The sequence below is a fragment of the Mauremys reevesii genome, linkage group 1, assembly GCF_016161935.1.
Source record: "Mauremys reevesii isolate NIE-2019 linkage group 1, ASM1616193v1, whole genome shotgun sequence".
NCBI classification, from domain to species: Eukaryota; Metazoa; Chordata; order Testudines; family Geoemydidae; genus Mauremys; species Mauremys reevesii.
The window spans coordinates 111046289-111260836 of NC_052623.1; the positions used below are offsets into that span (position 1 = coordinate 111046289).

At 43.1% G+C, this 214548-nt stretch overlaps 1 protein-coding gene and 1 long non-coding RNA gene across 2 annotated transcripts; one reads left to right on the top strand and one right to left on the bottom strand.

Moving 5' to 3' along the window:
* Positions 1 to 24112: 24112 nt before the first annotated feature.
* Positions 24113 to 170457, bottom strand: COL4A1 (collagen type IV alpha 1 chain). Its single transcript, XM_039517805.1, has 54 exons — positions 170279 to 170457; positions 156904 to 156954; positions 131579 to 131668; positions 131235 to 131279; positions 129083 to 129127; positions 128911 to 128973; positions 128763 to 128816; positions 128603 to 128629; positions 123506 to 123589; positions 122694 to 122756; positions 121598 to 121633; positions 119357 to 119398; positions 119151 to 119215; positions 118748 to 118760; positions 117189 to 117209; positions 117062 to 117088; positions 116847 to 116906; positions 112204 to 112248; positions 111868 to 111921; positions 110394 to 110435; positions 107658 to 107751; positions 104711 to 104746; positions 100219 to 100383; positions 91792 to 91887; positions 88304 to 88387; positions 86793 to 86863; positions 83903 to 84094; positions 82268 to 82436; positions 81207 to 81299; positions 80993 to 81097; positions 78344 to 78441; positions 77967 to 78117; positions 77308 to 77421; positions 76670 to 76837; positions 75253 to 75342; positions 73094 to 73246; positions 71409 to 71507; positions 71227 to 71316; positions 62707 to 62846; positions 61253 to 61379; positions 61092 to 61172; positions 59896 to 59994; positions 52250 to 52300; positions 51195 to 51380; positions 50048 to 50181; positions 44115 to 44187; positions 43367 to 43438; positions 42885 to 43013; positions 40785 to 40883; positions 34982 to 35194; positions 33358 to 33535; positions 30033 to 30147; positions 27024 to 27196; positions 24113 to 25529 (listed from the first exon to the last, which is right to left on the bottom strand). The coding sequence occupies exons 1-54, from the start codon at positions 170447 to 170449 to the stop codon at positions 25448 to 25450; spliced, it is 5118 nt and encodes a 1705-aa protein (XP_039373739.1). The 5' UTR covers positions 170450 to 170457; the 3' UTR covers positions 24113 to 25447.
* A 19810-nt stretch (positions 170458 to 190267) lies between these two features.
* LOC120393251 lies at positions 190268 to 195625 on the top strand. Its single transcript, XR_005591973.1, has 3 exons — positions 190268 to 190547; positions 191082 to 191174; positions 194897 to 195625. It is a non-coding gene; the product is annotated as an uncharacterized LOC120393251 (long non-coding RNA).
* Positions 195626 to 214548: the final 18923 nt, after the last annotated feature.

The following is a 214548-nucleotide window of genomic DNA, read 5'->3' on the forward strand; positions in this document are numbered from 1 at the left end:
TCACAGGGCAGCTGCCCTTTATGGGGAGGTAGGCCCCAGTCTGCCTGTCACTGCATTATGAAGGCCCCCCAGGGATAAATAACTCCCTAAGGTGGTGGATTAGTAAACAAACACCTAGAATTAATAAATGTTGCCCAAGCCGAGTTAGAGGGGCACTCCAAAGGGGACAGGAAGATCCTGTGGAAAGGAGGTTCCCAGAGAAGCCTGAGCCAGAAGGCTGAGTGAGCAGGGAGTCTAGATGGTGAGCTCTTCAGGAAACCCAGGAGAATGGGTAGCCCATAAGAGATGCTCCCAGAGAGGGGAGCCTCCTAGGCAAAGGGCTGCAGCCAGCAGACATCCAAGAGGGCCTGGTCTCAGCCAAGGGTCTCCCAGAAGCCTGGCATGGCAAGGATCACCCACTGTCCTTGGAGAAGAGTCACAGTGGCCTGACCTCCCTGGACCTTAACTCTAGAGAAGGATCTTGCTCCAGAAGGGGCAAGAGGCCTAACACCAGAGGCCAAGAGAACCCCTGGGTAAGAACCTAGTGTGCACTGGACTCAGGTGGGTGCTCTGGGGCCCCCGATCAACTGTTTGGCAGCAGGCACTGTGGGGAGGGTAGAGAACTGCGGGCGGGTGGGGGAAGGAAGAGGCAGAGCGAGGGCGGGGACTTGGGGGAAGAGTCAGAGAGGGGGTGAGGCCTCAGAGCAGAGTAGGGGTGGAGCACCCACTGGGAAAAATGGAAGTCAGTACCTGTGCCCACAGGGATAAACAGTGGCCAGCCAAGCTGCAGAGGGAGGTAGGAAGTTACCCAGGGAAGCTGACTTGAGGCTGAGGCAAGGCCCTGCAAGGTAAGCAAAGCCAAAGCAGCCTCCTTGGGCCTGGGTCAGAGCCTGGTGGAGTGGGTGGGCCTGGGTTCCCCTACACTGCCTGAGGACTGCAGCCACTGGGTAGAGTTGCTGCCCCTGAACTGTACTCATTAGGTGGAATTGTCACCCGAGGACTGCACCCATTAGCAGCAACTGACATCTTTGGTGCTAACCACTAGGCAGGAGTACCCGCCTCCTGACCACAGGTGGAGACAGAGTAAACTTGTTTGTTTTTCAAAAGTCTGAACCTTCCATAATTCACACTGAAAACAATCCCACGATGCATGCTGCTCAGTCACAAAGCAAAGGACCATGGGATAGCCCCTGAGAACACTACTCCCTCCATTCACAGCAAAGCAGCAGCTTAGGTTCACAAGATGCAAACTGAAAATGGAACAGGCGCCCGCATGCATGCTATTGGTGTGACTTGCATACTGCGAGTTACCAGATGCACATTAAAAAGCTTCCCATTAATTCCCATGTAGGTGTACTCAGTGGGCCTTGACACAGGAGTGGCTCGGTGAGAAGCACAGACAAGACATAATGTCGGCTGGCTGCAGACCAGTTGTTCCCAGCATATGACCTAGGCAGTGATGTGTTATGAGTTTACAGAGTGAAATCCTGGCCCAGATGAAGTCAATGGGAATTTTGTCATTGATTTCAATGGGGTTAGGGTTTTACTCAGTGTCAGTGTCTCAGATCACACTATGACTTGACCCAGGGGGAGGTGAAAGGGCTGGAAGTTGCTTGCTCAGAGTTAGTCAGTAGACACAGAATGCACTGTTGGCCATTATGATCTTTTATCTCCATTTAAGGGCTTGATACCAGCAAAATTGGAGTTAATGGGAGCTGAGGGCACTCAGCACCTTGCAGGAGGTGCTCAACACAGGGCTGGTTTTCGGGGGTTGGCAAATAGGGTTGCCAACCTCTGGGGGATACCGCACTGCTTTTGATAACTCTTGGCCACTCGGCGTGGATGGGTGGCATTGAAAGTATTTTCTGTCCTGGCAGGCACAACACCTAGGGCTGGCCCTGATTCAGCACGTGGCATAACCAGGCACCAGGTGCTCAGTATCAGTAACAAACGCTACCCTTTGTGCTTTAGTGATATACTGGAACGGTTTGCAATAATGTAGCCAGCAGAGACTGCTCTGCCTCCGAATATGCTCCCAGCCTCTCATACAGACGCACACATGCTCACATTGCTGCCTGGGCATCTATGCTTTTACATAGATGCTGGCGCCATCTTGTCTAGGGTCTAGGTATTAAAGCAAACTTCATATTCCTGTCATCCAAGATACCACAGTCATTCACAAGATATTAGCAAACCTCCAATTAAAGGCAATGACTCTGCCAACTATGTGGCACAGAGATTGGGTTTCATTAGAATGAAACAGAACAAAAAGTGCACTAAATGGAAATGATGCTTTGTGTTTTTCTCCACGAAGGTACTTTTCTTTCAGCATATTTGAATAGTGGTTGAGCTGAGTGCACTGACACCCAGGGGCTACCTCAGTTTAGCTCCTTTAGCTCAGTGTTTTATTTTTCTGGTCCATAGATAATTCTGGGTTTTGTTCTGTTGCTTTTTTAGCAATCGATGGGGATTCTTTTGGACATTGGTCTTTGTGAAGCTAGATTTATAGTGACAGTGACCTACAAGTCACACTGATGGAAAACTCATTATGCTTTGGGATTAGTTGTTAATCTTTAGGAGTATTAATATGACACCACACAGACATTCTTGTTTTTGTTTAATTGCCATTGTTATGAACCAAGGGCACAGTTAGTGTAGCATCTGGTACATGGGTATAATTTGTTGTGAGCATTGACAGACAAATAAATAGGAGCCATATTCAAAATGACCTTCTCCATCTGTATTAGAACATTCTAACAAAATTCATAACTGGCTGTGATATTTTTATAGTAGCTATGAGCACAATGACCAGGAACAGAATTTCCAGACTGCTCAATCCACTGCCCTGTTTCTGTTCAGTCTGCTGTCATAGGAATGCCTTCAAGAGGGCTATCTAGGAGCAAGAGTTACTGCCTTACACCGGCAGACTGAAAACAGAGGCTGGCTCTACACTTAGAAGTTATGTCGGCGTAGCTTTATCTGATGGGGTGTGGGAAAATATCCCCTGCTAATGACATGGTTATGCTGACAAAACCCCCAGTGTAGACGCAGCTGTGTCGACAGAAGAGGGTTTCTGTCAGTGTAGCTAATGTCCTTCTGTCAGGGTAGGCTGTGTCAACACTATGGGCCTATGCTGTCACTAAAGGCTCTGTAGTGTAGACATACCCACAGACATTTTCACTGGGGATAATTACTTCACATGGATGCTAGCCTCTTTCCTAAATAAAATACTTAGGCCTGGTCTACCTGGTTTGACAGCTCCGGGGTATGAAAAATCCATACTTCTGAGCACTGTAGCTACATTGACCTAACCCCCACTGTAGATGCAGCTAGGTCAACAGAAGAATGCTTCTGTCAGCCTAGCTACTGTCGCTCAGGTGTTCCTACATGGACAGAAAAACCCCTTCTGTGGTGCCTGCCCATAGTGTAGATATGGCCTCAGAACTGGATTGCAGCTTTCCCATGTGCCTGGGTAAAGAACACTCAAGAAGCAGGGAAACTTGCTTGTCAGAATCTGCTCTCCCTTTGTTCCAGGGGGCAGCAATTTGCTACCGGCCCACACTGCTAGCCCATTATACCAACTCAGCCTCCTTCCAGTCCCCCTCTATCTACTTGTTTTGGGAGAAGGGAGGGAGTAGTGTGTGCACTATGCATCCTTACTTCTACACACCTGGACTTGAGGTCTAGGCAGGCCATGCAGAGTCTTACTCCCCCTTATGTCCTTATGTGTATGTCTTTATTGCACATTGACACACACAACATACTGTGTGTAAGACCATGCACTCTAAAAGCTACCTAGGCACAGAGGAAGCAAGTGAAGGGCAAAGAGGTAGATTTAACATTAGCTTTTGTGAGTTTAAATTAGCACTTCAACTTCATTTAATATAAAGAGAAAAAGCATTGCCTAATGGTTAGCACAAGGGATAGAATCTGAGATTTCTATTCTGCCTCTGACTCTATTACTGACTTGTGACCTCGGGCAAGCTACTTAAACTCCTCTGCCTCAGTTTTCCCAGCTGTATAATTTGGATAATAATACCCACCTTTCTGAAGTGCTTTGAGATCCTAGAATGAACTGCATTATGTAGGTGTGAAATATTGGCATTTGACCGCTAGTTCTGTATTTATACTGTACATTGACATGGCCACTGAATGAGGACAAGCGTGACAAATAAGAAGTCAAGTAGGGAGCTTTCTCAGGAGACCTAGAGATGGCAGTCTGTGTCAAAAACCTCACAAGAACTGCAAGATATACTTGCTGTGTCGCAAGAAAATATACCAACAAAGCAATTTGTGCTCCAGGGTGTTTAACAGGGTGGGATTTTTTTGTATAATTCAGAAAAATTACTGTTGTTTATATGTTACAGTTAGCTATGTAAAGCGCTTGTTTGTTAAAAGGCTTCAGAAATGTATTTATATTGTATGTGCACACCTTCAAAAGACTTTCAGCTTTAAATGCACATTAACGAATAAATGCAGAAGAGGAAAGAGGCCCCCATAGCTATTGAAGGGGTTTAGTTAACTCTTGTGACTCTTTAGAAAGTGGACAGCCCCATTTAGAAGAGTGTTCCAAATATTTTAAACAGCAAGCTTCAACTAGTGAGACCCACTGGAGACAAGCAGAAGAAGAGTAACAGGAAGAAATGAGTTATATTGTACCAGGAAAATTCATATTACTAATGCCTCAGACACTCCTGACTACACTCTATCCTTAAAGTAGCACGTCTCACTGCTAAATAATTTCTAAAGCAGACCGAGGGCTTGTCTACACTTGAAAAGCTACAGCTGCTCCACTGTAGTGCTTCAGTGAAGACACTACCTGTTCCAATGGGAGAGCTTCTCCTCTTGGTAAAGGTAATCCACCTCCCTGAGAGGTGGTAGCCATGTTAAAGTGAGAATTTGCCCATCAATCTAGTGCTAGTATACATCAGGGGTTAGGTAGGAATATCTGTTTTTCTCAGGAGTGTGGATTTTTCACCTCCCTGAGAGATGGTGCGATACGGAAATAAATTCGTGGTGTAGCCCAGAAAGTGCTAGATTGTACCTTTACAATCTGTCCTGAGTAAAGCGCAATGCATAGCTGCCCCATCCCAGAAGGAGAAAAGAGAATGAACTGTGACTCAGGCCTGGGCCACACTAGGAACTTGGGCTATGACTACACTACAGCAGCTACAGCGGCACCAATGAGGCTGTGTCACTGTAGGGCTTCTGGTGAAGACGCTCTAAACTGATGGGAGAGAGCTCTCCCATCGGCTTAATAACTCGTGCCTCTGCAAGAAGCAATAGCTATATGGTGGGAGAAGGTCTCCCGCCGCCGTAGCGCTGTCCACATCAGTGTTTAGGTCAGTATAATTTATGTCACTCTAAGGGGTGGATTATTCACACCCCTGAGTGATGTAAGGTATACCAAAGTAATTTCTAGTGTAGGCATAGCCTTATACCAGTACAGCTATGTCTCTCAGGAGTGTGAAAACTCAACCCCCTGAGAGATGTATGTATGCCGACTTAACCCCTAGTGCAGACAGTACTAAACTGATGGAAGAACCCCCTAATCAGCATAGGTAGTGTCTACGCCAGGGGTTCCCAAACTTGGTTCGCGGGTTGTTCAGGGTAAGCCCCTGATGGGCCGCAAGACACTTTGTTTACCTGAGCATCTGCAGGTACGGCCACTCACAACTCCCAGTGGCTGCAGTTCGCCATTCCCGACCAATGGGAGCTGTGGGAAGTGGTGGCCTGGCCCGCGCCACTTCCCACAGCTCTCATTGGCTGGAAACGGTGAACCACGGCCACTGGGAGCTGCAAGCGGCCGTATCTGCGGGCACTCAGGTAAACAAAGTGTCTCACGGCCCACCAGGGGCTTATCCTGAACAACCCGCGAACCAAGTTTGGGAACCCCTGGTCTACACTGAAGAGCTACAGTAGAGCAACTGTACCCCTGCAGCATTTGAACTGTAGACATACCCTCAGCTTCACAGTTCTTCCCTGCTCTAGGGAGGAGTAAGTTACCTCTTTTTATAGAGCAATTTATTCACCCATGTACTCCCAGCCAGCTACTGTGGTTGCCCTGTTGGCAGGGGACAGATTCGGGTCTCCTTCCATTCTGGACCCCTCTTCATCCACTTTCTTGCAGGAGGGACTATTGGGTAAGCAGTGCCCAGAGTCAGTCTGAACAATACCAAGCAGAGTAGGAAATGAGTCTTTATTCCACTGCACCTACTCTAATCCATGCTGGGACCATCTAGCTGAAAGCCAAGTCATCTGACAAATGAAGTCACCCAGCATTCTGTGTTCCATTTCATTTGTCTTTAGGTTGGATATTTCCGAACAGTCTGTTAAAAGGTGACTAGCAAGGACTGAAAGATGGACCTGGTCAGAATCTTCAGGTTACTGTGCAGAATGAACTAAAAGTAACTTCACTTTGTTTGGGTTCTTTTAATTATCATTATTGATAACTAAGAGCAAAGGTCAAAATAAACAGTGACAAAGAAATGAACAGGGGGCAGTTCATTGTTTGCTTTCCTTTCATCAGGAAAACATGCTGTTTGTTCAGGCCAGTGCAATCGGCCACGGGTTTGACAATGGACTGGCTGGAGATGAGTCATGGATGATTTCACAAAAACAACTAATCCCTTTTTAATCTCTATGAAAAACATCCTGTTAGTATTGCCATATTCTAGGAAGTGTTATAACAGGAGCAGAAAAAGGATTAAGTGCTTAAACCTGTCCCACCAGTTCGAGTTTACTGTAGCAGAATCTCTGGTTTGGTTATGAATCTCAGCTGCTCTCATACAACTACAAGAGATTACAGAAAAAGAAATACAGTAGAGAAATAATTAGACCTCCTTGATTATGCAGGAAGTGACCCATTGTTGATCTATCTATATTTTAAATTATCCATTTCAACTCACTGAACCCCTTCAGTGTGAAATAAGAGTAAGGATCACAGGTTCACCAAGCTTACGCTACAGTCTGCTCTCAATGTCAGACCTTTCCTCTCACTCGGAGCATTAAATTCCTATCAACAGATCCTCATGAGAATAACAACCATGTATACTCTTCTTCATTGTCCTCCCTAAGCTGTTCAGTGTAGCAGCACTGTGTATCTTTCACAAGATAAGTGATTCTAGGAAGTGATGAAAAATATGCTTCTTTGTAGCACAAGAGTCTGCCTTTTCCACACCAAATGTGAAATAACTGTAAAATAGGAAGAATGGAAAACTATCGAGCAACTAAAGTGAAATGACTAGTCTGTAGCTTTAAATGAAATATGAAAATTAATAAAGGGTGCAGCTGAATGCTTTGTTTTCCCCACAATACTTATGATGGCAAAAGCTTGTTAACATTTTTAGTGTTAATAAAAATTGATGACAAACTGTTGTTGGCCTCTTTTCCAAAACTGAAAGCGAGTTCCAGAGGACTAATTTCTTTAGTAATCCCTAAAATGGTGCAGCTGGACCAGGAAAGAACCAAAGAGACACTTCCTAAATAAAATTGACCCACAAAAGCTGCATTATCAACAGGTGACCTAGATAACAGTAGCAGCCATGATTTACCCTGGAATTATCTAACTATAATGAAAGGGATTTTCAGAAGTATTCAGTGTTGCCCTAACTCTGTCCTCATTGCAGTCAACAGTCAGATGACCATTGATTTCAATGGGAGCAGAGTTAGGCAACTGTGGACTGCTTTAGAAAATCCTACCTTATGGCATTTAACTTTAGGCACCCAATTTTTAAAAGTGTTAGTCTAGCTTTAGGCCAAGTTTTTAGCACCATCTTGGACGCATGGTTTTAGATGGGAGTTTAGCAATTCTTTTATGCCAAAAATATATTTGAGTAACAAATGGCTGATAATAGCAGGCTTCAGATATGGGAGTTACTTACACTTCTTTTCAAGAAGTGCTCGCTAATAAACAGGAAGAGCCTCAGGGCCCTTACTAGAAATGGTATCCAAAGAAGCAGAGGAGGGCTCTACACTTGTCTTCTGAATGAAGACTGGATAGACACTTCTTTGTAGATCACAGAAAAGGGAGAAAATAGTTAGAATTTCAGACAGGTATTAGAAAAGTTAGCACTCAGAACGTCTGCCAGTGCAGGAACACCCATTGTAGATGTTGTTCCTTCTTCTGTAGTGACTCTTCCTGATCCCACTAGAGATATCACACAAAACAGAGGCTTGGTAATGTAATAAATAGGACAATGTTGCCAAAATTAACTTACCTCTTTCAAAATATGCTTATTTTGTTTCCAAAATTTTACTTTGAATGTCTAGAGCTGGTGATACAAGGTGGGTGAGGTAATGTCTTTTATTGGACCAACTTCTGTTGGTGAAAGAGACAAGCTTTCGAACTTAGCTGAAGAAGAGTTGTGTGTAACCTCAAGAGCTCGTCTGTTTCACCACAGAAGTTAGTCCAATAAAAGATATTACCTCACCCACCTTGTCTCTCTCAAATTCTGGGACCAAAATGCCTACAATTACACTACAAACAACAACAGTAGAGCTGGTGATATCATTCTGCTAGGGCAACAGAATCCCAAGAGTTGACTGCAACATACAAACCCTTCCAATAGAGGAAATGGGGCTTGCACTACTCGACTTCTCCGCTCCTTCTTGATTTCCCAACAATACCTCTATACATGATTCTGTGGCTGCTCAAAAACTTCCACAAGCAAATTTATAGGGCTTGTAAGGCACCTATTACTATTGCAAGATGCCCTATTCATCCCACTTCTATTAAAAAACCCAAAGACTATCATTTCTACACAGAGTCGGGAACTGGAATTGATTACCAATTAGAATATGTAACCAAATACTCAGTCTGGTTACACCAAAAGTGCCAGACAATTTAGGAGAAAGCATGGGAACAGACAGAACACTAGACTGGCACTCAGGTGATCTGATCTTCTGGGTGACCTTGGGCAAGTCAATTCACCTTCTGTGTCTCAGTTTTTCCCACCTGTAAATGGGGATAATATTTACTTTTAATTATAAACAGTTTCAAACTCTGTGGATGAAAAGTCTTATGTGGCCTATTACTCTTAATAATAATTTGATAATTTGATCAGATAATATGCAAAAAAATAGACCCCATATAAATCTATTAAAAATCATGGATTGGTTTTAGGACTTCTATATAAATACACTTTTACTGGAATTGGTCTGAGAGGTGGTTGCTCATATGGAGGTAGTTCATATGGTACTATCCAATTGCAAGAAAAGGTAGGCTCTGCATTCCAGCACACTTTACACCACTGAGAACAAACATGCTGGTTGTCACAGGTTCACCCTGCTACTAGACTCTGTGGAAAATGACAAGAATGTCCCTCACTACACCTTAGGGTATGTCTACACTGCAATGTAAATGCAGGATTTGAACTCAGGCTCAAGCCTAGTCCCACCCCTTCCATCTACACACTAACCCAGGGCTCAGACCATGGATCCCAGGACTCAACAGTGGTAGAGGGTCCCAAGCTGAGTCAAGCTGGGACCCTGGGTTCAAGCCCTGTTGCTTTGCAATGTAGACACAGCCCCACTGGACTCATGCTCTGGGAGTCTGCCAAAAGAATCCCACAGTCCAACTTTCTTTGTCCTCTGGGCAGTCAAGTTTGGTGGACAGTCAAGTTTTTCCACACTGCACCACGAACAAAGGGCGAGAGTGGCCACATTTTGGGAGGGTGCTAGGAAGTCTGAGATATGGGTGGTTGGACACTGAAGCCCCTGGTTAGGACCCAGGATTCAACAATTCCTAACCTGGGGTTACAAATGAGTGTAGATGCTCAAGCCCTAGGTTAACAAAGCCAGTGTCTGCTAACTCAAGTTTTATTAACCCTGGGCTTACATAAAAGTGTAGACATACCCTTAGAGTCTAAGGGAAAGAGTTTGTTGCACGTAAGGGATCTTCAGTCTCCTTTTACATGTCACACAGTTCATCTGTTAGTATTTTTAATTTACTACCATATGCCAAGTTAATATATAATCAGACAGTACTGTATCTATGACACCTATTCACCTGGGAAAATATGCCAACAACTGATGTGATCTACCTTATTATATGTTTAATGATAGAGGAGAAGTGCTGCTTTCTCAGCTTCCCACGTATGCTTTTCATTTCCTCTCCTACACATTCCTGAGGGGTCATGTTCAATGCCTTTCAAAAGCAAACAAACAAATACAAAACCTCTCTCACTCTGGTTCTCGCTGCAGTGGAAACAAAAGGAGAAACTTTAAGAATTTCCATTGTGTTGTATGTTTCCTAAAACAAACATCTCCATTGCTAACCATTGTTAATTTATATATGTCAGCTAGATTTCTACAACTGTGAAGTGTAGCTGTGTGCTGACATTGAAGTTACGCATATGAGATCAGTTTTTTCATCTCTTAATATCTCAGCAAAGCAATAACTTGGTCTGGTAGCTCAGTGGTTCTTTCCATACTCCCCATTTCCATAATGCCCCAGACATTGATAAGCCAGGCTGATTCCTTCTGTTCTTTAGACCAGCCTATTATCACTCTGAGAAAACAGGTGGATATGGATGTAGCCTGAAGGATGCTGTCAAGTGCTTTGGTTTTTCTTGAGTCTGACTTCAAGATTTCAACAGGGTTTTTAGTCTCTGTGATCCTTGAAGGCAAGTGTCTTTCTTTAGAGATTAATGTACCCTTGGCATGGGCAACCAGTACTACTGATCTTTGGCATACGTAAGGTTATGTGCATGGTCAAGTCAGCTGGATTTTTGTCTTTTCCCATTTGACCTTCATAGCGTTTGGGACTACCTTATTAAGAGAGGGTCCCATCTCTTCCTTGTAACCTTATGTAGCTACAGACACTTTCCTTCTTCTTGGTCTGTCTGAATGCCAAAGCTCTCTAGTGATTCTGGGCATCTTGTGAAGATATCGGGTGGAAAATTTTATCTCAAATTTCCATTTCTGATTTTTTTCCCCATTCAGAAAATTCGCCATTTTCCTTTAGGGAGAGGTGAGTTCATCTTATGAAGAGATGAGGAAGTTTTATGCTTTGGATTTAATTTTCTTGAAGTGTCAGTAATACTTTCACTTTCTTTTTCTGGGTTGGCAGATAAAGAGCTGGACGATGATGGGGAATGCCTTTTCCTCTGTTTGTCCTGGGACCTTTTCTTGGCTCAGTCATGGTTTTTGGAGGCCTGGATTGTGTTAGGATGAGGATGAGTCACTCTACAATGTTACTGGTCTCCACGAAGAGTGAGGCTGCCTGAGTGTCAGCCAATGCCCAATTGCTGCTTCAGGGTGATCAGAAACCAGTTAAAAATACTAAAAACATCTGTCTAATAACTGATCCTCTTTTCCCTGAATGTACATGCTGTGCTGGTGGCAGGCTTTTGCTGCACCTTGGCCTGGACCTCACCTCCTCACTAGGCTGGGGCACCTCCCTGCAGTGCATCGATACTATGGGAAAAGATACATGGTTAGATCTGCCTTGGTGCTTGTGTTTGAGGAGCATGCTTAGAGTTCCTGGTGCCTGCTAGGAAGAGAGCTCTTCAAGAACTCTTGATGTGTGATTATGGCCTTGTCTTGAGGTGCCTGTGATTTGACTGCCATTTTGATCCCCTGCCTGCTAAGAAGGCTTCCTTTTCCATGGTAGCACTAATATTTCAATTTCGCTCATAAGTTTCCCAAAACCTTAGAGGGGCTTTGTCCAAGTACAAAGAGTCACTAAAGTCCAAAATGAGGCTGGGAGGGAAAAAAATCTTTGCTAGGGCCATTTAATCTGAAAGGGAAGAGAGAGCACTTTCCCACTGCCTGCTTCCATGCCTGCCGAGAGACAGGGAGTCCTGGCAAAAGCCAGCAATGGGGCTGTGCTAGCACCATCCATGCTGAACTTCTCCCTTGAACTTATGGTAAAAAGGATGCACACATTGATGAAGGCTTGGTAGATACACTTCAGAAAGATGATATGGTAAATTATTCCACTACTATAACTGTACAGTGGGAGTGTCATGTTCCTCTACCAGATATGGAGTGGCTACAGAGCCTGTTTACACACACCAGATGTCAGGTTTCAGAGTAGCAGCCATATTAGTCTGTATCCGCAAAAAGAACAGGAGTACTTGTGGCACCTTAGAGACTAACAAATTTATTTCAGCATGAGCTTTCGTGAGCTACAGCTCACTTCTTCGGCTGCATAGAATGGAACACACAGACATGAGATATTTATACATACAGAGAACATGAAAAGGTGGAAGTACGCATACCAACAGGAAGAGTCTAACCAACTGAGATGAGCTATCATCAGGAGGAGAAAAAAAACTTTTGAAGTGATAATTAAGATGACCCATAGAAGGTGTGAGGAGAACTTAACATAGGGAAATAGATTCAATTAGTGTCATGACCCAACCATTCCCAGTCTCTGTTTAGGCCTGAGTTAATTGTATCTAATTTGCATATTAATTCGAGTTCAGCAGTCTCTCTTTGGAGTCTGTTTTTGACAGAGCCAGAAGAGTAACCAGAAGCCACCTACTACAGGACAGGCCCAACAAAGAAAATAACAGAACGGCACTAGCCATCACCTACAGCCCCCAACTAAAATCTCTCCAGCGCGTCATCAAAGATCTACAACCTATCCTTAGAGATGATCCCTCACTCTCACAGATCTTGGGAGACAGGCCAGTCCTCGCTTATAGACAGCCTCCCAACCTGAAGCAAATACTCACCAGCAACCGCATACCATACAACATAAATACTAACCCAGGAACCTATCCTTGCAACAAAGCCCGATGCCAGCTCTTTCCACATATCTATTCAAGTGACACCATCATAGGACCTAATCACATCAGCCACACCATCAGGGGCTCATACACCTGCACATCTACCAATGTGATATATGCCATCATGTGCCAGCAATGCCCCTCTGCCATGTACATTGGCCAAACCAGACAGTCTCTACGCAAAAGAATAAATGAACACAAATCTGACATCAGGAATCATAACATTCAAAAACCAGTGGGAGAACTCTTCAACCTCTCTAACCACTCAGTGACAGACTTGAAGGTGGCAGTTTTGCAACAAAAAAACTTCAAAAACAGACTTCAAAGAGAGACTGCTGAACTCGAATTAATATGCAAATTAGATACAATTAACTCAGGCCTAAACAGAGACTGGGAATGGTTGGGTCATTACACTAATTGAATCTATTTCCCTATGTTAAGTTCTCCTCACACCTTCTATGGGTCATCTTAATTATCACTTCAAAAGTTTTTTTTCTCCTCCTGATGATAGCTCATCTCAATTGATTAGACTCTTCCTGTTGGTATGCGTACTTCCACCTTTTCATGTTCTCTGTATGTATAAATATATCATGTCTGTGTGTTCCATTCTATGCATCCGAAGAAGTGAGCTGTAGCTCACGAAAGCTCATTCTGAAATAAATTTGTTAGTCTCTAAGGTGCCACAAGTACTCCTGTTCTTTTTACACACCAGATGTGTTCATCATAAGATCCTTTAACGCTTTGCCAGATATGTCTGAGCTTCATTTAAATCAGGTATTTTATACACAGTGACACGTGAACAGTATAATGCAGTTCAGCATTCCATTACAGGGAGTATGAAGCCGACTTGATCAAAAGTTCTTCTCCTTGTCCAGCCCGTTTCACGTGCTTATTTATTATAATCTAAGTCAGAGATGAAATGACAGATAAGGCCTGCTGTAGTCCTGCACAAATGCAACGTTTTCTTATGCAAGACAGAAGTTGACAGGGCATCAAACAATCATGCTCTGTCTCTAGTCTTTTCTGTCACTATCTTGTCCATTTCACAGCAATTACAATAAATACAGCTGACTGTATATAACCAGAGGCAAGGAACAAAAATTCTGTAACCAATGCAGAACTCTGAAATATTCAGACAGAATTTCATAAAATATTTCTACTTACAGAAAACCACTACTTGGGTCTTTTTGGTATGAGATGTTGAGTGACATGTTAATTGAGATAAAAATATATAGCTAAGAATGTTCAGTTCAGTGTAACAGTTTTTTTCGGTTTAGGTGCAGTCTGAACATGGGAGATTATATGAATAAAACCAGTGAGATGGCTTATCTTTACTATAAAGTATTTTCAATCTTTTGTATTAGGGATGTACATGAAATCTGGCATTTATTTATTTTTCCCATTGGCTTTAATATCTCAGGGTGGTAAAGCAGACATGTATCTTACTCAAAAGGTACAATAAAAAAACTACATTCTGTCATTTGAGGGTATTATTTCTTCCTTAAAAACACCAACAATTTTGCTTGTAATAACCATTTTTGTCAGTTTCTTCACAGAGGCCTTTCTGATAGTTCATTTTCAAATTCCCCAAAAGAAGAAAAAGCATTTTACTTCTTTCTAAACTGGTATTGATGAAAACAAGTTTCTAAAGTATTTTTGGTTTCCAGCAGATCCTGTGTTAGCTTACAATAAACCAGTAAATGTTTATTATACACTTTGGATTAAATCTATGTTCAGACATAGTGACTGGGTGGAAATAACACTTTTTATTCGGGTTCTTATACAACATCCATCATAAGGTCTCCGAGTTCCTGCGCTGTAACATGATGGCCCTACTGGCATAGGTCATTTCTATTAGAGATTAGAACACCAGGACACTGGGCTCAGCATTATCAGGAGTCTGCTTTAAGAACTCATTTAGGAATCCGTGGTCTTCTCTCTTTTCTCATTATATTATCTAACTGAAAACCAACTTCTAGGGGCAGGGTCTTTACCTTAATACTTATCTGTGGCAGTACAGTGCACATCACTGACGTTTTGTTAATAATACAGAACAAGCAAAGCCCCCTACAACCTGAGAGAGGCAAAGAATAGAAGCTATCAGGATGTCCTCATGGCCATTTTAGGTGCAGATACTGTGAGATGACCTGTTCTCATTTTTTTTTCTATGATGCCAGGTAAAGGAAGACTAGAAAGAGATGGAAAAAAATGGTTACCTACCTTTTGTAACTGTTGTTCTTCCCGATGTGTTGCTCACGTCCATTCTATTTTAGGTATGTGCGTGCCCACGTGCTCAGTCATTGGAGACTTTTGCCTTAGCAGTATCCATAGGGCCGGCTGTTGCAACCCCTTGAGTGCCGTGCTCATGCTTCAGTATATCAGGCACCGCCAGCCCTGTGCCCACTCAGAATGACACCTTCCAGGAGAACAGAAGAAGGGAACAGAATGCTGAGGGCTCGAAGGGAGATTTCATGAGCCGTGCGAGCACCAGATTCAGGTCCCCCAGAGGGACAAGGTTCCAGACTTGAGGGCAGAGCCGCTCCAGACCTTTTAAGAACCGGACTGTCATGCTATGAGTAAAGATCAACATGCCCTGGAATGGAGGGTGAAAGGCTGATATAGTGGCCAAGTGGACCTTAGAAAGTGACAAACCCTGGAGCTTGAGATGCAGAAGGTAGTCCAGGACTAGCTGCAGCGAGGCCTGCTCAGGCCTAATCTTTTGGGCAGAGGCCCAGTGCGTGAATCCATTAGGCAGGTAGATCGCTTTAGTGGAAGGCTTTCTACTCCCCAGTAGGGCCTGCTGGACTCGGGCTGAGCACTCTCACTCCTTAGTAGTTAACCATGGAGCAACCAAGCTGTGAGGTGCAACGCTGCCAGATTCGGGTGCAGGAGCCAGCCGTGATTCTGCGACATGAGATCCAGCCAAAGGGGCAGCTGCATCGGGGTCGTCACTGACAGGTGCATGAGCATGCCGAACCAGTGCTCGTGAAGCCAAGCTGGGGCTATCAGGATAACCCCTTGCCTTGTCCTGGTTGATTTTCATGAGGACTTTGTGAAGCAACTATGCCAGTGGGAAAACATACATCAGAGCCCCACCAAGGAAGTAGAAAGGTGTCTGTCAAGGAGACCCTGTTGACCCCTTGAAATAAACAGAACTGGTGGCACTTCCTGTTATGACCAGTCGTGAACAAGTCCACCTGGGGAGACCCCAACTTTCAGAAGATCTGGTCGACTCCATTGGGGTGGAGATACCATTTGTGGTGAAACGAGAAGATTCTGCTGAGGCCATCTGCCAACACGTTCCTGGTTCCAAGGAGGTGCGCTGCCACAAGATGAATGGCATGCTGCACACAAAAGTCCCATAGTCTGAGGGCTTCCTGGCAGAGGGCTGATGACCTGGCACTGCCCTGCTTGTTGATATAAAACATCGTGGCAGTGCTGTCTGTCAGGACTTGAACCACTTTGACTTGTAACTGTGACCGAAAAGCCTGGCAGGCCAGGCAAACCACCCTTAGCTCCCTGACATTTATGTGAAGGGAGTGGTCCTGCGTACTGAGCTTGCCCCAGTGGGCTCCCCGCCCTAGATCCGAGGCATCGGACACCAGAGTTAGCGATGGTGATGGGGCTACAAAGGGGACTCCCTGCAACACCAATATCGGGTCTAACCACCATGCTAGCGATGACCAGATGTGTTTGGTACCTTGACTACCAGGTCCAGCTCGTGTCTGTTGGGGACCGACTGACGCCAACTACACCTGCAATGGATGGAGGTGAAGCCAGAGATTATGGACCAAGTACATCTTCATATAAGTACAGGCAGCCATGTGGCCTAGCAGCTTTAGGCAAGTGTGGATGGTGGTGAGCTGGTGGCCCCTCACACAGGAGATTACGTCCGACATGGCTCAGAAAGGGGTCTCTGGAAGGAATGCCCTGACCCACATGGAATCAAGCACCACCCCAACAAACTCTGTCCACTGCTCTGGTATGAGGGTTGATTTCTTTTTGTTCACTAACAGGCCCAGGTCGTGGCATGTGGACCACACCAGATTGAGGCTGCTGTGCACTTGATCCCACAATCTGCTCTTGATGAGCCAGTCGTCGAGATAAGAATAGACCTGGACCCCCTGATGCCTCAGGTAAGTGGCTACTGGGGCCATACATTTTGTAAAGACCTGCAGAGTGAGGAGAGGCCAAAGGGGAGTGCCGTGGACTGGAAATGGCACTGGCCTACCATAAAACAGAGGAACTGTCTGTGTCCTCGGAAGATAGAACTATGGAAATAAGTGTCTTTCAAGTCAAGAGTGGCACACCAGTCTCCTGGATCCAGGGAGGGGATGATGGAGGCCAGGGATACCATGTGAAACTTTAACTTCTTGAGGTACTTGTTGAGTCGTTGCAGGTCCAGGATGAGTTGTAGGCCTCCTTTTGCTTTTGGGATCAGGAAATAGCAGGAGCAGAAACCTTTCCTTGTCATTTGCTGAGGGACTTCCTCCACCACCCACAGCTGTAGGATGCTATTCACCTCCTGAATGAGGAGTTGCTCATGAGAAGAGTCCCTGAAGAGAGATGGGGAAGGGGAGAATGGAAGGAGGTGGCCAAAAACTGAAGGGTGTAGTCCAGCTATACAATTTTTAGCACCCAACGGTCTGAGGTGACTCTCAACCAGGCCAAACGGCAGGGATGAAGACAGTTGAGGAAAGGATGGGGCAGATCCGGGGAGGTGACTGGGGTGTGGTTCTCGAGCACACCCTCAAAACACCCACTTCTGGCCTCCGTGGTGTTTCACTGGGCCAAGTTGCACAAGTGGATGGGAGAGGAAGAGCAGCAGCGACTGAATCCCGATGGGCCGGTAGCTATATAAATATTCAAACCCCTTGGCAGGGACAAAATACTTTTTCTTAGCCCTCTTTGGAAGCGGGTGGGATGGAGGACAGAGTTTGCCAGAGGGCTTTTGCAATGTTCAGGAGCCCCTCATGCACTAGGAGTGCTACATGTGTGGGGATGGATGCAGAGAACACATTGAACAAAGTATGTGCCTGTGCCGCGATCTCTTCCACCTCTAGGCCTAAGTTAGTAGCCATCCGTCGGAGCAGAGCTTGGTGCTCCTGGAGGGCTAACACAGGAGGGCCCTGCCACCGCCTCGTCTGGCGAGGAGGACAATGACTGAACCACCGGGGAGGGCCTAGGGCATTATCCTCTACAAGGGAAGGGATAATCCTCTACATTATCCTCTACATTATCCCCTTTGGCCTCTCCACCCTCTCCTCTTGGGGTGGACACCTGTCCTTCCACCTCAGCACCTGCTGGCACTTCCTGCACCGAGTCTGATGCCACCGGTGCCAATTGGGGTGTGTCCGATGCAGTGACCGAGGGTTGGTGAGATGGGGGCATCAGCGGATGCAACCTCCGGAGCCCATTCGTGACGGTGCTGTCTCAGCAAGGGGCTGAACTCCCTATCCATGCTGGAGAAATCCTCCTCCAGTGACCAGGGCAGAGCAATCGATGCCTGAGTCTGGCAGCTAACCGTCGCCGTGGGTGATTGGTGCCGGGAGTAGGGGGAGCAGCACCGTGTTGGGGAGTGTCTCTGAGGCCTTTGTGACAGTGACTGTCGGCGTGAAGATGACCTGTGCCAACTGTAAGGTGACTGGCGCCTCCCTCTGGGAGACTGGGAGCACAGTGCCAGCGATCTGTAGCAATGAACTGCTGACCTGGGCTGATGCGGTGACCAAGGGCCTGGCGACAAAAGGCTCTGTCTTGGCTCTGGAGACAGGCAGCGCTCATTCGCCTTCTGGGAGACCTTCACAGCTGCTTGACCTTGTAGGGAGCCATGGCTGGGTCCATCGCCACACGTGGTGCCAGCTGCGATGGGGGAGTATTTTGATCTCTGGGCACCGGGAGCTGAGAAGGAGTTGACTGCACCATCAGTCTGGGTGCCCTACCACTGCCCGGAGTCAATGGTGGATCCCTGGAGGTGGGGTAGGAGGTCCCTTGGGGGGGCATGCCCTCTTGTGGGGATGGCCCTCAAGCGAATGTCACATTCTTTCTGTGTCCTGGGATGAAAGTTCTTACAGATATGGCATTTCTATTTAACCTGGGATTCCCGCTGGGGCATGCCCCGTCCCCGCCAGGACCCTGACTACTAACTAATCTACTATAAAAACAAACTATTTACAGCTGGAACAGGAGGTTCTAAGAGTAGGAAAAACCACTGACCACTTGTGAAGCAAAGGAAAGGGGCGCTCTGACGAGTCACCATGGGCGGCAAGAAGGAACTGAGAAGACCTAGGGTCGGCGGTGCCTGATATACCGATGCATGAGCATGGCACTCAAGGGGGTGCCACAGCCGGCCCTATGGATACTGCTAAGGCAAACATCTCCAGCAACTGTGCTTGTGGGCGCGCACACACCTAGAATGGAATTGACATGAGCAAGCACTCAAAGAACACCTGAATACTGAACATGTCAGTTTATTTGGATTCTGCTAATGGCTCAGAGCTTTTCAGCCAGGTCCTTAAGTATTCTAGGATGTATTTCATCAGGTCCTGTCAACCTGAAGCCATCTAACTTCTCCAAGTAATTCTTAACTTGTTCTTTTCTTATTTTAGCTTCAGATCCTACCCCATTTACAATGACGTTCACTATGTTAGTTATCCAATCACTGCTAACTTTTTTGGTGAAAACTGAAACAAAAATGGCATTTAACACTTTGGCCATTGCTGCATTTTCTGTTTTATTTTTGTCTTTCCCGCCTCATAGAGTAATGGGCCTACCCTGTCCTTGTCTTCCTCTTGCTTCTCGTGTATTTGTAAATATTTTCTTGGTATCCTTTATGTCCCTAGGTAGTTTAATCTCATTTTGTGCCTTGGCCTTTCTAATTTTGTCTATACATGCTTGTGTTGGTTTTAATTTGTAATTTGACCTAGTTTCCAGTTGTAAGACTCTTTTTTGAATTTCAGGTCACTGAAGATCTCTGTTAAGCCAGCATGGTCTCTTTAAAAAACTCCCAACTCTCCTGAACTCATTTTTTCCCCTTAGACTTGCTTCCCATGGGCACTTACCTACCAATTCTCTGAATTTGCTAAAATCTGCCTTCTCAAAGTTCATTCTGCTGTTTTCCACTATTCCTTAGAATCATAAACTCTATCATTTCATGACCAGTGGCCCTATGCTTTATAGACACTGACATCTTGTGCAATTAATTTTGGATTAAGCAGGATTTTTTATGATATCAAAAGGAGTTAATAAATGACTTGGCCGAAAGTCATAAAACTGTAGCATATTTGTTTAAAAATAGCTAACCCACATTTCATGCTGTCATTTTTCCAGGAGCCTGATAAGTAGGGCCCTACCAATTTCATGGCTGTGAAAAACATGTCATGGACTGTGAAATAAGACCTGCCCTGTGAAATCCAATCACCCCGTGCTGCTGGGAGTGCCCCACTCAGGGGCTCCTAGCTGCTAGCAGAGCTGCTAGCCCAGGCCGGGCTGGGGAGAGACAGAAGTTGTCCTTCCCCTGCACAGCTGCTCTCAGTGGGGAGATCAGACCCACCTCCAGTGCTACACCCTCACTTCTGTGCTTCAGCAGCCCCAAAACTGGTCTCGGAGATTCAACCCCTGCGACTGCAGACAGGACACGGGGCGCCTAGGTTTTAGGTGCCCCGTCTCGGGGCCTCAGCCCCACAGCTGAAGCCGGGACTCAGGGCACCCGGGCTTGAGGCTTCTGCCCCCCGTGGCTCCAGCCAGGGCTCAGGGCACCCGGGCTTTGGGTGCCCATTTTGGGGGGGATCCCCCAATTGGCCAAGACACCTGGCTTTGGGTTTCCACCCCCCCCCCAGCTCCTGACTGGGCTCAGGGTGCCTATTTTTTCAGGGGATCCCCCAATTGGCCAGGGCTCCTGCATTAATCCACTACTGGCTGGGACTAGCAGCTAGGAGCTCCCAGCTGGGGCACTCCAAGAAGCTCTGGGGAGATCAGACCCACCTCCATGAATCTCCCCTAGCTGCAGGAAGCTTGGTGGCTGCTACCTTCAGAGCCCAGCTCTGAAAGTAGCACAAAAATGAGTGTGGCAATCCTGTGAAACCCCCTTGATCCCATTTTGGGTCAGGACACCCACAGTTATATCTGACATTGTAAAACTGACTCATTTTAAAACCTTCTGGCTGTGAAATTGACCAAAATGGTCTGTGAATTTGGTAGGGCCCTACTGATAAGGGGATATTACTCTCAGGGAAACTATTTTGTAGGAAAATATTTTTCATCAAAGAAGTTACCTTTACAAAATGATAAATCGCATAATTAGAAACTGATCTTACATAACTGTTAGAAAATCTGCATGAGTTCAAAATAGGAAAACCATTGGATGTAGTTATTTGTATCAATATATATTTTGGAATATTTTATCAGATTTTTACATGTCAATATACGCATAGATCCAGTCTGTTTATACTGAAAACTACTTTCCTCCAATTTGGAGAGGAAATTAGAGAGACGAGCAGGAAAGGAGCATTTGTTAGATATACTAATGTTCTGTTCTTCCTGTATCGTATAAAAAGAACAAGGGCACCATCTGCAGTTTTAGAAGCGAATTGGGGGCATGAAGGGTTTTCTTCAAGTACTGCATACAAGTCAGGTTTACACAATGAATTGAATTTTTATTGGGAAAATTATATAGTATAATCTGGGTGTATACAAGATAACTTTATTTTAACAACAGATCTATTCAGAGTTCCTGTTCATATATTCACTCACGCTGAAGCAACAACGCTGGCCCTGAGTGCTTAAATACATGACTACTGATTATATACTTTTGTAATATAAGAGCGGGTTGCTATGAAAATTTCACTTTTCTATCTTGGTGCATGGGCAGCTATTCAGCCTTATCTAGGTCATCAAAAGCAAGTGCTCAGACATTATTTCTGACTTTCACCCACTCATACCTGTATATATTGACATTGGTACAAAGGGCATTTGGGGCAGGAAATTTTTTTAGAGCATTTTAGTAGATAATGACGACTAAATAAGTAATCATTAGTAAATACACCTCTATCCCGATCTAACGTGACCTGATATAACACGAACTCAGATATAATGCGGTAAAGCAGCGCTCCGGGGTGGCGGGGCTGCGCACTCAGGCGGTTCAAAGCAAGTTCAATATAACGTGGTTTCACCTATAATACAGTAAGATTTTTTGGCTCCCGAGGACAGCGTTATATCGAGGTAGAGTGTAATTAAGACTTCTAAATACTATCTAACTAGTCTTTCAAAGCTTAAATAGGCTTTGCTGTCAAATTGCTTTTTATTAAGAAAAGAAAGAGGTTAGTGTAAAACCCCTTCACCAGCCAAAAGATGTTTTCTCAGACTAGGCTTAAATTCACATGCAGGCCTGAGAAATCCAATTGTCTGACAGTTTGGGTCAACCAACTGCAGGCAAAATTTAATTCTGATCTGCCTACCAGGTAAGGTGTTGAATGTAAATATAAAAACCTGCCACACCAGCATGTGTGGCCTGAGTCTGAAAAGGCAAGCTGAACTTCTGCTTTGGTTTCCTTCCAGACACCACTACCAGGAAGAATATATGGATAATTTACCCACACAAACTGTTGCCTTGCTATATTCCTATTCTCCTCTCATTCCATTCAGCTAGTTGTGCACCATACATTGTTTGGGGGTAGGACTACACCTGACTAATTACACACATGCTTTCTCTACAAGACCCCTGTACTGTTTGATGGCATTTATAAGGAAAGTGAGACCCTGGCAAAACTTGCATTGACTTCCATGGGCACAGAATCACCACTGAGGCATGTAGCCCATTTCAATTCAGACACAGTCAAAGCAGTCAGGGTTTTAAGTGCAAGTGATACAGAGCAGCAGTCTCTCCACGAGGAAGGGGCAAAAATATGAAACAAAACTGAAATTTTAACAAATTATTTACTTTTGTTTAGTAAAAAATGGAGCAACCATCACATTTTCTCGTCAGGTAACCAGATCTGAGATTCAGGCTGCCCGCTCATAAGCAAAACACTAGCTCGTACATTTTGGATTTTATCTTATAGATTTTGGTCCTCTTTGGTGCACTGTAGTGGTCCCTCGCTATTGAGTGGGGAGGGAGGCCACTCCACCTCACTACAGGCAGACAGCAAGTAACCATCTATAGAGGAAACTCCGGTCCTCTGGGCGGGGCAGACCCACAAACTGTCTATGGCTCCACAACACAGCTCATACCTTCTGGCCAAAAAAACAGAGTTTGGCCACCACCCCAGGGGTGGGGTCAGTGGCAGGGAGTTAAGGGGATCCAGGCCCACCCTACGCTATTAGGTCCCAGCCCAAGGCCCTAACAGTGGCAGATGGGTCTGCCACTGGGTTGGCGGCGATCCTCCTGAAACATGCTGACTCACTCTCTGGCAGCAGAACCAGAATAAAATCTGGGTCACCTGGGTTGTTTTCTACTACAGTCAGTGTGTAGGGCTCCATGGTCAAAAGGTCCTCTGTCTCCTCAGGGTACTTGGCCACTGGCAGTCCCTACAGCTCCTCAGAGTACTCGTCTGACAGCGGTCCTGGAAGCTCCTTGCGATACTAGTCCATCTCCAATCACAGGGCACAGCTCCACTCAGGGGCTAGTCCAGGTTCCTGCAAAGATCTCTGCAGGGGCGGCTCTAGACATTTCGCCACCCCAAGCAGGGCGGCATGCCGTGGGAGGCGCTCTGCCGGTCGCCAGTCCTGCGGCTCCAGTGGACCTCCCCAGGCGTGCCTGCAGAGGGTCCGCTGGTCCTGCGGCTCCACCGAACCCTCCACAGGCACGCCTGTGGGAGGTCCACCGGAGCCGCCTGCTGCCTTCCCGGCGACCGGCAGAGCGCCCCCCGCGGCATGCTGCCCCAAGCACACGCTTGGCATGCTGGGGTCTGGAGCCGCCCCTGGATCTTTGCTCCTTCTGGAGGTCCACCCCTAATTGAGCTTCAGGGTTCTCCTTTTATACTTCCTGTCCCACCCCAGGACTTCCAGTGCTGGGCCGGGGCAGATTCAGCTCTGCCCACCAGGTGGACTGTAGTGGTCTCTCACTCTCCAGTTTGGAGGGAGGCCACTCTGCCTCATGTACAGGTAGCTTTTTGACCTCTGATTTAATTCAAGTGAGATTTTTAATTTGAAAAAAACCCCAAACACCTCAACATAAGACCTGTGTTGATAACGTGTCAACCATGTTTTGCCTTCCATTACTAGTTCTTGTAAGGTGTCAGAGCTGTCTCCTTATTTCCTCCTGTCAAAAATATTTTATGGTTGCAAGATGTGCAGAACAAAAGTGATCTAAGGTTTCATCAAGCTTGTGCATTTATTAGTGGCTTATTAAGAAATAATTTATTGTTGCTGGGTAAACAGGAATAACAAATTAGTAAAAAAAATTTTTTACACAAATAGTTTTATTACAAATTTGATTTTTTAAGAAATACACATTTAAGAAATAACATAAAAGGCCTTGGCATTCTCAAAAATATTTTTGTATTTGCATGGTTATAGTCTATAAAATAGTTTTAGACACAGATGTGCTCAAACATCAGAATATTTGCATAGAGATCCAATAGAACTATTTCTTTGAACATTTCAAAAAACTTTTTTGGGGGAATATTAACAAAATTAAGGCCTTTTAAATTTGAAAATCAAGTCATTCAGTGTGTGATTAGTTTTTAAAACTCTGAAAATATTAAATACAGAATAAACATTGTAAGCTCAAAGCACGTTTTACTATAATAAACACAAATAGCCATTAACCTGGGTTCATTCTCTGCAATTTACATTTAGGTACTGAAATGAGCGAAAGAAAACAGATGTTTCACATTAAGTATTTTGGCATTTAACATCTAATTTATGACACTGTATTGAAAAAGAGGAAAAATGATGTAAGCTTCTTTTTGAAATTGTAGCAAACTCAAAGCTTGATTTGCCTAATTGTTGATACCTATATAAATTACTAATATATATATATATTTTTTTTTTCCTAACCACAACTGGACCATTCCTTATTCCACAGGAAAATTTGTTCCACTGCATGAAGAAGCTGCATAGTACCAAACATAGCAGAAACACTTAATTGCCCATTTGTGGAACTAGTTTGGCAAACCCTTCCTTTGGAGCATAGTCCCACTGAAACCAATAGGACTAGGGTGGAAGTAAGCACTACAAATAGAAAAGCAAGCTGGATGGCACCCTATGTTTTGAAAATATGGATACTTGCTCTTTAACCATAATCTGTAATCACAAAACTCTTCTTTATATTAGTATTACTTTGTACAGGAACAATAAGTACATACCTAAGAGTCTGGAATTTTGAGATAGCTAGACAATGGTAATAGCATACGTATCTGGGTAGGAGAAATGAATCTAAATATATAATACAAGAAAGAGGAGTCAAAAGTAAGGCACAGCAACATACCTCCTAGCACCTTTGATTTTTTCTGCATGAACTCTGGCTTTTTGATACTCTCAGTGCATTACATTTACATAAACATTTCTTTTACCAAAAGTGCCATTTGGTATTTGAAGCTTATCTTTGTTGTCTCTTTTCTTCTTCAGCAAGTACAGGGCCAGTAAAGCAGTGTGTGTTAGTTATGCAAGTTCCTATAAGGCACTTTACTGTTTTCATACTGGACAACAATGAGGTACATATGATATAAGTCTAAGCTTCATTGCTGTTAAACAAATAGCACCATATTGTGACATTAGTTGAAATTCAAAAGTCATTATGTTCTTCTCATACAGACTTGACAACGGCTAACGTTTGAGCGCAAGTCCCCTGCTTTCAGAGTTGAAGGAGTAGGTTTCCTATAAAAAAAAAAAAAGGATAACCATCAATAACTGCTAATACAAAAATATCAGTTTGCAAGTTTATTGTTAACTTGGCAGTGTTTTTAACACAGAAGTTTAGTCTGTTAATGAAAAATTGAGAAACCCTGGCAGAGCTGAATCAAGTGCCTAGGTCTCTGCAGACTATCCGGTCACTTCTTCCAGAAAATCAGTCATAGTAATTTGCTATTCTTAATGGGGGGAATGACTATATACAAAGTGTTGTCAAAATAAACAAAACAAACTGAAAAAGATCTGTCTCTCAAAACTCTTTAGTTATAAGGAATTATTAAAAACAAAAGTGGGTAAAATATTTTTAGACAGAAGTGTGATTTTTTTTGTATTGACTATGTGCCTTTAATAATCCAGACCTCAAGCCTGCAATTCAAATTCACATGAGGTAAGGTTGCAGGATTGGTCCCCTACCCAAGGGTGTATGATGTACAAACTAGGACTGTTTCTGTGGTGTTCATAAAGAGAAAGGGATGCTAAGCTTTACAGTTCTCACCTTGTGAGGGACATAAGAAATAAAGTAACTATGACGCTCATTCTTCTCTCTTTCTCTGAGTAGCCTTCCTTGTACTAAAGAGTGATATTTATTCTTGGGTAGCAGCTAGCACAAGGCTTTGCATCACTTAATTCCTCAATTTAGAGCCTAAATAGTACAGACGTTGTGCATAGGCCCTTCTGCATAGGGTGAAGGTCATGGGTGAATGATAAATAATTGTTCAAGCTCATTCAGTTCTTCGCCTCTCTGAGTATGTCTACCCTGCAATTAGATACCCACGGCTGGCCCATGCCAGCTGACTCGGGCTCACAGGGCTCTGTTTAACTATGGTGTAGATGTTTGGGCTTGGGCTGCAGCCCAAACTCTGGGACCCTCTCATCTCACAGTATCCTAGAGCCTGGGCTCCAGCCCAAGCCTGAACGTCTACACCACCATTAAATACCCTATTAGCCCAAGCCCTATGAGTCCCAGGCAGCTGGCACAGGCAAGCCACAGGTTTTCATTCGCAATGCACACATACCCTTTCCGAGGAGATGTCAACAGCTGTGCTAGTTTGCAGTGGTTCTATTATGAGCTAATATCCACTAGGGATGAGATTATGCTCTTGGTTAATTTCTATCAAGATGTCAGTGTATCCCAATTACGACTGAAATCACACAAGTGAAACACAGGTGTGGTGGAAGTACAAACACTCTTAGGTCACCCTAAAAGGAATACTGTAGATAGGTTTCATTTGGTAAATACTACCAAAATGTATATTCATTATTTCTCCCAAAAAACATTATTTTTACAAGCATTTTAACTGTATATCTTAATCAAATAGACTACCAATAGCTATTCATCTTTTAAGATTAATCTAGAACAATCCTAGTGTTACTTTAAAGCAAGTTTCACACTGTTGCTTTTACAGATGTATAGTAAGCCGTGAATATGAATTTTAGAAAGAAAAATCAACTGTAACTTACTTGAACATCTCGTTTCTCTCTATAGTGGCAAGCCAAAAACTGTAAGCATTTGCATAATAGTTACAAGTTCCACGACCATGGCATTCTATGAAGGGAGCACTGCGGAACTCCTCTAGACAGGAACCTGGAGATGCCAGAGCTTGCCCGGAACCCTCAGCACCAGCGCTGGTATGCTGGGAAAATGCAAGTAAATCAACCAGGTTAGAAATATCTAACTCAGAGGTTGGCAACCTTTCAGAAGCGGTGTGCCGAGTCTTCATTTATTCACTCTAATTTAAGGTTTCACGTGCCGGTAATACATTTTAATGTTTTTTAGAAGGTCTCTCACTATAAGTCTATATATTATATAACTAAACTAGTGTTGTATTGTAAAATAAACAAGGTTTTCAAAATGTTTAAGAAGCTTCATTTAAAATGAAATTAAAATGTTGGTCTTATGCTGCCGGCCCGCTCAGCCCGCTGCTGGTCTGGGGTTCTGTTCACCTAGGCCGGCAGGGGGCTGAGCGAGGCCTGCGGCCGGGACCCCGGCTGGCAAGGGTCTATCAGCCAGAACCCCAGACCAGCAGCGGGCTGTGCGGGGCCGGTAGCCAGGACCCAGAGGGCTGGGGGCTGAGGGCTGGAGTCAGGGCTGGGGGCTGGGTATGTGGGGGGGTGTAGGTGTCAGGGCAGAGGGGGGGGCTGGGTAGGGGTGGGGGTGCCAGAGTCAGGGCTAGGGTTGTGGGGTGGGGGGAGATGAAGAAGTCAAGCAGAGGGCTGGGTGTGTATGAGGGAGGTACAGGGCTCAGGGCAGGGGCCTGGGGGGTGTGCAGGGCTCAGGGCAGAGGGCGTGGTGTGTGTGGGGGGGGTCAGGGCTCAGGGGAGAGGGCTGGGTGACTGCTCCCCTAAGAACTCCCAACCCCACTGCTCCTTGTCCCCAGACTACCCCCTCCTGGGCCCCCTGCCCCCAACTGCTCCCCAGGACCCCACCCCCTATCTAAGCCTCCCTGTTCCTTGTACCCTGACTGGACCCTACCCCCGACCTGTCCCCTGACTGCCCTGACCCTTATCCACACCCCCGGCCCCAGCCAGACACCCGGGACTCCCATGCCTATCCAACCACTCCCTGCCCCCTGACAGGACCCCCAGAACTCCTGATCCATCCAACCCCACCCCACTCCCTGCCCCAACCCCTCTCCACACCCCTGCCTCCTGACAGGACCCCCAGAACTCCCAACTCATACAACCCTCCCTGCTCCTTGTCCCCTGACCACCCCTCCAGAGACCCCCACCCTAACTGCCCCCAGGATCCTCCTTGCTCCCAGTCCCCTGACTGCCCTGACCCCTATCCACCCCTGCCCCTCACAAACCCCGGGACTCCCTGCCCCATCCAACCCCCACTGCTCCCTGACTGCCCTCCAGAGACCCCCACCCCTAGCCACCCCCATCCCCCGGCTGCTCCCTGTCCCCTGACTGCCCCCCCTCTATCCAACCCTCCCAGTCCTGGGCCCCTTACCATGAGGCTCCACACAGAGCTAGATACGCTGCTCTGTGGGAGCACACAGCCCCGCCCCTCCATTTGAGCGGGGAGCATGTCTGCCTCCCTGCAGAGCCAAACACTGCCCCGCGGGAGCGCGCATCCCCAACCCCCAGAGCGCTGCGCGTGGCGGCAGTGCTCCAGGGGAGGGGAGAAGGCGGGAGAGGGGCCGGCAGCTTGCTGCGCTCGGCCCGGTGCTCCGGCCCGGGAGCGCGGACCCCGCGGCTTGCCGTGCTGGGAGAGTGGGGCCATTTGCCCACCCTGTGCGCATGGCTATGCTTCTGCTCCCTGCCCCTGCGGGGGGAGCAGAGGGCAGAGGAGAGCAGGCCGGGCTGGGCAGGATTTTTAATGGCATGCTGGAGTCCCGGCAGGCTCCAGCATGCCATTAAAAATTGGCACACGTGCCATAGGTTGCGACCCCTGATCTAACTCTTTAACGCCAGGTCTACACTGGAGGGGGGAGGGGATCGATCTAAGTTACACAACTCCAGATACGTTAATTACGTAGCTGAAGTCGACATACTTAGATCTACTTACCACGGTATCTTCACTGCGGTAAGTCAATGGCTGATGCTTTCCCATCAACTCCGCCTGCGCCTCTTGCCCTGGTGGAGTACCGGAGTCGACGGGAGAGCGCTCAGTAGTTGATTTATCATGTCAAGTCTAGACACAATAAATCGACCCCCGCTGGATTGATCGCTACCCGTTGATCCAGCAGGTAATGTAGACAAGCCCTTAGTGACAGTAGGTTGTAACTCTTTTAAACCAATACTTTGCCATATGCATTTCCCCCCCTCTTTTCAGTAATGTGGTGGAGAACCTGCTGCTGCTCTTTCCTCCTGCTTTGGGATAATGGGTGGTCAGTTGGGAGCAGTGGGAGTCTGGGAAAACTGGGAGGATAGTGGGAGGAATGGTTTCCAGGGGCAGGGTATCTTGGGCCCTGGGAGGAGCATGGTGTTGAAGGCAATCAGGGAGAGTATGGAATCCACTGGTGTTAGGGCCCACAGAACTGAATTGCCTTGCATTACCAGAGACTGTATCAGATAAAGTTTGGTACTGAAGCACACCAGAGACTGCACAAAAGATCAAAAATTCAATTAGACAAAGGCCCTATTCATGGAGAGATCAGGAAGAGCAGAGGCAGTGGCTCTATATTGCTCTGTGAAGGTTCTGCAACCCTGATCTGGAGGGACAGTAGGAAGGTCTGTTAATTTCCATGTTCATTTAGTCCTTGGCATTTGTGTTGAAGCTGTAAACAACAGTGTGAGAGAAATTACTTTGCTAGAAACTAGAAAGTGAATTGTTACTAAATTATTCTCTCACATTCACTAAATAGCCAACATGTTTCTAAAGTCACCAAAAGAGCAGAGACCTCATCCTCTGACCCTTGTTTCCCTGCAATAGCACAGACAGACAGTACCTTTCTAAAGGCAGGAATATATCAAACACCAGCATAAATTATTTTTCTGATCCAGGTGATATCCTGGTGCACTTACCATTACGAAGGAGTAACCAATCCAAAGCGACATCCAGCCTTCAGGGCACAATGGTATTTGAATTGTTTGGCTGTGAACTGCAATTACCATGGCAGGAGCCTCACACACAGAGCATCTATAAAGAACAGGACAGCAAGGAACTCAATGTACTTGGAATAGTAACATTTATTTCCTCTTTTCAGGAGTTATTTGCACAGCAAGTTCAGAATTTACAAGACCAACACTAGGAAAATCAGACCTTTGGAGTCACTGATCCTACTCATCTTCACTGGATAAAGGAAAGGAAGGGCCTTATTATTATAAACTGAATAGTTTAATACATTTACCCTTTTTTCTCTTTTAAATTTTAAATTTCAACAGCCAGCATATGTGAAATGTTATTAATACTGAAGGGAAAATGGCTAAAGAACTAGAAGAAGGTCTGGTGAGACCAGGAGCAACTAGGATCAACACGTTACTTTAGCTGTAGACTTATATGACTTCTGGAGAGAACACCAGCACTTCTTGGAGGAACTGAAGACTTCTTGGGAAGGCCAGTGAAGGGTGGGTGAGGGTGAGGATGAGGGTTCCATATGTATTCCCTTTAAAGGTGACTTTTATTTATGTCTGGGGTCCTTATCTCTGAATAAAGGACAACTTAGCCAGCCAACTGGAACATTGGGCTTGAGAAACCAACATTCGGAGAGGTTTACAAACAAAGATTCTTTTAGTTCAGGTATGTACATTCTACTTCTGACCTGCTGGCTCCCAAAATAAGCAGGAGGCTCAGGCTCAGTAACTCCTTGGTGGGCGTCTCTCTCTCTTTGCTAAGACTGCCAAACAAAGTACTAATAAATGCCAGTTATGATGCAAATGATAATCATATGGGCTCCCGCTAATTAGGAATTTGACTGGGATCACTAATTCCTTGCTTGCAGCACAGCCCTAAAAATAGCCACTTTTAATTAGCACTGGCCCTTTTGGTTCAAACCAGATACCTAAGATGAACAGCTTGGTATTGCATTATCAGAGCAACAGAGAAATTAAGTATAAGAAGCAGGAATAAGCTGGGTTCTGTTAAATCTACAAAAGCAAAGAAATTCAGGGTGAAAGCATCTACATTTGACATAAAAGGATTCACACACTGCCTAGAACTCCAGCACAAAAACTACATGGTTATTTTAAGAAGCACAGCAATGAAAGAGAAAAAAATAGAATGTAAAAGGCGCCTGGTACTTGCTTTGCTTCAAGAGATTTCTGGTGCATCAATGAATGCCTTTGGGACAAAGGAAGTCTCTTGAACCAGGGCAGGCAAGTGACACTTTTACATCTTTTCAAATTTTCAATGCAGGATGATGATGGTTTAACAGTCTCAAATAATAAAAGAAACGAACAGACTACGAAGATAGCCTTCTGCTTTGAGATTACAGTGGCATGCACAGATACAAAAGAACATATTAAAATAATTTCACTCTACACCACCTTTCCATGGCAACTCTTGGCGCAGTAGATTCTTTTAGAATCCAGGGTTCAAGGGAAAGATGCAAGATCTACAAATCTATATAAAGCACCACACAGACTCTGTATGCATAGGATAGTGGGCAGTTTAAGGGCAAATTTCAACAGTGGTCTCTTTGTTCAAGATTTTCAAGAGTGACTCAAGGGATTTTGGGTACCTGACATGAACAACTTAATGGGGCTTAGTTTTCAGAGGGAGAGCACTCACCATTTTCTGAAAATTAGATCCTTTTTAGGCATCGCCAGTACAGCACAAAAAAGGCAGACACCCCAAATCCCTACTCTCTCTCTTTTTTTTTTTTAAATATTGGTCAAAATCTGTACAATCAAATTTTGAGGCATTTTGGGTGTCAAAAAACTGGGAATTAAGTACAGAAGTAATATTTGCATAAGTTGGGTCCAACTACATAATTGACACATAAAACTCAAAGTCTGGGGACACACAAAGTTGTGTTGCCATGCAGAAGGAGTGATATTTCATTCTTATGAATCCTTTTTAAAAATTGGCCCTTAGCTTGTTCATGTTATATGAGAAACAAACAGCCATGTTAAGTACTTTGATACGCTGGATACCTATGATGGGGGATATTATCTTAGAATTGTCTGGATAACTAATATACATAGACAAATGTGTCATGCTCCCTCCCTTGGAAAGCCCACCAGAGCAATTTCCACTCCCACTCATCTCCATGGTAGGGAGAGAGCACAGGAGTTGTTAGGGTGTCTACACAGTAGCTGGGAGGACAGCTGTATGGATGCAGTAGCATAAGTGGTTGGTTGAACTAGTTGCCTGAATTAAATCCCACCCAACCTCCTTTGTATGTAGTTGGGCAGCTAGCCCGAGCCCCTGCCCATGCCACTGTAGCCACACTGCTATTTTTAGCATGCTAGCCTGAGCAGAGCTAGCATGTGTCTGTCTATCCAAGATGGGAAGCATCCTCCCAGCTGCTGCATAGGCATAACCTCACACTCTAGGATCAGGACGGCCTATGAAGGCCCTGCCTGACCCCTGTGTGTCATGATTATCAATTTAGTAAGATGTTGGAGCTCCTTTGTCAGATCCTAATTAAATCAGAATGGTGCAGCCCACTAAGTTCATGTGATCTCTTCTGCCTTAAGCCTTGTGCATGTTACATAAGGGCACAGTTTATGCTAGTAAATTAAAAAAAAGAAATAGGACCAAATCCACAGCTAATATAAACTGGTGCAGCTCAAATGAGCTCAATGCAACTACATCAGTTTACACCAGCTGATGAGTCAGTTCTACAAATAGTAAATGATTGCTTTACAGTACTACACCTGGTTCCTTTGCAATATTGTTTGCTTTAAACTAACCCTAGTTGTATTCAAGCACCAAAGCAATGTCCAAAACAATGCAGCATACTGCATGATAGTTAAAACAGACATTGATATATTTTCAAAAGATATTGAGCCACAAAGTGCCTCTAATTAGAGCTGAGTATAAAAACAGAAATTATTTTTTCCCTTGGAATTTTGAATAAAAATCAAAATTTCTGTTTAATTCAAAATTTCCTGTTGTATTTTTTCAATGAATCAATTCAAAATAAATATTTTTGTTTCATATGAATTAAAATAACCATTTTTTGGCTTGGGATTTCTTCACTTTTTCCAGTGGAAAAGGTGTAGGGACTCAAAATATTTTCATTTTAATTCAAATCAATATGGAAAAATTCCAATCATTTAATTGAAAGTAAAATCAGGATATTCTGAGTGATATGAAAAAAGCTTGATGAAAATTTTTTGACCAGCTCTATTTTTAATAGGTCTTCTGCATATTCATAACCAATGTGGCAAAAGCAATACTCACCTACTGATGAATGGCCTGATATGGTCACCAGTGATAGGTGCCATACTCATTGGCATGGGTTCAGGAGTAGACAGCCAGTAGGAATAGTCATTCCTTGATGCAAAGTTGCATACATTATTGATATTGCAGAACAAGAATGGCATAGTGCTAAATTTACGAAGACAGCTCCCTGCTGTGCCTGAAAGTGTAATAAAAAGGTTAATGTGTAAAACTCCGTTCGAGTGAATATTTGGCAATGGCATATTTTAATCAGTGCAATTTTGATGACAGTGCACAATGTTTAAAGTGCTAACATGGCAATCTTGACTCTGAAACTCACTTCCTGGCTCACTCCAGCAGGATGGTGAGTGCATAAGGGAGGTTCTGATAAGAGTCTGAGAGGGGAGGGCAAGCTTGTTTTGCTCCTTTATAAATCCCAATGGCAGGCCCCAATCAGACTTTAAAATAATTTTTTCCCCTCAGCTCCATGGTAGTCAAGTTTATATAATGGTTGCTTCTAGAATTGTATATTTGTTTATCAGATGCCAAAAGATACATTAAAGCAACAATAAGATCACAAACTTAAATATAAAAAGTCAGGGAATGCAAAACTTAAGGGCTTTTCAGTAACACCAGCACATTTACATTAAACAAAGATGATATTTTTGATTACTAGCTAGTAAATTACCCAAACTAGCAATCAAATATATTATAAATGTGCAATGCCTTGAATGCCTGAGGTTCTCTGGTCAAAGAAGTCATTGTGTCCTCGTAGTCGGCTGACCCGCACCCTGGGCTCGGCTGTAGTTTCATTGAGTCTCTTGTCCCTAGGTCCCCTAAGGGCAGGGCTTAAATTCTCATGGAGTATTTTCCTGGGGCCCCCAGGCTCCTCCACCCCCAACTTGCTATAAAAACTCCAGGGAGGTTGAAAATATTTACCGGAGCTCTGCTCCGAACAGCTCTGGCTGAATCTAAGCCCTGCCTATGGGAGCCCCACTTGTGGGCAATCTCACTATTCCCAGCAGGTGTTCAGCTCACTGCCGGGGTCTTTTCAGAGTCCAGCTACAGTTCACTTGTCTCTATAGTCCCTGGAGGTGCTTTCCAGGTCCCACCACAGGTCACTGATGGGAAGCAGCCCTTCAGGGCCCTTGTCAGTAATAAGCTTGTAATGTCAATCTTCCTCTGCCGAAAGCTGAAGGTGTGGGGAGTCGGGGGGAAGGAAAGGCTGGCCCCTGCCTCAGACTGAGCTCCCCTTGCTACTAGAGCTCATTAGCAGTCCCTAGCAGTATTCCTGCTCCCAGGCAAATTTTCCCCCTTTTCTGTGGCTTGTTTCACCATTTTAAGCTCTCCTTCTCCAGGTGGAGCATGTTCTGCAGGTGCACCTAAGCCTTTCTACCTGTGGGATGGGGGTATGTCCCATCACGCTCCTCAGTGCATGTTTGTGCAGTGCTCGAAAAGGGTAAAGCACTTTCATAGCTATAAGTAAGTGTGATTATTATGCAGTCTGTGCTCTACATAGTGTAGTATGAGCCTACAAATAAGATAAATATTTGTTTGGTTTGTACTGAAATGAAGCTGCATTACACACTCATCAGTAATGCATGCTAACATCTTCTTTGATTTGATTGATTTTATGATTTCTTACCCAAATCCTGACCATGTGCCCTTTCATTGCCTTGTACGTAAAGTAAGGAGTAGCCATAGTACATCAGTTTAGTTCCAGATGGACATTCTGGTTCTTCAATGGTTTGGCTGTGTCTGGTAACAAGGAAGCCATGAGCGACAGATGGTGTGCCTGGTGGGCCCATGGACCCTGGTAAACCCTCAGGGCCTGGTGGACCTTTGGCTCCTCGCGGACCTACAAGACAGAAAGTCACATTTACCTCTTTTTTATTTCTCGAAGTGTTGATAGAGAGAATCCAATCTGAGCCATCAATTGAATATTTATTTTCAATGTATACAGCTACTGTATGATCGCACTCGGTTGAGCAGACTGCACACAGTGTTGATAATAACAATTTTAAATGATCAGGAAACCAATGATTATGCCTTATGTATTTGTATAGTATTTTGTATTTAACCTTGCACTAGAGTTAAACGTTTTATCTGGGAAGAAAAATTACTCTGCAGTGTTCAATACTACTTTACTTTAATTTCTTAAACTCTAACACATAAAGGAAAATAACGTAGACAATGGAAGTAAATGAAACCAAAGTACTCTGAATGATTATTAAATGTCTCTAACACTGCCTTCAGAGAAAGTTTGCCAACTTCTGATGGAGCTGAAATTAAAGCAAGTAAAGGGAACTAGAGAACTGCGGCTTGCCAGGCAATCACGGTTAAGAATTTGAACTGTCTGAAATTACAACACATATTAAATGAAAAAACAACAAAAAATTTGAGTGCAACATTAAGACTGGGGGAAATAAGCACTCAGACATCAGCAAGTTCTGTAAAATAAAGGTTTCTCTTGCACTGTTAAAGTGCCCATTTTGTTCATCCATGTTGTTTACAATATACATAATACACCTCTACCCTGCTATAACGCGGTCATGGGGAGCCAAAAATCCCTACTGCGTTATAGCTGAAACCCTGTTATATTGGGGTAGGGGCGGCAGGGCTCTGGTGGTGATTTAAAGGGCCCGGGGCTCCCCGCAGCAGCCGGAGCCCCGGACCCTTTAAAGCGCCACCAGAGTCCCACTGCTACCGCGCTATACACGAACCCATGTTATATCGGGTTGCATTATAGCAGGGTAGAGGTGTACATGGAAGTTAACATTTTCTGAGGTTAGAAGGACCAGAAGATACTAGAGGGCAGATTGTAATTGGGAGCGTGTACATGGGGGGAAGAGTAGGAGGGTGGATGGATCCTTTTCCTGTGCCAGCCCCGTGCAAGGACCAGGGAAAAAATACAGCTTCTGTGCTTGAGGATGCACAGAGACTGCCCCCCTCCTTCACTCTTAAGGGATGAGCATCACCTCAAAGGGAGCAGGGAAGTGGGCCTCTTCCCCAGGCCTGCCTCTGCCCCAGCCATCATTATGGGCTAGGTGCACTGGAAAAGCAGGCTGCACAATCCTAAAGGATTTGATTTGATTAAGATTGCAAGATCTCCAGGCTTTGTAAGATGCTTGACCCATAGCTATAGTGAAGCCTCCATTCAAATATGTCCTTTGATGTTTTTCAAAAGTTCAGGTCCTGTGGATCTCTAAGCTTTAGAGGAATAGAGCTGCAGAGGTCTCATGTGTTGTGGGGCCTGTCAAATCCTCAGTGAAGAACTAGTTTGCTGGCAGACCTTACAAGCCGCAACTTCTGATTGTGTTAATTGTCTGCCACGTTTCCCAGCACAACTTCTTTGTTGCTTCATTCAAACAAATTGACCAAAGTTTCCAAGGAATGCAGCCTCCACAAGTTGCTAGCACACCTCCTTCTGCATCTATTCAGCCTCTGCAATTAACAAACTTTGGGAATGGTATGAGTGCCTACTAAAAAGTACAGAACTAAATTGCTTGCTGCACTAACAATTCATGGGCACCACATCTATCTTTAATGGCATGTTTCTGATCTCTCATCAATGTAAATAAAGTCAGTGAAGTTACACCCGTAACCTTAGGCTCTGACCAGTGCCTACTGAAGTAAAAAAAAAACACTCTTATTGACTTCAGTGGTTGCTGGTCAGACCAATGTGCACTGACAGAATGTTCTTCTATGCATTTGGAGTCTTGCATTTTCAAGTATTTGTCATTTTATGTATTTTTTTTCAAATGTAGCAAATCACATACTGTTCATTATAGCCTAATCAGTCATCAAATCCGAAAGTTCATCTATTTTTGAGTAAGCCCCATGGGATAAGAAAGATGGTTCTATTTTATTTATTTTTAAAATGGAAAATGTTTCTTTATGCTTTCATGATTCAAATGGCTGAAGGGATTTTGTCTAAATTTTCTCAAACTATTCCTCTGTGGGCAGATACCTATCTCATAGAACTGGAGGGGACCTTGAAAGGTCATTGAATTCAGTCCCCTGCCTTCACTAGCAGGACCAACTAGATTTTTTTTTTTTGCCCCAGATCCCTAAATGGCTCTCTCAAGGATTGAACTAACAACCCTGGGTTTAAGCAAGCCAATGCTCAAACCACTGAGCTATCCCTCCCCCAAAAATCATAGAATATCAGGGTTAGAAGGGACTTCAGAAGGTCATTGAGTCCAACCCACTGTTCAAAGCAGGGGCAATCCCCAAAGAGATTTTTGCCCCAGATCCCTAAATGGACCCCTTAAGGATTGAATTCATAACCCTGGATTTAGCAGGCCAATGCTCAAACCACTGATCTATCCCCCCAAGCATAAAATTTCAACCCCAAAACTTCAGAAAGTTACAGGAGTGTGAAAAAAAGGAAATTATAATGGAACTTGTTTTGCAAGATTATTATAAGAGGTTCAACAAGGACAAGTGCAGAGTCCTGCACTTAAAAAGGAAGAATCCCATGTACTGCTACAGACTAGGGACTGACTGGCTAAGCAGCAGTTCAGCAGAAAAGGACCTGGGGATTACAGTGGTCAAGAAGCTGGGTATGAGTCAGCAGTGTGCCCTCGTTGCCAAGAAGGCCAATGGCATATTGGGCTGTATTAGTAGGAGCTTTGCCAGCAGATCGAGGGAAGTGATTATTCCCCTCTATCTGGCACTGGTGAGGCCACATCTGGAGTATTGCGTCCATTTTTGGTCCCCACACTACAGAAGGGATGTGGACAAATTAGAGAGAGTCCAGTGGAGGGCAACAAAAATGATTAGGAGGCTGGGGCATATGATTTATGAGAAGAGGCTGAGGGGACTGGGCTTATTTAGTCTGCAGAAGAGAAGAGTGAGGGGGGATTTGATAGCCTTCAATTACCTGAAGAAGATGGAGTTAGGCTGTTCTCAGTGGTGGCAGATGACAGAACAAGGAGCAATGGTCGCAAGTTGCAGTGGGGGAGGTCTACGTTGGATATTAGGAAACACTATTTCACCAGGAGGGTGGTGAAGAACTGGAATAGGTTACCCAGTGAGGTGGTGGAATCTCCATCCTTAGAGGTTTTTAAGGCCTGGCTTTACAAAGCCTTGACTGGAATGATTTAGTTGGTGTTGGTCCTGATTTGAGCAGGGGATTGGACTAGATGACCTCCTGAGTTCTCTTCCAATCCTAATATTCTATGACTCTATGATTATAGTGGTTAGAATTGCTATCATCTATTATTTTCAGATCTATCTATCTATCTTTCTTAGGTTTTTCTAAAGTGTCCTTTACCATGGATTGTAAGTAATATGCCTGGGATCGGCAACCTTTGGCATGCGGCTTGCCAGGATAAGCACCCTGGCGGGCTGGCCCGTTTGTTTACCTGCCACGTCCGCAGGTTCGGCCGATTGCAGCTCCCCCTGGCTGCGGTTCACCATCCCAGGCCAATGGGGGCTGCAGGAAGTGGCGTGGGCCGAGGTATGTGCTGGTTGTATTGGCCTGGATCGGCGAACCGTGGCCAGTGGGAGCTGCGATTGGCCAAACCTGCGGACGCATGTAAGCACCCTGGCGTGCCGCGTGCCAAAGGTTGCCGATCCCTGTACTATGCTGTGTTCTTAACATACAATACTGCAAATGCTTTGTACAGATCAATCAGTTCAACTGAAACAATTACTTATCATCTCAGAGAGACAAGGTGACCTGAAAAAGAGCTATGTGTAAGCTCGAAACCTTGCCTCTCTCACTAACAGAAGTTAGTCCAATAAAAGATATTATCTCACCTACCTTGCCTCTCTCATGCCCTAGGACCAACACAGATACAACATATTGTTTATAATCTTGTTAGTTTACTAATATTCCTCTGCACTTCTTCATTTTTATAATTTTCCAATCCAATCCAAACAATCTATTCTTTTATCATGGAGTGTTTTATATAAACAAACATATTGTAGGGATTAATAAGGGTTGAGCATCCCAGGCTGGATTCACACACTCTCTTGTATGGTCTGTAATGTCGTGTGTGTGTGTCCCAATCCCCCCGCTCCAAATACTTGTCTAACTCTGCCTTTACCCCTAATTAAAGCTTTTCCTGTTGCTGCCTTCTGTGGAGAATTCCATACACGGTCTACCACCAGTGCTGCCTACTGAAGTTCTGCCTAGACTCCTTTGGGACCTGACTTTCCCCTAGTTTGGTTTATGCCCCTAATTGACAGAAAATCAGATACTCTTGTAGCTTCTATCCTTTCTATTCCCATCAGAACTGTACATACTTCACTGAGGTTTCTTCCTTTCCAGGGTTGCCCAGAGGAGGGGGCAAGTGGAGCAATTTGCCCCAGGCCCTCACGAGAATATAGTATTCTATAGTATTGCGACTTTTTTTTATGGAAGGGGCCCCCGAAATTGCTTTGCCCCAGGCCCCCTGAATCCTCTGGGCAGCCCTGTTCCTTTCCAAAGAATAGAGGCCTAGTCTCTCTGCCTTGCTGTAGAACTAAATTCAGCAAATAACTGAATCATTCTGGCTATCCTCTGCAGTACCTTTTCCATCTCTGTAACACCACTTTTATAATAAGACAACCAGAATTGAGCACAGTGTTCCTAACGGTGACCTAATTCATCACCTTCTTGTGCAGTGATTTTCTCATTTATTCAAAATCTCTGTTTCTTTCTTTGCTTTTAAAAGTGCTGCTAAACATCAGGCTTAAACTTTTAGAGATCCCTCCAATGTAACCCAAAATAAAAATACTCTTTCAGGTCCTATTTAGGTTAAAAAAAATCAATTAAATCAAAGTACCATATTAACTTCTGTTTCATTAAAACTAGGCAGAGATCTTAAATTCTCAATTCCTGATCACCAGGCTATCACTTTGAGGACTATGAATAACTTATTCTTTTGAATATATTTTTATCTTGAAGATATTTCTAGACTGTGAACATTTCCTTTCTGAGTCATCTTTTCTAGATTAAGCCATGTAAAATAAGACGCTTGACACCCAATAAAGGTATTATAAAATTCCACAGGTAATCTCTCCAAATCCAGAGTCTTTTCATTATTAATAATTGCATCTAACACATCTTCTCCTGCAGTTGTAACTGGTAGCTCTACCCTAACAGAAAGGTGGAGGTTTTGAACCTGTACATCTTTTATTCACTGTAGCTGTATTTTCTTTATCTGGGTATCTGATCTACCCCCATCTTTTATAAGGACTGGGGCAAATAACACATGGCCATTTAATTCTATGTGAAATAGCCTTATCTGTCACTAAAATACATCAACAAAGCTCTTGGAGGTGCCAGAAATTCCTTCAATGACCATGTGCTTTTAAATGCTACAAGTGTTTTTGTTATGTGTCTCTGCTTCCTGTGCCATCTTTATCCAACTGCCAACCTTATTTTTCTTAATAAGCAATCTTTTATAATCCCTTTGTAATGAAGAACGGAGTCTTTAAAGAATACACAGACTTACCTGGAGGACCAGAAGGACCAGGTTCTCCTTTCTGACCAGGTTGACCATCAAATCCTGGAATGCCAGGTTGCCCAGGTATACCCTCAGGTCCTGTCACTCCTGTTGAAATATAAGAAATAATTACAATTGGATCATAGAGACATACTTGTTCTTGCTTTTTGGATTATGGGGAGGCACTACAGAAAAAAGCACATGCCCAGTACCTATAGGTAAATGCCAGTACCCAGAGCAGGTAGGTCGGGGTGCCTGCTGGGGGAAGGGTGTTGAGGGGTGTGGGATGAGAGAAGATCAAAATATAGCCACTGGAGATGCACATTTGTAGCAACCGATTTCCTGCTAGCATTTGTCCAGACAGTGAGGATGATGCACAGGCTTTTCTCCTCATTCTGTGACAGCAGGAGTACAAGGCTGAAAGAGCTTCAAATAAAAGCCCATAAAGAGAGCCAAAAGTCAGTAACAAGTTGTGGGAAATTCACAGCCCTGCTAGGTCTTTGCCAGCTTGGTTTTGGCTTTACCCGTTAGTTCAGTGCTTTATTTTGTAGCTGTTTGAGTGTGTTTTACTCTCATTTAGGCTGCTGTATGTAGGGGATACAGTTTAACAGTACCAGCACCAAACTGGTACTTCCACTCTGCTCCAGATATTTCAGTTACACCTGTTCCTCTGCAGATACTGTATAGTGCAGTGTGACATTAAGGCTTTGAGATAACTACTGGAGCATGGCTACAGACTCCCTGTGGCCAAAGCCATATTCTGATTGGACAGTGAAGCCATTTGGATGATTCCACAGCCATTTAACCAACTCACAATAGTGAACGGCTATGACCCCAAGAAGAATCATCATGCCCTTTATGTTAAATAGATAATGCAAAAAGACAAATTGTCTTTCACCTTATTTCCCCATCACCTCCATGTAAAATAATGGAGAGCAGGGAGAAGGACTTTCTCCTTTAAAATGTTACTGATTTTGGAACCCTTCTGAACTGCAGCTTCCTATGCTCCCCCTTGCCAATCTAAAACGCTACTGGCCCTCGCCCACTTATGCTAGTCCTCTACTTTCCTGACCTCTCACCCCCTTTTTCTCCCTGCTTCTCTTAATCTCTTAAAAAAATGTAAACTTTCCAGTTTAGGTGTTTTATGTAAGTTTCATGCTAAATGCTGCTCAGTTCCACAGAGATGCTGGGCTAAGAGAGGCAGTGGGGACTCCTTGTTGAAGACCTGCTTTTGGCATTCCTGTAGTGTAGTAGTTCTCAAACTTTTTTTTTCGCGGACCACTTGAAAATTACTGAGGGTCTCGGCGGACCACTTAATGATCTTTCCAAATGTTGTTTGTACCGTTAGCTAACTATTGTAAAGCGCTTTGGATAAAAGCACTATATAAAAAAACCTTAATAATAATTAAGGTTTTTTTGTTCTACAAATAAAGAACACAACTCATATTTTAATATCAATAGTCTTACCTTTCTAATGCGATGCATGTGCCCTCTCTCCCCGGCCGCGGCAGCCCCCAAGCTGGGGCTGGGAAGGAAGGGGGTCTCTCCCCTGCCACAGCAGCCACGGAGCTGAGGCTGGGAAGGAGGGCCATCTCTCTCTGGCAGCCACAGCCCTAGAGCTGGGGAAAGTCTCCTCTTTCTCTGGCTGCCGCAGCCCTGCACATCCCAAATTCCTCCCACCCCCTCTTCTCACCCCACTGCCCCCTCCCACCTACCCCCATTCCCCTTAAGACCACCACCTCACCTTACATGTGCATCTTCTCCAGGTCCAGACACCTAATTAGTGGAGCCGCGTGGCTCCACTACTTAGGTGGGTGGCCCTTCACTCTCTCGTGTGCAGCCACCCAGGCACACACCTTAGAGGGAACTATCTGTGGACCACCTGAATGGAGCTTGCGGAGCACTGGTGGTCCACAGACCACAGTTTGAGAACCTCTGAACTGGGTCTTCAAAGAGAAGCATCACTTTCCTATAGGCAGCCACTACAGACATGGCTGGAGAAGCAGCTGGACAGAGCTTAATTTATGCCAATAGCCTGCTAACGCTCAGCCTGTCATAGCTTCTTTTTACATTATGCACCACCTATACACAACTTTAAGACCCTCTCACCTTGTTGTCCTTTTGGACCTGGAAGTCCAGGGAGCCCTTTTAGACCAGCTGGTCCAACAGGGCCAGGTAAACCTGGTTCCCCTTTAAGAAGCTGATATGGACCTGGAGGACCTGGTGGACCTTGTAAACCTGTCAAAATCGATGAAGCAAATACAAAATAAAGTGTTTGTTATCAGACAATATAAATAATTAATAATTCCGTGCATTAGCACCCAAAGGTCACAATAAGGATTGGGCCCATTGTGCTAGGCTCTCTACAAATATTTTGGGATAGAAACCTAGTTCTAAGAGCGAAGAGCTTACAGCTAATTGTAAATTATCTTTACAGTCTGTACATTTTGAGGCTGAGAGTCTATTAACTCACTTTCTGCACATTCTGGTTTTTTTTTTATGTTGTACAAAATGCAAAGGGTGATATAATGCCACTTTAGGCAAAAAAATACCTATTTTAAAATTCGGAAAAATACATAAGCTTACCATACCTTTAGAGCCAGGAAACCCTTGGTCACCTTGTTCTCCTTTGAGACCTGGGAAGCCAGAAGATCCTTTTGGACCTGAAGTCAAATGTACATGAAAATTTAAGTCATTAATTCTTGTTTTAAAACTGTGTGCTGAATAATGGATCCAGTCCTGCAAATGAGTAACTTTACCCACATGAGCAGTTCCTTTGATTTCAAATGTTTGCAGGAAAAGGGCATATGAAGTGATGACATAAAACTGTCATCAATATTCAATTAAAAGATAACTGAAGACAAATTCACAGTCAGGTTTCTAAATTCAGATACATTTTAAATGTATTGACAGCTGCATTCTTTCGTACACTTAAAATTTTAATAAACATAATAATGATAGTGGAAGTGATAGAAAAGGTTTGTCTACTTGCAAGCAGCCTCAAGTTTAGCACGTCACACCACATCTCAAAGAAAACCCTGACTATTCTTAGAACATACAGACATTGATTTTTCATTCTTCTTCAAAAGCAAACATTAATTGTACAATCTACAGAACAAGGAAAGGGAAAAAATTACTGACAAATTCATGTTGTCCTTGTTCTGGCTTCTGAAGTAGCTTCAAAGTTAAGGCTACGGTATTTGTGGGATGCTAGATTAACATTCATTGAATGTTTTCTTTTGATAAAGGAGGGGGGGAAAGCACAATCTCCCTCTACCTTACATGAAGTTAGAGAACAATAATTTTGTAACTGTACACAAATTACATATTTCTCCTCACCTTGAAACCCGGGAACTCCTGGAGGTCCCATATCACCCTTTTGACCAATACTTCCTGGTAAACCAGCACTACCCTGTATAAGAAGAAGCCAGACATGAGTTATCCTATATTGCTATGAAACACCTCTCAAATAATCATGTGATTTTGGAAAGCTGTAAAAAACACTCAAGTCAATAATTTCTAAACTCAGAGACAAGCCGTTCGATCCAAAGATGGTCCTTCTCTAATGTTACGTTGCTCAAATGAGAAGGCTTTGTTCAGAAACAAAGGCTTATGGTAAGCAGGCAGAGCAGCCTGTGTGATGATCTGTGCTGTGCTATGCTTTATCTTGGGAACACTCTGGGACAAAATAAGGTGGCTCAATAAAAGTTTAACTAATCAAATGGCCTTGAGTCTTAGGAAATGACACCATGAAAAAATATTAGAAAGGAGACAAGTATCACTAAATGGAGCACTCACTCAGAGTATCCTAGAGTCAGGGGGCTGGCCTCAGGTGACCCCAGTGAGAAGATAGGATATTTCAGGTCAGAGAAAGGATTAGTACATATATGGAATCAGATGAAAGTTACTCATTAGCTTCAAGTTCCCTTGCAGAGGACTTGGTCTTTTCAGCAGTGCTGAACTGGTCTAGGAGTGAAGAAGTTTAACACACAAGGCCTGATTTTCCTTTCACATACACTGCTCTAAATGAACTACTCCAGTGAAATTGGTTATACCAGTTTTACAATAGTCTAAGACCATGTCTACACTACAAAAACTTTGTTCAATATAAGTTACGTCAACATACAGCTGCTAAAGTTAGCGTATCGCTCATGCTCGTGCACACTTGGCTGCTTACAACGGCGCTGCATGCACTCACCAGGAATACTTATGTCGATGCAAAGTGTGGTGCATTATGAGCAGGTATCCCAGTGTGCCACGTGCTGCCATCTGGCACATTGCCTTCTGGGAAGTTTTTGCAATGTGTTGTGCTATATAAATAACTCACCTAGGGATCTCTGGGAGCTAGGAGTCAAGTTCCCAGCATGCAACTTTCTTCATATCCTATAATGCCATCCATATCCCATAATTATGTGGCTGTTTTTTTTAAGATCCCACAAACCACATGGCACTGTTTGGTATTTGCTATCTCTGACAGAAGCATGGATCGCCATACCTCTGTACCATTCTCGTGAGTGTTGCAAATACAAGCCGCATGATTCTCTGGTACTATCAGAGCCGCAAGAAGAATTATAACAACAGGAGACATGACAATTTCTTTGAGGACAAGTTGTTGAGGGACACAGTGAAAAACAAGGTCATTGGTGGTATTCATGGAGCAACTGCCAATGGTGGAGCACAGCTTCTGGGCTGGAGAAATGAGCACTGACTGGTGGGACTGCACCATAATGCAGATTTCGGACATCAAGCAGTGGCTGCAGAACTTTCAGACGTGCAAAGCTACATTTCCGGATTTATGTTCCTCCAGCACATGGACACCAAAATAAGAGCAAGAGTGTTGACAGTTGAGAAGTGAGTGGCGATCACACTCTGGAAGCTTACATTTCTGGATTGCTGCCAGTCAGTGGGAAATCATTTTGGAGCTGGAAAATCCATAGTGGAGGCTGTTGTCATGCAAGTGTGTAAGGCCATTCATTGTCTTCTGTTATGCAGGGCTGTGATTCTTGAAATGGGCAGGACATAGTAGATGGATTTGCAGCAATCAGGTTCCCAAATTGTGGTGAGGCAATAGACAGCATGCATATCCCTATTTTGGCACCGGCCCACTTGCCACAGAGTACATCAACAGAAATGGTGACTTATCTATGGTTATGCAAGCATCGGTGGATCACTGGGGATGCTTCACCAACATCAATGAGGTCTGATCAGGGAAGGTTCATGACAGTAGCGTCTTTCAGAACTCATGACTTTCCAAAAGCTGCAAGTAGGGACATTCTTTCATGACCCCCGAATTGCCAGTGGTGATGTTGAAATATCAATAGTGATTCTGGAAGACCCAGCCTAAGTCTTGCTCCCTTGGCTTATGAAGCTGTACACTGTCCACCTTGACAGCACCAAGGAAAGATTCAACTACCAGCTCAGCAGGTGCAAAATGACAGATGAAGCATGACAAAATGTGTTTGGTAGATTGGATCTCAGTGAGGAAAATAGCTGCCTGTTGTCTGCTGCATTATCTATATGAGGCAAAGGGGGCAGGGGAGTTCCCGCCAGGGTAGAGGAGATGTCTGCTGACTCTGAACTGCCAAACACAAGGGCCATTACAAGACCTCAGTGTGGAGTTATGTGGTTACAGGAGGCTTTGAAAGAGCATTTCCATGGTCAGGCGCAGTAATGTGCTGTGCTTGACTGTGCTCTCGCCCTGAAGGGTTGTGAGCTGTTAGGAACTGTGCGTGGTGTACATTTATACATAGAACTCTTTTTGTCTTATAATGAACCTATGAATTATTCTGTTTTACTGCACATTTATAACACTGTCTTTCACTGAAACTATGAATTATGCAGTGCTTGTTGTACATTTACACCTATGACTGGGTGTTTCCTTGAATCTATGACCTCTGGGGTACTGTACACTTACAAGTTCTAGGAGCTTTGCATCCTGCCACACATTCTGCAGTATGTGGGGTGAACCATAACAATAAATTTATTTTCAAAATATAGACCTGCATTCACTGACAAAAGCTGTGAAATGAAATAATGTGAAGGAAAAGGAACAATACAATACCAACTTCCAACATAAATTAGCTGAACGCAACTTTAAATTTAGAAAGGCAGCAAGCAGTTCTGTCCATTTCAATGCAGAAATGCAGTCCATTTTGGATACATACACCAACTGTGCCTTTCATAGGTCATGGATGTGAAGATGTGGTTGTCCTTACTGTCCCCTGGCATGGAGTGGTAGGGCTAGGGATGAGATCCATGGTTCCAAGAGGATTTTTGAGGGGCGCAAGGAGCTGCCACCATGGACTTCTCCAGGGACTGTGAAGGGTGGCAAGTTTGTGATTGTTGGTCAGCTGGGGTCAGCAGCATTTGTGTTAGCTGCCCGAGAAGCCTCATTATGTCCCGGTGCATCTCTCTTTCTTTTTCCTGATAAGATTCTTTGGTCTTTCTCCACGTTCTCCTGGCCTCTCTATCTCTCTCCATGTTGTCTGCCATGTTGGCCCACCAGACCCTTTGTTCACAGTCCAGTGCAGCACTGGTTTGCAAGATCTCACAGAACATATCATCCCTCATCCTCTTCTTTCCCCTCTTCAATAGGGTCCGGCATTCCCCAGGTGTGGAGGGTCACTCTTCAAGGCTTGCAACAGCAGCAGCTCCAGATAAAATGGAAATATGTATAATTGTATGTACAGTCACAATGGAAAGTGAAAGATAAGCTTCAAAACTCCCTTCCCTCATTCTCATAAAAATTTGTAATAAGACATACTTATTGCTACTTCAGCTGCGGCACGCCTCTGCACAGCACTATTCTCCCGCCCCAGCCATGGTGAGTATTGTCAGCGAGAGGCCAGGTGCGGGGAAAAGGAGGAGGGTATTAACATTTTTGGTTGCATAAAACAATATGGTCCCTATTTCAATAGGTACAAGTACAGGGCAACGGCACTGAGTGCTGGCACTATTTTTCACAGGTGGTGGTGATTTTAGCTGATATCTCATTCCTGAGTGTCACAGCGACACAGAAAACACAGCCTTTGCAGGAATCCCAAAGCCACCCCAGACCACCTGCCACTAGCCTGCTTACTACAATGGTGCCTAAAGGTAATAATTGGAGATATACCAATCTCCTAGAACTGGAAGGGACCTTGAAAGGTCATCTAGTCCAGCCCCCTGCCTTCACTAGCAGGACCAATTTTTGCCCCAGATCCCTAAGTGGCCCCCTCAAGGATTGAACTCACAACCCTGGGTTTAGCAGGCCAATGCTCAAACCACTGAGCTATCCCTCTGCCCTGCCAAAATCATTGCTGAGCAGTGTGGAAAAGTGACCTACTACTGAAGAAGAAATAAGATGGACATCCCCAGAAACCTCCAGGAGAGAACTGCAGAGTAACTCTATGAAAGTTTCATCAAGATCTCTCAGGAGGACACAAGGGACATTCCTAGGTACAACAACAACCTGCTCCGCAGGGCCTCCAATACCTAATCCTACAGGGGAATGAAAAGAAGATAACAAATCTACCTCCGTTTGTTGTACTACTACCTCTTCTCAGATAAGTAAAATAATGAAAAGTCGATACATGTCTTCAGTAACCTGGGATGGACCAGGCACCATCTTTACATTTAAACATTAAAAGGGAAAATGCATGCACTCGCTTTTCCAAGATTCCATGTCTTGCACTGTGCTTGCCCATGCCTGGCTAGTGGGACTGGCTAGGCTGCAGCAGAGTCTCTATAGGTTCTGGCTCATGGCATAGCCAGATTGCCCCGCCCCACCGCATCTCCCTCCCTCCTCCTCACCGTTCATGCCAGAGGTCTACATCTCTGAGGTATCCACAGTGGTCTGCGGGGTGCTGGTGGGGTTACTGCCAAGTACTGTTATTTAGGGGCACCGGTCACCATCCCCCATTGCCCAGGGGTCTCTCTGTTAGGGGTGCTGGGAACCCAGAGGTCCCCCGCCCCATTGGCCAGGGGTCTCTCTGTTGGGACACTAGACAGTGTCTGTGATGAAGTGGAAATTTTCTGAGGGGTAGCCGTGTTAGTCTGGATCTGTAAAAGCAGCCAAGAGTCTTGTGGCACCTTATAGACTAACAGACGTATTGGAGCATGAGCTTTCGTGGGTGAATACATGCATGCATCCAACGAAGTGGGTATTCACCCACGAAAGCTCATGCTCCAAAACGTCTGTTAGTCTATAAGGTGCCACAAGACTCTTTGCTGGAAATTTTCTGTAACATTTTTATAATTCCTAGGCGAGCCTCAGTTTTCCTCTCAACTTTGTGCTGTGACCGAGGGGAGTGAAAAGGGTTACACAGTGCAGGAGAGAGTTGGCGCCTATGGCAGGCTGCAGGAAATAACTCCACAGGCCGCGTGTTTGAGACCCCTGGTGAAGATCATCATCAGTGTTACTGACCACATAAGGAATAGTTACAGGAGTTAAATTTTATTAAAACCCCCCTTTGCATTACAGTTTTAAAAAAGTGAATATATTGACTTTTAATAGCATACTACATTACTCTTCATTTTTTTCATTTTTGACTATACTTTTGTATCATTTATGAAAAGGTTTCAGTGATGCAGCCCTCGGGCCAATGTACTAGTCTTCATGTGGCCCTCGTGGTAATTTGAATTTGAGATCCCTAGTATAGAGCCTTGTAGATTTTAGTGGACAGAGATTTTCACCTCATTCTTTCTAGTAGGTGGAGATGCACGGCAGTATTGAAGGGATTTTTTAGGGGCTGGGAGAAGAGGACTGATATATGACAAAAATGTACTTATATCTTTACTTGTTTCAATTTCTACATCAACAGCTATAGTTCATCATTGGCAGAACTGAAAGCACACTTACTTAATTTGAAAGGTTTCATATCTTACCCAAATAGCTCAGATATTTTCAGTATGCAATTTATTGTGAAATATGCAATCTTTAAAATGAAATACAAATTATTTTGCAACTCATTGATGAGCTGTAGCCACAATGTACCATTAATACACCGTAAACTATATGCTGGTTGTCTGTATGGTGTTATTTTCTGCCTATAAAGTTCTAATAAGTTCATTAACTCATTGTTAGGCAGCCCTTAAAACAGAGAATTGAAATGTTTTGAAACAGACTTTACACAGTCAGCAGAGAGTCTGAAAGCATTCTGGATATAAAGTATTATTAGTTTGAAAAAGAAATATCTATGATTAATACGTCCATTAACTGGAAGAACTAAAATGACCACTATGTGCTACTGAGATACACTGGAGAAATCACTAAGGTAGTTAAAGTAACTTACAGGGATGCCTTGGAATCCCGGATCACCTTTGATTCCAAGTCTTCCAGGTGCTCCAGGCCAACCCGTGTTTCCTTTTTCTCCTTTGGCTCCTTCCAGGCCCGGAGATCCTGGTGGTCCCATTGGACCTGGTACACCTACAATGGAGGGGTGGGCAAAAGTTTCTTGGCAAATTTGTTTTCTATAAGACATCAGTATTTGGATTAGGACCAGATGGTTCAAGTTAAAGGTGGGCAAGATCAAAGTAAAGCTGGTAAGGAGCAGGAATGCTTCAACCACTAACTAGGTAATGGACCTACTTATCCAATGGTTCAGTTTCCAGTTATAATAGTTTCAGAGCTTTAGGGTCCTGCTGAGCTCACCACTGCTACTGGAGAAGCAGGTTGAGAAAGGATCAAGAAATACCTTATTTCTCCTTAGGCTATATGAAGCTAGGAGGCTTCACATTTTCTCTGGACAAGGATCTGCAATAGTGATCCACACATTAATCTTCTCCAAACTGAATTACTGTAATTCATTGTATCTGAGGCAGAAAAAGAAGCAATGCAGAGGCTACTGCTCATGCAGAACTTGGCAACCCATGGTGCTATGAGCTAATCACTCCTGTGTTCCACACTCGTCATTGGCTTCTAATCCACTTCCACTGCCAACTCAAGGCCTTATCTCCAATTTTCAAATACATCATCAGGCTGGGACCCAGCAGCATCAGCTATGGTATGTCCATCTATGGCTTGCCAAAGACGACTGCACTCTCTGGTACAAAGCCACTAATAAAACCCTAGATGAAGCACATCGGAGTTGCAGATAAAGTGCTCTGGGTCAAGGGGGTTCACGGATGGAATGAGTTAAGAGGGGAGATTAAACTACCCCAAAGGCAGATCAGTTTTAGGATACACTGCAAATCTGTCCATTGGGAGAATGCTTTTCTAGGACAACTAGGAAGATTTCAATTTATATTAAAAAAAAATCTATAAAAGGGTAAGAAACATAATAAAGACTTTAATACAAAACAATATGAAATTATATTATTAATAGAAAGGAGATATCACTAATATCCTTAGTACCGACTAGTAATAAAAATAAATAATAAACTCGTATCATCACCATAAACATTAGATATTTTACAGTTCATAGATTTTTAATAACTTACCTGAAAGTCCAGGTTGACCTGGGTATCCTCTGTCTCCTTTAGGACCTCCCATTGATCTCCCTGGTAGTCCGGGAGTGCCCTGTTGGCCTGAAGGACCTTGTGGACCAACAAATCCTGCTTCTCCTTTTGAGCCAGGAATCCCCGGGCTTCCTGGGGATCCTGGAAAACCCACATCACCTTTTGCACCTAAGATTTAAAACAGCCCCCAAAGTAGTTAGACAAAGGATGATATCGTTGCATCATTATGGGCTGATAACCTTTATTTCTATGGTAAATATTTATCTTCCTTTAGACATTTGGATTACAATGAAATTCTTTCAGGAAATTTCATTATTCTCTACCAGATCTTCATGAATCAGGTAAAAGAAATGGTCAGTTTAACTGAAGGGTCTGGCTAGCTAAATTGCTTGCGGCTTATTGCTCACCCACTTCCACCACCTTCATCCACTGCACTCACACCTAAACCTTCTTATGAGCTAAATCCTAAAGTCCTTAATCAGCCACAATTCCACTGGTGTCTATGCAGTGGAAGTTTTGCTTGGGTAAGGATAACTGGGTTTAGTTCAGAAGAAGAGGATAGATTTACCAAGATCGACATTTAAAACTTATGAATTTTTTCCAAGTTTGTATAAATAGGTAAATTTAAAGCTTATTTTAAAACTTTCATTGCTCACTCAATGTATTTTATTGGCTAGTGAAAATATGTAAAATAAAATAAAATAAAATGATAAAAGAAAGGAAAAACAGCTAGACTTTGATTTTTACAAAATTAGTATGGAAACAGAAGGACTTCAAATTCAAAAGCACTCCACGCAATACAAATAAAGGAGTTCTCACCACAACACAGCTTGCAGTAAATTCCACACTAAGAATATTTACCTATTTAGGGCATATCTAATTGATGTCTAAGATGCTGCTACTATAATAGAAATTAGTAACTGACACCTCAAGTTTTTGCTTCCAGATTTAAATAGTGGAGCACATAAGAGAATGCAGTTGCACATGTGTTTGAACTACAGAATTAAGTTTTAAAAACTTTTTTTATTTTATATTACCTTTATCTCCTTTTGTACCAGGAAATCCTGGAAGTCCTCTACCTGGAATACCTACAAGTGACAGCAGTAAAAGAAAGACAAGACAGTAGTTACATTTAATGCATAATTAATATTTATTACAAAAACAGACACCAGCACTTGGAAATGAATGGTTTATGCACAAGGTTTTCTGGGCAGGCACTGTCTTTCTGTTATGTATTTCACTGTGTCTAGCACAATGGGGCCCTATCTGTGAATGAGGCCCCTGTGTGCCACCACCGTAACAATAATGAAGAAAGGATGAGACAGCTTCAATATTTCACAGCAAATTGGTTATGGGAAAAGATTTCCTAAAAAGCAAATCTTGAAAATACTGCCAGATTTTGCAACAGTTTTTCTATCAAGCTAACACTGATGTACAATGCAACTAACTAAAGGCGCTCATCTCCATCAAAGCTGGTTCAGGACTCCCTAGCGCTACATGAACTAAGAGAAGATTATTTAGTGTGAGGGCTAACTAATGCTCTTTAGTTTAGGTATAATTTGTTGATGGTGGTTGGTGCAGGATGCTCAGTCTCTCTTTTTTTTTTTTTTTGCATGCTCATTTTTAAGTCATAAAGAGCCAAATTGTGAGGTCCTTATTCAGACAAACCCCTTTTGACTTTACTGAAATTTTGAGTAAGGATCTCAAGATTTGGTCCAAACTGCACTAACTGTACACATGGTTCTTTCCCCTCCAATTTATACCTTTTCAGGAATGCTCATGTGAAGAATATAACATTCTGTTGGATTTAAATATCCATGCCCACTTTAGGGGTCTGATGCTGCAGTCCTTGTCAATGTATGTCAATGGGAGTTAAGAGGAGATATTCTTGATTCTGATGAAAACGTGTTTTTCCCACAGAAATTTTGAAACAATTTTTTTGTTTCATATAGACTAAATGTTGTTTACATATTTTGGTTTTAAAAACCAAAATGACATTTTATGTTTATTTGAAGTAAAAGTTCTTCTTTGAGTGCTTGCTCATATCGATTCCAATTAGGTGTACGTGCGCCGTGCGCACGTTCGTCGGAAGATTTTTACCCTAGCAACACTTGGCGGGTCGGCTGGGTCGCCCCCTGGAGTGGCGCCGTTACAGCGCCAGATATATACCCCTGCTGACCCAACGGCCTCTCAGTTGCTTCGTACCGCCCGTGACGGTCTTTGGAACTGTGGAGTGCGGCTTTGCTGATCTCCACTTCCCTAGCTTTCTCATTGGTTCTTTACTGTTAATTGTGTTTATAGTTCGAGTTTTTACAGTTGTAGTTAGTGTTAGTTGTTGTATATATATAGTTAGTGTATATAGTTGAAGAGGGGATCGGGGATTAGCCCCTTTCTTCCACCCCGCTGCCGGGCTCATGCCCAGGTCACCGGGATTCAAACCATGCTCGGAATGCCAAAAGCTGATGCCAATAGGAGATCCCCACGACTCCTGCCTCAAGTGCCTAGGGGAATCCCACCTTCCTGAAAAGTGCCGCATCTGTAAGTCGTTTAAACTAAGGACGAAGAAAAAGCGGGACTTTCGACTGAAACAGCTCCTCATGGAGGCGGCACTTAGTCCTACAACGTCGGTACCAAGCGCTCCTTCGGCTCTGGACCGCTCTGGTACTGCGAAGGGGCCACGGCACCGACCCTCACCGGCACCGACATCTGCTCGGCACCGCTCCCTGTCCCCGTGGCCCAGGAAGCAACACAGCGCTCCGGCGGCTTTGGCACCACCCGCACCACAGAAGGAGCGCCCGTCGACAACGGATCACCCGGCACTGTCATCTGCTGCGGCACTGCTGAGTGCGGCACCACCGAGTGCGGCACCGCAGAGTGCGGCACCGTCGATTCCGGTCCCGCAAGGGCCGTTGAGTCCGGTGCCTGAAAGCTCCCCGGCTCACGCCGTGGTCGAGCTCGTTCTCCCATCCACGCCGGAGACCTTCTCCACGGCACGGGAGTTGATCGCGATGACGGAGACCGCGCTGCCTTAACCCCCGGCACCGCCGGTGCGGGTCATCCAATTTATTGGCAAGCCTGCCTTGCGCCCGGAGATCCTCCCCGCCGCCGTCCCGCCCCCGCCCGCAATCCCCGGCCCCCGGATCCGATGTCTCCGGTCCCGATCCGCCGCCCGGCACCATCCGGTTCTGGCACCTCTGCGCGGACGTACCGGCCGCCTCCCGGCCTACAGATACCCCGCACGGCGCGGCGCCCTCCCGGCGCACGGCGCCAGCCGCGCCGGCTCCCGAGCCGGCACCGGCGCTCCGCCCGCCCCCAGGCCCGGGACCCCTGCCGCACTCGCCCCCCGTACCGTACCACTCGAACCGGCCCCGCGCCCGCCCAGAACAACCAGAACCGGGACTCCTCCTCAGTCGCACCTCACACCGCTGCCATGCACACACACACACATGTCTGTCCTCAGGGGTAGCTAGCTCTATAGACAGGAGCCAGTTGGGAGGTCCCCCCATATATATTTAGAGACACAGAGCCCCAGAGCATAGATCCCCAGAACCAGAGCCCCACACATGGGCCCCCCAGCAAGCACAACCAACACCATGGTTCCACACCCAAGCTCGGCCTTCCCCCGTGCAGAACACGAGCAGACGCCCCAGCCCCAGCCAGCCCCCAGGGGCCGTACCCACCCCCCGGTGCCCCAGCCCCCATGACCAGCCCCACAGCCCAGCTTGATACAACAGCCCACCAGGTCCCTCCAGGGCCCCTCTCCCTCTCCTCCTCTCTGCCCTCCTCTCTCCTCCGACTCCCTCCTCCTCATCCCTCCCGCCAACATCCTCCTCTCCTCCATCCCTCTCCCATCAGAACCTCCAAGGACCTCTTGAGACCAATGGTGGGAGGAGTGAGAGAGATAGAGGGAGAGTGGACATCCTGAGGTAGAGGTACCTACTGGCTTATCCGTGGTGGCTCTCATGTGCATCCACACATCCACAGCACAACCACCATACCATTTGGCAACATCCCCACCAGACCCCCAGCCAGACAGAGAAAAGAAAGGTCTAAAAAAGGAAAAGAAATCTCCTCACTCCTCTCTAATCACTCATCTCTCTACTCTCTAGTAATCCTCTAGAATGATGTCGGTGAATGAAAAGTAGCAAGCCTCCCTCTGCCCCAGGAAAAAGCCAATAGGCGCCATAGGCCTCCTCTTAAAGGCCTAAGGCAGGCCTTCCAGAGTCCACAAGCAAGGCCCTCCTAAGCAGGTATAACTTTAATAGGTTTAACCTGTGGGGAAAGTTTAGACAGCTTCTCCCAGACAGTCTTCCTACAGAATTCACGTCAGGAGGAGGAGAGGGAGAAAAAGGTGAAACTACTTCTCCCCTCCTCTCTCTGCAGCAGACTGGCTGCAGCCAGACAGAACTGTGGTGTCAGTGATGAGGCGAGGATCTCCTCCTGGCTCAGCAGCAGGCCCTCCTTCTGAATTACAAACAACTTTTTCAGGCCTTCAAGGCCAGGGCCAGCCAGGGCCTTTCTGAGACAAGATCATTGCACAAAGAAAAGGAGAAAGGACAATCGATGTGTAATGTGGAATGCACCACACCAGTGACCGCGGACAGGACCTGGTCCCAGCCACACCAACCCGCCCCGCCTTGCGCGCGCTTAGCAGGACTCAGCAGAGGGAGGTAGGTAGAGATCGTCGAGGCAGCAGTCTGACCCCAAGGGTCAAAATCAAAACCCCACGGGCCCAAGGGGGCCCAGCAGACTTTGATGGGCTTTTGGGCGGGGAGTCCACTTTCCTGGATCCTTTCCTCTTCTCCATTTCCATTCTCTCTCCTCCTCCTCTCCTGGTGGTCCCTAACTTCTTCCACTGCTCTCCTGCTGGGGCATGGTGATGGTGGGATACCACCTCCATTTTATTTTTCCCACCCACCCTCCTCCCTCCCTCCTCCTCTCTCCTCCTCCTCACTCCTCTCCCCACCCAGAAAGAGGGCCAGTCCCGCCTAGATATGGAGGTGCCAGAGTGCCAAAAAAAAGACATGAGGGGCAAGTTTTACTTCCCTTTCCTAATCCAAGGCAAGGCAGAGGAACGTCGATCCCGATCCCTAGAGAAAGAACTCAACAAATTCATGATAAAGTTGAAGTTCTGCATAGTAACCCTGGGGCCATTATCCCGTCCCTGGATCCAAGAGACTGGTATGCCGCCCTCGATATGAAGGATGCATATTTCCATATCGCAATTTACCCACCACACAGACAGTACCTCCGTTTTGTGGTCAACCATCAACACTTTCAGTTCACTGTACTTCCGTTCGGCCTTTCTACGGCCCCGCGAGTGTTCACGAAATGCATGGCAGTAGTCGCCGCCTCCCTCCAGCATCGTCGGGTACACGTCTACCCGTATCTCGAGGATTGTCTCATTTGAGGGACCTCCCAGTTACAAGTGTCACACCACCTGTGCATCGTCCAAGACCTCTTCAGGAGCCTAGGACTACTGATCAACACAGAGAAGTCTACTCTGACCAGGGCCGGCTCAAGACCCCAGCGCGCCAAGCGCGCGCTTGGGGCAGCGTCCTGCAGGAAGGCGGCAGGCGGCTCCGGTGGATCTCCCGCAGACGTGCCTGCGGAGGGTCCGCTGGTCCCGCGGCTTCGGTGGAGCATCCGCAGGCATGCCTGCGGGAGGTCCACCGGAGCAGCGGAACCGGCGACCGCCAGAGCGCCCCCCACGGTGTGCCGCCGTGCTTGGGGCAGCGCAAATCCTAGAGCCGCCCCTGACTCTGACACCCTTGCAGAGAATAGACTTCATCGGAGCAGTTCTGGACTCCAATCTGGCCAGAGCCTGCCTCCCACATTGTAGCAATGGCTACAATTATTCGAGGTCTTCAAACCTTCTTGACAATGTTGGTGCACAACTGCCTCAGTCTAGTAGGTCACATGGCCTCCTGCACCTTCGTGACCAAACACACCAGGCTACATCTCCGTCCCTTTCAAACCTGGCTTGCTTCAGTATACCGGCCATGCAGGGACAGCCTGGACTCGGTGCTCACTATTCCCCAGAAGGTTCTGGGCTCCCTAACCTGGTGGCTAGACCCCACTCTAGTCTGTGCAGGGATACCATTCCACCCGCCTCAACCCTCGATGGCCCTAACCACGGACGCATCATCTCTGGGTTGGGGTGCTCACCTCGAGGGCCTACGCACTCAAGGCCTCTGGTCAACTCAAGAGCTAGCCTTACACATCAATGTGCGGGAACTGAGGGCGGTGCGTCTAGCATGCCAGGTGTTTCGAGAACATCTCCAAGGCTGTTGTGTGTCAGTATTCACGGACAACACAACAGCCATTTTTTACATAAACAAGCAGGGCGGAGCACGCTCATCCCTCTTTTGTCAAGAAGCCTTCCACCTCTGGGACTTTTGCATAGCCCACTCGATCGATTTGGTAGCGTCCTTTCTCCCAGGAGTCCAGAACACTGTGGCGGATCACCTCAGCAGATCCTTCCTGTCTCACGAGTGGTCGATTCGTCCAGATGTCATCCATTCTGTTTTCCGGAAGTGGGGGTTTCCTCACATACACCTCTTTGCCTCCCGAGAGAACAGGAAATGCCAGGTGTTCTGCTCCTTCCAGGGACGCTCTCCGGGCTCCCTATCAGACGCTTTCCTCATCCCGTGGAAGAAGCATCTACTCTACGCCTTTCCACCATTCCTGCTGGTCCACAGAGTCCTACTCAAGCTTCGCAGGGACAGCGCCCACCTGATCCTGATTGCTCCAGCGTGGCCGAGGCAGCACTGGTACACCATGTTGTTCGACCTCTCAGTGGCAGACTTGATCCCCCTGCCACTCTGGCCGGATCTCATAACACAGGACTTCGGCAGACTTCACCATCCAGACTTGCAGTCTCTTCACCTCACAGCATGGTTGCTGCGAGGTTGAGCCAGTCTGAGTTGCGTTGCTCTGCCTCGGTCCAACAGGTGCTCTTGGGCAGTCGGAAGCCTTCCACGAGGATGACATATCTGGCCAAGTGGAAGCGTTTCTCCTGCTGGTGCGCTCAGCGTAACTCAGTCCTCACGCAGGTGTCAGTTCCTACTGTCCTGGACTACCTCTGGTCTCTGAAAGAACAAGGCCTAGCAGTCTCTTCCATAAAGGTGCATCTGGCAGCCATCTCCGCCTTCCACCCAGGGGAAAATGGCCGATCAGTCTTTTCTCACCCCATAGTTTCAAGGTTCCTCAAGGGATTGGAATGTTTGTACCCACAAGTTAGATGCCTGACCCCTACCTGGGACCTCAACCTGGTGCTAGCCTAGCTTTTGGGTGCTCCTTTCGAACCACTAGCCACCTGCTCGCTGCTGTACCTTTCCTGGAAGACAGCCTTCCTCGTCACTATTACTTTGGCAAGACAAGTATCTGAGCTTCGGGCCCTGACAGCGGACCCTCCCCCGTATATGGTGTTCCATAAGGACAAGGTACAGCTGCGATCACACCCCTCCTTCCTCCCTAAGGTGGTGTCCTCCTTTCATGTCAATCAAGACATCTTCCTTCCAATCTTTTTCTCGAAGCCGGACCCATCGCGTCGGGAACAACAGCTGCACACGCTAGACGTTCGCAGGGCTCTCCCCTTTTATATTGAGAGAACAAAACTCTTCCAAAGGTCGCCTCAGCTCTTTGTAGCTGTGGCAGACCAGATGAAAGGCCTACCGGTCTCATCCCAACGAATTTCATCTTGGGTAACGTCCTGCATCCATATATGCTATGATTTGGCTCACGTTCCAGCTAGCCACCTCACCGCCCATTCTACTCGGGCTCAAGCTTCATCTGCCGCCTTCCTGGCCCATGTTCCCATCCAGGAAATATGTCGGGCAGCTACCTGGTCATCGATTCACACCTTTGCCTCACATTACGCATTGGTTCAACAGTCCAGAAATGATGCAGCCTTTGGCTCAGCAGTTCTGCATTCTGCAACATCTCACTCCAACCCCACCGCCTAGGTAAGGCTTGGGAATCACCTAATTGGAATCGATATGAGCAAGCACTCGAAGAAGAAAAGACGGTTACTCACCTTTGTAACTGTTGTTCTTCGAGATGTGTTGCTCATATCCATTCCAAACCCGCCCTCCTTCCCCTCTGTCGGAGTAGCCGGCAAGAAGGAACTGAGGGGCCGTTGGGTCGGCAGGGGTATATATCCGGTGCCATAAAGGCGCCACTCCAGGGGGCGACCCAGCCGACCTGCCGAGTGTTGCTAGGGTAAAAATCTTCCGACGAATGTGCACACAGCGCGCGCACACCTAATTGGAATGGATATAAGCAACACATCTCGAAGAACAACAGTTACAAAGGTGAGTAACCGTCTTTTTTCATTACAAATCAGCTCAAAGCTTCTGTCATGAAAAACCAACAATTTGTTTTACTGAAATATTTCAAACAAAGATTATTGTTGCAAATTTCTTAGGGGGAAAATGTCAGTATAGAGACAAGACCTACCAATTTCCTAAGAAATTTTCTGTCCAAATCACCAGCTTTATAGTTTGCAAGGCATTATACAAACTTCAGTATATAATCCTCCCAATGTAAGTACTTAAAAACTACATGGTCCTCCATCTTATTTGACTGTGCAATTAGACACTTCCTGTGCATTTCTGTAATAAATATCTGACATATATGTACATTTTAACACAAAAGAAAGGTAACCTGGCATGATGCTTACCTGGGTCACCCTTTGCTCCAGGCAAACCTGGTATTCCATCATAACCTTGTTCACCTTTCTGTCCAGGGACACCAGAGGGACCTTGAGGACCAGGCTGACCTGAAAAATCATTCATTGCCATTTTATAATCCAGTCATCAGATTTGTACACATCTTTCTCTCTATGGAAACGTAGGTTATGATGCTGCTCCCATTGAAGTCAAATGGCAGTTATTCATTATAGATTTGATTCTGCTCTCACTTTACATAGGTATTACATTGGCAGAACTCCACTGCCTTCACTGTTGTTACTCCTGAATTACACCAGTAAGAGAGAAGAATCAGTCCTTTTAATTCAGAGATCGGCAACCTTTGGTACACGGCCCATCAGGGAAATCCGCTGGCGGGCCGGGACGGTTTGTTCACCTGCAGCATTCACAGGTTTGGCCGATCGCAGCTCCCGCTGGCCATGGTTTGCTGTTCCAGGCCAATGGGGGGCTGTGGGAAGTGGCACGGGCCAAGGGCTGTGCTGGCCGCCGCTTCCCACAGCCCCCATTGGCCTGGAACGGCGAACCGTGGCCAGTGGGAGCTGCGATCGGCCAAACCTGTGGACGCTTCAGGTAAACAAACCGTCCCGGCCCACCATCAGATTTCCCTGACTGGCCGCATGCCAAAGGCTGCTGATCCCTGTTTTAGTTTCTTATAGTAATAGTTGTGAACCCAGCTAAGACTAAAGTATAAGAAACTTCAGTAAGAGCTTGAGTCTTCTCCCTCAGTATCACCCATTGAATATCGGTGCTTATATCCTGCAGAGACAGAACTGGGCCATGAGAATTCATACAATTACCCTATATAGCCTGACTCTCCACTTTGACTGTAGCATACTAGTTTTACCCCAATGACATTACGCCAATGTAACATAGAGGAGATCAGGCCCTAAAGGTCAATGTGAGGGATTTTAAATGCAATTGGTAACGATGATGGTAGCAACAAATAGCTTTAAAGAACCAGTCCCCCCCATCTTAAAATGATTGGTTTTGTCTTGCAATGCCCCTCCGCCCTCCACCTCCAAATTTTTCACTTGTAAAATGAACAAATGTGACTAGGAATCTTTGAGACAAAATAAATATATAAGTCCACAATACCATATTCAGTCGCTTATTAGAGTAGAAAGCACACTTGAAATGGTGCTTTTTAAAAATGAAGTGGATTCTTTACCTGCTTCTCCTTTTAAACCTGGAATGCCATCCAAACCAGAGAGTCCTTTTTCACCCTTTTCTCCCTGGCTACCTGGGCTGCCTAAAGAAAGCAAGAGGATTTGATTCACTGACTGTACATTTGTTCTTGTTAGTTTTACATTAAATGTTTTTAGGACTTGCCTGGATATCCTGCAATGCCAGGTAATCCTTTGAGACCTGGATGACCAGGCATTCCTGGAATTCCTGTGCTACCCTTTTCACCTTTTTCACCAGGGAAGCCTGGAACACCTGGCCTTCCTTCTTCTCCCTATGAGAAAAAAAAGCAAACAATAAAAGCCACACACTTAGGATCTGGTAAAGTGGCTTATCATGTTCTGCAATATTACATAATTTCCCCCCATTATATCCACCATCGCATTAAAGAATTTCATCCTCTTTATTTAGGATTAAATTCAGTGATGCCTGTAGGCTCACACACACACAATTATCTTAATTCATTCTATTTATGTAGTGCACAGATGACTAGAAGCCTTCTTATACACTTCATTGGGGGCCTTTTATCTTTTTTTTCTTCCAGTGATAAAGATTGCAATTTTCTACAAGTTACCCACATAACTTCTTTTGTGAACATGCATTTAGTCACCCAAAGTCCAGATTATCAAAATTCTTTGTTTGCTATTAATAACGCAAGGTTTAATTTTATAATTTTTATTTCGAAGTTCAAAGGATACTCTAAATATTTGCCTTCAAAAAGTCTTGTGAACCAACAACAGAGCCCCTTTCAGAATGTGGAGTGTGAATTAAGTCTATCTATGGCATGTATATGGTGCTCATTACTAAATTATCTGAACAGCTCACAATCTTTTAATGTATTTAACCTCCTCAAATGCCTGTAAGGAAGGGAAATCAGGATATGTTTTAGTATACAGCCGCTCCTCGGGTTACACAAACCCAACTTACAGAAATCCACATTTACAGAAAAAGTTCCATAAGTTCTGTAAGCTTTTTTTTTTTTTCCGCAATTGTCGGAGATACGTTCCCGACTTATGCAAAATTTGACTTACATAAGTAAGTCGGGGAGCTTCTGTAGTGTGTTTTGCACCTTCTCAGTCATTTTTTAAGAGTTTGTTTCCATCATTTTTAGTGATGTAAATTATTTTATTTTATGGAGTTAGAATAAATCAACACTGCCGCAAAATTTGGTACCATTGTGCCATGGAGTATATGAGGCTCTCCATACACACACATACATATTATACACACACACACATCCATCATCATTTCCTGTTTCCAATGCCAAGGTTGGGGAGGGTTGACTTCTGTTGGTTTCTTTGGCTTTGGAACCTAGACTGCAAGCCACCTCAAGTTTAGACCCATTTTATAGATGGGGAACTGAGACACAGAGAGGTTAGTGAGTTGCCCAAGGGCATACAGGAAGTCCATAGTAGAGCAGGGACTTGAACCCATGACTCCCATGTCCCTAACCACCAGGTCTACACACACACACACACACACACACACACACTTTCCACTCAGATGTTAAAAAAGAAATTTAACAGAATAACTTATGAACAAATGAATCTTTTGAGGTACTTATTAGAAATGAGACAATTAATTTTTGAGATTGTAAATACCTTCTCACCCGGAGAACCTGGAATGCCAACCCCTGGAATACCCAACTCCCCTTTGTCTCCTTTTGCACCTTGTAATCCAGGGTACCCTGGTACACCTGGTGAGCCTGGCACACCTGGTACACCTTTTTCTCCAGGTGTTCCTAACAACAAAATAAAAAGTATATTAAATCTGTAGCACCCCAGCAATAAAGACAAAAATCTGTTATTGAGATATTACCTTGAAACGATTGTGTATATTAGAACTAGAAAACAAGTGAATTGCTGTACTGTCTAGTAAATAGAGATAAACAAGAACCTAGCCATCTAAGAAAGTGAATTGTTTTTGGTACTTCCCCTGTTTCATTATACATAAATGTTCAGAAGTGTGCCTATGATTTAGCCATGCACACAACCAAATGCAAAAAAATATTCAGGTTTCCATAAAGAGCAACCGACAAATACAACTTGTAATATACCTATCTGATCAATGGAACCAGAATGATTTCCAGGTTATCTACCATGTGTAGTAGCAACTTAGTCACTAAAAGAGTCTGCCTCTGAGAGGTCGAGTGGCCTACTCATGTGATAATGTGCTCCTAAATATGAGAAAATGTAGAACTGGGCCAATAAGAACCAGAGAGCATGCAGTGTGAACCCCCTTTTCTTTCTCTTGCTCGATCTCAAAGGCCAGTTTTGACTAACAATTAAAATTAATCTAAATAATCTATGAGAATAGAAATTGGATGACAAATTAGCCAGCCTCGTTGTTACTGATTTTTTGGCCTCCAATCTTTTTTTCTTTGATTTCTTAAATATCTTAGGTATAAACCAACAAATAGCCAATTTTAACTGAGATAAGATTCCCTGCTAAGATGCATTCCTTCCATTCCTCTATTTTAAAAAAATAGAGACTGTCACCAGGACACCACATTTCTATCACAGGTGGATGCATTCCAACTTTATGACAAAATCTATATCAAAGATACGTAACATTTTCAAAACTGGCTGCCTGAATTGTATGTGCAAATCCTACACCTGTGATCCTGAAACAAGTAATTGTGCTGAAGTGTTTGTCCTCATACAAAGATCTGAGATTTGAATGCAGAATTTAGGAACTCGTTTTAATATTGTTCAGAGTCCCCAAAATAGTGCAGACTATGATGTAGCCATCTACTTATCCACTAAAACCTGAACTCAGACAACCAACTCTTTTCACAAAGGACACTGAATGAAAGTCAGATGGCAATTTCTTTTGGGCCTTGTGGCAACACACAACATAGTGTATATGTAGCCACATATCAGAGTGGAAAGCAGGCTGCATCCATGCTGTGGTGTGTAGTTACATGTGGCAGTGAAAGGCTTTGGCAGCAGGTAAAGACTCCAGCGGCAGGGAACTGCCAGAGTCTTTCCGTGCTGCTTCATTTATGCCAGAATTTTTCACTACCAGAGAAAACTTTCCCCTGTGCCAGAAGAAGGCTCTGGCAGTTCCCTATGGCGGGAAAAGGCTCCAGCAGTGGGGAGCTGCTGGAGCCTTTCCCCACTGCAGGAGTCTTTCACTGCAATGAGGAAAGGCTCCAGCATGGGACATTACACTGCTAAAAATAGCAGTGTAGATGGGGGAGGCACTGCTTTGGTGTGTAGAGAGCTGTGTAGGGTACATACATATCCTAAGCGGTGCCTCACCGTCTACACTGCTATTTATACCCATGTGAGAGGGGCATGCAAAGTATGTACTCTACACTCCACCATAAGCGTAGACATAGCCTTGGTCACTACTGACTTGGGCCATATTTAAACCAGTGGCGAAAGGACAGCATCCTCTCTGTTATCCAATCTATGCAAATAAAAAACGGTTACTCACCTTTCTGTAACTGTTGTTCTTCGAGATGTGTTGCTCATATCTATTCCAGTTAGGTGTGTGCGCGCGCCGCGTGCATGGATGTTGGAAACTTTTTCCCTAGCAGCTACCGGTCGGGCCGTCTAGGGAGCACCTGGAGTGGCGCCGATATGGTGATCTATATAAGACCCTGCCAGCCCGACCCCTCTTCAGTTCCTTCTTGCCAGCTACTCCGACAGAGGGGAAGGTGGTGGGGAATGGAATAGATATGAGCAACACATCTCGAAGAACAGCAGTTACAGAAAGGTGAGTAACCGCTATTTCTTCTTTGAGTGATTGCTCATATCAGTTCCAGTTAGGTGACTCCCAAGCCTTACCTGGAGGTGAGGTCGGAGTCAAGGAACTGCAGATTGATGAATCGCTCTGCCAAAGGCCGCATCATCCCGAGAGTACCGGACGATGGCATAGTGGGACGTGAAGGTGTGAGGCCCACGTGGCAGCCCTGCAGATTTCCTGGAGAGGAATGTGTGCCAGGAAGGCAGCTGATGACGCCTGAGCTCTTGTGGAGTGAGCCGTAATAGCAGGCAGAGGGACGTTTGCCAGGTTATAGCAAGCACAAATGCACCCGGTGATCCACAAAGATATTCGTTGAGAGGAAATCGGGGCGCCTTTCATCCACTCCGCAATGGCAACAAACAACTGGGTTGTTTTACGAAAGGGCTTTGTTCTGTCTATATAGAAGGCGAGTCCCCTTCGAACATCAAGAGAATGGAGATGTTATTCACGAAGGTCAGCATGCGGTTTTGGGTAGAAAACTGGTAGGAAGATATCCTGGCTCACATGGAAGCGGGACATCACTTTTGGTAGGAAGGCCGGGTGAGGTCTTAGTTGAACTTTATCTTTATGAAAGAAAATATAGGGTGGCTCACACGTAGTTCGGACACCCGATGTGCGGAAGTGCTGGCCACTAGGAAGGTGACCTTCCAGGAGAGACAGAGAAGTGAGCAGGAGGCCAGCGGCTCAAAAGGAGGGCCCATAAGGCAAGAGAGGACCAAGCTAAGGTCCCATGCAGGCACGGGTGGCTTCGTTGGAGGATGGATTTTCTCCAGGCCTTTGAGGAAACGCCGCACAACCGGGTGTGCAAACATGGAGTGCCCAGCCGTGCCTGGGTTAAACGCAGAGATGGTCGTGAGGTGGACCTTAAGGGATCCAAAGGCTAGGTGCTGGCCCTTTAGGGACATCAGGTAGTCCAAGATGCACGGAATTGGAGCCTGAAGTGGGGGCACCTGCCGCTGAGCGCACCAGCTGGAAAACCTTTTCCACTTGGCTTCGTAGGTAAGCCTCGTTGACGGCTTGCGACTTTCGAGAAGCACCCACCTTACCGAGTCCGAACAGGTGCGTTCAGCCTGGTTTAGCCACGGATCCTCCAGACTGTGAGGTGGAGCGACTGAAGGTCCGAGTGCAGGAGACGACCATGGTTCTGAGAGATGAGGTCAGCGCTGAAAGGGAGACGCAGGGGAGCCTGGATTGACAGGTCCAGCAGGATCGGGTACCAACACTGACACAGCCAGGCAGGGGCTACCAGAATAACATCTGTGGGCTACCAGAATGACATCTGCCCTGTCCCGGCGGACCTTGAGGAGCACCTCGTGTACCAACAGAAACAGAGGGAAGGCATAAAGCAACTGACCCAACCACATGATCTGGAAGGCATCTGCTATCGAGCCTGGACTGTGGCCCCAGAAAGAACAGAAGGCTTGGCACTTCCTGTTGGACCGCGAAGTGAACAAGTCGACTCGGGGAAACTCCCAGGTGCGGAAAATGGAATTAATGATATCCGGATGTATTGACCATTCGTGAGTAAGAAAACACTTGCTCAAGCTGTCTGCCAGAATGTTCTGGACATCCGGTAGATACGAGGCCTGAAGGTTGATGGAGGGGGCTAAGCAGAAGTCCCACAAAAGGAGGGCTTCGTGGCAGAGTGGCGATGACAGGGCTCTGCCTTGCTTGTTCAGGTAGAACACAGCCGTGGTGTTGTCTGTTAGGACTGCTACACAGTGGCCCTGCAAGTGGAGGAGAAAGGCTTGGCACACAAGGTGAATTTCCCTGAGCTCTTTGATGTTGATGTGCAATGACAGCTCGCTCTTGTGCCATAAGCCGTGCGTTGTCAGGTTACTGAGGCGGGTCCCCCATCCCAGGGCAGATGCGTCTGTGACCAGGGTAAGGGTGGGTTGGGGGGATGGAATGGGACCCCAGCACCCACCATCCGAGGATCCAGCCACCATTGTAGGGAGTCGAGTGTGCACTTCTGGACCGTGAGGACCATTTCTAGACTGTCGCATCCAGGTCAGTAGGCTGAAGCCAACCATGTCTGTAGCGGCCTGAGTCTTAGTCGGCATGCTGCACCATGTAGGTACAGGACGCCATGTGACCCAGCAACCTGAGGCACTGCCTTGCTGTGGTGGTGGGAAACTTGCAGAAGCTGGTAATTATGCCTGTTATAGCCAAGCACCGTGCTGCCGGGAGGAAAGCCCTCGCTTGGTTTGCGTCCAGGACTGCACCTATTAACTTTATTGTTTGAGTAGGTGCGAGGACGGATTTGCTGACATTTACCATGATACTCAAGCGAATGAATGTGTCCGTGATTAGATGTACCTGAGACTGGACATAAGCCCCATATAAGCCAGTCATCGAGGTACGGGAAGATGTGCACGTGGTGTCGGCGAAGAAAGGCTGCCACAACTGCCATGCACTTGGTAAAGACGCCTGGGGCTGTGCACAAGCCGAATGGGAGGGCTGAGAACTGATAGTGCAGCTTGCTCACTATGACGCGGAGGAAACTTCTGTGAGGGGGGATAACTGAAATGTGAAAGTACACGTGTTTCATATCGAGGGCGGCATACCAGTCTCCCGGTGAGGGAATGATAGTGACTAAGGAGACCATATGGAACTTCAGGTTGACCATGTACTTGTTGAGCTCCCTGAGGTCCAGAATAGGTCTTAGGCCTCCCTTTGCCTTGAGGACAAGGAAATAACAGGAGTAGAAACCCTTGCCCCTGAGCTCCTTCTTCCACTGCCCCTAGGGCAAGGAGGGATTGAACCTCCTGGATGAGGAGTTGCTCGTGAGAAGGGTCCCTGAAGAGGGACGGGAAAGGAGGGTGGGAGGGCGGGATGGTATGGAAATGGATGGAATATCCCGTCTGCACCGTGCGGAGGATCCAATGGTCCGATGTGATACGGGACCAGGCATGGTAGAAATGGGATAGACGTTGAGAAAGGGATAACTGTCCGGGGTAAGAGCTGGTATTCCGTCCTCTGACACACCTTCAAAATGGGCACTTAGGGCCGGGGGTGGCTTGGACTGTCTTTGACCTTGCCCGGAGAGGGGGCAAGACGGTCTACATCGAGAGTATCTACTTCTTTGATGAGAAAAGTCCTGCCTCAGTCTATGAGGGAAAGGGCATTGCTGAGTGGTCTGGGGTTTAAATGGCTTCCTTTGGTTAGCCGGGGTATGCATACCTAAGGATTTAATAGTATTCCTCGTGTCCTTTAAAGCAGGGGTCCCCAACGTGGTGCCCGCGGGTGCCATCTAAATGCGCCTGCATCCTGGCCGGCGGTGGAGCATCCGCCGAAATGCCGCCGAATTTCTGCAGTGTTTCGGTGGCGACGCCTCTCTATGACGTCGCTTGTCCATGGCAAGTGGCATCATTGAGAGGCGTCACCACTGAAATGCCGCCAAAATTCGGCGGCATTTCAGCGGATGCTCCACCACCACCATGGTCCTTCGTCTGGCGCCCGCCAGACGAAAAGGTTGGGGACCCCTGCTATGCAGGAGGGAATCACTTTGTTCCGCAAACAAGCCCTGGCCATCAAAGGGGAGGTCCTGGATAGTGTGCTGAGCCTCGGGCAGGCGGCCTGAAGACGGAAGCCAAGCGTTCCAGTGCATGGCGATACCTGATGCCAGAGTGCGTGCAGCTGCATCCACAGCATTGAAGGAACCTTGGAGGGAGGTCCGAGCAACCAATTTGCCCTCCTCAGCAATGGACCCCAGTTCTGTACGAGCCTCTGCTGGGAGAAGATCTTGAAATTTGAGGACCGCAGACCAAGAGTTAAAATTGTCCCTACTGAGGATCGCTAGCGAGAGACCCCCAGTAGAATAAATTTTTCTCCCAAAAAGGTCCAGATGCTTAGCATCCTTTGACTTGGGCACAGGCCCTTGTTGGCCCTGCCTTTCCTTGGCATTCACCACATCCACCACAAGCAAGCGTGGGGTGGGGTGGGTAAAAAGGTATTCATAACCCCTGGTGGGGACAAAGTACTTTCTTTCTACTCCCTTAGCAGTGGGAGGGATGGAGTCCGGGGTTTGCCACAGAGACTTGGCATTGTTCTGAATGGTTTTATTCATGGGGAGGGCCACCCTGGAAGGCCCCCCCCGGCCTAGAATATCCACCCCATGGACTCCAGTGGAGTCATCTTCATCCTCCTCCACAACCTCCTCATTTTGGAGGTTTATATTGAGGGCCATGTGCCTCAACAGTTTTTGAAGGACCCTGAAGTCCGTCGGGGGTGGACTAGACGTGGACGTGCCAGCCACAGCCTCATCAGGGGAGGACAAAGATGACTCCACTGGAAGGGCCGGTGCGGAGATAGTCTCCTGGTCAGGCATGAGTGGTTCTTCCTGGGTGCTTGGGGTAGCTCCTACCACGGGCGCTGGCTCCGCAGGTTGGTCCGGGTCTGGAGGGGGGCGGCTGATAGTCGCCTTGGGGGGCCAGGTGCTCAATCCTGAGGGTGGTTGGGCAACTGTGGGGGCGCCCTGGGCCTGGTGATATGCCCAGGGGGTCCAAAATTGCCACTGGGGCTGCCAGTTGGGTGCTGGGGGATCTTGGCCAAGGCTCCCCGTGCCCGACTGGGGAATGTCCGAGAACCCTGAAGCTCTCTCTGACCTGCCAGAAGGGGACCAAGATTGCGACAGCCAAGGAGAAGCGGTACGCGAGAGAAGCAAAGGGGGCACCGAGTCCCTTGGCAGGTGTGGGTCATGTGGGGATCAGTGCCAGGAGGCTGATCGTGACCGCGACTGGTGCCGCAATGAAGAGCGGTGCCAGGCAGTAGAGCGGTGCCACGATGAAGAGTGGTGCCACGCTGGTGAATGGTGCCGCGCTGGCGAATGGTGCCGCACTGGTGAGCAGCGCCGAGCTGATGAGCAGTGCTGCGATGGAGAGTGGTGCCGCGATGGAGAGCGGTGGCAGGCCACCAGCCGGTGTCATGGCGACAGTTGATGAGGAGATCGAAGTTCCACACTGCGTCGGTCCAAATGGTGCAGCGAGGTCACTGATCGTGACCTGGATCTGTAGTGGGACCATGATCCAGCAGTCGATTGCAACCTCGAGCGGGAACGGCTCTGAGGATTGGGACTGTGAGACCAGTGCCGCAATTCTAACCGGTGCCGTGAGTCAGACTGGTACCTGTGGTGGTGCCGGGACTCCGAGCGGCATGGAGATGCTGGTCTGAGGGCTGCCATTCCAAACATCACCGGTTCACCCTTGCGTGGTACTGGGACTCGGGTTGGAGCCAGTGCTGGGGTCAGAGGCACTGGAGCCGTCATTTCGATGAGCCCTCTGGCAGCCTGGAAGGTATCCAGTGTGGAAGGTAATGTGATCTCTTCCACTTGCACTGTCCCTTGTGCAGGGCTGGGATGAGCAGATCTGGGCCTGGCGGCCTTGTCCTGCATAGAGGCCTGGTTAGAGTCCAGACACCTGAGACAGGAATCGTCAAGGTCGCCCATAGGCATGGGCTTGTTGCAAGAGTTGCAAGGCTTGAAGCCCTGGGACAGCATGCCCCAGATCCCCGCAGGGCAGTCATTGACGGGACTGCTCTCAACTACTAGACTACGCTTAATACTATAGGAAACACTTACCACTAACTAATAACAATTAATCGACAATCAAGATAAGATAAGCTAGGGATAAGTGGAGCACTTGATGAAACAAGAGACCACTGTTCCAACAACTGTTACCGGCAGCAAGAAGGAACTGAAAGGGGGTCGGGCTGGCAGGGTCTTATATAGATCGCCATATCGGCGCCCCTCCATGGGCTCCCCAACCAGCCCGACGGGTAGCTACTAGGGAAAAAGTTTCCGACATCCGTGCACACGGTGCATGCACACACCTAACTGAAATTGATATGAACGATCACTCGAAGAAGAACATAGTTTAACAAGAAAATCTTCTTTGACTGAGCACTAACAATAATTATTTTTAACTTGAGGGTTTCCAGGGTCAGAAAGTGGCCAGACATGGGTGCACAAGGGGCAATAAGTTCCCTACACCATGTGGAGCCTTTCCACGTCAATTCCAGGCAGAGGAAGAGAACAGGAGTAGTGTGCCACAGTGCTGAGTAATCAGTGAGTAGAGCCTGGACTGTCGCACCACTCCAAACTGTTGGCCAGCAGAGCTGAGGTAACATGAGGTGGGATGTAACCTGCAACCAGCTGAGGGAAGTTATTCCCCTCTGAAATAAGGAGGAGGACTCTGTCACAATTCCTTCCTGGGCATCTCTCCTGGGGTGACACAGCTATTGGTTAAAGTCTCAATCTATCCCTAAATATTTTAAGATCTGTGTTTCCTTCACTATTTTGACCAGCCACTTTTGACAGATATCTTTGTGAAGGTGATATCTCAACAAGCTAAGTTCACACCATGTGGTACCTGGCAAACCCATTTCTCCAATTGATCCTTTTTGTCCTGGAAATCCTGGGTCACCTGGGTATCCTGGAGGGCCTTGATCACCTTTTCGTCCTACGAACAATGAAAAGTATTACAAGTTCCATTAGTTAACAAGGGTTACAAAAGTCTGTGCTAGTTACATTTATTAAAAGCTGCAAACATACCTGGAAGTCCTGGGAAGCCAGGTTCACCATCCTTCCCTGGCATTCCTGGTACACCATAATCCCCTGTTTTTCCCTTTTCTCCAAATGGTCCTTCTTGTCCTGGATACCAAAAAAACCAAAACTAATTTTCAATTCTTTCATTAATTTTACTCTCACATGTAAAGTAATAGGCAAATCCTGCATTGTGAGAATCTTCACAGTTGTCACTTCTCTATACTAAGCAAGGAAATGGATTAATTCAAACTTCAGATGTAGTGCGGTAACATTGTAAGAGTTATCTAGCACACCAGCTATGTATATGTAACCAAAATCAGCTTTGTTGTTAGTGCACACAATCACAGTATTGGGTTTCTTCTGTAACATATGTGGCAAGATATATCTTGAAAAAGACCATGCAAAGAAACATAATACATTCAGAATGGATAAATGTATTTGAGACATCTAGCAGAAAGCTAGTGTCCTATTATTAATTATGTTAATGTGTAATGAGACACCAGACAGTGTCAGGTTGCAACATGAATGACTGAGGAGACTATTCTGCTGTCCAAGCAGGTAACTGTGGGGTCTGTCTGTGAACAAGAGGCTGTTTGAGTGACCTCTGTGTTGGCTCAGATGTGAAAGCCCCTGCTACCTTGATTTACCTAACTTTAGACCTTTGTCTAAGAGCCCCCTTATGCTGTTGTCCATACATAAATATAGTGCCTCTGCTTCTAAGCCATGGCCACTATCCTGTGCACCATTTCTTTTTGCAAGACACAAAATGAAGACAGTTCCAAAGGAATCTTAGAGAGAAACGGAGAAGACAGCACATATAGAGAAACCCAGAGGAAAGGGTCACTGTGAATTAGATTTTTTTACCTTTATATTTTGTTAGTTGATTCACTTCTTGTTAGCATCATACAATAAATTAGTCTTAATAAGGAATCTGGGTGCTGGAGAGTAGCTATTGAAATTTTTAAAACAAGAAGCTTTGTTGAAAAATGGCTTTAGTTTGAAATTGAATTTTTTCAATGAACATTGTTGAAAGATTTCATTATTAAAAAAAAATATGGTGCCTTTTACCCAACTGAAAAGGTTACTGAAAAGATCACTGAACGTTTTAATTTACCAAAAAATGGATTAGCGTTAAAACCAAAAATGTCAATACTCATTTTGATAATGATTTTTATAAAAAAAATACAAAAAAATGCATTAAAAAAACAGCAAAAAATTGGGTCTGTTTCAAAACCTTCGAAAGGAAAACAACTTTGAGGTTTCAATATTTTTCAAGAGCAAAGGTTTAAATTTTCTGACCAGCTATTGCGGTTACTGTGGACACACTTAAAATGTTTCTTCTGTTGTGAGAGATTCTGCTGATTCAAGAGATACTTTTTTCTCCTAAGGATGTGCTTAAAATGAGAAAAAGGATTGGTAGAACCACTGATTTCCTGCAAACCAGTAGAAAACTTTTAAATTTGCCACTGTATACCAGAATGACACCTTTCCCTAGGGAGTGTTGAATAAACTTGGAGATAAATGTTTAGTTGGCTATGTGAAGCTCCTAGATTTTGATTTTTGAAAGCTGGCTTTCTAAAATCAAGATGTAACAGAGGACAAACACCAAGCATCACCTTTAACTAAGCATTATCGTTAACACATAATAGATAAAGATCAGTACTTATCCAAATGTAAAGATAAAAGTTTACCTTTTTCTCCTGGGTCTCCCTTTTGGCCTTTCATATTTCCCATGTCCAGTATGTTCATGGTTCCTGGTTCTCCTGGTAGACCTATTTCACCTTTACTCCCTTTTAAACCAGTATCACCTCGTGGCCCTGACGTACCCGGAAAACCTTGAGAACCTGCAGTGAGAGAATACCAGATAGAACACCACAGTAACGTATGATGTGTGACAGATATGTGCAAAACAAAGTAATTACTAATTCAAACTGTGAGCTAAGTGTACCAAGGTCAGGGGAGCCTGATTTAGCTCCACAGGGACAGGATGGGGCATTTTTTACTCCATGTTCCCATGAGGGTAGCTGTGTTGCAAGGGAGGTTGAGTTCTGCCAACCAGAAAGCTGCTTTAATTTATGACCAGGCTCCACAGCAGCCCTGCCTAAGGAAGTGGCCTGGAAGGATGTTTAAATCACTGCACCTTTCAGGTGGTGTGGCCCTCTCACTTTTTCACCTACCTTGTCCCAGCAGAATGAGGTTGGGGTTGGAAGGAAGCTTCTGTTATTGTCATTCCCTCTCCTGCCCCTCCATCAGATACAATGTGCCCAATTTTCAAATGGGGGCACCTTATTGTAACACCCCCAAATTACAGAATTTAATGACAATCTTTCTACATTTTTTTTAAACCCACCTAGGAAAATTTAATGATAGAATCCTATGGGATGGCTAGAACAACCCATAGGAAGGATTTAACTCTCCTTTAAATTCTATATCTTTTAGGGTAATTTCTCTTGAATCCTCCCTGATCTGGCTGGTCCTTACCCTGCACTTGCATGGAAAAAAACCTCTGGATTAGTGCATCCTATTCTTGGTGTCCAGCTTTGCTAACAAGGCCACTCAAATCAAAACAACATACACTTCAGTCCATACCTACTCCCCAGACATGGCTATTTCCAAGGCCCTGTCTTCACTAGGAAAATAAAAGATGTATTTTTAACATATTAAAATCATAGAGTAGCCAAGACAGTTGCACTTCTAACATGTGTTAGCTGGTCATGGTAAACCGTAGTGGTGGAGTCTATGTTTTATCTTGACCTATTAACACATGTCATAAATACACTTATTTTCTTAGTGTGGTCATGCCCTGGGGTTCCTCTTTAGGAATTCTCAGCCCCAGTCTCTGGCTCCCACCTGCCTTTTATCAAGGGTAGAGTTAATGAGCCATGTCTTCAACAGTGAGTCAGCAGGAACCAATCAGCAGCTCCCTGCAGGGTTCTAATACCTGCTAACAGACTCCTGCCACTTTTTTACAAATTTAAAACTTCTATAAAACCTATTCATTTCTTGTGAAGTTTTACGTAAAGGTCTAGGGCATCTACCCCATAAATAGATGCTCAGACTGATGCATATTCATCCTGAGGTGCCAATTTAAGTATTTTAGGACAGGAATGGCCTATTATGGTTGAAAACTAAGCTTAATAAATCAGCGTCTATAATACATTTAGACACTGTGCTCTCAGTGGCTCAGTGCAGGGGCAATGGAATCTTCCTAAAAGTGGGGGAGGGAGTGTACAAGGGCTCACCCCCTATGTGGCCCCACCCCTGTGGCCCCACCTCCTGGTGAAGCCGGAAGCTGGAGCCTGGCCAGGCAGTCTGGGCCCCTCCACCTGCCTGGGATTGGGGGGGACTGAGAGCAGCCCCCAGCCCATGTCCTTGCCCCCCAGACACCCCACCCAGGGCAGGTGGAGGGTCCGTGGCTCCCCATAGCTGCCTACGCGGCTCTTACCCCAACCTGGCTCCAGCTCCTGTCCTGGCTGGGGGCGGGTCTTGGGGGGAAGAGGAGGGGCAGGGGACCGGGCACTGGGTGAAAAGAGGACGGGCCAGGCCAATCAGCTTTCAAAAAGTGGGAGAGACATGGCCCTTTGGCCCCCCAAGTTCTGGTGCCCCTGGCTCAGTGTCTGTGCTCTAATGATTATACCATATCTTAGATAAAAGTTTTAAACTTCCATTAACATTGTAAATATGCTAAACAGGACCTCAATATAACATGCAGATCCTGACTCCAATATTCTGTCCTCCTTGAACGTCCAAACCCATAGTGGGTTTTTTAAATGACTTTAGATTCACATTCTAATCAGAGGCAATCTCTTAATGACTTCTCGCTAGATTTTCATTTGTCAAAAATTCCTACCTTTTTCACCCTGAAATCCTGGATTTCCTAATGGCCCAGGAGCACCTGGGATTCCAGGGGTTCCCATAACTCCCATTTCTCCTTTGATGCCTGAAACCAAAGCAAAATAATATTTAATAGAAATGTAATTGACTAAAATAAAATAAGTAACAGAAAGTGAATGACTTACTGCCTATATTACATTAGGAACTGAACTCTTGAAAAAAAAGATAAGTCAAATGGGATGAACTAATTTAAAAAAACATAATTTGTTTAACAATTGTATAGTCTTATATAATTCCTGATCTATATTGTCTCAACTTTATATTCCATTACTTATTGTATTTGTCACTCTCTCTTTTAATACATATGTAAAAAAATAATTTGTACTGTCAGTGATTATATTAATCATTAATAAAAATTTAGTAAGTAATATGTCTAGTAAACAACACATGTTCCTTAAGTCTCTGAAAACAAAACCTAATCATCCAAGTATAATCTCTTATCAAATGCCATTTATATATATAAAAAACAGAGTAATTTGGTCAAGAAATACATTTGGATTTTTTAAAATTGTTAGCACAGGATTCCCAGAATCTTTTATTGTATTTTATTTTCAAATTTATGACTGAGCCCACCTGAAATATTTAAATCCCATCCATCCCGCCCAAAATAAGATAACCCAGAACTATGGGCTCTGTCCTGTCAGTTTGTTTGCCAGGTGTGTTTTATATATAATATCATATACATGGCAAGCCCAGTAGGCTGTTAAAATAGTTTGCAGTGAGGCAGTTAAATTAGCAATCACATCTCAGAACCAAATTGATAGAGAAAGAAACAGTAAAAAAAAAAAAAGATGAAAAGTAGAGAATCAAGATCAATCCAAAATAGAGAGTTCTTGACAGTTCCTTAAAATTCCAAAGTAATGAGATGCAGGGTCAGATGATAATCTCAGCTGGAATTACAACACAATTGCTCCAGGTTAATACTCGTTTTATTGAGCTCAAACACTGCCTAAACATCAGGGATGAGTCTGACAGAAGAACAGCAGTATCTTTTGTTTTTTAAAGGTGGATCCTTAGCCACAATTTAAGGGCTTGACTTTGAAAGCTATCAAGCTCTGATCCACCAGAACACTTAAGGAGATGCTTAGAGTTAAGCATGTGCTTAAGTGTTTTGTTGGATCACAGCCTGAGTACTCAGAATCTTCCAGAATCAAACTCTAACTGCAATGAAAGGCATACAACTAAGTGGCATAATGACACAGAATTTCATACAACTATGATTTAATAAAAAAGATAGATCCTATTTTCTCCACAGACTATTCTTAATTTGTTTTGTTTACTTAAAAAAAACAAACAGATCTTTAATTTATTATTGGTATTTGAAACAGTCAAAAAACCGAAATGATTAATTTTCTGAAAGCAAAAATGCATACCTGGAAAGCCTGGAAGTCCACCTTTTCCTTGTGGACCAGGTTCACCAGATAAACCTACCAAACCTGGTAGCCCACTCTGGCCAGGGCTACCCTTATCTCCTTTTGGTCCTGGCATATCTAGTCCTGGGATACCTGGGTAGCCCCTCTCTCCCTTTGTTCCAGGAAATCCTACAGGGAAAAAAACCCAACTCTTAATAGAGCACATAGGACTTTATTAATCCGATGACAGTATAAAGTATAAATATGTTCTGTAAATGTGCATCTTGTGGAAAACAAAGCACATTTCTTTATTAGTAGAGGAAAACAAAGTGAAAAAATCCTCATAATCTAAGTGCTGTTTCAATCTTATCCATTTCTATTTTTAATCTGCTACATCAGCTGGTATGTGCAGCCTGCAGAGATTTTGGGAGGAAGTTGCGCATCAACTTTCAGTTTTAGGTCACAGAAATGAAGCCTGATGACATTCTGGTTTTCTAAAGATTCTTATCCAGGGAGTTTACATTTCTAAAAGGCTGGAAAATATTATAAAAGCGGCCTACCACTTTCCCCCATATTAATGCCCATACGATTCATAAAATTGATTCCAGATATAAATGAAAAAGGAAGAACACACAAAACCAGCAAGTATTTTGTATCACCTTTTGGTCCCTGTGGCCCTGGTCCTCCTGGAGGTCCGGGAGGCCCTGGAGGGCCTATTCCTGGCACACCTGGGGGACCTTGTGAACCTGGTAATCCAGCTGAACCTGGGCCACCTACAGGGAAAAATAAAGCATAAGTCAATTATTTTGCCATATTACCTTTTTGGCTTGCTTGGGGCAGATAGTAGACAGGCACCTTGCGCGACATTCCCCCCACTCGTGCAAAGGGCCGGCAGAAGGCCTACACATCATTTAAGTCATTAGTGTTTTCTTCATGGCTGTTCCAAAAGCAATGGGGAGAGGAAGGGCTGCACAGCCAGGTGGGCAGGAAGGAGGCAGAGAGGGAAGGGAAATGGACATTATATATGGAAGTTTAAGTGGTGCACGGGTCTTTTGCTGGCTTTTTGCACAGGTGTGAATTTCAACCATTAAGATTTATTTTTAAAAATTGTAAAAAATGTTACTACTAATGAACTACAAGGAGTCCGGTGGCACCTTAAAGACTAACGGATTTATTTGGGCATAAGCTTATGCCCAAATAAATCCGTTAGTCTTTAAGGTGCCACCGGACTCCTTGTTGTTTTTGTGGATACAGACTAACACAGCTATCCCCTGATACTTGATACTAATGAGCTGTAACTTTGATTTTTTTAAATTACCTTGGATTCCTGGCTGACCAGGTACACCTGGAAATCCTTGCTCTCCTCGTAAGCCAGGCAAACCAGCATTTCCTTTTTCTCCAGGGAAGCCAGCTGGGCCCTGTGGGCCTGGTAATCCTTTAGGACCTGGGAGACCCACTCCAGGGTCACCCTTAAGGTGCAAATAATATAGATTAGAAGTCAATATACAATAAATTAAGTGTTTTTAAATTAAGCAATTGGGAGGCAGAACATCATACCAGCCTTCTCTGGATATATGCTAAATTACCCCAGATGAGGAGTTGGCCTACTATACTTTTCTTAGTACCAGCAAGAGCTCTGTATTGTTGATAATACAAATAGTAATGAAAAGAACAATGTAAACTGCAAACACTCACTTTGTGACCAGGTAAACCTGGTGTGCCTGGTAAACCATCAAAGCCAGGACGCCCTTGAGGCCCTGGCTGACCTGATGTGCCAGGCTGACCTGGGAAACCTACAAAACAAACACACATAATCAGGGTCTCAGTAAGTTAACCCTAAAGTTTCTTCTGCTTTTTAAATGAACTATTCACACTCACATAGAGAGGTATTAAACAGGGTCACGTCGGTCTCTTCAAATGCCAAACGTGTGAGGAGCTGAGCACCTCTTGTGAGGGGCTGTGCAGTCCCAAATCTCAATAACTTCAATAGAGTTTAGGGGGCTCAGCACCTTGCAGGATTTTGTCTTGGGTGAATGAAGTAATATATATATTTAATGACTGATGTTGAATTAGTATTTGCACAGGTTGACCTCATTTAGAAAAAATATGCCTTTTTTAAAGGAAAGAATGCATTCTAGTAAACTTTCTGAACTTCTGCGGGCATTTAAAGTAGACCTCACAGAGCACTAGTCTGCTTTGCATAATCATAAATGCATCTCCTTTTCCACACAAAAAGCTAGATTCAGCTTTGAGGCTCAGTCCCTGACAAGGGGTGGTGCATAAATGTGCTGCCCAAGGAGGAACACGGGGAAGGAGTTGGAACTATGAGACATAGTTCATTTCTTGCTCCTTACTCCAAGGGTAAAGCAATTTACTGCAGCCCTTTACTGGATGCAACTTATTTCCTCACTTCCAGATCCACCAATTCAGGGGTCAGCAACCTCTGGCACGCGGCTCGCCAGGGTAAGCACCCTGGCGGGCCGGGCCAGTTTGTTTACCTGCCACGTCCACAGGTTTGGCCGATCGCGGCTCCCACTGGCCGCAATTCGCCGTCCCAGGCCAATGGGGGTGGCGGGAAGCCACGGCCAGCATATCCCTCGCCCGCGCCGCTTCCTGCCGCCCCCATTGGCCTGGAACGGTGAACTGCAGCCAGTGGGAGCTGCAATCTGCCGAACCTGCTGACATGGCAGGTAAACAAACTGGCCTGGCCCACCAGGGTGCTTACCCTGGCAAGCCGCGTGCCAGAGGTTGCTGACCCCTGCACTAATTGATGAGTCAGATGTGGGTGGAACCAAAGCCCTGCCCATTCCCCTCCCCTTTAGAACTTCTATGAGGCTGGCAGACCAGGTGCCAGCTCATGCCACTTATAATATCTCTATCCCATGTTATGAGGTAATATTTGAGTGTTTGCTCTGTAACAGTAGAAGTGTTTGCTCTGAAGCTGTAAACCTCCACAGTCAGGAGAGAAGCATTACCAAGTATGAAATATTGGTTTACCATAGGAGGTGTTATCTCCTGCCCAATAAAAGAAGGTCCATAGACACCAGACAAACATTGTGGAACATCAGAGGACAAAACACTTGGTTAATTGCTCCCTCCCATGTCCCCTTCCCTACTATGAAGCAGAGACAGCTTGAACTCTGGGGGAAGGGAACAAAAATCCCTGATAAGAAGAAACTGGTGCTATCACTATGCTGCTTTGACTTCGAGAGGGCAAGATTTCTAAGCATAAGCCAGGGATCCTGAGCCATTTAGCCTGGGTTAGCCCAAAAGACATATAGAGGATGCTTATTATAGAAATTTCTATCATCTTTTGGAACCTGAGCCTGTAAGTCATTTGTGTGTATGGTTGTTTGCTTTAACCTTATGAATAACTCTCTCATTTATTTTTCTTAGCTCATAAATTTTTATTAAATTTATTATAGGATTGGCTACAAGCATTGTCTTTTGTGTGGGATCTAACATGCAATTGACCTGGGCTAAGTGACCAGTCCTTTGGGACCGGGAATAAATTGAACATTGTTGTGATTTTTGGGGTAAGGGACCATCTACCACAAAGGCAGGCTTGCCTGGGTGGCACGATAGACTGGAGTAGCCAAGGGGACTGCCTGTGACTCCATGTTTATGCTGTTGTAGTGCCTGAGGTGTTCATATTTGATACTTGGTTGGTGAAATCTGAGTATAGAACTCACAACCAATTTGGGGTTTGTGCACTGCTTCTTCACACTCTGCCCTGAGGTTGGTACTCATGCCCTTGAGTCTCTCCAGATAGCCTGACAACTCTTTCCAGCCCATCTACTATTCAGATAACAGACATGCAGCTTAGATTCACAATACAGTGAGCAATAATGCAAATGCACATGGGGTTTTGAGGAAAGGGGGGTTACTTGCCATTACTCCCTACCCTGGCTTAACAACGCTGGGTCACAATCCAGCACTGAAAGAGTGTGAGCAGTGCTCTGAAGTATATCTTCCATACGTTAGTAAGGGTACGTCTACACTACCCGCCGGATTGGCAGGTAGCAATCGATCTATCAGGGATTGATTAATCGCGTGTAGCATAGACACGATAAATTGATCCCCGATCACACTCCCGTCGACTGCTGAACTCCAGCTTGGTGAGAGGCGGAACCAGAGTTGATGGGGGAACCGCGGCAATGGACCCCGCGCCGCGAGGACATGAGGTAAGTCGAACTAAGATACGTCGACTTCAGCTATGCTATTCTCGTAGCTGAAGTTGTGTATCTTAGGTCGATTCCCCCCACCCCACCCCACACCCTAGTGCAGACCAGGCCTAAGAGACAGACATATGGCCAAGGACTTGTTACTATGTCGTTTTCTTACCTTTAGGGCCAGGAGGCCCAGGGAATCCTATTCCTGGCTGCCCAAGAGCACCTTTTTCTCCTGGAAGTCCAGGTTTTCCTGGAAACCCAGGATCACCCCTGTCACCTTTGAAAACAAGACAGACACAGTACATTAAGCACTTATGCAAAAAACAACTTTGGGGGTGGGAAATGCTTTACTAGCAACAGAGAGAAAATTCAAGAGATAATTGTACCTTGGACTCCAGAAAAGCCAGGTGGCCCTGGGAGACCATCTGACCCTGGGGGACCAGGCAGAGGAATGACTTGTCCTGCTTCACCCTTTGGCCCTAGAAAGGTAATGTCGATGAATCAATACTTATGAGTAAAAATGCAACTGTATTAATACACAAGGAGGTGTATATATTCTGAGATACTAGAAATGCCCATTGCTTTTTGTTTTCCTGTTTTTACTACTCATCTCCAGTGCACTGATTGGAAGATGAAAAAGGCCCAAGCATGAAAGAAATACATGAAACCCAGAGAATTCTGGCTGTTGTTTTGACTGCCACAAATCTGTATCTGCCATGTGAACCCACCAAGACCCACTGACACAGGTGCACCAGTCCCAATGGGCTAGACTGTCACTTAAATGACATACCAGTGGAAAGGAGTAAAGGGTACGTGTGTGTACAAAATACCCTTACAAAGCTGTGTGGGTTAATCAGATATTGGTTTTGGGCACATAAATGGGAGTGTGGAGTGTGTGGGAAATGTGCAGATGCTTGGCTGCATGTATCCTTATTCTCAGGCCAGTGGATCGAGATTCTGACACCCTTACTCACATTGTGTAGCCCTGGTAACTACAGTAGGATTTCTTGTGAGTGAGGGTATCAAGGTATGGACCAACCCCAAATTACTACCCCTCAGGATCAATAGGGAGCAGGACAGGAATAGTAACTCCACAGGGTGAGGATCACGACATCTCCTGGGGCTTCTCCTGGAGTGGGGCAGTTTACACAGTAATCCTTGCACAGGCCTTTGCTCAGTGTCAGATACATTTCGTACCTCTGAACAGAGGAGGCTGAATTTGTGGAGTGGGAAGAGTGATGTTAACACAAAAGGGACTAATGATCTCCCAGCTTTGTTCTAGGAGACTCTGTAAGTAAACTATCTGTGAGCATTCAGAGCTGCAAAATTCACTGTAACGAACAAATGCTGATGACCTAATAGGTCCCATCTTTCTCAAATTCCTATGACACATGTACCTGTTAAAGAGAAAACATCATTTTCCCCTTCTCTGTATCTAGTGTGTTACCTGGACGGCCTGGTACACCTGGGTTTCCTGGAAAGCCTTTTTCTCCTTTGTCACCAGCTGGCCCAGCAGTTCCAACCCCTGGAAGACCAGGCTGGCCTCTTTCACCACGTACCCCAGGAAATCCACTTGAGCCAGGGGGACCACGGTCTCCTTTCAGCCCAATTGTACCCTAATTTTAGGGAAAAACAGTAATATTTACAGTACCTCTCACACTAATAATGGCTTACAAGTGATCTGAAAAGCTTACAAGTCTTTGTCAGATTCATCTATGATTTTGTGGCTTCTAGACTGGATTCACTGCAATGTACTCTTTGGGCTCCAGTTTGCATTACTGAAGCCAATGGACATTTTACCGCGGACTTCATTGGAAGCAAGAGTGGGTCTCATATGGAAGAGCACTTGGAAGCTACACCTGTTGCAGAAAGCACTGAAGGGGCCATTTAATGACCAGTTCTCTGATGATTACATCATCATTTCCAACTAGGATTTAAATCACTGAATGTTGATTTATACAGTTCCAGAATCAGCACCACAAAATAGTAACTGACTTCAAGGAAGTATCTGGATTTTAGAAATAAAAACCCAGAAAATTTCAGAAATACAGAATTCCAATTTTGGGGTGATTTCTATTATTTAAAATAGGAAATTGTAGCAAGAAAAGTGAATCCAGTTTAGAGTTCTGTGCTAAATGCCTCAAATAGAAAGCATAAGCGGGGCATTCAGAACCATTTTTCCTCTTTCAGGTTCTCTGAAATTACAGTTTGCTGGTTCTTATTCTACAGGATACATCAGAATAGGGACAGGACAGAACAGGAGCCAGCAACCTGTCCACCAGGTGCATTCATGAGACAAAACAAGTAAGCTTAAAGTAAATTATATGCCAAATGTCGCTAACAGATATTTTCTAAAAGCCAAGAAAATATGGCATTCAAGCTTCCCAAAACTGCAGCGACAAATCTAGCTACAGATATTGGAAGTGGCTGCTGTGAAAATGACTGCGATCTCTTCACATCATAACTTGAGCATAAGAAGAACATTCCTTCAACAATGGGCTAGATTCTGACTATCAGCAGAGCCCCCACCAAAGTACTGCAGGTAAACTGCACCTGCCCAGGATAAGCCTTGAGAGAGACCGTGACTCAGAGTGCCTCCCCTACTTTCTCCTTGATCCCGGGGGTAGTAATTTATTGCTGGTCTACAACTACCCCCGTGATCTTGCCAGCAATTTTCTGGGGAAGGGAAATGGAACCAACTCTGCCCGTTCACCACAGTTCTGGGGAGGAAGCAATAGGGCAAGTAGGTCTGGTTATTCACAGGCACCAGGCCACACCATGTAGGTTATCCTTACTTACTCCCATAGAATATACTCAGAGCCCAAACGTAGCTCAGTGACCCTACCGTCATGCAAACATTCTTAGCTGTTTAGTAGTATGGGCCTCATTCTTACACCCTTACTCCTTAGCAGTTCCACTGAAATCCTCCATTGAGGTGTAAGGATTCTACTCAAATGAGTCATGGTGTGAGAATTTGGCCCAAAGAATGAGACAACTAAACATAAACTGCATATTATATAACAACTACATATAATTAGTGAGCTAGAAGATAGCATGCAAAAATATAGACACACACACATACCGATGCCCCTTTAGGGCCCTGGAGACCTGGCAGGCCATCTCTCCCTGGCCTTCCTTCTCTTCCAGGAACACCTGGTTGCCCTGGGAATCCAGGATCTCCTTTATCACCTTTTAGATTAGAATCAAAGTAAATGTCTCCGGGCTCTCCCTTTGCTCCTGGGTTACCAATCAGTCCTGGTGCACCTGGAGAACCCTGAAATTATACACAATTCCAGCACCATTCAATGCCTATTCAATGCATTCTTTTTCCCAGCCAAAAAGAAAAAAAATCTTCAAGTGTAAAGAAAACCCCCCTAACGTTCATCCCAGACACTGAACAGTAAGCAAAAAGAGTGGATTTGCCAGGACAGAGAATGCAGATTAACTGATAATGGTCATCGAAACAGAAACTTTTCTTTCTTGGTCTCCTTACTAGCTTCTTTTACCACAGTTTTCCAATTTTGAATGTTTTTATTAATTGTTTTAATAGGAACTAAAGGCCACGTTATTGAGAATGGTACTCTAATTGTTCATATATTGACCATAAGGATTCAGAGTTCACCTTCTATAAGGCCTCGATGTCAAGATAATTTGGTAATTCTTAGCCGTTTCTCAAGTTATGGTTTGATAACAAGCATATTATGTTTGTATGGTTTGTATGTAACCAATTGCTTCTAATACTTCTACCTACTTGCTATTACTTGAACCTCTGTTCTTTGTTAAATAAGCTTATACTTGTTTTCACTATAAACAAATCTAAGTGCTGTGAGTTGAGCAGAGTGGTGCTCCTGAGATGAAACTGGTATAGTGGGGTGCGCTATTCCTTTGGGAGTAGCAAATCTGTGAATTCTGTGTGTGTCCAGTGAACCAGGGGCTGGTCACTCCAGGAGGACACTTGGAAGGCTCAAAGGTTGGAGCTTGCCTATCGCTAACCCATAGAGAGAGAGTGGGACCTGCGTATGCCTGGAGGAGAGTGTTTGTGTTGCCCATTGCTGGTGGGGATGGGGAGCGGACCCTCAGCAAGCAAAGGCAAGGCTTCCTCACGCTAAGGGCAGATGGTAGCAAGGTGCCTTATAATCTTGAGTACCCCTGGGAAACACCACAGGAGAATTTTTTTTTGTTCTTGCTTAGAAGTCATTTCCCCCTCTCTTTCTTCCCCTAGATGAACAGGGCTTCCCAGCCACAGGTTGTTTCAGAAAGGCCAAATCAAGAGCTTTTATCTGTCAGTGCCAGCTCCCAGTAGAGCATTTTGTTTCTTTTTAATTTTTGTTTTTATTTTTTAAAAAATCAGTGAACAAATATACAATAAATTAGAAATCATTCTTATCGCTGTAGTATTTACACGCACGCGCACACACACACACACACACACTTTTCTCACAGATCCTAACAGATTGTCTACTAAATTCCATCTATCATTTCTGTAAGTCTAGCTAATGAAACAAGAGTAAAGGCTAATTATCAAATGATGAATGTTCCATTCTCCTTGTCTACCTTGTTTTATTTGAGCTATCCAAGGAAAACATAGTTCCTGCGATGAACAGCTTACAATTTATTGAACTAATTGTATTTAAAGGGCTTCCACCCATTCTTATAGCTCCCTACATATTATCCTGAACCTATGTATAATTCTTTCATGGAAACATTCTCCCTAATTGAAAAAGAAAAATGAAAGGGTCCCAGTCACCAGGGAAGTGAAGCTGAGTGAAAACTTCAAAGGGAAACTTCCTCCTGCTAATATACATTGTGCTTCCACCCTTCAGACCTGAACCAGCACCCCTCCTAAATCAATAGGAATCTTTCCATTGGATTTAGTGGGTGGTGGATCAGGCATGGCCTCCAGCAATGTGATCCTGCCAAGCTGGACTCTCTCTAGCCTATCTAAGCTAAACTAAAAGCTAACTCACCAGCTGTTTAATGAATCTGTTTTAACTTTTCCAAGCAAAACAAAGTTAAAAGCATCCAGGATACCAGCAAATCCTTGTTTGAAGAGAGGGGTGAAAGGAGACTAAAGGAGAAGGAAGAGATGTAAAGGTTTAGCAATATCCATAGTAAAAGATTATGCTATGTTACTCAAGAAATGATTACAAATAGTAGAGAATCCATTTTGTTATTTCCCTCCTCCCCAACAAATCCCATTTACATTACTGTAAATTAAACATGATGATGTCATTTGATTTCCCATGAAGAATTTAAACACAGATAAAATATCACCCAAAAGACCTAGCTTTGGATAAATTAGGCCAAAGTAGCCTGTATGTAAGTGCTCAGTACACTCACATCTGGGCTGAATTTGGTTCACAGTGTCAAAAGCTATATTATAATGCAGCAATATTTAAAGCTCATACTCTGAGTAACGGCACTACTAAGATGCAATTTGCTTTTCTAACCTTCCTTTATTCTTTCTAAACCACTTCTTTTATTTTGTAGCTATTTAGAAATCACATTTGGTGCAATATACTACATATTTCCCCTAGTTTTGACTAATTGCTAAAATATGTTGCATAATATATTTTAACAACAATGAAATTATACTAGATGGTGCTGTACTATATATACATGTAAACACACAATAGCAAATAGTCATTATAAACCTCCTCTGTAACATGAAAGGAAAGTCAGAACAGATTTGGCATCAGATTCAGGTAAAGTCCTGCTTCTTATCCAAGCTTAGCTGACTGAGCCATAAGGCCAACTGTTTTCTTCAGGTCATGCAGTGGCTAAGTGCAAAGTTTTACTGCAACTCACTTTTCTCCTCCCATAACTAAACCACACTACCACCTAATTGTTTTTAATACACACAACTGATCCTTTAGCATCGGTTAATGGGGCTACTACACAGTAGCACCGGGAGTCTCCTGTGACATGCCTAACAGAAAATAAATATGAAACATTTGAAAACATTTACTTACAGGAACCCCTTCAAGACCTTTGAGTCCAGGCACACCCCTATCTCCTTTGGCTCCTGGCTGTCCTGTAAAGCCTTAAAAAGAATATGAAAAATAAAACAATATTTACTATAGATACGGGTACATTATAGCTTACTGTGTTTTAGAGGCTTTGAGGTCCTTCTCAAGTGGTGCCCAATTCTGCCCTCAGTTATAGCCATGTAACTCTACTGAAATTAATGAAGTTGCCTGGGCATAACAGAGCTCAGGATCTAACCCAGTATATGCGCATGAGGCCTGGGAAGAAGATACATAGCACACAACTCAATTACATAAGTTGGGCAGCATGCCCTGAATTCAGCCCACTAACTGGAACTGCCATTTCCAGACTGCAATTCACTGAACCACCACAGAATTTTCATTCTCTTTCACCACCTCTCAAACACCGACACAGTGCACATATATAATACAAAAGCATTGCTCATATGTACCTATTTTCTGACAGACAACAATTATTCTCCAGACTGATAATTTCTGTTTGGCAGTAGTAGTCAATACTGGAGACTAGGGATGTGTTTAGGGCTTAACACTAGGTCAGAGTACATAAAAATGTGCAGAATAACTCCCCTGACACCTCTCTAGGGCTCTCATTACATATCGTTTGTAGAGCCGGCGCTTTCTAGGTTTACAGAGGGATTTAAATAGAAATTTTTTTTTAGCAGCTCCTCTCAGCCCACAATTTCTTTTCTTCTCTTCTCTGCATTGCTTCTACCAGAATTTGGCCCTATAAATCAAAATTCACTGTAAAATCATAAATGGATATAAAATAGTATTTAAAATATTCCCATGAATATAATAATCTGAAAACATGGGGGAAGGTTGAAATCACTTAAAGGCAAGCAATATATTTTTCAAGAAAAAATGGTTTTATTAAAATCATAGGTCCCGATACTACAGAGGATCCTTTAAGCCGTCTCAACACCATGATGCCCAAGGGATGGAAGAGAAAGTCTTACTCCCTCTGAGAAACCTAAGTTGCTGTGTCAGGGTCAACCATGATCTGGCCTTAATAACTTAATAACAGTATCAGATCTCAGCACAGTTCTGAGTGTGTTTGATTTCTAGGTTGCAAATTTTAAAAGCAGGATGATTCCGGTTGAAGTCCTACTGAAAACCAGTCAGGTCCCCACCACCAAGAGAAAGATTAATGAAGAAAAAATACTACATATAGCTATTGGTTATTGACAAACCCTTTTCAAATTCAGATTGTCATTTCATAATCTTTGGGAAAACAACATTTAGGTCAGGCTTTCAAAAGTGCTCAGAGTTCTCTGAGTTCTGCTCCTTTTGAAGTCAATAGTAAAACACTTGTTAATTTCAGTGGAAGCAGAGTTAGGCCACTACCGAGCATTATGGAAAATCCTGCTGTTTCATTATTTTCAGGAATGAGTCGATTAATGGAAAAATATTAATTTATGACACATCCAGATACAGAGTTGTGATTCTGCTTTGTTTGTATAGCTTTTGGTTTTTACCTGATGGACCCGGTGGCCCTTGTGGCCCTGGATGTCCAGGAAGCCCAGATACATCACAAAAGGCACAACCATCACCTTTATCACCTGCAAAAATAAAAAAAGATTTAAGAAGACTACAAGCAGATCATTTAAGAAGAAAACACCCTCGAGCCACTGTATGTTGATTGAGAGAAAGTAAATTTGTGAGCCAAATGCTTAAATCAATGTTATGAGCAAATTTATTTAAAAATTTTAATTGTCTTTTTAAAAAAATTTCAAATTCCTTTTTGTGTGACAGTATTGATGTGTAAAACTTTATTAATGGGAAGGGGGGAAAGATAATCTGACTGAAGAGGGAACAAACAAGAACTAGTGTAGTATGTGCCTGATTAAAAAACAAAATTAGATAAAAGGGAAAAAAGGGGGATTCTGGAACTCAGATAGATTTTGTGGGTTTGGAAAAACTGACTGCAAAGAGACTTTGGGACCAAATTCTCTCCTGGTGTAAACAGGGGCAAACTCATTGATTTCAGTGGTGTTTTGCACATTTATACCAGCCCCGCTAAAATCAACAGAGCCATATCCATTTATAGAGTTCAGCCCTTAGCTTTTCTCTGAACCCAAGCAACGGCAAGGGCCAGGAGGAGGAAAATGTTGGATGCTTTGTTGCTGATTAGAAGGATAGGAGACCTGCTCTGCAAGAAAAGTAACTTTTATCCTTGAGAGAGAAATGAATTTGGACATATCAATGGATTTGAGAAAGCAAGATCACTACGGATCAGCGGGCAAAGGCAATTGGCATTGCAGACATGGAAATGGAACTTGAAGGTAAACATATGTAAGAAAATTACAGTTGGGAAGAGCATTGCAGTGGAGACTGTTTCTCAGCAAAGTGCTGCAATCTTTCTAGTTTTGTATATTTCACCCTATAAAATAACCACTGTACTATAGAAAAAATCAAATCTTTATTTTCAATAGCTTTTGATGTTGTCACTCGAAAATACACTGTTTTTTTAGAAGTCTCCCTACTCAAGTAAGGCTGAGCACACCCAGCCACAATGGAACAAAAGCAGAAATCTCTAAAAGCAATATATTGGTAAAATAATGGATGAAGGAAAGCAGTAGACACAGCACTACAGAGGGTTTGGCCAAAAAGGCTGCCCCTAGGTGAGCTCAGCCTGAATTTGATAAGCTGCTTGTGCTATACTGTGTGAGTCTGACTCACCAGTAAAAGGATACTTCTGTTAGAGTATTTTTAAGTGGAATTTTTGTTTGTTCTTTAAAGAAACTGATTTGAGTTCAGCCTCTTGGCTTTCCAAAAATGAAGCACATAAAAAGCTCTACAACTTTCGTAATATACTGTGATTCCTCCCTAATATAATGAAAGAATTAACTTCTGTTTCATGACTCAGGACTGGATCCTGCAAAGCTTAAGTTCTCCCAATCCTGGGGGGAAAGCAGGAGAAGCTCAGCATCTTGCAGATTAGGCCTTTGGTCAACCAAACTCTGTGCTGATTTAACACCCTGTGTAACCCTATCAATTTCAATAGGTTACATGTGAATCAGTGCAGAATTTGACAATCTCCGGATTCCCTTTAGGATCTTTTAGTATTTTCCTAACATTAAAATACATTTTCCTAACATTAAAATACAAAGGTATTAAGGCAACTAAGTCTGGGTTTAGGTGCCTAAGTCCCAGTTTTAGCATCCACTACGATTCACAAAATTCCGGCTGAATCTAGTAGGTGCCTAAACTCACTCAGCACTTAAGGCTTTGCAGTAAAAAGTTCCCTTGGTGCCTATGTTTCTGCCTCTGGCATACACACTGCTGCCTGCCTCTAGGTGTCCAAGCACTTATCTTCTGCCTAAGCCCCAGCGTGATTTACAAACTGGGGAAGATAGGTGTACATCTGCCTAATTTGCATGCTGGGCCTAATGCGGGGGGCAGGGTGAGAAAGTTCATGCACAAGCATGAGACTGACTCTATAGCCTGGTGGTTAGAGCACTCGCCCAGAACGTAGGAGACCCAGGATCTGCTCCCCCTACTCGAATTACTCTAATTATTTCTCCACAATGGAATTGCTTCAACGGGAGAGACTGATGCAGTGCCACACAGCCCAAAGGTGAATGCCTTTACCAGAAAGGTAGAAGATCCCTCTTCAAATCCCTTCTCCTCATGAGGTGAAGCGGGGCTTAACCCAGAGGTTTCCCACGTTCCCAGGTGAGGACCCTAACGGGGCTAAAAGTTACAAGGGAGGCCCATCTGCCTAGCATCTTTAAAAAACAAACAAAAAAACCCACCTTAGGCACCTACCTTCAAGAAAGGCCTCACAGCTGAGAATAGTTAGAAATGCTAGGCCCCTCCCTGAAGTCTGGACTCACGCATCTATCTCAGTGAGACAGGTGAGGCTTAGCAAACACCACTCTTGTTGGCATCTCCCATTGGTGAGATCAGGCATTTCCCCATCTAGCATAAATGCTTTTGTGGATCCCATTCTAAGGCACCTAACTCTTCCCAGTCATTGCATAGGAGCCCAGGCAAATAAATCGGGCTTTGTGGATCACAGCATTGTTCCTGTGGTTTAATAGGAACCTAAAAGTTAGGTGTCGCAAAGCTGAACATCACAGTGCTTAAGTACCTCTGTGAATCTAGGCCATCGTCACTGCAAATTTTATATTTTGTATTTTTCATATAAACTCATTTTTATTTTAATAATTCTATAATTGCTTCCTAACTCTTGACTATTATCCAATGTTATCTACAAGAGAAGGTTAGATGACTACCATAGGGTGTTTTCCTAATGAGTTCGTAAGTCTGTAATCATTACATGTGCCTTCTTCTCCAATGCCTCCTTATTCACCTCCTGCCTGCAAATGTTCCTATCTTGTTAATTAAGTCATAGTTGGAGCCTAAGAAAACTACCAAGGATTTTATTAACATAAAGAACATGCTATGTCAAGACTTACTGAGTTTCACAAATCATTATTATGCAATTTGGATGTAAATTCCTAGGTCTATCTCTGGGCTTTGTCTAATTCTTTTTTATTATTACTAAATGCTTCTGTTAAAACCTTTATATCAATAGCTCACAAATCCACTTTCCATTCCTGATCTGGCTCTTTCTATCCACTTCTACATCTCAGCCTCTCTCTCTGACATCCACTTGAACATCCACTTGAACAAGTAAAGCTGAACTTATCTTTCCACTGATATCCTCCCATCTGTTACTACTATAAGGCAGAGCAGAGGATATCTGAATTACAAACTGAAGTCAGCATCATGTAACTTAATTCAACACCACCATCCTCTCTTTCAGTCAGACCTCTACCCTGGGAAACTCACCTGGTCAAAGTTAAGCCGGTGCTTATGCACTTCTCTGGATCAGGACTAGGGTGCTCAACACTTTGCAGAATCAAAGTCTTAATGACTACATAAGTTAGAAGATAGTGGAAAATCAGGCCCATTGAATGGTCCAAATGAATGTAAGTAGCTCTTTAAACAATATTACCTTTATCTCCTCTCTCTCCTAAGAATCCAGGTTGTCCTTGAGGTCCAGGAAGACCTCGATCACCAGGTTCTCCAGGCTGACATTCCGTGATTCCATCTGCAATTGGAGTAAAATAATAAAGAACATTATTCTCCAAGTACAATTTTTCATAATACTACAGTTCAAGTCAGTGTCACTTCCCCATGGATTATTATGAGCAATGGTGAAGTAGCTACAGGTTGATTGTAACCATGAAGAGAAGCAAGTTCACATATTTATTCGTCCAGTTCAGCTATTATGGAAATAAAGGGATAAAATCAATAGGGGTCTATAGATATGTAATCAAGTTCTATAGATGTTACTCTAAAAACCTATGGAATTATGGACAAGTGGCAGTCTCTCCATATTAAGGTTGAGCCTCTGCTGTTTTTAGCAGCTTCAGCTGAACACCCTGACCTGTTTGGTGCTTCCAGTTGATAAGGAGAGAGGCCTAAGGAACCTGTCTGGGACCCCTCCCACACCTCTGGCAACTGTCTCTCCTGAGTATCCCACACACTGTCTGCTCAACACTACAGGTTGTTGAAATGCTTCTGCAAACAGTTTTGCCACTGAAAAGGGAAAAGCTGATTACATTGAAAGGCAGACCTATGTTGCTTGGCTTCTGAAGTGACCTTTTGGGTTCTCTGAAGTGGCTGGATCCTCTCTTTTTTTCTTTTTTGGGGTGCATCCATTTCAGGGGTTTTGGGGTCGTGACTAAAGGGTAGCCTTCCGTCCTACCAGGGTAAACTTCAATCATCTTTATGGGGCACTTTAGGCATTCAATTTTCCTTCAGGTTATTTCCATGGGCAGGAGCATGGCATATTTCCCTTCCCTGGTACTCAGGTGTTGAATGAGCTCCCAACACTTCCTCCACCCAGTCACAGCCAACCAGCCCCGCTCCAACTTCTGAGGCATCCCCCAGTAGCTCTGTCAGCTAACACAGGGAGCTGGCGCAGTGCAGCATCTTCTCAGTGATCTGTGCATCCGCCTCAGCGCTACGGGCAATTCCTCCCTTCATCTCTGGCGGCTATTTTAGGCCACGGCGGGCATGCCCTGAGCAGGGATGGGGGTGCCCTGGGAGTGGCCTGCCCCTGAACCCCACGGGCTCCCCAGCCCCCCCCCAGGACCTGAGGGTTTTCATTACTCTGACTCAATTATCTTGGTATATTTGGGACTTTCTCCAGTTTTGGCTTCCATACCAAGTGTCTCCCACTATATATACTAGCTATTTGAATTCAATGCAGTTTGCAGTTAGCCCTGCCTCAGATTTGCTGCTTCTCCCTCTTCCCAAGGTCCCAAAATGCCACTATTCCAATAATAGTCAGTCTCACAAGATGGGCGTGACTGCCCTGGTCATGTGGAGGTCGATTTTGTTTAATGTGTTCCGGGAGTGGAAGGATGAGTGATAGTCATGTGAGTAGGGTGAGCGGATGTGATAACGAGGAGTTGGAAAGGGCCAGTCTGGCCAAGGGAGTTTGCCTGGAGTCTTTTGTGGGCCTGGCAGGTAGTCAAAGGTCGCCAAACAAAAGTGGGGTCCCAGTTCGTCAAAAATCCCGTAATCCGTCCTAGTTAGTCATCGCATTCATGGCTCGATCATACATCGCGCAGGTCATTCAGGACCATCTCACTGCAATGCCTGCAAAGGTACTCTGACCACTACCATGTACCATTGGCCATGAATTGAGCGCTGACATTTTCCTGCTATCTTTCAAAATTTTTCTGACTGGGCCTCTTGATCTCTTTGGCTTGATGATGGCTCTTCTTCTTCTTGACCCAGGCTCTCAGATTTAAATTCACTGATTCACTCTGGCCTCTGTGGGGATGTGACTCGGGAAACTCACGTCTGTTTTCTTGTTGTCTGTGGATCACCTCCGCTCTGGGTCAGGAGGTCAATGGCTGGATATGGGGCCAGGCCAGGCAGGTTCAGGGAGGTGACCTATAGTGACCACATTCGCCTCTCAACTCTTGGTCAGGTTTCTTTTTCTTGTTTTCACGGTTGCTCTTCATTTTCGGCTTCCGGGCCCGGCTGTCGTGACTGATGATGGCATCCGGGCTCCGGCCCTCGCCTCCCACTGGCCATCCTCTTCCCTCTGCGTGCATGCCTGCTCTCTGCTGTGGGCTTCTGGTCTGGTCGATCCTGGTCTCCCATCCATCTTGTGTCTTCCTTGTTTCGGCGATTGTAATATGTTTGTTGGGCTGCGTGCTCTCTCTCTTCATGTTTACTTGGGAAGGGAAGTGACTTATCTGTCTTTCATCTTTGCTCTGACCTGTGCTTCCCGTTCGCTCGTTTTTTCTTCTTCTTTTCTTTCAACTTGGGTGGCCAATATATAATGGGGAAGGACTATATAACAGTTCAGAACGGGAAAACACAGTCAGTCTCCGCACCTCCTCATCTAGCTGCAGCAAAGGTGGCAGGTGTCCCAGTTCCTCCCCTCCCCTCCGGCTCACCACATCCGCACTATCTTCTTCCTATTAAAGAAAGCAGCTCAACGGAGGCTCGGCTCGGTTGATGGATGATATGTCCTTAGTGTCCTTATATGTGCATTTGAGCATTGCACAGATATTAATTTAGACACAACACAAAGGGAGATCTGATCTCTCTCTTTCTTTGGGTATTCCACTCTAAATTAAAATTAAATTTGGATTCTTGCTTTATGTTGGACCGTGGGTGTTGGCCGGAATGGGCTCGGGGGTCGGGGTGGCGAATCCAGCACCACCAGTATGTGCTGATGGGGTGTCTCCCTCTGCATTTCATACCGCCTCCTGCTGGGCAGCCATCTGCACCTGGTAGCTTGCTGGTTGCTGGCTGCAGTGCCCTGCTCAATTGCTTACATCTGCCTTCATTTTTTTTTTTTTTTTGGGGGTGCTTTGCTCCGGTCCGGTTTCAGTCTCAAGTCTCACTCCTCCCACTCCCTCCTGACACCATGCAAAGTCCCGTCTCAGTCTCCTGCTGTTTTAGCTTTTTTTAGTAGCTGCTGAGAGACTGGCTGGAGTAGTCCAGTCCAGGACTCAGGGTCTGTCTGTCTGTCTCTCTCTTTACCAGTATTTATTTTATTTTTACCCTGTCTTGTCTGTGCGTCTGCCGCTCTGCTGCTGCTCTGCTTTGCTACTGCTGGCTGCCAGCAGCTCTCTCCTCTCTGCTCTCTGCCCTTCCCTCCTCCTTCCTTCCTTTAAGGAAGAAAGGTCTCAGGCAGCTCACAGCACAGCCAGCCAGCTGATCCCCTACCTCCAGCCCCCCTCAGCTGATTCTAATTTGCTACCTTAGTGTAACCTTTCTCAGCTGAACCTCCTTGACCTGTAGTTGTCAGTTGATGATAGGAGGAGGGCTTTTTACCTCTCTGGACTGACCTCTCCCCCTCTGGCAAACTGTGTCCCTGAGTTTATCACAGTTGCAAATAACTTCCATTTAAAAACCCCTGGCTTTGAAAACTAGTAATACTTCATTTAAAATAGAACATATTTTTACACTCGAAGCCAAGGATGATATTCTGAAAAGTCTGAAAAAAGTTCACTAAACAGATTTTAGTTATGGTTACATTTTAAAATTACACTGATTTAAAATCTTCATTTTTGTCTTAGGTTTCTTTGGATCTTTTTGGATCAAAAGCAGCTTGTTAATAACCTTCTGAATTTTTCATGTCATTAAATCTTCCTGAAAACTCACATACTATACATATTTGAAGAAAGCCAATGTTTTAGGATTAGGAGTAAGAAAACAAGTGAAAAGGTTCACCAGAACCTCAGGTCTGAACACAAAAAATAATGCTCCCTAGATTGGGTTTTATTGCAGGGGTCCTGAATCAATATAATTTGACATCATTTTGGCTGAAGTCTCTAGCAGAAATCTTTTTGTGCAGTTTTGCAAGCAACATATGACACTACACCCCATATTCATCCTAGTAATATTATGGTATGATTCTGGCATAATTATGATTTATTTTGTACAAGATGGATCATGTAAGGTGTCATTGGAAAAGTTATGATTTGCTGAATATGTTTATCCTATTTGTATGCATGTATCATTTTTGTATCTTAAGTTATGGATATTGACTATGTATCTGTATTTCAAATGTAGTTACAGCTGGGCAACACCCACTAGACAAGATGCCTCCAGTCTAGATAGCTGGTTGCGAAGAGCCTATTCAGGGTAATGGGGCATTAGGGAAAACTATAGGCCTTAGGAGAAGCTTATCCCTCACCTGGTGAGCCTTCCTGAGACTGCTCCAGACAGACTCAGCAGGGCATGCAGGGGCATGTGACCAGACTACATGACACTGCTCTCCATTTTCCGTATCTGTATTGTCCCACAAACTGGGCTGGAAACTGACTTTGAAACAAAGGGTTCCCGCCATATGTGAAAGCTATATAAGATGGGGTGTAACATCATCAAGCAGCCTCACTCCCCACACAAGAAAACTCCTGGAAACACCTAAGGAAAAAAGACTAGACTGAGGGAAATGCTGGTTCCAGGTTAAAAGGATTTCTAGCCTGTGTATGGAAACCTGGTGAATTGCTTGTATCATCAGCCAGGGTGAGACATTGCTAATTCATATCTGATCTATCTAATATTTTAGGCTTTGTTTGCGGTTTTGTTTATTTGCTAGATAATCTGCTTTGATCTGTTTGCTATCACTTATAATATCTTAAAATCTATCTTTTGTAGTTAGTAAACTTGTTTTATGTTTTAATCTAAACCAGTGTGCCTTTGACTGAAGTGCCTGGGGAAAATCTCAGCTTGGTTAACGCAAGCATATTATGCATATTCCTCTCCACATTGAGGGAGAGGCGAACTGGGTAGTAAATTCATACAGGTTGAAGTTTTGACCAGGGCAGGGCGGTACAGCTCTAGGGTCCTAGGCAGGGAAGCTGGGGGTTATTTTGGCTGTAGTCTTTCTATTGTTGGTTCATGCAGTGGCTGACCATAGTCTGCATGCAACTGCAGCTGGGTGTGTCCCTGCCTGTGTGAATGCTGGTGGGAGTGTAGGACTGGAAGCAGTCTACAGCTTGTCACAGCAGCACAGTGCTGAGAGGGAGCCCAGGCTGGTAAGTCAGAGAACTCAGTGGTATCCCACTTCCAGGTAGCACCCCAGGAGGAACCCATCACACAACATATTACAACAAACACACAAAACAACCCCAGGAAGTAAAAATCAATTTTGTGAAAACTGGTAAAATAAGGTGGAGTGGGTTTTTTGGTCAGTGTTAAGGTTTTACAGTAATGAACTATGCATTACTTTACTCTTGATCAAACTTTTTTTTATTATGTGGGCAGTATAATATTTATAGTGTCTTTAACTATTTATTTTCTTGTTTATAAGTGTTTGGGTTTTGTAATAATGCCATAAGGAAATATATTATCACTAAGCAACCTTAATTGTTTTTTTAAAATTAAATTTTGTTGGTTTAGGAATTTCATAGAGAACGACATCCCTATCTATAGTTTATTAAGCCATCTGGAATTCTATAGCAAGGATATTGTCCTCAATTTCTGTAGAAGGTTGAAAAAATCCCCACAAGTATAGAAAGGTTATTATTTTCTATTAAAATGTATAGCAGGGGTTGGCAACCTTTGGCATGCAGCTCGCCAGGGTAAGAACTCTGGCGGGCCAGGCCACTTTGTTTACCTGCTGCGTCCACAGGTTCGGCCGATCGCAGCTCCCACTGGCCACAGTTTGCCGCTCCAGGACAATGGGGGCTGCAAGAAGCCGCGGCCAGCACATCCCTCGGCCTGCACCGCTTCCCGCAGCCCCCATTGGCCTGGAGTGGTGAACCGAGGCCAGTGGGAGCCGCGATTGGCTGAACCTGAGGATGCAGCAGGTAAACAAAGCAGCCCTGCCTGCCAGGGTGCTTACCCTGGCAAGCCATGTGCCAAAGTTTGCTGACCCCTGATCTATTCAGGGGCAGCTCCAGGTACCAGCATGTCAAGTGCATGCCTGGGGCGGCAAGCCACGGGGGGGCGTTCTGCCGGTCGCCACGAGGGCGGCAGGCAGGTTGCCTCCGGTGGCATGCCTGCGGAGGGTCCGCTGGTCCCGCGGCTTCGGCGGACCTCCTGCAGGCGTGCCGCCGAATCTGCGGGACTGGGGACCTCCCGCAGGCAAGCTGCCGAAGGCAACCTGCCTGCCGTGCTTGGGGCGGCAAAATACCTAGAGCCGCCCCTGGATCTATAGGATTTTATCCTTAGGGAATCCTCAGTTGCAAAATCTCCTCCCCACACTATTTAAAAATGTTTATCTCTACCACAATAATTTAGTAACACCTGATATGTACATCTCTTTTCAAGTCTGCTGAAGAATTGCAGACAAAATACTATTGTCTTTATATCACTGATTACATTTTAGCTACGGTGCAATAACATGTTTAATTTTAAAGGCATATAATCTAACAAGGTAGATAATAAAACAAATGAATTTGAATTATATCATTTTTAATCTTCAATTTTTATTCTTTACCCAAGTGTGATGGGGCTTAACCCCCATCACCAGTAAGGCTAGCAAAAAGATTCTGTTATCTCTGCATTGTCATTCTTCAGTAACAAAAAACTAAACAAAAAAAAAATATCAGGCCCAGCTCAAACAATTAAAATTTTGTAATTTAAATCCAAATAAAGACTACAGGGAATACTACAAACAAATGATATAATTCAATATTAACATTTCATGCTGAACAAATTTGTCTATAAACACTATTTGAAGGCACAGATGGCCTAGAGCTAACTGGAAGCATATGGGAGGAATTATAAAGCAGAAAATTAGGAGGGAGAAAATAGAAATGTCTAAGTCTCTCTAACGTTTGTTTAATGAACTATTAATATGTCCCTAGGTAGCAATTAACACTGAAATATATCTTTGCTTATTTGTAATTATCTACTACTTATTTTATGTTGACTGGAAAGTACTATCCATAATTAAGTGCAAATGTATATTACAATCTGTGTAGTCAAATACTTCCTAGTCACTTAAAAATAAAAAAAAAGCCAGGTCCTCAGCTGGTGTAAATTGACATAGCTCTGTTGAAGGCATTGGTGCTACACCAATTAACACCAGCTGAGGATCTGGCCTGAGAAATTTAAGCATGAAGTGAAAATTTGTTAGTCAGTAAAACAGACTCAACCACAACCTGAAGAGTTCTTTCACCAACAGAAAGATAAAAAAGATACAAGATATTGCCAATAAAAGATATTGCCTCACCCACTTTGTCTCTCTAATATCCTGGGACCAACATGGCTACAACAACACTGCAAACATGAGAAAGGTTCTCATTTCCCAATATTATTATGTTAAAAGGCCATTTGCACTAAGTTATAGGTAAACTGCATTGTATTGTACTTGCAAAAATGTATGGAATAAAAGGAACCTTTTTGGTTCCTTTCAGAACCATTACAGAATGGGAAACATGTTTAATTATAAAACCAAATATAAAACACCCATAAAGCATTTTGCTTCTTCATCAGCTGTTCATTTAGATTTATAAAACAAGTACCAATCCCATGCTCTAGACACCTTAAATAATCCAATTTTCACAATAAAAACTACTATGTAAGAAGGAAATAACTTCTAATTTATAAATGTTGGGCCTGATTCTGTAGCCATTATCACATGCTACTTCCACTTACGTCACATGAGTAAAGAATCCTAGGATTAGAACCCTATTTTCTCATTATCAAATACAATTTGCATGCAAAACAATGCAAGTAATTTTTTGCCTTTATTTTAAAAATTATTTTATTGTCAGTACATAAATAAATATGTGAAAGTTAGCATGTCAAAACAGAGGTGCACTGCACCGTCGCTCCTCTCCCCTCCACCTTCCCCCACAGCTCTTCTTGACACTGTGAAACATCTGATCCACAGCAGGCAGTAGGCGCTGATCGGTGAGGCCTGCCAGAAGGCAGGAGGCACTCGGGAGAGGCACTGACTACCTGCCGCTTGCCTCCCCATTCACCTCCTCACCCGCCTGCCTCACCACCCCACCCACCTCCTCAAGATTTTATTGAAGCAGAGCTCTCCAAAGTGGGCTCCCCCAGAGCACAGGGCTCTCCAAAGTGCAGCACCCTGGTTCACCGTACGAAGGGATGGCTCTGCATGTATAACTATTTATGCCAAGTGTGGGATCATATAATCAGATACATTTTTGAAAGAAGTCAAAAGTAGCAGCCATTTATCCAGAAAAAGATCTGTATCTTGAGCCAGGTAAGTGATTTGTTTAATTATTAGACAGTTCTTCATTTTTTTTGCATTAACAAAGTCACATATGTTTCTCTCTTTCCATATTCAGGGAGCATTTCTTTTCACACTGATTCTGATCATGGCCTCCACTTTCCTGACATATCCTTGTTGTCCTTGTTCTTTTTGAATATACAAAACTTTAACACTGTTTCGGCTGCACATTGAAATAAAAATTTCACTTACTTGTTATGCCTGGAGGTCCTGGAGGTCCTGGCAAACCTGGATTCCCTGGAAAACCATCCCTTCCAGTTGATCCATGCAGAGAGCGTCCTGGAGGACCTTGGTCACCCTTTTCACCTCTCTCACCAGGGAAACCAGGTGGACCTGTGATCCCTGGGCTAGGTAAACCTTATTTAGAACAAAGTAAAACACACATGAAAGCAAATACAAATAAAAAGTAAAATGATCAACAGATGCGCCAGCCATAAATTCCTAAGATTAAGGGGCAAAACCCAGTATAACACAAGGGACTGCATTTTGATTCTTGAAGATTTATATTAAATTTAAATATTAGTCCCATATATCAGCACTATTTTTCAAATCTGAAGTCTATCCTATAGATGTGCGACCTTAGAAGATGGTGTGAAAATGAAGCAAGCAGGGAGTCATTTTACCACTATCATACTACAAATCCTGACATGCTACAGAAATGACTAGCCTTCACGAGAATCTCCAAGGAATAAATCTAGAACATAACAATGGCCAGACTGAGTCAGACCAGTGGCCCATCTAGCGCAATGTCCTGTCTTCTAACAGTAGCCAGTGCCAAATGCTTCAGAGGGAATTAACAGAACAGGATAATTTATTGAGTGATCCATTCCCTGTTGTCCAGTCCCAGCTTCTGGCAGTCAGACATTTAGGGACCCCCACAGCATGGGGTTGCTTCACTGACCGTCTTGGCAAATAGCCATTTATGGACCAATCTTCCATGAACTTGTCTCATTCTTATCTCCATGAACTTCTCATTTTTTGAACCCATTTATACTTGTGACCTTCACAACAGCCCCTGTCAAACCACAGGTTAATTGTGCCTTGTGTGAAGAAGTGCTTCCTTCTGTTTATTTTACTTTATTTGGGTGACCCCTGGCTCTTGTGTTATGTGAAGGAGTAAATAACATTTCCTTATTCACTTTCTCTACATCAGTCATGATTTTATAGACTTTTGTCATATTCCCCCCTTAGTCATCTCTTTTCTAACCTAAACAGCCCCAGTCTTTACTCTCTCTCCTCATATGAAAGCCGTTCCATACCCCTCATCATTTTTGTTGCTCTACTCTGTACTTTTTCCAATTCTAATACATCTTTTTTTGATACAGGGCAATCAGAACTGCATCCACTATTCAAGGTGTGGATGTTGCTTTATATAGTGGATTTATGATATTCCCTGTCTTATTATTTATCCCTTTCCTAATGGTTCCTAACATTCTGTTAGCTTTTTTGATTGCTGCTGCACATTGGATTGATATTTTCAGAGAACTATCCACAGTGACTCCAAGGTCTATTTCGTAAAAGTTAATAGCTAATTAGACCCCATCATTTTGTATGCAGAGTTGAGATTGTTTTCTCCAATGTGCATTACTTTGCATTTATCCACACTGAATTTCATCTGCCATTTTGTTGCTCATGCACCCAGTTTTGTGAGATCCCTTTGTAACTCTTCACAGTCTGCTTTGGACTTAACTGTCTTGAGTAATTTTGTATCATCTGCAAACTTTGTCACCTCATTGTTTATCCCTTTTTCCAGATGATGTTGAATAGGACTGGACCCAGTACAGATCCTTGTGAGACCCCACTATTTACTTCTCTCCATTCTGAAAACTGACCATTCTTTCCTACCCTTTGTTACCTATCTTTTAACCAGTTACTGATCCATTAGAAGACCTTACTTCTTATCCCATGACAGCTTACTTTGCTTAAGAGCCTCTGGTGAGGGACCTTGTGAAAGGCTTTCTGAAAGTCCAAGTACACGATATCCACTGGATCACCCTTGTCCATCCTTTTGTTGACCCCCTCAAAGAAGTCTAATAGATTTGTGAGGCACAATTTCCCTTTACAAAAGTCATGTTGACTCTTCCACAACATGCCGTGTTGATCTGTGTGTCTGAAAATTCTGTTCTTTACTATAGTTTCAATCAATTTGCCTGGTACTGAAATCAGGCTTACCAGCCTGTAACTGCCAGGATCACCACTGGAGCCTTTTTAAAAAATCAGCATTACATTAGCTATCTGCCAGTCATCTGGCACAGACGCTGATTTAAGCAATAGGTTTCAAACCACAATTAGTAGTTCAGCAATTTCGTATCTAAGTTTCTTCAGAACTCCTGAGTGGATACCATCTGATCCTGGTGATTGATTATTATTTAATTTATCAATTTGTTCCAAAACCTCCTCTATCGACACATCAGTCTGGGACAGTTCCTCAGATTTGTCACCTATAAAGAATGGCTCAGGTGTGGGAATCTCCCTCACATCCTCTGCGGTGAAGGCCAATGCAAAGAATTCATTTAGCTTCTCTGCAATAGTCTTGTCTTCCTTAAGTGCTCCTTCAGCACCTCAATCCTCCAGTGGCCCAACTGTTTGGCAGTCTTCCGGCTTCTGATGTACTTAAAAAAAATTTCTGTTAGTTTTTGGGTCTTGCTAGTTGCTATTCAAATTCTTTTTGGCCTGCCTAATTATACTTTTACACTTGACTTGCCAGTGTTTATGTTGCTTTTTATTTTCCTCTGTAGGATTTGACTTCCAACTTTTAAAAGATGTCTTTTTTTCTCCAAGAGCCTTTTTTTACTCCGTTGTTTAGCTTTGGTGACAGTTTTTGGTCCACTAACTGGTTTTTTTTATTTGGGGTATACATATAGTTTGAGCCATTATTATGATGTTTTTAAAGTTTCCATATAGCTTGCAGGCATTTCACTCTTGTGACTGTTCCTTTTAATTTCTGTTTAACTAACCTCCAAATTTTTGTGTAGCTCCCCTTTCTGAAGTTAAATGCTACTGCGGTGGGCTTCTTTGGCATTGTCCCTCCCACCAGGAGGTTAAATTGAATTACATTATGGTCACCATTACCTAGCAGCTCAGCTACATTCACTTCATAGGCTTGACCCTGTGTGCCATTTAGGATCAAATCAAGAAGTGCCTCTCTCCTTGTGAGTTTCAGGACTAACTGCTCCAAGAAGCAGTCACTACTGGTGACTTGAAATTTTATTTCTGCATCGCCAGGCTGAGGTGACATGTTCTCAGTCAACATGGGGATAGCTGAAATCCCCCAACCATTTTCTGTTTTTGTAGCCTCTCTAATCTCCCTGTCCATTTCACAATCACTGTCAACATCCTGGTCAGGAGGTTGATAGTATATTCCGACTGCTGTAGTCTCTTATCTTATCTCTTATCGTGATTTCAGGAGCACTTGAAACAAAAATATTAGCGGGAATCAGTGGATAAGTGGGAAGTGAAGTGTTAAGTTAATAACTGTTAGTGAGCATAGTGACAACAAATAAAGAGCATCATTTAATAGATAGAAGGGACTACTTAAGATCTTCTTTTAGCAATTAATACTGTTCACTCTAGTTTTCAAAACCTTCATCAGTTATTTTTGCTAAGATCCATCATTATTCATTAATCATTAGAACTGATTTTTAAAACATTTTGTTCCTTCTATTACATTAAAAAAGAAGACTTGAAAAATCACACAAGCCCACACTTCATTTAAGTCATTGCTAACTAAAAGTCATTGCTCTTTTTATCTTGTCACACACAGTTCTTTAGGGGGTTTACAGCCTACCACATGCATTATCCTCCCCTTTAAACTTTGAAAACTTTCCTGGCAATAATATGACACTGCTTCACCCAAGCTTGAATACTGAGTTCACTTTCAATACAGATAATTCCAGCCCGTGACAGGCACATAGCACTGGTATCACTGGCAGACTTGAAAGCAGGTATACGGTTTGTCCTGGAGATTTAAATGGTCTGGTTGCTTTTTAAAACTCAGGAGTCAAGGCCATGGCTTGTGAGGTCAAATATAGATATATTTATTGACTTTGCTTTGGAGTCCTCAGAATTTTGTCACTAATTTCAATTTATGTTTGACATTTTCCACCCAGCTATAATGAATGTCAACACACTGATAAATCCCCTACATTCAATACTCAATAACAAACAAAGGGACAAATCCCAGGATGCGTTACCTTTCCCCTGAAAACTCATAAGAAAAAAAGACAAACACTCTGAGCAGTCAGCTTGGGTGGCACTCCCAGAATCCAGTGCTAGGACTCCCTGCCCTCACCTCTGGTCCAGGGACAGTGCACAGCTCCAAGGGAGCTATTTTTTCCAGGCTTCTTCTGTCTGGCTGTTCTTGTCAGACCTCATCCCACTTCCATTTTAAGAGACGCTTCCCAGCAGAGAGAGGACTCCATGCAAAATTAATACAGCCTCAACATTCTCCATCGAAAGCAAGGATTGTGACACAGAGGTAGCTGACATCCTCCTTCCATACATGAGGAGGGACAATCCATACAAAAATCATGAGAGGATGATTAGATCCCCCAAGAGGGCAGCGTATGCCCACTCTGGAGGTCAGGGAGTGGCTGAGATGGGCAGGTACTCAGCACCCTTAAGACTGACCCCAGAAGAATTTTTTTTAAAAGACTGAATAAAAACAACAGTCATATGCTCATACCTGGAGGACCTGGGCGTCCTGGTACACCTGGTAAACCTAAAAACAAAGGTGCTTTTTATTATGGGATGAATGCTAATGAAATAGATAATGTCAACGGTAATGATCTCATAGCATTTATATTGCAAATATCCACCACCACCTTATAACACTGGAGGGTAAAATAATACCTAGAATCAAAACTCAGATGATTTAATCTAAAATGATTTGCAAAAATTTTGATAAAAAATAATCTGAGACTGACATCGGTGGAAGTCTGCAAGACAGAAATTTGTCAGAAAGACCCGATCCTGTAAAGTGCTGAGTGCCCTCAACACTCCATTGGAACTGGGAGGATCAGACCCTGAATCAACACCACTGGACAGGGACTAGTCTATCACTGAAACATTCCAGATAATTCCTACTATTGTTACTGGCAGTTAATCATATTTATTCAAAACAAAACAGATCTTCAACTGAAATTCTTAGATTATACATAAAATAGCGACATTTCGCTGAATACCCGACACAGCATTCTTTGTGCCCCAAACTCCTGTTAAAGTCAGTGAGAATTCAGGATGTGCAAGAAATACCAAGCTAGCTGGAAAGTTTCAAAAGTTTTGAAATATCTTCCAAAAAAATGGAAAAAATGCTCAGTTTTCCCCCATCTATTTTCTGACCAGCTTTATAAGTTACTTACATACCCTTTAAGATTGGAAATGTTATTACTGATTGTGACTATTTAAGGAAATTATGTGCCTGAGTCTCTTTTCTGTTACTCTGCTTTCCTGCTGCTATAACTCAATGCACATTTCTATGTCGTGGTCACTGGAGTATGACCAACATAAAACTGGTGTCTCAATGAGGAGAATCAGGCCTTTTGTTCTTTCTGTGGTCACTTTACCAAGTACCAAACTGCAGCCTAATCTAAGGTGGAAGAAAGTATCCTTTACAGACCTGAACGAATATCTGATTTTTTCAGTTCTCTGGTAGTTTCAAAATATTGGGGGGAAAAACTGATTCATATTGAACTGAACCTGAAAATTCCAAAAACTTTTGGTTAACTGAAAAAGTGTGTTTCAAACCTTTTTCCTCAGGAAATGTTGTTTCCAGACATTGTTAAAGGTCAAGATCAGGGATCTCAAGCTCAAATCACCACAAGGGCCACATGAGGACTAGTACATTGTCCTTTTCAGACAACGATACAAAAGTATAGTAAAAAATGAAATAAATGAAGAGTAATGTAGTATGCTATTAAAAGTCAATGTTTTAACTTTTTTAAAACTGTAATGCAAAAAGAGGTTTTAATAAAATATAGACACCTGTAACTATTCCTTATGTGGTCAGTAACACCGATGATGATCTACATCAAGGGTTTCAAACACGCAGCCTGCTGGCCGTTTCCTATGGCCTGACATAGGTGCCAACTCTCTCCTGCACTGCATAACCCTTTCCACCCCCTTGGTCACAGCCCAAAGTCGAGAGGGAAACTGAGGCTCACCTATGAATTATAAAAATGTTACAGAAAATTTCCACTTCATCACAGACACTGCCTAGTGTCACAACGGAGAGACCCCTGGGCATTGGGGGGGGGGACGGACCTCTGGGTGCCCAGCACTCCTAACAGAGAGACCCCTGGGTGATGGGGGGACCCCTGGTGCCCAGCACCCCAACAGAGAGAGTCCTGGGCAATGGGAGATGGTGCCTGGTGCCCCTAACTAACAGTCTATCACAGGGGTCTCAAACATGTGGCCCAGCCACAGCCCTGCCCCTACCCTGCCTCTTCCCTGCCCCTTCCCTGCCCCTACTCCAACCCCTTCCCCAAAGTCCCCACCCCAACTCTGCCCCCTCCCTGCCCCTACTCCAACCCCTTCCCCAAAGTCCCCACCCCTGCCCCGCCTCTTCTCCACCTTCTCCCCTGAGCATGCGGTATCCCCGCTCCTCTCCATTCCCTCCTGGAAAGTCCTAAGCACCGCCAAACAGCTGTCTGGCGGCGGGAAGCACTGGGAGGTAGGTGGAGGAGCAGGGACGCAGCCCCCTGGAAGGAGGTGGGGGAGGGGGGAACTTGGCTGCTGGCGGAGTCGGCGCCTATGGTGGGCCGCGTGTTTGAGACTCCTGGTCTAGATTCATAAAATGGCAGGAGGAGCCAGAGTTGCCACCTAATAACATTTAGCTCAGTGATTATGGCATTCACCTGGGATGGGGAGATCTGGTTTTGAATCCCCTCTTAATCTGAAAGGAGCATGGATTTCAGCCCAGGTCTCCCTCTTTCCAGGTGAGCGCCCTAACCACTGGGTTACGAGCTATTCTGGGCTGGATCTCTCTCCATCTCTCTGGTTGAAGCTGTTCCACTTTGTATAAGATACACAAATTGGGCCAAAACAAGAGAGTGAGAATGCCTCTATAGGCTGGTCGTCAGGCCACTCACCTACTTCAAGTCTCCAGTGACCATTTAACTATTTATACAGATTGGAACAGCTTCAACAGGAGAGTTGGAGAGAGACCCACTCCAGAATAGGCAACAGCCTGGTGGTTAGGATACCGTAATCACTGAGCTAAACGTTACAAGGTGAGCACAACAACCACCTCTTGTGAAAGAAAAACATTTTTCTGGCCAAAAACTATTTTGTAAATTTGTGATAATTCACAAGTAGTTTGAGTCTACAGAAACTGCAATAAACTATTTGTCTGAAAATTTTTGCCCAGCTCTAATCCTTTACATAGGGCACAGCAAAACTACAACAAAATGTGGAACATGCCATACAGCAAAGGGAATCATACCATATCCAGTCAAAATTACATAGGAAATATATGTAAGCAGAATGTAATAACCCAACAACAATTCAGTGACAAAATCAGGGCATTTCATTATCATACAGCTCCACTGAAGCATTCAAGCAATTCAATAATATTCTACTTGAAAAGAAAGGAAGAGCATATATGAAAACAAAAACGTAATAAAAATGCATACCTTTTTGACCTGGTTCACCTTTTAATCCTGGAAAACCTGGAGGACCCATATCTCCTTTTTCACCATAAGCATCATGTATTCCAGTACCTATTACCTGAATCACAGAACAAATACAATAAAACCCTGGGACTCCTGAAACCCCTCAAGATTCTACCTGGCCCCTGGACTATCACTGCATTAAAATTTGCAGTAGAACTACCCAAGTCCAATCGGTTCATCCTGAAAGTCATGGACCACGTCACAAAGATGGAACCCTTCATCCCTTGCACTGCCTATTCTCCTCCCAGGAAACTGCCTGGCTCTGGGTGGACCAAGTTGTCCACTTCCATGGCCTCCCAGAGAGCATTGTCTCTGACCAAGGAATACAATTTGTCTCGCACTCTTGGCAAGAAGCTCTCTTTCTGGATTTGGGGCATCTGCTCCTGCCTCTCATCTGTCTATCACCTTCAGACTAAGGGTCAAGCTGAAACCAGATCCTGGAGCAGTATCTTCAGTGTGTCCACCAACAACTTGTCCTTGCTGCTGCCCCAGGCAGAGTTTGTATACAGTAACACAGAATATGTGTCTATAGGGCAAAGCCCCCTTTTTTCGAATTATGGGTTCCATTCCCAGTTCTACCCAAAGCTACCCACAACTTCCCACAATCCAGTAGCCCTGGATAGAATACATCAGCTACGCCAAACCCAAATTGACCAAAAAGTTCACCTGGAGGGTGCCCAAAAGAGCTACAAATAATACCACCAATGACAGGAGGGGCCTGCCCTGTCAATAAGACACAACAAAAACCTACACATGAACAGGCTATCTCGTAAATTATAAGACCAGATCCTTGGGCCCTACTGAATTTGCTGGCAAATTAATCCTATTGCCTTTGAACTCGACTTGTTCTGTTCTCTCCTAGTGTACCCCATTTTCCACATATAACTCCTGAAGCCCCACCTTCCAGACCCATTCCCTCACCATTTTGAACTCCCATCTACCCACCCGCCAGTCAGTACGTGTTCAACACCACAATGAGTACATCTTCCAAGAAATCTTTGATACCAAAATTAGGCAGGGTAAATGCTGGTATTTTGTGGATTGGGAAGGCTATGGTCCTGAAGAACACTCCTGGGAAATAACAGAAAACATACATGCTCCTAACCTGGTAAATCCTTCTAGCAGAACCACCCTGAAAAACCTGGCCACAACCACCTAGAGGGCACACTAGGGGAGAGAGTGATGTGGGGGAATCACAGGCCTTGAACCTAGGTTCTCAGGCAGTGCACAGGCCACAACTGCCACCCAACAACTCACCTAAGTACCTAGGGGAGGGTCACGTGAAGGGTGAGGTTGCAGAGGGCCCCGTCCCCAAAGCTCTCGATTGGGGGGAACATCCAGCCCCTCAGTTGGCTGAGGAGTGGTACATTAACCAGGAAGTAACAACAGGAAATTGTTTGAGAAATTAGAGGAATCCTTGGCTGGCTGCTACTATGGCCCCTCCTGCTTACCTGAGTCCCAAATCCTGCATTCCTGCCTGCTCCTGGTTCCTTCTTCCCCACCTGTTCCTGGTTCCTGTCTTCCTATCCCAGACTCCCTCTACCCACAATTCCTGCTGTCCTGCCCTACTTCAGGCCACTCTTCCTCCACCTTCTCCCAGATGGATGCCTTCTCTGGCTCTGCTCCCTGGCTTGGTATCTGATGTCATCTTCAGTTTTGAGCCACAGCTCCACCCACTAGGTCTGACTGCTGCTCCAATCACTAGGCCTGACTGCCTATACCTTGGTCACTGATTTTAATGTCCCTCTGCTGCGAGAATTGTGTAAAGCAGCCTGAGGGCTTATCTGCACAGGATGTTAATGTACAGCAGCCCAGTGTGTAAATCTACAGCTCCCTGGGCTGCCATGTACTAACTCACCAGGGGGACCCTGCACTAGTAGTTCAGTAACACATTTTGATGTATTCCTGTTTCAAACAGTAATATTTCAATGCACACTATAGAACTTTTAGTGCACAGTAGCAGGATCCATACAGGACATTACTGCACAGCAAGCTAGTGCACTGTAGATTTACACCATGATTTGCAGCACACTAACTGTGTAGCCAAGCCTTTAGTGTAGGCCAGGATCTAGTTGATAATACTTACACGACATTTTATTTTAATATAGTTTGTTCTGGTGATTTCTGAGTACATAAAATTGTACCTGAAGTACAGTAACCAAAGTCTACATAGAAATATTCAGGAATAATGCACAATTGGTTTAAAGAAGTTATCCATTCCTTTCATCCCAAATATAGGGAAAACAATTCATAGAATTTGGGACACATATGTGTCTGGCTAACTGCAATCTACTTCTAAAAGTAGTGTGAAAAAAAAAACCTGTACTACACTGTACAGTCAATAAACCATGCTCTAAAGTCCTTACTTGCACCATCGTTAGTAATTATTTGTACTGCTTTATAATAATAGCAAGGCAGCAGTGATATTTTTAACCCATAAGCCAAAAGATTTAAAACTCAAAGGATACAAGTTGCCACAATATAGAAGTTTCCCTTTACAGATTTCAAATATACTTGGACAACATAGGACTTTCAAGTTTTGCTCCCACTGAAAATCAATGGCAATATTGCCACTGATTTCAGTTGGATCAGAACCTATGCATAGCCTTTTAAAAAGAAAAATGCTGAGTGCTTTGACTTCCATGCTGGTTTGGTATTTTGTGTCTGTTTCATATAAGCAAAATTTAATTTACTTACTCTTCCTGGAGGTCCTGGAAGACCTTGTGCGCCCTTGTCTCCCTGAACAGAAAAAACAATTTACATTTTTAAACTCAAATACCATATAATGAAAACTGATCTATCAATGGCATTCTATTAGCTTTTTAGTCTTACACCTGGAGACTTTATGTTCTAACAATTTAGTCACTGAACAAGATCAAAATAGAATCCACTTTACAAGTGCAAATTTGGGCCAGATTCATGTGCACGGACCCCTTCTTCTGCACAAACTCACAAAATACAAAGAAGTATGTAGCCAATTAATTGGGGCAGTATTTTCAGTATTCTTCTAAATGACGGGACAGGCACTGTTTTATACTAAGTTACATTTATTATTATAGGCAGGCACTACCTATTATTAAGGTGCTGACACTTCCCATTATAAGACCCTATTTTCCATTGCGTATAACTTTGCCAAACTGTAACTGTTTGGGATGAAATCTTCCAAGGTAGGTGTCTGCTTCAGGCTGAATTTTTGGGGAAAATTTCAGCCAAAATGAGAATTATGCTAGGGAACGATACATAGTTTTGCCCATGGTAAAAAATGCAGACAACTTTTTACCTAGAAAGCTCTAGTTCCCCCATACTTTGGAGCAGGGACTTGAAAATTGTCAGGGGCTGGCATTTATGTCATGGCTGTACTTTTTGCTATCCCTGTTAAAATCTGCCCAAATCTGGCCAAGTTATAAGACTTTGAAAATATCAGTTCACACACGCTCAGGGGAGACTTCTTAGATTTTAGGAGCTTAAGTCTGCAAAGATTCCATCCTCATTGAGCATATTGAGCCTCTCACAGCTCCTAGTGCTAATCAAACTGTGCATCCCCACAAGCAAATTGGGCATGATCTTTCCAGACCAGGAGTACAAATACAAAGCTAGACTTTCTCTGTAATGGCTGTTCCCAGTTCCTCTAGGCCAGGGTACAGCTGGGCACTGGATCTGAGAGCAGGGAGTCTCTCTTGTGCTCTCAGTGTCCTTCATGCTGGCTCCCAGACAACGGGAAGGAGAAAGCCAGAAAGGAGAAAGTATGATTTGAATGCAGAGGAGACAAAAGCCAAACTGGGAAGAGGGAAAAGAATAGATTGGGACAAAGAGTCTGGGAGAGTGGGACTGGAGTGGGGGGAAGGAGAAGAGAGACACTGTGACTGGTTAGGCAAAGACAGTGGGACTCAAAGCTGGAGGTGGGGTGGGGCTGGTGTGGGAAAGAGGGAGATCATATGATCCTGTAACTAATGACTATCGTATTTCATATGCACAAGGAGGCTGAAATAAGATTGCACAGGCAACCTTACTTCTGGCATTTCCTAACTTTTGAATGATTGACTTTGTAATCTTAATAATGTTTTTTAACATAGCTCTTTGTGTGTATAATATGCAACTGGTTACTGTAAGCTATGAATGCAAGATATTAGCTATTAATTCTGCCCCAAAGTGATAATATTTAATTACTTACCTTAGGACCAGAGTCACCTGGTACTCCTGGAACTCCAAACCCACCATCCTCACCCTATGTGTATATTGGGGTGGGAGAGGAGAGAAAAAAACAAATCAGACACAATAAATACAGCTGCACCTTATTAATGACAGTGTCTCAGGTTAAATCCTCAAACTGATCACTTTTTCAACACAAAAGGCAAATTATCTAAATAATTCTGAAATCTGCTGGAATCACTCCACAGTTTTCATTTTTCTTATTTTTGCATACAATGGAATCAAACATTTAGTATAGAAGACATTTTTTTCTTTTAAAAAGCTAAAAGAGTAATATTAAAAATGCAGTGAAACATACAGGTTGTCCTTTTGGTCCTTGCTCGCCATCTTTTCCAGGTTTTCCCTGTAAAGCACAAAATTCCACATTACTGAATCACGAACATCACATTTATCTCATTTCTGTACCCATTGCCTGAACCATTAAAACTAAGTATCCAGCAATATAATGAGTTCATAAATCCTCTTTTCACAGCTAACAATGCACAATGTATGACAATGGGCAAAAATATGACCACTGCGGATGTACATTTCCCAGCACGCTGATAATCTAGAGCAGTGGTTCTCAAACTTTTTATATTGACAACTCATTTCACACAAAGCAGCAAAGAATCCTGTGGCACCTTATAGACTAACAGACGTTTTGCAGCCTGAGCTTTCATGGGTTTCACACAGCAAGCCTCGGAGTGTGACCCCCACCCCTTATAAATTAAAAGTGGGGGTAATTTAATTTTAACGTAATTTTAATTTAACAGGGGCTCAGGCCGTCAGTCCCACCAGGCACAGGCTGACAGCTCGCAACCCCCAGGTAATAACCTCGCAACACCTTGAGGGATCATGACCCTCAGTTTGAGAACCCCTGGTCTAGAGTCAAACGTAGAGCTGCAGATCTCCCCATGTTACTCAGATGGTACTTTAGTAGACAATTAACATTGTTCTTATTTTTTTTTATGATATCAATTTTTTTCTCCTATATTCCTTTTGTTTGTTTGTTTCTTTTAGGAATGACTGTGCATAGATACCATGAATGACAGGTGTTTCTGAAATAATGATGATTATGTATATATATGTTTCTTTTGCTCTCCGTTTTACTTTCTGATCTCTGGGGGTGATTTTTCAAATCAGTAAAAAAATAACTAAAAGACTTATCAAACTGCTCAAATTAAGTGTGCACGTTTGTTTTCTTTTAGGATTTGTACATATGGTATTTATTTTTTACTCAAGGTAATTTTATTCCCCCTCCCCCATTGGTCTCTTTGTGGATGTTTGTTATTTTATCAAATTTAGTTAATAAAACTATTGTTTTAAAAGAGGAGCGAGGATTCTAAACTCACTGATGTGTGAAATGCATTTTGATGTCACTGTAAGTTCCATGATTAAAACAAGTAAGGAATACAGAATACCCTGAACAATGATTTTGATGTCTGCACATTTTGCTAAATTAGTCACACAAGGCTATTCAGAATACTGTATCTCTATTTCTTCCATTTACTGCCATTGGCAACTCATTTCACACAGCAAGCCTCTGAGTGTGACCCCCATCCCTTATAAATTAAAAATGGGGGTAATTTAATTTTAATGTAATTTTAATTTAACAACAGCTCAGGCTATCAGTCCCACCAGGCACAGGCTGACAGCATATTTTGTATGTGTTTGTTAATATGGGTCTCAAAGACAGCATGGATTTTTTTGTGTCGTTTAATTCCTCCATTTGTAACACGTTGAAAGTAAATGCAAATCTATTGTCAGCAATTTAAGGATTAGTTCTTAGTTAACTCTAGACTAGCAAAGGCATCAGTAACTGATTTATAATATTTTATTTTTTACATTAGGACTATAGGGTTTTATTTGTAAATTGTGCCTTTCATTCTAGGGTTAGATAATATTTATATGTATATGTGCAATAGAGTACAAATGATTTATGAAATGATTATAACTGGTAAACAAATCACTACAAACAAGTACCACATTTTAAGGGTAATTTCTTTATAAATTGTTTATTGTCTATATATTTAAAAACACTTGGGCTATCTTAAATTGTATTAAGAAAATAGATTGGCACAGAATATATAAAGAGACATTGGACTAATACAGGGATCGGCAACCTTTGGCACGTGGCCCGCCAGGGATGCGGCAGGTAAACAAACAGGCCCAGCCCGCCAGGGTGCTTACCCTGGCGAGCCGCGTGCCAAAGGTTGCCGATCCCTGGACTAACATATTCAGACTGTGTAAGGCATGAACTCTGCATGCAACTCAGTCTAATTAAAAATTAATTCCATACAAATAAACAAACACCAAATTCACACCCAAAACAAAGAACTGGTAGGAGAAGAAATGATACACAACAGAAAATAACACATATAATCAGACTACAATCGGAATATGCAATTCTGAAACACATCAAAGAGGAAGAATGAGCTGTTGGTTAACTATCAGTGACACCAGATAAAGGGATGTAAATACTTATTTTTCAAAATGTTTATAAGCGAGAAAGTGGCAGTAGTAATCCGAAAACAACTTAATGACGATTCTTTGAATAATTCATAAAATTGTAGACAAATCATTCAATAAAACTAAAGTTTCAGATCTTAAGGATTTGTTTGATAATGTTTCCTTCAAAATTTTTCATTACTTCAGAAGTAATTGAGATTTACCCAAAGAGCAAAATATAAAATAAACATATTAGAAACTTTGTTCAGGAGATAATACCAAAAGTAGCATGATGTCCCTGAACAAGCTATACCAGGATACTTTGATTTATTTGCAAGAGTTTCTCAAATTTTTCAAGTTGGTGACCCCTTATTTGAAGTCAAATATTTCCACAGGCCCCTTACACCTACATTAAGAATACAAAATGCACAAATGATAAGCCGAAATAATTTATCTGTGTTTGTCTTTTGAGATGTTAACAGAGAATTCTTAACCTTGAAGGGTAAAGGTTTAATGGGGCACGAAGGAGCAAGATTTTCTTTGCTTTAGATTTTAATAACATTTCCCATGCCTCATAACCCTCCTTAACTGGCTTTCATGACCCTCAGAGGGAGCATGACCCATCAGTTGAGAAACATTACATTTAGATTTTTATACTAAACCTACCATGCTAATAAATTACAAAATATATGCTATAGCTCATCCAGAAGTTATGGGCTTGACACAGGAATTACCGAGTGAGGTTCTATGGCCTGTGTTACGTAGAAGCTCAGACTAGATGATCATAACATGCCCTTATTGCTTTAAAATCTATGAAAAACAAGTTAAAAATGAGCAAGGTAACTTATGTTAGTCAAGTCATTTTATCTCCATTGCTCTTCTGATAGGAGAAAAGTTATATGTAAATTAAACAGATTTACTGTGCATAGTGTATTTAAATTATACAGTTTAAATACGCTATGCACAATTAATTACGCAAATCTTTCATTTAAGTCAGTAAAAGCTGTGTTATCTGGCACTTTACCAACCAGAAAGCTCTATAAACCGATATTTGTGATATTCGAGCACTGGCTCTGCGGCTCCCATTGCCCAGGAACTGCGGCTAATGGGAGCGGCACCTGCGGGTAGAGGCAGTGCGCAGAGCTGCCTGGCCACACCTCCATGCAGGAGCAGCAGGGACATGTCGCCACTTGTGGCGAGCCGTCCAAGGTGAACGCCGCCTGGATCCAGCACCCCAAAACCCCTCCTGTGCCCCAACCCCACTCCCCGAGCCCTCTCCTGCATCCAAACTCCCTCCCAGAGCCTGTGCCCCACACCCATTCCCACACCCGAACCCCCAGCCCTGAGTCCCCTCCCGCTCTCCATTGGTAAGTTAACCGGAATTTTTAACTCTGAGTTAACCGGAATTTTTGACTAATGGGCACCTCCCTTTCCCCCCAACATGCCAGATAACAAGTCATATTGGGGGTTTTTAATGTTCTGTCCTGTAATGGCTTGATCCAGCTTCCATTGAAGTCAATGGAATTCAGTCAACTGTCAATTCATTGAAAGTGGACTCAGGCCTTAAATGCTTTGTGAAGTATTTGTGAGGCTGTTAGACATCACTGTATATCTTTGGCACACAGTCCATCAGGGTAATCCGCTGGCAGACCGCGAGACATTTTGTTTATGTTGACTGTCCACAGGCACGGCCCCCTGCAGCTCCCAGTGGCCACGGTTCACCATTCCTGGCCAATGGGAGCTGCGGGAAGCTGGCCCTTTTGAAGTCTTTGGCAAAAATCCCATGTTAACAAACATATCACATCTTACATCTCAATGATAAGATATCAAATTTAATAATAATTTAATAATTTTATATCAATAGTACAATGATTAGGGCCCTACCAAATTCATTTTGGTCAATTTCACAGTCATAGGATTTCAAAAATAATAAATTTCATTATTTCAGCTATTTAAATCTGGTGCTGCCTTCAGAGCTGGGCAGCTGGAGAGCAGTGGCTGCTGGCCAGGAGCCCAGCTCTGAAGGCAGAGCTGCCACCAGGAGCAGTGCAGAAGTACGGATGGCACGGTATGGTATTGCCACCCTTCTGCGCTGCTGCCTGTAGAGCTGAGCCCTCAGTGAGCAGCTGCCACTCTCCAGCCGCCCACCTCTGAAGGCAGCAGCGCAGGAGTAAAGGTACCATGGTATGGTATTGCCACCCTTACTTCTGTGCTGCTGCTGGCGGCGCACTGCCTTCAGAGCTGGGTGCCTGGCCAATAGCTGCTGCCCTCTGACCTCCCAGCTCTGAAGGCAGCACAGAAGTAAGGGTGGCAATACTGCAGCTGCCCCAAAATAACCTTGCAACTCCCTTTTGGGTCAGGACCCTCCATTTGAGAAACACTGGTCTCCAAAGACCAGATTTAATCGGGGGGAGACCAGATTTCATGGTCTGTGGTGTGTTTTTCATGACTTTGAATTTGGTAGGGCCCTAACACTGATGCTCAGTTTTTATTGATAAAATACTGTATACTTACTCGTGGGCCAGATGTCCCAGGTTCACCTTTTTCCCCTTTGATAGCTAAGCCTGGAAATCCCTTAAGAACACAAACCAGATTAATCATACTGCACTTTTTGTTGTACATTTTATTTTAATTATAAGTCATTAAGACACACAAAGTCCTTTAAGCCATGGTCACCATTGGGTTTGATAAAATGTTTTAATCAAACAAAATGATAACATAATACTTACTGAACTCCCTTTATCACCTTTTTCACCCTAATGAAATTAGAAAACAATGAAAATCAATATATGGAAAAATTATCCATAAACCACTTCTGCTATAAATTATTTATTTCCTCTTTGTCAGATACAGTACATTGTCTCCATATTCCCCACTCTCTTTCAAATTACAAGGCCTAGTAAGCATGCAGGGAAAGGTAACCTGTCAAATTTTAAACTTTTTTTTAGAATACAAAACTAGAATCCATTCAAATCTACTGTATTATACTAAGCAGGGCCATCCATACCCATACACAAAGTACACAGCTGCACAGGACACCAGGAAAGCTGTGTGCTGCTCCAGCCTTACTCCACCTCTTCCCCAGGGCCGCCGTCTCTGCTCTGCCCCAGCCCCGCCTCCTCCCACTCCTGCTCTGCCCCAGCCCCGCCCCCATTCCACCCCTCCCCCCAACCCCCCCTCCCTGCCCCCCCCCAGCCCAGCCCCGCCCCCACTCCACCCCTCCCCAAAACCCCACCCCTGCTCCGCCCCCAGCCCACCTCTTCCTGTCCCTGCTCCACCCCTACTTCCCTGAGGACTGCAGCAGGGGTCAGGCCTACACTCACTGGCGGTGGTAAGTGGAGCGACCCGGCCTCAGCCTGCTCCACTCTGCCAGCTCCCATCCGTGCTGCCGGTGAGTGCTGGGCTGGGGGGCGGGGTTCCCTCTGCTCCCCAAGTCCCAAGGCTGGGAGCCAGGGGAGCAGAGCGGAGCAGGCTGGGGCTGGGTCGCTCCACTTACCGCCACCCCATGAGTGTGGGGTCGGGCCTGCCCTGCACTCACCGAGTGGCAGGAAGTGGAGCGATCCAACCCCAACCCACTCCGCTCTGCCAGCTCATGCTGGTGGGGGGGATTCCCCCTGCCCCCCAAGCCTGCTCCTGCCACCCTGCAGAGGCCTGGGGCCGGCCCCACCCCCAACCCCCACGGGGGCGCTGCGTAGGGCACCAAAATGGCTAGGGATGGCCCTGATACTAATAATGATTGCTTATGATGCCTCTTTAAATAACTATAAAATTCATTAGCACTTAGGCTTACTGGAGGTGATTCTGTTAATGACTATAAATCTAATATAAATTAGTTGTTCAACTTTTAAAGATATTTGCAATTGACCAGAAAAAATATGTTGATCAGCCAGTATATTACACTTCAGGCCAATCACCCTAACTGTCCCTGACCCTCCCTCAGCAGAAAAAGCCACAGGAAGGTGAAATGTTATTCAGTACAGGATACAACATTTCGGACACTTTTTTTTATCCATAACTTCCCATCAAGTATGCACAGACAGTAGCCTAGTGGAAGGAGAAGGCTGCATTGGCTGGGAATCAAATGGTAAAAGGGATACCAACTCTGCAGATGTCAACTGTACCCTCCAGGGTCACACTTCCTGCCAGGGGGGCTGGAACAATTTGTATAGTGGGGGTGCAGTGAGCCATTGAAGCAAGCTGTAAATCCTGTATATAATGGAAATCACTTGAAGTCAGGGAGTGCTGCCCCCCTCCCTGCCCCCCGCAATCCTAGTTCCAGCAGCTATGCTTCCTCCTGGGCTGCATGGGCAGTTCCTGTGCAGTGCTGCCATTGGCTTCCCTACTAGAGCTGTGCAATACACGACACTGCAAGGAAAGGAAGTATGGAGGGGAAGATGATATGAGTGTAAGGCCACTACAACTGAACTGCTCAGTTTCTGGAATGGGGTGCCTTTCTTCTCTCAGTTCACCACCTACATGATATTGTATTAAAACATAAGTATGAGAGAACATTCTTTAATGTATAATCTTGTTACCAAAGTCTTCTAGAGATATGTGACTTATTTATAAACGTATTATCATATTCACAGATTATCCCTGTACAAATTTTTCAGATACTTAAGGAAGAGCATTAAACTTTATTTAGGACAGTTAAACATGGACCAAGTTTGCATAATTGGCATTAGATTGCTTATAACACTGGTTTCCCTGTCTTTCTTTAGTAAGCTTGTTCCCACAGTCTTTAAGCAAAGAAACTAGGAGTCCAATATTGTAAGGCCTAAGTAATATTTTCTCACCTTATTTCCACACACAATGTACCCTTTCTCTGTGGCATGTGAGGCAGGTCCTTGTGCACCTGGAGCACCCTCCATTCCTTGTTCACCCTATTGACACAAAATTCAGGATTATTAATTTAACTGGAAAGAATATTTATACTGAGAACATTCATAAATATGTAAGTTTCTGAAGAATTTGTACAGGGATAATCTGTTGTATTCGAAAGCATTTCAAACAGAGGGGTTTACCTTATCACCTTTTGGTCCTTGAGAACTCGGGCCCATCTGACCCTGATGAAAAAATTATACATGTATTAATGGATTAGCCAACTTTCCTTTTATAAATATATATGTGTAAGGATTTTATAAATGTGGTAGATTTGGCCCCAAATCTAACCTCCTGTTTATTCAAATATGAAAGTCCTTGAGGCCCATATATTTTTCTCCTGACTTAAAAGTTAATTAGCCATAAGCCTGAATTGTTGTTAATATTTTATTATCCATTTCTGGTCATGCCTGGAATGTGCTCGACATTTTCAAAACGGCATAAAAAGGCATAGGTCCAGCCATGAGGAGATGATCTCATTATTTTTGTGAAAAACAAACAGAGATGGAGGATGAGGAGCAGGGAAACATACAATTAAGGGGGCTATAAGATTATAACATAGCTTTAATGACAACTAAAATATAGCTATATGTGTGCATGCACATATTTAAATGGACAAATCTCTCACTCGTTCTGACAAAAACTCTCTTTTTCCCACCTACCTCTCTTTCGAGACAGATATACAGAAGCAGAGACAATACCAAATGACCTTATAAACATGTCATTATATTTATCTTATTTTTCCCCTGTCTTTAGCTCAACCATGTGTTCATTTTGAAAAGTCGGGCAATGGTAGGACTGCAGAAGGCATGGCAGATGTGGCTTCCAAATAAATATTTGGCTATGATCAATGGGACCACTGTACATCCCACAGGATCTCTGCCCTAATGTTGGCTTTCCCTTTGCCTGTTCACTCAGTGCAGTCCCACAAGCCCTGTGAATACCTGAAACAGTCCTATTTAGGGCATGATAGTCCCAAGTTCTTTGCACTCAGAACTGTACAGTTCCTGGGGCTGAAAAAATATGCATCTGTTGGTTTGGTTTTTGTGTGTGTGCACTTCTGGCCTGTGAAATTAGAATGAATTAAATTGTAAAAGTAAAGAAATACTGTATGTTCCTTTAAGCAGGGATGAGGAATGTTGAGATAAAGTTGTCAGGAAGAGAAACATTCAGGTATGTAACAATGGGTCCACTTAAGCTAATGGTGGGACATTAGCAGGAGATCGTAAGAGTTAATAATGAAATAAGATGTGTGTGTCTAGCCCTAGGTAAACTTATCAGTTCTGTTCCCTTTGTTATCTTGTTAAGTTCATGCCCTTTTTATCTGTATAAATAAAGTAGCTTAAGCCTTGCATGGCACTCACACTGCCTGGGTCCTGGTCACCGTGCCATAGGTTGCCTACCCATGGTTTAGACTAGGTGGAGGGATAGCTCAGTGCTTTGAGCATTAGCTGGCTAAACCCAGGATTGTGAGTTCAGTTCTTGAGGAGGCCATTTAGGGAACTGGGGTAAAAAATCTGTTTGGGGACACCTGATATGATTTTAATCAGGCTGCAACTTTATTATTGGCTCCCTGCCAAATCAGACATACGAGCCCTGAAACCCTCCATTCCACTCATTTAACCAACACCTAATTTTTAAGTCCTTTAGCAAGCCATATTATCTAGTCACTGTATCCCTTCCCTATGGAGCAGGGGGTTGGACTAGATGACCACCTAAGGTCCCTTCCAACCCTGATAGTCTATGCACACTAGTGGGGTGGGAGGTGAAGATCTCCCTTCAGTTGACTTATACCAACAAAGACTCTGATTCTATCAGATGCAATATCAAAATGGAACAAATGGCAAATGTTGGCAAATCATGACTAATGCCCATTACGCCAAGATGTACTATTTTTATTTTTACATTTACCTTGCTGTCTACCCCTCCTCTGCATGCTCCCTATCATTTTCTGTCATAACGCATATTGCAAGGTCTTTAGGGAAAGCACTGTCTTTTTAATAAGTGTGTGTATAGGGCATAGCACAATGAGGTCCTGATCCTTACGATCACTTCCTCCTCCCCTCCCCCCATACATGAATGAAATTCTCATGAATATTTTAGTGGCATTTCAATTACAAATTTTGACTGACTAATTTTGAAAATTTCAACCAGTTCTGAATAAATAATACAAATAATAGAATATAGCATGTAGTGGTGTTTTGGTCTGGTAGGAGAGCGTATCTTAAAGAATAGCCTGCAAAACTATCCCTTTTTTTACACCTGATAATTAAGATACAATATTTTATATAAAGACACAAGACTGCACAGAACATTTGAAGACTAGCACGTCAAAAAATAGCTCCAATGTTTGCAGCTACGGTACTGTCTATGAAAATCCTTACCTTCTCACCCTTAGGTCCCGGTGGGCCTGGGGGACCCTATAAGACAGGACTTTTTATTAGACCACATGGTATACATTACATGTAATGTTTTCTGCTTACCAGAGACATTAAAAATGCACCGTTCTACTGGTGTCTTCATTTTAATGGAGAAAGATCAATATAATGTTTTTAGTACTTTCTAACTTCCAGAATTTGTCTAAGATCTTACATTAGAGGAGTGATATTGCAGTTAAGAAGTGCTGGAGCTGGTCACTACATGGACAAGAGACACTCATAGCAAACTGCAGGCGCTGCAGGGAGTGGTGCTGGTGATTCAATAGGTAGCGCCCTTCCCTTTGATTCATGCTTGAACCAGTTCCCCAACCTTAGCACATCTGCACTGAAGGTGCCATTTTACAGATGAGGTATATTTTACACTGAGTCATACCTTGCTCCCTTTTTACACAGCAGTTTTGCAGTGCAGATTCCACAGCAGTGGATTCATAACACAGATTGCCCCAAATGTAGCTCACTATGATGGGAAACATAAATAGTGCTGATTTTTAAAAATAGTATTAACTGGTCCCTGCTTGCTGGTATCTGTGGTATTCTAAAGACCATAGAGGCGGAGAACGTATTCTGACATCTACTACACCTGTCAACATATCAAGCAGGTCAGGTGCCTTGAACATCTGGAATTTACCACAACAGGAGACCTTCTGCTTGGGAAGAGATTGCCTTTCCTTTGTAGCTGTTCCTAATGGTACCTCTAGGATACTCTCAGCAGCTATTTTGATTTAGATTAGGCTGTGAGACCAGCAACACATTTTCCATGGATTCAAGAGGGGAAAATGTAAAAGCCTATTACAAAAATGTAGAATAGGGGCCAGATTCTAAAAGCTGCTGGAGTAAATTAGAGTTATTTGCATCCTGCAGAATCAGTCCCCTGGAGTCCAAGGTCACATAGAAGATGTGTGGTATAGTAAGGACTGAACCTGAGTTGCCCAAGTGGTAGGTTAGTGTCCTAACTACTGTACCATTCATCCCCAATACATTCATTATTTAGAGCTTTTTTAATAAAGCAGCATTACATAAATCATCATAAAAAGACACTTACTGGAACTCCTGTAATCCCTGGTGGCCCGATGGGGCCTTGGAGCCCTGGCAACCCTGGTATACCCTGTATATAAAAAGGAGCCATTAAAAAGAGATACCTATTGGGCAATTTAATGATGTTTATATCTATTATCTGGCTATACCAAAAGGACAGGGGACACCTGATATGATTTTAATCAGGCTGCAACTTTATTATTGGCTCCCTGCCAAATCAGACATACGAGCCCTGAAACCCTCCATTCCATTCATTTAAGCAACACCTAATTGTTAAGTCCTTTAGCAAGCCATATTATCCAGTCACTGTATCCCTTCCCTATGGAGTACCTTCCCTGGACATCCATCCCATGCTTACACAAAGAGCTGCAACACATAGCTCAACTCCCTTCACACCTCACCTCAACAAAGCCCTCCCTGAACCCGCTGTGGGGAAGGCAAAAAAAAAAATGTCACTCCACCTAGGCCAATCTGGTGATGAGGGAAAAATTCCTCCCAGCCTCCCTGAAAAGGAGCGGCTCGTGCAATGCCCACAGTGGGGCCTGACCAAACCTGGCATTTTGCCACCTCCAGGGGAGGGAGAGTGGGTGCTGCTTCACACCCCCACATGTCCCAGGAAAAGGGGTTCTACTGTCAGGGCTTGCCTCTTTTAGACTTCTCAGTCAGGGCACCATGCTGACCTATTCTCCTTTTGCAGCAGCTTCAGAGTCTTTCTCTTCCTCCTCTCCCCCCATAAAACACTGTTCTCTCTCCTTCAGCAAGCTGGACAACACCCCACCCCCACTTAAAGGTGTGATGGGGGTTTTAGTTAAGACTTACTGGTAGTCCAGGGTGGCCAGGATAACCTTTTTCACCTTTTAGCACATTTGATGGTAAGAACCCAATCACTTCACCTGGGTCTCCCTATCACAGGCGAAGAAAAAAAAATAAAGTTGAATTATATATATGCACACAAATAAATACATTCATTCCAAAACACTGCCATTAAGACTGGAGAAAAGCACTAACATAACATCTACACAGTCTTTTAGAATCATTTGGGAAGTGTACAAAAATGGTCAGCATTTTACTTGTTTGAATTGATTTAAACATACCACAAGGAAGCCATTGTAGTTTTTAAAAGCCTTTCGGTGTCAGGTATCCTTGAAATACTCAGTAAAGATTCCAGTACCCATCTTAACTTTTCCCTTTACTTTCCACTTATTGGTGGGAAAATCCCCCTAGTTGCCCATGAAATTTAAGTCTATCCAATCTGAGTATCTGGCCTGTGTGCTGGAAACATTTGGAGGTTTTACAGCAAGGGAGCCTCCTTCCTAGGCTGTGATCTCTGGCCATTTATACAACCTTGAGACTGCAATAGTCCCCATGACCAAAGCACCTGACCTCTATGTGGGAGCAGCGGATGGTGAATCAGTGTAGTTACACATACTCCAGACCTGCCCCTCCCTCAATCTACTTTTTCTCCAAAACCTCCCTGCATAGTGGTGCACTGAGAGCTAACATGGAGCTGTGCTCTATGGTATGTAGAGATGGGAAGGCACAACCTGCATGGACTCCCTGAATCCTGCCCCCATCCTGTCCTGTTGAACCATACCAATTGTCCTGAGTCCATAGACCTCCATGATTCAAGAAGGATTTACATTCTAGTACATTTTTTCATTACACTCCAGATTCTACAATACCAATGAAAACAGTGGAACTTCCTACAGAGCAGAGTACTACTCAATATAAGTAAAGGTGGCAAAATCTGACCGTATGATGAACTTGTATCCAACCTTCCCATACATAGGCTCAGTTTTGCCACCATTATTCATATTGAGTAGTACCATACTTGATTTCAAATCGACTACTTAAAATCATAGAATTGTAGGACTGGAAGGGACCTGGAGAAGCCCTCTAGTCCAGTCCCCTGCACTAAAGGCAGGACTAAGTATTATCTAGACCATCCCTGACAGGTGTTTGTCTAACCTGCTTTTAAAAATCTCCAGTGATGGAGGTTCCACAACCTCCCTAGGCAATTTATTCCAGTGCTTAACCACCCTGAGAGTCAGGAAGTTTTTCCTAATGTCCAACCAAAACCGCCCTTGCTGCAATTTAAGCCCACTGCTTCTTGCCCTATCCTCCTCCTAGTAATAACCTTTTATGTAATTGAAACCTGTTATCACATCCCTCCTCAGTCTTCTCTTCTCCAGACTAAACAAATCCAAGTTTTTCAATCTTCCCTCATAGGTCATGTTTTCTAGTACTTTAATCATTTTTGTTGCTCTTCTTGGACTTTCTCCAATTTGTCCACATCTTTCCTGAATTGTGGCACCCAGAACTGGACACAATACTCCAGTTGAGGACTAATCAGAGCAGAGTAGAGCAGAAGAATTACTTTTCATGTCTTGCTTACAACACTCCTACTAATACATCCCAGAATGATGTTTGCTTTTTTTTGCAAGTGTTACACTGTTACTCATATTTAGCTTGTGATCCTCTATGACCCCCAGATCCCTTTCCACTGTATTTCATCTTAAGCAGTCATTTCCCATTTTGTGTGTGTGCAACTGATTGTTCTTTCCTAAGTGGAGTACTTTGCATCTGTTCTTATTGAATTTCATCCTATTTAGTATAGACCATTTCTCCAGTTTGTCCACATCATTTTGAATTTCAATCTTAACCTCAAAAGCATTTGCAACCCCTCCCAGCTTGGCATAGTCTGTAAACTTTACAAGTGTACTCTCTATGCCATTATCTGAATCATCAATGAAGATATTGAACAGAACCGGACCCAAGACCGATCCCTGCAGGACCCCACTTGATATATCCTTCCAGCTTGTTAACTACTGATAACTACTCTCTGGGAATAGGTTTCCAATCAGTTGTGCACCCACTTTATAATAGTTCCATCTAGATTGTATTTTCCTAGTTTGTTTATAAGAAGGTCATGTCTACCACTCCCCCCGCACTCATACACAAGGCTTGTTACCCTGTCAAAGAAAGCTATCAGGTTGGTTTGACACAATTTGTTCTTGACAAATCCATGCTGACTGTTACTTATCACCTCACCTTATTATCTTCTAGGTGTCGGTAAATTGATTGCTGAATTATTTGCTCCTTTATCTTTCCCATTAGTGAAGTTAAGATGACTAGTCTGTAATTCCCCAGGTTGTCCTTATTCCCCTTTTTATAGATTAAGCACAATATTTGCCCTTTTCCAGTCCTCCAGAATCTCTCCCATCTTCCAGGACTTTTCAAAGATAATCACTAATGGCTCAGATATCTCCTCTGTCAGCTCCTTGAGTATTCTAGGAAGTATTTCATCAAGCCCTGGTGACTTGAACACTTCTAATTTGTCTAAGTAATTTTTAACTTGTTCTTTTCCTATTTTGGTCTCTGATCCTACCTCATTTTCACTGGCATTCATTAAATTAGATGATTAAATTGATACTAAACTTTTTGGTGAAAACTAAAACAAAAAAGTCATTTAGCTCTTCGGCCATTTCCACATTTTCTGTTTTTGTTCCCTCCACCCCTCATTGAGTAATGGGCCTACCCTGTCCTTGGTCTTCCTCTTGCTTCTAATATATTTGTAGAATATTTTCTTGTTACACTTTATGTCTCTAGCTAGTTTAATCTCATTTTGTGCCTTTGCCTTTCTAATTTTGTCTCTACTTAGGATATGGCTACACTTGCAGCTGTACAGCGCTGGGAGTTAAAGCTGTCTTTGTACAGCTATGTAGGGAAAGCACTGCAGTGTGGCCACACTGACAGCTACCAGCACGCTGTCGTGGCCACATTTGCAGCATTTGCAGCGGTGTTGGGAGTGGTGCATTATGGGCAGCTATCCCAGAGTTCAAGTGGCTGCAACGTGCTTTTCAAAAGAGGGGGGTGGGGTGGAGTGTGACAGGGAGCGTGGGGGAGACAGAGAGAGTGGATTTTTGGAGCTGACACTGTGTCAGCTCCCTGCCTTGCAAGTTCCGACCCCTTCCCCACCCCTCTCTCATTCACTAAATGCAAATAGCCCTCTTTGTTTTTTTCCTCACAGACCAGATAAGCAGCTGCTCCGAAACAGACACACACACCCCACCTGCCGTGCTGCTTCTCTCCTCAAGCAAACACTAGCTGTGGACATTCCAAAGGGATCCCCCTGCCTGCCTCTGCTCATTCACTGCAAACAGTAGCTGTGTTTGTTTTTTAGATAAGCAGCTCCGGGAGCCCCGAGTTCACAACAAAACAAACAGAGGCATCACAACAAAACAAAGAGTGTTATCTTTACTTAAAAGCATTATGGGAAGGTTCCGGAGGTCAGTTACAGTGTAGTAAGATTAATCACTGTTTACACTGGCACCCCAGTGCTGCAACAGCAGCGCTGTTCTCTTTATTCCTCTCATCAAGGTGGAGTACAACCAGCGCTGTAGCCAGGGAGATACAGCGCTGTATGTGCCTTGCCAGTGTGGACGGGGAGTAAGTTACAGCGCTGTAAAGCCACTACCAGCGCTGTAACTCTCAAGTGTAGCCAAGGCCTTACTTGTGTTATTTGTTTATATTCATCTGTTGTAGTTTGACCTAATTTCCACTTTTTGTTGGACTTTTTTTGAGTTCCAGATAATTGAAGATCTCCTGGTTAAGCAAGGGTGGTCTCTTGCCATACTTGAATTGATCTAATCACATGAGGTTGAACAGTTCCTCAACTCCTCTTCCACTAACTTAAATCACACCTGGTTGCACCAGCTCTGAATTTAGCCATAGTGTGTCAAAATCCTATATAAAATGGTCAGGGGAACCCTAACAGCATAGAATAAATGCAGAATTTTCCTTGAAGTAAATCAACTTATACCTAAAATAAGGCAATAATATTTATCCAAATTACACCTCTACCCCGATATAACGCTGTCCTAGGGAGCCAAAAAATCTTACCGCGTTATAGGTGAAACCCTGTTATATCAAACTTGCTTTGATCCGCCAGAGCACGCAGCCCCTCCCCCCCCCCCGGAGCACTGCTTTACCACGTTATAGCCGAATTCATGTTATATCGGGTCGCGTTATATTGGGGTAGAGGTGTACTTATTGTAAATTAAGTTATTCACATCTTTGCTTCACTATTTGGTATCAAATGATGCCATTTTCATAAATTCTGAACAAATCACAGCCCTTTGTGATTAAGTTATCTTGCTTCTAAAAGTTGTTTACCTATGCACACATGTATAGAAAAGAATTATTAAAGTGCATCAATGTTATTTTACCATGAGTCATTTCCTCCCATATGCGAGAAAGAGGCCCGGGTCTTTTTATGACTAAAAGTCTTGTCATGACAAAACCGTGATTACACTTATGATTTATATGCAAATTGCAGTTTCAAATTATATCCATTAATTTTATATTCATGTGTCAAATCCTTTCATATTCACAGCATTTCATTCCTTAGAAAGACAAAGTAATACACATTTCATTACATAGAAAGTTAGTTTTTATAAATTAAATTTCAACTATTTGTTTAACAAACATAAGATCTTGGTCATGTTTTTGGCTGTTTTCAAGGAGCGTTTGTGGAAAATTGACTGGAAAGCTGAAATGTTGGAGTTATCTCAAACCTGATAATGTCAAAAGAAATGTATGCCTGAATCTTAAAAATGAATTTAAGTCTTTATATATCAGGGAGTGGGCATAAGACACCTGCTTAACAGCATCTACTATTTTCTTTTAGGCCCTGATCCTACAAAGATTCATGCAAGTGCTTAAAATTTATGCACTATGAGAAGTCCCATGGCAGCTAATGGGACTACCTCACAGTGTACAAAGTCAAGCATGTGTGTAAATCTTTGCCACATGAATACCTAAGTAAGGGCTGCTACTTTTGATGTGCATAGGTCATCTGATTTTTAATTTTTGAAAGCAATATATGAATGCATTTGAGATTAAAGACAAGCGTACCTTAATTCCAGGAGATCCTGGAGGTCCCTGGAAAATAAATACTTAAAATGTATTATTTTTTCTCATACATATTATCAGTATTATACAATTTTTAATAACATTTAAAATGTCAAGAATCAGAGTTGGAAGGAATGAATTAGGTATCAAAATGTTTGCTTACTATTAACCCAACCAATCCAGGTAAACCTGGAGGACCAACAGGACCTATTTCACCCTAAAGGGAACAGAGAAATTGACTTTGTTTAGGAAACATATTAATATTTTTAAAAAAATATGTACAAAGAAATTGTTAAAAATGTAAATGTCACCTTTGTGCCATTGCAACCTGGGATACCAGGTGGACCTGGTGGGCCATCTTGTCCAGGGATGCCCTGCCAATAGGAGAAAGCAGAAAAGTAATAAATGCTATATTAATCCTCACCTGATGTCTCTAGTAAAACCGTGGGGCTCTTTGTAAATAAATGTATGCTTCATACATACAGGAAGACCTGGGTTTCCTGGATATCCTGATGCACCTGGTGGGCCCTGTAATTAATTAACATATATTAAAAATTATAAGCAAAGACATCAAAATTCCCAATAAAATACAAAATTATGGGCCTGATCTAATTATGGTCCTTTTAGAGCTGATCAAAATATCTGGAAAACTTTCCCTGAACATTTTTTTGCAAAGACTTTTCATCAAAATTTCTATCACTCTATTAGAGTGGTGGGCAACTTGTGGCCTATCAGGGTAATCTGATTGCAGGCCACGAGACATTTTGCTGACGTTGACCATCTGCAGGCACAGCCCCCTGCAGCTCCCAGTGGCCACAGTTCACCATTCCCAGCCAATGGGAGCTGCAGGAAGTGGCAGCCAGCACGTCCCTCCAGCCCGCCACTTCCTGCAGCTCCCATTGGCTGTGAATGGCAAATCATGGCCACTGGGAGCTGCGGGGGTCTGTGCCTGCGGACAGTCAACATCAGCAAAATGTATCGTGGCCCAAAATCAGATTACCCTGATTGGCCGCAGGTTGCCCACCACTGCTCTATAGACTAGGTGGAAAATAATAATAAAAACAAATCCACAAAAGTTTTCATTTTGTTCCAAAACATGTTGAAAAATCTTTGATCAGCTCCATTTCCATTCTGTTCAATGAGAATTGGATCAGAACTGAAATGCACAGTTAATGCTGCTAAGGAGTACATATTTTGTACATTTGCCACTGTCATTCATAATATCAAATCTACAACAATCTCCTTTTTACATTAAAACAGGATGCTACTATACTGCTGTAGATACTTCTCTGTCTTACATAAGCCATGACCAATTCACCAATTTAATTTTTATTGCTCAGAAAAATCACAGTGTTGAAACGCTTATACTATTTTTCTCAAATACTTTGCAAGTTTAACAAATCAGCATTTTGTCCAGGCCTGTTCTTTTCAATGTACTAACTTATTTAGTCTTCCAGTGATTTCTAATGTGGGTGTTGGGGAGCAGGAAAGACAGACGTAGTTGTTTTAGCTTCAGTATGTAATTTCATACCCAACGTTGTAGCATTATTAAATGCCCAATCTACTGGTACTGCTAGTGGTGACCACATGTACAGTTGGTATATGTTCACCCAAATTAGTGTAACACAGTGCCCCTGGGTGTGTCTATCATCAACAGTGGAGTTGAATTTAAGACCTCTGAGTCTAACAATGTAAGCTGCTAGTGCCTGAGCTACAGCTATTAACTCAACGGCTGACTCAGCTTCTATGTGGTCTAACCATGAGAGGGCACTGAAGAGCCATAGTAGGTAAACCTATTTGAGACTATGGGCAAGAAAGCCGTGGGTATAAAAAATGTCACAGGAAATACAACATATTCAAGTTCTCTTTCATTATTATTATATCATTAATTTAGAGTTCCCCAAAAGAGCTAGGCATCTCACAAAACAAATAAAGACATGGCCAATGCCCTGGCAAGTATACAAGCTAAAATGAACAAGACAGATGAAAGTGTCAAACGCACAGCTTAGGAAAGTAAGAAAAAGCACAAAAGAGTGGCATCAATAAGATCATAGAGATACTCCAAAAGGCCTGGTCCAGCACTACTGAAGTTAACGGATGTTTTGCCTTTGACTTTAATGGTTGCAGCATGGAGCCCCCTGCCATACACATATATTAATGTTTCTGTTAACTTGTGTGTCAGTGTATGTCTCCTGTCCTCCCTGATCACTTCCTATAGGAGAGACAGCAGAAGTGATTTTTTTAGGAGGCTTTTAAAGTAGGTGAGAGAGGTGACTTAGTGAACAAGCTTGAGCAGGGGGTTCCAGGTATAACACAGCATGAGAAAAGGCAACCTTTGGAAGAGAGGGAAGCATGAAGACAGTCAAGACCAGTATAAATGGTAGAGTAATAAGAACCGGGTAGGTAATGTAAGAGGACATAGGCAGGGGCAGCATGCTGCAGACCCTTGAAGGCGAGAGCAAGAATTTTGAAACTAACAGGCAGCCATTGACTAACTCAAAGAGGGGGCTGACATTATCTTGCACTTGGCAAAGAGCGAACATATCTAATTAAAAATTAAGCTAAAAATTACGACTTAAAAATCTTAACCTACATTCTTCAAAATTATTAAAACTAAATGTAAGCAGATACTCACCCTAGTTCCTTTTGTTCCTGGGAGCCCTGGTTCTCCAGTATCACCCTGTAAGAAAAATGGAATATATTGGTCTTTCACAGTGACAAGGGTTTAGGGAAATCTTCCCACTTAAGTATTAAATTAAAAGTATTAAGAGGGGAGGGATAGTTCAGTGGTTTGAGCATTGGCCTGCTAAACCCAGGGTTGTGAGTTTAATTCTTGAGGAGGCCACTTAGGGATCTGGGACAAAAATTGGTCCTGATAGTGAAGGCAGGGGGCTGGACTCAATGACCTTTCAAGGTCCCTTCCAGTTCTAGGAGATTGGTATATCTCCAATTATTACCTTTATTACCTTATTACCCTACCTTAATTCCTGGTGGCCCAGGGGGACCTTCGGGTCCTTGCATTCCAGGAAACCCAATTAAACCTTGTAGCCCAGGCAAACCTCTTTCACCCTGTAAAGAAAAAGAACACTTCAACCTTAGAAAAATTGGTTCTGCTGTTTCTAACTACCAATATTTCCAGAGACGAGGTTGGTGAGATAATATCTTTTATGGGACCAACTTCACTCACCTTGTCTCTCTAATATCCTGGGACTGACACAGCTACAACAACACTACATACAATAGTATACTATCCCTGGTAAAGCTGAGACAGCTGCCAATAGATAGCAGATTACAGTTGATATCTAGGTGGAGTTAAAACATCTGAGTTTGGTATTTGATAAATCTAACAGCTATAACATTGATGTTAATGTGTATAGAAACGTGTTTCAATGAAGGGAGAACAAAGGAGGCAGAGGCACACAGATAGAAGAGTAATTTGTTTATTTTAAACAAGAAAACGTATTTGTCTCAGTCTTCCTGAGCAAAGTTCTACATGATGATTCATGGTACCACAGGCATGACTATCCACCATGGGCACTGCACAGCCCCTCTGCAACTTTTCCTCCGTTATGATCTTTTTAGGAGTAAGCTGCACTCCTACAAAGCTGCCACTAAGTCTAGTAGCAAATTACATATCTCTGAACTGTAAATGTAAGGTCACAAGTGTCAAAATGAGAAAGTTGCATTATGAACTACCATCCTCACTCCTCTTGTTCATTCCAGCAGCTTTCACGGGGCTAGACTCGGCCAGTTATAGATAGCTTTGAGTCCCAGAAGATGGAGCAGAGCCCAAGTGCCCTAGGAGAAGTTTGGGGTAAAATCCCTTCCCAGGTGGCTCAGTGAACAGACTGCACTATCTATTAGAATCTTCTTTCCTGATCTCTGGGCCAAAAGAGTGATTTTCAAGATCTTCGTGCTGAAAAGTATCCTCCTATAGATGAGTATAGCCCCATATTTATTTAAATCAGATAATTTTTTGTTAACAGCCAGAAAACTAAATCTATCCCACATTATGGGGGGATAGCTACTTAATGCTCACTAACTTAGAGCTCTGTATGAAACCAGCAAGAGTTTTGCATGCACTGAACAAGGATTATTATTTTTTAGTTTTATTACGGTAGCACCGAGAGGCTGAGAATGTGGCTTTAATATACTAGACACTGTACTCAGAAATTTTAAAAGTTAGTTCCAGTCTTCAAAAGTTCAGCAATCCAAGCACACCAGACAGTCAAAGGGTAAGGGAAAAGGAAATAACACAATCAGTATGAGCTGAGTGATGATTGACTGATATCATGTGAGTTGTACTGTTTTGTTTTGTTTTTTGTGGGGTGGAGTTTTGTGTTTTTTAATTCTTTGGTGTGGGTTTTGTTAGGATGGCATTAGCTAGATGGAAAGACAAAGGAAGGGAGAGGGGACATAGAAAAGGGAGTACAAGGGGGGCAGGGGAGAAGAGGGAAGGAGGGACAGAGAAAGAAAGAGGGGCATATGAATGCATGTGGAATAAGGATGAGATGAAAAGAATGTGAGGGAAGGGGCAGGAGTGGACTGAAGCAAACAGCCAGTCAGCAGAGAATCTCCTGAGTAAAAATGGTAGAAAGCTGCCTGATGGTTCCATCAGTGTCCAAGGGTCTCTGCTAAGGCTCCTTTTGTGTCTGCTCCTGCTGGCTTGAGTTTCTCTAGACTGGCTCCTTCTTGGAATTTCCTTTCTTCCCCAAGCCCACATATCTCTGGGGAAGTGGGATCCTAAAGCCTCCAGAGACATCTGCCATGCACATTTCTACATCCAGGGGGGCTAAACACAGTCGCAGGCATGCTACCACCACGCAACTCTCGGGAAAATCACTCAAAAGGAGCTGGGGGGCAATCCCCCAACACACTGCCAAGAAGTGATCAAAATGGAGTTTATTCCTGAAGAAAATTTGAGTTTGGGGGCATCAATTTAAATGCAGAAAATTTTTGTCTGAACACCAAAATATTATGATTTGGCAATGCTCCCACTGTGCCTCCTGGGAGTCTTAGTTTGGAGGCTTTATGCTCTCATTTGCCTCTATGGACTGGTTTCCCTGGGTTCCCTGGTTGGACTACATCTCCCATGCTGCATTAGTGTCTCTCTTCTCTTGGAGAGGCAAGGCAGTGCATTATGGGAGGCTCTGACCATGGTGTATCATGGGACATGAGGCTCTACCTCAGCATTTCCAAATTGAAATATTTGGCGTTTGGAGCAAATTATATATATATCTATATATATCTATATATATATATCTATATATCTATATATCTATATATAGATATATATAATGGAAAATATACAATGGAAAATTATTATTTATCCTATATATATATATATATATATATATATAGGATAAATAATAATTTTCCATTGAAAGACGGCACTGTTCCCCCCAAAATTAATTTACTCAAAAAATTATTTTTTGTCAAAAACAATTTTTCTGTTGCTTAAATGGCATGACTACTACTACACACCATGTTGATCCCACCATGTTTGCTTAAGAATACTAAAATCCCAGGCAGTGTAAAAGATCACGACAAAAGAAAACACAAACAGAGAAATTAAGGAACACATTTCTGAATCTGCAGTAAAAAAGGTATAAAATTCTAACTGTACAATTGGTTTAAAAAACATTTTAAGGAAGAATACACAAGGATCCAGGAACAGGCATCTGACTAAATATGGTTGTAATTATTCTAAAATCTGGAGTATATCAGAAATGCTAAATGGATTACTGAGGTACATAAACCCCATGCTTTGGCTGGCTTGTTGCACTGCAGTAGCAAGTTCATCTATAAAGAACAGATGTTACCTCATTTACAAGCAGGATTTTACAATGAATCCTGAACACTTGATCCTGCGACCTGCTGGGAGACGAATTAGGGATACAGAAGATATCAACACAGTTGTCCACTGCTCAAGGAAAGTACATGTGCAAGTGAAGGGAAAAAATGACCTCCAGTACATGTAAGTAATGTAACTAATACTTTTCATTCAAGGATCTCAAAGCATTTTATAAACTGAGTGCATCATAACACCCTTGTGAGATGGGAAAATATTATTTCACTCATTCTACATATGGGTAAAATTGAAGCACTGAATAATTATGGGCCTGATTCTCATCTACATGTGCTGGCAATGTAAAGGGGCCTCATGGTAGATGTAAATAGCTCAGTTTAAGGCCAAAGTCTCTTCATGCTGCCAGAGCAGTTTAAATGGGACCTTACACTAAATGAAAATCAGGCTCTAAGTAACTTGCTCTAGCTTACCCAGAGCTATTTGTTACTTCGCCATCTGCCCAGAGTAAGGGGCAGCATGTAGCTGTATTAGGTTTGCCTGGCATCCGTTTTTCGAATGGAACGCCCGGTTGAAAAGGGACACTAGTGGCTCCGGTCAGCACCACTACACGGGCCATTAAAAGTCTGCTTGGCGGCGCACTGGGGCTAAGGCAGGCTTCCTGCCTGCCCTGGCTCCGCATGGCTCGCGGAAGCGGCCGGCATGTCCCTGTGGCCCGTAGTCACAGGGGTGGCCAGGGAGACTCCACGTGCTGCCCCAGCCCTGAGTCCACACCCCAAACCCCTCATCCATGGCCCCACTCCAGAGCCTGCACCTCCATCCAGAATCCTCACCCCCCTGCACCCCAACACCCTGCCCCCGCCCAGTGAAAATGAGTGAGGGTGGGGGAGAGCAAGCGACGGAGGAAGGGGGGACAGAGTGAGCAGGGGCAGGGCTTATGAGAAGGGGCGTGGCCTCAGAGCGGGGGCAGGGCAGGGACAGGGTAAGGATGTTCGGTTTTCTGCAATGAGAAAGTTGGCAACCCTAAGCTGTGTTGGCCCAGGAGTGAAGAAGAGAATACATACAGTTTCAATCTCAGTTTCTCCTCTCATCTCCCTGCACACAGAGCATGGGAGTAAGTTACTTTATCTCTGTTTGGGGAGCAAGTTATTGCCTGCTCTGCACCTGGCTGGTTAATCTAGCAGGCAAATAGCGGGAGAGGGGGCAGGGCTCTTGGCTCTCTCTGTCCCTTGCCTGCCTACTTTCTTGCAGGGTAGCCTCCTCTCCTATTTTTCCCCCTCTCCTCACCATGGCTGGAGTCAAAATCTTACCAGGATCAAGCAGACTATTAAGGGAGCCTTATTCCCCTGTGCAGCCACGGGAAGGCTGGTCCAATCTAGTCCCCAGTGAGTCAGTGGCAAGGTCAGGAATGGAAACCAGGTGTCTTGGCTTCCAGTCTCCTTCCCCTACTCATTTGATTACAGAAGATGCCAATACATTCACTCTGGTTTAATAGAACCTTGGCCTCAGTGGGACCAACATCTAGTAACTGATAGAAAATTTATCCTGGGAACTGGAGCAAGAAAAACTGACACAAATAAACATCCCCTCACAAATAAACATCCCCCTACAGAAGCTGGCGAGCATCAGTAAACTGCTGCTGTCCCAGTTATTTTCGAAGAATTCAGATCTCCAGTGGTGATGCACAAAGAATCCAAGAATCTAAGTGTAAGGGCTACACAGGGCTGTCATTCCAGTTCCAACTTATGCAGCTGCAAAATCTTGGAAAGTAACTCTGAGTTGACTTCTCCTACTTAAAATTTGATTCATAGGATTCAGAAATTAAAACAGATGTAAGCAACGCCCCTTAGTCATCTTCACCTCTACTGATTCCATGTAAATTGTAGGAAAACACAAAAGAAGAATTCATTACGATGAATTCAGCTAGCATGACAAACACTATGCTTGTCACTGTGGTGCAGCTGAAAAATAGGTAATAATTAATGTTGCATGAAATTGTCTGTTGAGATTGCTCTTTACGGTCCAGCTCTTGCACAATGCATCAAGTGTCTTTACAATACTGTCAAACATAGAAATTAAAAATTAAAAACAATATGATAGCTCTCTAGTGAGAAGTAAACATGTTCAGAATATAGCCACATAGGCTGATCTTCTCACTGGCACTAACCCTTCCCAATTAGCCATGAAATACTGTTTCACACATGGAACAACTGCAGATCATTATTCAAGACAGTCACATGCAATTAGTATTTTCAAAATTTTTGCTCCAATACATTTGGTTCAGAGAGTGGAAAATAATCAACATTAGATTATAAATTATGTTTCCTACCTTTCAGGATGAAGACACTTGACAAAAAGATACTTGGACTCAAGTCACTGGGAACAAAGATACAGGCCAAAATTTTCAGAAACAGGATCCTAGGATCCCAGTTAGGATCCCAAATCCAGATTTGGGCACTTAAGGATGGGATTTTTAAAATCCCCTAAGTGACTTAGGAGCACAAGTCCCAGTTACTTCATACTTGTGCTCCTAGGTCCTTTAGGAGCTTTTGAAAATCCCACTCTTAGGTACCTACATAAGGACTTTAGGCTATTTTTCACAATTCCGGCCTTAGAGAAGAAATTGAAAGCCTGTTATAACTGATCCCTAGAATAAGTGTGGCCCCAGTGGCTGCATGCAGCCACCAGGGACTTCATGTTCAACTACCATGACTTTTGGGGGGTCATGTGGCTACACACACTTTTGTTACAACCAACTTTTAAAAAAAATGGATATAGCTAGTGATAACTGTATACATGTTGTATAAATTAAGAGTACCTATTATTCTTTACATTGAAGAGATTTGTTTTTTATTGATGACACTTTCAAATAACCACAGGACTAGATTGTTACTAATATAATATTTTAACTCTCAAAACTGCAGCCATTATGAATTTGCTGTGGCACTTGAGCAGTCACACCAAACATTCATTTGATAACCATTGCCCAGAGTGGCTGTAACAAGTTCTGAATTATCACTTTCCTGTTGTCTGATATTTTTGAAGTTTTTTTAAACAAAATATTAATCCTTGACAGGGGAAGATGAGATGGCACTTGACCAATAGAAAGAACATAAGAAGTATGTGAAAAAATGTGAGATTTCAAATTTAATAACATTTATATAGCATCTTTCATCCAGGAGGATTCCAAAGAGGTTGACAAATTTAGGCCCAAGTAACATCAGGGGTTCTCTCACAATAAATTTTTTGGTGGCCTCAGACTCTTGCTGGTGGCCATGCTGACAATTTTTCCTAAAATAATTGTTTTTCCTAAAGTTTATTAAATAAATAGGCACATATACATGTCCAAATCATTGCAATTTATTTATGTAGGGTTTTTTCAGACTCAGTAATAAAAATAATTTACAGTTGTCTCTATTCTTTACTGGATCTAAACAGAATGGAAACACAAATAAAATGCTTTACACGTTCTTGTCTTTCTGTTGTTGTTTCTTTTGCTTTTTTGGTTGCGCTTTTTTTCCTTCTAAGACTTGCTAGCTGGTAAGTCTTCTGCTGTCAAAAGTGATATTGGCATGTTTGTTAATACCACTTTTCATAGCAGACTTACTCAGCCCCAGCAAGCCCTGGGACAAATTAAGCCCTGGATGGGGAGATGGACAGGGAGGCAGTGGGGCCCAGGGACAATGGCAGGGGTGGTGAGCCTAGGGCCGGAGCCTGGGGCCGGAGCCTGCCACCGTGTAGACAGAGCCCAAAGCCCCGTGGCCAAAGCCTGCCTCCCCTACCCCTGGGAAAGTGGGGAATTCACTAGTTGCCTGCACCTCCAGAGTTTGTGTCTCTGAAGGGAGGCAGGGCCTAACCCAGGGGTTGGCAACCTTTCAGAAGCGGTGTGCTGAGTCTTCATTTATTCACTTTAATTTAAGGTTTTGTGTGCCAGTAATACATTTTAATGTTTTTTAGAAGGTCTCTTTCTATAAGTCTATATATTATATAACTAAACTATTGTTGTATTGTAAAATAAACAAAGTTTTCAAAATGTTTAAGAAGCTTCATTTAAAATTAAATTAAAATGTTGATCTTATGCCGACAGCCCGCTCAGCCCGCTGCTGGTCTGGGGTTCTGTTCACCTAGGCCGGCAGCAGGCTGAATACGAACCAGGTGTGTTTCACTCCCCACCATATTTTTACCCTGGCTTCTCCAGTTCACCATTGTTTTGCTGCCCCAACTCCCTGGTTCCTGCATGATATTCTTCTGTTCAGTGGCCACACATTTGTCGTACACGAGATTGAGGCACAAATCTTGGAATTTCTCTGTCTTTGGTGGCTTTGTCAAAAATTACAATATGATTGTATGAGTATATTATTATTAAGTAATTAATTAATATCGAAGTGCCTGTGTTAGTGTTAAAATTCTACCATTTGGATCATTTTTGTTCTAATAATCAAGAGTGCTCAAATTCCATCTCTTTCAGATGAATAAAACGTGTTCTACAATATTAAATGCTAAAGTCAAGGGTCTGGCCTCTCCTACTAAAGTGATGGAAAGAGAACTTACTGGAGGGCAGGAATGATATTAATGTCCATAGCTACTAATTCCTGAATTCACAATAAATCTATGTCTACTATAGAATAAGCATTTTTTTAAAATCCTTTCACATCACCAAAAAGGATAAGTCTACAGCAGTGGTTTTCAACCTTTTTTCATTTGTGGACCTGTAAAAAATTTCAAATGGATGTGCAGACCACTTTGCAAATCTTAGACATATTCTCTGGACCTCTTTAGGGGTCTGTGGACCACTGGCTGAAAACTACCAGTCTACAGGATTACAATATTTAAATGACTTCTCAAGCAACCACTTCATTTTTCCCTGGCAACAATCTGGATTCTAACAACTATCAGGAGAGCTGCTACCGCCTGCAATTACTATGGCCCGGGTTGTGCAGCTATTCCCTGTGTGAGCACTTACTCGTGCAAGTAGTCCCATTTTCTTCATTGAGGGTAATGGCATGAGTAAGGGCTAACCAGAGAAAGTAAAGACTCCCAAATCTGGCCCTATATAGCCACAGTAGATGCTGAAAATTAGCAAGTTAAACAAATATTTGAGTTTTATGGAGAGATGTTAGTAGCTCCAACTTAAGTACGACTCTACTGTCATTCCATTCTAAGCCATTCTCTCTCTCTCTCTCACCCACCCACAAACACACACACTTTTCCAGAAAGTAAACCAATCTACCTGAAACGTCACAGATTGGTATGCATGCCAAGAGCAAAAAAATTTCTTGAAAGTTATATGCAAAACTGATTAAGATGTTTTGAGGTGAGGGTTAAAAAAAGCCACAGAACAAGTGATCTGACTTTTATCCTAATTTTTCTCTCTTCTAATTCCATTTTTTGGAAAATGTTGGCTTTGGTGAGGACTAGTTTTGGGTTTAGATAGAATTATGTAGTTATTAAAAATTTGAAACCTACATTATGAATACCGAAGATTTAATGTATCACCATAATTCTGCACAGCCCCATGTGGATCTTGCAAAATCTACACAGATGCAATAGGGTGTTGCAAAATGAAGATGCCTCAGTATGGCCTTCTCAAACCCATATGTGAGCAGAATTTGGCTCTAGGTTTTGGTATTCTGTAGATGTAACCATAAATGCTCTAGTGATTTGATAATCTTTAGTCTAAGTACTTTTAAGTGGCAGACCAGTACAGTCGCTATATTGTGAGAAGTATGTTATACCATGTAATCTGGCCTCATTTCTGAAATATTCACCTTCAAGTCATTGGGCTTCATTCTCCCCCTTGTTAAGCCTATTTTACCTCATTGTAATGCCACTGGCTTGGAGCTACACTGACAAAGAACAGGTGTAATGGAGCAGAGAGTCAGGTCCAATTTGTAGATGCAAATTAGTGGACTCTGTATTTCTTTTTTTAACCACAAGAGGGAGTATTAGTACTGAACATCTTTCCAGATTAAAAATAAATAAAATAAAGCTCATTTGCTTGTCCTTAATTGCACTTGTCATTTCCAATAGTTTATCATAAATAAATTTACTCAAAGAATGAATTATTTCTATTGTCATATATTTGCAAAGCAAGCACTATTTAAAAACAAAATAAGGCTTTGTAGCATTACATGTTTAGACCAGGGGTCGGCAACCTTCGGCACGCGGCCCATCAGGGTAATTCGCTGGTGAACTGTGAGACGTTTTGTTTACAGTTTTGTTTTGTTTACACAATTCCATAACTGTAGATAGTATTTAAAGTAGGTAAATTCCAATTCTGGAGAGCATGCAGTCTAAACTAGGGGTCGGCAACTTTCAGTACACGGCCCATCAGGGTAATCCACTGGTAGGCTGCGAGACATTTTGTTAACACTGACTGTCCACAGGCACAGCCCCGTGCAGCTCCCAGTGGCCGTGGTTCACCATTCCCGGCCAATGGGAACTGCAGGAAGTGGCGCGGGCCACAGGGATGGCGAACCATGGCCACTGGAAGCTGCAGAAGGCCATGCCTGTGGACAGTCAATGTTAACAAAATGTCTCGCAGCCTACCAGTGGATTACCCTGATGGGCCGTGTACTGAAAGTTGCCGACCCCTAGTTTAGACTGCATGCTCTCCAGAATTGGAATTTACCTACTTTAAATACTATCTACAGTTATGGAATTGTGTAAGTAGCACATAATAAGTTATACAAACAGTATTGTTAAGGGCATACAGAGCGCATGCATAGGAGCTCTGTACAGATCTTGGATAACACGTGCTTTGGGGCATAGCCCCAGCCAGTTTGGGGATTGGCAAAATCTTTTCTCATCCTCTCACAGGAGGATTCTGAGGAACTGGTACAAGAGAAATATGGGCTCAGCGTTTTTGATTTGGCCAAGCTACAATCAGCAGAGGACTTGATGGAAGGGAGTAAAGAAAAAGTCTTTATATCACCTCTGCAACTCTCCGGTCTTGGGGCTGGCTAGGTCAGCAGTTGGCACAGCATAAAGCCTCATGGCTGCTCTAAATTACATCTGGATTATTATCACACAAAGGGGTTGTTCTAACTATCCATGGCTGCTGAAGAATAGAGGTACTCTTGCTATTCCCTCTCTGCCAGAGGCCAATTTGAGATTGGCATAAACCCACTATGCTGGCTCTGTACTACCTAGGGATTCCCCAGGTAGCCAGTTAATATGGGTTTCTGGCTGCCCTGATCTTCCAAAACATTGCAAAGCAGCCAGCTCATAGTGGGCCGCACAGTTTCACAGATTTTAAGGCTAACAGGGACCCCACTATACTCATCTAGTCTGACCTGCTGCAGAACACAGATGTGGTCTTCCATGCAGATAATTATTTTTTCCTACTATGTAAATGAACACAACCAAGCCTATTAAATGTGGGTATCCTAGACATCTAGGGAAAACTGCAGAGTCACAGCAAATGATCCTAAACCTCCAATAATGAGTCAAATCAGGATGAAGATATAATTACAGTGCTGTTCTGTTTGACCTATGTATTAATAGTTCAGTCCTAAACCTCGTTTGGGTCCTTGATTGGAAACTTGAACCAGGAAGCCCCATCACATAGGTCTGGTATACACTGAGGGGGGGAATCGATCTAAGTTATGCAACTTCAGCTCTGTGAATAAGTCAACATACTTGGATCTACTCTGTCTTCACTGCGGTGAGTTGACTGCTGCCGCTCCCCCGTCGACTCTGCCTGCGCCTCTCGCACCAGTGGAGTACAGGAGTCGATGGGAGAGTGCTCGGGGGTCCATTTATCGCATCTAGTCTAGATGCAATAAATCGACCCCTGCTGGATTCATCACTGCCCGGTGATCTGGTGGGTGGGTAGTATAGACATACCCATAGACTAGAGTGACCTTGAAGGGTGGGACAAGCTTAGAGAACATAGGCAATAGAAAAGTTTGAGGGGCAAAGGTGACAGTGATATGAAAAAGAAAATTGTACCAGCTGAAGACAAGTTAAAAGAAAGGGTGTTAATTTCCACTCAAGATCATCTCCTTAGTTTGTTAGCTTTGAGTAATACTTCCTTTAGTTGACTGCACATTGTGTCAAACCACTTCATGTTAAAGGTCCTGTAAATATGGGGTAAAATGCTCCACGCCCTTCCTTCTTAATTACTGAACATTATCTAGGGTTTGTCTGGATTTGGCATAGCTTAAATATTCATCATATTCCAAAGACGGAACAGCAGAAAAACATTTTTTACTTTTAGTTTGTTTTTTATGAAGACTCTAGACCTGAATGAAATGTGACTTTATATGCAAATTTCATATTCTTGCCAATGATTTGTCATGAGCATATTTATAAAAAATAACCTCTACCATAAATAGTAAAACCATGGACTACTGGTCCTAGACATTACAGACTGCAATGAGTTCTCACAAAGTAGTATTTGAATAGATATTGCAGTTCTAGACAACACTTTTTTTTTCCTCTCAGCTTGGGTGAAATGCCATTTTATGTTACTTTTTAAAGTTGTACAACAACAAAGTAGCTTCCTGATATAGCTACAGCAAATACTCTGGCTTTTCAGTGTTGAAATACCACAAGGCAAATTGCATTGTGCCTCAAACTCTAAAGAGTGCCTAACGATTCATCTATAGTTAATGTTAACCCAAGCAGAATATTTTGTTTCAAACCCAACTGTTTCATTTTGGGAAATTTTAATAAAAGCAAAGGAAATGAAAGGCTAATGTCACAAAAATAGAAGTGGTGGTGGTACCACATGCTTTATACGCAACAGCCCAGTCGTTAGGCAACTCACCTGGGATACAGAAAACCCAGGTTCAAATCTCTGCTCTAGAACAGGGACTTGAATCAGGTCTCCCCACTAAGTGCCCTAATTATTGGCTATTCAGGGGTGGAACTCACTCAGTCTCTCCAGTTGAAGCTGTCCCCCTTTTTATAAAAAATAAATATTCTTTGGTTCAGGGACTGGACCCTATTTATCCCGTCTTCCGAGTGGGTGGTCTCACTATCTTTTTCTGGCCAAATTACTATTCAAGTATTTTATACAAAGTGGAACAGCTTCAACATGACAGATGTAGAGAGACCCATTCCAGAACACCTAAAAGTGGTGATTAAGGAATTCACTCAGGAGAGAGGCGCCCTGGGTTCAAATTGCTGCTCTAAAGTGGGTTTCCTACCTCCCAGCTATGTACCTTAGCCACCAAGCTATAGCTTATAAGGGAGAACACTATCCTCCCCTCCTTCGGTTTTGTGAATAATACTTAAATCCCCTTGTGAGTCTAGTCCCCAAAATTTAAATGTTTCATTATCATAATGTCAAAATATAAAAAAAGTTTTAAAATTCAGATGAAACGATTCACTGAAATTTACCTGAATTCACAAAATGTTTTGCTTGACCAGAATCTGCATTTTCAATTATTTTTTTAAAGACCTTTCCTGATCCCATACTTTATTGACAAGTTCGGAGATTTCATTAACATCCTCATCATTACAAGTTTTCACTCTTTCCCCAGTGACTTGGTCTTCACATGCAGTTTTTTTTATTGCATTTTTTAATTTCTTTCTTTGGGATGTGAGATGTTACAATGTTTAGTTCGGGGGTTTTAATCTTTGTTAATATCAATAGTTTCTTGGTTTGTTAGTTTGTTTAGCGACTCTTTAAAGAGCTCCCACGGTTGTTCTTTTCCATTGTTTAGACCTTTCCTATTTTATCCTTAATAGGCCCTCCGGATGGTGTAAACTTGCCAGTTAGAATCCTGTTGAGTTGTTAAAGTATTTTACAGTCACTTCTTTCAGCAGCTGCTTCAGTTTCTTTGGCAATGTTACCTCTGTATTTCCTCTCATCTCGTCTAATGCTGATTTTTATTTCTTTCTATTTTATTAAACACATTTTTGCTGCTGATTTTTCTAAAGGTGTTTTTGAGGCATTGATGTTTGCTTTGATTTGTTTCTTTTCTTTCACACAGTTCCACGTATCTTCACTAATTCAGACTTTAGGTTTGCTTGTCTAGAAACCAACCCGTTACTGTGCCATCTCTGATACTGTCATTGTGATAGGGTGTCCATCCTACACTGGACTGACAGAGGTTAAAGTGGCCAGGTAGGCCAGTTAACTCCACATTCTGCAGCTGGAGGAGGAGCCAGGAGCTAATTGAAAGCAGACTCAGCTGGGCAGGAACAGGTTGGGCCTATAAAGCCAGGTAGCTGACAACAGAAAAGGACTGTGGGTAAGAAAGGGCAGAGAAGAGGGAGGAGGGTTCTGGGAGCTGGTACACCCAGAGAGAAGGGGAACCAGACTGGTAGGAAGCAGTCTAGGGAAGGAGCAGTAAGGGTAGAGAAAGGAAGCCCAGAGCCGCTGAGCTGAGGGTCCCTGAACTGGAACCCAGAGAAGAGGTCAGGCCTAGGTTCCCCTACCAGCCACCATAGGCGTGGCATAGAACCGAGGCAGTGAATGGGAAGACTGTCTATGACTGTTGGTGGACTGAATCCTGGAAGGGGGAACACTGAGTGACCTAGCCAGAGAGCTAAGTCATGAAGAGGACATTGAGGGGCTTGGAGCAAAAGGAACTGCAGACCAGAGACAGAGCGAGGGCATGCAAACTGCGGAAGGAGATCTTGACTTCAAGAGCGAATCCCCAGAGTGACCAGAAGGAGGCGCCAGCCCGGAAGTGAGTGGTGCACCCCATGACAGTCATACAAAAAGGACCATGACACATCAATGCTGACTTTTTGTGGTGGATCTAAGTCTTGTAGCACCTGAAATATATGACAGATTTGGCAATTTCCTGCAATACTATGACAAACATTATTGAATTAAGTTAAAGGTTACTGAATTAAGTTTAAGTATCTTAGGAGTTCATTTTATTAAAAATGCAACTGTTTATGCATTATTGTGGGACTGTATGTAACGTCTCGGAGGGGAAGAGGAGAGATATGCTAATGTAAAGCCTCGGAAGTGTTATGAGATACAAAGACCTCTTTTTAAAAGTGTACCTCCCACTCTTCCCCACTGGGTTATGCCAAAAACCCTGCATTTTGAAACTTTGCCCAGAGGAGAGGACCTCTGATGATCACTTGTTACATGGGGACAAGATCAGACTCCCAAACTCTATAAAGGTGTGATTAACAGATTCACAAGTGCATAGGTGCTGGAACTAGGCTTGAAGTGGTTTTCATCATATACAGGACTGACAGTTTGGTTCAATGGCACCCAGCACCCCCACTATACAAATTATTCTAGCATGATTGCACAAGTGTGCTTGTTCTGAGCCAAGAGGGTTATGGACTTGTAACCACAGAAAAAAAACACTGGGGCGGTTTGAAGGACTGGTCACTGGCCAGAGCCTTTGTTGGAATTGGGGTGATCTCTGGTAAGCTTATTAGTACGCATGTGTGACCAAGTGCCTGGAAAGGCCACACTGAGAATACCACACTCAGGGCGGACTGCAAGAAATAGGGCAGACAATCTTCAAGCTGGTGATTTACTCTATAATAAGATTCACCTAGCCAGTAACAAAATAGCTTCTGTAGCACCACGCTGGCTAACCAGAAGCCAAACACAGTCCCCGTTAGGCATTCCGGCCCTTGGTTCCCAACCAAATAAACAAGTCTAATATGCTGAGGGGTTACTGAAAACCTCATTCACCATATGAGAGGTTCTTGCTAATCCCAGAGGATCAGATACGTACCCTCAGGTCCAGGGCCGGCTCCAGCAAGCAGCTGCTTGGGGCAGCCAATGGAGAGGGGCGGCATGTCTGGATATTCGACGGCAGGTCCCTCACTTCCTGTCAGAGCTAAAGACCAGCCGCCAAATTGCTGCTGAAGACTGAAGCGGTGATGGTAGAGCTGCCACCGAAGTGCCGCGGATTGTGATTGCGGCTTTTTTTTCCCCCCTTTTTGCTGCTTGGGGTGGCAAAAACCCTGAAGCCAGCCCTGCTCAGGTCAATACACATTTCAGATCTTACCCAAATATCATGCTGTCTGCCAATCCTTAGTAAAATAATTAAAGGTTTATTAATTAAAGAAAAGCAGAGATATAAATAGTTAATAGATCATATACATGTAAATGATTGCGAAGTCTTTATATCATGTTTGGAGCAGTGATGGAATAGTCTGCTGGCTTGTAAAGTCTCTCTGGTCCTCAGTCCAGAGTTCAAGGTGCTCCTTTTAGTTGTAAATCTACAGTCCAGAGAATTAGGGCAGGAAAGAAACAAAATGGAGATATCTCAGGTGTCTTTTATATCCTTTGCCAGGTGCCTGGAAATTTCCTGTCCCAAATAAAGCCCCCATGCATGGAAAGTTACTGGCCCAAGATGGAGTCCAGGGTCACATGAGCATACGTGCTTACATGGTTTGCTGAATCACAGGGGGTGGCTATTGGCCCCTTGCTGTATGAGAAATCCTCAGGAAGAGCTACCTGGGTGGGATGAGTTTCTTCTATGGCCCACTGTGAGATTGGAGAGTCTTTAATGGGCCATCAACATATAGCTGTCTAGCCTTGATGTAAATTTATATGGAGGGTATCTCCCAGGAACACAACATAGGTTTAAGATATAAGTACATAGCCAATATTCATAACTTCAAATACCCAGATGATATATGGACTTAACCAGAACAATCTCTGAAGTATGATTATACTTTTCCATTGACACCTTACATGGTAATTTTATAACAGTGGTAATATCAATGATATAAATGGTCATCTTTAATCATACAGCATCACAGCATGTAGGTTTTCATTATTTTTAATATGTTTTCTCTGCAATGCTTTCACCTTAAGAATAAATGTGCTTGTTTAGAAAAAGCTGTGTGATAACTTATAACTATGGGCAGTTAAGCTGTTTACAGCCTTGTCACGGAGTTCCTGGGTGATGCCCTGGAACTGCTCCCTACAAAGCCAGTCAGGACTCTGGTGAAGTCTCCTCTCTGTGAGCAGACTGGCAAGCAGCTCTCACGGCTTCCACCTTCCTGGGTCTGACCTTGGAGCATTCAGCATCCTCTGTTCCTCCATGCGCTTCCCACAGCGAGTCCACCCAGGTCTTGGAGTCCTGGGGAAGCCAGAGGGTCCTGCACCCCCACTTCGAAGTCAGACATGACTCAGCCAGCCAGTAAAACAGAGGTTTATTAGATGACAGGAACACAGTCCAAAACAGAGCTTGTAGGTACAGAGAACAGGACCCCTCAGCCAGGTCCATCCTCGGGGGGCCGCAAGCCAGACAAACACATCTGCACTCACTCCTCGTCCCCAGTCAACCCCAAACTGACTCTCCCTCCAGCCCTTCCTCCTCTGGGCTTTGTTCCTTTCCCAGGCCAGGAGGTCACCTGATTCCTTTGTTCTCCCACACCTTTATCTATCCTTTTGCAGGGGGGAAGGGCCCCGGCCATTAGTTGCCAGAAGACAGAGTGCCGGCCATTTATGAACACTGGCCCTTTGCTCTGCAACAATCTCACCCCCTAGAGACTTAAGAAATGTATAGGGGAAACTGAGGCACCCACACAGTATTCAGAGGAAACATTAAGAACAGTCCCACTTCATCACAAGCCTCTGATGAGAAGGTAAAATCAGTCCTGCTTAGGCAGTATGACTTGCTGGGGAATTCACAGTGTAGGCACGGAACTGTGCAGTCTGGAAAAACTCCAGTCAAGATGAAGAGAAATGCATGTCTCTGACCAGGAGGGTGATGGCTGGGGAGCCAGAAACCTAAGACTACGTGCCCTTTCTGGGCAACAGAGGGGGAATACAGGTGCAGGGGCCCTCAACTGTGACAATACATTCTTCAGTTCAATTTGAAATTGCTGCTGTAATGTCTTATCTGATGGCCTTTTGCTGTCAATTTTCTTGGTGCTTTTGTGTTTAGGTTTGATCTTCCATCTTGCCACACACAAATTGTGGTCACTTCAAATGTCAGTTCCTCTGTATGCTCTGAAGTTCTGGAGAACTAATTAAGTTTCCTTCTAATACATAGACAGTGAATCTGATTCCTGATTGTTCCATCTGGGGAATTCTACGTTGATTAATGGATATCCTTCTGAAGAAACAGTGTTCCACCAATTATGAGCCGTGATAGCAGGCACAGTTCTATTAGTTGTTTTCCATTCTGATGTTAGGAACCAAGGCTGAGCTTACCCATTGCTTTCTCCACTCTATTGTCATCATCCCCAATCTTGGCACTGAAGCCCCTTATTACTAAGCAGATGTCATGCTTAGGAATATTATCAATTTGAGTTTGTAGACAACTGTAAAAATGATCATTGATCTCGTCACTGTAACTGTCTGGAGGTGCATAACATTGTATAAATGTCATTTTTACATATTGTGCATGAAACCTACCTTGGAACAATCAGTTATTTGTCTCCCACTCTATGAGCGATTTTTCTGCTTTGGAAGTCAATTAATATTTCTGTGTGTGGTAACCATTTCACCTCTGCAAATACATCATGACTTTATTTTCATTTTAGAATTGTTTTCTACCTATTTCTGTCCATTGATATTCACTTACTGCAAGAATTTCACATTTAGGTTTGTCCATATCTTTCATTACCAGCACTGCATTTTTTTGTTGCTGCAGCTATTGTTCTACCATTCCATAGTTAGTTTTACCATTAGTAAAGAAATTCTCAGTGCTTCCAGCACTTTGGCATGCTGTTTTCAGTAATTAGTTAGTAATTAGTAACTAGTTAGGTTTCTATCTTTTTTTGCAGCTTGGTTGTTGGCATATCCTCAACACCTGAACTGAAAGGCCAATAGACTGCTTTTCATCTGGTTCCTATATTTTGACCAGTCTAGCGTGGGTGACCCTACCACGATTTAAAACTCCCTCTGGCATAGCTCACAGGGCCATTAAAACACACAAGCCTTCTCACCGTGTCAAGGTGCAATCCCCAGGGAAGGCTTTTAGCCTGTTATAAATGGAAAACCCTACTGCAAACTAATGCACAACACTGAAATCCTCCTCTAAACAGAGGGCACAAATGAGGACTATGTACCACTGAAGTCCCATAGACAGGGCATAAGGGGACTTTAAATGATGTTTAGGCCTCCTCTGCATAGGGGTGAATTTCACCCAAGATGCCATAATGAAACGTTATTGCTTCATGCATTGAAAAATGGCTTTAAGGAAGGAGTGATGAAGTAAATACTTTTTCCTTGCTGATTCTCTTGCCAGTATGATAATCCATGACAAATCTGTCATGTACACTATTTCCATTGAAATGGAAAACAGAAAAACTTCTGACAAAGTCTTTGAATTAGATGCAAGTCGACAAAGGAAAAAGAGAAATTTTTATGAAGCTCAACTATCCAGCTGTTGGGGTTGTCCTGATGCTATAAACATACATGAAATGCCAGAATGTGTTAATACTAACCAGTTTTATTGGGATCATACACAGTAGTAACTTTTTGACAGGAACCGCTCTCTGATGTACCAAATTTTAATTTTATTGCCACTGACTTTATTTAACTAGCTTCAGAATGGAAGAAAAGGAGGGATACTTTTTTTTTCTTCTAAGGAAAGTTGTGCTCTGGATTACCTAGGATGACATGAAAAGTACAAGATTTTGAGGGGAAAAAAGATATGAGGCAGAAATAGAGCAAGAGAAAGAAGTAACTGCTTTCTGGAATCTACATCGTGAAGTGGAAAAACAAGCATGCGTCTGACAAGCAAAAACAACTGTGACTTGGTACAGTTAGTTAATTCTACCAAATGTGCCATGACCATCTTTTCTATTTCTCTTCTTTATTTTCCTCAAGTCTATGGCCAAAAATCAAAAGAAATAAAATTTGAGGAGATTACAGTATTACTTCGGTTTCTTCAATGATGGTTGTTTATACCTGGATTCCCTCTTATGCACAATACTGTGGAGAAAATGTATTGAGAAACAGAGGATAGAGGTTTTTGCTGCAATTAATCAATCTCCCCGTGTGGGAATCTGGCATCTTATCTGAGCATCAGTTATAATAGCTAACTTGGTCTCACTTATATGAGATCACCAGCAAACAGCGTAAATCTGGTGAGAGAACAATTGAAAGGAGCCTGATGAATAAGCTACATAATACGGCTTTGGTGTTCCCCACACATTCTCTCTCCTACTTCCGTCCACAGCCCCCTGATTAACATTCACTCAACATTGTCTACAACATGGCAATAGAATATTAGTGTAGAAGACTAAGCAAATAAGGAGCACATAAAAAACAGAATCAGTTTGGAAGAGTTTCCACACATGTCAAGATATAGAGGCAACTGCACATGGGAAAAACATGCTTTAAACATATAGATTAGAATCCTGCAGCGGAACTAGATCCCACAGATCCCACAGGACTGGCTGCCATAACAGCAGGAGTGTGTAAAATGTACTTTGTGGGTGGGATTGGGTGGGCAAAAACAAACAAACAAAAAAAACTGCACTAATTTTCAGGAAAACACTATTTTTTTTTAAATAAAGGTTTTAATACTTAAATTTAAATGAGGGATAGAAAGATTTGATGTCTATTATAACAGGAGTTGAAGTATTTGTATATGGTTTAACCAAGTTTTTTTTATTCTTTTAGTGGTAAAAATTGTGTCTGAATTCTGTTATAATATATATATACACACCAACCGTGGTTTTGAGGATTTTTTTGTTGTTGTCTTTTTAGTAGCATGGGGAAATCTGTCTTTCTTGCAGGATCAAAGGTTTTTGCAGGTGGGAGTGGGATAAAAAAGGAAGAAACAATGCGGGAGCACGCAGGAGTGGGACTGGGTATTGCAGGGCAGGACGGGAACAGTATTAAAAAAATAGTCACTCACAGGGCTCTAAAACAGACACAACAGAGTAAGCATAGATACAGGTTGGCCTGGCTCTATCCCCATTTTCAACATTTTAAAGTTATTGATGTTTCCTAACATAGAATGAGACCCTTCTTCCTATTGAATAAGGAAGAAGCTAAGAACAGGGGAGACTTTATTGGCTTGTTCTGATTTTGCATTGGTTTTTGTTTGTGAGACCCCACTGACTTCAGTGGAATTACATGTAATTTACACTGGGATGAGATCAGAACCAGGTCCTATAAGCCCAGCAAGAAATTGCAATGAGAAGGTATATTAGAAACAGTTGCACAAGTGTAAAATCACACTCCACACAGCTACGCATCATGTTGTACTCCACGATGAAAAGTCTGAGAATATTATGCCAACTTCTGTACAAGCAAAGTCTTGGAAATATGTATCTGGCAGCAGCTGTTTAAGAAGGCCATGTAATGCCAAGTGGAATACTACTATATGAAAAGCATTGGAATTAGGCACTGGAAACTGAGTACTGTATAGGCATATTCCATTACATGGGGATGCTTGGATGTTTGTGTGTATAGAGATCTTTCCACAGGAATATCTGCATTTAAATTAAATTGGATGTCACTTGGAACCAAAGATAGCCAAGACTGCCATACTAAGTGTAAGAATATACATTATTACCAAGATTTCTTCAGCTAACTCCTTCAGTACTCTAGGGTGAATAGCATCCAGCCCCACTGATTTGAATTCATTCAGATTGGATAGAAGATCTCTGATGTGTTCTTTACTTATCCTGATCTGCATCCCTTCCCCTTTATTGTCTATGGTAACTTTGCTAGCTGTCTGGTCACCTGTTATTTTTTGTTAGCAGATTGATCAAAGTAGGCATTGAGCAGCTCTGCCTTCCGTTACCGGCTCATCTTCTCCATTGAGCAGTAGACTCACACACCATCCTTGATCTTTCTTTTTTGTCTGACATATCTGTAGAACGCCTTCCTGTTGTCTCTAACATTCCTTGCCAGCTGTAACTCATTCTTTGCCTTGGCTTTCCTGATTTTTGTCCCCACACGCTCGCACTATTCCCATGTATACTTCCTTGGTAACATGCCCCTCCTTCCATTTCCTGTATGTATCCCTTTAGCTTTTTAGATAGCTAAAAAGCTCCTTGTCCAGCCACATCAGCCTCCTGTGGTGGCTCTTATCTTTCCTGTGCATCAGAATAGCTTGATGTTGAGCCTCAAGTATAACATCTTTTACAAATTGCCAACTCCCTTTCAGGGGCGGCTCTAGACATTTCGCCACCCCAAGCACGGCGTCATGCCGCAGGGGGCACTCTGCCGCTCGCCAGTCCCGTGGCTCCGGTGGACCTCCCGCAGGCGTGCCTGCGGTGGGTCCGCTGGTCCCGCGGGTTCACTGGAGCCGCGGGACCAGCAGACTCTCCGCAGGCACGCCTGCGGGAGGTCCACTGGAGCCGCGGGACCAGCGGACCCTCCGCAGGCATGCTGCCGAAGGCACCCTGCCTGCCGTCCTCCCAGTGACCGGCAGAGCGTCCCACGTGGCATGCCGCCCCAAGCACGCGCTTGGTGTGCTGGGACCTGGAGCTGCCCCTGCTCCCTTTGAATAACTCCACTTGAATGAAATAAGCGACAAATGCATTAGTAGAAATTTAATTTTTTTTCATGTTTTATTTTGCAAATATTGCTGCTTTGTCTCTTGATAATTAAAAAAGCCATGACGGGCCCTCAAGCATTCAAAATTCTAATCAGTTTAAATAGATGGAGGTCCCACACTATGGTGAGGTTAGAAAGAACAGTAAGTTATTGTATACAATGCCAAAATACAGAGAGAGAAAACTTCTGAAGATGTTAAAAGCCAGCCTAATGGAAAGTAGTAAGCTATTTTATTTTGAATAAATCAATAAAGTTGCTCTAAAATTATTACACCTAATATCTTGTAAACATTTGATATTTGCCTTTATTTAACTTAAAGCCAACTGTCTAGTATTATACGCTACTGCTCAATTTAATAACAAAGGCTTTATATGTTAAGAGCCATCTGTTGCAGCGAAATTCATTTTCTAAAATCTGGAAAAAAATAAAATAAAACTAAGGCTTTGTCAATTATATGCCCATAATAAAGTATGAGTCAGCTTAAAGGATTTTAGCATAGGGATACAATTTACATTGGAGGTGGTCCAATAAGATTTTTCTCTAGTGTAGCTGAACATATTCTAAATATGGCTATCCCAGTGACCCAATGTGATAAAAACTTTCTCAAATGAGAGATAAAAATGTCATTATAATACAGTCTTCTCATGTTGAAAGTGTCCTCTAGTAATTTTTAACAAGGTATTTCACAAGTTTCTATCGCAAAGATTTTCCCTTGCATTTGTATGGTGAGAGCACTAATGCAATTATATGGCAAACTGAGTGTTGATTACAAAAATAAAAGGAGCCTGAAAATTCTTCCCACACTATGGTGAAAAATGTATCTCCAGATGCTCTGAATTAAGGCATTGAAGGGTAAAGCCAGCACCCACTTCCACAGCTGCTGAAGCTCCCATGCAGCTCAACTGGTGTGGTTCCATTGTGTTAGAAGGGGATAGATTTGAAGAGGCTCTTTAAAGTTTGCACAGTTCTGCACATATGGAGCCCAGCTCCGTAGGGGTTCCTATCTGGCAATATGTAGGGTGTGGGTAGAGGAGAGGCAGAGTGGGCCCAGAGGATATGCATCAATCCTCCAATCACCTTCTCACAGTGAGACTACATTAGAGGTGCAGAACAAAATTGCTTCACTTATTGAGTTGAATAGCCTATCTAGAACTATGCAGCCTGTAGGGGTGGATGCCTCTCTTCTTTCCCCTGCACAACTTCCCAGAACCTAGTCCAGCTATTCGGGCTTGTGGCTGGGTTGAAGATTTGGCCCTAAATATATAGGTCATACATTTAAAGAAACGTAACTAAAAATTATAGCTAGTCTGAACCAGTTTTGCAAAAGTCAGGTATCCACTAAAACCCTAAAGGTATATTCTAATGCTTGGCACTAGTAACAACAAAATGAGCAGACTTTGGTGTCCTTTTTGTAGTATTTCACAGTCCTTTTACTTTTTCAATGGTCTTTTAGGTATAGCTGCTCATTCCCCCTTTTGGATGTCTCTAAGGTCAATAATGAAATCAGACTCCCCACTCAAACCAAAACACTGACATATTTAACAGAGTACACATTTAAGACAGAACACTTTGGGATAATATTATCCTGTATATAAAACAGCATTATAAAGAGTGTCATGCACATGCCCAGATTTTTTGGAAGAGTTTGCATGGGTTCTGTGGTTTATTGGAGCTTCTGTTGCTGAGTATTGATATCTGTATCTCTTCCACTTCCCATTTTGATCTAAGTTGTTAAAGAGTTTGAGGTTGTTGGCTTGGACATCAAGACATGAGCCTACTTTTATAGAAGAACACTTTTTAAAACTCTGAGCCTAGGTAAATAAATACAGCAGCAGAGAAACTGTCTCTTCTACCTCTAGCATGAAGAATCTGGATCTGAGTTTGAAATAAATGACAATTTCAACATCTCAGAAATAGTTCATAAAAAGTTGAACACTATATTTTATTCCTTACCCAGAACAGAGAGCAAGCTGGAAATTAAGGTCTGTAAACTAATGGGTTTGAAAAGTAGAGTGTGGGCTTAAAACTTCTCTCCACAATAATTTATTTACTGTTGCAGCTGAGAAACAAGAAATATCTAGAACAGAGTGGTAAATAGAGAATAAGGTCAGAGTTCAGAATCCTGAGGTTTTCAGGAATTCTAGCGTGAACTGAATCATGCTACTTTGTCTTTTTTATTAAACGGACAGCTGACTTAATTGATGCTACTTGTTGGTTGAAAAGGTTAGAAGAGTACCTCCTAGAAGCTTCCGAAACTATTTACCCTACATCTTGATCCATGTTCTGTTATGAATGAAATCATCATGCATCTTCAATTGTCTCACCTGCCTTTAGCCTCCAGTTAAGGCAGTTTGGTTTTCCAGAAAAAGAAATACAAAAGGAAGTCCCCAACAACATTTTAACTCTCTAAAACATCCTTAAAGTTCTTCTATAACATATGTTTAATAGTATAGAATACAAGACTGGTATGCTGTGATAAAAAGCTTTAGGAGCACACATTCAGGCTGCACCGTTCATTCCTGATTAATGTGTTTATTCCAAATTCATGCTGATTAAACCTCTATACTATACTCAGGAATGTATGCAAGGTGTTTGCAACAAACCAGTACTGTGTACATTAAAAACTGTACAGCAGAAAATGAATGAGAAGAAGAGCTAGAGGGGTGGTATTTACACATCAATAATATTTACAAAGCCAGCGAATTCATAGGCAGGAATAGAAGCCATGAAAGGGCTCAGTGGGCAAGGGCATTGCAGATCCACACCTTGGAAGTGTATTTCAACACACCCACACTTCTCTTACAAAGATCGTGGATTACTCTAGTTTTATTCAAGAGATGTAGATTTTAACACAAATTATATTAAAGGACGCATTGTCAGCCTGAGAAAATGGGACTTTAAAAGCTGCATCAAAGGGATTGCAATGGAAAAGCATTTACTATGATTGTGTAACTGCAATTAATATTAAGCATGCATTTTTTACCAATACAGAAAAAACAACAACATTTTTTTGAGCTGGCCAGGAATTTTCTGTCAATCATTTTTTCTCTGGGGAAAAATCAAAAAAAGAAATATTTCATTCAGGATTGGTGTGACCCAAATTGAAATATTTCAGTTTGTTGAACTGAACCAAAATGTTTTACTTCAAGTCAGTTCAACATTAAAGTGTATTTCTCTGTTGTGCACATCACTTCCTGGGAGTTGTAGTTCAGGCCCCCATTCTCTCCTATGGGCTGGGCTTCCTGGCTGGACTACATTTCCCCTGATGCACTGGGACTCCCTTCTGACCAAGGCACACAGTGCATCATGAGTAAGGCTAAGATTTTGTCACGGATATTTTTAGTAAAAGTCATGGACAGGCCATGGGCAAAAAAGAAAAATTCACGGAGGCCGTGACCTGGCCGTGACTTTTACTAAAAATATCTGTGACAAAATGGGGCTCTGCGGGTCCCCACACCACCTGAAGTGGGGCAGTTGTACAGGGGCTCGGAGTTGCCTGCACCAGCTGGGGGCTGTGGGATACCCTTGCTGCCTGCAGCTCCGGGGGCCCCCATGCTTGCCGCTGGTTCCCACAGCTCCCATGGGCCGGGAATGGTGAACTGCGGCTACTAGGAGCTTCGGGGGCGGGGGTGTGCCTGCAGACAGTCAATGTAAACAAAATGTCTCGCGGCCCGCCAGCAGATTACCCTGATGGGCCACGTGCCAAAGCTTGCCAACCCCTGATCTATATAGAACTCCTTCATGTTTTATAAGAATCTGGTTCCCTAACAATAGGTCATGCTTGTAGAAGTATGTATTTGAGTGTCAGCTGTGCTAAAAATCTTGTACTAATATATTTAAAAATTAATATTTAGTAATCCCCATTTTTAAAAAGTTTCATTTTCACAATTTCTCTTAACAGATCCAAACTCTGTGCCATACAGACCTGACACTACCACAGTTTGGGCCTAAGAAGCTGTAGACCTACACACTAAGCAGTTGGCTTTGGACCCATCTCTAACTGCATCTCATTTGCCTTCCAATAATTTCTGTGGTGTTTCCAATATAAGTGAGAAAATTAGACAGATATAGTGAGATACTCACTTTTTGCCCTTTTACTCCACTGCAGTCACATTTTCCACAGCCAGAACAAGCCTGTAAATTAAAGAAAAAGGAATTAAAGTCTTGCATTTGGTGACAATTGCAATACATAACGAATAGTTGACTAAGAGGTGTGGATGTCATACATATTAAAAATACAGCTGCCCAAAACACAACACAAAACACTGAGCAATTAACTCCAGTGACACAGCAGTATTAGGTTAGTATTTACGTTTCCTTTCATTTTCTCCATGTTATTTTGCTTAAGATAGTAGATAAAAGTCCACTTTTGTGCGAACCAATTGTTTCAGCTTTTACCAAAAAACTATTTGTCAGCTTTGAATCTTTATTTCTTGGCATGCCATTTAAAAGTGGCTGACTTCTAACAGGATGTATGCTCACTGCGCATCTGGTAAAATGAAGGTCTCATTTTAGAACTACATAAGGACGCTCAGACTTACCACTGTCTGTGTTCAGAACATTCAAAAGTTTAATAGTTTTAAAGAAAAAGGACAGTCTAGTTTTAGAGCCTGATCTGTAATCTATGATCTTGTTAATAAATGGTTGGCATTCTCTGTAAATGTGTCCCCTTAGTTTGAAGATGAAGGGATTGTGTAACTAAGTTTTTTTAATAGTTAATTTTCTACTACTAACAGGGGAAATGGCACATTTACAAAACGTTTAAAAAGGCAGAGCATTTTTGTGCCTGTACAGTAAACTACTGTCCTTTAGACTTACTAATATTAGTTCCCTGAAAAATATAACAGTGTTATTAACAGTATTGTGATAATGATAAGACAATATTTTCTCATCACCATAGTAAGTTGTTATCTCCAGATGAACTTGTTTATATATTTTATGAAGTTAAATCTGAACAATAGCCTCCAAGACAGTAAGCTGTTCTTAATTTCACATACTGGAAATGGAAACAACTGCCAATGTTTATTGGCATAGCAGTGACTAACTCCACAGATTCCAAGCCTGTTTCTTATATTTACTACTTTTATGCTGTTTTCATTGTCCCTTGTTTTTTTATAGCCTCTCCACCATTTAACTCAATCTCTAAAATATGAAGTAGTTTCAATTTATTAATAGCATGTTGAGTGCATTGATGGCATTAATATAAAGCAAAACATTAGTAAAAATATGTATCAACCTTAAAATATTGTAAAGATAAACTTTAAAGCAAAGAAATGTAACACTTTGACAGGCTATACAAGCCCTTCAGAGCTTGATATGAAAACTCTTTAGGACAGAACAATTGTGCTGGGTTTTCTACACTGGACAAACCACTACCATCTTTACCAAAAGTTCAGGGAATGCTGAGAAGCAGCCAGTGAATGCTCCCATAGAAGCTCCAGGCTTCAAAGTGTATTCTGACAAATTCTAGCTAAGGCTTACGAGTTCCTGAGAGGGGAAACCCTGGAGAGCTGGCAGGTGGGAATTCCTTCTCATTATATCTCAGCTGCGGAAAGAAAGCGGAGCAGCATTATTGACTTAGCTAGTCAGGACATTACATGAAACAAACCTTATAAAATACACTGTGAAAAAGTGTCATCTCCCCATCCCCAGCAGAGGGAAATAAGGATGTGCTTTGAGATCACAGATGCTTGAGTAGAAGAATTTCATATAGATAGTTTCTACTAAATCTTTCGTTTGTTTACATGAGCCATGAGCTGGAGAATATGGTTTGGGAGATACTTTTCTCTGAGTCAGTGGTAACTAAATGCCTACAATTTCTAGGAAATAATCATTAAGGGCCAAACCCTCTTCACAATGCAAGGTCAAACTAGCATGGTGGTGTCTAAGGGAAGGGGTAAACCGGATATGCTGTTGCACTCTGGCTGCTAGTTAAAGGATTATGGCTGCATTGTGTCACCAAAGCAATTGAATGCAGGCAGAGCATGCCAATGAGTCTTTTCCCCTTTGCCCTTGCTGGTTGTGAAGCAGCAGAGGAATGGTTCTGTGGCTGTAATAGCCCCTGAAGTTGCTATGTCTTTGGCGCATGGGAGGGGTGATCACTGAATGTATGTTATTGCAGAAACACTGACCCACCCGGATCCTAAGCTGAAGAAACATGGAGCTGTTCTCAGGGGCAGTTATGGACGGCACATCTCCTGCCTGCGTTCCCAGAATACTGCCCAACTCCCTCACGCCAAACCTACCCTGATTCCACTCTCTTCCAAGTTCTCAGCATTGATGAGGAACTAAAACTAAAGCATGTAATCCATCAGTGGGGCCAAACAGACATTGCTATTCATCAAAGTTAAATAGTACAGCAATATTTTCCCTGGGTAAATATGTCCATTTAAAAATTAAACAGATTAAGATTCACTTACTCACATGGAACACTTAGTGGTAATTTCAATTTACTTGCCAGTTTTTGTAATGCTGAAGTTTTTTGCTGTATTTTTTAACCCATTGAGTTTGTTCTTTTCTCTGACAACCTTCTTCCCCTCTCCCCTCCGCCCCCTGCCGTATTCAAGCAAAACTCAAAGTGTTTCTCTTAATAATGATATTTCAGCATTCCACTACTGTATTATATTAGAAATGAAGACAAGAAAAACACTGAGTTCAATGAAAGTAAAACATATACTGCAGGGAGAAAACTGGGTTCAGTGACTTTAACAGCTCATGCTCGGCAGGGAATTGGTTTAATCAAAGAGAAAAGTGCTTCCTGAAGCACCAACATTACTGGCCAAAGCACCTGATCTCTCTTCCCCCTCTCCACACTCCCACTCCACCCGGCAAAAAAAACCCACTAGCTCTCCCATTTCAAGTACTGACCTTACTTGACCCCGTTTAGTTTGTCAGAACTGCTGAGATCTCTGTGGAGGATGCATGGCTACAAGTCATACTTCCTTATCCAGCATCATTTAGAATGTTATCAGTAAGATCAACATATCCCATAGACTGAAAAGCATGTTTTAATAGCACCTGGTTATGTGATTAAAGTTAAAGTGCATCTGATTCATTATAAACATCTGTTTTCAAGTTAATCTTTAAATGTTGCTATGGTCTAATATTTTACATGCCCAGGTTTAGAAAATAATTATTACTTCTTTTTTTTTAAAAAAAGGGGGGGTTATTTTTAAAATCAGAATGGCTAAAAGAAAAGATTTATGGTTTGAGATACGTTTTTGTGTGTTCCTGAAAGTAAACCACCTTTCCTGTTAAACTGTTATTTAACTGATTTTTAAAGATTTTTAAAAAATTAAAAATATTTAACACAGAAATACAGTTAGCGGAACTGGAGAACTGTGAACAGTAAGTATTTCTCATTAAAAGTTTCTTAAGGACTTACAGTAGGCACAATTACTGGGCATTCGCAGATCAGCCTATAAAAAGCTTCCAGAGGCAAATTTTATCTTTCTGAAATATACAGTATAATATAGTTCAATTATTTCAGCAGATCTCTGCGTTCTGTAAGGACAGCAAGGTTTCTGCTAGTTTTGGTCCTTTGATTTGCACAGTTCTGTGTTTGGCCCTGCCGGGGGTAAAGGGGGAGAGCCTTCTATACGCTTCTAGCAAACAAGGATTGCATTTAATTCAGACCTCTGCTTACATATATAGGATGGGGGTCTCAAACTTCATTGCACCACAACCTCCTCCTGATAACAAAAATTACTACATGACCCCAGGAGAGAGAACCGAAGCCTGAGTCCACCTGAGTCCCACTGCCCCGGGCAGGGTAGCCAAACCCTGAGCCCCACCACCCTGGGCAAGGGGCCAAAGCCAAAGCCCAAGGGCTTCAGCTCCAGGCAGGGGGCCTGTAATCTGAGCCCCGCCACCCAGGGCTTCAGCCCTGGGATGTGGGGCTCAGGCTTCAGCTTCAGCCCTGGGCTCCAACAAGTCTAACACCATTAAAAGAAGGTTGCAATCCACTTTGGGGTCCCAACCCACGGTTTGAGAATTCCTGATATAGGTCTATAATAAAATGTTCTGTTGCCTGCAGTATGCTGTATTCTGGGCCAAAGTGTAGCACTTCACCAGAAATTCAGTGAGGTATTGTAATTCAGGGAGGCACAGTTCCTCCCTGAGCAGACTAGCGTGAACTGGACTGTGTAAGCTTATGCAGCCTGCAAGCTGGCTGTGCTGGTAGCAGGTCTTATGATATTTGGGACTGTGAGGGGGTCTTCTCCCCCACACAAGGTAGAACAAGTTAAGTTAGATTAATTAACTTGATAGGCTGCACCTGAGGGAGAGACAGGGCTTGAGAGACTGATTGATGAGGTAACTCGCTGAGAAGGATCACACTGGATAGAATAAAGCCAGAAAGTCAGAAGTTAAAAGCGGCTGTAGGGGAAGTAGTCTGCAGTCATTCCCTGGGAGATGTGTCACTGGACTGGAACCATGAGTAGAGGGTGGGCATGGGGGGATCCCCTACCTGACACTGGGGAAGTGGCACAGACCGGGCAATGGAGCTGAAGGCTGCCTGGGTCAGTCAGCTGATAGGATTCTGCTAAGGGAGGACTATAGTGACCTGGCTGGTGACAGGGTGTGTGAACAAGCACCAGAAGATGGTGTCGGACATAGAAGGAGCTAATCCCCAGAGCAGCCAGAAGGAGGTGCCCTAGTGGTGAGGGGACCCAGGCACTTTGAAAGACTGAGAATTCTGAAAAAGTTTTGTTTTTATCCAACCTTAACTTGAGGAACCCTGGCAAAGATGGCCACCACCTACCATGTTAGTGGCATTGAAGCCAGGGTGTTCTCAGGGAAAATGGGAGGGATAGGTTGGGGATGGGGTATGTGGAGGTGCAGAGATGGGACTGTTGGGGCAGGAGGGAGGAAATTGAATATGGAAACTCCTGAGGAGCCTGAAAATATAGTGAGCAGTATATCAACTGAGGGGACTAAAGGGGAATGTGGCAAGCAGAAAGAGACTGAATGGTACAGAAGGGAAGGAATAGGATGTGGCAGAGAGGCAGAATGTACCCTACACGCAGAAGCTGATTAACATTTCCTGTGGCCCTGGGCCAAAGCAAGTGGAGGGCCCCACCCCAGTCATTCCGATTGCAGCACCACCCCCATTCCACCCCTTCCACCTGCGGCCCTGCTCACAGCCCCACCCATTTTTGCCCCTTTCCCAGAGCCTACCTCTATTCAACCCAGGGTTCCCCCCCTCGAATCCACAACTTATTTTGCTCCTTTCTCCCCCTGCACTGCAGTCCCAAGACCAGAGAGCTCTGTCCCCACACCACGGCCCCGAGGCCGCGGCAGAGAGTGAGAGCTCCTCCAGTCCCAGGGCAGCAGCAGGAGTCCAGGTGTTGGGGTTTCCCCTGTAACCCCCCACACTTCTGTGAGGGACCGGGGTTAAGGCACTGGGGCTTCTCCTGCTCCACCTGCCTGGTGCTTTTACCAGAGAGTGGGGTTGGGTGCAGGGGCTTCCCCTGTCGCCCCGGGGCTTCTGTCTGGGTCGGGGGGAGTGCTGGAGGCTTCCCTTGCTGCCCAGCAGCTTCTGCCTGGGACAGGTGGAGGGTGCTGGGGCCTTCCCCTGCTGCCCCATAGCTTCTGCCAGTGACGGGTCAGGGGCCACTGGGGGATGGGGGGGATTCCCCTGCTCTGCCTACTCAGTACTGTTCTGGGGAGCTGTGTCAGAGCACGGGGGCCAGAGTCCCCCAGTTGGCCAGGGCCCCTGGGCATGGGCCCCGTTGGCAATCTGCCACTGCCTACAGGCCTTACCTATGCAGGCAATAGTGTGTAGGGTACAAGTAGCTACCATCTGCAGTGAAAAGCAGGTTGCACCCACACTGCTGCGTGACCCTACACATGGCAGTGCAAGACTCAGGCGGGGGAGGCACAGGGGAAAGGCTCTGACAGCTCCTTGTTGCCTCTGCCCTGCCAGAGCCTCTTCCTGGTGGCGGAGCCTTTCCGTGTAGCAAGGAAAGGGTCTGGAAGCAGGGAGGCAGCGGGACTGTAGACGCAGGAGGCTGCTTGGGCACGTAGAGCACTGTGTAGGGTACATAGCCACAAGGTTCAGGTGTGTCTTTACTTGCCTAAGCGGTGCCTCACTATCTATGCTGCTATTTATAACCATGCTGGGGGGCATGCAGTGTATGTACAATACGCCTGCTGTAAGTGTAGACATAGCTGGAGGCTGAGGGAAAATGGGGGAGGGAGGAATGTGGAGGGCAGGTGGGAGACAAGAGACTCTGGGGAGGTGTTGCAGGATAATGTGAGTGGAGAGCTGCCTCTCCTGTTGACTGAGGGAACAGCAGCTCTTCACTGCTGTAAGTGGAAGTGGAAGAGCCTGCAAGCAGTGAATTGAGAAGCCTCCATTTCTGTGTATGTTTTTAAGGCTGAATTTTGAAAGTGAAATGGTCACATCTCATGTGGGCAACTTCACTCCACAGGAAATCTTTAAGCCAACCTCATGACCCATGACGGGGGCGGAGGAGGGGGAGGTGTGTGTCTTGGTTTTTGAATGTTTGGGGTGGACAATACTGACAGGCATGTGAGGGGACAAAGTTCCATCTCAACTCCTACCCCTCCTCTTCGAAGTGATGTGCACTCCTGGGACTGCAGTGAGGTGCAGTCAATGCTTTCCTATGCCAGGACTAACTGTGAATGGTGCTTGTGCAGGAAGCCCAAGTTGGGGGTTGGAAGTATCTATTGGGTTTCCGAGAAACAGGGCGGGCAAAGCCCGCCCCATGCTAACGGATGCCCCTCCCAGCCTAAGGGGAGGTTCCACAGGGCCTCAGAAACCCACTAATTGCGGGGGACAACTAATAAAAGAACAGGGACAGGAGTGCGGTCAAAGGGTCATAAGAAGGGAGCCTGACGGGGACACCGAGCAGAGAACCTCGGACAGCGCCCACTGCTCCTGAAAGGCGTCAAGGGAGCCAGCGGACGCCGCCCAGAGGAACTCCACCCGGAGACGTGAACGGACTAAGGATCGGAAACAGGCCCCACAGTCGTAGGAAGGAAGGCTCCTTGCTGGTCTTTGCTGTTTTCCCATGTAAGAGTCAGCCACAATCTGGTGCTCAGGCTTGGCCAAACACAACACAGGCCATCATAAATTGTATGAAGATTCATCAGTCTTCATATGAAATTGCAGCTTCTACCCAGCTTAGCGCATCTAGAAATGTTATATAATATTTGATACTACTTGTTTCATCTTATTCCTGACTGTTACACACTAGTCACAAAATACTTATAAACCCAGAAACAGAAGTTTACTATAACAATATATATATTGCATCATTTTGGATAAGTATTTCCATTGTGTTGCAGTCTGTGACTGTTCTGCAATGAACCATATTTGCAAATCATCTAAGTAATCCACCAATTTATACTGAGAATTTATTAAAAATATTATCCTCCATTCTATTTCACAGATGAAAATGCTATGTACAGATGTATAATGCATGGATGAATGCAATCCATATATTAGGCAATTAACACAATGTCCTTAAAGTATCATAATTCCACATGACCTCCTCGACCGAATCTCTCATTTTACTGAAAGATGTACAAAAAACTTAACTCCACCAGAGAGGTCCTTTGGGGCCATCTGCCTGTCCCAAGTCAGGGTAAAGGAGGAGGGCAACTCCACCCTGTAAAAATCAGCTTGCTACAGAAACGCCAACAAAAGAGTTAACAGAGACTTTTAGCCTGGAAAAGAAGGGTCTTCAACTCGAAGATGCATGGCGCTGGGTGGTGGATCACCCTTCTTACAACCAGGAGGATTACCATCGGCACATGGAATGTGAGGACCATGAGGTTGCAGCAGAGATGAGGAGCAACAACCTGACCCTACTAGGCATTAGCGAGACAAGATGGCATTAATAGCTGCCTCAGAAGGATTCTCCAGATCCGCTGGCAAGACACCATCAGTAACATCCACCTCTTGGAGAGGACCCATCAACTCCCAGCAGAGGAAGAAATTAGAAGGAGAAGGTGGGGCTGGATAGGACATACACTACGCAAGCAGCCAACCAACATCACCAGACAGGCACTGCAGTGGAACCCCCAAGGCAAGCGGAAAAGAGTTCAGGTTGATAGCAAAAATGGGCTATACCTGGAACCAGCTAGGCGAATGGCCCAGGATAGAAGACTATGGAGATCTGGGCATGAATGAATGAATGATGTACAAAAACTTAGCAACATCATTCCCTATCATAGACGCAGCTGAGAAGGCTCAAAATAGTTGGTGCAGCACATGTCTCCAATAAATTGTGCTCCAAAAACTAGCTCCCGATACATCTGTTTCAGATCCTCAACTACAAAGAACTTGTACACTTTGCTTAATCTTCCCATTTAAATCCACTTTCCTGGCACTTTGGGGGGGATCAGCCGTAGCAAACGCAATTTGGTTCTGCTCATAAGCGTTTTTTGAGAACGAGTATATTATAGTCAGATTAAAAAACAGCTTAACGTAGAGACTATTGCCAGCCCCTAAAATGCACAATTTGTATAAATTTCCACAGGTAGATACAAAGATGGAATCAGTACCTAGACAATCACCTATACTACAGAAGTAAACAATTTCAAGAGTAATCATTACAGGTAGTATTTATAATACTGATTCTTCCAGTAGAGGTTGTGTGTCAACATCAGCCAGCCTGCTTGCTGGCTAGTTGGTTCAGGGCCACATTGTGCTAGGTGCTGTACAAACACATAGTGAAAGACAGTCCCTGGCCCAAACAGCTTGCAATCTAATTTAATACAAAACACAAAAAGGAACTGGGATGAGGTTAGCAGTGGTAGGAACATGTAGTTATATAGATTAGCTATGTGCACAACTTGCTGGTTGCACGTCATTCAAATCATATTGCTTCTAGTTTACTGATAGCACTAATATTTTATCTTAAATCTGTGTAAATAAAGAGCAGAAATGGAGAAAAGTTAATTCCATTTTTAAATTGTTTTTTCTTGCGTAGTCAGGTGGTGGTGGGAGAACTAAACCAAACTTTTATAACAAAGCATAAAAACAGGTGACACTTGCCCTTGTTTCATTACACACTTGACATTTTGGCCTGCTAAGATTCACAAACCTTTCAGTGAATATAGGCAGAGCTTTGAGCAATTATCCCAACCACCACTACTTGTATTACAGTAGCTCCTGGAAGCCTCAACCTGGTCAGGACCCCATTGTACTAGGTGCTGTACAAAGATATGGTGGAATTTTAAAAAGTATTTAGCATTGGTTTAACTCTGTTCTCATTGAAGTCAGTGAAAATCCCATCCATAGTAAATCACACTTCCTACTCCAATTTAAATATGAGATATAAGTGGGTGAAGTAAATAGGCATGCAGGAAAGTGGGTGACAGTCGGATAACAGTAAAGATAGCATATTTTTGCATATATGAGCTGTGTGCACTATTCATAGTGGTGTAATAATTCTAACAGTAATCAGAAAAATCTCAGCTCACCACCTACCCATTATCAAATTACAGTTTTCCATGAACATTAGACTTAGGCGTTGAATCGTGGTTTGGGGAGAGAAGTACATGCAACTCGATGGGTCCTTCCCTCTTTTTTTTTAATCTTGAAACTGGGCAAAACTTGGCATTAGGTTTGATGGTTTATTAGAAACTTAAACTCAGAAGAAAACTATGGCATCACAAATTCTCAGACTAAAGCAAAGAATTTCATGAACTCCTGTGAACCAGAGCCTCCTAGTTTCACACTGCTCTAGCTATCAGTAACGCTGATTAGGGATTATTTTATGTGAATTTTATTCGGACAGTATTCCGTTAAACTGGCAAAGGCAAGAGGATTTAGAGTCAAGGCTATTTACAGCAGACACTGTAGCTTGAAATCATGCACAGTTGTGAGATCTCTGGTGTACCAAGGATTATTTGTTAGAGAAAGGGCAGTTTTATGTTTCATTTCCAGGCTTTTTGTGTGTATGAGTCTGCCCTGTGGGGGAAGGAGGACAAGATCAGATGTATTTTAATATAACACAGCATTCAGTTCTACCCACACTTACAAAGGTAGAACTCCCATCTAAGTGACAACAGAATCAGGTCCATAATTGTCTGTGTTTCACATCCCACCAAATAGGGAAATATGGAGGTGCTGCCAATGAAGCATACTTATCTTCTGAATTCCTTTCACATTCCCTGCTCTATTTAAAAATGTCAAAATAGCTCCCTGGCAGTATTACTAGTCTGGTCTTTACCTTGTAGATATAACTCTATTGAAATTAACTGAACTGTTCTCTCATACACCATATATGATGGCAAAATAACGGTGGAGGAGATTACTGGGATACTTGAATTAAATCCTATAATTGAGTTTTTTTCTAAACTGATTTGATTTCCCATTATCTTTTTATGAAGTTGTTAAACCTTGTACTTCAGAGTCTTAACCATAAAGAGCAACACGAAAAGGAATAACAGCTTGATATTATGGAAAAATCCAAAGTTCAATATTTCTAGGATTATTTGTATTTACTTTAGATTTTGGGAACTGTTAACCATACTGGCACAAGATAGTCATCATTTTTCAGATGAACATGCAAGCAGAGAAGCTTCATTTCTATATCCCAACACAGTGCATGTGCAAAGAGGAATCTTTAATTTAGAGAGACAGGAAATCAGCTATTGGAGATGATCAAGGTGGACCACACTTTTGAGTCCCCAACTTGTCTAGACTAGGATAAAAAGGTGTATTTTTAAAACGTGTATTTAACAAGTTTTAAACAATTTTAAAATACTAATGTAGACAAGGCAACTTTTATTTTATCATGTTAGCTGGTTGAGATGAACTCTAGAACAGTGTTTTTCAAACTGTGGGTCGCGACCCAGTATTGGGTCGCGGCATGTCAGGCACTGGGTCGCCTTGCTCTGGTCAGCACCACCAACCGGGATGTTAAAAGTCCCGTCAGCGGTGCTGCCCAGCTAAGGCAGGCTAGTGCCTATCTTTTCTGAGACCGCACTGTGCCCCGGAAGTGGCCAGCAGTGGGTTCGGCTTCTAGGCGGGGGGCCACAGGGCTCTACACGCTGCCCCCACGCCGACCACCAGCTCCGTACTCCCATTGACCAGAAGAGTCGTGCGCTTCTGCATAGGAGCCAGACCTGCTGCTGACTGCTTCCAGGGCGCAGCTTGGTCCATGGTGCCAGGACAGGCGGGAAGCCTGCCGTTGCACCCCTGTTGCGCCGCTGACCGGGAGAACCAGAGGTAAGTCAGCGCCCCAATCACCTGCCCCAGCTCTGAGTCCCCCCCCAAACCTGGAACCCCTTCCTGCACCCCAAACCCCCCATTCCTGGCCCCACTCAAGAGCCTGCACCCAGAGCCCAGAACCCCTCCCACACCCCAACCCCCTACCCCAGCCCAGAGCCCTCTCCCAAACCCCTCATCCCCAGCTTTGTTGGGTCGTGGGCATCAACAATTTTCTTCAGCTGGGTTCCCAGAAAAAAAAGTTTGAAAACCACTGCTCTAGAAGCAGGGGTGGCTCTAGGAATCCCGCCACCCCAAGCAGGGTGGCGCGCCACAGGGCGCGCTCTGGCAGTCGCCGGTCCCGCGGCTTCAGGGGACCTCTTGCAGACATGCCTGCGGAGGTTCTGCTGGTCCCGCGGCTCCGGTGGAGCATCCGCTGGCACGCCTGTGGGAGGTCCACCCGAGCCGCGGGACCAGCGAACCCTCCGCAGTCATGTCTGCAGGAGGTCCACTGGTCCCGCGGCTCCAGTGGACCTCCCGCAGGCATGACTGCGGAAGGTCCGCCGGAGCCAGCTGCCGCCCTGCCGGCAAAATGCCGCCCCAAGCGTGCGCTTGGCGCGCTGGGGTCTGGAGCCGGCCCTGTCTAGAAGGAATGACTTGCCCTTCCTACATCAGGGCTTTCAAACATGTTTGTTAAAATGTGTTTGCTAACACTTTTAAAAATTACACCTTTTATCCTAGGCTAGGCTAGGCTCAAGTGAACTCTAAAGATTAAGGTTTTTTTATTTATTAATTGCACTTGCCAGTTAGAATTGAATTGTGAAACTCATATCAGATGCTTCTCCTTCTGGGTGGAGTTGATCCATGGAACAGAAGGGATTTTTAGAAGGCCATTTTACATACACAAATGCAGCAGCGATAGACTAGCTGTGTATGAGTAGGATGGGAGTGGATCTGCACATCTCTTATTGTCAAGAAAATGGGAGGCTTGGAAGGGGACCATGTGATCCACAACTACTCATATTGTCCCTGATAGTCTGTGCGAGGTTGAGGAACAACAGTGGCTGTTATTCCAGGTGAAGGGGTGAAATAGCAGTGGCTGTGTCCTACTCAGATACTGAGAGTGGGAACTCCATCCCCCTTTCAACCCTACTTAGTGCCCCATACAAAACCCATTTACTTGGGCTTTTTGCAGCACAGGTAAATTTCAACTTCAGTGCTCAGAATGGTTGAGGAGTGAGGATTTATGCCCTACCTTCGCTTCTCAGTACTGCCAATTGAAGAAAGGCTGGAGGTAGATTTAAAAAAAAAAAAGTTTGAGCACGGTTCTCGCTTCTTAAAATTATAGATTTGAGAAGTCTATAGAGGCAATAAATAACTGTGAGGGAATGGAACTTTTTGTTTTCTATTTTCACAAGCATATTGACCCTGTCTCCTGTACTTGCTCCTCCACTCCATAAAATAACTTGGCAACTCACTTTTATTTATCTCCTTGCCTGTTTTCCCTGCTAACTGTGGGTGGATGTTAATTACTGCTGTCTGGGGAACTGCTTTGACCTGGGGACTGGTTATGGGTAATAGAGCTTTTACCTCTAGGTCACTGTTTTAAATTCTGCTCTAGTCAGCAATAACTGAACGTTGCTGTTTCAACCTCGCACCTTTGCTAACCTGGCCAAGTTTGCATCAGTGCAAAGAGGAAAGATATAGAATACAATGGGAAATACAAAACAAACAAACAATGATTAAATCTGATTCCTCCTGTTCAAAGCTTATGGTTGTCTCAGCTCAGTCCTTCACAGGTCCAGTGTTCACGTAACTTTAAAGAGAAAATAAAACTCACCCAAACCACTATTGCGATTGACAATAGATGGCAATCTCAGAAGAGAAATTAAGGACTGAATGGAAAAGGAGAATTAACAACCCTTTCCCTCTTCAGATTCTCTTTCTGGATCACAACTGCAGGTACACTTGTGGGACAGCTTCCATTGCCATTGTCAGTAGAATTACGGAAATCATCACTCTGTTAATATAGGTTTGTTCTCAAGAATACATTTTCCAGTGTTGCGTCTAGCCTAGCTGCAAACATTCCAATAGACGGGGCTTCCCATAATGTCCTTGTACTGTGGACAAACAAGGCACCTCAGTTTCCAGTTTTGTCAATTCAGTACCTCCCCACGTATTAATATAAGAAACATCTAGGCCAGGGTTTCTCAAACTGGGGTCACCGCTTCTGTAGGGAAAGCCCCTGGGGGACCAGGCCGGTGTGTTTACCTGCCCCATCCGCAGGTCCGGCCGATCGTGGCGCGCGCTGAGGGACTTACTGGCCGCCGCTTCCAGTAACTCCCATTGGACCGGAGCAGTGATCCGTGTTGAGATGAGTTCCTGTCTGCATCCTGTAAAACTTGCCCATACCGGTATTGCCCTGGCCTCTTCTTTTGTCATTCAGTGTTGTACGCATTCTAAACCAATATGCATTTCCTCACCTTTTGGGGGCGAAGCCAGACTTTAAGGCACCTGCTCCCCTACATGGTGTTAACTTCGCTTGTGCCAATCAGAAACGAACACAAACAGGTTTTGGGCCCCGTCCCCTATGACACTTCTATGATGTCATAGTGGGTACTTTATGGCCTGCCTGCCATGTGCAGGCAGGGAGAGGAGAAAGAAAAACGAATCCTGTGTATACCCGTGTATCCTGTGTATACCCGTAACCGAGCCTGATCACCTCAAAGCCTCTCTCTCAGCTCACGTGTTTCAAACAGAGCTTCTACGTTTGCCGGTCGTTATGCGTTGGTTTGTATTTGTAAGTATCAGTTATTACTAAATGCTGCATCTTTGTTTATAAATATTGTTAGTAGATATTTTAGTCATTGTGTGTTTTAAGTTTCATTAACTCTATTAGCTAATCATACACTGCTCCCTTACCCCTTGTAATTATCCCCAATAAAACTTTTAAATTGATTAAGTTTAGTGTGTGTGTGTGTCTGCAGTTTGCATAGTGATCCACACTCTCCTTGCATCCCTTACCAATATAGTCTGTTGTCACGTGCAGCCTGGTAAATAACAGGCCTGCATTTTCTTTCGCCCCTGCAAGTCCGTGGCTATCTACAATCCGCAGCCAGTGGGAGCTGCGATCGGCTGGACCTGCGGACGGGGCAGGTAAACACACCGGCCCGGCCCGCCAGGGGCTTTCCCTACAGAAGCGGCAACCCCTGTTTGAGAAACCCTGATCTAGGCACTGTATCAAAGTCTGATCCAAACTTCAAATAAAGGCAATATTTAAAATATCTGTCCAGTTTTTAGAAACCAAATAGGTTACAGCTATGAAAATTATATGGAATGTAATAGGAAATTATAAAATAGGTTTAACTATTCTGTCAGATTTAATGGAGAATTAAATTAGTGTTACAGAATTCTACAGGATGTTTCCACAAAACTATAGACAGCATAGAACTCTTCCATCAAAGATATTTTTTATTATTTATTTTGCCATAAGGGTGAAGAAAATATCTTTTATCCAAGGCTTAGTAAGATAGAACACTGTATTCTGTAAACTGTGTAATAACTGATAAATCAAAATATTTACTGAATTTCAGAATGTCAGAGATTTCATTCCTGGTCCTCAAGCACAATTCTAAGCAGTTAATTGATTACTAAATGCTATCAAGATCTCTCTGACATCACTATTAAAATATTTTTGCTTTTAAGAAATTAAAATGACTATCACTGCCTATATAAAATATTATTCTTTGTTTGCTAGTGTAAAATAATTGTGGTTGCCAATTGCCTATTTATCCAGTTGTTTTTAATCTCCTTTCCTTTTTAAGAACTCCAATTTAGTTTACATTTTCAAAGGAGAAGTAAAAAATCCCAAGTATGGTTTGGATACTGAGGCATTCCAGCAAGAGTAGTCAACAGTCAGAGCACGGGCTATCTCTGGACTACCAGACACTTTTGAAAGGACCCTGAAATCTTCTTATTTACTTTATCATTTTTTAAATTATTTTCTCTGGAGTCTGGACCTTGACTACACCTTGACCAAGAAATTTGGACTTTAACAAAAAATAATTGCCTATCCCGGCATTACAGCAACAATTTCTGATCAACTATTCAGAATCAGTGTCTTCTCTTGGACTTTCTTAGATTTTTCTTACATTTACTTCAAAGTATTTTCTCAAATGCCTTTGAAAAGACACATATCCCTTTGTAATGTAAGGAAACTGTTAAATCAGATTTAATCATTGTTTGTTTGTTTTGTATTTCCCATTGTATTCTATATCTTTCCTCTTTGCACTGATGCAAACTTGGCCAGGTTAGCAAAGGTGCGAGGTTGAGACCTTAATCCAAGACTTGTAGTTCTCCTCTTTCTAGCCTAAACAAACCATTTTCAGTACACAGACAGTTCTACTGACTGACTCTGTAATAGTCTTGCTGCCACCCACAATGTGTTTCAGTTTCTTGGAAAGTCCAAAGCAACCTGTTCTTTTCCTGTGACATGAAGCAGAATATTCTGCCATCTCTGTATGCTTCTATGTATTAATAGCAACTATGAACATGCAGTAGCGGGAGAAATAATGTTAGACTCCAGTTTTTTATGAAAAAGATTAATCAAAATCCTTGAAACTTATACTTTGAGTCTGAGGCTATTTCCAGGCCCTACTGCACACAGTATCTATACAGGGATTCATGTGCACAACACCCATGATAATCAGTGTGAATATCTTAAATCCTCCTTTTCATTAGTAGATGATAGACACCTTAGAAGCTAAGAGTGGCTTCTGGCTTTTGTTACTTAACCTGAAGCATGCTGCCCCTGAGTCCCGTGGCACCTTATAGACTAACAGAAGTACTGGAGCATAAGCTTTCGTGGGTGAATACCCACTTCGTCAGATGCATGAAGTGGGTATTCACCCATGAAAGCTTATGTTCCAATATTTCTGTTTGTCTATAAGGTGCCACAGGACTCTTTGTCTCTTTTTATAGATCCAGACTAACACGGCTACCCCTCTGATACTTGACACCATGCTGACCCTGGTTTTCAGGTGTATCAAGGACACACAACTTCATTTGAAATCCATGGAAGCTGTGGGTGTTCTGTGCTATGGAAAAAACAGACCCAAGGTGTCTCAAGTGGAGCACCCAAAATTTGAGGCATCCGAAATTAGTGGCTATTTCTGAACACTTCTGCATAATTCTGTAGGACTGTGTCTCAACCAGACAAAATCTCCCCTAGCATCCAAAAAGCATCCCACTTCCTACTGTGTGGGTTTTTTTTATCGCAATGGTTTACAGTTCCTGAACACATAGCTACTGTTCTAAGTGTTAAGTATTCAGTTGTTTTGTACCATAATCCCACCCACAAAGAAAAGTAACAAAGATCTTTTTATATTCTGTCTTGGTGGCTCAAGGCTCTGCACAGCACTCAGGCAACTTCTGTGGCTGCTGGATCTTCAAGCATTATTGACAACTCAAGCTTGGATAGTGCTTTCTATTCCACAAATATATTTCCACCCCTGGAGTGTGGTCTCCATTCTGCCCCGCCCAATCACTATATTCAACCTACATCCTTATACATGGGGCAGGAGCAAGGGTTTCCCTTACTTGGCTGACCAATATTAGTAAACAGGGAGGGAATAAATTTAAAATGGTACATGGGATCCCAAGGTGAGCTCTAAAATAGAGGGTTTCCTCTTGGCTATCAGTCACAGAGGCTAAATATGCTGGTTGGCAAGATAATTCTCCTGGCTGACCACTGTAAAGTTATGTGAAGACCCATCCTGTGGCAAACAAGGAGGGAGTAAACCTAATGGAAACCTGTGCTCAGGGCTGGATTTAGGGGCAGGCTAATGGGCTTATGGGGGCGCTGGGCTCAGGGTGCTGTTTTTTTGTTACTGACAGAAGGGAAAATAGAATGTTTGAAGTAAAATGTTTGTTATTCCGTATGTGGATTCATTTTTCACTAACCTCCTAGAATGTCCTGGATCTTTGTAGAATCTCATGGAATCTTCCAGACTTTCTGAGAACTACATTTTCCTCAAACCTCCTAGAATGTATACCCTCATGGGTATATAAGGAGTGGTGTGTTGCCATCAGTCAGTGAGATATAAAAATGAACTGAAGTGAAGTGAGAGCCCAGCTGTAATATTGTGAACCTTGTTTCATTGTGTTATTGTGGAAGTGTACCTGTGTTTTAAGACTTGAAGAGTGTAAGTCGTGACTAATAAAGGACATATTTAATGAGATACCAGACACTGAGACACCAGAAATATCCCATCGAACCCATAGCTATGCAACAATATAAACGTTTCTATAAGCTTAGAGGAAACAAATTTTTTATTTGATTCTATATGGCATGAATAAATAAAGATTTACAGATCCTAGCATGCAGATTTATGGTCTTATATGACAGGGATAAATCATGCATGCAAATTGTGCATCAAAGTCATGAAGTGAGCTACAAATGCAAATAAAAATAAGTATCAGAAGGGTAGCTCTGTTAGTCTGTATGCACAAAAACAATGAGGAGTCCGGTGGCACCTTAAAGACTAACAGATTTATTTGGGCATAAGCTTTCTAGTTGTTATTTTTAAATAAAAATAAGGTATTCAAAAGTGTAACAAATAGAGGAGGGGGTGCCAAAGACGCTCCTTGTCTGGGACGCCATTTGGTCCTGGACCAAGATATGGCAGAAGCTAACCACAATGTAGGAATGCAGTTAAATATAGGAAAGGACTGTTGTGCTTAAAATCATGTCAGGATAGACAATCCCTAACTGAGAAAGCTAATGCATTCTTGAGACTGCAGCAATGCTCATGGATCCCCAGAATGAAGCCCAGCCACATGGAGCGCATTTTGTGTCTCCTGATTTGACCTTAAATACCAAAATCTACAACCCTTACTCAAAAGATACTCTCACTGACCTCAATAGGAGTTTTGCCTGTACATGGACTATAGGATTTGCCCCTAAAAGCTTTTATAAAGAGAAAGAGCTACTCCCCTGGGGAAATCCAGCGGAGTGCTATAGCCCACTTGGTACTCTTGGGAAAGGAGGAAAGGGGATGTTGGGGTCATGTGCCCCCAAAGTATCTGGTGATCTTTAAGCAGTAAGAATGTTCCCATCACCATAATAATCTGGAAAAATAAATACAAAATTAATGGTTGTATTAAACTTGTCCTTAAAGGATCATACTGTGCCATACTCCTTGATTCTGCAGCTATGTAAAAGGGTCCACTCACCACAAGTGTACCTCCCTGTGGCTGTGTCTGAGAATTAGCTCTTGCCCTGTCACCCACCCTCTTCTGTCAGTTGCTCAGGAGGTGTGTGTGGTCCTTCTCTCCATGACTCAGGGTGTTCCCGCTTTGTGACTCAGCCCTCCGGCCAAGTCACTATGTAGTATCCCCCTTTCAGAATAACAAAGGCCCACTGGACAAGCTGTCTGACGCTGTTTCAGCCAATCTTGTGTTCCAGGTCTCCAGAGTCTGTGTCACTTTCCCAGTGGCTGGTAGGGGAATCCAGCCTTGCCCTCTACTCCAGGTTCCAGCTCAGGGATCTGATCACTAGCAACATAAGTTCCCTCTAAGCTGCGCGGCTGCGCAGCAGGCTATCAACGACCGTGCAGGCACACAGTGCGGAAAGGCGCCTCTCCCCGGCCCTGGGCTGTTGCAGCAAGAGAGGGCTGTGGGGAGTCCGCTCTCCCTGCCATAGCCCCGGGGCAGCCTGCACCCCAAGCCCCTCATCCTCAGCCCAATCCCAGAGCCCACATCCTCAGCTGGAGCCCTCACCCCCTTGCAATCCAACCCTCTGCCTCAGACCTGAGCTCCCTCCCACACTCCAAACCCCTCGGCCCCACCCCCGCAACACATCACTTCCCTATTGGTGCACATAACAAAATTCATTCCACACATGGATGTAAAAAATTAGAGGGAACATTGCTAGCAACCCAGGTCTGCTCAGTCTCAGACCCTGTTATTGTTTTCCTGGGCTCCTTCCTGACCCACCTCTCTGTCTCTGGAGATTCCTCTGCTCCCTATGGCCACTTCATCCTTCTCGGCCTCTTGCCAGACTCCCTGGTCCAGAGCACAAACCCACAGCTTACTCTCCCCTGGATCTCCTCCATGTCACTGGCCAACTCTCTTTCCCTCTACGCAGTAACTACATACCTCCTCCCCGTAGCCTCTTCCTCATTCCCTTCTGGATGCCACATCTAAGATTAATTGGCCCCTTCGGGCCACATTAACCCTCTCACAGCTTGTGTGGCATGGACACCCCATCCCAACCTGCCTTTAAAAGAAAAATGAATTTATTTCTATTTTCTATTCTTATCTCTGTTCTTCTCTCTCTATTTGTCAGAAGATTACCTTCTTCAACTTTCATCTCCTTACTAAGAGGAGGCTCATGTAAAATGGTGGGATTTATATTGTGCTCTGAAAACACTGCATGGTTTAAAACAGAGGGTATATAATTTGTTGCAGGATTGAACCCTAAAATAGCAAAATGTTAGTCCATAAGGGATCTTAAAGATTAGGACCTGACCTTTGGTAATATATCCAGTGTTAAGCAGGGTGCCTCCGAAATGTTCAGATCATCATGCAGCAGTTACAGTATACTAATCTGAACATGAAGAAAAATGAAACACAGTCATTCACTTTCTCAGGCAAGAGGAATAGGCATCATCTCTTGGCTAAGTTACGAGTTGAGTTTGAAACACTGTGAGAAAGAAAAATTCCAGATGCATTGCTGACTGGCATGTGGACAAAAGCCTATGGGGCTTTTGTAATCCCCCCCACCCCCGTTTTGCAGGTACTAGAGATATGCATGTAATAAACCCTTTGTGTGACACCCCTCCACTGCTCCCCCAACCAACCAATTCACATTTTGTTCTAGGTTTATAACCTAGTTTTGCATATGCAAATCAGACACAGTTAAATTTAGGCAATGATGCTTCTAGTGCGGTCTGTTTGCTACTAAAGACATTTGAAGTGCAGGTGTTTGCAATCAGTAGTCTGAAACAATGATTTTAATGTTCCGTTGTGTTATTTTATTATAGATTTGTATAGTAGCAGTGATAGTATTTCACAGGGTCAACCTGTTTGAGGGTACTTTGAGCTATGCATAAGGAAAGTAGACTTATAAAATAAAAATCAGTCGTTTAGTAGATTTTGGCTGGCTGTGAAGTAATCTAAACGCACTGCTTCCCTTTTAAGTCCAATGTTTGACAAAGATGTTGAAAAGTTGTGGTTGCTACTAGAGTTGATGGAATGCCTTGCACTTCCTGGTCAGAATGTATTAACTGTTGATTAACAGTTTTAGAGAATTTTGTTTAGTTTACTGGGCAGCCAAGGTACGTAGCTGAAATGCCTGGTATTACAGAAGAAATAGCCTTGCCTCCTGCATGGTGCAAAGAAGCATTAACAATTCTTTCATCTGTTTTGAAGCACAGTTGTTACTGTTTCTATGTGCATTTTTAATTAAATCATCAATTTTTTTAAAGAGAGCTTCTGATTTATTGTAGAAGGAAAATAGGACTATGAACAAGATACTGTATTGTCTTTCTTAATGAAGAAATCTTTTAAACAGTTTTATTGATTTCTGTATCTGAAAATCACTTGCAAAAACAAATAGACTGTTAGTCTTTTTATAAAAGCTTTTAGGGGCAAATCCTATAGTCCATGTACAGGCAAAACTCCTATTGAGGTCAGTGAGAGTATCTTTTGAGTAAGGGTTGTAGATTTTGGTATTTAAGGTCAAATCAGGAGACACAAAATGCGCTCCATGTGGCTGGGCTTCATTCTGGGGATCCATGAGCATTGCTGCAGTCTCAAGAATGCATTAGCTTTCTCAGTTAGGGATTGTCTATCCTGACATGATTTTAAGCACAACAGTCCTTTCCTATATTTAACTGCATTCCTACATTGTGGTTAGCTTCTGCCATATCTGACAGAGATAAGAAACCATGGAAGGAAAAAAATAAAATTATGACCTGGAAACAACGCAAGTTAACACACTGGGGGGAGGGGGAAAGGGAAGCTATCCAAATACAATTCAATGGATGTGAGAAACATACAAGGCAGTACTGTTGAACAAGGCAAAGTAGTAACAACTGACTGCAAATCTGATATGTTTCCAATGTGATATGGCAGTAAAAAAGGCTAGTGTTGTTTGAGGCTGCATATGCAGATACATCACAGAGCAAGGATGTAATAGGCCCTCTCTGTATAGCTAGGTGCAATCCCACTTAGACTATGTCTACACTGTGAGCTTGGGATGTAATTCCCCATGCAAAGTAAAAACCTGTCTGAAATGAGTGAGTATATACTTGGCACAGCTCAGCTGTGCCTCTGCTCCCCATGTTACATTATGCTGCTATTTATACTCATGCTAGCTCAATATGGGCTAGTGCAAGTATGTGTCCATGAGCAGGGGAATCGCACCCATAGCTGGTAGCACAGACAAAGCCTTAGTGTAGTATGTTCACTTCTAGGCACCTAATTACTAGATATATTTGAAACACTGGAGGGAATTTAGAGAAGAGCAATGAAAATCAGTAGAGACTGGAGTGATTTCCCCTACCTCCCCTGTTAACCCTTACATAGGAATTTTCACACCGGTTTGCAGCTCTTCCTATATATAATATGCTCTCTGTTCCAAATAAACAGTTTGGACTGAAATGGGATTGATAAAGGCTAAATGAGTGATATACTGAAAATAAGCACAGTTTTAATGAGTCATTTGTGTGAATTTGCACCAAAGCTAATGACTTTTAAGCAACATATTGCCTCTTACTTTGTTCAGTACAATTATGGTAGGGCTTCTAGTTAATTAGAACTCTTCGAAATAATTCATTTTTTGATCGCTACCCACATTATTTATCCAGCTGGCTCAGACACAAAAAGGCTGGTCTTGTCTGTCTATGCTGTATCTTTATGGGAATAGCCAAAATTAAAAACATCCACATTTTGAAAAGCCAGATTAATAATAATTTAGAGGTTTGAGCATAACTAGGGTGGAGTGAAACAGTCACAGGACATCTTTTTTTAGTATGTAACATTTGCCAGCGGCTAAAGGAAACAAAATTATCAGTCTTCTCCATTTTTTTCTCTTGTTGACTAGACAGGAAGCTGGCAAAATCTGAACTCATAAAAAAACAGAACATAATTTTTATTGTACTGTTTGAACTGCTTATTGTGTTTGGTAAATAAAAACATGTTTCATAACCATCCAGGGAAAAGTCTATTTTTTGGTTTACTGACATACTAATTAAACCTATTTTTCTGCTTAAATAACTTTTATAGCACAAACTGAAATAAATTTACAACTGAAGCTGAAAATCCATTCTGTTCTATAGCAGTTTTGTGAGTGATGGGAAAGACAGCGATATAAAATCAATCCGTTGTCGAAACCCACATTCCTCATATGGAGGTCAGAGTAAGTAGACATATTGATCAAAGCAAGAATAGAGCCCTAAATATTTGTACATAGTTTATTTAAAAAAAACAAGTTTGCTAAAAAGCACAACTATTAGACTTCTTTATGTTTATAAACAATAAAAAGCAGCCATACACAGGATCCAAACACTCTGCAGTTATTTATACTGTAGTTAGTTTGTAATTGTAATCAGTTCACCCCATCTATCAAGTGACAGCTCATAACTAAATACTAACATCCCCATTCATTATCAAAGAAAAGATTAAACAAGTGGGCTCTGCACCATGCTCTGAAAGTTGATAAATCTAAGCTAATTCAGACAAGGGCAGGACAGCAATTCCAGAGCCCAAGCACCCTTACAGGGGACTCCCTGCCAGCAGGCACCCTGTGGTCTATTTATATAGCACCAAAAGTGTGCTTAATGCTTAACAAATAATTAAGAAGACAAGATCTGTCATCGGGAGCTAATGGTGAAAAGATGGAGCTGGGACCCAGGAACCCCTGTAAATCAGTTTGGGAAAAAACATTTAACCTCTCTTCCATTAGTTTTCCCATGTGTAAAATGAGGACAGATACCTGTCCCATGGGGGTGTAATAAGAATTACTCAGTGAGGTCTGTAACATGCTTTGGAGATAAAATTTATATAGCAGTTCCTATTTTCTAATCATTACTAAATTGCGGGGGAGGGGGGGGAGGAGAGAGGGAAAGTTTAATTCAGGTAAATCAGCAGCATGGCAAATTCCAAAGGGATGTGACATCCTTGCAAATCGAGCACCAGCAGGATTGATCTCTGGCAAGGTGCTTAAGATCGTTTGATTTCCAGTGATGGACAGAAACTGAGTATACAATCCTTTTGTGCCACTGATGCTTTTGGGGCCCTGTGTGATTGCTGGCTGCATAGAAGCATTCCTTGGTGTACACACTTCAGAATTGGATGGTCTTTCATTCTTAGAATATGTTCATACGAAGAAAGCCACTGAAACTAAATCAGTGCTGATGGAGGAGGATGCTAGGTTCAGCTTCAAATATCCCCATTTCTGATCTTATCCTGCCCCTGATATGAACAGGGCTGGCTCCAGGGTTTTTGCCACCCCAAGCAGCAAAAAAACCACAACAAAACAAAAGCCACGATTGCGATCAGTTCTACCGCTGCTGCTTCAGTCTTCGGCGGCAATTCAGCGGCTGGTCCTTCCCTCCAACAGGGAGTGAGGGACCTGCTACCGAATTGCCGCTGAAGAGCTGGACGTGCCACCCCTCTCCATTGGCTGCCCCAAGCACTTGCTTGCTGGGCTGGTGCCTGGAGCCGGCCCTGGATATGAAGCAACTGACCAAGATGATGAGAATTGAAACAGTAATTCGGTGTTTTTCAGCATTCCTCAGTGCCCATGTTTCACTTCCATACAATGGAGTTGGTATAACTGTGGTTTTATAGCTTTGTAGCAAAATGGGAGGGTGGAAAGGGGGAACAAGTGAGCATTCATTTAGCACAAAATGAGGATGCCAAGAACAAAATGAATCAGGACACTAAGACGTACGAAGAAAAGAAATTATTTAAATTGCCTATACACCAATGTTCGGAGACTGGGTAACTAAGAAGAGGACTGGGAATTACTTTTTTATGAATATAAATTCAATCTAGTTGGTCAGCTGGAAAGATCCATATGATTGGAATGTCAAAAATACTGGATATAACTTGCTTAGGAAGGATTGAGTGGGCAAAAGGGGGTGGGATAGCACTCTATGTCAAAAATGGCTTTACCTGTTTCAAAGTCACTAACTTAATGTGCTAATAGATAAAGAACAAGATAGGGTACTAGTTGGTGTCTGCTACAGATGACCAAGTCACCCTAGAGAACAGGAAGACTGGCTCCTTAAGCACCTATCTATTATGTATAGCGGAAAAAACCTGCAGTATCATATATCATATGACATGCTGCAAATATTGAAATGCCCTTGGAATTTCTAAAAATGATTGAGTCAAAAAATGCTGCAGTCAACATGGGGGAATTGTATATTAGATCGCATTTTGACAAAGAGAAGAACTGATCACAGAACTAAAAGTTAGTAGGTGCTTAGGTGTCACAAAGCTGAAATCAAAACCAAAGCAACTGGAAGAAAGAATTTAAACAGAAAATTGTGAATTATACTTGGGAGCTATTTAAGAATATTTTACTATATGCCCCAAAAGCCACAATCAAGGAATCTGGTTAAAAACTCAGCCTGGCTTATAGGGGAAGTGAAAGCAGCAATATGAAATTAGATGCTAGAAACTGTACAAAATTGATAAGGGAAGCAAGAGGACACAAGGAGAAATCTATAGCCGGCAGAGTTAAAGACAATAAAAAGGAGTTTTTTAAGTATATCAGGGTCCATTATTAGATGGAAATGGTAGAACTGACAGTAATAGTGCAGAAAAAGCAGAAATATTGAAAAATATTTCTTTTCTGTATCTGGGAGAAAAAACAAATTAGGTATTCAGATGATGATGATGATAGTTGCTATTGAAATTGAAAGTCTAAGGAGGATTCTCAACAGCAGCTACTAAAGTTAGATCTTGTCAAACTAACTTTTTCTTTTAATGAAACCACAAGCCTGGTTGATAAAGGTAACAGTGTTGGTATATTTAGATTTCTGTAAGGCATTTGACTTGGTACCACATGATGTTTTAGCAAAGAAGCTAGAATGATACAAAATCAAGATAGCATATATTAAATGGATTAAACACTGGTTAACTGATAAGTCTTGAAATGTTATTATAAACAGGGAAATAATCACTGAGTGTGTATGTTTATAGTGGGGCAGGGTCCCACAGGGATTATTTTTACCACCTACCTGGAAGAAACATTGACCTGGAAAATTGGTATGATAGGTGCAATCAAACAATATACATTTGGCCATATTAAAATGTAAGGCCATACTTCAAGAAACATAAAATGCAGGCCATACTTTCACGAAGGGAGACTCAATCATGGGATGAAGTGACTGAAAAAGGGTTATGGTGGATAATCAAATGAACATGAGCTCCCAGTGTGACACGGAGGCCAAAATGGCAAATGTGATCCTTAGCTGCATGCACAGGGGAGTTTCCAGTAGGTATAGAGAAGTTATATTACCTCTGTATTTGGCTCTATTGCTACTACTATGGAAATCTTGTGTCCATTTCTGGTACCCGCAATTCAAGAAGGATATTGATTAAATTGGAGAGGGTTCAGAAAAGAGTCACAAAAAATGATTAAAGGATGGAAAACATGTCTTATAGTGATAGACTCAAGGACCCTCAATCTGTTTAGCCTGACAAAGAGAATGTTAAGACCTGACTTGATTACAGTCTATACGTACCAACGTGGGGACCAAATATTTGATAATGGGTTTTAATCTAGCAGACAACAGTGAACAAGATACAATGGCTGGAAATCAAAGCTAGACAAATTCAGACTGAAAATAAGGTGTATATTTTTAATAGTCAAGGTAATTTACAATTTGCCAAAGGTTTTGGTGGATGTTTTTTCTAAAAGATATGTTTCTAGCTCAAACCAGAATTATTTTGGGGAGGTTCTATGGCCTGTGTTATGCAGGGGGTCATTCTAGATGATCACAGGGGGCCCTTCTGGCCTTAGTATCCATGAATCGCAAAGCAAGTCGATGGCAGAACCAGCATTTGTGCAAAGCGTTCTTGGTTTCCAGTTACCTGCTTGGTACAGTTGTCCACCCTTAGTAATATCTTTAAATAAACTAGATGTATATTATTATAGTAGTGAAGCCCCTCAATAAACATGTCTGCCTGAATCTATTCACTATGGTCCTTCCTCCTATACATACACAAGTGTAAATTCATGGGAATTGTGCATATGTAAGAGGAGAGGCATCATGTGGTGTGTCTTAAGCAAATTTCTAAACTGGTGGAGCCCATCTCTCTCCAGGCAGCCCCCTTTTAGTCCCATCTTACAACATGCAGGAGAAGCAGTGGGCCTATTCTAGCCCCGAACCACAGAGCGAGACATGGACCCTTACAGCAGAACTTGAACAGAAAATACAGGTAGTATAGATGAGATACCCAGGATTTTACGGAAGTATATCCTACTTCGACCATGTCACTAATGAAGAGGTCCACAACATCATCATCCAATGCGCTGGGTCCTATGAAGACCTCCTGATGACCGTGAAGACGCACAAGCTGAAGTGGAACAGCCATATAACAAGATCATCTGGCCTATCCGAGATCATCTTCCAAGGGACAGTACAGGGGAAGAGAAGAAGAGGTAGACAGAAGAAGAGATGGATTGACAACATAAAAGAGTGGACAGGAATGGACTTCGCGGAAACTCAAGCACTGACACACAATCATCAGGGGTGGAGACAATTGGTTGATTGCTCATCAGTGATGGTGCCCCAACAACCAATGTGGTTATTAGAGTGATGATAATGATGACGAAGAAGAGGAAAGCACATGTCTATGCATGTTAGAAAGACAAAGATTTCATAAAAGGGGAAGCACTTTCTTTGTGTTTCAATGTCAAAACTAAACTTGTTTACAAAATATAATTTTATTTTGCGGTTTTGACACATTTGGAATATATGCTTTAATTTTTAAAAGCTCCCATGTAACCCATTTTTGTTACTACAAGCAAAACAAACATTGACAATTTAGAGTATACATATTTTCAGCAAACATGGTTTCAAAATTATAGTTGTAAGCAAAACATCCAAAAACTTATCACAAGACTCCTTTTTGATGCCAGGACATCTGCAGAAGTCATATTAAAAGTTCAGAACATCTCATTCTAAAATGTTAAGTTTTTGGCAGTATTTTTAATGGACCAGATGTATTCCCAGGTTGTTCTCTAGAACAGATCACACTTTTTTTAACTACACATCTAAAGAGTGCACTTTTAAAAACCATGAATTTAGCTTGTTACAAATTAAAGGAAAACTCATTGTAATGTAAATATATTCTAAATCTCCTTCTCTATTGTTAAAGTAGAGTAAATCATTAACAAAAAGCCTCCAATCCTGCAAAGATGTAAGCATAACTTCATACATATAAATAATTGGGTCTGGATTAATGCACAGGCAAATTAGGCACATGTCTAGGGCTCAAATTCGGGCAGTGGCCATTGTTTTGGTGGATTTGAACACAAACTGTAAGACACTGCTTGCATCCGAAGAAGTGGGTATTCACCCACGAAAGCTCATGCTGCAAAACATCTGTTAGTCTATAAGGTGCCACAGGATTCTTTGCTGCTTCTACAGAACCAGACTAACACGGCTACCCCTCTGATACTTGATGTAAGACCCTGACTCACTTGAATGAGTGGTGTTGCAACCTAGCTAATGGGGTATCAGTGCCACTCGGGTTTGACTCAGATGCCCCTTAATCATGCCAAATTTGAGTGAGTGGCATTCAAACCTGGTACACAGGGTCACAGCACCACTCAGGATGGCCTGGGTGCCCTTCTGTCATGGCAAGCAGCACCCCAAGTAGCAGTAGCAGGATGAGCAACTGGTCCCACTAGCCATCCCAGCTGCAGCAAATATACTAGATGACTGTTCATATTAAAGTAAGAGGCCCAGAAGTATATGTTTGCCTATGGCCCAGTAATGGGTTAATCCAGCCCTGTGATTAGTGCCATGCAGTGTTGCCAACTTTCACAATTCTCACAATATTTGGTGTTATTTCTAAAAAATGGAATCAGGTCATTATATAATAATCTTTTCCTTTTTTTCGTAAAAAGTTTCTATACCTCCTAATTATGGAGAAAAACTTGAAAATACGATCCCTGAAGACTCCAATACCCGAAGTCAAATAAAAAGAACTAAAATTTTATTTTAAGTCAATTTCATGACCTTTTTGGGCCTTAATCATGATTTTTGAAAGCTTGCAGTAACACTGTATTGGGAGCTACTTTTGAGTGTTGTTACTCTTGTACTAAATATATATTTTATCCATTGAGCACAAAAAGCAAATCAAATACAAGAGTTTCATCTTTTAGGGCGGATTCAGTCCATTTTTTAAAGCTATTGTTAATATTTTAAACTATTCAAAACCAATATTAATACTGGTAATATTAGCAGAAGTTCTGCAAGAGACTTAGCAACTTATACTCCTGGGGGAATTCTGCACCACTGCGCAATGCAGAATTTTGCAGAAATTAATGTTGGTCACGCAGAATTTCATGTTTTCCCCACAGAAATGGGCTGCAGAGATGTTGCTGCCACTAGGGGCTGCTGGACCCAGCAGAGCCCAGCTCACAAATAGAAGATTGACCTGGGGGAGTGGGAGGGAACTGGAGGGTTCCCAGCAGCTGCAGTTCTCAACATGTCCTGAAGGAAGAAGAAGGTGTCACGCAGGAAACTCCGTGCAAGCCTGGGACCCAGGCTGTTTCTCCCTCTGGATCCCTGGGCTCTAGGAGGGTAGGGGGTGCATCAATAACATAGCTAGCGGGGTGCAGGGGATGCAGCCACTTCCCGTCAGCACATTTCCCAAAAGTGGTGCATGCTGGGCCGGTGCTGGGGGCAGCACGGCTGGAGGAGCCACTTGGGGGGGGCGGCAGGCGTGGCCAGAGGAGCAAGGGGGCCGGCTCCTCAGCCATCATGCCCCACGCTCAGTGTGGCCCCAACATCACTGCAGCCACCATTAGCAGGCCCCAGCCATGCCACAGGATTGCACACAGTGCCCCAGCCATGCGCGCTACTCTCCCCGCAGAGCCTCCCGCCCCCCAGCCCATCCCAGGCACATGTGGCGTGTCCCGCCGCCGGCGGGGAGCCCCACCGCCCTCCCACTCAGCTATGCTCCAGCGGCTCCTTCCCAGCCGGGTGGGGGAAGTTTACTGGTTCAGGGAACCCGGACCGCCTCCTCACCACTGTCCGCCGGCCGCCCTGCCTGGGACAAGTCTCACCCCCGCAGCCCCTCTCCACCGCGTGTCTCCGGCAGGCAGCCCATGCCCCCGGGCCGCGCTGCCCATCCGGACCCAACACACTGCCCTGCAGGCTGCAGGGCTGGAGCAGCCTCCACGCTGCACTGCAGCGCTCCCGGCCCCAGCCAGCCATGGCCTGTGTGCCCACGCTGCTGCACAGGGGCATCTCCTCCCCAGGCCCGGCTTGGGATCCAATGGGGCAGTGAGGGGGCGGGGCTGGGGATTTGGGAGGGATCCAATGGGAGGAGGAGGGGGCGGAGTCAGGGCAGGGAGGAGCATGGCCAGAGGAGGAGCCAAGGGGCGTGGCCAGAGGAGGAACCAAGGGGGGCACCTTTTTTTATGTTTGCTCCCCCTATACTTAGAACCTGGCTACGCCACTGGGGTGTGCATATCAGGGCCAGTGGGTGGGGTCCACAGTTGTGCTCTTGGGGGTAGAGGGTGTGAGTGTCTGCTCTGTGGGCCCCCGCAGCTGGCCTCTGGGGGGTAGGGGGTGTGAGTGTCTGGGCTGGGGGGGCCGCTGCTGGCCTCTGGGGGGGTAGGGGGTGTGAGTGTCTGAGCCGAGGGGGCCCCGCAGCTGGGCTCTTGGAGGGAGGGGGCAGAGAAGCAGGAACTGGGTTGTCATATGGGGTTTCTTTAATACTCTACTCCTGGGGGAATATTTTTGTGTGTCTGTATTGTTACAGACATACTTGCCTACAAGTATTTTGAAATAAATTACCAAAATAATTGAAACTCGCATAATTATATAGTATTATTTTGACAAATAAAATTTGCAGAATTTTAAAATATTGTGCACAGAATTTTTTGGGACAGAATTCCCGCAGGAGTAAACTTAAATACACCAGTACTTATTAGAAAGGAGAAATGTATTAAACACAGAGTCCATACTTGCTCTTTACAATATTTAATATTGACGGCTTCTAACAGTTGTATGCAGTTAGTTGGTTTTCACATAAACTAAGAGACTTTAAGAAACTCCTAATTAAAACAGACAAAACACTGTATCATCATTGAAGTCAGACCCACAGATCGACTGTTCAGAAAGGCTGATAAAGAATTGTCACATTTGTCAATTTGGGGAGATGCTTTAGCCAATAAGGAAGGCTATCAAGCTGTGAAACTCTTGACCATCCACATAATGAAAGATGGATTTTTCAGTTAATCTTGTCTGTGTGATGCATTTCTCAATTGCAACCTGCTAACTTTCCTTGTCTCATTATAAAAGCACTCTCAAAACCTTTTAAATTAATTATTTGTACTTTGGCATTTATCTCTCTGCTACCTTTATCATTCAGTACACTCATCTCTCCCAGCCACTCAGCACTACCAACTTCAGATAATCTTACCTAAAAGTCTCTCTAGTTTTAGTTATATACAGACATTTTGAAAGGTTTCAGAGTAGCAGCAAAAAGAACAGGAGTACTTGTGGCACCTTAGAGACTAACAAATTTATTTGAGCATAAGCTTTCGTGAGCTACAGCCCACCTCTGATCATGACTCTACATTCTAAGCATTTCCAGAATAAAATCAGATTACATTTTAAATGCTAAGGATATTTTTTTCTTGTGTGAAATTAGTTCAGTAGCCTGAAGTCGTGGAAGAGATTTAAATACTATTTAAAAAATCCTTATGGCCTATATTAAACTTGAAGGCAACTGTACTTTAAGCAAAACTATGGGTCTGCTATTAATCTAACTTATATCATTTTGGGGACATGGAGTCCACATTTCCTCTACTGGGAAAACATAGTACAAAAACAAAAGCTGTGGGAAGAAGGAACCATCAGGAAGTAAGTATCATAAAAGATTGTTCTGTTTTACCCATTAAGGATACCAGGCTTCTTCCTTTAATCTTATTTTTCACCTTCTTCCTGTAACATGGTCACATCATTATTTTGTATAGAAGTTCTAACTTTGCAAAAATGTATAAGTTGTTTTATATATTGATGAAACAGTGATGACAAAGCCATGAAATATTACATACAAATTATAAAAAAAAAAATCACCCCATCTGTATATTTCAATGGTTAAGACTAAAAATTAATCAAACTCTCCTCTCCCTTTAAAAATGGAGTCTAGTCTCAAATCCACAGAAATGAATCATCAAACATAATAATAGTTAAACGGAACTAGGTTTCCTCCCTTGCCCCTCATATGATTTACGTACTATCATCTTTCTAGTCTTTTTTCCTCTTAGAAGTGCTGTATTATATCTTTTAGTCCTTTACATCTCAACAGTGTTATCTAATACACGCCTGCTCTATGGAAACAACATCTGAAACAGTTAAACCTTAGGTTGGCTGTATCAAATATTAAAACTTGTTAAAAAGAAAATTAAAAAGAGTACAAGTATGAAATATAGAAAGCCTTCGATACCATTAACTCAGAGGTGCTGCTGATTCATCTGCAAGGATTTTCAGGATTCATTAGGCTACTCTTCAGTGGTTTTGGTCTCTCTTCTCTGAAAGGATGCCTAGACTAATGTTTCGTGGTTGTTCTTTGCCTGAAGGCTTTCACTTCACATGTGGACCTACACAGGGATCCTTTTTGTCATCTTCCTGCTCAATGTAGATGTGAAGCCACAGAAAGAGGTTACAAGATATTATGGCCCACAGTATCACCAATATACTGATGTTAGCCTACTTTATCACCTTTCCATTACATGATCTGTATGCATTCCCAGCGCATGACCAAGATCAGGATGGGATCTTGGATGAAAGAACTGGCACAAAGCTCTAAATAAGACAGATCTGATATTGATAGGCTGAAGAAACATTTGGAGATATGGGTGGACAATTGCCTAGACCCTTTCTTGGCTTGTGTGGCCATCCTTAATTACTTGAACTGCAGTGATAGGATGACTAGACCAATCATTACTCCTAAGCTTTCGGCTAGTGGTATTGCCTTGCAGCGCCATATGGCAGAGCTCCAAAGTCCCTCTCACAAAATCAGAGGAGTTTTATGAGACACATGAGAAGAGAATCTTGCTTATTTATTTTAGAAAAGCTACCACTAATCTTTGGGCTGCTCATTGTAAACAAAAAAACTGTTCAGCACAAAATAAGGAAAACAAAAGCACACACAACAATTTAGGATGTTCTTTTGAATATCCCTTTCTGATAACTGTCTTTTAAATAGCAGAAACAACCTCCTTATACTAAACTGGCTGCTTGCTTATGCTAATTGAGATCTGATAGCTTTTTTTCCCCCCTTGAGTAATGTGGGAACTTGTCTGGGTCCTAGCATACCAGCTCCCAGACAGACATTGCCTTTCACTAGTGAAACTGGGAAATGGGAAGGAACCATGACCATAAGGGCCCGTGTTGGGATCTCAAAATGTCTAAACTATCAATTGCATGCCTTTTTTCTCATCAATAGTAGTCTACCTTTCCTCTCTGGTGTGGTCTGTGCCACAATTAGGCATGTTTTTTGTCTGATCCATGCATATGGGCCATCAGCAAGATTAGTGAGGAGGCATGAGGTGCTGGATTTTCAATCTGCTGTTTTCTCTGACTGGGATGATGTAGTTCAGTGCCTCATCTAGTGTCTATCTGAGAATGGGGCATGTGTGAAATTGTGCTGGCTGAAGCTCAAACCAGATAACATTGGGGTGATTATGATGATCCGGGAAAAATTCCCCGGACTCCATTTTATTTTTTTGTTTCCTAAACTCCATATTATGTCTTTGGAGTCACTTCACCAACTGAAAGCTGCAGGTCACTTACCACAGAACGATATAGGTCACATGACTAGAGTTGAGCAATCTCTAGGCTGAGCATGCCCAGTGATGAAAACTGATGTAGCTACTGAGCTTGTGCAGGACGGGTGAGAGAAAGGTCAGCTAGCTGACTGATCACAGCTCATCCATCCCGGTTACAACATGTTCTAAAGGTCAGAGCTGTCAATCATAATTCTCAGGTAACAGTTGGTACTGAGCATGTGCAAATGGGGTAACGGCTTAAGGGTATAGAAGAAAGTCCCAACAGGACAATATAAAAGGTCAGCTGCCAGCAGGCAGAAGTCAGTCAGGACTTGGCAAGAAGAGGTGCTGGAAGAACTGCTGGAGAAAGAGATCGGAGGGCTGACCAAGAGGACCGCGGAGCTGCTGGAAAGACCGTTTAGAATGCTGGGGAGAGCACGGTTGAAGACAGCACCTAAAGCAGCAGCCACAACATCAGTAACATTGAAACAAAAATCGGCACTGGTGAGGCCACACCTGGAGTACTGCGTCCAGTTTTGGGCCCCCCATTACAGAAGGGATGTGGACAAATTGGAGAGAGTCCAGCGAAGGGCAATGAAAATTATTAGGGGGCTGGGGCACATGACTTATGAGGCGAGGCTGAGGGAACTGGGCTTGTTTAGTCTGCAGAAGAGAAGAATGAGGGGGGATTTGATAGCTGCTTTCAACTACCTGAAGTGGGGGTCCAAAGAGGATGGATCTAGACTGTTCACAGTGGTACCTGATGACAGAACAAGGAGTAATGGTCTCAAGTTGCAGTGGGGGAGGTTTAGGTTGGATATTAGGAAAAACGTTTTCACTCAGAGAGTGGTGAAGCACTGGAATGGGTTACCTAGGGAGGTGGTGGAATCTCCTTCCTTAGAGGTTTTTAAGGTCAGGCTTGACAAAGCCTTGGCTGGGATGATTTAGTTGGGGATTGGTCCTGCTTTGAGCAGGGGGTTGGACTAGATGACCTCCTGAGGTCCCTTCCAACCCAGATATTCTATGATTCTATGAAAGGATAGAGCGGAAGAAGCCACAGGGAGTGAGCTGCAACTGTAACAGCGAACAGAGAAACGGAGATGCCACGGAATCGAAGGACAGAGTGAGCTTGTCAGTATAAGTTTACCATAAACTATAGATATGCATGCTTGAAGTGTGTGTGTGTGTGTGTGTGTGTGTGTGTGTGAACTGTATTTTACCTATGCAGAATGTAAAGTATAAGTTAAGAATAGCTGTCCGTGCTTTGTTGCAAACTGGTCATTTGGAGCAAAGCGCCCCACTTAGAATCATTTAAACCATTAGTTAATAGTGTTCAAATCTTAGGGGTGATTTTAGACTCCCAGCTGCTGTTTAATGACCATATTACAACAGTAACCCAGTCAGATTTTACTATCTGCATCTAGCTAGGAGGTTGTGGCCTTTCATTTTGGATGCTGACCTTGCCTCCATTATTTAGATCTTTGCCACCTCAAGATCAGACTGTTGCAACGCGCTGTATGTGGGAGGCTACACCTTAAAACCAGTCAAAGAGACTGAAACTCATACAGAACTAGGTAGCAGCTCAAAGGCAGCACAAGACACTGGGGCTCTAGGATCTCCACTGGCTGACCATTGGTCACTGGGTGGAGTTCAGTGTGTTGATTATGGCCTATAAAGCCTTTAAATGGCCTGGGGCCAGCCTCTTCAGGGAATGCCTCTCTCCCAGGGCCACATTGACACAGCTACGGTCAGCAAGGGCATTCAATCTAGATCCCTCTTGTGATAAAGGGGCAGCTTGCAGAGCATTCTCTGTGAGGGCTCCGAGACTATGGAACTTGCTCTCCTCTTTTGGTCCTAATTAGCCTGAGTTTGAGTTTCTGGGCATGCTGTAAAAGATATCTGTAGATATGATCTCTGGAGCATATGAAGGATTATGCTTCCTAGATGACAAAGGGGATAGGTGGCTGTCTGGTTAAGTTCCTGTGGAACTCATGATTTTCATGCTGCTGAGATTTAATCTACTTATATTTATTGTATAATTAATTACATTAGGTTGTCTAGAGCCTTGGATAAGCATCTTTGTTATTTTAAATCTAACATATAAATAAATCCAGGATAGACTATTACAATGTGCAGTGCTTAGGGCTATCCGTGGATCACCAAAGCTTCAGCTGGTGTGGATGCAGCTGCCTGCCTGTTATATCAGAGTAGCTGTTATAAGCAAATAAGCATTTCATGCTCTGCACAGGGTACTCAATCACCTCCAAGTGTAATTTAAAATGCTGGTTACAATCTATAAAATAAACTCCTGAATGATTTGCAACCTATCTACTTGTCAGATAGCATCTCCCAATACATCAGTTAAGATTGACTGGGAAGCTCCTGCTGTCAATTCCTAGGGTAGCATTTTGCAGGATCAGTGGCAGAGCATTCTCAATTAGGGGCCCCACCTCAGCTCTTTTTTTTTCAGTTGGTCCAAGAGAGCTTAAGTTTGGCTACTTTTACATAATTGTTTAATCATATTGTAGTCACTAACATCAAGTTATCTTGGTTTTTTAAAGCACAGAAAATAAACTCGTGTTTTAAATAAGGCAGCCATTCAGTTGTATTCATGGAAATTCATAAGGTGCTCCAATGATGTGACAGAGTACAACAACAGAAATTCCCCTATATCTGCTGGAGTACTTAAGTAGACAGGAATATGTAAGAGCTAAGTTTGGTTCAAACATTGTTAAAGAGAACCTCATGCACACATACAGAGAGACAAATGGGGCTCTAAGAAGAGGTTTTCAGACTTAGCTTTGAATTTACCTTTTTTATTTTAAATTAGTATGACAGCCTTGACATTATTTCAGTAGTTTTGGGTGAGCTAATATTCTTTTGTCCTCAACAAGGACAAGTGCAGAGTCCTGCACTTAGGACGGAAGAATCCCATTCACTGTTACAGACTAGGGACCGAATGGCTAGGAAGCAGTTCTGCAGAAAAGGACCTAGGGGTTACAGTGGACAAGAAGCCGGATATGAGTCAACAGTGTGCTCTTGTTGCCAAGAAGGCTAACAGCATTTTGGGCTATATAAGTAGGGGCATTGCCAGCAGATCAAGGGATGTGACCATTCCCCTCTATTTGACATTGGTGAGGCCTCATCTAGAGTACTGTGTCCAGTTTTGGGCCCCACACTACAAGAAGGATGTGGAAAAATTGGAAAGAGTCCATGGGAGGGCAACAAAAATGATTAGGGGGCTGGAGCACATGACTTATGAGGAGAGGCTGAGGGAACTGGGATTGTTTAGTCGGCAGAAGAGAAGAATGAGGGGGGATTTGATAGCTGCTTTCAACTACCTGAAAGGGCGTTCCAAAAAGGATGGATTTAGACTGTTCTCAGTGGTACCTGATGACAGAACAAGGAGTAATGGTCTCAAGTTGCAGTGGGGGAGGTTTAGGTTGGATATTAGGAAAAACTTTTTCACTCGGAGAGTGGAATGGGTTACCTAGGGAGGTGGTGGAATCTCCTTCCTTAGAGGTTTTTAAGGCTAGGCTTGACAAAGCCCTGGCTGGGATGATTTAGTTGGGAATTGGTCCTGCTTTGAGCAGGGGGTTGGACTAGATGACCTCCTGAGGTCCCTTCCAACCCTGATATTCTATGATTCCTTTCATTTACAGTATTTCTCCAAATGGAATATTAGATTTCACACTATTACACATTACACTGGCTTTTTAAAAAACAATTAACACAGGTTACATGTACTGTTTTTTTAATTCTTAAAATGTACCACAATAGTTTAGGAGGAAGTTGATGTATATTACAGAAAAGTATCCACTATAAAGTCTTAGCATTAAAAATTCTTTATTGTTAAAACACACACACACACACAAAAAACACCCACTAGCATTTTTCAGAGGTGCATATGGAGTGAACTATCAACTAACCTTTTGGTTTTTTTAAATGATCAGTCATGGTGAATAGAGTTGTGAAGAGTTTGCCAAGCAAATTTTCACTATGAAAAAAGCAAGCATATTTCACGTGTATTGTTCCTCTCAAACAAAAAGTCATTCAGTAAGTGACCAGGCACTGAAAACAGATTGTAAAGTGACACAGTATTAACTATATTAGTTCAAATGGCACTGTGCAGTTTTCTTAAACATGATCAGTCTCTGTTAATCTATAGAGTTCTATGACTTCTGGTAGAGTTTCATGAGAAATAACTTTTATAAGAACAAAAGTCATATATCAGGTCAAATTAATCAGTTGTGGGTATTTAACACACTTCTAACAGGCCATATTAGTATGTTGTTCCAACAACATTATCAGATTAAGATTAGAAAAAATATGTCTTTAATATACGTGTTTGTTGACAATGTCAGAATTAAGGCTGGCCAGCTAGATATAGATGTCATCGGCAAAGTTTTTTATTTAAAATTTTTGCTTACATCTAATTTTAATGATGGTCCGAAGGGGACAGCAGTCACATAAGTTTACATCATCCTGCTTCAGTATCTTACTGTATAATTTAAGTCACTTCAGCTAAAATAGTAGACAATACCGAGCAGTCACCATTTAAATTATTTTTGTCATGACAGATTTTTAAGATAAGAGATTAAATGTTTTTTTTAAAAAAAGAGAATGTGATAGTTGCTCATTCCAGCTTTTTGGATCTCTAACCTCAAAAACCTGCTTCCCAAAGTCAGGTTTGGGTGTAGGCAATTTAAAATTAAGCGTGAGTACTGCTACAGGTCAAGCAAAGGGCATATCTAGAGTTTGTTGGATAAAAATAATTTGTGACTAAAAATAAGTCAATTACAAAATACATTTTGTAACATCTTTTTTTTTTTTAATTCCTATCATTTTTACAGTATACCAAAACAAAACCAGCCAACCCTTTAAAAATGATTAGCTGTCTTGGCTGGTAAAACGCCGTAGTGCCATACTGGAGATCCAAGTTTAGTAACATCTGTTGCCGAAGCTGGCAGAAGAGGAGTTGTGTCATGTGGATGATTATTGTGTCAAATGGAGGACAGGAAAAACGGCATCTAATTACATGGACTGTAAATGCTCTACCTTCTACAAGAGTGTACTGCGGTGATACTGGGGTTGGGGAGAGTGGGAAAAAGGGATGTCCAAGAATTTACAAGTTGGTCCAACCCCCAGATCCTCCACAGACTGACTGGCCCTCTTGATCAATGTCTCAAGTGAAAAGTGCCTCAGAATGTTTTGTAATCCCATGAAATGCAAAAGCCTAAGGGTGGGGGGAATGAGCAAAGTTTGAATCTTTTTCTGCTGAAATGACAAAGAATGAACAATAAAAATCTAGACCGTCCGTTTTTTTTCCCTTTTGAATTTAGTCAGCCTCTAGCTTAGAAAAGCATGGCCTGTGTTTTTAGACATACAGAGTGTAAGCTCCACATAGAAATAAATCATCTCAAATTACCAAGACATGTCACGGTAACAAGGAGGTCTCCTTTCCCACTAGTTGAAGCATTCTTTATCTTTTTAAAAGAGATCGTAAATTTATGGCTGATGTACTTTAATGTAAACCACAAATATGTCCAAGGTCATATGCTAAATAAATTAAGAGAGCAATACACTGACTATGTCTTCTTGACAAATTGCCCTACTGCATATGTTTTGTTTAAAATTTAAGAAGTGCTGAGAAACTGGGGGTCGGAGGAGGCAACAGGGGTAGGGAAAGAGCCTGTTTAAAATATATGCAGTTTCTTCTTGAAATCAGTTGGAATGTTAACAACATGAAACCCTTTTCTACAAAATGTTCCAAGTTGTAAAGAATTAACAAATGCTACCAGGCTTCTTTTTATTCCAAAAAAAAGGTCTTCATTCAATTCAGCTGCTTTCAGTGAAATTCTTCACTTCCTTATTAACTCCACACAAACTCCATCTAAAAGAAAATTAATAATTCACACGTATGTGTCATGACAATAACCTGGATTAGTAGTGAATTTAGCCACAAATAAAGGATGATATGTGCTGATGAACTGGAGAGGCTTGGGCCAAACTTGTTTAAAAAGTCAGTCTCTGAGTCTTGTGAAGATGAATCTCAGCTTTTATTTTTTTAAAATAGTAAACTCTTTTCCTGGTAGACATAGCTTTTAAAATGTAAACCAAGGGTTAAAAGGAAAAACAGGTGCACTCCACATGGAGCATGAGACAAGGAGGAGATCTGAAGATCCTACAGAGAGAATTTTTAAAATATAAAATTATTCAGTTAAGTTTGGGGTGTATGTCATAGGATCATCCTGCTGTTCCCAAAGCTGTTAGCCAAGCTCTGTGTTTAATGATGAGATTATGGTAGGCAGGAGTCAGTTATGTTAGGGGATGAGGTGATGGCAAAACATTTTTGGAACTTATTTGCTATGGCTGACTTACTAAAATTTTCATCCCTCTCTGAGGCTGGGACTGACTGAACTAATAGCTTCTCACCCCAGGCTTGTCATTAATTTTGTAGCGAAGACAGTTATAACTTGAGTGTTGCCCTAACTCAAATCCTACCCACACATAAAATCCCCTCACTTAAGTGTATTGGAACTTTTAACTCAAGTTGGCTGACCCATCAGGTGCTAACGCTCCAGAGAACACAACCACTCTGTAGTGTAGACACAGACTAGCTCCACTCAATTGCAATTAGTCCTCCAATGCCTTCCCACAGTTTCCCATGTGCCTAGAAAGGACAGATGCTGTCCCACAATTCACTGAGAAAGAATTCATAGAGCAGCTCAGCTTACTGCAGTGTAAAGAACCATGAGATATGGCCCCAGAAATTTTAGTGCCACACACAAATGACTGCATCATGAGTGTGGATGCATCAGTTTGTGATATTTTGCAGTATGGCTGCTCTGACCTGGCCTAGGCTAACTCAAGAGGCATCACACCAGCTAATGCTGCAGTGAAGAGACAGCCTCAAGTGTCATGTCATAGGTAACTCACTACTGTAATAGCTATGGCTGTTATAGGAGAGCTATAGAGGTGCATATAGGGGGATACATCCCATTGTTCCACACCTCTTTCTCCTACAGCCCAAAGGAGGTGAAACAGAGGAACTGGGGTAGCTGCACGGTGTCAGAGTCCTGCTACTGCTTCTGTATACCCATTTTCTTGCTGTTGACTCATCAGTGCTGGAAAGAAGCTAGAAACCCCTTTCCCTGGCCCCGTCTTGATGAAAATCTAGAGGAAATTGTTCCCTTTCTCACACTCCCACACCAGTCAAAAAGACTTGCTCCTACACACAACCTTCCCACACTGGGAACCAGAAGGGCACCCATACTCCAAATGACCAGTTAACCTATTCCCAGAAGCCTACTTCTTTACTAAACTGATCCTGCAGGGCAGCCTGTATGCCACCAAAGCTCCTAGAGCAACTTAACAGAGCATTGTGGGGTAGTAAAGCAGAATATGGAATTGATGGATGTTGGGGTGGATGAAAGTATTGTATTTCAGACTGAGGTGCAGAATTTTTGAGGGAACCCTGTGACCGAAAGCACCCATATATTCACACCCTACATACTACTGTAATAATCTCTGCAGAAAATATGCCTCATGAGGTATCATTTGAAAACTAATAGTTTGCTGGTCAATAATATCATGGTGAAATGTATATAGCAACATTATATGCGAAGTTATGAAATCCCCTTCTATTATGTCCTTAGGGCATGTTCAAAACCACACAGCCTGGCCCAGGCAGAAGTATCCTGAATGGAAAAAAATGTGTTTTTACCTCAATTTACATATAAGTAGTAAACAGGGTTCTTGAGACACCAGGGAGAGGAGATAACAGGAGACTAAGCAAATTTGCATTTTGGCAACCGGCCTCCTTCACCACCAGACTCAATGTCACCTTCTTTACTGTTTGAATAAACTTTACTTTGAGAGGTAACCCTCAGAAGAATCCACTTCAAAGGTTAACTGGACTATAAATGAAAGGGGCAGAAAACTCCCCAAGGGGCAGAAAACTCCATGTGATCTCTCTCTCTTTCACCTAAGAAGAAAAATGAACCAGCCCTTTGATTTTGGGGGGAGATCCTGTTGCTCGAAAGACGTGGTAAGGATTTTACCTTGAACCAAGCCTAGCTTGTAAAGTTTTAGCTACTTTAGTGTATTATCTTTATTTTTATTGTAATCATTTTGGACTTTAGTACCTTACGCTTGTATTCACTTAAAACCTCTCTCTTTGTAGTTAAATAAACTTGTTTGATTTTTAATCTAAACTAATCCAGTGTTGGTTTAAACTGAACTGTCTGGTAACTCCAGTTAAAGTAGAAAACTGTTGAATATTGACCCTTTATAGGGGCAACGGACCTTTATTATCTGACCACACGTTTTTGGGAAAATTTGGGACTGGGAAAATATTGGGGATACTCATCAAGTAGTAACCAAGGCTGGTGGAAGCCAGAATGTGACTGGAGTGTTGCTGACAGGTTGCTGGGGTCAGAGCTGCTAGACCAGGGCTGCAGCTATACACTGACACAGGGTGTGACCCACATGCTGGGAGGCTTGTTGTGAGTAGTTCATGTTGGGAGTTACAACAGCAAAACATTGTGAGGCAACCAAGGTTGTGGAGCAGGCAGTAACACAATCCCTCCCTGGTCTGGAAAGCACCCCGGAATGTAATAGCCCCTTGTTACATTTTTGGCAGCATATCATTGATGGCAAATGGAAAAATTGTATACAATTTTACTGATAAAAAGCACTCCATAAGAGCTAGGTATTATTATTTTACTATTAAATGATTTTTGTCACTCTTTTGCATATAATGCTAAATCTCATAATATATATATTACTAATTTCACACAAAAACACATTAAAAGAACATTATTAAAGTTGCAAAGTCAAATACTCAAAAGTTAGAAATTGCCTGTTCAACCTTAATTCAGCCACCGTGGGTGTATGCATTATAATAGTCCAGGTGTTGGTAACCTGCAGCACGCGTGCCAAAGCATCACGCAGGCCGATTTTTACTGGCACGCTGCTGCCAGCCGAGGTCCCAGCCACCGGAACCCCCGGCCAGCAGCAAGCTGAGCGAGGCTGGCGGCCAGGACCCCGGCTGGCGGGAGCCGGCTTAGTATAGGTGACTAAACATTTCCAATACTCTTTCCACTTAGCCTCTTTCATTGCTGGGGAGTGATAGTGGGAAAGAAAATACTTCCTCCCGACATCCTGGGTGACTGACAAATGGGAAAATAACAAGAAGGTTGAAACGCACACACACCCCACTCTCCTCCCAGCATCAGAGTTGGTTGACAGCTCCAAGATGGACCTCACAGACAAGGGAGCCTATTAAATTCATAGAATACCCTCCCCGCCCCCCAACACACACACACACACACACACAAGCTATCAGTTGGGAAAAGAGAGCAGAGATCTGCTACAGTATTATATCAGGGATTCTGAAATGCATAATCCATAGGCCCTCTCACTTCCCTGACAAAATCAGCTCTTCAGGAGTTACTGCAGTCCCAGAGGGTCACCTTCCTTTGCAATTCATGTCTAGGGGGAGAAAGAGGGACTCAGATCAGAGGGCCCAAAGGAGCAGGGAGTTCAATTGCATGAGCTCAGTAGTCCAACCACCTCTGAAGCAACGTGTTTTAAGCACTGTGAACCAGTGGCTCATCTGCTTTGTGCCCTGTAACTGTGCTATCCAGACCATCCTGAAAATTTCTCAGACCAGTGTCTTCAATCCCTCAGTGAAATTAGGCAGCCTAAGCAGGCTTTATGATTTGGCCCAAGATCTTTAAAACCTGATGTGATGCTGGCAAATTAGGTGCCAGCTCTTGCCAAGATTTTAGGCTTCAGCCAATCATTAACAAATTCGTAGAAACCAGTCTGTTTCACCTGTGTGTTAGTATGGTTAAGATGGGTATTGAACTTATAACAATGTGTTTAGTGCTTAGACTTCATGAAATGCTTGTAAATTGCATTAATCTCATTTACTATATTTTTATCACATGCTATAAGATTAATATTAAAGTTTTCACTTTATAACTGTAAAAAATGTTTGCCCTAAAACTGTTAACCTGTCAGAAGGGATCATCTCCTGCTCATTAAGAAGGCTATCAAAACTAAATGGGCCATTGTGGGACATCACAATACAAAGATTTGACAATTGCTCCTTTGTACCCATGAAGAGGATACCTGCAGAAGGACTTGTCCCATCAAGTTGAATTCTGGAAGAAGGAAATCAAGATAGTGAACAAGAAATTTTTTCATCTTTTACTGTTTGGACTCCCACGGGGCTGGAGCTACGAAACAGAAGCAGAGATTTCCCAGAGTCAACCTGGGTTAGCCCTAAAAGACATTCAGTGATGAGAGCTTGCTACATAAAAACATAAGAATCACCATACTGGGCCAGACCAATGGCCCATTTAGCCCACTATACCGTTTTCTGACAGTGGCCCATGCCAGGTGCCCCAGAGGGAAAGAACAGAATAGGTAATAATCAAGTGATCCATCCCCTGTAGTCCACTCCCAATTTCTGGCAGTCAGAGGCTAGGGACAGCCAGAGCATGGGGTTGCATCCCTGACCTTCTTAGCCAATAGCCGTTAATGGACCTATACTCCATAAATGTATCTAATTCTTTTTTTAACCCATTTATTCTTCACAACATCCCCCGGCAACGAGGTCCACAGGTTGATTGTGCATTGTGTGAAGAAGTACTTCCTTTTGTTTGTTTTAAACCTGCTGCCTATTCATTTCATTGGGTGACCCCTGGTTATTTGTTATGAGAAGAAGTAAATAACACTTCCTTTTTCACTTTCTCCACACCATTCATGATTTTATAGACCTTTGTCATATCCCCCCTTGGTTGTCTCTTTTCAAAGCTGAAAAATCAGTCTTTTTAATCTCTCCTCATATAGTAGCTGTTCTATACCTTGAATCATTTTTATTGCCCTTCTCTGTACCTTTTACAATTCTAATTTATCTTTTTTGAGATGGGTTGACCAGAACTGCACACAGTATTCAAGGTGTGGGCGTATCATGGATTTATAAAGTGGCTTTATAATATTTACTGTCCTATTATCTGTCCCCTTCCTAATGGTTCCTAAAATTGTTAGGTGTTTTTGACTGATGCTGCACATTGAGCAGATATTCTTAGAGAACTATCCACAGTGACTCCCAGATCTCTTTCTTGAGTAGTAACAGCTAATTTAGGCCCCATCATTTTCTATGTATAGTTGGAAATATGTTTTCCAATGTGCATTACTTTATATTTATCAACACTGGGCAACAAACCGGCAGATTCCATCAACCAGTTTTATGAGATCCCTTTGTAACTCTTCACAGTCTGCTTTGGACTTAACTATTTTGAGTAATTTTGTATCATTTGCAAATTTTGCCCACTCACTGTTACCCCTTTTTCCAGATCATTTATGAATATGTTGAACAGCACTGTTCCCAGTACTGATCCTTAGGGGACACCTCTCTCCACTCTGAAAACTGACCATGTATTCTTATCCTTCATTTCCTGTCTTCTATAGAGTTACCAATCCATGAGAGGACCTACCCTCTTATCCCATGACTGCTTAAGAGCCTTTGGTGAGGGACCTTGTCAGAGGCTTTCTGAAAGTCCAACTACACTATAGTATCTCTATTGGATCATCCTTGTCCACATGTTTCTTGAACCACTCAAAGAATACTAATACATTGGTGAGGCATGATTTCTCTTTACAAAAAGCCATGTTGACTCTTCCCCAACAAATTGTGTTCATCTACATGTCTGGTAATTACGTTCTTTACCATAGTTTCAACCAATTTGCTGAAGTGAGGCTTATATACCTGTAATTGCTGGGATCACTTCTGGAGCCCTTTTTTTTAAATTAGCATCATCACATTAGCTGTCCTCCACTCATCTGGTATAGAGGCTGATTTAAGTGATAGGTGATATACCACAATTAGTAATTCTGCAATTTCATATTTGAGATCCTTCAGATTTCTTGGGGTGAATACCATCTGGCCCTGGTGATTTATTACTGTTTAATTTATCAATTTGTTCCAAAATCTCTTCTACTGACACCACAGTCTGGGATAGTTCCTCAGATTTGTCACCAAAAAAGAATGGCTCAGGTGTGAGAATCCCCCCTCCCCACATCCTCTGCAGCGAAGACTGATGCAGAGATTTCATTTAGCTTCTCCACAATGACCTTATCTTCCTTGAGTGCTCCTTTAGCACCTTGATCATCCAGTAGCCCCACTGATTGTTAGGCAGGCTTCCTTCTTCTGATTTACTTAAAAATATTTTGCTGTTAGATTTTGAGTCTTTTGCTAATTGCTCTTCATATTCTTTTTTTGGCCTGCCTAATTATACTTTTACACATGACTTGCCAAAGTTTATGCTCCTTTCTATTGTCCTCAGTAAGATTTGACTTCCAATTTTTAAAGGATGACTTTTTGCCTCTAACCACTTCTTTTACTTTGTTGTTTAGCCATGATGGCATTTTTTTGGTCCTCATACAATGTTTTTTAATTTGGGATATACATTTATTTTGAGCCCCTACTGTGGTGTTTTTAAAAAGTTTCCATGCAGTTTGCAGGCATTCCACTGTCATGACTATACCTTTAAATTTCCCTTTAACTAGCTTCCTTATTTCTGTGTAGTTCCCCTTTCTGAAGTTAAATTCTACTGTGGTGGGCTTCTTTAGTATTTCTTCTGCTTTCCGCCCCACTCCCTGGATGTTAAATTTAATTATATTATGGTAGCTATTACCAAGAGGTTCAGGTATATTCATCTCTTGGACCAGATCCTGTGTTCCACTTAGGACTAAATCAAGAATTGCCTCTCCCTTTGTGAGTTCCAGGACTAGCTGCTCCAAGAAACATTCATCTATGGTAGCTAGAACATGTATCTCTGCATCCCGTCCTGAGATGAAATGTACCCCAGTCAATATGGGAAAAGTTGAGATCCCCCATTATTACTTAGTTTTCAATGTTTGTAGCCTCACTAACCTCCCTGAGCATTTCACAGTCACCATCCCCATCCTGGGTCAGAAGCTTGGTAGTATTTTCTTACTGCTATGCTCTTATTATTCAAGCATGGAATTTCTATCCCCGGAGATTCTATGGACTGATGGGCTGTGACAGAAACGGTACGACAAATAGTTTAGCACTGTTACTGTGGCAAATGACTGGTCTTTCATCTCCTTCCTTCCTTCTTTGCCTTCTCTTTTGAAACAGGATTTGGTCAGGTACTGCAGCCAATGCCTCTTTTGAGGATTTAGACATGCCCCAAGTTCCTGAGGGCTTATCACAGCTTATTTGAAATGCATGCAGTTTCGAATAGCATATCTCATTGTACAAAGCAACAGTTCTCAATCATAACTCTTAAACTCACAAGCAATTAGAAACTGTGTGGCTAAGTTCAGTACTGCTTGAAAACTTAGGGGGCCAGTTCAAGATGGTGAAATGAACTACTCCAAGTACTAAGAACTACAACCGAACTTCACTACTTTCTGCTCCAAGTGCAAGACACATTTCTTTGACCTTGACTTCTCTAATACATACAGACAGAGCTATATTGTTTTCCTTTGTCTTTAATATGGCATCAAGTTCTGTGCATGCACACACACACACACAATTTTTAAAAATCCAGAACAAAAACTCCAATACACACAATTTTCCTCCTGGAGAGAGTATGAGAGAACAAACACAAGACAAATGTTCATCACATTGCTTAATACACTACTGGAAGGTGCTAAGATATTACCATGATGATCATGGTATAAGAAACTATATAGCAGGGGTCGGCAACCTTTCAGTAATGGTGGGCCGAGTCTTCATTTATTCACTTTAATTTAAGGTTTCACGTGCCAGTAATACATTTTAACCTTTTTAGAAGGCCTCTTTCTATAAGTCTATAATATATAACCAAACTATTGTTTTATGTAAAGCAAATAAGGTTTCAGAATGTTTAAGAAGCTTCATTTAAAATTAAATTAAAATGCAGAGTTCCCCGGACCAGTGACCAGGACCCAGGTAGTGTGAGTGTCACTGAAAATCAGCTTGAGTGCCGCCTTCGGCACCCGTGCCATAGGTTGCCTACCCCTGCAATATAGAATAGAACAGAAGAAATATTAGCCAGTCACAGATACTAATCTATACTTGCTATATGTGGAAAATTACACAGTGCATTTCTGTTGTTCCTTTCATCTGTCTAGCTCAAAGCACTTTATAAGTATTAATATTAATAATAAAAAAGCCCAAATTTTAAGAAGTGTCTACTAATTTTGGCTGCTTCAGTTTCTGAGTCAGACACCCTGAAATGCATAGGGCATGATTTGTCAAGGTGCTGAGCACTTACAACTTCCATTGAAGTCCACCGAAAATCAGGCTCCATGTGTGACGAGCGAACCACTCAAAATTAATGGACACTTTTTAAAATTTTTAACCTTAAATTCACACAGGAAGTCCATGAGAGAGCTAGTAACCAAGCCCAAGAATCATAATTCTAACTTTTGTTTGAATGACTAGGCTACACTGATTGCTTACTAGGTGCACATTTTAGGGCCAGCCAGGCAGAGAGATTTAGCCAGTGACTTACACTGTGGACAGTATGGCTTTGCATGGAATTTGTGCCTCAAAGGTCCCTCTTGAATTCCCCAATGCACAGGGAGGATCCTCTGAGATGGTGCAACATGCCTGATCCGCGCCACTTCCCGCTGCCCCCATTGGCTTGGGACAGCGAACCACAGCCAGTGGGAGCCGCGATCGGCCGAAGCTGCCGACGCAGCAGATAAACAAACTGGCCCAGCCCACCAGGGTGCTTGCCCTGGTGAGCCACGTGCCAGAGGCTGCCGACCCCTGATCTTGAATTAGAGCTGTATGCAGTGTTGTTTTAGCTATGTCAACTCCAGGATATTAGAGAAAGACAAGGTGGGTGAGGTAATATCTTTTATTGGACCAACTTCTGTTGGTGAGAGAGACAAGCTTTCGATCTTACATAGAGTTCTTCTTCAGGTCTAGGAAATATATTCAGAGTGTCACATGTCCCCCTCCTCTTTTTCTCTCCCCTCCCCCAACACCCATGACTGGAAGGATGTTATTAGACCATTTCACCTTGAACGGTCCCTTGAAATATGTATTAACTACTTATACTAAACTGTTTATTCCACCTTGTATTTAGCTGTGACACTCTGAGGTCTGCTCTAAGCTACAGCCTATATCGATATAAGTATGTCAGTCAGGGGTGTGAAACCCACAACCCTGAGCAACATAGTTATACCAACCTAAACCCCTGTGTAGACCACACAAGCACCTCTTGGGATGGTGGATTAACTAGACCAATGGGAGAGCTCTCTTCTCTAATCCACCTTCATTGAAGTGCTACAGCAGCGCAGCTGCATCAGTATAGTGGCGCAGCTGCATCATTTGAAGTGTAGACTTGCCCTAAGGCTTTGTCAACACTAGCAACTTATGTCTGTATAACTCTGTCACTCAGAGGTGTGGAAAATCCACAGCCCTTAGCAATGCAGTTTTAATGACCTAACTCCCAGTGTAGGCAGTGCTATGTCAGTGGGAGTACTTCTTCCATGGACATAGCTATTGCCTCTTGGGGAGGTGTATTACCTACTCTGATATGAGAAGTGCTACAGCAGCGCCACTCCATCAGTGCAGCATTTTAAACTAGACAAACCCTAAATTTTCTAGACCTGAAGAAGAGCTCTGTGTAAGATTGAAAGCTTGTCTCTCTCACTAACAGAAGTTGGTCCAATAAAAGTTATTACCTCACACACCTTGTCTCTCTCTAGCATTAGAGATGCTATTATATATTTTTATTCAACTCAAGTGATAGGTGCCTATGCTTCTGAAGCAGGAAAATCTGAGCCTTGAAACTTTGTTGCCAGGAAATTATGAATAGGAAATTAGGAGCAAATACCGAGTTAAAGGCAAAACTTACGACATGTGGAGTTAAATTACTAATTAAGATCTGAGCCAAGGATATAAACTTGTTTAGGGACAGAACAAGATGTGTATTAGAGCATTTTAATACTGTTATTTACTCTTTATATTTAAGTTTTCACATAGAGCAAGGCTTTGTATTGAAGAAATGCCATTACACTACACCAGCTGATTCTGTGGCCATTCTACAGAAATGAGCGTGCATGAATTTAATCTAAAGGTCAAAAGTGAAATGCCTTTGGGAGAGCCCATGAAACCTTAAAATAAAAGTCACATTCCTAAGTTCCAAACTATCTAAAATGCAACACAATGTCATCATTATTCCTTTGAAAATGTAAAACAATTATCATTTATATTAAAAGAAAAACTCCTAAAAACAAGTGAAATAGCAACAGTGAGAATTTTAAAATTTCTTTCTCCCAAAGCATGACTAGATTTTTATTTGACAGTTTTATGTGATACATAAGTCATGGCACCATAAGTTATCACAGTGTGATCTAATTGTAACATTAGTCCCCTCTGAATAAAATCTATTTTTAACGGTTCTTTTTAGAACTTTGCTAGTAGCCAAAGCAGGCACCTCCCTCGCTCTTCAAAAACTTTTTAGTCATCCATTTATTCAAATTTAAAAGAGAGGTCCTGAAAAAGTAGCCTTGTTGATGTTTATACTGATAAATATACAGCATATGCAACATTCACAATTTACATTTAGCTAGAATAGAAAACACTATATTTTATATACATATCCAATGTAGCCAAGTTAAGTTTGCTGCAGGAACTTTTTGACTTTTAAGGTTCCTGACTGTTGCCATCTTAATTCCTTAGTCTTAGCATGGAATCAAGTTCTGCACATAAGGTGTGGGCCAAAGCCCACTGACATCCATGGCAGCTTTCCAATAACTTCAACAGCTTTGCAAAGTCCCACAGCTAGTCCATGGACCACACATTATTTTTACACTCATCCTCCTCTTTTCCCCTACTACTGTGTTTTCATTCACTGTATAAAGAAGAATTGCATACTTCTTTTTGAACTGTAGAAGCAATTACATATATAAATATGGCAAATCATCAGTTTTACTGTCAGCTTCATTATTCACCAAAATGTCCTTAATGCAGTAGTCTCCAATAATACTGCCACCATTATCAGCCTATTTGTGTAGAGACTAAACAGCTAAGACAATCTCTTCAGTTCTCCCCTTTTAGAGTGACAATTGTTCTATGCAGAAATTGTGTCATGATTTTGGCAAGCCTCATACATATGTCTACTGAACACAATTAAAACATTTTTAAGCTGCACAAATATTTGTTCTGATTTTCCAGAACTTCTAATTGGAGGCTTAACGCTTTTATAATTAACCATTATGTGCTTTATCTAGCTCTCTAGAACTGTTCAGTAACAGAACCTCCTGGATAGTGGTTCTAAGGTAGTGGGCCCAAATAAAGTTTATTATAATTCATTATAAAAGCTTTTAAACCTCCAATTAGATTTAGAAGCGACAACACAATTATGTGATTTCAAATATAAGGCACTTTTATTGTGCAAATGTAAAAGGTGATCATTTGGACACAGTGACCTACGTTTCCCTTTGAATAAACAAAAACCACTACATAAGAACATAAGAATGGCCCTACTGGACCAAAGGTCCATCTAGCCCAGTATCCTGTCTTCCAACAGTGGCCAGTACCAGGTCTCCCAGAGGGAATGAACAGTACAGGTAATCATCAAGTGTCGCTTATTCCCAGCTTCTGGCAAACAGAGGCTAGGGACACCATTCCTGACCATCCTGGCTAATAGCCATTGATGGACCTATCCTCCATGAACTTATCTAGTTGTTGTTTTTTTTTAACCCTGTTATGGTCTTGGCCTTCACAATATCCTCTGGCAAGGAGTTCCACAGGTTGACTGTGCATTGTGTGAAGAAATTCTTCCTTTTATTTGTTTTAAACCTGCTGCCTATTCATTTCATTTGGTTGCCCCTAGTTCTTGTATTTTGAGAAGTAGTAAACAACACTTCCTTATCTACTATCTCTACACCAGTCATGATTTTATAGACATCAATCATATCTCCCCTTAGCTGTCTCTTTTCCAAGCTGAAAAGTCCCAGTCTTATTAATCTCTCCTCAAACGGAAGCCATTCTATACCCGTTATAATTTTTATTGCCCTTTTCTGAACCTTTTCCAATTCTAATATATCTTTTTTGAGATGGGGCGATCACATCTGCACACAGTATTCAAGATGTGGGAGTACCATGGATTTATACAGAGGCAACATGATATTTTCTGTCCTATTAGCTATCCCTTTCTTAATTATTCACAGCATTCTGTTTGCTTTTTTGACTGCTGCTGCACATTGAGTGGATGATTTCAGAGAACTATCCACAATGACTCCAAGCTCTCTTTCTTGAGTGGTAACAGCTAATTTAGACCCCATCATTTTATATGTATAGTTGGGATTATGCTTTCCAATGTGCATTACTTTGCATTTATCAATGTTAAATTTCATCTGACATTTTGTTGCCCAGTCACCCAGGTTTGAGAGATATGTATGTAGGTCTTCGCCTGCCTGGGTCTTAACTATCTTTAGTAATTTTATATCATCTGCAAATTTTGCCACCTCATTGTTTACCCCTTTTTCCAGATCATTTATGAATATGTTGAATAGAACTGGTCCCAGAACTGAACCCTGGGGGACACCACTATTTACCTCTCTCCATTCTGAACACTGACCATTTATACCTACCCTTCATTTCCTATCTTTTAGCCAATTACCAATCCATGAGAGCACCTTCCCTCTTATCCCGTGGCAGCTCACTTTGCATAAGAGCTTTTGATGAGGGACCTTGTCAAAGGCTCTTTGGTACACATGCTCGTTGACCCCCTCAAAGAATTCTAGTAGATTGGTGAGGAATGATTTCCCTTTACTAAAACCATGTTGACTCTTCCTCAACAAATTATGTTCATCTATATGTCTGGCAATATTGTTCTTTATTATAGTTTCAACCAGTTTGCCTGGTACTGAAGTCAGGCTTATAGGCCTGTAATTGCCAGGATCACCTCTGAAGCCCTTTTTAAAAATTGGCATCACGTTAGCTATCCTCCAGTCATCTGATCCAGAAGCTGATTTAAATGAAAGGTTACAGACTACAGTTAGTAGCTCTGCAATTTCACATTTGAGTTTCTTCAGAACTCTTGGGTGAATACCATCTGGTCCTGGTGATTTATTGCTGTTTAATTTATCAGTTTGTTCTAAAACCTCCTCTAATGATACCTCAATCTGGGACAGTTCCTCAGATCTGTCACCTAAAAAGAACTACTTTGTAAAAGGAGAATTAAAATAGTTCAAACACAGAGACATATTATGGAATTAGTAAGAGACATGGTATATTCTAAATAGATCATTAGAATTTTTTTAATTTCATTATTATTTGCCAACATGTAATTTATTTTTAAATACTTGCTCTTTTGATAAAAGAGAAAGCACAAAATAGCTCAAAAACAATTTCCACTACAGAAAAAGTCAAGGTTTATCCTCAACTCTTAAAATGTTTGATGTCTGAGACTAAGTGTGTAGATACTAGGGGCTATAATTTATTAACAAGTGCATAAGGCACATTATTTAAAAATAAATTATTTGCCATATATGACACAGTGATTCAAAAATGTTCTCATAGATAACAACGCACCTAAGAGAATTCTTTTTGAGGTTTTAAACTTTTAGAAGCAATCTTTGTTTTCTATTTTCTTTAAATATCCTAAAGCAAGTTGTAAAATGTTGTATCTCCCTTAGGACTAAAAATAATACTGTGGTAGTTTTACTGTTACCTCAGCTGAGTTCAAAGCTATTTTAACAGTTGATTCACCAAAGCATTTAGCTAGTTTTAACAGTTTCATATTCATGGGAGGCAAAACAGTTCCACATGGAAGACCTACAGTATTTGACCTTTCAATTCTATTATGTTCATTGTAAGCACTGAAGACCACAGTAATGAAAGTAAAACAGTGCAGTGCTGACATTAGGATTGACTGGAAAATTTCCAGGAAAAAAATGGAAAGCTGATCCAACCATTCTTTCCATATTTTCAGAATGAAAAATTTGTATCTGGCAACATTTCATTTGTTAGACTGACATACTACAAAAGAATACAGATAAACTAATGATATTGCAATGTACATGTCAAAAATAGATTATGGAACCTGTGAACATGAAATATTTGACCAACAAAGATTAAAGGTAAGTTGTTCAGATATTTATAATGCTAGAAACTTCATGACCTTTTGGTTTATTACATATCTTTCTCCTCATTCTTATATGTGGGGCTGATAGCACCGCCAGTATAGTAGGGGAATGGGGGAGAAAGAGGATGAGGAACTGGGGTAACACTGAGACTAGTTGGATAAGGAGACTGGGACTGAGAACCAGTGGAGTGGAGACAGATCTGATGATGAACCAGGGAGCAGGGAGAGAACTTGCTTGAGCTGAACAATGAGACTAGGATGAGGAGCCAGGGATGGGAAAGAGGCAAGACTGGGATAAGATCAAACCTGTATAGAAAGCAATGCTAGAGCTTTTTGAAATATTTTTGATTCACTCCAGTTATTATTGATTAAAGTTGAAAAACTTCGATTTGTGTGTGTGAAGCATACCATTTTAAAGCAACTTTTTGTTAAAAAAAAAAGTTTGATTCTTCTAGTTTATTCCTTCTCTTTCTTGTGTCTCCCTTTTTCAGGGACAAGAAAGAAAGAAAGAAAGAAAGAAAGAAAGAAAGAAAGAAAGAAAAATGGGAAGGGATTAATAATAAATAATAATAATAATAATAATAATAATAAAAGAAATTGGAAAATTTCAAAAAATGAAAATTGCCCAGGAGAATTTTAGCTTCCAAAAAGGCCATTTTTGTATTTTAAAAAGTTCCAAATAAAGATTTTGATTTATCATTTTATGGGATAGCCTTTTATGAATCTCAAAGCATTTGGGAACCTAGCTATTCTGTTCAACAATATTTAATTATATTTCTCACTCATTATATATCAAAGTATGAACCCATTATCTTATCCCAGGGGTCGGCAACCTCTGGTACGTGGCTCGCCAGGGTAAGCACCCTGGCAGGCCGGGCCAGTTTGTTTACCTGCTGTGGGAAGCGGCACGGGCGAGGGATGTGCTGGCCACGGCTTCCCGCCACCCCCATAGGTTTGGGACGGCAAACCGCGGCCAGTGGGAGCTGTGATCGGCCGAACCTGCTGACGCAGCAGGTAAACAAACTGACCAGGCGCACCAGGGTGCTTACCCTGGCGAGCCGCATGCCAGAGGTTGTTGACCCCTGTCCTATCCAATGTCTTCATCCAGGTAATTTTCTGAATACCTTACATTCTTTAGAAAAAGAAATTGCTTTACCAATCCTGTAATTAGAAATTATTTACAAATCAAGTGTATGTAAAAAGATGCCAGGAGAGGGCTGTTCTCTGGATGTGCAGAGAAGTTTAACTTCTATTGTCCATTAATATACAGAGTCTTGCAAGCGGCATTCACTTTGTATTTTTAAAACAGCCCTTAAACAATAGTAATAGATTTCTATAGAGGCCTAATATGACTACCGAACCCTGTTGCACACAACAAGCTATACCTGTTTACAATTCAAGATCTTCTGCTTCCTGAATCTGATTTTAAACTATTACATGGCACTACAAAGTTAAATATTCCTTCAACCTGTCAACCACAAAGGACTTCTATTTTGTAAAGTTCTCTGCTTCTTTTCCAAGCATCTAATTATTTCCAGGTGTCAGCAGCACCCTGATGTTTGATCAGACCATGAGGACTTAATCACATTCGGAGCTGCCAACTCTTGTGATTTTATTACAAGTATGGCAATATTTTTTGCTTTCTTAAAGCCCCAGCTCCTGAACTCATGATTCCATTGGAATCTCAGCTTTCTTATTCTATTTTAAAAAAGTTTCTAGATGAAACTAGTTTTCTCATGATTCTAGAGAAAAGCTTGAAAATGTGAACAAGGGATAATACACCAAATGACAAATAAAAGGAACCCATCATTATTTTCTAAAAATTGCATGATTTCTAAGCCAATCTCATGATTTTGGGGTCTGACTTATGATTCTTTTTAATGCTTGAAAGCAGCAAATTAGTTTTCAAACAAACAATCAAATTAGTATTTAACTCCTGAGTACCAAGCAGGGGCGGCTCCAGACACCAGCATGCCAAGTGAGTGCTTGGGGCGGCAAGCTACTGCGGGTGCTCTGCCGGTCGCCGCGAGGGCTAGAGCCTTAATCATCAGGCCATCTTTCGCAATATACTGCATCAGCAGCAAATTAGTTTAACTACGTCTCTTAGAATTAGAATTGACAATTAATCGCAGTTAACTCACGTGATTAACTCAAAAAATTAATTGCAATTTTAAAAATTAATCGTGATTAATCACAGTTTTAATCGCACTGTTAAACAATAGAATACCAACTGAAATTTATTAAATGTTTTGGATGTTTTTGTACATTTTCATATATATATTTATTTCAATTACAACACAGAATACAAAGTGTATGTTATTTTTATTACAAATATTTGCACTATAAAAATGATAAAAGAAATAGTATTTTTCAGCTCATCTCATACAAGTAGTGTAGTGCAATCTCTTTATTGTGAAAGTGCAATTACAAATGTAGATTTTTTTTTGTTACATAACTGCACTCAGAAACAAAACAATGTAAAACTTCAGAGCCTACAAGGCCACTCAGTCCTACTTCTCGTTCAGTCAATCGCTAAGACAAACAAGTTTGTTTACATTTACAGGAGATAAAGCTGGCCTCTTCTTATTTGCAATGTTACCATAAAGTGAAAACAGGCATTTACATGGCACTTTTCTCGCCGGCATTGCAAGGTATTTTATGTGCCAGATATGCTAAAAATTTGCATGCCCTTTCGTGCATCGGCCACGATTCCAGAGGAGATGCTTCCATGCTGATGACGCTCATTAAAAAAAATAATATGTTAAGTACATTTGTGACTGAACTCATTGGGGGAGAACTGTATATTCCCTGCTCTGTTTTACCCGCATTCTGCCATATATTTCATTTTATAGCAGTCTCAGATGATGACATTGCATATGTTGTTCATTTTAAGAATACTTTCACTGAAGATTTGACAAAACGCAAAGAAGATACCAAGGTGAGATTTCTAAAGATAGCGACACCACTCAACCCAAGGTTTAGGAATCTGAAGTGCCTTTCAAAAAATGGAAGGGATGAGGCATGGAGTATGCGTTCAGAAGTCTTAAAAAAGCAACACTCCAATGTGGAAACTACAGAACCCAAACCACCAAAAAATAAAATCAACCTTCTGCTGGTGGCATCTGACTCAGATGATGAAAATGAACATGCGTTGGTCCGCACTGCTTTGGATTGTTATTGAGCAGAACCCGTCTGCACACCCCATGCCAAGATATTCCATGCAAATGAGTTCCCTGCCTCCTGCAGACTGTAACTCCTGGTGCTGAGTTTGGTACTCTCTGCCAATGCTGGGGCCATGCAGCCTGTGAGAGTTATTCTACACCCTGTTGTGTAGGAGGTTTGGGAGGAGGACCAACTTCTTAAACTTACATAGGAGCTTTGAGTTCAGAGTGAACCTTCTGTTCAGGGAGACCTGACCTGCCTCCCAATCAAGACTGCGGGTGAGGAAGCATCAAAAAATGACATATTTAATGAAGTGGGAAGAACTTGTCTCATGTCAGTTCTATTACAATCAAACTGGACAGACAAGAAACAGACTCTGCCCTGGGAAGGTTGATCGGAGTGGCAGTGTAAGGACAAAACAGTACACAGCTATTTCTGAGAGAGAAACTCTCCCCTGGATATCTTAAGGAGGCTCTGCTTGTCAAGAACTGTGGAGGCAAATTTAGGTTGGATAAAACCCTTAAACTGCACAATATGAAAATTCATAATTAAACAAGAATAAGGAAAAGATATAATTAATTTAAAAAGAAACAGAGGAGCAGATTCTCTGCTCTACTGAGTGTATGTTCAATGAGAGGGAAAGAAGCTGGAGGAATGCATGAAGGAGCTGGTTATGGCTCCCTGATTCTCACCTTTTCCCGGCAATGGGTTAGAACAGTTCCTAGGCTGTTCTAACCTGCACCAGCAGTCAATGGTCCCCAATGTACCATCCACAAGCTGGGCTTAGAGCAATGCGCTCCAGCCACACCCTGTTCCTGCCCTCTTCCTCTCCTAAAATGCCCCTGTGCTAGAGGCTCTGGGGAAGGTAGGGTATATGTTGACTACAGGGTGCTGTGCCTGCTGAGGACTCCCCCATGCCAGGGGAAATCCCCCTACTATTAGGTTGTGCCCAGTGCCTGCTCCCTTTCCATTGCCTAAGTGGTCCAAAAGAAATGGAGTGGTACAGAGAAATTGCTCCACAGTATTTCAAAGCTACTATAAAACTGCAGGTGTCATAATGATAGGCACTACAGGAAAGCCCAAAAAAGGCATATAGAAAATAGAATTCCTTCTACTGTGATAACATCAGACAAGATGTGCCTTTATTTAGGGCAATGAAATTCAGCTGCTCATATTAAAACCTCACTGGGTAATCTTAATTTTCCGCT

Bases quoted from the DNA above. Each gene is read 5' to 3' on its own strand.
- COL4A1 (XM_039517805.1), bottom strand. From the start codon at position 170,449: ATGACAAAAGAAGAGGCCAGGGCAATACCGGTATGGGCAAGTTTTACA. The intron at 156,955-170,278 runs GTAAACACACCG...TTTAATTTACAG, and splicing joins CGGACCTGCGGATGGGGCAG to GCTTGTTCTGGCTGTGGAAA. The intron at 119,399-121,597 runs GTAAGGATTTTC...TTTTTTCATCAG, and splicing joins CGGGACCTAAGGGTGAGAAG to GGTCAGATGGGCCCGAGTTC.